Genomic DNA, 288,358 nt, shown 5'->3' with positions numbered 1-288,358 from the left:
TCATTGCATTTCTGGTAGTGTCTTTTATTTATTTAGTTTATTTATTTATTAAACAGTTTTATATAGCGCTGGCTAGACCCAAGGGTATTAGAGTGCTTTACAGGAGAAGGACAAGATCGAATAATACAATAATAAGTTCGAACAAAAAGGAAAGGCAAAAAATGAGAGCAAAAAGTCAAGAACAATAAATACAAAATCACAGAAATAGGCAGTAACATTAAGAACCAAACTGGGAATTGGATGACTGTGTAAGTGTGATAGGCCAGAATAGAGGGGTGAAGGAATGGGGATAAGGTGGGGCAAGTGGGGGAGAAAGGTGAAAAGATAACTGAGGGGGAATGAGGTGAGTACAAGTGAACAGGGGGAAGGAGGATAGAGGTAGGATTGGGGAGATATGCAGAGGAGGCAGGTCAGGTAAAAAGCAGAGAGGAACATAGTAACATAAGGGACAGGTTATGAAACACCTGGGAAGTAGCAGGATTACAGACCCTAATATTTGAGGAGAAGGTGCCGTTTGAGATCTTTTTCGAAGCTGACGTATGAGGGGTTGCAACGTAGATCTTTGGGGAGAGAGTTCCAGATGGTGGGTGCATTACAGGAGAAAGATCGTGCTTGGGTGGATTTCTTTTTAACCAAGGGGGGGACCAGCATGAGGGCATTGGTGCTTCTCAATTCTCTGGAGCAGCCAGCTTTGTGGAGTTTTTGGGAGAGATACTGTGGGGTTTGAGGATGCAAGGTTTTATGCGTAATGCAGGCGTTTTTGTAGATAGATCTGCCATCAAAGGGAAGCCATTAGAGACCTTTAAGGATGGGAGAGATCTGTTCCCGCCTCTTAGAATCAGAGATAAGCCTGGCCGCAATGTTAAGGACTGACTTGATTGGGGCTAAGTGGACTTTAGGTGTGCTTAAGAGCAAAGCGTTGCCATAGTCTAATCTGGAGAGTACTAATGATTGAACAACAGATTTAAAGTCATCAACATGGATGAAGGGTTTGAATTTTATGAGTTGTCGAAGCAAAAAGAGAGCTCCTTTGGCAGCGTTGTTTATATGGGGGGAAAGACTGATGTTTTGGTCAATGCTAATTCCGAGAGATTTGACTGAGCTAGAAGTAGAAAGGGAGCAGTTGAGAGCATTAAGGTCAGAGAGCCAGTGTTGTATAGGGAGCCTGTTATTTTTAGGGGCAAAGAGAATGACTTCAATTTTTTTAGGGTTGAGTTTCAAGTGATTGTGATAGAACCATTGTTGGATCTTAGTCAGGGTATCATTGAGGTGCAGAATGTCTGAGTGGGATTTAATTTTACAGTAAAGTTGGGTGTCATTTGCATAGAGGTGGTAATCGATTCCTGCTTTATTTAGGATGAGGGTGAGGGGCTCCAATAAGAGGTTAAACAGAGAAGGAGAGAGAATAGACCCCTGAGGAACACCCAGGTAGACAGGCATAGGTTTGGAGAGGCAGCTGCTGATTTTGATTTGTTGGGATCTGTGTTGGAAGAAGGAAGTGAACCATTCAAGAACAGGACCATTGAGGCCAAACCGAACTTTGAGGGTATTGAGTAGGGTAGAGTAGTTGACAGTATCGAACGCTGAGGAAAGGTCAAGAAGGATGAGAAGGGAAGCCTCACCCTTATCGAGGGAGGGATGGATGTCATCCACAATGTTGAGAATTGCAGTTTCAGTGCTACAACCCTTTCGAAAGCCTGACTGTGAAACATCCAGAAGGCAAAATGAGTCAATGTGTTTGTCTAGTTGGAGCAGGACACATTTTTCGAGGGCTTTGGAAAGAAGAGGTAGATTAGAGATGGGGCGTAGATTGTTAAGGTCGTTAGTGTCCGCTGTAGCATTTTTGAGGTTGGGTGAGATTTGGCCCAGCTGGAAGGAAACAGGGACACAACCCATAGCCAAGGAGGAGTTGATGACGGTAGTCCAATAAGGAGTGATGAAATGCTTTAAGTCTTGAACGATGTTGGCGGGGAGTGGGTCCAGGGTATGAGAGGAGGGTTTGAACTTGGAGATGATGTTGAGTACTTCGAGCTTGGTAACTGGGCTAAAATGAAGCCAGGGTGCATTGTTTTTAGGCTGTGTGCTGGGGGGGAAGAGATCAGGGGGGTGGCCGTGAGCGGGAGATGAGCAGAATCTGTAGGGGGAAAAGGATCTAGAGGGGGAGAAGGGTGGCAAGGGTGAGAGGACAAGGAGGGGAGAGACACATTGCGGGGAGAGTTAAAACAAAGGATGCGTCAATCTTGGCATTTTTGTCAGAGAAGAAATTAGCAATTTCTTCACAATTTTTGGTATTAGCGGTCAACTTGGGGGGGCAGAAGCAGATTGTTTTTTGATAATGTTGAATAATTCCCTGGGTCTATTCTTGGCTCGATCAAGTTGAGCGCGGAAGAAGGAGGCCTTTTCAATGAGGATGTGTTTTTTCTAATTATTCCTAGCGGTTCTGAGGAGGGCGAGGTTAGAGGGAGAGGGGTGTTGTCTCCACGAGCGCTCGGACATTCTAAGTGCACGTCTCTCATTATTGAGTTCAGCATTAAACCAGAATTTGGAAGGGATGTTTTTTGCGGTTTTAATTTGGCTGGTGCAATTTGGTCAAGGACCTCGATGATTGTTTTGTTGTAGTGCTCGGTAATATTGTTAGAATTTTGTGAGGGAGGAGGAAGTTGAAGTTTAGCTTTAAGTTTAAACTCTAGTTCTCCTGGGGGAATAAGATGAAGGTTTCTGGTTAGTTTCTTAGGTTTAAGGTTTTTGGAGGGAGGGGAGGAGTAAAGCTGTTGATAGTAAAGAGGATGAGGTGATGGTCCGACCAATCAATCGGGATAATGCGTGAGAGGGAGGCTAAATCTTTGCTACGTCAAGGAGGTCATTGAGGGTTAAAACTGAGGGTTCATTGTTATTGTTCCAGTGAGTATTGAAGTCTCTGAGGAAAATTGGAGTAGGTGATCGAGGCTTGGGAAAGTAGGTCAGACAGTTCATCTACAAAAGACATAGGGTCACCTGGGGGATGATAAATATTATGTAGCCGAATAGGGGGGCCTATAAGTTCAGCTACCAGGTATTCGAAAGTGTTTTGATTGGAGTTCTTGAGAAGTGAGAGTAGGAGATCTTCTTTATAAATGGTGGCTAGGCCCCCCCTATTTTGTGAGGCCTATCTTTTCTGAGGATAGAGTAACCAGAGGGGGAGAGCATGTGAAGAATAGATGAGGAGTGAGACTTGAGCCAGGTTTCAGTAAAAAAGGCGATGTCAATGGCCTCACTGAGGATAGTCTCTGAGGTTTCAGTTGCATGACGTGCAGCAGATCGACAGTTGATGAGCATGCAGTTAAGGGGTTTGGGATTGATAGAAGGAGTAGTTTCCGAGTGGACAGTGGTGCGTTGCAGGGGAGGCCTAGGCGAGCGAGGGGAGATGGGGGTGTGGCTTATCCCCAGGATCACGGGGATAGTGGAGTGAGGAATAGGAGGATCCTTACTCGCAGAAGGTGGTGCAGGGGGCCTGGTTGAGCCAGCGGCGATAGGGATGAGGTTTATCACAGGGGCCGATGGAAAAGTAGGAGGAGGTAAGTGAGATTCACCCGTCAAATGGTTGGGGGAGAAAAAAAAAATTATTTAGGACCCCTGGGTCCAGGGAGGAAGGGTGGGTAGGCGTAAGAGGGGGGATGGGAAGGCAGTTACGGGGGAGTCCATCATGGAGGATGTCAAGAGGAGAGGTGCCTTTTTTGAGACGGGTGAAAAATGTTGGGAAGAGCATCGTCAGATGAGGTGCGATGGTTGGCGGGTTTAGTAACAGAGAGGGTGATCAAGTCTTTCCTGAGGGATGAGATTTCCAATGACAAGATAGAGAGGAGGAGTTCAATATTAAGAAGTGATTGAGTTAAAAAGGAGGATGGTAAGGAGGAAAGGGGTTCCGTAGGGATGGGGGCTTGTTCCAAATTACCCAGGGAGAGAGGGATAGGCGGTGGGCGAGGAGGGAACCAAGGAGGCTGGACGAGAAGGTTGTTCCCGATTCTGACCTGATGAAGGCTAGTTGAGTGAGCGCCCACTAACCTAGAGGTTGGATAGAAGCTATGAGAGGACAAGGGGAGGGAGAGGCTGGGGAAGAGAGGAGCACTCATATCTTTGAGGTTGATGATCGCTGTGTGTTGGAGGGACGGAGTAGGGGCATAAGACAGAGGGGGAGAGGAGGAAAGAGGGGTAAGAGGGGCAAGGTTGGGGAAGGGTGTGAGGGCGTCAGAAGGTGTGGAGAGGGTGGAGGGGAAAGAAGTAGAGGGATCAGGAAGCAGGGGAAAGGAGGAAAGGGGTAAGAGGGAAGAGATTGGTCATGGGTGAGAGAGTGTCAGAGGGTGTGGGAAGGGTGGGGGGTCAGTGAGGGAAGGGGCGAGAGGGTTTGGTTGGCTAGATAAGATGGTGAATAGTCAAGCAAGGGAGCGGGTGTAGTGGTAACAGTGGGATGCAAGGACTGGGATTGGGAGACTTCGAAGATATCAGAGGATTCAGGAGGAGGTGGGGTAGGAGTCAGAAGCGGCGACGTTGTGAGGACTTCATGTGTTTGCGCGGCTGAGGAAGAATGAGTAGGTGAGGATAGTAGATCGTATAGGTGGTTTAAGTGGTGTTCAAAGATGGTGAGGTGGTTTTCTGAGACTTGAATGAGAATATTTCCAGATTTGAAGATGGAAATGTCAATTTCTCCAGCGAAATTGGGGGATGAATTGGTGGATAGCTTCAGGCCGTATGGGATTTTGATAGATTTCTTTATGGGTAAGTGGCGGAGGAAGATACTTTTCCATTTAGAGTAGAAGATGTAGTTGGTTTTAACCCCTTCCATGCTCATGACGAGCTCAGCTCGTCGTGACCACACCCACTAACATTATTGCCCAGCAGAGGAGGAAAATCCTGCACGCAGCGATGTGGTTAACAATGGATGTAAGGCTAAGGTAATTGTCTACAAATAAGGTTTCTTGGTGACGAATTAAAAGTTTATGTTTCAGGTTTTTCTTGGCATTTTTAGAGAGGTTGGGAGGGTAAAGGATGGTCCAAGAGTTGAAGCCAAACCTAGTGATTAAAGTGTCGGTGGAGTGAGGGCCTGATTGGGGGGAGGCATAGTAAGGCAACTAGGATAAACGAAAGAGCGGGCAAGAGGATTAGCGGGGTGCAAGTTAGAGGGGGAGAGAGGGCGGGGGGAGTGAGAAAAGTCAGTGAAAGAGAGAAGGTAGGCTCAGAGCTGGGGCAATACTTATGAATTGCCTTGGGTTGGGATAATGAGGAGTTGGAGTACGGAGGGAAAACCAGAGATTAGCCACCTCATTTTGAGTCAACACAAAGGGGAGGAGAGGGTGTCAACGTGGAAAGCCGGGTGGGGGCATCACGCGACTGGGATGAAAAGGGGGGAAGATGAGAAAAATAAGAGGGAGATCAGAGAATTGGAGGGGCCTTGTGAGGAGAACAGAGATAGGGTAATAAAATAGAATCAGGAAGAGGCAAAACAATTAGGGCGTGGAGAGACATTAGCCCAGAAAGATCGGGTCACGATAAGGGTAAAATGCAATATATATTAGGAACAGGCAAAAATTACGGTTAGATAGCAAGCATCGGGTTTAGGTAAATGAGTTAGGGTACAAGCCCGGACACAATTCAAGTGACGTGCAAGTAAGACAAAGGAGTACAAATGCCGAAGGCAAATCAACGAAGACAGGCTCTCCACCGCCCTTCCAGGCGTAGCATTACTTCAAATACATCTGCAATACAGGTGACATCCTTGAAACTAGTGCCAAAAACCAGGACTCCAGATTAACAGGGAATATTTTGTGCGGCTCCTCTTTGGGTCAGTATTCTAGAGGGAAGATCAATCCCTTCGTTTACTGCACTATTTAGGATTATTTTGCAATGTTAAGTAAATGGTATTGATGGTATGGGGAGAACATTGATTAATAATGAAGGCCGTTCCACGATGGCCGCCGTGTTAGCATTTCTTGTTGAGTCCTCTTTTACTGTCTATTATTGTGGGAGGAAGACTCCATCTTCCCACTGAATGTTTACTGTCCTCGTGGCAGTGACTGCCCAAAATTAATCAATCAATAAGTACATTTGCAGAGTGCGCTACTCACACTCAAGGCAATGGAGAAAAAGAAAAAGGGGGGGTGCTGCTACTGCTCGAATAACCAGGTCTTGAGGAGTTTCCTGAAGGTGAGATGGTCTTGGGTCAGTCGTAGGTGTGCGGGGAGGGAGTTCCATGTCTTCGCTGCTAGGTAGGAGAACGATCTTCCTTCCGTGGTGGTTCTGCGAATCCGTGGGACGGTGGCGAGGGCGAGGCTGGAGGAACGGAGCTGGCGGTTGGGGGTATGGAACGAGATGCGGTTGTTGAGGTATTCATGGCCCATGTTGTGGAGTGCTTTGTGGGCGTGGGTGAGCAGCCTGAATGTGATCCTCTTGCTGGCGGGGAGCCAGTGCAGGTTTCTAAGGTGTGTTGTAAATTGTTGGGTTAAACCCATGTAGTCAGTGGGACCTGGGTGAATAGGCGGTATATGTATAAAGGGGTCCCAGACCAAGCATACAATCACTTATTCATAATCACACAATTAAGTTGAATTGATCCAAAACAGATGAGGGTGCATAGTGTTTTTATTCTCACCGCACCATTAGCCATTCAATGATTGAAGAATCAATAATAATATACACAAAATTAAATGCGCCCACAAGGAGAAAGGGGAGAGTGCAAGGGAAAAACACATTTCTGATAGCTATACATCACTAATCAGATTCCATATGCATAAATCCACAAGTCAAATCATAAATGCCATTGATCCACATACGAGAGGTCAAATAAAATATGCATATATCACCAAAACTTTTTGGTAGAAGAGACTCCTAGGTTGCTGAATCTATCAAGCTAATATTAGGAGTTCTTGGTTGTAGATGAATGTCTACGTTTCGACCCAGAAAATGTAGGACAGTAATCCCTTACTGCGCGGGTCTTCGTCAGGACGTGAGGGGAAGGTAGGGGGTTAAAGTGGGGCTGATTCCTGTTAGGAAGACAAAGGCGGCCCGAAAAAACGTGGTCCGTGACAGGGCTGGGGCTTTTTTCGGTTGTTTTTTGCTGGGGCTTTTTGCGGTTGTCGTTATCCGTATCTCACCACAGCGGGATAGTAGAAAATAGGGGTAGATTGGTTCCAGCTCCTTTTTCAATAAGGCGGATGTTTCAAAAATATCCGTAAAGTGAAAAAATCACTCTGCAATCCGAAAGGATTAAGCTATTCGCGGAGCGTGCGAGCCAGCGAGAGACTCGGTGAGACGCTGGCTCGCACGCTCCGCGAATAGCTTAATCCTTTCGGATTGCAGAGTAATTTTTTCACTTTACGGATATTTTTGAAACATCCGCCTTATTGAAAAAGGAGCTGGAACCAATCTACCCCTATTTTCTACTATCCCGCTGTGGTGAGATACGGATAACGAAAACCGCAAAAAGCCCCAGCAAAAAACTACCGAAAAAAGCCCCAGCCCTGTCACGGACCACGTTTTTTCGGGCCGCCTTTGTCTTCCTAACAGGAATCAGCCCCACTTTAACCCCCTACCTTCCCCTCACGTCCTGACGAAGACCCGCGCAGTAAGGGATTACTGTCCTACATTTTCTGGGTCGAAACGTAGACATTCATCTACAACCAAGAACTCCTAATATTAGCTTGACAGATTCAGCAACCTAGGAGTCTCTTCTACCAAAAAGTTTTGTTGATATATGCATATTTTATTTGACCTCTCGTATGTGGATCAATGGCATTTATGATTTGACTTGTGGATTTATGCATATGGAATCTGATTAGTGATGTATAACTATCAGAAATGTGTTTTTCCCTTGCACTCTCCCCTTTCTCCTTGTGGGCGCATTTAATTTTGTGTATATTATTATTGATTCTTCAATCATTGAATGGCTAATGGTGCGGTGAGAATAAAAACACTATGCACCCTCATCTGTTTTGGTTTCTAAGGTGGGCGGATATGTGGCTGTGGCGGGGGATGTCGAGGATGAGTCGTGCAGGGGCGTTCTGTATGTGCTGAAGGCGTTTCTGAAATTTGGCAGTGGTTCCTGCGTATAGGGCGTTCCCGTAGTCCAGTCGGCGGGTGACGAGGGCCTGAGTGACCGTCTTTCTGGTTTCAGTGGGGATCCACCGGAAGATCTTTCGGAGCATGCACAGGGTGTTGAAACACGAGGACGAGACTGAGTTGACTGAAAATGGAGGATCAAATCACCGAACATCGGGGGAACCAGCATACCATTCCCCCTTCAAACCCGCAAGCCGGAAACAGCCGATACCGGAGGCATCAACCAGGTCCACACAGCATCAGAAGGGGCCCTCAGCAAGCCCAGTGGAGCGAAGAAGAAAGCTGCATCAGACCGGACCATCGCGTCAAAACGTCATCAGCAGCGGGGGGCCGAGGCGGCCCACGCGGGGATGCAGCCTGTCCCGCGGGGCCTCCGATCAGGACAATTGTGTCCCAAGTGCTCCCTCAGATTTCCAGGTGATGCCCTTCAAATATGAGCTCCCGTGTCCCCGACAATATGCAGCAGTCAGCTTCCAGCAAGGCCCGACCTCACCACTCCGCATGAAGCCCCCAAGATGCCGAGGGCCTCCGATTGGGACACCTGTGTCAGCATCGGATCTTGGTCGTGGGAGCACAGGGACCTCCCGCAGCAATGTGATGCCAAGTTGCTCAACCTCAGGTGTATGGGCCCTGACCAGCCTAGCCGCACACCTCTCCGATGTAGTCTCCTGGGGTTAGGGCAGCGCGGTCCACGGGGGCACGGACAGCCTGAGGGCAACGCGGGCAGAGGAACCGGAGATCCCACCCCGGTCCCGTATAGGCCGGGCAGCGCAGTCCACGGGAGCACTGACAACGTGAAAGCAACGCGGAGAGAGGAACCGGAGATCACAACCCCGTCCCGTATCCTGCGATGACCTCCGGTGTGACGATCCAGCGACACGGCCAGCTGATCCTGGGGGTACCTGGGCGACACAGTCCAGGGGAGCCCTGAGCAGCCTGTGGGTGATGCGTCGAGAAGATCCAGTGGCCTCTCAATGAATCTGGATGTCCAGTGTACGCCGCAATCACCGGAGCGGCGAGTCTGGAAAGGAGATGTCTCGCTGCACAGGTGTCGATCTTCCAGGGGTAAGCTGATTTATCCTTCTTTTAATCCTGGATATTTCCATGAAAGTCGGGTGGCCGGTGGGTGGATGGCTGGGTTTTAACGGGGATTTAAATCACTATTGGTTATCCCGAACCCAGGAGCTCTTGCATCGAGCTCCTACTTGGAGGTTAGTGGTACACCAAGACATGTGGGTGCTTGTTTGAGTCTGATGCTTATTAGTTTCCATGTATGTACATGTTTGTATGTGTTTGTGTGTGTTTTTTGTGTCTTTGTTGCTTTTTGGTTTCCGTGTGTGAGAGACTGTGTGCGTGTGTGTGTGTTTGTGTGTGTATGTGTCCAGGGTGAGCCTAATGCTTTTTTCTTGTTGATTGCATAGAAGCTTCCATTGTAAGTCATTCAGTATGTTGGCAGCAGCGTTTGCCCTACACTCTTCTTTTAATCCTGACAAGAGCCGAATACATCAGCTCATGGAGTTATACCTATTTTATTTCATTCATGCTTACTGCATGAATAAGCCTCTTTCAAGCGATCATCATGACACTGAAACTGCTGCACAATAGAGAGTACACATTAAAGGGTCCTGAGTTATTCACAGAGAAGGATGAGACCCACAGTGCAAACTCTGGGCGTTAAACAAAGCTATCTAATGCTTAAGTGTGCTTCTAACCGGTCTAACCAGTCTCTTAAATGTTGTTCTCTCTCTCCCTCTCTCCCTCTCCCGGTCTTCACTGATGGAATGACCTCTGGTATCTACCCCGGGCCCTGCATAGTTGGCATGCCATCCCAATGTGTGTCACAGGGCTTCCATTGTGTAATGTTATTCAGCTTGCTCCAGCGTCACAACCATCCAGTGGGTGGGGGTTAGATTGTTGATTACAAATCCAATAAATATTAGGGATCTGCTTTTTCTCTGGTGCTAAGATGGTGATCCAACTTGGGTAAAAGTGTTCGAATGTCCTTGTGGACTACTTTCCTTCTGGTTTTATTGCGTGGTTTTCTTGGGACATCATTAACTACTCAGGAGGGAGGGACTAATCTATAACACAATGCACCTATGGGGTCCAACTACGGAACCGGTGCTACTGCACTTGTTGCACAATTGCGTCCTACTTCCCTGACAGTAATTTCTATGTGGGGTTACTGGGAAGGAGGAGTACACACCTCTTTCTGGAAATGTAAGTCTGTTGCACAGCATCCGTCAAATACTTCAATTCCACTCAGACTGGCCTACACTGTCCTTTCTTCCATCGGGTATACCTTCCTAACAAGACGCTTCATTCCTCTTGCCTTCTCTTCCTTCACTCTTTTCACTTTTCTTTACCTCCTTGCCTTCTCTTCATAACTTACTTCACCTCAGCCCCACTCCCTTCTCATACTCCCTCTATTTCTTGTTCACTAATTCCTTCTTTTCTCTCACAAAGTCCCTGCATTTTCTTCTTTCCTTAAAACTCTTCATACACAAACTACATATTTCAATCATTCTTGCTTTCAATCTATTTTATACAGCTCTCACCACCTACCTATTCACCACACCACATATTTACAATAATCAAATACACTACACACCACACAATTTCGCAACTAACAATTCCAATTCAAACTACATAATTCCACTACAAACTACATACATCCAATCCACTCAAGATAACTAAACATACATAAAAAACGAAATTATTTACAACTCCAAAAGCTCAAACTTCCACAAACGCGAGACCGATTGCATTGCAAATGCTTAATAGGTCTCGCCTTTGGGACCTTATAAGTGGTTAGCCATGCAACAGTTGATGTTGTTGCACCAAGGATATTGTGCTGCATAACTAAATACTGCAGGGATGTTTAGGGTGACACCATCTGTGCCACCAGGGCCAAATGCGGAAAGCTAGGGGGTACCTGTACTTTTATATTGCTTTTTAAATCACGCGCCATAGTTCCAGGTATCGGTCATTTCGGGTCAGGATTACCGATCCATTTTTCCTGCAAAACATGAAATGAGGGCTGAAGGAATGAATGTGCCTAAAGTTTCTTGGATAAACGCTCTTGAATACTCCTAAACGTCCTTAAAGGAGTGCCTGGCACACATTTCTACTCACTGCGGCTGGTGCAGGAGAACTACTAATTGTTGCACATAATATACGAGTCTCCAGTTGTGCTGTACAATCTCTGCTGGCTTCGCTCTCTCAAAGGAGGTCATTACCTCCACATCTGAAGAGGATCTCTGCTTTGTGTGAAGCCAGAGCCGCCCTCACTCCTGGCTCGACGAAAGCCTCTGCTCGGCGGGGGACACATTCTTCGGAAAGGAATGAGCCACACATGTTTATTTGCTTTTATGCTGCAAATGATTCTGCGAGTTTGAAATGACTTTAAACCTACTTCAGGGCTAATAACGTGTCTCCCAAGGTCTGTTTTGCTTTCTTTTTCATAAACGCTGATTGCACTGTTTGTTTTTTGTTTAATTCACATGAATAACCTGAACGCTTTGAACACTCGCTTGTTATCCATCTAAAAACCTGCACAGAGGAAACCTATTTTCGGAGTCACAGCGCCAGGTCTGTAAGAGCTCGCTGCCTGACAGTCACGGGTAAGACCCTTCTGTAAATACTCACCGTCTCACAGTGCCAGGCAAGGTCGTCTGTTTGTAAGGAGGTCTGCTTGTAAGTACTTGCAGTTTGACAGTTCCAGGTAAGACCCTTCTGTAAATACTCACCGTCTCACAGCACCAAGCAAGGGTGTCTGTTTGTAAGGAGGCCTACTTGTAAGTACTTACTGTTTGATAGTTGCAGGTAAGACCCTTCTGTAATACTCACTGTCTCACAGTGCCAGGTAAGGCCGTCTGTTTGTAAAGAGGCCTGCTTGTAAGTACTTACTGTCTGACGGTTCCAGGTAAGACCCTTCTGTAAATACTCACCGTCTCACAGTGCCAGGTGAGGCCGTCTGTTTGTAAAGAGGCCTGCTTGTAAGTACCTAGGGGCAGATTTACAATAACTGGCGCATCCCCAGGGATGCGCCAGTTATTGTGCGCCACAGCTCCGCCACCCATGATGCGCCGCATTTACAATGCTTGATATTTTGCGCTTTGAGCGCGCCACGAGGGAGCTCGCGAAAGAAATGAGACTGTTCCTCGCGCATTCCCAAGAATAAGATTCCACTTCGACTATCTGATTATGAGTGGACACACAGCTGCAATTGCGATTCGATCCTCTTCATGAGAGGTAGAATTGTCCTTTATCTCTACAAATAGCACAACAGTATACAGAATTTTTTCCTGAGCCTGAAGAGATCGAAAGAGGCCATGATTACAGAAGATTTACAGACAATTGACAAAGCCCTGATGAAAGTCCAGGAACTGGTTTCCTTGGACTAGAAACGCGTCGGCACATCTGAAGGAGGAATTTATAACACCAAGCACTTCAACTGGCTGTGGCCAGTTGCTAAGTCGTCTTCTAATTAACGTCCTGCTCTTTCTTTTTGACTTTGTCTACCCTTTTTCTTTCTTCTTGAATATAGATTTGCTCTATTGAATAATAATTGGTTCAATTCATGTTTTATGTGTGTATTGTGGATTACGTGTAGATAATTGTATATTTGAAATGTATATATTGTTGTTTTGTAAATAGTTGTGTACAGGTTCAAGTGAAATATATTGAATGTATTTGTTCCTTTTCTGTATAATTCATATATAAAAAATAATTGTAAAATATTGAAGTGGATCGGTATAAATAAAAATACCAGGCCAAACATAAAATAATTTTCGTTTGCCCTATTGGTTTGAATAAGTGTTTAAAGAAAAAGGTGGGGGCAGGCAATTTGTGTTTCGTTACTATGCATTTACAATGCGGCGCACCATGGGGCAAAAACGGCACAGATGCGTGACGCATCTGTGCCGTAAAGGAGGCGCATTGCTGGAGTTGCGTCGCAAACGCGACGCAGCTCCAGCAATGCTCTGGGGGGCCCTATCTGTCCAATGCTGCGTCAAGCCGTACGCCTGCTTCAAGCAGGCGCAGGGTTTTGACGCAGCATTGGCCTAAAAGTGACTGAGTGAAAACTTGTAGATTTCACTCAGCCACTTTTAAGAGGCGTTCCTGCTCCGGAACGCCCCCCCCCCACCACTGCGCCGGAACGCCTCCTTATGGCGCAGGGCTTTACAATGTGACGCATCTCCCAGATGCGTCACGTTGTAAATCCCCCGCACCATGGCGCATCACTTGCGCCGCCGCTGTCACAAAAGTTACGCAACGGCGTCGTAAAAGAGGCGCAAAAGGCTTGTAAACCTGCCCCCTTCTGTCTGACGGTTTCAGGTAAGACCCTTCTGTAAATACTGACTCACGGTGGCTGGTAAGTCACATGTGTTTTTAGGGAGGCCTGCCAGCAAGCACTTACTCTCTGACATGCCCAGGTAAGACCCTTCTGTAATACTTACTGTCTCTCTGTGCCACAGTAAGGCCATCTGTTTGTAAGGAGGTCTGCTTGTAAGTACTCATTGTCTCTCAGCACTGGTTAAAGAGGCGTTATTGTAAGTAGTCGCTCTCAAAGCATCAGATAAGAAGGCCTCACTGTATTCTGTAAGTACTCACTGTCTCACAGAGCCAGGTGCGGAGGTCTCACTGCACTTTAAGGAACCCTTTCTGTAAAATTCAGTGTCTCACAGCATCAAGTGGGGAGGCCTTGCTGCACTCACTGAGCTACTGAGCTCCACTTAAGAAGGTTGGTTTGGCCTGTAATTACTCACTGTCTCACTGCACCAGGTGAGGGTACCTTCCTTATTGTCTCACAGTGCCACTTAAGGAGTGGGCCTTACAGTAATCACTCTCACACAGCGCTCTGTAAAGACGGTCGCGTGTAAGGACTCACTGTCTCTCAGCAGTGGTTAAGGTGGGGATGTGTGTAAGTACTGGCTGTCTCACAACACCAGTGTAAGGACTCACTGTCTCACAGTGCCACTTGAGTGGGCCTGCCTCTAAGTACTCATGGCCTCTCAGCATTTGTTAAGGAGGCTTGGCTGTAAATACTTGCTTTCAAAGTACCACATAAGGAAACCCCAGTGTACTCTGTCGGTACTCCGTATCTAACAGTGCAGAGTAAGAACGCTTTGCAAGTACTCATTGCCTCACAGAGCCAGGTAAGTAGGCCTCACTCTACTAAGTGCCTCATAGCACCACTTAAGGAGGCCTTTCTGTGAGACTCAGGGCCATATTATCAAGAACGGCATTAAAAATATCACCGCTTTAGTGGCAGGAAACTGCCGCTAAAGCGTCGTTAATGAGCTTGATAATATGACCTTGTGAATTCCCATAGAAGCCCAGGTTCTGGTGTGAACATGGGGTTCTATGGGAATTCATAAGGGCATGTTATCAAGCCCATTATCGCCGCTGTAGCGGCAGTTTCCTGCCGCTAAAGCGGTGATATTTTTAACGCCGTTATTGATAATATGCCCCTCAAAGTTTTGCAGCGCCAGGTATGGAGGCCTCAGTGTAACTTACTGTCTCAGAGCATTACTTAAGGAAGCTGGTCTGTAAGTAATCACTGTCTAATCACACTAGGTTAGTAGACCTTACTTGACTTACTGGACCTATTTTAGATCTCGGTGGATGGAATACTCTGTCACAAACATGACGGATCATCTGTATTACCATCTCCATAGGATACAATAGGATTGTAATACAGAGGATGGAATATTCGTCATATTTCCGAAGAAGTATCCCGCCAGGCTCTTTTTGTCTCACAGCCAGTGGCGTAGCATGGAGGTGCGGGGGGCGGTCCATCACGGGCAGCATGAGTTTTGAGTGCGGCAGCTCCCCCGCTCTTACCTGCTGTTCTCGGGTTGGCAATCAGCCCCACACCCGCTCTTCAATCGGCTGCTGAGGGATGGTAAATGGAAAAAAATCCCACCAGCAACCCCCGCTCTTTGACTCGGCAGCAGCGGGGCAGCAAACACAGGGACCGCCACAGCCGGCCAAAGTGCTTGCTACGCCACTGCTTACAGCACCGCTTAAGGAGGAGACCTCACTGTACTTGCTGTCCCACATCACTGGTTAGGGTTTGGTAGGAATGTCTCACTGTAGTCACTAACTCACAGTCTCACGTCAGGAGACTTGTCTGTTATTCCCCTCTGTCTCAAAGTACCAGGTAAGGAAACCTCACTGTTTTCACTACATCACAACACCACTTATGGAGGACTTGTCTGTAAGTAGTCACTGTCTTCCATGACTGGTTAAAGAGACAAATCTCTAAACACTCACTGTCTCACAGTGCCAGGTAAGGAGCACCTACTGTGCTCAGAATCTGACAGTGACACTTAAGGAGGTCTGTTTGCAGATATGAAATGCTTCTGGACACTGGTTAAGGAGGCATATCTGTAAGTACTCGCTGTCTCAAAGCACCAGGTAAGGAAGCCTCACTATCCGTTCAGAATCACTTAAGGAGACATGTCTGTAAGTACCTCTGTCCCTCAGTGCCAGGAAATGAGCCCACACTTGCATCGCTCCCTCACAGCGCCACTCAAGTAGGTTTGGCTGTAAGTACTCACAGTAGTGTCTTGTGAGTTAGAAATTGCAGGACCCTTTTGGCTCCTGGTGAACTGTGTAGACTTATGTCGTAAGTATTAGAGCGTAGTGAAGTAAATGCAGGTTTAGAATGTTGAGTTCGCGTTTACACACTGATGAATAAAGACGTGTAAAATTACCCTCTATGTGTGACATAGTCATTGATGAGGGCCCGGGCTGGGGAGAACGCTAAACTCACTGTCTCTCAGTAATGCTTAAGGGGACCTTGCTGGGCACAGAGAGATTGCCCAATTTGTCAGGTATAACAGTAGTTTTAGTAGAGGCCAGGATTCAAACCTAGTTGTCAGTGGGTAAGGTGGCCTCACTGTACTCACTGTCTCACAGTGCTACTTAAGAAGGTCTGCCTGTAAGTACTCACTGTCTCAGCTCTGGGTAAGGAGGCCTCACTCTAATCACTTTCTCAAAGTGTTCATGTTCAGTATTGCTCCAAAATAATATTTCAAGAATATAGTGAGACTCAAATATCGTGTCAAAACATTTGTCATGTCAAACATAGTTTTTATATTGTTCTTTCAAAACATAATTGCATATCAGGGCCTGTTATTGCTAATGGGCTCGCAAATTGTGTGAGCCTCGCAATTTGCGACCCCATTGGGAATCGCAAACGGTGTTAAACTCAGTGTTGTACATGACAAATTGCACCTGACAAATTGCGTCTTGCAAATAAGTCGTGCATCTAGCCCATAGTTTTAAATATAATGTTATGCATAATTTTATATGTTCATTTTGTGTTTTTAGATTTGAATAATTTACTTAAATGATATTATGTAAAAATATGCTTTCACATTTTTGTAGAAAAATATCTTCTTTTTATATATTTTATGTGATCTATTTTGTAGTGATTTAGGTTAAACAAAATAAATCTGAGCTTTTTAAAGTGTAACATGTTCCATTCTGTTGCTTATGCTGGAGTGAGAATAGTAGTTCTGACTAGGCCTGGACGGAGATTGTGGAGTTCTGCGTAGCGTAACACCGCAAAGTTTCCCAAAAACTCTGCCGTGATTCGAAGCATTCCGCAAGTGGCGTAGTGCGCTAGGTTGTGCCGTTCGTGCTGATTTTTAGTGCTGTTTTTTTCCCATGCTGGAAAATCCACATGAACGGCACCATGTGCAGCACAAGCGGATGCTGCTTCTTTCTGCTGCTCGAGTAGATGTTCTACTCAAGCGGCAGCTTCCTCATTGTGAATGGTAGGTTTCTCAACGTGAGCTGTAACGGCCAGCCGCAACGTCCAGCTTTGAGAAATATCACTGGGAGGTGGTCTGGAGTAAGAATTTCCTTGCTCACGCTCACCAACTTAACGTTAGCGAGCACAACCAGGAAAAAAACTCCACTATGCTACACGGAACTGAGTTTTTCAGAACTCTGCATGCTACATAGAGCGTGAAAAACTCTGCAAACTTCACCAGAGGAGCGGAATTTCAAGCCAAGGCCTAATTCCAAGGTCCAACACTTTCCCTATTGTTGCTCAGGTAAATGTGGCAGTAGTAAATATATACACACGTGATTCCAACAGTCAGTTGGTCCCATCCCTTTGTGCACACCTTCTTATTCTTGGGAGTAATTCCAAGAACTCCACAATAAATGAAGAGAAATATATGTATATATATATATATATATATATATATATATATATATATATATATATATATATATATATATATATATATATATATATATATATATATATATATATATATATATATTTTTCCACCAAAGCACCCTCGATTCGAAAGCGCACTCAAATCAGCTATTCAGTGGCCGTGCAGCCTCTCCTCACGTAACGTTATGTTGTAGCCTCCATTTCTAGCCTTACGCGTTTCTGGGCTTTTGTGTGCCCCTTGTTCACAGGCATGAAAGCAACTTGAATGGTGCAGTGTCATTTCATTTAAATAGGCGCACTCCTCAGCATGTGATTAGTTTGTGTCATTTGTGTTGCATGCTGGGATAGGAAGTTCTTGCATAATTAACTGTTGGTACATTTTCTCAAGCGCCTAAGTGTGATGTTACCTTTATGAATTGTGTCCACTTGCACACGATTTAGCTATATGCACTTTCGAATCGAGGGTGCTTTGGTGGAAAAATATATATATATATATATAACATATCAACAGAAAAAATATATTCATTATGTTTACTCTATTAGTGCATAACTTTGTGGTTCACTCGTGGTCAGTATTCACAACAGATTAACTCCGTTTAAGGTGCCCATGATTGTGATATGTGAAGTGTGTTTGCATGCTTGTGCCTGAATCGTCCGATGCAAATATTTTTGATGGAACTGATGATATTTACATTGCATCAAAGCTATTTTAAATACAAACAAGAGTGGTACCAATAATTTGTAGGAACTTCTATGGGCAATTCGGCAGCACCCATCTATGCTAATATCTTTATGAAGACATATGAGGAGGAGAACATTTTGAACAAACCCATTTGGCAACTGAACACTAAAATGACAGTGAGATACATTGATACATTGATGACAGTTTTATCATCTGGAGCAACACTAAAGAAAAACTAGAAGAAGCATTAATGGATTTGAACAGCATAGATGAACACATCCAACTGACATGGGAGATTTCTGATCAAAAGATTACTTTCCTTGATGTGAAAATTACACAAACTGAGAAGGGTCTAGAGACTGATATATACAGTAAAAACACAGACAAAAATAACACATTGCACTTCAATAGCTTTCACCAGCTAGCCCTTAACCACATGGCTGCTGGGCGTTTTCCCCCCCTGTGCTGGAAAACCACTGATGCCATTTGTTCATGACGAGCTCAGCTCGTCATCAGCACACGACACCTTTGGGTGATGACGAGCTGAGCTCGTCATCAGCATCGAAAGGGTTAAACTACATCTGCCAACTTCCCAAATGATGCGAGTCAAGAGAATCACTTCAGACCCAGAGAAAGCAGAATCAAGATTAGAAGAAATTGCAAAAAAGTTTACTGAGAGAGAATACCCCAAACTATAACTAACAAGGCAAAACAACGAGTAAATCAAATTAAAAGAACAGATCTTTTGAATAAATCAAAGAAAAAGGATGACACCAGAATGGTGCTAGTATCTAAATTCTCAACTTCTAGTGTACAGTTAACAAAAATCATACAAAGACATTGGTCTATTCTGGAATTTGAGTCAGATTTCAATACATCATTTAATAGACCACCATTGTTTGCCTACACCAGAGCAAAACATTTGGGAGAGATTTTGAAAGCAAAGTCAGATAAACCCATCAAGTACAAAGACACCCGTCCATGTGTGCATTGTGGAAACTGTAACAATATCATAAAGGGTACTAATATAACACACCCAATGAAAGGCCATAACATTAAGTTGAGAGTAAATGCCACCTGTGACTCCACCCATGTTATATACCTGTTGAAATGTCCGTGTGGTAACGTATATATCGGTAAAACCGAAAGGAAAATAAAAATACGATTGAATGAGCCAAATCCAGTATACGGACCCTTAATCAGAAATCTACAGTGGCGATACACTTCGCTGAAGAACACCATAATGTCTCACAACTAAAATTCATTATATTGGAAACAGCAACTAACAGAGAAGGGACTGATATGAACTAATATCTCCTCCAAAGAGAGAACTTTTGGATATTTAAAATGAACTCTATGAAGCCCTACGGGCTTAATGACCGAATTGAATTTGCGTGTTATCTGTAACTGAGAATTTACATTAATGAGCAAACTTTATTGATATTGTAATGCTGTATGTTTTTACCCATTGGTTCGACAAATGATGAGGTTAACATATCTGTTCTTTAGATAGTATTTATTCACATTACATTACCATTTGTGCCCGCACATGTCATCTTATATGTTTTTTTCTACACTTTATACACATTTCTTCTTTTTTCCACCCTTAAGCCCGTCTTTCGGTAGTTTAGTCCGTTGTTCAGTTTGTTTACCACGTGATCGGAGTTAGATGACCTATCAGGAACGTCCTTACATTACTATACGAATGCAGCACACCGATCGCTCGTAGACGCGGCGAACTTGAGAGCCGACTTAGATTTCGCAAGCCAAATCATAAAGAGACTTCTGTGTCTCATATGTAAGTACCGATACCTGACCTGTAGAGACCGATACCAACACTCTGCGGAGTTTGTACTAATTACCATTGCCAATTATATGTATTACTCATTTTCGTTCACAGTTTTATCAAATCTTATTAATACCTGAGAACCACGAGTCAGGCATGTAAGTAATACACCCGGTTTTTCATTTATCTTGAGCTTGCGTTGGCACAAGCATGCAAACACACTTCACATATCACAATTATGGGCACCTTAAACGGAGTTAATCTGTTGTGAATATTGACCACGAGTGAACCACAAAGTTATGCACTAATAGGGTGAACTTAGTGAATATATTTTTTCTGTTGATATGTTATATATATACATACATATTTCTCTTTAGTGATGCTCCCTGAAGAAGGGCTCTGTGCCCGAAATGCATAGGAGGAGTTGAAGCCAGATGCATTCTAAAATGTTGCAATCATGTGAAAATATATATAAGTTTATCTCGATACATGAATAAAAGAAAGCAACAATAAAAACTTCTATTTGAAAATTCATTTAAAGAGTTTTGAAAAACATTTATTGTGGAGTTCTTGGAATTACTCCCAAGAACAAGAAGGTGTGCACAAAGGGATGGGACCAACTGACTGTTGGAATCACGTGTGTATATTTGATTAAAAACGCCCTGGACACGAGGCGTTACCTTTAAAGCACCCATAAAAGCGGACTGTTCTAAAAAAACAAGTAACATTTGGGCTGTGCATGAATCATCTTTCTGCAATAGTAAATATACCCACTCAAAAGTCCAAAACTTTCCTTACTGTTCCTCAGGTTGGAGTGGGAATAGTGAATCTGCCCACCCCATCATCTAAAACTTTCACTACTGTTGCTTAAAATGAAATGGGAACAGTAAATCTACCCCCTCAAAAATCCAACACTTTCCCTGCTGTTGCTCTGATTGAAGTGGGAATTGTATGCGTATATGTATTTATGAATGTGTATGGTCTTTCTATGGTGCAATCCTAGCCAAAAAGCAGCTGTTGTAGATGTTCCCTTTCTGCAGACTCATCCAAGATTTTTTTGACCTTTTGGCGGAACCCTGTCAGGCTATAGAACTCTGTGGACATTACCCCTGCTAGCCAGTGGCAAAATACTTGTGTTCCTCCCTTCAATATGATAACATTTGTATACTCCTGATAGGCACATATAATTGACTCAGACATTCTTAGTAGATGGTACCAAGTATACTCAGTGCCTGTAAATCAAAGGCTACCAGTGGTCTGTAGCACTCATTGTGCCACCCACAGCACTATAAAACCTGTTCCCAGGCCTGCTATTTCAGCCTGGCTGTGCAGTTTTAACACTGTAAATTCTACCTGTCATAATAACCCCTTTTGACAGGCTGAAACCTTCCTAATAAATAATAGTAAGTCATCCCTAAGTAGACCTTTTTGCCCACAATGAAGGGTGCATGATATTTAAAAGTAGAAAGTGAAAAAGCTTAATGTTAAACATGTCCTTAAAACAATTTTCACTCTAGCAGGCCCTAAAATATTTTTCACTATAGCAGGATTGGCTGTTCCACAAGAAAGCATTAGGGGCCAGATGTAGGTAGGCTTTTACCGGGTGGTAACGGCCGAATTCGGCCGTTACCACCCGGTAAAAGCAATTTGACATGTAGGTCCCTGTAATTTACAGACTCGGTAAATTTACCGATAGGTAAATTTACAGAGTATGTAAAATACCGAGTCGGTAACATCATGGATACCGGTAAATTGGTATGTAGGTGGGACTCTTCTGAGTCCCACAAGCAGTACAAAATCGGTATTTTACCATCAAATAATACTTGATGGTAAAATACCGTTTCAGGTGTGCATGCACATGTGTGCATGCACACCTATGCCATATGACAGGCAGACCTGCCCTTAGGGCAGGTATGCCTGCCACATGGCACCCGAGCCTCTTTTGGGGGTGCCAGAGGGTGTCAAAGTGACACCCCCTGCACCCTTGTGGCTATCGGTATTTACCGATGTGGTAAATACCGACCGGTAAATGCCCGTTCATTCCTATGGGCATCAAAGCCCATAGGAATGCATGGGCATCAACTGGTCGGTATTTACCGCATCGGAAATTACCGACTGTTTCCGATTCGGTAATTGCACATCTGCAATTACCTACATCTCGGTATTTTTATTTTCCGACCTCTGAAATACCGAGTCGGTATGACTCGGTATTTAAGAGGTCGGAAAATAAAAATTACCTACATCTGGCCCTAGGATACAACATTACGTGTAATAATGTTATTTCTGGCTAGAAAATGGCTACAAATGTAACTTTGTGACCCAGTGAACTATTTACTACAACTAGTTCACTGGTGAAGTCAGAGTTGTAATAAAATAATTTTGGAAAGCTGACTTCTAAAAATCACCTTCACTCTTCTTGAGATAAATGGAAGCTAAAACTGCATTTTGCTCTCCCTACTCTAGCCAGCAAGTAATTAGCATTTCAATCAATAGGCATGAATGAGGGGTGAACTTGCTTTCAGGATAGGGACAAAAGGCCTTTCGTGTGGGGAGGTATTGTTATGATTGACAGGCTGATTGGTGAGCTGGTCTCACAAATGTGGTTATTTCAAAAAGACCTACTCTGTCACAGGCAAATATAGCTAACATAGAAAGCCTGCACCCATCTTTTGTCCCCCAACCAAACCGGCCCCTGTCACAGTGGGCCTCTTGCTGACATCACAGTGTCAGAACCTTCTGGAGTGTGAGAAACCGCTGGAGTTTTACATGTCAAGCTAGGGGTATACTCCAAAGAGGCCTCTTGTCACTAGCAACAGTTAACTGACAGAAACCAAGTTTAGTGTGGACTAAGACTCTGCAAGAATACGTAAGAGGGACCCTGTAAACCTAAAGGACCATAGGTAAGGGGAGCAACCCACCAGGGAGTAAGTACTGAATGAACATGAAAGGGAGCTTCCCCAGAGGATAGAAAATCAAACAATGAGAATCAACCAAGAACACCCACAGAAAGGCTGAAATGTTTTGGGAAATTTTATTTTTAGTTGATCTTTTATGATAAAAATATTTAGACCATGATAAATAGAGGTCAGCTTCTAATATACAAAAATTCTTTAGATTGCGAAGCCATAAATAAGCATCAGCCCAAATACAATTAGGACAATAAAAACATGACACATCATCCTTTCATTCTATCAATCATCCACAAGCTCTCAATCAGTCAAACCATATCTTCACACTCAATCAGAATATCAAAAACGTCATGCCGTGGGAAAAAGCGCCGACGCGCGTTTCGGACACACAAAGTTATTTAGGAAGATCCTTCATCAGGGCGCATGTGTCTAATCCAAGGATATATATGGTCTTGTAAGATCCAAATTCATAACATATGGACAGTGTGAACGTCCGTTCACAATTTTAATTGTGGGCTGACAAAGCAAATTTCAGAGTATGTTGTAGCTGACCAATCTTGGGAACACACCTATTACCAGAGACACGTCCAGATAAAAACAAAATTCTGAGGAAGATGGCTTGTGGACTAAGACTCTGTCCACCTTGAAAATTCATAAATTGGGTAGGGTTAGCCTCTTGAACTTTTACCACATCGGTTAGTTATGGGACGTTATGAGGATTTATATAGTGCATTTATAAAGTGTCACGTGCTAAAGACAATTGCAGCACCTACAAATGGAATTTTTACAGATTGTGTGAAAAGCCAGGTATTCAGTTCCTTTTTACAGACAGGAAGGTCCCTTGTTAAGTGCAGATCTCTAGGGAGCTGGTTCCAGTTAACCGGCCAGAGATAAGAGAATGATCTGCAGCCTATTCAGAGCTGGCAAATGCAAAGAACTTTAGCCAAATGTTCGGAAGAGGAGTGCAAAGTGCAGGCAGGGATGTAGTCATGGATCTTCTCTTTCAAGTAGCTGGCGCCTGAACTGTATAAGGTATAATGCATTAAAACCATACTTGGATTGTATCCTCTTTCTTATTGAGAGCCAATATAGAGCCTCCAAATGAGCAGCATGTGTGATCTGGGGGGAAGATTGCGTAATAACCGAGCAGCTGAGTTCTGGACCACCTGAAGTCTACACAGAAGGTACTCCGGGAGACTGAGATAAAGGGCATTACCGTAGTCCAATCTCAAGGTTCTTAATGCTTGGATGACCGTTTTCCTTGCAAATTGTGATAGAAGGGGCAGTAATATTTTTAGCATCCTAAGCTTTCCGAAGCAAGAGCGTGTCAGAACCTGAATCTGGGGTCGAAAGTAGAGGGCCTTGTCAAATTGAATGCCTAGGTTCCTTACAGAGTCCAGCAAGCTCTCCACAGGTTGGGGGAAGATGCACCAAGGATCATGAGCTCGTTTTTGTCTAGGTTGCATTTTAATTGGTTTATAGCCAGACACTGTAGAACCTTGGAAAGGCAATTAGCAATAGCCCCATCTATCTCCTCTACTTTTCCACAGGAGAAAAGAAGCTGGATGTCATCTGCATAAAAGATTAATTTTGCACCCAACGACCGTCAGTACCGCCGATGGTGTACGATAAACATTAAACAAGGTAGGGCTCAGCGATGAGCCCTGAGAAACACCAACTGTTAGTGTAAGTGCTTTGTACGAAAAAGGAGGCAGCCAGATTTATTGGCTTCTATTGTCCAGAAAAGAGGAAAGCCAATTCAGGGCAGTGTTCCTAATCCCTACTACCTGCAGACAATCGAACAGCCGTTGATGCAGGATGGTATCAAAGGCTGTGGATGGCTCAATCATGGTCCGGATGCCCTTGCTTCCCCTGTCCAGCGTACCTCTCACATATTCGACTACTTCCAAGAGCGCTGTTTTCATGGTGAAGTGTGGTTTAAATCCTGATTGACTATGATGTAACATCTTATTGTCCTCAATGAATTGAGACAGTTGTCCATTAATGAATTTTTCCAATATTTTGGAGAAAACAGGTAGGACGGAGATAGGCCTACAGTTTGCCGGTTGTTTCAGATCCATTGTGGATTTTTTAAGCAGAGGTAGCACTTTTGCCCTTTTACAATGTGCTGGAACCTTAGCAGAAGATAGCGAGGTGTAAACATTTTTGTTTACATTTGGAATGATCTGACCTATCTTAGTCATTATAGCAGGTGAGCAAGTGTCAGCGGGAGAACCCGATTTTAGACTCTTAATAGCTGACAAGGACAACTCAAAGAAAAAAAAACGTCATAGTGGTGCTTCCTGTGATAAGAGATAGGAGCTTCAATTGGAACCGACACAAATGGATTAGATTGCACGTTTTTAACCCTATCCATGCTGATGACGGAACCGCTCCGTCATCAGCCGTGGTAGCGCTGTGCTGATGACGGAGCGTTTCCGTCATGGCCCGGCCGCCACGCCTGCGCGGCGCTGATTTCGCGCCTGCGCGGTGCGTTCTATTGAGCGGGCGGGGCCATGACGGAACCGCTCCGTCATGAGCACAGCTCAACCGCGGCTGGTGATGGAGCGGTTCCGTCACCAGCATGCGCCCGCCGCGCGGCCGCCACGCCCCCTTAGCACTGCGGCGGAATAGCCGCCGCAGTGAAGGGGTTAAGAAGATCTGCCTGAATGGTTGTGATTTTATCATGAAGAAAAGATCCAACTCACTGCACGATTCTGCCTTTGGTTGGCAATCTCTGGAAGCTTCTTCCAGACTGGGAAAAGATTTCACAATTTTAAAGATCTCCTGAGATTTGTTCCCAGCTGTTGGAAAATGAGGCAGTATGTCTGAGGCCTGCACAAACAATATGTCTGCATTTGTCCTTCACTGGGAATCAAACTCCCCATTGTGGTGCTTGACTCTCAGAGGGTAGTGCTGCCGAGCAGTCTAAGGCTTACTCAAGAGAGGTGGTGTGGGCTAGTAATCGCCATTTACCAGTACACAGAAATAACACTCAATAATTGATTTTCCAGTCTATACAAGACAAAAGGAAGAGTATATTTATTACACACACACACTACTCAATCCTATGCATCAATTTACAAACATACATAAGCGGTTGGAATTACTTCGTGACTTTGCATAACACTCCCACCCCTCTCGCAGTGGGGATGGGATCTAGTACAACTACTCCCATTTAAGCACATCATCTTGCCCCCAAATGCAATGGATTGACCATATCCTGGAGTGTGGGCCCTATCCACTGGCACCATCTCATTGGCAGCCCACCCCATTATCTCACCCAGCATTTATAATGAGTACACCTGCCATTGTGACACATAGCCCTGACTGAGCATCTTATACTGACCTTGCAGTATACACCCTTGATTCACAGTGGCAACTAATGCAGTAGCAAGAATGCATGTCTAAGCACAAGTACAGATATACTTATCATATCTGATAACAGTTATAAAGCAATGCAAAAAAAGCCCCTAAAAGACGTCACAGTTATAATCAGAGGATTAAGCATTTACAACCAGGCACCCTAGCAGGAATACCTAGCAACATAACCCCACTATGCTTATGATTTCACAATTCACATGTGACTTCCAGTCCCCCAAAAAAACAACATCATGTAAATGCACCACTCGGGGGAGTGTGAGGGTACTCCACCCTCCTTCCTCTTGCCACAGGGAAGTGCGGCGGCACTCCTCCTTGCTCGTGGCGTACACAGGGGCCCAGAGTTGGGGGTCCCAGGCCCCTTGTAGGTCTTCATGGGGAGCGCAACATCGCTTCCCGAATTCCTCTTCTCCCGCCGGGGGGAGTGCGATGGCCCTCTCCTCCTCCTCACTGCCAACACTGGGAACAAGAGATGGGGGATCCCAGACCCCAGAATTCTTCACGGGGAGTGCGGCGTCGCTTCCCAACTTCGTCTTTGGCGGATCCTGGAGTTGGGGGTCCTGGGCTCCTGGAATTACTTAACGGCGAGTGCGATGACTCTCCCTGGCTTTTCTCTTTGTCCGGGACCAGGGTAGGCTCCTTGCCCCCCCCCTGGGGAACCTTCACGGCGAGAGCGAGGGTGCTCCCTGACTTTACATCATGTGGGGTGGGCCCAGGGGAAGCCTAGGCCCTGTAGGCCAGGAAGCCAGGGAGCTGTCTTTCCTGGCTCCCTGCACCATCCTTTCACCTGGCTCTCCCTGTGGGCCTCTATTCTCCTTGCGCAGAGGCCCAGGCTTCTCCTCACCTGCCCTGGACTCCCTCCAATGCAGTAGCAAAGCGGTAACAAAAGGGGGTGGTGATAGACGGAGCATCTGAACCAATCAAACACACACACCGAGTCAAAAGATCTGGGTTTAATCCATCACCGTTCTTTAGCCCACTCTACCACCCCAGTTCAGACATGGCCATATGCAAATCAGTCTGACCCTGTGCCTCATGGGAACAGTCCAGCCCGAACTGCCAAGCCATGCCTTCCCCGGACCGGAAACAAGCTTCCTAGGTCCGGTTTCTGGCATTACAGCCGTCTTCAGCCAGGCTTGCTTGAATCCAGTGGCAAAGTGAGCAAGGGACTCACGTCTGAGCATACCCTGCCAACTTATGGCAAACAAAGCGGTACAAAAGGGGGTGGTGATGGACGGAGCATCTGAACCAATCAAACACTCACACCTAGTCAACAGATCTGGGTTTAACCCATCACCGTTCTTTAGCCCACTCTGTCACCCCAGTTCAGACATGGCCATATGCAAATCAGTCTGACCCTGTGCCTCATGGGAACAGTCCAGCCCGAAATGCCTAACCGTGCCTTCCCTGGACCGGAAACAAGCTTCCTAGGACCGGTTTCTGGCATTACAGCCGTCTTCAGCCAGGCTTGCTTGAATCCAGTGGCAAAGTGAGCAAGGGACTCACGTCTGAGCATACCCTGCCAACTTATGGCGAGCAAAGAGGTACAAAAGGGGGTGGTGATGGACGGAGCATCTGAACCAATCAAACACTCACACCCAGTCAACAGATCTGGGTTTAACCCATCACCGTTCTTTAGCCCACTCTGTCACCCCAGTTCAGACATGGCCATATGCAAATCAGTCTGACCCTGTGCCTCATGGGAACAGTCCAGCCCGAACTGCCAAGCCATGCCTTCCCTGGACCGAAAACAAGCTTCCTAGGACCGGTTTCTGGCATTACAGCCGTCTTCAGCCAGGCTTGCTTGAATCCAGTGGCAAAGTGAGCAAGGGACTCACGTCTGAGCATACCCTGCCAAATTATGGCGAACAAAGCGGCACAAAAGGGGGTGGTGATGGACGGAGCATCTGAACCAATCAAACACTCACACCCAGTCAACAGATCTGGGTTTAACCCATCACCGTTCTTTAGCCCACTCTGTCACCCCAGTTCAGACATGGCCATATGCAAATCAGTCTGACCCTGTGCCTCATGGGAACAGTCCAGCCCGAACTGCCAAGCCATGCCTTCCCTGGACCGAAAACAAGCTTCCTAGGACCGGTTTCTGGCATTACAGCCGTCTTCAGCCAGGCTTGCTTGAATCCAGTGGCAAAGTGAGCAAGGGACTCACGTCTGAGCATACCCTGCCAAATTATGGCGAACAAAGCGGCACAAAAGGGGGTGGTGATGGACGGAGCATCTGAACCAATCAAACACTCACACCCAGTCAACAGATCTGGGTTTAATCCATCACCATTCTTTAGCCCACTCTGCCACCCCAGTTCAGACATTGGCATATGCAAATCAGTATGACCCAGTGCCTCATGGGAACAGTCCAGCCCGAACAGCCAAGCCATGCCTTCCCTGGACTGGAAACAAGCTTCCTAGGACCAGATTCTGGCATTACAGCCATCTTCAGCCAGGCTTGCTTGAATCTAGTGGAGAAGTGTGGCTCACTGGTTAGAAGCGGCAGACCCTGATGCAGAGGTCGGCCCGGTACCAGGGTTCAATTCCCGACGCGGCAGGGTCCTGAGTCAATGTCCGCGGACTCGATAATTCTCGCCTAGGTGCCTACGCTACCCATGGATCTCACTCTGCAAGTCTGGGAAATAGCTTGCTCAATCTCCATAACGGCCCTAGCAGCGCCGGGATGCCTGGCTTCACCTTGGAGGTGCCCTGTCACAGGGTAAGGCAGGACGGGTTCCCCAGCAGTATACAGCGCAAGGACACCACGTGACGAGGTAACATTGCGCTTTACAAGTAAACATACATTACATTACATTACAGCAAGGGACTCACGTCTGAGCATACGCTGCCAACTTATGGCAAACAAAGCGGTACAAAAGGGGGTGGTGATGGACGCAGCATCTGAACCAATCAAACACTCACACCCAGTCAACAGATCTGGGTTTAATCCATCACGTTCTTTAGCCCACTCTGCCACCCCAGTTCAGACATGGCCATATGCAAATCAGTCTGACCCTGTGCCTCATGGGAACAGTCCAGCCCGAACTGCCTAGCCATGCCTTCCCTGGACCGGAAACAAGCTTCCGAGGACCGGTTTTTGGCATTACAGCTGTCTCCAGCCAGGCTTGCTTGAATCCAGTGGCAAAGTGAGCAAGGGACTCACGTCTGAGCATACCCTGCCAACTTATGGCGAACAAAGCGGAACAAAAGGGGGTGGTGATGAACAGAGCACCTGAACCAATCAAACACTCACACCCAGTCAACAGATCTGGGTTTAATCCATCACCGTTTTTTAGCCCTCTCTGCCACCCCAGTTCAGACATGACCATATGCAAATCAGTCTGATCTTGTGCCTCATGGGAACAGTCCACCCCGAACTGCTAATCCATGCCTTCCCTGGACCGGAAACAAGCTTCCTAGGACCAGTTTCTGGCATTACAGCCGTCTACAGCCAGGCTTGCTTGAATCCAGTGGCAAAATGAGCAAGGGACTCACGTCTGAGCATACCCTGCCAAATTATGGCGAACAAAGCGGTACAAAAGGGGGATGGTGATGGACGGAGCATCTGAACCAATCAAACACTCACACCCTGTCAACAGATCTGGGTTTAATCCATCACCGTTCTTTAGCCCACTCTGCCACCCCAGCTCAGACATGGCCATATGCAAATCAGTCTGACCCTGTGCCTCATGGGAACAGTCCATCCCGACCTGCCAAGCCATGCCTTCCCTGGACCAGAAACAAGTGCTTCCTAGGACCGGTTTCTGGCATTACAGCCGTCTTCAACCAGGCTTGCTTGAATCCAGTGGCAAATTGAGCAAGGGACTCACGTCTGAGCATACCCTGCCAACTTATGGCGAACAAAGTGGTGCAAAAGGGGGTGGTGATGGACGGAGCATCTGAACTAATCAAACACTCACACCCAGTCAACAGATCTGGGTTTAATCCATCACCGTTCTATAGCCCACTCTGCCACCCCAGTTCAGACATGGCCATATACAAATCAGTCTGACCCTGTGCCTCATGGGAACATTCCAGTCCGAACTGCCAAGCCATGCCTTCTCTGGACCGGAAACAAGATTCCTAGCCACGGTTTCTGGCATTACAGCCATCTTCAGACAGGCTTGCTTGAATCCAGTGGCAAAGGGAGCAAGGGACTCACGTCTTAGCATACCCTGCCAACATATGGCGAACATAGCGGTACAAAAGGAGGTGGTGATGGAGGGAGCATCTGAACCAATCAAACACTCACACCCAGTCAACAGATCTGGGTTTAATCCATCACCATTCTTTAGCCCACTCTGCCACCCCAGCTCAGACATATGCAAATCAGTCTGACCCTGTGCCCCATGGGAACAGCCCAGCCCGAACTGCCAAGCCAGGTCCGGAAACAAGCTTCCTAGGACCAGTTTCTAGCATTACAGCCGTCTTCAGCCAGGCTTGCTTGAATCCATTGTCAAAGGGAGCAAGGGACTCACGTCTGACTCCCTCCAAGGCACAGTCCAGAGTACTGGGACAGTCAGGGGTTCCTCCTTCCAACTGCCCATGCCACCAGTCTCCCTCAGCAATACCACACCCCAGAGGGAGCTCCTCTTCTTGTGCAAGACCTTTTAAAAGAATTTGCAGGGGCTGGCAGGAAGGCCCTTCTGCCCTATCCTACAGTGACACAACAGCTCTCTGCCCCTGCTTCCTCCTTCCTGCACAGGACTCTGGGATACTTCAAAGTGGAGTAGTCCACAGGTCTTATGCCACATGGTCTCTGAAACCCCCCCTTTCCCCCTTGCTGCCTTCATGGCCCAGGTCCGGAGCAGGCTTGGTGCCTGGCACCGGGTGACAGCTGCTGATGGATAACCTGCAGTTTCACCCCCATCTCTTCCTCCTGGAGAGAAGACCTTCGCCCTTGGAATGCTTGCAGTGAAGGGTTAAGCCTTAGTTGGGGGTGTAAGGTAATTCATCCAACCTGGCAGGGTCACACCCTACCAGGCTCTGGTTATGAGCTGAGTCTGAGAAATATAAAATTTCTGGGTCATCCCAAAAGCAGTACAGTTATGGCTTTGGACTCAGCAGAATACTTCTTTTTACACAACGTACATTGTACTTTGGCGTGAGCTTGGACTTTGTAGGCCCTAGGGAAGTGAAACTACCCCATGTGGTCCCCATCTTCATCGGAGAGTAATGGAGTGTTCCTACAGTGAAAAAAAGTAAAGCACACTGACTTTCCCTTACATGCGTCGCCCCACATTATAAATCCTATTCCATTATAAAGCATATTGCCTGCCACACTATTCTATCTGTACGTGCTCCTAGGCTGCGCACAACAGGAATCTCCACCGCATAGCCCTTACACAGGTACACACGTGTGTGCACATGTCTACATGTAACCAGTCCGGTGCCCTTTACACCGGCTGCAGCGCAGCAGCCTTCTCTCAAAAGGGGGACACCGGTGCAATCCACATGCAGTCTGTTTCTTCGTGAGTTCACTGTGGGTGAGTCCCAGTTTATGAGGCTCTCTGACAGTAAAAGCTCAAAAATTAGGTGTTCAAAAAGTGAAAAATCAGGCGGTTCAGATGGTCAAAACCACCTTCTAATACCAGTTTTATGAATCGTCATTCCAAAATAGGCTATTTGGGCAAGATGCACCTTTGTGTGATAGTCCTATAGTGCCAACTTATAGATTGATTTAACTTCTAAATCGAATTTAAGCCTCCATTTCCTTTCAAGGTGTTTACAATGTTTTTTGCTCAGACTATGGTCCTCATTTAACCAGGGGGCTGTTGGACTAGTACTGGGAGAGTTCCTCGCCGAGATAGGGCCTAAGTCATTAATAGTCTCTTGAATCCAACTATCCAGACATGCAGCATCCTTTCCAAGAGAACCAGACAGGATAGGGGTATTCGCTACCAGTGCTTGATTTAGGTTGGTTTGCTGGACTTTGTTAAAAAAAAAAGTCCTGGAAATTATTCTGAGGGAGGGCCTCTTGGATGCTTGTACCCAAATGAATGGAATGAGGTAGTGATCCGACTACACCAAGGGGGTCGGCTTCAAGACCTCCAGGCTCACAATATAGAATACCTGGTCAAGTGTGTGGCCAGCGTGATGGGTTGTGTTGGGCAAAAGACCTCTTGCTTAAGTGTAAGAGAGAGCATGGTATCTGAAAGTACAGAGGCTGCTGGATCAGAAGGATTGTCCAAATGAAGACAATAAAAGTGTGCACACCTAATGGCCCATGGGGCAGTGCACTCCCTACAGATTTCAAGCATGGGCCAGCATTAACCGGGGGTTTATAAAAGAGGGCACCCACCAGTGACTGTTGGAGGGGTTAGGATCAGGCAGAAGCCCATTGCTTCTGCCTCTACAAGATCCTCAAGCAGGAAACATACTCCATTTTGTTAGACTGATGATATCCCGCCCCTTCTGCCTGTTTTGTGATCTCTTCTAAGGATTTTAAAACCTGGAGGGATTGCTGTGACTAAGGTTGGATTGGCTCACCCTGAAAGACATGTTTCAGTGAGAAACAGGGCGCCCAGCTTCCCATCATTTAAAAGGTCAAAGACCTGTAATTCATGTTTCTGTAGTGACCACACCTTTAGTAGAGCTGCAGAGAACTGTGCTAATGTCCCATTATTAGTACAGGAGATAAAGGCAACTCAGTTGTTGACTAGTTTGTTAGGAGTTCATTCGCAGTCAGAGCATGTGAAGGCTTTTGATATCTTAGAGGGGGCACATGGGGAGAGCACGTTAGACTATCCGCAAGGGTCATTCCCGTCCACTAGCTATTGCAGGCATAAAAGTGTCCCCCCGTACCCTCATCAGAATGCTCATGGCCCTGCAGGAGATAGAAGAGGACTACTTCTGCTCTGTGAGAACCTAAAAGATTAGACCTGCTCTTCTTCTTGTACCCAGGACAAAGAAGTGAACTCCAGTGGTTATAAGGCTGACCTCCTGTATAATCTACAGGGATACAAAAAGCAACAAGAAGCCTTTCCTACAGCTGAAGAGCAGATCAGTGGCAACGAGATCTGGACTGGTCTCTCCCTGACACCCTGTGAGTCTCTAACTACCTCCCTGAGGTCCTGGTGGCCTTTAGAAGTAAACTCCTGTGGTGGATTGGGATTTAAAGGACTAAATCAGAAGGTACAATTGTTTGCCCAGATGAACTTAGTTGATGTATCTGACCCACACTCTGCTGCGGTCAACCGCAAATTGTGCCTAGGTCCTGTTCTACCACAACCATGAGCTGTCATTGTAATTTTATTCTTTTTGCCACTGTTTTTATTTGCAACTTTAAAAATACATATCTTGTGTTCCCCTTATTGGATTTTTATCATGTTAGTGGCATTTTGTTTATTACATTTTACTCCATATGTCTAATTTTGGGGGATTTTTATTGTTTTGCATTTTGACGTTAATATTGTTTTAGTCCTACATACGCAGATTGCCTCTGAGTTAAGCCTGTCTACTCCATGCCATAACTACTAGGGGTTTGAGCTTGGGTTTATTTTGTGACATTAGGTTGGGGATGATGTGATCATATTTCTTCAGGCCGTGGGTGGGACATGCAGCAGCATATAGGATGCTCCAGGGATGTACCAGTGTGGGTTCTGGGAGGCTGTGAAGGAGGGCATTACCACCAAATAGATGCAAGAGTACGAGAGCTTGAACAGAAAATCTAAAAGCCCTTTTTGGAATAAACAGTTCACATTCTTTAGAAGAGAAAGCTGACACCAGGCCATCTTTGTTTTGGCAATAGGTCCCTTGAGGGTGAGGTTGGTTTCCGGGGTGAATCCAACTGACTTGCCATTCGGTGAAAGTTGGCGCTCAGAGTCAGTAAGGTTCATGTAATTGAGACAGGTTTGAACCCTATCTTTTTTTTATTATTCTTGGCAAATAACAGGAAACCTGTCTTAGTTGGGTTGAGTTTCAGGTAGGCACAGGATATCCAGGCCTGGGAGGTGAGCAAGCAGCTTTGAGGCACTGAATGTCTGAAGCAGAGGAGACTTTCAAGTTGATGGCCTATTGATGACTCGTGTTGCTGTTATCTGTGAGTAGCACTAAGCAGCTCCATGTATAGGTCGAAGATGACAGGAAAACGTATGGAGCTCTGGGTAACTCCTAAGTTGATGGTGGGTGCTTCAACAAAGGTGTTGGTATAGTACTTTGCGTTGGCTTATGAGATGAGCTTTCTTCTTGTTGAGTGGAGGGACATCAGTCTCAAGAGGTCATCAGGAGTTTTGTTTTTCTTCCATTTTTTATCCTGCTTCCCGGTGGATCATTTATAGTCAGCAATGTCTCTAGAATACCAGGGGGGCAGAAGGTTTTGGCTTGCACTTACGTGTTGTAATTGATTAGTGAATGTTCACATAGCTTTCCATAAAGTTGTAGAAGTTGTGTCAAAGAGTGTTTGCATTGGATGTGGAGTTGATAAAATGAGAGATGACTTCAAGCATAATTGGCTATGAAAAAGTCTTTGAATGATCTGAAGGTTTGGTTTTCTCTTTTGTGTTGATTGGGCGCTAACCATGGAAATATGGATGGCAAAGTGGTTGCTCCTGTCCTGGACGTATGGGTGGTTTGAATTGGATTGTTGGTGATGTTTAATACACAAGGTCAAGGATGTGCTTTGGCGAGTCTTGCATGAGGACATGTTGTACCACAACAAATGTATGGATGAGTTTAAAGAAGGTGTCACTTGTTTTTGTGAGCTTGTTCTGTCTGGGAGGTCGACGTACCCAAAACGTTGGTGTGTGCGTGTCGGATGGTCGAGGTAGTGAGGAGATGTGAGGATTTATCAATAAAGTCCTTTCTCTGCCCATAAGCCCTGTAGATGAGATGGAACATCGAGTCTGGACGAAATGCTGTCAGTTACACAGAGTGAGAAAAGGTACTTTAGCAGCTTCATGGACTTAAGTGCTACTTGCTTGCCTAGAGTACAGGGCCAGGAGTACTTATGGATGGAAGCGAGGCATCCTCCCTGCTGGTGAGCACAATTCACAAAATGGATGTTGTAGCCTGTGTGAAGATTCATGAATGCTGTGTATGAAAATGTGGGAGTAAACTGTGTTTCCGTGACTACAAGGGTGTCAAGTTATTGATAGGTTTTGAGGTTTGGGATGTCCAGTGCGTAGAGTACTGCAGTGCGAGCTTTGATAAGCATGAATTGGAATGTGTGTTCTGTAGGTTTTTTTTGGGGGGGGAGTTTTACATAGAGCACACTCGACCCAAAGGTAACAGAGTGCTTTACATGAGCACCAATTGCGTTACAGGTGGACACATTAATTTTGTTGGGCACAGGAAGATTAAGTGATTTGCCCAGAATCACAGGATGTTGAGTGTCCCAGCCAAGACATGAACCCCGTTTCCCAGCTTCGAGGTTGACCGCCCTAGCCATTAGGCTATATCCTCTCCCCTAGCTTGATGGTGTACGATAGTTAATGTGCGAGTACATTGTTTTATGCATATGGTAGGTGAATAGCTGGGGAGTCTACATCTGGGTCTGATTGTGGGGGGTAGCAGATCCTGGGTGAAGGCAAATGATTTTATATTACCTTGTAAATTTCAGTGGAACAGGGGTTCTGGTTCAAGGTCCTTGTTGGCCCAAATGGGTCAAATAGGTGATGTCTGTTCCTATGCATATGAAAGCTGGGAAATCCAATGATGTCACCTCCAGTACAGATGAATGATGGGAAATGCAGTGGTGTAATATCCTATGCAGGTAGATGAAGGGACATTAAGTCCTCTTGACAGAGTTTTTTATATATATAGTGCTAACTTGACCCGAAGGTTTCAGGTATCAGAGCACTTTACAAGAGCACCAGTTGCGTCACATGAGAACACATTCTTCTTTTTTTTTTGTTAGGCACTGGGAGATGAGGAGATTTGCCCAGAATCACATGATGTTGCGCGTCCTTGTCAATACTCAAATCTGGTTCCCCAGATTTGAGGTCGACGGGCCAAGCCATTAGGCCAACTCCTCTTGCTTTACAAAAGGGGGTGGTGATGGACGGAGCATCTGAACCAATCAAACACTCACACCCAGTCAAAAGATCTGGATTTGATCCATCACCGTTCTTTAGCCCACTCTGCCACCCCAGTTCAGACATGACTATATGCAAATCAGTCTGACCCTGTGCCTCATGGGAACAGTCCAGCCCGAACTGCCAAGCCATGCCTTCCCTGGACCGGAAACAAACTTCTGAGGACCGGTTTCTGGCATTCCAGCCGTCTTCAGCCCGGCTTGCTTGAATCCAGTGGCAAAGTGAGCAAGGGAATCACGTCTGAGCATAACCTGCCACACTTATGGCGGCCAAAAGCGGTACAAAAGGGGCTGGTGATGGACGGAGCATCTGAACCAATCAAACACTCACACCCAGTCAAAAGATCTGGGTTTGATCCATCACCGTTCTTTAGCCCACTCTGCCACCCCAGTTCAGACATGGCTATATGTAAATCAGTCTGACCCTGTGCCTCATGGGAACAGTCCAGCCCGAACTGCCAAGCCATGCCTTCCCTGGACTGGAACCAAGCTTCCGAGGACCGGTTTGCTCAGACGTGAGTCCCTTGCTCACTTTGCCACTGGATTCAAGCAAGCCGGGCTGAAGACGGCAGGAATGCAGAAACCGGTCCTCGGAAGCTTGTTTCCGGTCCAGGGAAGTCGTGGCTTGGCAGTTCGGGCTGGACTGTTCCCATGAAGCACAGGGTCAGACTGATTTGCATATAGCCATGTCTGAACTGGGGTGGCAGAGTGGGCTAAAGAACAGTGATGGATTAAACCCAGATCTTTTGACTGGGTGTGAGTGTTTGATTGATTCAGATGCTCCGTCCATCACCACACCCTTTTGTACCAACTCCTCTTGCTTGGCTACTTCTTTTAGAGACAGCTTTGATGTAAAACCAGTGACTTAGTTGTGCAGATGAATGATGGGAAATCCAGCGATGTCAATTCCCGTGCAGATAAATGTGCAGTGGTGTCACTACCTGTTGAGATTGATGATGGGGGAAACAAATAGTATATCTGACCCCTCAAACGTCCAAGACATTCCCTACTGTTGCTTACGTTGAAGTGGGGATATTATATTTAATCCCTCCAAAGCCCAACATTTTCCCTACTGTTGCTTATGTTGAATTGGGTATAGTAAATCTGACCCCTCCAAAGATAGTGGGAGAAGTAAATTTGAGCCCCTCCTACTCTATTTTTGAGTCTTTATTTTCTTTTTGTTTTAATATATATGTATCTTTTTAATTTTAACCCTTACTTTAAACAAAACTTTTATTGTATATTTTTGAAGTACTGTTTATTTAATTTATGTTTTACTTTACTGTTGTTATAGGATGCATTTTTTACATTTGTTACTAGAGTTTGTATTTATACTGAACTATTTTTATTATTGCTTACTGTTTATGTTTAAACAATGTCATTGTTTATATACTGTTTCTTTTTTGCACCTATTTTAAAGCATATCTTTTATGTGTGCAAGTTATACTTTTGATATAATTTTAAGAGTATATATTTTTTCAATGAAATATACTTTTTAAAGTAAATGTAGTGTATGCTAGTTCAATTTCGATATACATATCTACTTTATGACGATACTATGGTCTATATTTTTATTGTTGACATTTTTTACATTACATAGAAAGCATGTAAAGTCCATATTTGTGACCGAGATATTTTTTGGCAATATTTTTGTTGCTAACACACTTGTCTGAGATATTTCATGATACAACCCTCACATTTCTACGGTGCTTGTGAAGGAGACCTGTCTATAAATACTCACTGCTCGCTGCGCCAGGTAAGGAGGCCTCATTGTCTCACAGCACCACTTGAAAAAGTCTGTATGTAAGTACTCACATTCCAAGATTGTCTCAATAAAGGAGGCCTGTCTATAAGTAGTTACTGGCTCTGAGTGCTAGTCCTCAATGTACTCCTGGTACTTGTCTTCAACCTCCAAGTGCCACTCATGGCGTGTTAGTGTAGTACATTGTAGTGCTGATGTCTGCATAATCACTCAAAAATGTCATGTTATTCATATAATGAAGTGCTGTTAGCTTCTCATATGTAGAAAGTAATGCAAACTGATAGTTCACATTACTTTAGGGTTACTTTCTAGAGCAAACAAGACTTCTTAATCAGTTTGCGTCACTTTTTTGTAACCATGCACCTATGCAAAGCCTAGATAAATCTGGCCCCAAATGTATCCATGGCCACAATCATGCAGAATAGTTGGTACACAGATAAATGTATCTGACCCATTCATGCAACACACTTCTCATCAGCAGGGCCCAGGTTACTGACTCACTCTCACTTGAGGTTTCTCCTCATATCTTCCAGATTTTTATTAAGGTACTGGGACACCTCAGTGTAACCCAGAAGGACCCCACACATGCCCTTGGTTCTCAGGCAGCGATATAATATGAGGCTTTAATTCTCCTTAGTCCTGGGAACTTGGTAGTACCACTATTGACATCATCACAGCTGAAATAAGAGTGTCACCTTTGATGAAGGATAACCTTGCAAATACCTGGCCAAAGTGAGCCTATTTTCATGGCCATTTCCGGTGTGCCAGCAGGTTCACTGATGTCCTCTGCAACCCTGGAGCCAGAAAGTAGATGTGTCCTGAACTGGATGTGCATGAAACAGATTTAGAAAGGCAAGGAGGGCCATGCATGACAGAAGAACATAGACGACTGGCCAGGTTTTCAGATTTCTTAAGTATGACACTTCCATAGTTTCAGTGCATGAGTGACATTCTTCTGTCAAATGTGTGGCACTTTCTCGTGAGTAAAACCAAGCACTGAAGTCCATGTAGAGAATAATATTAGAAATTTTTTGAGCAATGAGAAGCTCTCTAAAGGCCGTGACACTGCTGTAAACCCCCTAAAATGGATGGCCACTAACATACGTCTTCATTTTAAAAAAATGTATCCTACTTTTGTAGTTCATTCAGGTCTTCAAAGCCCAGGAGACTCTCCAGTTTACAGGAACTGAGCTGGGATTACGTTCCTAGTTATCTAACACCCGAATATGGAGTGCTTTTCAGCCAGTCACTCAAAGAAGGTTCGGGTTTTCACGGGCTCTCTTCCCAAAATGGTGACTGGCATAATGTGTAATACAGCCCAAACCACCAAGCCATCTTATCAGCAACTTCTGATAGGTCACCTTATAGGATGGATGTTGGTACTTCCAGGTGCCAGGTGGTTAAGCCCAAAGCTCTGTATTCAAATAACCATTAGTGTGCAAATGTGCACCAAATCCCAACTCTAAATACCAAGAATGTCTTCTGCAATACAGATTCAGCTCAACGGGCCTGTTCTGTTACAATTGCTTCCAATGAAGGGACCTCTCTGTGTGCCTTTATTTAGATACACTCTGTCTCAGAGGTACTGCTCAGGGTGGCCATGCTTGAGTGTTCACTGCCTCGCAGAGCCAGTGTATGTGGCCCACGTGTGAGTGCTCACTCACTCACTATATCTCAGGAGGCATGTGTGTAGATAGCCCCTATCTCACACCCTCAGCTCATGTGGGCTAGGAGTGTTACTCATTTTTTGGCAGTTCAGTGCTCATTCTCTCACAGATCTAGCTCAGAAAAAGTGCATTTGGTTTTCATATCTCGCAGCTCCAGCTCAGAAAATATGCTTATGGGCAGTCAGTGTCTTACTTCTCCAGCTCAGGAGGTTGGAGCAGTGTACTTTTGGCTCAACCATTATACGTCACATATGTAAGTTCCTTTGTGCATGATAGGCACTACTTATATTCTGTGTGGCCTAACAATTCAATGAATAATGGAGTTTCAATGTATTTCTGAAATGTTCAATATTAGAATAATACTAATTTTACGTATGTGTGTACTAATGTGGAAAGATGACTAGAGAAAATGTAGTTCTCGTTCATAATTAACTGATTGTATTAAGATGTTACATTTATTCATATGTAACCGTAGTTTATACCCTGTAATTTTCATTCCTATATGTCAATTATAACTGTACGTGCACATATATTCAAATGCTGAGTGCACTCTAACTGCTGTGCTTACTTAGCGTAACCAAAGGCCTTGAGCTTCTAAGTTTCAGAGTTTAAATTTCACATTAGAAATGTTTTGCTTGAATGTTCTTTCTTCTACAGGTGCAGATTCAAGGCTTCATTAGTTAGTTACAAAAGGCACTGTTTATTTGTAGTGATGGTAAGGTACAGGAGGATACTTTTGGCAAAAGAAACATGTTAATGACGTTGGAGATGAGTTCTCATGGCGAAGAAATGATGCTCAAAGTCAACTGAATGTGCCCAATGGAAGGTGTGCAAGAAGAGCCGAATGTTGACAATACCTACCAAGGAAGATGGAACTGTACTGGAGATGATGATGTTGGTTACCTTGTATGTTAATAGGTGTTGTATTGTTAGTTAGAGAGAAGAGACCCTTAGGATTTCATGAGGTGCAGACCCCTTTGTTATTTTCTCTCTCTGTGTAGGTTATGCTATACATTCTTTAGCTTTTGGGGTACATTTCCGAAAGACTCTACAATGCTGACACCTTCTCCTTGCTTACCCGAGATTTAACAGATTTTCCACGATTTTAGTATAGAGCAGGATTTAGGTATATTTCCTTTAGACTCACCAATGACTTGGCAGCAGCATCAACTTCTACATTTTAATCTTCGGACCTTCTTCCTTATATTTTGATTAGCCGCCACTGAGTTTTTGGTGTGCTTCCTATTGTTTAGGCTTAATTTTATTAAATATTTGGATTTATTCTTGTGATATTATACTTCTGTAACATGCTTCTGAGACTTATCTACATCAGCTTGTTTTTTGAGTTTGTAATGAAACCCTTTAACTTCATCTCGCAGTCTTGACCTTATTGTATGACTACATTGGATTCATTTGTCAAGGTGGTTAAAAAAATTATGTAAACTCACTCTTACCTCTAATGCAACTCAGTATAGATTTACCAACCGAAGGACGGAAGAATCAATGGCAGAGCGTTATCAAGGTCAATGTGTTGCAGTGCAGTCGGCTAATATGACTCATAGCTCAAATTCAGGAGGTTCATGTGTGCGTACTCACTGACAGACACCTCCAATGCAGTGGTGCTAGATGTGAGTACTGTCTCGCAGCTTCAATAGTGAAGTGAAACGTATGAGTACTCACTGTCTCACAGCTTCAGCTTTGGAGGACCATGTGTAAGTACTCACTGACTCACAGCCCCAGCTTAAAAAATTTAAATTGATACTTGTATAGCGCACTACTCACCCGCAAGGGTCTCAAGGCGCTTGTACGAATACCGCTGTGGAACCCATCCCAGATTTCCCTGTGAGGCGTCCTCTCCTGGGCACCCCCAAGGTGGAGGCCAGGCATCCTTAGCGTTGTGGGGGCCTGTTGTGGAGATTAAGCAAGCTATTGCCCACAGTTGCAGAGTGGGACTCCATGATTGGATTAGGCACCGAGGCGAGAATTATCAGGTCCGTGGTATTATCAGGTCAGTGGAATTTTGAGCCCAAGACCCACCGAGGCGGGGAATTGAACCCTGGTCCCGGGCTAGACCTCTGCATCAGGGTCTGCCGCTCTAAACATTGAGCCATTGAGCCACACTACTCCAGCTTAGGAGGTCGATGTGTGCGTATTCACTCTTTCACAACTCAGGAAGTCAATGAGTGGGTACTCATTATCTCACAGCTCCAGCTCTCAAGGGTGATGCGTGGGTACTCACTATCTCACAGTATCATCTTCAGAGGCACGTTTGTAGAATACCACTATCTCACAGTTCAAGTTCATACAGGCTATATGTGGGTACTCACTCTTACACTGTATCATCTGAGAAGGCAATTCAGTAGGTTACCGCTATCTGACAGCTCAAGCTGATAAGGGCCACGTGTCAGTACCTTAGCTCAGAAGGAGTGTTTGTGGATACTCCTGGCCTCACAGCACTAGCTCATGGGGACTGTTTGGATACTCCTTCCCTTACAGCCTTAGCTCAGGAGAACCATGTGTGGATACTCCCTGCCTCAAAGCCCTACAGGAGTATTGTGTGTTGATACTCACTCTTTCACAGCCCAAGCTCAGGAGGCCCATGTGTGGATACTCACATCCTTGCATCTCAACTGTAGATGGCCATATGCGTTACTCACTGCCTCACAGGTCACCCCTAGATGCCATGTGTGGGTACTCACTGCCTCAAAGTTCAGCTCTCGACGGCCATGGGTGGATACTCACAAACTTACAGCTTCAGCAAAAGGAGCTTCTGTCTGACTCACTATCTCACAGAGAGAATTTAGGGGGAACAGGAAATGCTTTAGGGCAGTGAGACAGGTGTGGCCGCACTTGACACTGACCTGTGGAGGGGCGCTGACCTCAGGTGGGAGGGGGCTATTTTTAGCAATAACTTGGAGAAATGGTGGGCACTTTTGCCTGGTGGTAGTGAGAGAATCTAAAGAGGCAGTCATGGGATGTGGGGGCGCCAAAAATGATTGTCGCACTGGGCGCCACCAGCTCTAAAGCCGGCCCTGGGGGAAGAATATCTGCCCATGCTAATTTTTCATACTTTTTTTATTTAGCGTGCTTCTTTTATGGGCTTTCATACCAGAACAGTAATAATTTTAATGTCACAGAGAAAATTGAAATTTGAAATAAGGGCTTCTTATGTCCCAAACTCCCTGTTGGGCCCTTACTGTAATGAGTCGAGGGCATCGGCATCATCAAAGAGTTCTCACAACTTAACAATGAATCCACAGACATCCCATCCGCCCAGAACCTCTACGACAAACTCAGCACCTTTTTTCATCACAAAATCAAGACCATCTATGACAACTTCGACAACAACAACCTCAATGAAGGACTCACTGTCACCACTCCCGGCACCACACAGCCGACGCTGGACAGTTGGACCACCTTCAGCATTAAAGACACCCTAAAGACTATGAGGATGACCCACTCCAGGGGCCCCACGGACCCCTACTCCACCACATCTACCACAGAGATCATCGCCCCCGAGCTACAAAGAATCATCAACCGATCCTTCGAGACCGCCTCCTTCCCCAATGACTGGAAACATGCCGAGATCAACCCTCTCCTAAAGAAGCCATCAACGGACCCCACTGACTTCAAGAACTACAGACAGATCTCCCTACTTCCCTATCCGGCAAAAGTCATTGAAAAAGCTGTCAACAGCCAACTCGCTTTCTTCATCGACGAGAACAATTTCTTCGACTCCTCCCAATCAGGCTTCCGAAAGAACCACAGCACTGAATCCGCCCTCATTGATGCGACAGATGACATCCACTCCCTCCTCAACAGAGGAGAGACTGTGGCCCTCATTCTCCTGTACTTCTCCACGGCCTTCAACACAATCTCACACCACACCCTAGCCCACAGACTCCAACATGCAGGAATGCGGAACAAAGCCCATGCCTGGATCCGCTCATTCATCTCCGGCAGAAAACAGCGGGTCACACTCAAGCAATCAATCAATCATGGGTTCGGTAAGTGCAGCTACTCACCCGTTAGGGTCTCAAGGCGCTGGGGGGAAGGGGAGGGGAGGAGCAGGGTCCTGTCCATCAAGGAGGAGGTCTATCGAAGAGCCATGTTTTGAGGTCTCTCGTGAAGATGGAGAGTGATGTTGTCTGTCTGAGGTGGAGCAGGAGGCCGTTCCAGGCTCTGGCCGCGAGGAAGGAGAAGGAGCGGCCTCCCGAACTGGACTTCCTTGTGCGGGCGACCACAGCATGGGAGAGCTGGGCTTATCGTATGTTCCTTTGGGATGCGTGGAATTTAAACCCGCTGTTCCGGCATGCTGGTCCAGTGTTGTGGCGGGCTTTGTGTGCATGGGTGAGAATCTTGAAGGTGATTATTGCCTTGATGGGTACCAGTGGAGAGTGTGCAGGTGCTGGGAGATGTGGCAGTGTTGTGGCAGGTTGAGGATCAGTGTGGCGGCGGCGTTTTGGATGTTTTAAAACTTGCAGGTGAGGTTTTTGTTGATTCTGGTGTAGAGTGCGTTGCCACAGTGAAGTCTGCTGGTGACAAGGCCGTGAGTGACTATCTTTCTGTGTTTGAGGGGGACCCATTTGAAGGTCTTGCTTAGGAGCGAAGGGTGTGGAAGCAGGAGGATGAGATGGAGGTTGATCTGGCTGTCCATTTTGAGTTTGGAGTCCAGGATGATTCAGAGTTTGCGTGCCTGGTCCGTGGGGCTGGGTGGTCTTCCTATGGCGGGGGGCCACCAGATGTCGTTCCAGGCGTCGGGGCGTGGGCCCATAATGAGTACTTCTGTTTTGTTCGTGTTGAGTTACAGACAGCTGTTTTTCATACATTTGGTGACTGCTTTCATGCTTCTTGAAAGTTGTGTTTGACTGTGTTGGGTCCGTTGGATAGGGAAAGGAGGAGTTGGGTGTCATCTGCTTATGAAGCAATGTTGAGTCCGTGAGTTCTGATGATGGGGGCAAGCGGAACCATGTAGACATTGAACAGTGTGGGGCTGAGGGAGGATCCTTGGAGGACGCATCAGGTAGTCAGTGTAGAGTCTGAGAGGAAGAGAGGGAGTCTGACCGCTGCATTCTGCCTGAGAGTAATGAGCGGATAAAGTTGAGAGCCTAGTCCCAGATCCCTGCGTCGTGAAGACTGCGTGTTAGGGTAAGGTGAGGGACTGTGTCAAAGGCCGCTGAGAGGTCGAGGAGGATGAGGGCTACTGTCTCTCCTCTGTCTAGGAGGGAGAGTATGTTGTCTGCTTTGGTGAGGAGGGCGGTTTCTGTGTTGTTGTATTTCTAAAGCCGGATTGGGAGGAGTCGAGGATGTTGTGCTCTTCAATGAAGGTGGCGAGGTGGCTGTTGATAGCTTTCTCTATGACTTTCGCTGGGAACAGGAGCAGGGAGATGGGTTAGTAGTTCTTGAGGTCTGTGGGGTCTTCTGAGGGTTTCTTCCAGAGGTGGTTGATCTCGGCTTGCTTCCAGTCATCGGGGAAGGAGGCATTCGCGAGGGAGAAGTTGATGGTGTGGCAGAGCATGGGGGCAATGGTGTTAGCGGCCCTGTTGAAGATGTGGTGTAGCAGGGCTCAGTTGGGGCCCCGGAGTTGATTGACTTCATTGTCTTCAGTGTATCTTCAGTTGTGAGGGCTGTCCAGCTGTCAATCCTTGGCTTCAAGGTGACGGGTGGTTGGTGAGGGTTCTGTGTGTTGGCTGTCTACGTCGAAATTGTCGTAAATATTCTTGATTTTGTGGTGGAAGGGGGTGATGAGTTTGCGCAGAGGTCTAGTGAGGGAGGGACGCCTGTCGACTCATGATGAGTTGAACTCCTTGATGATGCTGAAGAGGACTTTGCTGTTGTGCTCGTGCGTGGAGATTCTGTCTTTGCTTTCTTTCTAGTGTTTCTTATGAGTTGATGGTGGCTCTGAAGTTGTGGGCTTCTGTAGATTTGGAGTTACTCCAGGCCATTTTAAGGCGGCGGCATGTGCCTCTGGGCTCTCGGAGTTCGGTGGTGAACCAGATGGCTTTCCTGGTGTGGATGTTGTTGTTCTTCCTGAGGAGAGCTATGGTGTTGGTGCAGTCGGAGATCCATCTATGCAGGGCTCAGGTTGTGGTGTTGTGGGTGTCGTTGTCTGTGATGGTTGGGGTGGAGTTGCCGGAGTGAGATGGTAATTTGGTCATCCATGGGAACAGGTGCTGGGTTCTGTGGATGGTGGTTGTTCTGAAGGTGAAATCAATGCAGCAATGGTCTGTCCACAGGAGTTCGGTGATGTGTCTGAAAGTGATGGAGTTTCCTGTTGTGATGATGGGGTCGAGGGTGTGGCCTGCTGAGTTTGTGGGTTCAGTCATGATCTGGGGGAGTCCTATGATGTGGAGGTTGTCCAGGAGGGATGTGGTGTTGGGGTCTTGTTGGTTGTCGAGGTGAAAGTTGAGGTCTCCCAGCAAGGTGTAGTTGGTGGACGTGATGGCCTGTGGGGGGATGCTGTCCGTGTTGGAGTTGGTGAATGGTTCATAGGGTCTGGGGGGTTGGTAGGGCTCGCCTTTATCTTGAAGTGTAGGTGTTCCATCAGGTCTGTGGGCTCCTCTGGAAGTGTGCTGGATTGAGTGCGAAGAGTGCCACTGGGTTGTAGCATTGGCGGTTCGGAGGTCCAGGGTTTCTGGTGCTGGTCGCGTTCAGGACGCGGACAGGCACAGACGGGATTGCCTTTGGAGCACCGGCAGCATGCAGCTGCCATTATGTAGGGGTCGGGGAGTGCTGGATAGCTAGGAGGCGGGAGCGTGGAGGGGAAACTGGCTTGGGCTGGTCGTTCTAGGGGGGAAGGACCGCGTGGCAGCAGCCGCGGGGAAACGGGAGAAAGGTGCACAGAAAAAAGAGTGCAAACAGCGTAATAGTAGAAAAAGGAGGATGGAAAGTGATAGAAAGAGAGTAAAAGGGTGAAAAAAAAAGGTGAAAGGAAAGAGGTCAAAGGATAAGGCAAGCAGAATAAACGGAGTGAGAGAATGAGTGAGAGGTCCACTGGTTCACCAGGCATGGGGTGGGGGTAAAGTCTGAGGGTGGAGGAGGGCCTTGAACACCAACACTCAAGAGTACAGGGGCGCAGGAGGGCCTAACTTGATGGTGGAGCTGCGAGGGTGGGAGAGCAATTTCACTGACAATAAGTCAGTTGTCTTGCTACCTCTCTTCTTCTCGGAACCCACGCCGACCACCTGCAGAGTCCCCCAAGCATCCGCCATCTGCCCTACTACATTCAACGTCTACATTGCCCCTCTCACCTCCACCGTCAGATTGCATGGACTCAACATTGTAACATATGCCGACGACACGCAACTCATCCTCTCACTATCCAACGAACCCAACATCCCAAAACACAACTTTCAAGAAGGAATGGAAGCAGTCACCAGGTGGATGAAGAACAGCTGCCTACAGCTGAACACAGTCAAAACTGAAGTACTCATGAAAGGCCCACATTCCGGTGCCTTGAACGAACCTGGTGGCCCCCAGCCCTCAGGAACCCACCACCACCCGTGGACCACGCCCACAACCTCTGATTCATTCTGGACTCTGAACTTAAAATGGACCGCCAGATCAACGCCGTCACCTCTTCCTGTTTTCACACCCTCCATCTCCTACTAAAAACGTTCAACCCCGCCCACAAACTCAACAATATCCAGAACGCCGCAGCCAGAATAGTCCTCAATCGACCACACCATTGCCACAGCACCCAACACCTGCGGACTCTCCATTGGCTCCTTGTTGAGAAGAGACTCGCCTTCAAACTTCTCACCCACGCCCACAAAGCCCTCCACAACATCGGCCCTGCCTACATGAACCACTGCCTCTCGGTCCACGCACCCCATAGATCTCTCAGGCCAGCTCTCCCTCGCCACTGTACCACGCATCAAGAAGACCAGAGCAGGAGGTCGCTCCTGAGTCCTTCACCTTACTCCCAGCAAAGGCATGGAACACCCTCCCTCTCTGCCTCCACCAGGCACCTACTCTCTCCAAGTTCCTGAAGGACCTCAAGACCTGGCTCTTCAACAAATCAACATGACTGACTGGCACCAAACACACCCCTAAAAGCCAGCGAAGACCTCTGACCCACTTGGCCTCTGCCGACACTCCGGGAGTGCCTAGAAGTTGTGCCCCTCACCCCCCCAAACCTCCCCCCCCCTCACCCCTCCCCCCCAGCGCCTTGAGAGCCTTCCGGGTAAGTAACTGTGCTTAACAAACCATGATTTATTGATTGAGTGCATAGTGCAAGAAGGGTGCAGTAAAATAGAATTAAGGGATAAAACAGGCACACTTTTGTTCTGCTACGGTTAAAATCTGTTGGACTTCTGGGACAGCTGTTTGAGCTACTGGCCTTGTGTTTGAACATCTAAGGCCCCAGACCTGACAACACTTGACTATTAACAAAGTTGTGTGTGCTCATACCCTTCACCCCCGCAGAATAAGGAGAGGGTCCCCTGAGTCTCCCATATCTTCAATACATTGATTGGTGGTCTTGGATTGAATAGGGTGCCCCTGAAGGGTTGGGGTCTCATTAAGGGTTGGAGGCCCACCTGCTCGGCAGGGGTCAATGTTACGCCCTTTAAGTACACACTCTCATAATGATGGTGTGAAAGTGGAACCTCAGTATAAGTTAAATGGAGAAAGCCCACTTTGAAATATCAGAAAATTCCATAGGAAGGGGGAATGGATGACGATTCAATAAAAGACGAGTGGTAGCAGAACACCCTTTAACTCTGATGATTACACACCTATGAACCCCTATCCCTCAAAAGCCTTCAAATTTCTGCTCAAGAGTTTAGGCGAGAACCACAAGTGGAAACCACAGGAACCTAGTAGGGCCCATTTTAATTCCTCTTCCTGCCCCTGCCTCCAGGACATCTGACACTAGGGGGCAGCAAAAGCAGTATTATAGAGCATGCTGGGGATAGCACCTGCCAATGTTCTTTTCGAGGGAATGAATCTCTACGCGTTATTTTAGATCCGCTCACTGTGTTTCTCATACCTGCGGCCTGGGACCCATATTCCTCTGTGGGATCTTCTTCCTGTTGCTGGAATGAGGCTTTGATCTTGGTCTGCAGGCTGCTACTGTAGTATCGATTGCTCTGTGATTACCTGAACCAAGATGCTTCTGGCACCTCCCTGGCGTGCTCTGCCTCTGCTGCTTATCAGGGATGCACACAGAGAGCAGATCAGGTTTGCTTCCTGATAATGATGTATCTCAGAATCAGGCTTGTCTTTCCTCATTCCTGTTCCTTTCTCAGTTTGCTCGGGTTGGCAGGCAATTACGCCAGGACGGAGAAGATAATCTGCGCCCATCAAGGTTGTAGAGATGTCACTGATTGTGCTGGACGTCACACCTTGGGCTTATCTTCTTCCGGCTTTCTTTATCCAGCCTTTTTGAGTGCATGCTCGGCTCTGCATTTTGCAGATCAGACCCTATTTATAGTTCATGATGATATCTTCATAGTGTCTTTTTTATGTATTATTTCAAGCTTTGACAATTCACGCTTTACATTCTGCAGTTGTGGGCTTTTGCAGTTGTGATTTGCCCTGCCCTCTGATTTCCGGTAAGAACATTTCGATAACAAGGCAGCAAGGTCTGCTTTCACCTCATTCCTCTTTAATTCTCTACCAGATACACCCTGCCACTTTATCCTACTCTCACAAGTTTCTGCTTCCTCCGGTCAGTTCGGTTTTTCAGTTTTTCTCTTCCTCCATGTATGTTGTCTCTCTCTTGCTCTGGGTAACAGTCTGATGAGGCAAAGTAAGTGTCGGTCCCCAAGCATGAGTGCCGGTGGGCCTCACTTGCAAGCACTGGCTAAAATTAAGCACTGCGGGCAGATTTACAAGCCCCTTTCGCCTCTTTTACGCTGTCGCTGCATCACTTTTGTGACGCAGCGGTGGCGCAAAAGATGCACCATGGTGCGGGGTATTTACAACGTGACTCATGTGGGAGATGTGCCACGTTGTAAAGCCCTGCGCCATAAGGAGGCGTTCCACGCAGGGGGGGGCGTTCCTGCGCAGGAACGCCTCCTAAAAGTGACTGAGTGAAATCTACAAGATTTCACTCAGTCACTTTTAGGCCAATGCTGCGTCAAAACCATGCGCCTGCTTGAAGCAGGCGTAAAGCTTGACGCAGCATTGGACAGATAGGGCCCCCTAGAGCATTGCAGGAGCTGTGTCGTGCTTGCAACACAACTCCAGCAATGCGCCGCCTTTATGGCACAGATGCATCACGCATCTGTGCCGTTTTTGCCCCATGGTGCGCCGCATTGTAAACACGCGCACCATAGGTGGCGGAGCTGCGGTGCACAATAACTGGCGCATCCCTGGGGATGCATCAGTTATTGTAAATCTGCCCCTGCATACTTACCTATTGATATTTTGATACCCGATATTCTGGTCACAAATGTTGTATGCCCTCAATATTTTCTCCTCACTCTTTTGAAACTAGATGGTAACAGAAGAACCATCAAAGGGTCTGGAGGATGCTGAAGACCATCTTTTGCCATAGGATCTTTTCTGAACTGATATTACCCTGAATGACTTGATTTTAAGGTTTGGAGAAATTGTGCCCTCCAAGCTCTGCAAAGAAGCTCATTTGTTGAGCTTGGCCTCATCGCCCTGTCTCACAGGCCTGCAGAGAGGTTCAGGTACTCACTGCCTCACAGGCCTGCAGAGAAGTGTCTGTCTTCACTATCATAGCCCTGTAGGGAAACTACAGAAACTGCACAGATCACAACCGTAGAGAGACCTGCATATCCTCACTGCCTCAGAGCCCTGCTGAGAATCATCTGTAGCCACTGGATAACAGATCTGCAGAGAAGTATCAGAGATCTGCAAAGCCGTGCATATGATGAGCACTGTCTCATCACCCTGCAGAGAGGTGTAGATAGTATCTGTCTCATAGGCATACACAGAGGTGCAGATACTATCTGCCCTCAGCATTGACGAGAGTTGTGAATACTCTCTATCACAGCCTTACTAAGAATCATTATTCCACGGCCCTGCTGGAAATAGACTTGACTCAGTGGCTCAGAGACCTGCACAGAAGTACAAGTGTTCTCTGTCTCATGGAAATGCAGGTCTACTTTGTCAATGGTCTGCACAGACATAAATGTCCTCCCATTCCCTAAGCTCTTCAGAAGAGGTTCTATGTTGTGCACCATCCTGCTCAGAAGTGCTGGTGCTCATGGATTCATAGCCCCCTCACAGAAGATCTTATATTATCTGTCTCACGGCTTTGCAGAGAGACGTATGTACTCTATCTCATGGCCTATAGAGTAGCCAGCGCACTCCCTGTCTCAGGGCCCTGTTATGGATTGTCTGTACTCAATGCCCCACAGATCTACTTGGAAGTATATTTACTCACTTCCAAACAGCAATACCAATAAGTGCAAATACAGTGCATGGAAAACCACGTACTCGCTCCAAGGACTGCAAAACTGCATTTGATTAACACTGTCTCCCAGCCCTGCAGAGAAATACAGGTACTCTCTGTCTCACAGCCTTTGAAGGACATGTATGTAGTTACTTCCCTTATGGGGCAGCTGAGAATTGTAGCCACTGTCTCCCAGCCCTGCAGAGAAATACAGGTACTCTCTGTCTCACAGCCTTTGAAGGACATTTATGTAGTTACTTCCCTATGGGGCAGCTGAGAATTGTAGCCACTGACTCACAGCCCTGCGGAGAATTATTCATTTGATGACTCAAAGCCAGGCAGGGTCGTAGAAAAACACATACTCCCTTTCTTCACGCAGTGCAAAGAAATGTATTTGCTTAACATTGTTGTTAGAAATGAGGGGCCTCATTTATGAGAAGTGACACATCACTGAGTGAAAGCAGCGATGCATCATTTCTCAGCGCGCCCTCCTTGCGACATGATGGATGCGTCATATTTACTGTATGACGTATCATGTCGCAAGGAGTTACAGATACGTCAGTATTTCTGATGTATCTGCAGGTGCAAAAGTGAAGCATTGCTGGAGACGCAACTCCAGCAATGTGTCCTTTCAAATGCGTCACTTCCATGCGGCTTACTTACGTGGGAATGCCCCCGCCTCATACATTATACCAGACGCAGGTATAATGTAGCGCAGGGAATTACAAAGTGACTCATCTGCTTAGATGCGTCACTTTGTAAATAGGGCGCACCAGGATGCATGTTTTACTCCGCCGATGTGACGCAACGGAAGCACAAAACTTTTGCAAGGCCTCATAAATAAAGCCCGATGTCTCTAGTTGGCAGTGATTTGCACCCTGCTCAGGTAGGAGCCATACTCTAGTCTAGAATTGTAGTACACGCTAAGGGGCATATTTACAAGGAGCTTGCATCACCACTGCGTAATTTCTTTTGACGCAGCGGTGGCGCTCTCTTTGCTCCATATTTACAAGGTGAGGCATCTAGGCAGATGCTTCACTTTTCGTCTGCTTGTGCCGGTTTTTACCTTAGGCAGAATCGGCTGTGTCACATTAGTTTTAATATAACTAAGTTAGGTATTCCCACTTGAAATACCCCGTAAAACTGATGCAGTGGTATTTATGCAATTTTGCAAAAGTGACGCATCATCGGGGAAGGGGCAGATGAGCTAGAGGTGCGTAAAAATTCCTAAGCCGCTAAAACCCACGTGTAGGATTGACGCATTGGCTGTAGCATAGGTATCTGGCCAGCTGAAGTGATTTGAAACAGTGTAATCTGCAATCAATTTAAATCCCTTCAACAGGTGCGGCACACATAAGGTAGGTAACACAGTAAATATCCCATCACACACCATCACAGACTTGTATGCACTCACATTGTACTTTCACATAATATGTGAAATACACAGGCATAGTGGTACACATAAGTGCAGTATGTTCACTTGTATGCATGACATCCAGGACCAATTTAATAGAGTGCAAGGTAAGTTTTTCACCTTTTCACACTCTTATATTGGTCCCCACACATGAGGCTACTAGCGTCAGTCAAAACTGATGCATCACCTCAGATTTCTAATGCACTGCTGTAGTTGCTTTAGTCGTATGACCAACTACAGCAATGTGCCAGTTTTGGGCCGGATGCCTTGCTGCGTCCTGCTCATTGATGAGTCTGAATTTCTGACGCATCCTTGCGCCGTGGAGCCACTAATTGTAAATACGGCACATCCATGGTATTGTAAGGTTTATTGATGCAGGAGCAAGACATTTTGATGCATCGCTGTCTTGGTGCAGCGATTCATCATTTCTTGCAAATAAGGCCCTTATTGCAGGAAATGACACAGTGGTGATGCAAGCTCCTTTTAAATATGCCCCTACGTTTACTTGTGCTCACCCTCCAGTAGCTGGTACAGAGCAGTCAAGCTAAACTAAAGATGAAATGTGTAAAATATTTATGCACACACACACACACAGTAACACAGTAAAAACACCACAAAAGTACTCCACACCACTTTAGACAAATAACTAATATTTATCTGAGTAGAACAAGATCAGAATGACAAAAATCCAACATACACAAATCAAGATATGAATCTGTCAATATTAAATGTAGTTCTAGTGCTTAGAAAACAATAACACCAACCACAAGTTCAGTCCGACCATGATGGAGTGTGGGCCGGCTACAGGAGTGCACAGACCTCAGTACATTACCTTGGATGCATCACAAATTTAAAGACGGTGTGATGCGCAGCAATGGTGAGGTATCGCAAAGGCAGGTGATGAGTTGGTTCCTTACTGCTATGCAGGTCTTTTGCATATTGGCGCTCGGAGACAATGCATTGCGCAAAAGAGTTCAGGTGTCACTGTAGCAAAGTGATGTGGCAGTTCCTGAAGGTGGTGCAGGGTTGTCGAGCCGCCTGGGGACGATGCGGACACAGTGAAGATGAAGCGTTGGTTGCAGTTGCGAGATCTCGGGTCTGGAACTGAACGCGTTGTCGATGATGTGTCAGTGTCACAGTGTGGATGTGTTGATTCCATGGTGTCGATGTTGAACCACCAGGCCGTAGATTGTGTCGGAGCGGTGCGTCACAGAGTTCGCTGAGGAGATGCTCAACACTCACTCTGTGGCGGCACTTCAGTGGTATTGCGGCATGGTTGGGGCTTGCTTTATAAGTCACGGTCATTGTGTTGTGTTCTCAGTGAGCGGGGCCATGGCTAAAGGGCAGGCAGCAACGATGCATCAATTTTGCAGGGATGCGTCCATTCCAAAGTGACGCTTTGAGTCGATGAGTCAAATTCTTGGTTGCATCACCATAATCATCTCCAAGGGCCAGGACTGGGGTTGGCACCACTTGGTAGCTCAGCTACTCACAGCAGAGGAGCCCAGGTGCTGGTAGCAAGATGCAGGTGAAATCTTTGATGGCCCTGAGACTTCCAACAGTAGGCAAGCTCGACTCAGGCCCATGGAGAAACTTTCAGAAAGCAGGATGGAGACAAAAAAGTCCACTCCTCTCACTCACAGGTAAGAAGCTGCAGACAGCAGACCAACACAGCAAAGCAAACAGCAAAGTCGCAGTCCTTCCTGGCAGTCCAACAGCTCTCCTGCCTGGCATAATGTCCCCAGTCCAGAAGTGTTTCTCCTTCTTATGGTGTCCAGGGCCCAGTTCTTATACCCATTTTGGCCTTTGAAGTAGAGAGACCTCAAAGAAAGGTCCTTGTATTGCACAAGACCCTGCCCATCCTGGCCCTGTCTCCAGACCCACTACAGGGGGGTATAAAGTTCTTTTGTGGGGACAGACAGCTCTACTCAGGTGCATGTGTCAACTCTTCCCATCACTCTAGCTCAGGAAGGCCCATCAGCCTGGTGATGGGCCATCAGGATATGCAGGGCACACCTCAGCTCCCTTTGTGTGTGACTGTCTACAATGAATTCAGGAAGCCCCACTGTCATCCATTGCAGACATTTATTCTATGGACAGGAAGAGGCACCAAAAAGTTAAAGTAATAAAATGCCAACTTTCTAAATGTGGCATTTTTAGACCTGCAACTTAAAAACCAACTTCACTAAAAGATGTGTTTTTACATTGTGAGTACAGAGACACCAAAATCCAATATTCTATCAGCTGCCAATTGGAAGATACCCATCTAAAATGTTACAGGGCATCTACAATGCTGGCCCATGGGAGAGATAAACCTTGCTGTAGTGAAAAGAAAATTTAGCAATTTTTCACTACAAGGACAGGTAAAACTCAAAAGCACATGTCCCACATTTTGAATACACTGCACCCTGCCCATGGAGATAGCTAAGGCCTAGCTTATGGGTGCCTTATATGTAGTAAAAGGAACGGTTTGGGCCCGGCAAGTAGATGTACTTGCCAGGTCGACATGGCAATTAATACTGCGCACACAGGTTTTGCTCTAGCCGGCCTGAGACGCGTTTGGAGGGCTACTCATGTGGGTGGCACAATCAGTGCTGCATGCCCTCTAGTGGCATCTGGTATACAGGCCCTGGGCACATGTAGTGCACTGTACGAGGGACTTACTAGCAGTGTTCCCTGTAGGGTGCGCACGGGCACCAGTGCTACCACAAGAACACAGTGTCTCCTGAGAAGCGCGCACACTTCACTGCACATCCCATCACACAAGAGACTATTTTGCGCTGCAGCTTTAAAAACATGAGTGGCCCAAAAAAACTGTAGTTTGCTTGTTGCGGGATACGACAAAGGAGCTGTGGCAGCGATCTCTGGCAAAGGAGGAGATCACCATGGAAGAGGAGAACACGAGCAGCAGGTAAGTTTTCTTCTTCCACGGAAGTCTGTGGGGTTAAAGAGGGTCAGAACAAGTTGAGCAGCAAGTGGCTCTGGCACACGCCACTTGCATTCCATTCAGTAAATGGAGCGTGGCTTCAGGGCTTGTGAAACAGATTATTGTATGATGATCATGAAAGCAGGTGTCATGCTTTGAGACAGCGCACAGATCTCACTTCCATCAGCACTGATATATTAAAAAAGCCGCACAATAGCAGCGCCATCTTGAAGCACGACGCATGCTTTCACAATCCACACAATCTGCATTGCTCTGCATTTGACTTGCAAAGCATGTCTTCTTTTTTTTTCTTTTTTTTAAACGTTTCTACTCCTGTCATGATTGGGTGGGCTACCTGGGAGAAATTTATGGGAAATGTCTAATACAAGACAAGGCAAGTACAATCGCATGGGTACGATGATATAAAAAAATATTTTACCTCCAGCTACATTATGAAAATTATAACAAGTCTGAACCTTACTCGTGCCGCAGGCCCTGATAATCTTCCGGCAGTGATAAAAAAAACAAGACCTGAGTGGTGGGTGGAGTTTTTCGCAAAGATGTTTCAGGAGATCCTATAGGCAGAGATTGTTCTGGAAAACTGGAGAGGAGCCATCATAAGACCAATCAATAAGAAGGGTGATTTAAAAACGCCAAAGAACTACAGGTTAATAAATCTCCTGGATATATGGGAAAAAGTCTTTGCTAAAGTATTCTTGGGATTGCTCAGGGACTGGGCTGAAGAAAATCAGATTGACGCCCTGAACAGGGGGGCTTTAAATCGGGACATTCTAAGGTCGACCACTGCTTCGCTCTCTGATCCATTGCGGAGGAAGCCGATTGAGCAGAGGGGAAGTTTGTTCTGCTGCTTCGTGGACTTCTGCGCAGCCTTTGATCTAGTGGAACAGGAGCTGCTGTGGGAGACTAATTGGATATGGCATCCCAAAGGATTTGTTAGGACTGATACAAATTCTCCATACAAACAATTGGGCCCAGATCATTTTAGATACAGAGGGAAGCCTATCCGAAAAAACTGAGATTGGAAATGGGCTGCAGCAGGGGTGCGTATCGGCCCCTCTGCTGTTCTCCCTGTTCTTAGCAGATTTGTTGTCAATTTTAGGTAATGTAAAAGGGGCAAGCCCGAAACTAGATGGAAAGCATATTGCTTGTCTATTACATGCGGACAACCTTGCAATTACGGATCTAACTGAAATTGGCCAGCAAAGGAAGCTAAGTAGGTTAAATGATTACTGTTGTTTGAAAAAACTTGTCGTCAACATGGACAAGACAAAGATACTAGGATTTGTCAGAAAGAAAATTGTGTTTACTTGGTTTCTGGGTGCTGGGAAGCTGGAAAAGGTCGTTGAATATAGGTATCTGGGAATGTGGTTTGAAAGAAGACTGAAATGGCATACCCACCTAGATGCACTAACGCTGAGATCATCAGCATCGACACAGGGCCTTGAACACCACACATTCAGTAGCAAGTTGAAGCCTCGAAGCTGTTACCCACTTTACCAAGTGACCGAAGTAGAGATGTCACAGCAATTGAAAGCGATTTATGACAACCTTGGAGAGATAGCATGTCTATAAGGGTGGGACATTGAAGGGTTAGGCAAGTTATGGTTATATATATGCAATAAAGTATATGATGTACACTGTATAACCTGTTATGAAATGCTTTACCTTACGTGGTAATCAAAGATAAGCCAGAAATAATGAGCATGTTAATGATCAATGCCATAATGACAAGTGTGTACCAACTTATGATGTGAGTAAACTGCGGCCGTTCTAACATCACAAAGGTCTTGGTGTACTTAATTGTTGAGAAAGAAGGAACAGCGAGAGGGCCTGTGAGATTCTCGCACAGCTGGTGGGGGGTGGGGTTCTTCAGGTGGTGTGGTCAAGGAGGTCTCAAGATCCTGCAACTACGTGGATTTGTGGAGAAGACGAAGGGTTGTGAGGGACTGCAGTTCCCTGATCTTACCATCATGCACCTGCCCGGTAATGCTTTGGTGCAGCTGGGTAGGAAGGCTTTGAGGGAATGTATACTTCAGTAATTTGCATGACTAGGACGAGAGTATCCACGCGCTTTAATTGCATGGTCAGGTATGGTACCTCGCCACAAGTGGGGCCCTGGCTAGGTCAAGGGTTGTTAATGTTTCTGTCAGGCGGCTCAACGCAGAATTGCCCAGGGCGTTTGAGAAACATCCTGCACAAGCTGATATGGGGTGGTCACAAGTTCACAGTGTTGGCGTCCACTTATCAAATGCAGGCTTAGATCAATTTGTGGAGGGGATTTGGGCCTTCACGCGGTCTCTTTTTTACGGCGGGAGGGCTAAGGATGTCAGTGCCCTGGCCGCTATCATGGCGGTGGATTGACAGGCAGCAAGTAATGATAATCTCAGGGATGAACAGACTTTACTGGGCAGCACCGGGGGCGTGTGCAGCAATCCCTATTCTACAAAGGACGGGCACACTGGCTCCAGGAGTATAGGTTATACTTTTCCAGCCAATCTCATGGGGCTGTAGCCCCTGGGGTTGCATCTTGAGCCCCAGCTTCAGCACAGTGTTGAAGGGACAGGGCCAGGAGCAGGACAGCAAGCAAAGCGAGTGCTGAGAACACCTCTCAATGATGCATGTGGTGACACCTGCGTTCCCCAAGCAGATAACGGGAAAGCTAGTCCTCTGTGCTGGGGCATTCTTTCTTGGAATCCCATGAAATCTTTACAAATGTGTTTCTTTGTCAAATTTTCTACCCTGTACACATGTTTGCTTTGCACAGAATGTCTGTTAGTTTTGTGTAATATGCACTAACAATCTTCTTTATGATTATGTAACATGGATCAGCTTTGCAAACTTGAAAAGGTATGTTTGTGGTTTCTTCTGAATAAGCATGACCCGTTATCTCAAGAAATTCTTGTTTTGTCAATGACTCATTGAGTTTGAGAGGAGGCGAGGTCCAAACTGGGGGTCTCCAGGCCCTACACACTGTTTGCCCATAGATGTAAATTCACCAAAATACCTGGGGTAGTGGAAGTAACTTCACATGCCCTTTGACCTTCACTTTCACTCACATACACATGCTTATATATACACACACATGCTTACACATACACACATATTAACACAACCACACATACACACACACTCTGCCTACACATACTCACACCTACACATACTGTTTCTCTTGCATAAACACACTCAAAAGTGCAAGCACACATACAACATACATACAGACATTTAAAAGCATTTTTTTAAACTTTCCTTAGCTGCCAGGGAACGTCATATTCCAGCTATTTGTACTCTATTTCTTATTAAACTAATAGCGGATAATGTAATATTATTCACCATTAGTAGTATAAAAAATTGACAAAAAGCAAGGAGAGTGAAGCCCCCACTGACGTCCATTAAGACCAGCCACTTCTGTACTGTCAGTACATTTGCCACTGTTGACGCTAGGGGTCACCAAGGCAGTGCCAGGGGTTGCAGCAGTGACCCCTTCTGACCACTAAATGACATACATGTGTTTGCCGCGGAGATCTGAGGAGGTTTTTGGCTCAGTGATGGCCGTTATTTACCGGGGGTCGCGGGCGGGTGGGGGGAGGCGGTTGGGGTTGTAAATAAAATCTTTAAATAATTAGGCCGACGGGCCGCTGCCTCTCAGTCCACTCGCGGCCACTCGCTCCTCAGAAGCAGGAACCAGGAAGCACCCAGGCTTCTGACTCCCCTAGCCAATCACAACGCTTCAAAGCAGCATTGTGATTGGTCTGAGCACTGTAGTTCGGCGCTCAGACAGGGAATGGTGTTCTGCGCATGTTCTGCACCCAGGCTGCAATGCAGCCTTGGGACAGAGCATGTAAAGTGTGCATGACTGCCCTGTAGTCCCTGGTCCCTGGTCTGGTAGTTCAGCCCCACCCCGCAACAGGAAACGGAAAACTAAAATGATAATAACGCTTGTTATTTTCATTTTCGTTTTCATTTTTTTACACTGCATAAAGCGGTGGGGCACGCTCCTCAGCCTTAGGCTACTAATTGTCTCATAGCTCAGCAAACACATGCTAGTGTGTGTTTATGCAGTGGTTCAGGAATGTGGAATTCCTATAGCCTAAGGCACAGGACATATTGCAGTTAAGGTAATATTTGTGTCAGTATGCAGACATAGTATCAAGTTTTAAATATCGATATACCATTATATCCATTTTTAAACATCGATATGACAGAATATCGAATATCAAGAATATAGTGAACCAGACTATTGACATGCAGGTAAGAAATATTGTTTTAATAAATATTGATGTTAGTAATATCGTCAGTCAAAATATCGTTGTTAATAATATCGATTGTTTTGTGTGTTTTGTATGTTAATAAATATGATAAAAGTATACATTATTTTTGTAATGTATGTTTACATTTTTTACAAGTAATTCATTTTATGTTAATTCATTTTTGCGTATTTTAGTTCCGTAGCGGGTTGTGGGTTTATAGGTGAATAGGGTGGGAAGTAATTTAATTAATAATAATTTTAAACATAATTATTGTGGTTTAGTTCCGAAGAGGGGTGTGGGTTTATAGGGGAATACGATGGGAAGTAATTGAATTATAATTATTTAACTAATAATTTTATTAACTAATATTGTTGTATTTAATAATTTATATTATCAGTTGTGCAAATAAATTTATTATTAATGAATTATTCATTGGGTATTAATAATTAATTGGTAAATATGTTAATTGTGTAATTTTTGAGGGGTGGGCTGTGGGTTTATAGGGGAATAGGATGGGAAGTAATTTAATTATAATTAATCAATAATTGTATTAATGTATATGTATGTAATTAATAATTAATATTGTTAATTGTGTTAAAAAATAATGAGCAATTAATTGGATATTAATTATTAATAAATAATTGATAAATAATAAATATGTGAACTGTGTAATTTTTTATGTTTGTTGTGTGTTGGTGAGGGAGTAGGGTGGGAATTAATTTAATTGTAATTCATATAAAATATGTATTTAAAGTTATTTTATAGTGTTAATTGTGTGAACTAATTAATGTTTTTATTTTTTTATTTGTTTGCTAATTGTTATTACTTAATAAATTAATTGCTAAATAATTATGTTAATTGTGTAATATTTTACAACATTGGTTGTGACGTTTATAGGGGAATATAGTGGGAGGCAAATTATTTTTGAAAAATTAATTATGTGTTATTTAATGTTAATTATTTTGCTGGAGTGGGAATGCTAAATTATTCCCCTCCGCTATCCAATACTCTACCTACTGTTTCACTTGGTGCAGTAGGAATAGTAAATTATTCCCACCCGCTATCCAACACTTTCCCTACAGTTGCACTCCCTGAAGTGGGAATAGTAATTTTTATCCACCCTATATCCAGCACTTTCCCTACTGTTACACTTGGTGCACTGGGAATAGTACACTATTCCCACCTGCTATCCAACACTTTACCTACTGTTGCACTTGCTGGAGTGGGAATAGTAATTTTTACCCTTCCGCTATCCAACACTTAGCCCTACTGTTGCACTCACTGGAGTGGGAATAGTAATTTTTACCCATCCGCTATCAACGCTTTCCTTACTTTTGCACTCGCTGGAGTAGGAATAGTAATTTTTACCCTCCCACTATCCAACACTTTCCCTACTGTTTCACTCACTGGAGTGGGAATAGTAATTTTTACCCACCCTCTATCCAGCACTTTCCCTACTGTTACACTTGGTGCACTGGGAATAGTACATTATTCCCACCTGCTATCCAACACTTTACCTACTGTTGCACTTGCTGGAGTGGGAATAGTAATTTTTACCCTTCCGCTATCCAACACTTAGCCCTACTGTTGCACTCACTGGAGTGGGAATAGTAATTTTTACCCATCCGCTATCAACGCTTTCCTTACTTTTGCACTCGCTGGAGTAGGAATAGTAATTTTTACCCTCCCACTATCCAACACTTTCCCTACTGTTTCACTCACTGGAGTGGGAATAGTAATTTTTACCCACCCTCTATCCAACACTTCCCCTACTGTTACACTTGGTGCACTGGGAATAGTATATTATTCCCACCTGCTATCCAACACTTTACCTACTGTTGCACTTGCTGGAGTAGGAATAGTAATTTTTACCCTCTCGCTATCCAACACTTTCCCTACTGTTGCACTCACTGGAGTGGGAATAGTAATTTTTACCCACCCACTATCCTATACTTTCCCTACTGGAGTGGGAATAGTGAATTTAACCCCCCGCTAACCAACACTTTCCCTGCTGTTACACTTGTTGGAGTGGGAATTGTAATTTTTACCCACCCGCTATCCAACACTTTCCCTACTGTTGCACTCAGAGGAGTGGGAATAGTAAATGATTCCCCTCCGCTATCCAACACTTTCCCTATTGTTGCATTTTCTGTAGTGGGAATAGTAATTGTATCCCTTACGCTATCCAACATTTCCCTACTTTTATAGTTAATGTAGTGTAAAATATATATTTTTAAATAGATATGAATTTCAATATTTTGATTTATTATATATATATATATAATTTTTATATTTATATTACATGTTTATATATATATATATATATATATATATATTTATAACTTTTGTTATGTTTCTAACATTTTATAATTCAATAACATAATTATTTATTAATATTATTAAGTTAGTATATATATAAAAAATAACTATGTATGTTATGTTTTAAATTATACTTATCATTTATCCGATTTTAAAAAATTTAAATAATTGTAACTGTTTTTATTCATTATATTTATTACTTTTTTTTGTAAGATTTTTTAACATATTAAAAAAAACAATATTTTTTACAACAATATTTAAAACAATGATATATTTGTACTTACAATTGTAGAGATATGCTGTCAATATTCTGTCCCCTGATAATTTAGGCCTATGGAGATTGTGTCAGTGATCCATCGGTGCCCATGTGGTAATACACTGTTCAAACTTGTATTTATGGTTCATTAATGTAAAGCCTTTATTATTAGGGTGAGCGCTCTAAGTAAATGTTGTAAGCTTGGACAGCACAATGACATTGGTTCCAGTATCAAAATGTATACACAAGTTTTCAAAGTTTAGCAATATGAGGCTATGTAAAATGCTCCCAGAATGCTCTGTGATTAGATGCAAATATTTGCAGAAGATTGAAAGCAAGATTGATGAGTCTTTGCTTTCAAAATATAATTTTCACAAAAAAATGCAAGTAGAATTTTTTTTTTCCGCTTAACTACTGTAAATATTTAGGCACCATTTCTTTGCACCATCATTCAGTAAAATGTGTTGATGTATGCTAGTATTTCCCAAAAATATTCAAAATGAACATTCAGTGAAACCAGTTTCAATAGGTTTATGGGATACATAAAAATAAACCAGCATTGGGTAAAGCAGTAGGTCTGAAATTGGTGGTCTCCATTCTGATTTTGTCAATGTGTGACTTGTTTTGGCACTGTTTTTGTAAAAAAGGTTTGGCGTTGGAGCTGCCTGGCCCTCAACATTATAACAAACATTGGCAAAAGCAAAAATAGTTTTTGGACTCAAAAAGCACACATTGCCACAGTAGTTCCTGGCACTGAACAGAACTACTTTGTGTATGATATGCTCTTTGTGAAAGAACAGAATGCTGTCAGTCACAGTGAAGCCAGCTGATAGACTCAGAGAGACAGAAGTTTAATAAACACATAAGGTAATGGTTAATGCCAGACCTAATCAGGAAGCCAAACTATTAAAGAAAGTCTCAAAAGTTCACGCATGATATATGTCCTTGTATTAAGTGCAGATATACAGCTTTTGTGAATTCACAAGAATGTACTGAAGTAGGCCAAGAAATGGTACTCCTAGAAAATGTTTGTGAACTGGATTTTAGCATGAGCAAATAAGGAGCTGTGTACGCACTGTTACGATGATAGCAGCCATCAAGTAATGAACACACTGGGCCATTTTCGCAGCTACTAGGGTTTAAAAGGAATACAAAGACACATGTAAATTGGAAGGAATATAGCATAAAATATTAAGCAAATATTAGAATACGGCCCAATACTCAAATGCACGGTGCTGCAATTTACATAGAGGCTGTTAAAGGCCGTCTAGTGAAAGAAAGGCTTATTTAACAGAAAAGACTATAGTATAAACAGACCAAGATGTTGAAAATTAAAACCATCACGAACATCTTCTTGTGTGTGTGTTGCAGTGAACTGCTTTGGCCTTTCAAACTCCGCAAACTCAGCTGTGTCAGCGTGCCATGTGAATGCGTTTAACGCGTGCTCTGCACATCTTATGTTTGAAGTGTTCCGATACATCAGCTTCTTAACTTTGGCTGTCTAATTGGGCTGACTGCTGGTGTGAACATGACCTTTGGAGAGCTCCATCTGAGCTCCCTGCAGCTTCTTCATGTCAGGCGTCTTAAGAATAGCTTTTATTCCAAGAAGCAAGAGATCGCGCACAAAGGGTTTAAAAAAAATACGCAAACGCCTGTTGCTGCCTAGTGGCAGTGACGTAACACAAAATGACGGAGCCCCTTGCAGAAAGTGGTGATGGGCCCTAGACTCTCATACATATCCATGGAGTTTAGACTGAATTGCCACCCCCTTTCCCCAAGGGAGGGGTGGAGCCCACTAAAGACATAGGGGCTCCAGGGGGCTGTGCCACACCCATTTCTAGTATTAAAGCCAACTCTTGAGTGCAGAGCAGAGGGTAAGGGTGTTGAGCCCCCACATATCTATGCCAAGCGACTAGAGGTAGCAATGAGACATTTGGGCCTACAGGCCCTTGACCAGAAGGGAACCTCAGGATGCTGGATTCCATCCCGCCCTGTAGAGAACAGGAAGCGTTCACGCATGATAGGCCACCAAATCCCCTACATAGACCTTGGAGGGTTTTAAAAGGTATGGTATGCCCTAAGCCCATCTGCACAGGGAAGTAACGTGGGCCCCAGAAGCACTGATGGGGTGGGGTGGGTGGTGGCATCAGGTAGGGTGTCATTTAGCCTATGGCCTATTAATAACTGAGACTTACGGGAGTTTCAAGGGCACATAGCACATTCTGCTTTGGACCTCATCAATGTGTCTTTATGCCACTCCATCAGCAAGGACTTCAGGGGATGCAGTGGGTAGACCTGCCAACTTCAAAACTTTTTTTGCCATGTGAGGGGATGGGATGGGGCATGTCCATTGTAAGGGGGGGGCTTAAAATCATTATTTACTGGTAAACTTCATTACCCCAATTCAGTTCTTCCCTGTCCCAGTTAAACGGAGTGAGGCGTGCCCCCCTCCCTACAGCCCGATACACACGCTAGTCCTGTTTTTATTTTAAGTACCCTGTTGGTACAAAATTACTCCTCCTCCCTCCCACCTCCTGAAAGTGACAAATAATCTCTGAGCTGCAAAACACACGGGGGAGGAAGGACAGATCCGGGAAAGGATGAGGAGGACCCAAATCTGGGTAATGAAGTTTACTGGTAAGTAATGATTTAATTTCCCCATCATATGTCCTCTTCGTCCCAGCCCAACAGAGTGACAGACATTTTGCGACCATCCAATGTTTGCCTCCTTTATTTTCACCACAATTATTTCATAGCAGTTTTTACAAATTAAGAACCCAAATTATCAGAAAGCGAATGTGTCACATCCAGTTTGTAATGGTTAACAAATGTTTGGCGTGTCGCCCATTGTGGCCGCCCTAAAGATTTCCTGAGGAGAGACACCCGCTGCTTCTACCCATAATGTTGAACCCTCCCTTGTGAGCCGGCCTTGAATGATAGAGGGAGGAACCCCTTCAACAGACCTGTAAACTTTGAATATCACTTGCAACACCCATCTGCTAAGGGCTGAAGAGGAAACTTTTTTATCTTGGTCGATACTCCCCCACCCAACTAAAGAGTTAGAAACTCTAAATTCTGCAGTCCAGTGGGGGTATATTGAAAGGCATCTACCATCATTTAAGGTAGAGGCAACTTCCGGATCATCTGAGTGGAAAATGAGAACAAATGTTGTTGTATGTTAGCAATAATTGTAGGGTCTAGTTTTAGAATTACTCTAGCGGGAAAAACTTTCAAGTAACGATAGAAAATCATTAGAGCCCTCAACTCGCCCAGCCTTCTTGCAGATGTTGTAAAAAGAAAGGCTGTTTTTGCTGAGAGCAACAGCAATTTAGCATCACCCAAAGATTCAAAGGGATATTTTGTAAACCCTTAAGCAGACCCTCCAGGATTTTGCAATTTTTGATATTTTGCGGTTTGCCGCGAAATTGGCACTTTTGTAAAAATTCCGCGATTTTTATAAAAGTGCCCGCGAAATCGACACTTTTGTAAAAATGCAGCGATTTTTACAAAAGGGCCCGCGAAATGGACCCAAGTTCATTAATAATGAAAAGTAGACAAGCTGTTCAGAAAGAGCTATGTTAACAACCATGAGATGGAGCACCCCACCATCAGCAGAACTGGCTGGCAGAATAACGAAAAAGTTGCATTTTGAAATAATTCAGAAATAGCATAGTGTATGCCTTCTCATGCCAAGCAGCCAAGAAATGCATACGTAAGAAGGGTCACAAGAAAAATACGAGGGATACAGATGACAGCTTTTAAATTGAATCTCAGCATAACCCTGTCACCACTGCCACCAGTTCCTCATAATGCAAATGTTACTCCACCTCTAAAAGATAATACGTTTGGGAAAAAGAAAAGTGGAGGATCCTTGACTTAAGAGTCATGTTATATTACAAGACCTTCAAATGTTTCGACAAATATAAAAAAAATACCAGTAGATGAGCATAAAAGATTAATGATCTAATTTAATTTTTTGCAGCATTACATTAATTACAATTGCTAGGCAGTCCCCCCTACCAGTAAAGGTCTGACTTCCTGCAGAGCTGCTTCGGGTTTTGATGAACTCAGTTACAAACTGCAGGTGTAATATTGGCCACAATGTTAGATCTTGTATTGGGATAAGCAAACAGAGCACACTTGTGCATTTCTCTCACGTATGCGGAAGCATTTCCATTGAATCTTTCTTAACGAGTTCTTAGACCTCCGTTTGCAGAACATGCATCTGATCCCTTCTGAATCTTTCTTGTACTGATGGTACTGAAGTTTTTTTTTTTTCAAAACTCAATACAAAACCCATGTCGTATTAAATGTAGCATCCATTTGTCTCTTATGAACTCCCAGATGCCGAGGAAGCCCCATATTACCCCCTATAAGGATTGTGGGTGCTGGGCAACAAAGAGTCATTTGGATGACTGTCAGGCTCCTCTTCAAGAAGCGCTACCGCTAGACTAGCTCCTGCCTTGAGAAAAAACGTTTTATTGTTGGGGTTGCTGGTACTGTGCAGGGCGGGTGTACTGACTTCCTGTAAGTTTGAAGGATGCAAAGTAGCTCCCCTGATATGGGAAGATTTCATACAGGCCGCTGCCTCCAAATGTTGGTGACGGGCTAGGGAAGTATATTTGATTCGCTCTTCACCAGCCCTTCTGGACTTTTGAGCTTGTAACATCTAGGACATTTCCCTAATTCCCAATACACAGGGCCACTGGAATTATGCAGCAGGAGAGGGCTAAATTATGCGACAGGGTTGAGTAAACTATGCAGCAAGAAAAGGCAAATTATGCATCATAATGTGACACATTTAGTGATAATATTACTTAATTATTTTGTTATTTTTCAAACTTGTGAACACTGTCTAGGCATTGCTTGCACCTTATTAGTACAAGTTTAACACCCAAATATAGCAATAAGCAACACAAATTTAACTAGTCAACCTATGCAAAGGGCTTTCCGCTGCGAGACGTGTTTCGTTGTATTTTTAGTAACTTTTGAACCGTTTGAGCTAGAAACTATTTTTTGTGTTCATTAAAATTGGCAGATGATGGATTATGTGGCAAATATATTTATGTGAAAATCGCCTCGACTTCTCAGCATCATGTGCAGTGGTGTAGTCTTCCTGGGGCATTTCAATAACGTCAGACTTGGTCCCTGAGTGGCATAGTAAGTGTGCCAAGGTTCTGCCCTGTCTGTACCCTCTCAATATCGTCTGGCTCTAGCCCCCATGCCCAAATAACAGAGCTCTCCTTCCGTTATTTTTCTCTTTCCCCCAAGATTCTCCTGCCCTGGTATTCTCACCGCATACCAGGTTCTGGTCCCACCCCAAAGGAGGCACTGGCTGTCACTGCCCGGGGTCCTCTCACCGCACAACAAAGTGAAAACAGAAAATCTGGATACAATCATGGCTTCCTTGCTGAAATTGGGTGATCTTAGGCAAAAATTTAATTTCACTAAGGTAGGTTCTGGCATACCATTTCCCATTGGATGCTACAAGCCCATCTTTTATGGGCTTCTCAGAACCTATAATAAAGCAAATGGAGGATTGCATTTCCAAGGGATAACAGCCTTTACCTATGGGCTGCTTCCTATGTTCCATATCCCAGGTTGCCCATTTTAAAGCAGAATACTCTGCTAAAACATTTTCCATTGATTTAAGGCTGAGAATGAATGATTATGAGTAAAATAAAGTGCTGCAAAAATGCAGCTAAATTTCCATATTTATGCCGCTAAATTAGCTAATCCATGCCGCTATATCCTTGGGGGTGTGCTTAAGGTAATGTATGACGTTACAACGCATACATTCACAACGCATACCATCACAATGCAACTTTTACAACGCACCATCCATTACAACGCATGCTTTTACAACGCATGCCATTACATCCCAGATGCTATTACAACGCATACCATTACAATGTAAGTATAGGTAAGTATTTAATTTTATTATTATTAATTTATTTTTAAAATAATTTTAATTTGTTTAATTAATTATTTATTTTATTTAATATACTTTTATTTTCTATTCTAACTCCTGGGGGGTGTAATATTAGGGTAAGTGTTGGAAAGTGTAGGGGTTTAAATTACTATTCTAACTCCAGGGGGGTGTAATAGAAGGGTAAGTGTTGGATAGTGTAGGGGTTAAAATTACTATTCTAACTCCAGCGGGTGTAATAGTAGAGTAAGTGTTGGATAGTGTAGGGGTTAAAATTACTAAATTAAAATAATTTATATTAAAAATAATTGTTTTTTAAATTATAAATAATTAAAATAATTAATTTAATTAATTAAAATTAAATTAAATTAATATTAATTAATTAAAATACTTACCCATACTTACGTTGTAATGGCATGCATTGTAATAGCATCTGGGATGTAATGGCATGCATTGTAATGGATGTTACATTGTAAAAGTTTCGTTGTAATGGTAGTGCGTTGTTAAAGCTGCGTTGTGATGGCTGTTTCCCGCTTAAGGATTGTCAGTAAGTTCCAAGCTGGGACTGAAATAGATGGAAGAGGTTTCCGCAATCTGAAATTTTTCAGTAACCTGAAGACCTAAGGGGACACTTTCCCCAAATTACCAGAAGGATTCCTAAACATCTTAATCGTTGCCCATTTGGATGCCATAGTTAAAGGTGATAAGTATTTGATAAACCTGTCCATCATAAAATCTGGTATTCAAAACCGACAACCAGAAACTGGATAGAGATTGTTCTAGCAACATACTTTTTTTGAAGGAACCCAAATTTCCAGTCCTCTGTATGTGCTTCTGTACTAGTAACTGAGAGACCAACAGGACACATGCAAAAAGTTAATGAGTTACACTTGGCTGAGATATACCCATCAGCCCACCCTTCTGGCGGAATCTCATCATGTGGGATTTGTTAATCCATCCAAACACCTCCCAAACCATCAAATGACGGTGCGGATATGGATATTGGAAAAAAACTCTAGCCAGAATGTTACTCAGAAGGTGAAAGACGTGTAATGCAGTGCTCTAGTGAAGTGAAAATTAAAATTAACGACTTGGACAAAAAATATGTTTAATGAGGATTGTCCAAGTGTCAAAGTTAAAACCATGCCAAGTAGTCTGAATGTATAACTACACTATGGCGCTGTGCAGGACGGTCGACATGTTTCAGCCAAATGGAAACTCTATCCGGCTTTCTTCAGGACCTTTAATGATAGTAAGCTACTGCAGCATATGAGAGAACGAGTGATATGAATGTACAACAAAATTATTTAAGTGCAAAGAAAGTTGAAATAATGTATTAAATACATATGTCTACCAGGAACTTGGAGCCCCAATGTACACTGGAAGAAGTTGGTCTCTCAGTTACTAGTACAGAAGCACATACAGAGGACCGGTCATTTTGTTTGGTATTTTGATATGATGATGGTAGGGAAGTGAAATGACAGGTCGTTAAATATATTCCCTTTGACCCCCTTAGAAAATTCATTTATTGGTGACACAAATTTCCGGGCCATCAACAGGAGAAGTTGTAACTGGTGATAAGGCACCTGTGGAAATTGATGCAGGGGAAAGGATTTAGAAAGGCAAAAGAACTTTCCTGGCGATAGAGGCAGGCAGAGAGGAAACCAAGGGCATCTCAGCCAATAGGGTGCTATTGGAATCGCTCTCAAACTCTCCATCAAATCTTCTAATGGACCTTTCAGAGAAGGGCAATCAGGGAAAGGACATAAAGAAGGCCCTGAGGCCAAGACACCAACAGGACATCCACTGCTGGTGCCCCCAGACAATTGACTGCTGAACACGAGATCTGTAACATGGCATTGTTTGGGTAGGCAAAAAGGTCTAACCACCGCTCCCTGAAACAAAGACAAATCTGGCTTAATTGTGCACAGGAACTGTAGTACATCACAGAAGAGGGAAGATTGTGATTCAGGGAAGCCATCTGGTGATTTGTGTACCCCTGAATGTTAATTGCGTTCAATATCAGATGAAATTCTGCCCAATAGCAAATCTGAGATGCTAGGAGATTCAGGGACAGAATTATTTTTTGTCCCACCTTGCCTGTTCAGATACCACCTTTTCATCTTGTTGTCCGTCCTGACTACCAAGCTCTTGCCCAGAAGTTGGGACTGAAAATATTAAAGAGCCTTTCAGATCACAGCCAGCCCTCTCCAATTGGAGGAGTGAAAGCTTTACCCTGGGTCAAATCACCCTTGGTTTCTTGGCCTTCAGAGTCTCTCTCACCCCTGCCCCCAGACTGGCATCTGTTGTTAACTGGACTGGGGTAGTATAGTGGACGGGAACTCTTTTCTCAAAGTTTTGTACATTCAACCATAACTCCAACTCCACTGTTACTTGATGAGTAACTGGTATATGAACTTTTTAGCTGTGAGAGTCGAATGTTGGAGTAAATTATTTACTAGTGCCATGATGTGAAATCGCTTTGGCTGTTGAGGACATCAAACCTTGTACTTTCAGCCAGAACCGAACTGGGACAGGAGAAGTCGGAGATTGGATTGTAGAGAGTCTACTATTTGTTGTGGCAGGTGGTCATAGGCTTTCACAGTATCAGAGGATGTGGCAAAGAACTATTTCTTCTGAGACTGAACCAGTTGCGACTTATGAAGATTCAGCACAATGCATAGATGCTGAAGTAGATTGGTTGTTGTCTGGACTGCGGCATATTAGGCAATCATCAAGTAATGGAAATATGGACATTCCCCTCATTTGAGGAGCTGCAACAACCGGGGGCATACCTTTGTGAAGGCTCTTGGTGATGTGGAGAGACTGAATGACAAAGCCTGAAACTGGAAATGTCTGGTTCCCACCGCAAACCTCAGGTACTGTTGATTTTTGGAATGCAATGGTTAGAGTGGCAGACCCTGATGCAGAGGTCTATCCCAGGACCAGGGTTCAATTCCCCGCCTCGGCGGGTCTTGGGCTCAAAATTCCATGGACCTGATAACTCGCCTCGGTGCCTATTCCAATCATGGAGTCCCACTCTGCAACTCTGGGCAATAGCTTGCTTAATCTCCACAACGGCCCCACAACGCTAAGGATGCCTGGCTCCCACCTTGGGGGTGCCCAGGAGTGGACACCTCACAGGGAAAGCCAGGATGGGTTCCACAGCGTTATTCGTACAAGCGCCTTGAGACACTTGCGGGTGAGTAGTGCGTTATACAAGTATCAATTAACAATAATAACATGCAATTAGCGTCTTGAAGATCCAGAGTCACCAAAAAGTTGCCCTTGTTAATTAAAGTAATCATTGAGCGGAAGGAAACCATGTTTGAAAGTCTCTATTAGGACAAACTTGTTTAACAGTTTAAAATCTACCACAGGATAGAGAGAATGACCCACCTTCAGAACTAAAAAGATAATTGAATAGAAGCCTTTTTGATTGTGTCGAGGGGCTGGATTGATCACCTTCTTTATACCTCCAAGCATTTATTCTCTCTTTATCGCATTTTTTGATAACTGGGTAGGTTTTGGTGGAGAGTCCTTGAAAGGAATTATGTTCCCCTTTAGAATTTTTGACAGGACCCATTGATCTGAAACATATTTGATCCATTAGGGCAGAAAGAAATCTAGTCTCGCTCTAACTTTCATATAGCCATTTTTGGGCTGGGCTTGTAGTCCAGATTTCCTAGCAAACGCAGTTCCACCAACCTCAGGCTCAGCCACGAAATGCCATTTGTTGTCTTGATTCTGCTGTGAACTTTGCTTCTACAAGAATTACTTTTTGCAAGTGAAAAGTTTAAATGGGCTCAAAAACTATTCTCTTCTTCTGATCTTTGGAGAATTTGATTCAACTCTTCTTCAAAGAGCTAAGGGCCACCAAATGGAAGTTTCTGAATGAGTGATCTCTGACCAGTGTCTAACTTTGTCATCTGAGTTCTTCCTGTTGCCCCTCAGCCTGGGGCTTATCTGAAACAGCACCAACTGCTTCTTTAACTAATTGTTGGAGGTCATTTCTGGTAATTCGGAAGACCTCCTTCCTCACCCTCTTGTCACTCATCTATGTAGTGCTGCTTCTGCAGCTTCTTGCCTCCAGAACACAAGTCCAACTTAAAAGCAATAAGCAGCGCTAAAAGCATCACCCTCTAATTTATACTGGTTTACAGATTACCAAATCTCGTGCCGGACGAGATGTGGAACCTGAATCAGTCTATCAGCCTTTCCAATGGTAAGCACATGTAACGCTCACTGCGTGGGATTCAGGACAACGAAGAAAGGCGTCTGAATGGATTCCTGCAGCACGCCCCCTGTAGCTCAGCCTCAGCCCAGGATTAGAGCCGGGAGCGCGGCTGCAGACATTGAAGAGCTATTGTTTACCCAGTGCAACAGGGAGGAACACAAATAAAGATTAGAGTGTTGAGAACTTAAAGCATGAGCCATACCTAACCGGCAGGATCGGAAATCAATTAGGAGGTTAGAGGGGAGGGAAATAGGGGCTTTGGGGGTGGCATTCCTCAGAATTGCCACCCCCGGAGAGCTTCGGTGGGTGGTACAGTCCAGGTCCATTAGGATTTAGGATTGGCTGGTTTTGGTAAAAGGGAGGGGTTAGGTGACAGAAGTTCCAAGGGACGCACTGTTAGTGCACTGAGGACCTGAAAGTTAGGTTAGAGGTAGTTGTTCATTTTATATGAGGTAACACCTTTGGGCCCTATTTATGAAGTGGGTTTGCTTCGCTTTTGCGCCATGTAATGTGGTGCATGTGTGACGCATCCCCAAATGCAATTTATCGAGCCATGCCAGGTCACTCTGTGTAGCCCGAGTGGCTTGATAAATCAGGAGTAACACAATGCAGATCAAATAGCTGTGTTGCATTAATCTGCCCTGGGAAGGTATTCCATGGGTGTTACATGGGTGTTCCCCCACAACTCCAATGGATTTTGATGTATTTCTAGGTTTACCATTGCTGGAGGACCTGGGAGTGCACCAAAATGATATTCCTTCTTAGGTGCGGCATAGCAAGGAGAAATATCTCTATTTCTCCTCGTTACTTCCTCTTTCTAAGTGTGCTGCATTCTGCAGCATTCATAGATAGGGCAATATACTTCAGGAGTTTGTTTCGTGCAGGAAGGGGTACTCCTTCCTGCACAAAACAAACCCGCATGCAATGCAGGTATCCTTGCAAAGTGGTGCAAAGGTCCCTCCGTTGGCGCTAGGGAGCTCATTGTGCGCCAGCCCTTGGAAAAGAACAGGAATTGTAATAAATACAGTGCATTTCTTGTGGTGTGGCTCACTGGTTAGAGGCGGCAGACCCGTAAGCAATGAACGGCCCGGGACCAGGGTTCAATTCCCGACGCGGCAGGGTCGTGTACCATGGTCAACGGACTCGATAATTCTCACCTCGGTGCCTACTCTAACCAGGGAACACACTCGGCAACTCTGGGCATTAAGCTTGCTTCATCTCTACAACGGCCCCCCACAGACGCCGGGGATGCCTGGTTTCACCTTGGAGATACCCAGAAGGGACCATCTCACAGGGAAAGCCAGGACGGGTTCCCCAGCGGTCTTCAGCGCCAGGACACCCCGAGATGGGGTAACAGTGCGCTTTACAAGTAACACCATTACATTACATTTCCCTGTAACAGAGTGCAGTGCAGCAAGGTGACTTTATGCACTGCGTTGCATTACTTTTTAATAAATATGCCCCTTGTTTTTACCATAATTAATTATAGTGCTCAGGTACATTATGGCTAAGGAGGGAATATAGTGAGGGAGGCATTAAAAACACTATGGGATGCGGGGAGAGAAAAGTTAATAGAGCAAGGTGTGGTATCCCAGGCCGTGTTGGGCATTATGCACCCAAGGATGGAAGCGGCAAAGGAAGTGGCAGCAGCCATACTGGCGTGTTCACTGCCACAACATAAGCATAAAAATACAACAATCCCCTTTTTTAATGGCGGTATGACAGAGGAAACTATACATACTAATGAAGTAGCTCCTGGTGATTTACGTGTTGTAGGTGGTGAAGACATGCTATGAGGGTGCATGGGCCGGGCTAGCTCCATATCAGATAGAGAGAAGCGGTCGACCAGCTCGAGCGGAGCAGGAAGAGTCATTGAGAACATGGAGCTCACACCGCACTCTGAACCAGCCTCGCCCATTGGAATTGTGGTGAGTGGCAACAGCCTACAGGGGGCAGCAGAGTGCTTGTGAGTCAGCAATGGTGCAAGCATCCGTGAAACACGCAGGGTGGCAGCAGAGAGCATTTACACTGTCGGGCCTCTGGCATCATATGGATTCACAGGGACAGGTGCATTCTTTCCCACTGCAGGAAGGAATTTCGGTGGGAAAAAAAAGCCGGCAGGGGCATTTTTAGGTCTCGGCTAAAGACGCGTGGAAGCGCGTCTCCGCCGAGATCTTTTGTCAGGGACTGTGCTTCCCAGGAGACAGCCTCGGCCACGCGCATTCCCTCTTCAAGGAGGTGATTTCCGCTGGCCACGCGCTCGCGAACGCGCTCAGCTGCTGTCTCCTGGGAAGCAGCAACACCACACACGCATGCGCATACACACACACAAGCACCCATGCACGCACGCACATACATACATACAGAGACACCCCCCCTGACACATACACACACGCGCGCACACACACAAGTGCACCGAGGCCCCCCCTCCCCCGCCGTCACCGTCGCACACATACATACACACACACACACACACGAGCATACACACACACACGTGCACCAATCCCGCCCCAGCCTTTTGGAACTTACCTTACCTCAGCACGCGGCGCCCAACCTCCTGCTGGCGCGGCCCCGGGGCTCTACACCGCTCACAGGAGCCCCGGGCCGCGAGACGCAACGACTCCGCCTGCCTCCTCTTCCGGTCTGAACGTGGCCCCGCCCCCGTCACAGGCGACCGTGCCTGACTTCCGGGGCGGCCGCGATACTAAGAGACTGCATATTTCCCACTTAGAGGTTCTACTTTTGATGCGTATTTCCATGTGGACAGGGATGAGGAGTTTAAGGTAGGTCATACCTGGCCAGACCAGTCACATTTTCAGAGTAGCAATGAAAGGAAAATGTACACCGCATTAGAAAACAACACAACACGATGGAATGAATATCAACTACTATACCCGGTAACTACCATAAAGTCTGGCCTGGCATCAGCGGCGGCCACAACAGCTACTCGGGTTTCACCGTATTTGTTACTTATATAAACTCACCTCCGTATTGCCACGCTAAGACCAAGGGGATATTACCGCCTGCAGAATGTAACTATTCACTGTAGCTTATCCTAAAGCATTGCAACTCAGATAGTATGAGTTCATACACAGTCCCCCACAGCGGATGGCAGTAGTGCACTAAGCCCCCCTACACAGAGTAATCTGCACGCGCCGCTGAACAATGTATTAGTGGCTCCATAATGCTTCTAAGAGCATTTAGTACACTCACCATTCCAGGGCCGAGCACGCGGGACTGCAGCATTCGGCGTTGGTCCAACTCTGATACCCCCGGCCGGACCGTATGAAGACAGCAGGATTCTAGGCTCGCACAACCTCGGCCAATAAACTGTTGCTGCCCGGAGCATTGCGCCCCCAACGTGAACCGCCTATGTTGCTCTGCAGCTCATCGCTGATCCAGTCCCCTGGTCCCACAGCAGAGTGGTGAGTGGTGAGTGCAGAGTGGTGAGTGCAGAGTGGTGAGTGCAGAGTGCAGAGTGGTGAGTGCAGAGTGGTGAGTGGTGAGTGCAGAGTGGTGAGTGCAGAGTGGTGAGTGCAGAGTGCTGAGTGCAGAGTGGTGAGTGGTGAGTGCAGAGTGGTGAGTGCAGAGTGCAGAGTGGTGAGTGGTGAGTGCAGAGTGGTGAGTGCAGAGTGGTGAGTGCAGAGTGGTGAGTGCAGAGTTCAGAGTGGTGAGTGCAGAGTGGTGAGGGCAGAGTGGTGAGGGCAGAGTGGTGAGGGCAGAGTGGTGAGGGCAGAGTGGTGAGTGCAGAGTGGTGAGTGCAGAGTGGTGAGTGCAGAGTGGTGAGTGCAGAGTGGTGAGGGGAGAGTGGTGAGTGCAGAGTGGTGAGTGCAGAGTGGTGAGGGCAGAGTGGTGAGTGGTGAGGGCAGAGTGGTGAGTGCAGAGTGGTGAGTGCAGAGTGGTGAGTGCAGAGTGGTGAGTGGTGAGTGCAGAGTGGTGAGTGCAGAGTGGTGAGTGCAGAGTGCAGAGTGGTGAGTGCAGAGTGCAGAGTGGTGAGTGAAGAGTGCAGAGTGGTGAGTGCAGAGTGGTGAGTGCAGAGTGGTGAGTGCAGAGTGGTGAGTGCAGAGTGGTGAGGGCAGAGTGGTGAGGGCAGAGTGGTGAGGGCAGAGTGGTGAGTGGTGAGGGCAGAGTGGTGAGTGCAGAGTGGTGAGTGCAGAGTTGTGAGTGCAGAGTGGTGAGTGCAGAGTGGTGAGTGGTGAGTGGTGAGTGCAGAGTGGTGAGTGGTGAGTGCAGAGCGGTGAGTGCAGAGTGCAGAGTGGTGAGTGCAGAGTGCAGAGTGGTGAGTGCAGAGTGGTGAGGGCAGAGTGGTGAGTGCAGAGTGGTGAGTGCAGAGTGGTGAGGGGCAGAGTGGTGAGGGCAGAGTGGTGAGTGCAGAGTGGTGAGGGCAGAGTGGTGAGGGCAGAGTGGTGAGTGCAGAGTGGTGAGTGCAGAGTGGTGAGGGCAGAGTGGTGAGGGCAGAGTGGTGAGGGCAGAGTGGTGAGTGCAGAGTGGTGAGTGCAGAGTGGTGAGTGCAGAGTGGTGAGGGCAGAGTGGTGAGTGGTGAGGGCAGAGTGGTGAGTGCAGAGTGGTGAGTGCAGAGTGGAGAGTGGTGAGTGAAGAGTGCAGAGTGGTGAGTGCAGAGTGGTGAGTGCAGAGTGGTGAGTGCAGAGTGGTGAGTGCAGAGTGGTGAGGGCAGAGTGGTGAGGGCAGAGTGGTGAGGGCAGAGTGGTGAGTGGTGAGGGCAGAGTGGTGAGTGCAGAGTGGTGAGTGCAGAGTTGTGAGTGCAGAGTGGTGAGTGCAGAGTGGTGAGTGGTGAGTGGTGAGTGCAGAGTGGTGAGTGGTGAGTGCAGAGTGGTGAGTGCAGAGTGCAGAGTGGTGAGTGCAGAGTGCAGAGTGGTGAGTGCAGAGTGGTGAGGGCAGAGTGGTGAGTGCAGAGTGGTGAGTGCAGAGTGGTGAGGGGCAGAGTGGTGAGGGCAGAGTGGTGAGTGCAGAGTGGTGAGGGCAGAGTGGTGAGGGCAGAGTGGTGAGTGCAGAGTGGTGAGTGCAGAGTGGTGAGGGCAGAGTGGTGAGGGCAGAGTGGTGAGGGCAGAGTGGTGAGTGCAGAGTGGTGAGTGCAGAGTGGTGAGTGCAGAGTGGTGAGGGCAGAGTGGTGAGTGGTGAGGGCAGAGTGGTGAGTGCAGAGTGGTGAGTGCAGAGTGGTGAGTGCAGAGTGGTGAGTGCAGAGTGGTGAGTGGTGAGTGCAGAGTAGTGAGTGGTAAGTGCAGAGTAATGAGTGGTGAGTGCAGAGTAGTGAGTGTGCAGAGTAGTGAGTGTGCAGAGTGAGTGTGCAGAGCAGTGAGTGCAGAGCAAGTGTGCAGAGCATTGTGTGCTGTTGAGTGCAGAGTGCTGTGTATTGGCAATGTTAATGACAATGCCCATTTATTTTTGATTTAAAGAAAAAAAATGTCATGAGCAATGCCAATAGCTCTACCTTTAACCCTTTCGATGCTGATGACGAGCTGAGCTCGTCATCACCAAAAGGTGTTGTGTGCTGATGACGAGCTCAGCTCGTCATAGTGCCAATAAAATGGCATTTTCCAGCACAGGGGGGGAAAACGCCCAGCAGCCATGTGGTTAATGATGCCGAGACATTGCATTGCAAATGCTTGTTAACTAAGGATGTAGATGAACAGTGTCAAGAGACCAATGTAATAGTAGAAGAAAACATAAAAAGTTCACAAACAATTGAGGCTTTGGAGACTCATGAATTAGATCAAGTTGCAGAGTATTTTCCCTGGACAAGGGAAGATCTTCTTGTTAAAAAGAGAAAAGGGATTTCTGACCCTATAAAAAAAACAGAGTCGGCCAGTAGATGGGTGCCAATACCTGATAAAGAGGGAGGAGATCAAAGTAGTAATGTTTTACAGATGGATGAGTGCAAGGAGCAAAACAAGTCAGTCAAAAGAAGTTGGGGAAGGCACAGAGAGGACGCAAGATATCGGAGGAAATTTCCAAATAGCCAACAGAGACTAAGGGAGTGATTAGGGTGGCAGGCGGACTTAAGTCCGTCCGCCATCCTAGCGGTAACGGGACCGCATGCCTGCTATGCGGCGGTCCTGCCACCCCAAATATGATGGGACCGCCACCGTGGCGGTCGCATCAGGCATTTTAACATTGTGGCGGGTGCTGCTGGCTGCAGCACCCCCCACAATGGTAAAATGCCATGTTGTGCATTGCCACGCACAATGTGGCAGGCACCGCGGGGTGCCTGCCACCTTGTGCATGGCAATGTAGGGGAATACCATAGGTACCCCCCACATGCAGCCTCCCACCCCCCCGGGGTCCTGCAACAGGCCCCCAAAGCAAATCCCCGCCAGCCTTTCCATGGCCGCATCGCCGCCATAGAAAGGCCTTAAATGCCACACATCATAATATGGATAGAGGTGCCTGCTAGGCACCACCACCATATATGTGCACCAGCTCTGCCCGGCCGCCAATCATAATGATTGTCGTCCAACGGAAAAGCAGCGGACGGACTTTCTGTCTGTTGCGTTACACACCGCCATTGTAATCTGGCGGTGGGTAAATCAGGTTACGATGGCAGGCAGATCGCCATTGTGATCAGCCCCTAAATTCAAGTGAGCAAAGATGGTGGGGATGTTGGGAAATGGGGCATCGCAATAAGGATGTGGTAGTGGCCGGAACACAGGTAGGGATTGGTTTGGTGGATAAAGGGGTTGGTAAAGGCAAAGAACTAGAGGTTTTCAGCAAACGGCAATTAAAGCAAAAAAAGTAAAGGCGAGGTTGAGGGTCAAAGGGGTCAAATCAAACAAGTGAAATCAGAAGAAGCAGAAGAAAAAGGAAAATCAGAAGGTTTAAAAAAATACCTTCCATAACGGTGTCAATGTCATTGGGTGCACATCTTTCCCATCATACAATAGTGAAAAAATATGGAAAAGAGTTTTTATTGATGCCTATAAATTGCTACACAGGGAAGTACAGGCAAAGGAGGGTTACAAAGAAGAATCATGGGAGCTAGCAAGGAGACCTAGTGTTCCCATAACTATAGACACATGGATGTTGGCATTTTTGTTTTATGCACACTTCTATTGTGAAAAGTTACATTACAATGAAGAGTTTAGGAGAAGACTCGGTCTCAAACCTGACATACCATGGGGAGATATTGACAATGAATTGTGGCAACAGTGGATGCATCGGACATGTAAACCATCCACATTGGACGTGGTCCAGCAGTGCAATTTCAGTCATCTCCCCTGGGAGATATCCAGCGCACACGCCGGAGGGAGTTCTTCACTACTGACAGGTTTGGACAGACATGGGCAGTGATATGGCTGCTGGGCCATTAGAGTTAATAACTCTACCGAGTGAGGTTGCTGCACTTCTCAACCTGCCATAACTTTTGGAACTATTACGAACGACGCAAATCTCCAAATAAGGAAATTACACATTTATACTACCAGAAGGGTATACAGACACACAAAATAGGAGTGACAAACACCGGGCATCAGGAATTTTACAGCTGTTCCTGTGTCTTAGAGATTGGCCTTTTTGAATCCCTTTTCAGGACGGAAATACAACCGAAATTAAGGATCTGAACGAAGAGATTTAGCCCTTAAGAAGTCGCTTCCCACAGCTGTAGAATGCGAAGAAACACGTGTTGGCTAAGGCTTTTGATTACGTTTGACCATGAGAAGAACAATAAATTGAATTACATGATCCGGCAACGAATCAAGAATGTTCTTACACTATTATTGATATGATTTATATACTCTTAGCGTGTGCAGGGGATTTTTGTGAGTTAATGAAATGAGGCAGATGGTCATCAGACTGCTGGTTACGTTATATTAGGCAGTTGTACGGAATATAACGTTTAAGCTTAAGCTTACACATCTTTATTTTATTGTAGGGTGTGAAGCTGGACCCAGCATGGCAATATGGATCGTTGGCCATTCTTTCATTAAATGAGTGGCGAAACAAGCAGAAAACTGTCCTTTTCGAAAGAACTTGAGTTTTCATTCAGATGAAATAAAGAGTGAATGGTGAGGTAAACTGTTGCCATGTTTATCACATTTGGTACAAGTAAGATTATGCTCAAATGTGCTGTTAATTCACCTGGGGGAAAATGACCTGGTACAATGATCTGGATTGGGATTATTAAAAGAAATGAAAAAAGATCTTGCAATGATTCACAGAATGTGGGCAGGGATATATGTCTTTTGGAAAGCATTGGTAGCGAGAAGAGTTTGAAGAGTGGCTGTCACGTATAATGCAGTTGAAAAGGTCCGGCATAAGGTGAAAAGGGAGAAGCTGTGCTTTTGCAGAGCTAAGGGAATAGGATGGATTGAACATGGTGATATTAATAAAGAGGATTTCATGTTTTATTGCCAGAATGGACTACACTTGTTGTTTATGGGGAATGAGCTATACTTTTTCGAAATAAGGGACCAGTTGACTACAAAATGAGCCACGCACAGATGATGCTGAGCAAACATTGGCTGATGGAGTGACATCTATGCTGTATTGAGAAGCTTTTTTGAAGGCTACTGAGCGGCAGCCAATACAATGCTTGAGCAAACTTAAGAAGAACGAAAAGGTGGACAGAAAATAACGCTTTGGAAGGATTTTTCCAGGTGGCAGAAATGCAGGAGTTCACGCTAAGCAGGAAGTGTTGGGGACCTTGAAGGGCAGACACAAGCAAAAGGAAGGGGAGAAATGTTTGGGGCACATGTGAAGGACGGTGAGGGGAATGAAAGGGGATGATCAGGAATGTTTGCATTGTTGAGTGTTAGCTATCAATTGTATTAGTGAGGTGGGGTTTTTGATGACAGATTGAAATGTAAATAGGTTTTAACTGCATACCTGTCCTAATAAAGCCAATATTTGCTCTTAGTGGGGTGGGGGAGGCCCACCCAGGCTACGAGGGCCTGGGTGGGCCTCACACCTCGGCGATCCCGCTGCCGGATTTGCTTGTGTGGCGGCCTCAAGGGGCGAGGTCACCAGCTGGAGGACACTAGGGGGGCTGGCAAGGTGCGCCCCTCAGCAGTGCGGACATCGGCTCTCGGGGCACAGAGGGGGGACCGCCAAAGAGAAAGTGCACCGAGTATTGGATCAGCCGCACCTGAGCGAGGCCTTGCAAGCCGGCCTTGCAGCTGGGAGCCCTAAGTACAGGAGCTCACACGAGGCCTCAGCTGCAGAGGTCTAAGTGGGCCCGGCTCACCTGTGGCCCTACTGTTGGACTCTGCCTTGAGGAAGCAAGCCCTGAAGAGACCGGAGTCCGGGCCCAGGAACTGAGAGTGGAGGAGAGCAGCTGGACCGAGGGGGCAAGACAGGACTGTAGCAGCGGTTGCTGTTACCCTGGTCAGTGTGAAGCACCCCCCTGGCAACCCACATGGGGCACAGGTCATTGGGGAGTAGCAGAGGGCATGAAGACACCCCCCCTTCCGTCGCCCTTTTTCAAGCCTTGGGTGCAGCCTGGAGGAATAGATCTGGGGTCGCGTGTGGGCCCTGGGGTCTGGATCAGCTGCCTCCCCACTAAGGCGAATTAATGGAGGCAGATGAGAGGGTTCAAGCTAGTTGGGTGTACCTCGCCCTGGCCAGATCAATGATACGAGGGCAGCCTCTGCGCATCACGCTCACAGTGGCCTGAGCCTTGGCTCGAGGGCTGCTCTGACTGGATAGGAGAGCCTAACAAGGTGAAGGGACAAGTAGGGGGAAGCTGCGACCCTGCTGGTGAAGGTGAATGAACGATCTACGTGCCCCAATGTCACCCCAGTTCAGACATTGCCATATGCAAATCAGTCTTGACCCTGTGCCTCTTGGGAACAGTCCAGCCCGAACTGCCAAGCCACGTCTTCCCTGGACCAGAAGCAAGCATCCTAGGACCAGTTTCTGGCTATTAGCCATCATCAGCCAGTATAGCTTGACTCCGGTGGCGTAGTGAGCACAAGACCCACGACAGGGCATACCCTTCCCACACGGGGCAAAAAGCAAAACACACAAGATGATGGACGGAATGTTGCACATTGGCAAAACATTCACCCCCAGTCACAGATCTGGGTTTAATCTATTGTTATTTTGCTCACCACGTCACCCCAGTTCAGACATGGCCATATGCAAATCAGTCTTAACCCTGTGCCTCTTGGGAACAGTCCAGCCCGAACTGCCAAGCCATGTCTTACCTGGACCGCAATCAAGCATCCTAGGACCGGTTTCTTGCTATCAGCCGTCATCAGACAGATTAGCTTGACTCCAGTGGCGTAGTGAGCACAAGACCCACGACAGGGCATACCCTTCCCACACGGGGCAAAAAGCAAAACACACAACATGATGGACGGAATGTTGCACATTGGCAAAACATTCACCCCCAGTCACAGATCTGGGTTTAATCCATCGTTATTTTGCTCACCACATCACCCCAGTTCAGACATTTCCATATGCAAATCAGTCTTAACCCTGTGCCTCTTGGGAACAATCCAGCCCGAACTGCCAAGCCATGTCTTCCCTGGACCGGAATCAAGCATCCTAGGACCGGTTTCTGGCTATCAGCCGTCATCAGCCAGGATAGCTTGACTCCAGTGGCGTAGTGAGCACAGTACCCAGGTCTGGGCATACCCTTCCCACACAGGGCGAACAGCAAAACATACACGGTGATGGACGGAATGTTGCACATTGGCAAAAAAGTCACCCCCAGTCACAGATCTGGGTTCAACCCATCGTTATTTTGCTAACCACGCCACCCCAGTTCAGACATGGCCATATGCAAATCAGTCTTGACTCTGTACCTCTTTGGAACAGTCCAGCCCGAACTACCAAGCCATGTCTTCCCTGGTCCGGAATCAAGCATCCTAGGACCGGTTTCTGGATATCAGCCATCATCATCCAGGATAGCTTGACTCCAGTGACGTAGTGAGCACGGGACCCACGTCTGGGCATACCCTTCCCACATAGGGCGAACAGCAAAACACTCAAGATGATTGACCGAATGTTGCACTTTGGCAAAACATTTACCCCCAGTCACAGATCTGGGCTTAATCCATCGTTATTTTGCTCACCACGCCACCCCAGTTCAAACATGGCCATATGCAAATCAGTCTTGACCCTGTGCCTCTTGGGAACAGTCCAGCCGAAATGCCAAGCCATGTCTTCCCTTTACCGGAATCAAGCATCCTAGAATCGATTTCTGACTATCAGCCGTCATCAGCCAGGATAGCTTGACTCCAGTGCCATAGTGAGCACGGGACCAATGTCTGGGCATACCCTTCCCACACAGGGCGAACAGCAAAACACACAAGATGATGAATGGATTTTTGCACATTGGCAAAACATTCACCCCCAGTCACAGATCTGGGTTTAATCTATCGTTATTTTGCAGTTGGGCGTCAAACACACGCAAGAAGCAGACATATCCCGTGCGTTAGAGACTTTTACGCAGAACTATACTCTGTGCAGCAAATACCAGAACAGAATTCTCTTACACATCTTCGGGCTATAAATCACTCTCGCTTAACATCGGACCAGGCCTCCACTATCAATAGCCCAATCCGGGTCGAAGAAGTTATCTCAGCTATATCTCGGATCAAGCTTCTAAAAATCCCCAGGCCCGGATGGGTTCACCGCTATTATTTTACAAAACATTTTGCTCCATCTTAGCCCGATAATGATACAACTCTTTAATGCAATCGGAGGCGCCGCCAAGATACCGCCCACAATGCTCTTGGCATCGGTAGTTGTCCTTCCTAAGCCGGTAAAGACAGCCGGTACTGTGCTTCCTACGTTCCAAAATCCCTGTTGAACAGCGACCTCAAGATATTTACAGGGATCCTGGTGGCCAGATTGGGGCAGTTTATGCCGGGAGTGAAAAACCTGGACCAGAACGGATTGGTGACGACTAGACAATGCAGTGATAACACTAGGAGGCTGCTCCACCTTTTGGACAAGGCACTCCGCCAGTCAATGGAGTGGGCGGTGCTGTCTGTTGATGCTTAAAAGGCGTTCAACAGGGTGCACTGGCCTTTCCTGGAGGCCACCCTGGAGCGGTTTGGGGTAGGGAGCCGCTTCCGCAGGTGGCTGTTCAGAAGCTATAGCCATCCCTCGGCATCTGTCCAGGTGATTGGTTTTACTTCAGACCCCTTACCGATAACAAGAGGCACGGCTGTCCGCTTTCCCCACTGTTGTTCGCCCTATACAAAGAGCTGTTAGCACAGAGGGTGCGGTAGAACAGATTATAGGGGTCCACTTTGGGGGAGAGCGCCATACCATCAGATTGTACGCGGACGATGTAATTGCCAGGCTAGAGGCCCCTGTGATGTCGATACCAGCCTTTCCCACTGAACTGGAGACATTTGCAGCTGCATCCGGCTTCTGAGTAAATGTGTCAAAATCGCAACCTCTATGGTTCTTCTTAAAGCTGCATACTATCGCCACTGTTAAACAGGCTTGCCCTATTCAGTGGGATCAGAAAGTTATACCTTACCTAAGCATCAAATTGTCGGTATCCACTCCATAAACCGTTTCTATAAATTAGGCTCACCTGTTAGCACAGATCTGATGAGACTTGCACAGCTGACGGCCGTTTGGCCTCTCCTGGTTGGGTCGGGTGGCAACCCTTAAGATGAGCATACTCCCCAAAATCCTTTACCTCTTTAGGACATTGCCCATAGAACCCCCCAGGCATGCTGAAACAGCTTCAAAATGAGTTTCTTTCCTTTGTCTTGGGGGACAAGAAACCAAGGATGAGTAAAGACATGAGTAAAGACCCCCTGGGAGGGTGGCCTAGGGATCCCTAATCTGGATCGGTACCATAAGTCTACTCAGCTACGACCCTTGCTAGAGTGGTCTCAGAAGGAATCCGAGAAGCAATGGCTATTCATGGAGAGAGCACTGGCTGGCCAGTCCTTGTGGAAGATTTATTTCCTCCACAGAGCCTACCGGCATCCAGGACTCAAGGATCGCCAATCACACAGGCTACTCTAAAGCCTTGGGATACAACTGCTACACGTAGCAGCCTTACTACTTACCCATCGCCGCTCACCCCCATAGCCAGTGCTTGAAATGGAAAAAATAGAAGTGCAGGTACTCTGTATTAGAGTACCTGCTTGTTTCTGAGAAGTGCTGGTACTCTCTAATTAAAAATATTACGTCACTCTTGAGAAGTGCTGGTACTCTCCATCTCAAAATAAAAAGTGCCGGTACGCACTGCCCATAACTAATAATCCTGACTTCACCCCGGATCTCGACCTGGTAGCTTTCAGACATATGGACGGGGAGGGACATAGATCAATAAGTTACTTCTTTGATGTCAAGGGTCCCTGTCTTTCGAAGACTTCGGATTTGGCTTTGCAATGCCCGAAACTGAACAATACCATTACCAGCAGATACGCCACTGGAGGGGGGCCTAGGGATCCCTAATCTGGATCGCTACTATAAGTCTACTCAGCTATGAACCTTGCTCGAGTGGTCTCAGAATGAATCCGAGAAGCATTTACTATTCATGGAGCGAGCACTGGCTGGCCAGTACATGTGGAATAAGTCTTTCCTCCGCAGAGCCTACCGGCATCCAGGACTCTAAGGATTGCCAATCACACAGGCTACTTGTTGGACAGGCCACATGAAGGGCCACTCTCCCCCAGCCCAACCAGGCCCGAGAGCCGCCACGACAGTACCACGCATCATCATTGTACACCTGCTGCCCTCTCAGGGCCCCTGCCTGCGAGGCAAGCTAACCTCGTGGGCCCGATCCCCTGCCGGCCCACGCGGCCAACCTGAACCGCCATCTTGGACCCTTCACCACGAGGTCGCCTGGCCCCCGATCGACCCCGACCCTGGGCCTGGCCCGGCCTCAGACATCTCGGCACCACCATCCACCCAGGAGGTGAGCGGGCTACTTGGCGAGTCAATGGGAGAAAGAGGTGTCGATGGCTCCCCCCGCCAAGTGCCGCTCGCCCATCGCGCCCCCGGGCGCTGGCTCCACCCCCCTGCTGGGTGTCTGGAACCCCGCATCCCGGACCCCCGACCTCCAAGTGCGAGGGTCCGGACATCAAAGCACGCCAGCCCTATAACTGGGGCAGCTCCAGAGCAGGAAGGCAGTTGTATCTTGGAGTCGAGAGACGTAAAGAGGAACTCATCCTGAACGGACTACTGGCGCTGCCGTAGCTCTGTCCTGTGTACCATCATCCTGCCTGTTGGCGCTGCCACAGCCGTCGTAACCTTCATCCTTCATCGTCGTCCGGATCTGCTGGCGTGGCCGCGGACCGTTGTAACCGTCATCTTCATCGGGACCTGCAGGCTCCGCCGCGGACCGTCATCGTTCATCCGACCATCTCGGGACCTGCTTGGCTCCTCCACGGCCCGATCATCAAGAACGCCGAGCTCAAGGATTGAGAGCTATTTTTAGACTCACCGGTAACTAAAGACTGTCCCGCTAACCTTTTCCCCAAACAAAAGACTAAGCTAGAGGGGACCCCTGAGTCCAGACCTCCTTGTACCATATCATCGTAACCTAAGAATTGCATATAAAGTCTCGTAACCTTCAGTCTTGTGTGGTGTCCGTCTGTGGGGGGGAAGTTATTCATCTGTACAGTCGTTGGAGACGGCTCTCCCTGGAGACCTCTCCCCGTACCTCGGCCGACCCTCCCGGTCCGTCTAACATTGGTGGCCAGCGGCGCGATTCGAATCACCGCATAACATACAGAAAATAGCTCACCCCACAACGAACCATAATGACAACTAAAGAAAGCGGATCAACCGAGAAGTTCCAAATGGAAAAACTAGAGGAGTACAGCCACCGTGAACTAAAGCAGTTCTGCATCGAACTAGGGATCGCTACCACCGGACTAAGCACCAAGGACGATTTTAAACATGCCCTACAGTCTTGGGCAGAGACCGGGGATACCGAAGCCCCTGAGCAAAGCACCGCAGAAAAAACCACCACAGTCCCTGAAGGGCAAAGAACCGGTCTCCCGCAAGACGAGATCCAAGAAAGAGAAAAAGTCCGACTACACGAGCTAGAAATGGCCCGACTCAAGATGGAAATAGAACTCAAGTTGGCCGAACAAAAAATCAACTTAGAGCACCTACGTCTCCGAGAAGAAAGAGAGGAGAAACAGAGACAAAGGGAGCTCGAGGAAAAGAAACTGGCGTACGAGCACGAACGGAACATAGCCGAGATCAACCTGCGCAAACAGAATAAAGAGTTAGGGGTGCCCGAGAGACCACACACCCCGGGGACCGCGGAGAAAAAAGTACACATCCCCAAGGATGTGGTCCGAGAATATTTCCGAGAGGACGACATCCAACAATGGTTTAAGGCCTATGAAATCGCTATGACTGCGCACCGGATCGATAGAACCGACTGGGGTGCCGGTCTATGGGGCAGATTCCTCAATGAAGGCCGCGATACCCTGTTACAGCTCCCAGACCACCAGATGACCTCCTACGACCATATGAAAGCGGCCCTCCTCACCCGCTATGGTCTCACGCCCGAGATGTACCGCCAGAGGTTCCGAGACTGCACACGTATCCCGGGTACAACTTGGGTGGACTATGTAACGTACTTTAGCAGAGCTTTCGAAGGCTGGATCAAAGGAAACAACGTCACGACATACGAGCAGCTGTTCAATCTGATGGTATGGGAGCACCTGTCCAACAATTGCTTCATCGAACTACGCCAACACCTCCTCGACAGCAAGTTGACCGATCCCCGGCAGCTCGCAGCCGAAGCTGACCGGTGGGAGATAACCAGAGTGGGCCGGAATGGGTCCTACGAGCAAAACAGGAACAACAATGGACACCACCGACCGAGAGGAGGGGGAGGGGGCCAAGGACGAGGAAGAGACAACACTCCGGCCGCCCCCGTTGCCAGCACCACCCCCCCGGCCAACCGGGGCAGCACCCCAGCGCGACCGGGGTACAGAGCCAATGTCACATGTCACCGATGCCAGCGAGTCGGCCACTATGCAAATGACCCAAGCTGCCCGCAGTATCAGAGTCCAAAACCCCGCCAAATGGCCGCCGCGGCACTAGGGGAAGAACAGATCCCCGAGGAACAAGAAACAGACCAGCAAGAGTATCAAGAGTGGGAGCCAGCCGCCATGACTCTCGCGTGCTTAGGGGGAAGAGACATGGTCCCGCGGGTCCCCCTACCCGCTAACACCCAGAAGTACAGCCAATGGGTAAGCATCAATGGACGACGGGCCGAAGCCCTTCGGGACACCGGGGCCAGTGTGACAGCCGTCCGCTGTCACCTGGTGACCCCAGAACAATATCTACCGAACATCCTCTGCCCTGTGCGATCAGCCGACAACTCGGAAAGTCTGTGTCGGATGGCCTGCGTCCCCTTTGAGTGGGGAGGGGTCTCCGGCATGCTGAAAGTGACGGTCCGAGACGACTCCCCCGTGGACTGCCTACTCGGAAATGACCTGGAGAGCTCCCCGTGGGCAACCGTGGAGCGAAAAGAACACTTGGGGATGTTAGGCGTCCCGGACTGGGCGTGCGTCACCACCCGGTCCATGGCCGCCCGGGCCAACCCTCACCCAGAAGAACCAGAATGGCCGGCGCCACCGCCTCCGGTCGCCCCAGCCGAGACCACCGACCATGACACCCCCCTCGAACCGTCCGACATCGCTAACCTTGACCAGTGGGCCCAAGAGGGGGGACCCACGCAAGAACAATTTCGCCGGGAGCAGAAGACCTGTCCCTCCCTAGAGGGACTCCGTCAACAAGCGCTCGCCCAAGGCGCAGGGGACACTTCCGGAACTCATTGGGTCTACTGGGACAATGATCTACTGTACAGCGAGCAAAGAATCGCCGAGCTGGGGGCCAACAGAGTACTAGCGGTACCCCTCCGTTTCAGAGACTTCCTGTTAAACTTGGCCCACGATGTCCCCCTGGCAGGGCACCTCGGACAAGATAAAACTTACAGCCGCCTAGTGACCCACTTCTTCTGGCCCAAAATGAGAAACGATGTACACCAGCATTGCCGATCTTGCCCCACGTGCCAAGCCAGTGGGAAGAGCGGCCGCAAACTAAAGGCCCCCTTGCAACCCTTTCCAGTAGTCACGACCCCATTTGAGAGGGTCGGAATAGACATTGTGGGACCCCTAGACCCGCGTACAAAACAAGGCCATCGCTTTATTCTGGTGCTGGTGGACCACGCCACCCGCTACCCTGAGGCTATACCTCTCCGGACCGTGACAGCCCCAGTGGTCGGCCGGGCCCTGATGGGGATCTTCTCCCGTGTGGGGTTCCCCCGAGAAGTCGTCAGCGACAGAGGCACGAACTTTATTTCTAAATACATGAAATCACTCTGGCAACAGTGTGGGGTCACCTACCGATTCACGACCCCCTATCACCCCCAAGGGAACGGACTGGTTGAGCGGTTCAACCGCACACTAAAAGGGATGATCGGGGGATTGGAAGAGCCCCTTCGTCGCCAGTGGGATGTACTGCTGCCGTGCCTCCTCTTCGCCTACCGGGAGGTCCCACAAAAATCACTAGGCTTCAGCCCATTTGAACTGCTATACGGGCACCCAGTGCGGGGGCCGCTCAGCCTGATCAAAGAAGGCTGGGAGATGCCTCCGGCCAAGAACCCTCCAGACGTCTTCCGGTACCTCCTCACCCTCCGCAACCAGTCCCAGCGGTTCAGAGACCTAGCAAAAGCCAACCTAGAGGCCAGTCAAGAGGATATGAAAAAATGGTATGACCAGAACGCCTCATCCATTGAATTCGAGCCGGGACAACAAGTATGGGTAATGTCCCCCACAGAACCTTGCGCTCTCCAAGACAAATGGACGGGGCCCTTCAAGGTAATCGAGCGCAAGGGTCCTGCCACCTATCTGATCGATATGGGGTCCTCCCGGAACCCACTCCGGGTCCTCCACACCAACAGGCTGAAACCTCACTTTGCACGAACCGAACTCAGCCTACTGATGGCCACAGACAACGGGGCTGAAGACGACTCCGAGCCTCTCCCTGACCTCCTGCGGACCCAGGAGCAAGACGGCTCCGTAGATGGGGTCCGCCTCTCGGAGACCCTCACCAGAGAACAACGCCAAGAGTGCCAAGCCCTCCTGTCACAGTTCGCCAGCCTGTTCTCCCTCACACCAGGTGTCACGTCCTGGTGTGTGCACGATGTGGACACCGGAGATAGCCCTCCTATCCGTCACCGGGCCTACCGCGTACCTGATCGGGTACGGGCCTGCATCCAGGCGGAAGTAGCCAAGATGCTCACGCTCGGGGTCATCGAGCCCTCAGACAGTCCATGGGCCAGCCCGGTCGTGCTGGTCCCCAAAGCAGCCGCCCCCGGAACCACCCCAGAACTCCGGTTCTGTGTCGACTACCGGGGCCTGAATGAGGTCACCCGGACGGACGCACATCCCATCCCCCGGGCAGATGAACTGGTCGACCGAATGGGAGCTGCCCGCTACCTCAGCATCTTCGACCTGACAGCAGGTTATTGGCAGATCGGCCTCACACCCCGAGCACAGGAACGTTCTGCCTTCTCCACCCCCGATGGCCACTATCATTTTACGGTCATGCCTTTCGGCATGAAAAATGCACCAGCGACTTTCCAACGGCTCGTCAATAAGGTCCTGGCGGGGCTCGAAGGGTTCAGCGCCGCCTACCTAGACGACATCGCTGTGTACAGCCACCACTGGACCGAACACCTCCACCACCTCCGAGCAGTGCTGCAAGCCCTTCAACGAGCTGGCCTCACGATCAAGGCCAGCAAATGTCAAATTGGACAAGGGTCTGTGACCTACCTCGGGCACCAGGTGGGAAGCGGCCTAGTGGCCCCTCTACAGCTAAAAATTGCCGCCATCCAGGACTGGCAGCCCCCTATCACCCAAACCGAGGTCCGAGCATTCCTGGGCCTCACAGGCTATTACCGAAGGTTTGTAAAAGACTATGGAACCATAGTGGGGCCTCTCACGGAACTCACGTCAAAGAATCAACCAAAGAACGTGAACTGGACCCCAGGGTGTCAAACGGCATTCGAACAATTGAAGGCCGCCATGTGTTCCGCTCCTGTGCTCCAGGCCCCCGACTACAGCCGGGAGTTCCTCGTCCAGACGGACGCCTCCGACCAGGGCATTGGGGCGGTCCTGTCCCAAGTGAACACCGAAGGCCTTGATCAACCCGTGGCCTTCATCAGCCGTAGACTCCTACCCCGGGAGCAACGCTGGAGCACCATAGAGAGAGAAGCATTCGCCGTGGTATGGGCCCTCAAAAAGCTCCGGCCCTACCTTTTTGGCACCCACTTCCGGGTGCAGACCGACCACCGACCCCTGCAGTGGCTGATGCATATGCGGGGGGAAAACCCAAAGTTGCTGCGCTGGTCCATCTCCTTGCAAGGTATGGACTTCACAGTCGAACACCGGCCAGGACCAGATCACGCCAACGCAGACGGCCTGTCCCGGTTTTTCCGCCTCGACGACGAGAGTCCCCAAGAAGATGGGTAACTCTCCCCGCCTTCAGCTGGGGGGGACGCATGTTGGACAGGCCACATGAAGGGCCACTCTCCCCCAGCCCAACCAGGCCCGAGAGCCGCCACGACAGTACCACGCATCATCATTGTACACCTGCTGCCCTCTCAGGGCCCCTGCCTGCGAGGCAAGCTAACCTCGTGGGCCCGATCCCCTGCCGGCCCACGCGGCCAACCTGAACCGCCATCTTGGACCCTTCACCACGAGGTCGCCTGGCCCCCGATCGACCCCGACCCTGGGCCTGGCCCGGCCTCAGACATCTCGGCACCACCATCCACCCAGGAGGTGAGCGGGCTACTTGGCGAGTCAATGGGAGAAAGAGGTGTCGATGGCTCCCCCCGCCAAGTGCCGCTCGCCCATCGCGCCCCCGGGCGCTGGCTCCACCCCCCTGCTGGGTGTCTGGAACCCCGCATCCCGGACCCCCGACCTCCAAGTGCGAGGGTCCGGACATCAAAGCACGCCAGCCCTATAACTGGGGCAGCTCCAGAGCAGGAAGGCAGTTGTATCTTGGAGTCGAGAGACGTAAAGAGGAACTCATCCTGAACGGACTACTGGCGCTGCCGTAGCTCTGTCCTGTGTACCATCATCCTGCCTGTTGGCGCTGCCACAGCCGTCGTAACCTTCATCCTTCATCGTCGTCCGGATCTGCTGGCGTGGCCGCGGACCGTTGTAACCGTCATCTTCATCGGGACCTGCAGGCTCCGCCGCGGACCGTCATCGTTCATCCGACCATCTCGGGACCTGCTTGGCTCCTCCACGGCCCGATCATCAAGAACGCCGAGCTCAAGGATTGAGAGCTATTTTTAGACTCACCGGTAACTAAAGACTGTCCCGCTACCCTTTTCCCCAAACCAAAGACTAAGCTAGAGGGGACCCCTGAGTCCAGACCTCCTTGTACCATATCATCGTAACCTAAGAATTGCATATAAAGTCTCGTAACCTTCAGTCTTGTGTGGTGTCCGTCTGTGGGGGGGAAGTTATTCATCTGTACAGTCGTTGGAGACGGCTCTCCCTGGAGACCTCTCCCCGTACCTCGGCCGACCCTCCCGGTCCGTCTAACACTACTCTAAAGGCTTGGGACGCAACTGCTACACGTAGCGGCCTTACTACTTTCCATCGCTGCTCACCCCCATAACCAGTGCTTGAAATGGAAAAATAGAAGTGCAGGTACTCTGTATGAGAGTACCTGTTTGTTTCTGGGAAGTACCAGTACTTTCCAATTAAAAGTATTACATCACTCTTGCTGGTACTCTCCATCTCAAAATAAGTGCTGGTGCGCACTGCTCATAACTAATAATCCTGACTTCACCCAGGATCCCGACCTGGTAGCTTTCAGACACTGGGATGGGCCGGTACCAGGGCCGGACTGGGAACCAAAACTGGCCTTGGCAAAGTACTCAGGGGGGTTGGAGGAGCGACCGCACTCTTTGCCAGGGCCGGTTTTTGGCCGATTTTGTTACAGGGCCGTTTTGCTGCAAAAAGGGCCCTATAACAAAAACAGCCCCCAGGGGCCCAAAACCGGCCAACAACCATGCGGCCCACAGGGGGATTGCCTGGTGCCCGCAACGGCCAGTCCGGTTCTGGGAGGGACATAGATCAATAGGTCACTTCTTTGATGCCAAGGGCCCCTGTCTTTCGAAGACTTTGGATTTGACTTTGCAATGCCTGAAACCGAACAATACCATTAACAGCAGTTTCGCCATTGGATAATGCAGCTCCAGACACGCCAGTGAGCGGAGAGAAGGCTCACCCCTTGTGAGAGGTGGCTACTCTCCAAACAGTCAAACAAACAGTTTATTACGGAGCTCTATCACATGCTATGGCCCCCGGAACAGCTGATAAAATCTGAGGGTCAGAAGAGATGGGAGACGGAACTGGGGCAGGCACTATCCATGAAGGAATGGGGGGATATCTTTTACAGGGCCAGACATTTGGCATCAATATCTCTAGCATAGAGTCTGGTACTAATACTAAGATAATGACATATTGGTATCTCACCCACCCCAGACTTCATAGGAGCGACCCCAGCTGGAGGGGATGCAGGCTGAGGGCACATTGCTTCGTCTACTATGGGAATGCCCACTCTTACATTGTACTGGGAACAGATTTTAGATGAGATTGATAAATACTTTGATACTAAAATATTACGCTGCCCGGAGTATGTCATCCTGGGCACTCCTGACAGACTCACATTCCCTCTCAAGTCTCCTAAGGGTAGGCAGATGGGAGTAGCTCTGGGGGTGGCACTACAGAATATACTGTCCCACTGGGGTACGGACAGAACCCCGACACTACAGGGGTGGTTGCACAGGTTGTGGTATGTGCTAGGTATGGAACACATCTCCTTTTCACTCCAAGGAGATGGGGCCTCCTTTGCTGAACTGTGGCACCCTTTTATAGCCATGTTATGCTCTTAATTCCGAGAGTTAATCTGCCCCAAATATTGCAACTGCTTTCACTTCCCGTGCTGCTGCAGGACCCGGCCCAAACTCCTATACACTGACATATCCTGCGCCATATATGTTTATCTTCCCTTGGGGCCGACAAAATAGGAGGGAGAGGGAGGGAAACCGGGGGGGGGGGGGGGGGATGGGCAAGCTGGGTTGTTGTTCCTTGTTCTTTTATGATGCACTATATAGCACTGCAAATGCCTTCAGCCCACAAATGGGGCTATGTATTGCTTACTGCATCTTGTTATGTCTTCCAAATAAATAAAAAGATTTCAACTTAAAACACTTAAGAAATGCACTCAAAAAACCTAGGCCTGGGTGGGGTTTGTGGAGTTCTGCTATGTGGAACTCAGGGAAGTGCCAAAAAAGATCTGCTGTGCTCCATGGAGTTCCCCAAGCAGCGCAGTACCGTACGTCACACTGCTCGTAATGATTTCTAGCACCAGGAGTTTGCCCTACGAAGTAAAATCAATGCAAACTGCATCACATGCAACACTAGGGCGCTGCTTCTTTCTGCCACTCAAGTCAGTAGTGACCTGCCCAGATCATCCGCATTACGAAATCTCGCCACTCCTAAACAAAAAAATTGCAGGGGCGTTAGAATTAGGTTTAGATTTCACTAAACCACTGAAATTCAGCAGTTACAGTACCCTGATCTAACTATAACTTACACTGCCGCAATGGACTGTTTATGACCTCATATATTACATCACTCAGGACACGGTCAATGTCACCACTCATGACATCACTGATGATATTTCAACTGACATCATGCTGTGATTGTGAGTGTTTTCTAAACATTTATGAGTGTTAAGCATACATACTAAGGTACTACAAAAGTTAAATTACTATACTTTGTGTACTACCAATGAGTGATACTATTTCCAACATATATTATGTGAGTGGCTCTGTGACTGTGTATCAATGTGTGAGTGGATGTCTGAATGACTGTGTAGGTGTGTGGGTGAATAAGTGGGTGTGTGAGTACCTGTATGGGTGAATAAGTGGGTGTGTGAGTAACTGTATGAGTGTGTGAATAGCTGTGTGAGTGGCTGTATTGGTGAGTGAGTGGGTATGTGAGTGGCTCTATGGATTGGTGCGTGAGTGTTTGTATTGTGAGTGGGTGTATGAGTGGCTGTATGGGTGAGTGATTGGCTCTGTGAGCAGTTGTATGGGTCTGTGAGTGGATATGTGAGTGGCTATCGGTGACTAAGTAGCTGTATGGGAGAGTGACTATATATGCAAGTGGCTGTAAGTGTGACTGAGTGGCCATTTGATTGGGTGGTTGGTTAACTGATTGGTTGTGTGTGGCTGTATTGGGGAGTGAGGGTGTATGTGAATGGTTGTATGGGTGAGTGAGAACTCATGTGAGTGCTTGCATGGGTGTGTGGGTGGGTGTTTTAGTGGTTATGGGTGAGTGAGTGGCTCTGTTGAGAGACAGTATGGGTGAGTGACTGGGTGTGTGAGTGGTTGTATGGGTGAATAAGTGGGTGTGTGGGTAGCTGCATGGGTGAGTGAGTGACTGTGTGCATGAATATGGGCGAGTGAATGGCTGTGGGATTAGGTGTATGGACATGAGTGGCTATAAGGTAGGGTGAGTGAGTGGGAGTGGGAGTGGTTCAATGGATCAGTGAGTGGGTGTGTGACTGGGTGTATGAGTGGTTGTGTGGGTGTGTGAGTGGATGTGTGGGTGTGTGAGTGGATGTGTAAGTGGTTCTGTGGATGATGTCATCAGTGTTGTCATTTTTTCATGAGTGATGTCACGAGTGATGTCATGTCATGAATGATGTAATATGTGAGGTCATAAGCAGTGCATTGCTGGGACATACGTTATAGTTAGATCAGGTATCTATAACTGCTGAATTTCACTGGTTTATTTATCAGTGAAATCTAACCCTAACTACAAGGCTCCTGCAGCCTTTTTTTCAGTGAATATACACACACACAATACCTACGGGAGCCTTGTTGTTTCTGCTATGGTTTGACTCAGTGCCGGGCAGAAAGAATGCTGGCAGGAACTTTTTTCACAGGAGCCACTTTTAACTGTTTAATATGAAGGACAAACCTCCCTACAGGCACTTAGCCAATAGGGGGGAGGTAGTTACCCCAGTGCAGCAGGTGCAGTGACACCTGGGCACGGGAGTGTGAGAGACCCAAACCTCCAATTAGCAGATGTTGTTTATCTATCAGTAGTGCAGGCAGTGCCCTGGCACAGGGACATAGGAGCAAGATGGGTCTACTGCACCCCAATACGTAGCTGTTTTTTTATATACGAAAGCATGGCATGGGGGCCAATTTCCTTGCTTGCATTAGGACCCATAGCTCCCTTGCTGCACCGTTTTGAACCAACCTTTGGGCAGATTTACTAGCACATTGCGCCACTTTTGTGTCACTTTTCCCACGTTAAAAATGACGCAAAAGTGGCGCAAGGGCCTTGTAAATCTGCCCCTTGTGCATTTCTTGTACGCTGGTGTGGCCAGGACTTCTCAGAGGGAACAGCGTGTGTGGCGGCAGGGGGGGCAAGGGGGGGCAAATGGGAGAGTGCTCTGCAGTGTGTAGAGAGAGAAGGGGGGTGGGCTGGCCCAACCCTTCACAGTTCAAAGCTCTGCATAGAAGTGGGCTGCAGGCTCCCTTGGTGCACCGACAGCCTGGAAGCCTTTTAATCTACTTAGACCCCCTTGAAGAAGACATTTGGAAGAAAGTCACGTCGCTGCCTTGATCTATAGGTTTTCTCTCAGACTGCATTGTTCCTCATTACTTATGGAATGCTCTTCCATAATTTGGCTGCAGGAGCAGCCTTAGAAATCTTACTTTACATATCGTCCAGGCACTTAAGGAAATTAAACACAAGTGGATCCGGGCGGAGTAAACACGGAGGGCTCCGCGTCGATGCCAGAGCCGGGCACAGGGAAGGTCAGGCTAGAGGAGCTTTGAAAGACTGAGTGTAGAGGAGGGAGTACAGCCAGAGCTCGTTAATGAAGTGCACTGTCACAGCTGTGTGCGGGGCCAGTGATGGAACAGCGGGGTGTGACGCCGACGCGTGTGTACTGTCAGTCGAGGGTGAGCTCCAGGACGGAACAGCAACAAGCCCCGAGGCAGACGGGGACTGAGGGGCACTGTCAAAGCCATGTCTGTGCTTTAGTACTGGAATAGGCCCCAGTACTGGAACAGCGAGCCCTGAGGTAGAAGGGAGCCAGATGCACTGTCAGAGCTACAAGTATGCTTTAGTACAGAAGTGTAGGGAGTGACTCGGTGAGAATTGATGTATTTGGGTGGAGCTGTGTGGAGCGGAGCCTCGGTACTGGGGCTGCGCTGTCAGATTAAGGTATACCCAGGCGCTGGACCAGCAGGCTGAGGCAAATGAGAACCGAGGTGCCCTGGCAGTGTCTAGATCCTGGAAAGGCAGGGACTGGTGCAGGTGAGAGCTGAGGGCACTGGCGGGAGGTTAGAACGAATGAACATTGAGTTGGGCTTGGAGTACAGGGGCAGACTGTACACGGGTGTCAGTACACAGTACAGCACTGCAGGAGGCTACAGGACAGAGGCAGACTGTACACGGGTGTCAGCAGAGTAAAGCACTGTACGTGGCTTCAGGCCAGGACAGGGTTTGACTGGCAGAGCTGTGCATGGGTGTCAGTACAGTACAACCCCGCAGGGGGCTTCAGGTTAGGACAGAGATAGATGGCAGGGCTGTACATGGGTGTCAGTCATGCCAGGACGGAGGTGTATTGGCAGAGCTGTATATGGGTGTCAGTACAACACTGCAGGAGGCTTTAGATTAGGACAGACGTAGATTGGCAGAGCTGTACGTAGGTTTCAGTATTGCACAGCACTGCAGGAAGCTTCAGGTTAGTTTAGAGATACACTGGCAGATCTGTACATGAGTGTCCGTACAGTACAGCATTGAAGGAAGTTTCAGGATACTACAGAGGCAGATTGTTAGGGCTGTACATGGGTGTCAGTACGGTACAGCACTGCAGGAGGCTAGGTTAGGGCAGAGGTAGGTTGGCAGAGTGGTGCATGTGTGTCAGTAAGGTTTAGTACTGCAGGAGGCCAGGTTAGGGCAGAGGTAGGTTGGCAGAGTGGTGCATGTGTGTCAGTAAGGTTTAGTACTGCAGGAGGCTGCAGGTTAGGGCAGAGGTAGATCAACAGAGTGGTGCATGTGTGTCAGTAAGGTTTAGTACTGCAGGAGGCTGCAGGTTAGGGCAGAGGTAGGTTGGCAGAGTGGTGCATGTGTGTCAGTAAGGTTTAGTACTGCAGGAGGCTGCAGGTTAGGGCAGAGGTAGATCGGCAGAGCTGTGAGTGAAGCTAAGCACTGTGGGGCATATTACCAACAAGTAGCGAAATTTATTGCTAAATAGACCTAGCGACGATTTTTATATAGCTGCCTATCGCTGAATATGTTAGTGGAGAAAACATGCTATTAGGAACGTTTTTCTCCATGGTGCTAAAATATCCAGTGATAGCGGCGAAATGCGTGAATATCGCTGAGAATACAGCGATATTCACGCATTAGCGATGAAATGCTCTTAGCCATGTTATCCATCCCCCATTGGATAACATGGCTAAGACCTTGTCTGGGAAGGTGTTAGTATTTGGAGATATTCGCGCTTAGAGAAAATGTTTCCAATGCTACGCCTGCCTTGCTAATAGGCGATAGCGACGTTAGCAGCTGCTTTCAGTCGCTAAGTGGTTGGGTACGCCCACTTTGCATGTCATTAGCGATAAATATCGCCGACATGCAAAGCGGGCCCCAAACAGCTCGCTATCGCCTCAAAGCTGTCGCTAACATCAGTTAGCGACAGCTTGCTAATAGGGCCATAGAATTATCGCCGCTTAGCGGCCGAAAACTGCTGCTAAATTGGCGATAATTGCCTATCGCCCCCCTTGGTAATATGCCCCTGTATGGGCAGGAGGCTTTACGCACTATAGAGTGGTAGGTTAGGTTTCCGATGCATCAAACTACTCGTTCACATGTTCTATTGCTAGAACCGTAAGGCTATCTCTGCCTCCAGAATGAGTTGACTTGGCAGATCAGTGGCTAAAACACGAGCTTAGAACAGCACGTGCTGAAGCTCGGTTTTTAAAGAGCACTGCAAGAGCTGTGTCTGAGTTCAAGTGCTCAGTGCACTCCATGTTGGGAACGAGGTGCATTGGGAGAGCATTTGAACTGCAAGAAGGCGTCTGGTGCAGGATTAAAGTGCAGACTATATTTGTGGGGTTTTTTCGTTTTTTTAAAAATTATTTTATTTTACCCATTTCAATAATACAATGCGGGCAAAATCATAATATTAAGACAAATCTACATACAAACAATAACGGAAGGAAGATAGGAACAAAATCATTCCAATAAAAATCACCAACTTAAGAAACAATTGACAATAATCAAACTAATATTACAGAAATTGACATCACAGCACAGTCATTCCTCCAGAGAACAGCGTGTTCTTCAATCCAACTACACCAGTGCCTTATTGGGAGCACCAATCTCTAACATGTGCATTCTAATGCCAGGGAAATCTGTTATGCCCGTTGCATCTGTAGGGTCCTCTCTGTTGGAGGGGGTGTGACAGTTTGTTCTTGGGTCCGAGTCTCAAGTAGCATACAGGCTCCAGAAGTTCTATGGGTGATTCCTAGGGGGGAGCAGCTCACTGTATGTTTTTGTTTGTGTATTACAGTACATCATGTCCCGAGAACATTGTTTCAGTATGGGAGGGGGACCCCGAGACCAGTGTATCGCCAATACTGGTTTAGCAACCTACAGCGCCATGTCCACTAATCGTCTGACAGGTTTCTGCAATCTTTTTGAGTATCCAAGAAGGGCCATCAGCAGGTCAAGGCTAAGGGCTGCCTGAGTAACTTATTGGAGTTCTGTAAATACCTGTATCCAGTAGTTCGCTATAGGAGGGCAGAGCCATGCAAAATGCAAAAAATCAGCCTTGGTGACTCTGCATCATTCGCAGTTAGGCGTATCACGGAGTCCAAATTTGTGGAGTCTCACAGACATATGGTAGACGCGGTTCAGAATCTTAAACTGTTTGAGCTGATGTCCGCCGTTAAGTGAGATACGTTTGGTTGCCTCACAGCAATATTTCCACAAACTGTCATCTATAATCAGTTCCAAATCAGCCTGCCATTATAGTCTGGCCTTGAGGTATCGGTCCCTGCACAGTTCCTGCGTTGAAATGAGTAAGTGCCTTCTCTGAATACCAAAATGAATAAGTGCCTTCTGTGAATACCAAAATGGTATTAAGTTTAGGATTTTGTCTTAAGTTAGTTCTGTAAATCGGGCCCCCGGAGATTACAGCTCGCTCAAGGTTGTTTGTTGGCCCAGGTCAACTTAATTTGTAATGACCGAAGATGTTTGAAGAAGTGTGCCGGCAGGACATTTGGAATATTAAGAAATAGGAAAATAAATCAGGAAAGGACTACCATTTTCATTAATGATATTCTACCCAATAGGGAGAGGGGTAGGCTAATTCGGCGCGCAACATCCTCTTCGAGTTTAGTGATGGCGCGGCCATAGTTTTCTCTGAATATAAGTTCTGAATCTGTGTGTATTTGAATCCCCCGGTTAGCGCACCGGGTCTGTAGACCACTGTGAATTGGATTGGATTGGATTGGATGCGGATTTATACAGCGCGTGGTTACCCTGGAGCGTCCCAGCGCTCTAGAACCCAGACTACTGAAAACAGAGAGTGGAATTAAAGGCCCTGAGGGAACTGAAAAGTTTTTAGGAGCTTACGAAAGCGAAGAATGTTAGGTTCAGCTTGGAGCTGGGATCTTCCATTCGCCTACCTTGTCTCTGCCATGTGGAATACCGCAAGGCTCATCCCTAAGTCCGACACTTTTCAACATTTATGTGTCGGACCTTGCCAACATCATTCGTGCCCATGGGATGAGCCTTACGTCCTATGCAGATGACACCCAGTTAGTCCTTGCCATCAAGAATGACGGCCACAAAGGAGCAGATGACCTTAACTTAGGCATGCGCGCAATTGGGACCTGGATGGCTTCCAAATGCCTAAAATTGAATTCCGAAAAGACGGAAGTAGTAATTTTTGGACATCTGATACCGGGATGGTCTCTGCGTTGGTGGCATTCGTCATTTGGCCCCCCGCCCGAGCCGGTTGGCAAGGTCAGGAATTTGGGAGTCATTTTTGATGATCGCCTCACTTTTCTTTGACATGCCAACCAGATCACCTCCTCTGCCTTTTTTAAACTAAAACTTATCAAGAAAATCTTTCCCTTCCTTCCCGATACAGCTGGCAAAACCTTGGTTTCCTCTTTGGTATTATCCACCCTTGATTACTGTAACGCCCTGTTCCTAAATGCCCAAGAAGGAGTTCTGAACAAAATGCAAATGGTTCAAAACTCTGCTGCTAGGCTACTGGGAAGACTTCCCAAATATCAATCTGCCTCGAATACCATCAGAGACTTACATTGGCTACCTATCAGAAATAGGATAACATTTAAATCCCTCTGTATAGTCTACAAGGCCTTGCATAAACTGGGACCAGCTTTCCTTGCCCAAAATCTCACCTCCTACTGTCCGTCCAGAACTCCTCCAGCCTAAATGACCTTGTGATTCCTCAGACCAAATCTGTCGTATGGGGTGACAGAAGATTCCTGGTGTCAGCCCCCAAGCCCTGGAACTCTCTGCCTCACTCGATTAAAACAAGCCCTTCGCTATGGTCCTTCCGTTAACAACTTAAGACCTAGCTTTTTAATCAGTAAATACAGCCTTTTAATCAGTAAACACTGCTCTTCCCTCTTGGGTTAATTACTGCAGATACTTTAGCGCCGAGACGCCCTAGGGCCTTTGTTAGCGCTTTATAAATGTTATTAATAAATAAATTAATTAATAAATAAATAAGTAAATAAATTAAGCGGTAAAGAATTCCACAAGGTTGCTGCATTGATGGAAAACCGCCTTCCACCTGATCGCGCCTTTTCGCTCTGTGGACTTTGGCTCGACACTCATGGTCTGTGCAAAGGGGCCTATTAGCTTTGTAGGGGAGCACTAAGTCCTTCAAGATAGGGGGACCCTTGCCTTGTAATGATTTTTGAGCAATACAGAGGGGTTTAAACTTTATCCTTTCGCGGACAGGCGAAAGTGGAAAGTCTAACTCCTCAGGGGATGTCGCCGGGGTGAGGGGAATATCACTGATTTCGTCCAATTAGTCTTAAGACCAGAGAGCTCACCAAATCGTACTATCTCGCTCAGGACAGGGGATACATTGTTAACCGGGTCTCGGACGTATAGGAGAGTATCGTCTGCATAAGAGGAGACGATTAGGGTATATCCCGGGAATTGTATCCCTTTATTGCTGTGGTATTCTCACAAAGCTCAGGCAATTGGCTCAGCCACCAGGTCACACAGGAGCGGCAGCCCTGCCTGGTGCCTCTGGATATGTTCAGGGAGGCAGTGACCACGTCACCCACCCGCACCCACGCAGGGGGACTCAAATATAGCGCACTAATTAACCTCAGAAAGCCACTCCCCAGCCCCATGCATTCTAAGGTCAGCATCATGAATTTCCATTCCACCGAGTCAAATGCTTTTTCAGCATGTAAAAAAATTGCTGCAGCTTTAGTATCACACATGTAAGTGTGCGTTCTGGTATTAATCCCACTTGTTCTGATCCCACTAGGGTTGGCATAAAGGGGGCAAGTCTATTTGCTAGAACTTTGGCAAATATCTTCCTGCCTATATTCAATAAAGAGAGTGGACGGTATGGGAAGCAGCTGTGTGAGGGATTCCCGGGTTTCAGAATAACGACCAGGAACGCTTCTCTCATTGTGAGCGGCATAGTACCTTCTTCACCCATTTCCTCAAAAAGTGTTAGCAAATGCTGTACAAGCATTTCTTGGAACTCTTTGTAGAACCCTACCGTAAGCCCATCTTGTCCCGGCGCACTACCAGGACGCATCGTGGACAGTGACGTCTGTATCTCCCACACTTCTGGCGGGCGCATCAGGTATTCCCTTTGAGTGTCCAGTAGCCAGGGCAATGTAATATACTCCAGGTATTCCAATATGTCTGACCGTGCAGAATGGGATTTTGGCTGGTATAGATCCACATAATAGGATCTAAAGCACTCCACCACTTCATCCGCGCCAGCATCAGTGTCATCTTCTCGGTCATCAATTCTGTGGGGTGGTATACTGCTCAACTTCCCTTCATTAGATTTGCAAAGGCGGTGCAAAGACATTCTCAGTCTCCATATACCCTTGCCACTGTGTATTTACCTAGTACCTTGACCTCTCTATCAGCCTCAGAATGGTATTCTTCGAATGTGGTCTTTAGTGTAGCTTGTAATGTGGGGTAGTTTGTGGCCAGTAGCTCCCTTTCCAGTCAGGCCAGGGTTTGCTCTAATCGAGTCAAGTGCCCCCTAATCTACTTCAGCACTCCTGAGTGCTTAGATATTGCGATGCCCGCACTTATACCTTAAAGATCCCCCCTATCATAGTGAAGTGTGAGACAGAACCCAAATTTGTCGCAAAGAAGGTTTCCGTTGCCTCCAGCATCTCCGCCCTAAACACCTCATCTAAGGAAATTGCTAGGTGAATGGGGGAGGGGGTCGTTTGACAGGAGTGGTCAATGTTAGGAGCACCGGGGAATGATCAGAATAGGTACAGGGGAATACCTCACACTCCCTTACAGTACCTCTAAGTGAACCCATCAGGAAACAATAATCAATTCTGGTGTGGAGGTTATGGGGCGCAGAGTAGTGCCAGTAGCCCCCTGCTAGCGGAAAGTGGGAGCGCCAGGCATTGAAAATGTTCAGCTTTGTGAGGATATCTAAAATTGCCTCCGCTGTCTGTGTGCGGCATCACAGTGACCACCAGAGCGATCAAGATCCGGGTATAGTGTGCAGTGAAAATCTGCCCCCCAAATCTGCGGTACATCAGGCAATTATCTAGCTAAGGACAGGATATCATAATAAAATTGTGGACATTCGTGGTTGAGGCCATGCACATTTATTATTGCATAGTCCGCACCTGGCCCCCTACATCTGGACACTACATATCTACTGTTGGTGTCTGTGTGCAATTCTTCAAGCGTGAGTTGGATTTTGGGAATGATCCAAGTTAATGCCCGTCGGGCATGAGTAGTGAAGCCCACCGCATGGACTATGCCTCTAATCCTGTTCCTAATCTGTGGGAGACTTGACGTAGGGAGATGTGTCTCCTGCAGCAGTACTACATCAATGTTGTGCCTATTGAGATATGACATGACCTTCCTGATCTTGCGTTGATCATTAAGGCCCCTAATGCTCCACATCAGGAACCTCAGTCTATTCTCAATGTACTATAGTAATGTGATAAGTGCCATGTAGCCAGTGCATCGCCGGCATTCATTCAAGGTCATGATCACTATGTGCTTGTGTCTTCGTGAATCTCCTGGTGTCGGTGTCTCATACCATTGTGTCAAACTAAACCAGTTAGATAAAAAGAAAAAAAGGGAACAGAAATACAAATACTCACATCAGTCCCTTCCACGCACCACCCACACCATGCTATCCCCAACTGAGCATAGTCAAGATTCCCCTCCACCTCCCAGTCCTAAAATAGATGTGTCTACCATCCATGCAGTGTGTAACGAACGTTACCGAAGCACTGCGATTAACCATCAGTGTTAATCCACATATTTATCAAAAATGGCATGTCAATCAACTTTATAGGTACATTTAACTAGTTATTCACTTTGGCATAGCATTTCAGAACCACCGGCAACCACGATTCTGGACATTTTTCCATAGGGCTGTCACCATACCGTTACAATAATTATAACAACAAGCAGGAAGATATAAGTGCCCGTTCCCAGGAACTTTTGAGGTACAGTTACTGGTGCTTAGCTCTGGCAGTTGCACTCAGTCTTACTCCACTCGCCAGCCTTCTAGTGTCATTCAGGGTGGTCGGCGCAGAAGCGTCCAGAGCTCCGGTCCCCACTGTGTTCGGAGAGCCACAGTTCAAGTTGAACGCAAAAAAAAGTTGGGAGCATTACAGTGTCAGAGTTCTAGTCAGTATCTTCAAGGGAGCTCCCCCGAGCTTCATCCTCCGCCGCCATTGCGCCCTCCAGCTTCGACTCCTGCTTTGCCTTTCTGAGTAGGTTCTTCAGTGCTTTTTGCAGCATCTTCGGGTATGTGAAAATGCGGGGGGGCATTCATATTTACCCTCAATTTGGCCGGATACAGCGTGGCATATGTGATGTTCTCATAGCTGTCTTTTGGAGTGGGTTAAATTGGCGTCTCGCTTCCTGTACTCATGCTGTAAAGTCTGGGTAGAGTGATATGGCAAAGCCCTCATAGCGGAGTTCACCCAGTTCTCTGGCACGTCTCAAAGACGAGTCTCGGGTCCCGATAATTTAACAATTTAGGAATCACAAGTCGTGGTTGGGCGCCCGGGGCGGGCCTCGGCCCCAATGTACGGTGAGCTCTTTCAATCACAAACATATCTGAGAATGTCTTGCAGCCCAGTAAAGTGATTAGTATATATTCTGTAAATTGTTCCACATTGCCCATTGGGGTCATCTCCGGAAGTCCCGTTATGTGTAGATTGCTGCGGTGAGAGCGAGCTTCAAAGTATCTTGGAGCACCGTGATGGTTTTGGCCATTTGTCTCTGTACTAGGTCTGTTTTGGTTTTGGCCTCCTCAATCTCCGCGATCCTTCGCTCCGCCATGTCTGTTCATTCCGCTTGTTTGTCAAGTCGCTCCGTCATCCTATCCATACGGTATACCAGAGAGTCGATCTTCCCATCCATCATCGTCAGGCTTTTTTGTATTGTAGCAAATAGCGGTTTCCCTTCACTGGTCTCCTACTCTGAGGTGTCCGCTCTGGTGTCCGCAGAGCGTGCTCTATCTGTTTCTTTATGTCTGGTGGTTTTAGCATCAAACAGTAGTTTAGTCTGTATTTTATCTACTCTGTCCATGGTGTCGTCTTTGGGTTAGGAGGCAAGTCCACAGGTGTCAGCTCAAGGTGCAAGGGGCAAAAGCTGCGCTTTGGCACAATACCAGCTATGTTCAACAAGTGTGCGGCTTGGGCCGGGGCAAAGGACCTCCCCCGCAGGCTAATCGGATGGGGTATCTTCTTACGTTGGTCTCAGCGACTCCCTGGTCGATAGGCTGCAGTAAAGGGCCATTAGTTAGGGCACCGCCTACCGTTCCATAGGGCCCCCCAAGCAGGTCTCCCACCTCAAGGCCAGTGGATATTGACCTTTCAGGAGCAGGGAGGGGACTCGTCGTTAGAAAGCGTGTGGTGCGCAGGAGGCCCAATGTGTTCCAGCACCTGTCAGTACCAGGCAAGCAGACTGTGCACAGTGACAGGGCATCTCCCCACCTATCTGTCCTTCTGCCGTCCCATAGGAGGGATGGTATGCAGACTCACCGGGCATAAGATGTGCGCATTCTTCCCCGCTGGCGTAATATCTCAGGCAATGAGGCCGCAGTGTCAGTGATTACTCTGTGCTCCTCTCCAAGAGTGCTAGGCCGATTCGGCTTGGGAGGCTACAGCCAGGATGTGCGTCACGTGGTGTGCTTCAGATCACTGGCGCCATGCAGAAGGACCACTTCGGCAGTCCGTACCAAGGGGTTCTCCACTCGCCCGTGAGCTCCAGCGATATTTGGGCAGCTACTTCAGCAGCAGAAGGTATAGGTCTGCGTGCAACCCCATAGAGAGGAGCAGGTTGTTATGAGGTGCACATTCACTCCCAGCGCCGTCGCCGTGATGTAAGGAGGTTCGGTTCAGCAGGCAGCCCAGCAACAGCCAGTAAAGGCGAGTCTCTGCGGGCACGTTCTGGCTCAGGCAGAGGTTCAGTAACTTTTTGAGGCGGGAGAATGCAGTTAGATCTTCGGGGCATTGCCAAGTCACCAGCTAGAGGCCGCCGAGCGCACGGCCACCATCGCCCTCCACTCCTCCAATCAGGCCCCGCCTCCAGTTGTGGTTGTTGCAGTCATTCTGCCGTGCCCAGAAGACAGCAATCTACAGCTTGGCCTCTGAAGAGTAAGTCCCCGTCGTTTTTGTCGAGGTATGTGTGCTGATTGACAGGATAAATTTAGCGTGGCGCTGATGGCTCGAGGAGCTCTTTGTCTACGCGGTCATCTTGCTTCGTGGTAAGCTCCGACTATATTTGTGTTCCGGTCTTGTAGCAGTGCTCCACTGCCACAACTGTGTGAACGTCTCATCTGGAACTACAGGGTGTTCAAGATGAGAAGTGAAGGATGCAGGGATGGAGGGAAGAGGGTGTAGTGTCACGCCCGATGATGAAACTGGTGCGCTAGTTATTAGCCTACGGAGTTCGATCGTGGGGGTGTTGCAATGTTGTTGCCTGCTTGCTGGTGTAAATGGGATAAGCCCTGTGTTACGTGGGGCTCAGTTAAAAAAGGTGTGACCAGGTGGACATGGTCCCCGAGACCACCTGAACCCGGGACAATTAACACCATAGATACTGCCTCAGCATAATTTGTTCTAGGCTGAGAGTGAGGCCCTGGGCAGTGTAGTGTCCTGGGGCGCAGGGTAGCGGTCCAGTCTATCCCAACACTGAGGCACAAATAGTGCCCCAAACCATGGCACTGTAACTGCTGCTGTTGCAGAAGTTGTTTTTCTTTTTAGATCTTTTTAACCCTTTGGTAGCCTTATTTTATCTTCTTCTTCCATGTTTTATCGTATTATATCCACCAGCAAGGAAATGCTATTTTTCTGGTTTTCTCATACTCTTAATGGGCCATCCGTGCCTCTTCACTTAAGAATACGTAACGATGCAATTTTCACAAAAAGCCGTTTATTAAAAACCCAATGCATTTCGGGCCTCCATGGGCCCTTCGTCAGGGGTAACTGAAAAAAATCAATTAAAACAGCAATCAATGTGGGTAAAATGTTACAGTTACTCTATACTTTAGACATATGCTTTCACGTATATCTCTCATCTACAACAGAAATGCAGAAATGCTTGACCTCTATATTAATTCACTGTAGGCAAAATGTTGTTCACATCATGTATCAAAATCTAATATGCATCTCTATTACTTCCTATCACCTATCTGCTGTCTCCATGTACTTCCCTCTATCATCGTCCTTCCTTGTCCTTCCATGTCCACCCCATCATATTTATCCTGCTTCCGTCCAGTCTACCAGCGCCGACCGGGGCACGCCAGGGTTGACGCGTGACGTCACGCGCGCACAATATAAATAAAGGAGGCGTGGCTGACAACATCAGTCTGGACCACTCGGAACCAAAGTACGGTGTCCCGTGTTTAATTTATGCGGCAGCGCCGCGTTAGCATGCGCGAGTGCATTAAAGCCCATTACACTTGCAACGAGGCCTAAAGGCCCATGCTGTGCCCTGAACCTCTCCCTCACCTCCTGATACACCCTCAGTGTGCCGGCCCTCGGTAGGCCCACGAAGATTGCGCTGGCAGTGAACCTGCAAGGGGAGTGTCCCCAGCTCCATAGTGCCGGCTAGAGGTGATTCCCCAGGGCCTCTGCTAGTGCCCTAAAGAAGGAGAGGTGTGGAGAGAGGTGTGGAAAAGAGCTCCCACCACGCCGAGGAGTGAACCCATGTCCCAGTGCCTTGTGAGCCTTCATCAGAGCACAGGTCAGAGTGGCCGGACTGTCGTCCAGTGGGGAAAGGGGGTGAGGTGGCCAACGCCCAGGAACCACGCGAGCCTGCAGCAGAGCACAGGTCTGTGCAGCCAGACGGGCGATCAGTGGGGAAAAGAGGGAAAGAAGGCCGGCCATGGGGGAGTACCCCAACATCGCTTTTGATGCCTGGAACGGCCTACAGTAGTGCATCAAAGAGGCGGCAGCGCACGTGCTGCGAAGAAGGGTTTACGCACACATCAAAATGGCGTCAATTCCCGCCATTGAACCATTCATAGTAGACGGGGCCCCGTCATCCCTAGCTCCACGATGGAAAGACTGGACAGATCGCCTCCAGATCTATTTTGAAGGGGCGAGCACCACCAGAGAAAGACACAGAGCGCTGCTCCTTCATCTCAGAGGTAAAGATATCCACAGAATCCACAAAACGTTAGTAGAAGCCACACCAAAGATATACCTCACCCTCCTCAACGCTTTGAACTCGCACTTTGAACCTATGGCGAGCAAAGACTATGAGACGTTCATCTTCTGTCAAGCTAAGCAGGAGGCGGAGGAGTCACTGGACGCGTTCCACATGAGATTGAAGGAGCTAGCCAGCACGTGTGGATTCTGCGACGAACAGGAAGAAATTCGAGGACAGATAATTCAAGGGTGTTACTCTTCCAAACTTAGGGTTACCATCCTCCAGGAAGACGGCAAGCCGCTAGCAGACATCCTCAAGCTGGGGTGCTCCAAAGAACTGTCGCAGGCCAGAGCCTCCCACATGGAAGCAGCCCTTCACCGGCCCAACAAAATGGAGCAGGTCAACATGGCGGAGAAAGGAAACGTCGTGAGGCCAAAAGCGCGCCAATACGCGGGCAGGAAACAGCAGGACAAGCGCAAAGAGTGTGGATACTACGGAGGCCAGCCCCACCGCATGCAGAACTGCCCAGCAAAAGGGAAGAAGTGCAGCGCATGTGGGTGGATGAACCACTTTGCAGCGGTATGCAGATTGACGCAAGCCAAGAGGAAAGCGGCACATACAGTGGTGGAAGAACGAGACAGCGAAGATATGGACAACGACACGAGTGACTACCCGGTCCATTACTTGTTCGCAATCGACCAGCCACAAAGGAAGAAGCGACGCCTCCCAAAGTGCTGCATCAAGATCTATCAGCAAGAAGTGAGAGACACCATCAACACAGGAGCATCCATTGAGCTGATGGCCGCCAATGTGTACAACCAGCTAAGTGCCCGGCCTCCCCTACGCGAAACCAGAATCAGAGTGTTCGCGTACCGACAGAAGAGGCCTATTCCCCTAATAGGGTGTTTCAAGACAGAGCTACAGCACCAAGATTTTAAAGTACCCACCACCGTATATGTCACAAAAGAGGGCAGTGGCATGCTAATCAGTGGGTAATCAGCAGAAGAATTGAGGCTGATATCGTTCCCCATGGCCGTGCTGGAAGAGGAACTAGACACCATCATGGAAGAGTTTGGAGAAGTCTTCAAAGACATCGGATGCCTGAAAGGGAAGGAAGTCTCCCTCCATATCGACCCATCGGTCCAACCCGTGGCACTGAGGCATAGGTGCATTGCTTTCCACCTGATGAAAAAGGTCGAAGAAGAGCTGGAGGCATTGGAAAAGCAAGGAATCATCGAAAAGGTCAGTGGGCCCACCCGTGGGTGTCCCCGATCGTGTTCAAGCCGAAGCAGCCAGGGCAAGTCTGCATCTGTGTGGATATGCGCCTCCCGAATGCAGCGGTGAAGAGGGAACGACACCTAACCCCCACCATAGACGACATCCTGGGAGAGTTGAACGGCGCAAGATGGTTCTCGAAGATGGAGCTTCGCTCCGGTTATCATCAACTATCACTCCACCCGGACTCCCGCTACATAACCACCTTCTCCATGCACGTAGCCCTCAGACGATACCGGCGTCTAAATTTCGGAATCTCAAGCGCCGCGGAGGTATTTCAAAATACCATTCGAGAAGTACTCAGTGGACTACCAGGAGACCTAAATGTGAGCGATGACCTGTTAATCTATGCATCATCAATAGAAGAACACCACCAGAGACTGAGGGGAGTCCTTCAAAGAATCAAAGACTCCGGTCTGACCCTACACCGCGAGAAGTGCCAGTTCTTACAGAACAAAATCAGTTTCTTTGGCTACACCTTCTCAGACCAAGGAATAGCACCGGACCCCGATAAGGTGAAGGACGTTCAAGAAGCCCCAGACCCCTCCAACATCTCTGAGATGAGAAGCTTCCTGGGCATGGTAAACTTCTGCGGGCGCTTCGTACCTGACTAATCCAACCTCACAAAACCCCTCAGGGAACTGACGAAGTCCACCACCACGTGGCAATAGGGCCAGGAGCAGGAACATGCATTCAAAGCTACAAAGGCCGCCCTGTCAGCAGATACAACGCTATCCTATTTTGACCCCACCAAGTCCACCAATGTCGCCGTGGACACCAGCCCCTACTGGCTAGAGGCAGTGATAACTCAGCTTCAAAGCAATGGAGAATGGGCACCCATCGCCTACGTCAGCTGCTCCCTAATGGACACGGAGCATAGATACTCGCAGGAAGAGCGGGAAGCGATCGAAATTCACTGGGCCTGCCGGCATTTCCATGTCTACGTATTTGGCCATTCCTTCATGGTATCTACAGATCACAAGCCTCTCATACCCCAGTTTCAAGGTTCAGTGTCAAAGCCACAACTGAGGATTGAGAAGTGGATACTTCAACTGCAAGGGTATGATTACAGGGTAGAGTACAAACCTGGATCGACGAATCCGAGCGGCCACAAAGGCAGAGAGAGAAGAGGATACCGAGGAATACGTTCGGATGGTGATGGAAAGGTCAAGGCCTCTACCCATGAGTCTGAAGACGATCGTGGAAGCCACCCAGAGCGATGAATGCCTGCAATTAGCAGCGGATGCTGTCCGATCTAATGACTGGCGCCCCATTCAAGCCACCCTGAGCAAAAGGACACAGCAAGCCCGAGCAACACTCGAGTCCATCATGAGGGTGAAAGAAGAGCTGTCCCTCGACAACCAAGGATGCCTACTACGAGGACTGAGACTAGCAATGCTGGCCAGCCTAACACAGCAGGCGGTAGAGTTGGCACACAGAGGGCACCAAGGCATGGTGAAGACCAAGATTCGGTTAAGAGCCAAGGTGTGGTTTACCTGAATGGACACAATGGTGGAACAGACAGTCAGAACATGCACCTGGTGCCAAGCAGCGGGGCAACCGGATCGCCCTCACCCAGTCAATACGGAAGACAACCCACAGAGACTGTGGGAGTGCGTGAGTGCAGATTTCGGACACCTTCCTGATGGACGCTACGCATTAGTGATCATTAACGACTTCACGAAGTATCCGGAGGTAGACATTGTCGAAAGCCAGACGGCCATGGAGGTCATCACCAATTTTGAGAAGACAATAGCCACGCATGGTATCTTCGAAGTAGTCAAGATGGACAACGGTCCTTCCTTCCAGGGGCAGGAATTCGCTGACTACCTAAAGAGCTGGGGGATCCACCACCGTAAAGTGACTACGCGCTGGCCCCAAGCCAATGGGGAAGTGGAGAGATTTATGCGCACGCTGAACAAGGCAATACGCATTGCACACGCGGGCGGATCACCACTGGAGAGGGCCATCTACAGCTTTCTGCGAGAGTACTGGTTGACCCCACACCTCACGACCGAAGCAGAGTCGGGCCCAGCGACCATGGGCTGAGTGGTCAGAGACACTATCCCGAATCACCCAACCTGGACCCCTGCCCAAGTTGACGCGGAAAGGACCCTGGCCAATGGAACTCACTCCAACAACCAGGCCAGTCATCGGCGTGTGGCCAAAGAATCTGATATTCAGGCAAGAGACCAGGTCTACGTCAAGGATCGATATCTGGGGAGCAAGTTCCGGCTTCTGTTCGAGCTCAGGCCGTGGACTGTCCTCGCCGAACCGGCACCATGGTGACAGCTCAGAGGGGAACTGAAACCGTCACTCGCAACATCTCTTTCTTCAAGAAGGTGCACCCATGTACGCCCCCTCCTCATGGGTCTGACCCTTTGAGAGTGAGTCAAAGTCAACCCAGGGACAATGACGGATCGGAGCTGTTGGAGCAGTACATCCCAGAAGAGGAGGACCTGATGGACCAAAAAATTCAACCACCACCGACAACCCTGGGAGAGAGCCCGCCAAACTCTCCGGCCACCGGCGGGGGAGTAGCACACCCCCAAGGGCAGCACCGCTGATGCCCCCATCCAGGGGAGAACAATCCAGATATGGTTTGCGAAAGAATCCAGCACCATCCTCCCAACTAGCGTACTTCCTGGTGTGATGATCCGAGGACAATGAACAAGAGACTGGTAACAGATCCACAGTTTTTCATTATGTTTTGATATGGGTTTTTGTTTAATAAAGGGTAGAAGGAATGTAGTGTCCTGGGGCGCAGGGTAGCAGTCCAGTCTACCCGCGCCGACCGGGGCACGCCAGCGTTGACGCGTGATGTCACGCGCGCACATTATAAGTAAAGGAGGCGTGGCCGACAATGTCAGTCGGGACCACGCGGAACCAAAGTGCGGTGTCCCGTGTTCAGTTTATGCGGCAGCGCCGCGTTGGCATGCGCGAGCGCATTAAGGCCCATTACAGGCAGCTGCCCATACTGCCCATGCCTACTGCTGGCCGTGCCTCCCGTCATCTGCGTGCCCCCATGTGCGAAGAAACTGGAACAAAATCACCACCGACCAGATCTCCTCATCGCTACTTCAAAACCCCCCTGCCCACTCATCGAACGCCAACCAAGCAGCCATTAACCTCACTCAATGGCTAACCAACAGCGCTGACAACCTAGCACCCCTGAAAAAACGTCAAATCAAACAAGGCAACAAAAACGCCCCCTGGTTCAACGATGATCTTAAGAAATCCAAGAAACTCTGTCGCTCCCTTGAGAAGGCCTGGAAAAAAGACCCAAACACCAGCACCAGAGACGCCTTCAAAATCGCCACCCGCATACACCACCAACTGATCTGAACTGCCAAGAAAGCCGCTTTCAAAGACCGACTTGACAACAACGCCCACAACAGCAAGGAATTATTCAACATCGTCAAAGAATTCACCAACCCCACTGCCAACTCCAACGACATCACTCCCTCTCAAGACCTCTGCGACATCCACAACAGCTTCGACAACCAACCCGGAGACCAACCCACCCAACCTTCTGCCACACCTTCACCCCCCTTGAACATCCTTAATGACTGAAACCCAATCTCCACGGATGATACCATCCGCCTGATGAACTCCATCCACTCAGGATCCCCCTCAGACCCATGCCATCACCACATCTTCAACAAAGCAGATTCCATCATCGCACCCCACCTCCGAGATGTCATCAACTGCTCCCTCACCTCCGTCACCTTCCCAGATAGCTGGAAACACGCCGAACTCAGCGCCCTTCTGAAAAAACCCACAGCTGACCCCACCGAACTCAAAAACTACCGCCCCATATCACTCCTTCCATTCCCGGCCAAAGTCATCGAGAAAGCTGTCAACAACCAGCTCGCCGCCTTCCTCGAAACCAACAAATCCCTCGACTCCTCACAGTCCGGCTTCCGAGCCAAACACAGCACTGAGACCGCACTCATCGCAGCAACAGACGACATTCGAACTCTACTGGACAATGGTGACACCCTCGCCCTCATCCTCCTCGACCTCTCCGCAGCCTTCGACACAGTCTGTCATAGCACCCTGTTACAACGCCTCAGTAACATCGGAATTCAAGGAAAAGCACTGGAGTGGATCACCTCGTTCCTTGCCGGAAGAACTCAGAGAGTCCGCCTCCCACCATTCAAATCAGAAGCCACTGAAGTCATCTGCGGCGGGCCACAACGATCGTCACTCAGCCCCACCCTCTTCAACGTATACATGAGCCCCCTCGCGGCCATCGCACGTCAACACAACCTCAACATCATCTCCTACGCTGATGACACTCAACTGATCCTCTCACTCACCAAAGACCCTAACACCGCCAAAACCAACCTACATAAAGGAATGAGAGAAGTAGCCGAATGGATGAAGCACAGCCATCTGAAACTGAATTCCGACAAAACAGAAGTCCTTATCTTAGGTACCTCCCCCTCCGCCTGGGACGACTCGTGGTGGCCAGAATCCCTTGGAAAAGCACCCATCACAACAGGCCACGCACGAAACCTGGGCATCATTCTGGACTCCTCACTCTCGATGACCAGACAAATCAACGCAGTTTCATCATCTTGCTTCAACATTCTTCGCATGCTCAAAAAAACATTTCGCTGGATCCCCACTGAAACCAGAAAAACGGTCACCCACGCACTGGTTACAAGCCGCCTGGACTACAGAAACACCCTATACGCCGGTACCACCGCAAAACTTCAGAAAAAACTCCAACGCATCCAGAACGCATCAGCCAGACTCATTCTAGACATTCCGCGTAAAGATCACATTTCTGGTCACCTGAAAAACCTCCACTGGCTCCCCATCAATAAGAGGATAACATTCCGCCTTCTAACCCACGCACACAAAGCACTTTACGAACTTGGACCCGAATGCCTCAACACACGACTTTCCTTCTACACCCCCTCCCGCCAGCTACGCTCCTCCCACCAAGCCCTTGCTGCTGTACCTCGCATCAACAAAACCACCATGGGAGGAAGATCCTTCTCCTACCTGGCGGCTAAAACCTGGAACTCACTTCCCACTCACCTGCGCCTCACTCAGAACCACCTAGCATTCAAAAAGCAACTTAAAACTTGGATATTCGACAAGTAACTCCCCACCCTTCTCCAAGCGCCTTGAGACCCTCTGGGTATGTAGTGCGCTATATAAATCACTGAATTGAATTGAATTGAATTGAATTGGGGTGGTCGCGTGCTCCCTGCTGGGTGTGCAGTGCTTGTGCCAAGTAGGATGGTCTGTGCGTAAGTCTGCACATTCTCTGGACTCGGCTGACTGCACACGACGCCGGGGAGGCGGCGCAACAGGGCTCATGGTACAGGGTAGATCACGCATGCTATACACCACAAGAGTGCAGTGTTTCCAGTTCTCTAGGCCCAGACCTCACGGACACCAGGGGCCGCATTTATGAAAAGTGACGCATCGCTGCGTGAAAACAGCGATGCGTCACTTTTCACTGCGCACTCCTTGCGACCCCAATGATGCGTCATATTTAATGTATGACGCATCATGTCACAAGGACTTACAGATACATCAGTATTTCTGACGCATCTGTAAGCGCAAAAGTGACGCATTGCTGGAGTGTGTCACAAAAGTGACGCAACTCCAGCAATGCGTCATTTCACATGGGGAAAGCCCCATGTGAAAGGGCTTGCGTGAGTCTTACGCCTGCTGTGAGGCAGGCGCAAGATTTTGACGCAACAGCATCCTAAAAGTGACGCAGTGAAATCTCATAGATATCACTGCGTCACTATTACGAGGCTTTTTGCGGGGGAACGCCCCCTCTGCATACATTATACCTGACGCAGGTATAATGTGGTGCAGGGGTTTAAAAAGTGACGCATCTACCTAGATGCGTCACTTTTTAAATATGGCGCAACAAGGCGCATATTTTACACCGCTGGTGCGTCACAAAAAGTGACGCACCGTCGGCGCAAAACTGACGCAAGGCCTCATAAATAAGGGCCCAGGGATGCAGCGCTGATGATAGTAGCTGACGTGCTCCTATGCCTCTGTACCCAGGAAACATATGCTCAGTGTATGCTCCTTCCCATATTTCAAAAGCCCAGACAACAGGCTGAGGAATCCATCAACATGTTTTACACCCGACTAAATAGTTGGCAGGTTCGACAATGAAGAGTACAAAATATGGGGTCAGATAATTAAAGGGAGTGCAAAGCTCTGTGAATGCATCCTACAAAAATCAGGCAAGTCCCTGGTGGACATTTTGACCATGGAAGCTGTCCTACAAAAGACTACCGAGTCGGAACCTGTTAACGCTATCACCCCTACACCCACAAAACAAACCTGCAGATACTCCAGCGGCCCCATGCACCTACCCACGGACTGCTGTTTGAAAATCAAACAGTGCAAGAGTGCGGTAAATACAATCACTTTACAAAAGTATGTCATTCAGCAAAGGGAAAGTGCCAAGCCCCACTGTCCTAAACACACAAACAGGACAGCGACATGCATGATGATAACGACACCAATCACACAGTCCACTCTGTCTTCATGATAAGGACTGCCAGGCAATCTACACTCCACTTCCCACAATACCAAATACAAGTGGGAGTACACCCTGTACTAGCCACTGTGGACACTGGAGCTTCCATCAATCTACTCTCCGAGGAGTTTACCAGAAGTAACAGCCTCCACCGTCCCTCCAGAAAAGAGCAATAAAAGTATTTTCGTACAGCCATAGAAAGCCTCTCCTCATCAGAGGGAAATTCTAAATGGTCATCGCTCACGGGCCCCAATCTCTGAAATCCCTCTTCTATGGTACCAAGTAAGGCAATGGCATGCTGTTGGGGTTCTACACCGCAGAAGCATTTGGAATCATCATGTTGGCCTTCAGAGCACACCATGAAGGAGTCTCACACATCCTCTCAGAATTCCCTGAAGTGTTTGAAGGTATTGGGTGTTTGAGAGGAATAGAAATAAAACTCTATATCGACCGATCAGTGCAGCCGGTAGCCCTGCGACACAGAATTGCCTTCCATCTGAGGCCTCAAGCTGAGAAATAGCTGGAAAAGCTAGAAACCACCAGGATAAATGAGAAGGTGTCCCCCAATGTGGTACCAGAAAGCCGAAGGAACCTGGTGAGGTATGGATACGTGTGGACATGAGGCTCCTCAATGTGTTGATAAAAAGGGAACTTCATCTCATTCCCACCATCTACGACTGGATCTGAGAGCTAAGTTGTGTGTGCTGTTTTTCGAAGGTAGACAATCTGGCTTCAACAACACACCCTAGCAGAGGAGTCAAGGTACATTACTACCTTCTCAACCCATGTGGGTTTGCAGCTTTCGCAGAGACTGAATTTTGGTGTTTCCAGCACTGCCAAAGTGCTTCAGAACATGATAAGAGAGCTCCTGGTAGGCCTGCCTGGATTACTGAATGTCAGTGATGACGTTTTGGTATATGCAAAATCCATCCCAGATCAGGGGCGTCTGGTGACATTTGAATGTGGTTGGCGTAAACTGATTTGCATACTGCACCGTTGCAGGGGGCGCAGCTGTGTTCTGTTTTTTGTTCTTCTTTAAGGTGCCCCTAGGATACGCGCTCAAACAATGGTTGACAAACAAAGCATTTTGCCAAAAACCTCGTGCAACCAAATGCCAGATACTTTATTATTTTGCATTCCTGTATTTCCTGATAGTCTGGGAGTTTGTTCGTCTCTCCTGTGCACGTTGGCGGTTGTGCCATTGGTGCCCGCTCCCTTCCCCCGGGCAGTGAGTGCCCGTTCACAACAGTCAAGGAACCAAACAGCCAAAAGAAAACGGATGCACACATTATTCTGTTTGCAGTTTCTTTTATTCATTTCAAGCTTCAGGACAATTTGGTGGACTATACTTACACACGGCAGCCTGGCCGTGTGTAAGTATAAAAAGTACAAAAGTGACGCAACGGCGGCGTAAACGTGACGCAAGGGATTTGTAAATCTGCCCCTTAGTTCCTTAATAGTTTGCCAATGCTGTTATGGAAGAAGGAAATTATTGAAACAATATTTTGGTGGAAGACCCTGCCACCTGGTGTTGATGTGAACAAGAAGGACAAACCCTGAGTTAGATCCCTAATAAGTCCATCATGGTCACACAGCTTTGTGTAACCTTGAAACCAAGGGATATGCTGAAGCAGTGAAGAATGTCAGGCGGCATACTTTGGCAAATAGAACAAGGGTCACAATGTGGCATAACCTCGCTCAGGAGACTATAACACCTCCTTTCAATGTTAGAGTGACTTAGGACTCTGTTGTACAAACACACAGCCTGCACTACTGAGCCTCAGTCAGTGTACCTATATACTTACTCCATAGATAGCACCTGCATCACTCCACAGACAATACCTTAAACCTTGACTAGATTTGTTGATGGATATTTTACTCTCTGTTTCTCTTTCTTGTTGACTGCTGGAAGCTGCCCGATGTTTCTCGGTAAAAGTATAATATTTAGCCAGGCGATTGAGCCTAGAGGCCCTCAAAGAGGACAGTCGAGGATTCTTTTCTACTGTAATTAAAGCATTATTCCATCTCTTTATGAGTGAGTTTAAAATTAAGTCTTAATTACATGCTACTTGACAACATAGTCAAATAGATGGGTTATTTGGAAACAGGTGGGGGCTTTCAACGAATGGTCAGGAAACACACCATGGATGTTTTCTTACACAATATGTATCAGTGTTTAGAAGATTCACCTTTGACTGACCCGAACCAGTCTGACTTGAAACTTATAGGTGGTGGCCAGCCGATATAGTAAAGCAGGAATGCTTGGTAATTCTCCCTAAACAAGAGGACCAACTGAAAGAGACAACCTCTTACCTCACCAAGGGACCCTGGGCCCAAGCAGCAAGAATAAAATTAGGGTGGGGTCTCCAGAACGAGGATGGAAGGAGAATAGATTTTACGGTGGCTGTCTCCCCAAGGCAGCTTGCATAGCTCTCAGAGAGGGCTCTTGTCAAGTATAGTGGCAGAGAGTGCCACTAAACTTCACAAGCAAACAAAACAGGTGATGGACAGAATGTGGATCAATGTCACACATTCACCCCAGTCCAAAGATCTGGGCCCAAATCCATCGTTTTTTTGCACTCCACACCACCCTGGGTTAGACAATGGCGATATGCAAATCAGCTCTGACCCTGTGCCCCATGGGAACAGTCCAGTCCGAACTACAAAAGCCATCTCCTTCCCAGAACGGAATCAAGCATCCGAGGACCGGACCGGTTTCGAGGTAACACCTCTCATCAGCCCGGCTAGCTTGACTCCAGTGGTGTGGAGTGCCTGGGACCCAAGTCTGAGCATCCCCAGCGCACTTATGGCGGCAATTGCAAACAAAACAGGTGATGGACAGAATGTGGATCAATGTCACACATTCACCCCAGTCCAAAGATCTGGGCCCAAATCCATCGTTTTTTTGCACTCCACACCACCCTGGGTTAGACAATGGCGATATGCAAATCAGCTCTGACCCTGTGCCCCATGGGAACAGTCCAGTCCGAACTACAAAAGCCATGTCCTTCCCAGAGTGCGCTGGGGATGCCGAGACGTGGGTCCCAGGCACTCCACACCACTGGAGTCAAGCTAGCCGGGCTGATGAGAGGTGTTACCTCGAAACCGGTCCGGTACTCGGATGCTTGATTCCGTTCTGGGAAGGACATGGCTTTTGTAGTTCGGACTGGACTGTTCCCATGGGGCACAGGGTCAGAGCTGATTTGCATATCGCCATTGTCTAACCCAGGGTGGTGTGGAGTGCAAAAAAACGATGGATTTGGGCCCAGATCTTTGGACTGGGATGAATGTGTGACATTGATCCACATTCGGTCCATCACCTGTTTTGTTTGCACTAAACTTCACAAGAGCACTGTTTGAGAACTATGAGATGGTCAGAAGCCTGCTTGAGTGGAGACTAGGCTCTTTTTGTTGCACATCGAGTTGCAAAGTTGTTTGGCTACATACCATTCCAGTATCCTGGTAATTAACGGAGGCAGTGATACCGGCCAAAACGTCTCTTTTCATTTTCTGAATATAATGATAGCCTTCCAGATTCTTGAAAAGAGGAATGACTATGGCATCTTTAAAAGGGCAATGGTAAAATATAGTGTTCCAATGATGCATTAGGTAAGAACATAAGCAAACTTCCTTTAGTTTGACTGAGCTAAAGATTGCTACTGGTCACGGGTCATTCAGTAATCCTGATCTGGTCACTTCATAGAAGTTCTTGAAGTCCCTGTATGAAAAGGTAGAGAACTCTAGGTTAAATCAGATCTGAAATTGTCTTGCAAAGTAAAATTAAGTTTGTCAATCTCCTTTCTTAAAGTCTTAATTATCGAAAAAGTAAGTATTGAGCTGGTCGCACAATTCTTGTGAACGAGTAATATTTAGTTTGAGGTAGGTGGCATCAGAAAGGTGGCTTTTTATCTGGGAAACTATTTTATGCATATTGGTAGAATATGTTATCTTGTTTGAATAAACTTTCACTTTACATTTCAAAATCAATTTCTTGTCCCACTTCAGAAATCAAGTCTCCTAAGAAAGGTACAACTTATACACTCGGGTGATCATTCTGCATCCAAGATCTATAAATCATTCAATAACGCCAATGCTCATCGTAACCCCCCACTACTAAAAAAAATGGTTGTCATACTTTTCATCTAAAGATTCCACACCTCCTAGCAAAAAGGCTTGGTTGAAAATCTGCTCACACCTACTCCAAAACAAACTAATTCCCTCAGTGATGCCAACAAAGTTCTTTGCTGCCCACTTCCTCTACCAGACACCTGCTAAACTCTTTAGACTAAGACTTAAAGACACCGGCACCTGGGCGTGTAACTCATCACCTGATGGTGTCAAACACATGTTCTTTTCGCACCCCTCCCTGTCTACCTTCTGGTTAGACATCTCTTTCCAATTACATAAAATTTTCGAAATCGACATCCCTCTAAGCTTTCCATTGATAATCCTTGGTCCGCACTCATCCGTGCCTCCAATTGAACTCCCATATTCAGAGCTTGTCTTAATACATCTGCTACTTGCCATTGCCCTTAAGGTAATTCTGATTGACTGGAAATCTATTAATAATGTTTCTTGTCATAAAAGGTACACATATATCCCAATCTCTTAACAAAGGCAAGCCCACTACATTGCAACTTCTAAGGGAAACTTTTTATTCGCAACCAGCCTTCATAATAAGAGAACTCTATGTCACTGTCTCACCGTCATGGACTCCATTCGCAACCTTAACTATGGCAGGTTACCATCAACCCACATTACTCCCCTCCACTTCCTTCCCCCTTTAATTCTATTCTACTCACTTACTTCATTTAAGCATTTTTGTTTCTAGTTAGGTATTCCACGTAGATTACCCAGGAGCCAACTACAGTCCTAATTTCCTCCAGGAATCAGACCACTCTCTACTGTCTTAAGATCTATATTTGAGGAAAAGCAGCCGGTTACTGTCGGATGCCCGGGCTGTCGGTGCAAGACACCTCTAATTTCCATAGCAAATAGTTTACCAAATAAAGAGACAGGCGCTGGGGGCTGGAACGCAAGAACAGGGTTTATTTCTCATGAGGAGAGCCTGTCATTTCGGACACGCACACAGAATATCTTCGGGAGGTGCTCTAACTGCATCTCTGAGGCCTGGCCTCTTATACACAGGTTTATAGCTTTATTACATGTGACACATTCTTGTTAAGGCTTTGATGTACGGAAAGACATCCTTGGAATCCCCACTTTGAGCCCGTTCCCACACATATTTATAGTAAGTGATGACTATTCCACAGCAGGATACTCTGTCGATTCCCGGAATGGGTGTATCTGATCGGATCGCACGGGGTGGGGGAGGGCCTTTTGATTAGTCGGAGATCCTTTGAATCGGGGCAACTGCTTACAGTAAGGGGGCCAATAAATGGCAGCTGCGGAGCCAGGGGGCGGCCTGGGAGCGGGGCAGGGCAGAGGAAGGGGGTTCATCAAAGGACGGGGAGGTGTTGGCCGGGGGCGAAATGCACCTCTGGGGTAGGGTCGCGCTGGGAGGGGGTGCATGGTCCATATACGAGAGAGCGGGGGTGGTCAGAGAGTGCGGGGGACGTTCGCAGCGCCAGGGGTACGCGCTGGTGATCGGCGAAGGGCAGAGGAGCTATGGTGCTTTCAAAATGGCTACTGCTTACTAGAGCGTACGGGCCTGAGAGGGGACAAGGTGGCGCCGATTATGTTGACATCGCAAACCAGATTTTAACAGTCCTCCCTTTTCAACATATCTAGCCAGCTTGTCTAGCCGACATCCACCTTCGTTAAATTCTTAACCCCAACATCGTAAATGCTTTCATGTGTTCTTTCTTCAAAGTACAGAGTCTCAGGACAGACAGAAACAATCTGACAGAATTGTACGTAATTACGTGTAGTTGATGTGATAGGCGAGGAGGTAGCGCATACAAAATTACATCAGCTGCGCCATACGTCAGACTCGGGGATAGGAGGAGGGAGGCTCGCTTGGACACAAACATGATATCATGCCTAGACTTCGTGGGGATCGAACTAGACAGCATATTCATGAGTAGAGCTGATGTTATACAATCGTCATTATGCAGAGTTAATGTTTCTTAACCATCAGTGTACAGTTGGAAGTGACCAATGTAATATCTTGAAAACTCGATTGGAAGATAGTCGATACAAAAAGTGGTTGGGAGAGGAATTCAGAGTGACAGTTCAGGGGGGGTAATGTTCAAAAAAGGGAGTTCTTCTTTCCAGTGTCCTATTACAGCGAGCCATCACTGGTAGGCCCTCATTGTTCTTCTTCTTTCGTTGACGCTGTTGAGCACCGGCGGTGGAGCTAAGGTCCAGCTCAAATCCAAGTTCTCACGTTGCAGGGTGTGACCATTCTTTGCTCTCGGACCACAGTCCTGTTTTGTCCTGTTCCCTAACTAATCTTATCATAGGTACCTTTAGGCGGGGTACCCACATTCCGTTCTTCTTTCGTCAAGTCAAGTTCTAAATCCCATATGAAAGAAGGGGGGGGGATAGGGGCGTGTTTTGGGAGGCCGAGGGAAGAGAGGGTGGAGTGGGATCCGATCAAAAGCGGACCAAGGAGAGCAGAATCTTTTAGCAATGGGCCCATCAATCGGGCTCGACGGGCTGGGACTTCAGGCACGAGCAGTTCAGCGAGCAGGGGCTTCTGGATAGCCCTTCTTTCTCCATGCTGAGAATGGTGCCTCGTCCCGCATCTCTTTGCTCCGTGGCTCCCCCTTGGTCGAGGTCATAGTTGTTCCACGATCCGCAGTCAGGCTGTGCATCACATCCGACCCCTCTCCTCCGATGACCGCATGCCATCTTTGAATAAGTACAAAAAACAAATCTTAGAGAACTGGTAGGGAAGACGTTTACACACTTCATTCTCTCTCCCAACCCCAAGTAGTCGGAGAAACGTTTATCGGTCACTCTATGGTGGATGTCTATTAACTCTTACATCGGTGTATACTACTAGCTCATAAACCATTGCTGTGGTGCATGTTTGCAAGTGTCCATCATCAGGTCTGTTAGGTGTTGATTCCTGTACTTTACAAACGTGGCAGGAAGTCTGACATCTAGCAACTACCTGGTCTATCAAAGTTCTAACCGGCTTCTCCGGTAGAGACTCGTCTTTCTAACACAAGCCTTGTTGATTCATATTTTTCTCCAGGGACTGCTACGTTTATGAAAAAGTGCGAAGTGCTACTGTCATGGGCTCACAAGTATCTGTTCGGGGAGGAGCACAAGCTAAACATTTTCTTTCTGGAGACAATTGTTAACCTTTATCAGTTTTAAGCGATGCATCTTCAAAAACAAGGTCATCAGTTATTTCTTAAAATATCCAGGGACGGCTAGTACAGAACTGGGACCATTCTGGAGGAACGGGGGTGTTTAGACGTTCTACTTTTGGGCAATAGGCGGGGCGGTCTGAGCAATGGAGGTGGGGTTGTTAGAGCCCTAAAACAACAAAAACCACTGACGTATAGTTCCCGTTATAAGGGCCAGATTGGGGGACATCAGTCGTCTTACCTGTCCTTTCTTTCTCAGCCAATTTAGTTCCATCATTTTACAGAAAGGAGAGGTAGTAGTGTGGCAAAATACGGTCGTTTTGCTTCTGTTAATTTGTTCGAACCCTGTCGAGTTTAAGCCAATTATACATATACCGAGGAGGTACAGTGTCGTCATTTATTTAAAAGAGGGCAAGGGGGCCTTCAGCGAGGAAGAAAGAAGAGAGAGAGAGAGAGAGAGAGAGAGAGAGAGAGAGAGAGAGAGAGAGAGAGAGAGAGAGAGAGAGAGGTGCGCATCAAGTAGGCTATTTGGTACACGCACGACATAAAACGAAAGAGAGAGAGAGAGAGAGAGAGAGAGAGAGAGAGACGTGTACGATAATAGGCCACTTGGTGCACACACAACATAGAGCAACACGGGTCAGGTTTACGTACAAGAACGCAAGCTGAGGGAAAACATAAATTCAACGTTCACGTACACACAAATACCGGATAGGGTGTGACAGTACATACATCAAACGCAGAAATCTAAGACGAAGGCACAGAGCTATTTTGGGTAAGGGGACCTTTCTTTTCCTTTCCTTTTTCTATGCGCGCTGCGTATTTTCAGTATTCTCCGTAATTCATTTGGGGGGGTCGGACTTTTTACTCCCCTCCCTTTCTGGCCAATTTGTTGGAGGCCTCATTTAAAAAAAACTCACTCCTCTTTCTCCGGGCAGACATTAGTCCAGTCGTGCTTATACTCACAGTGGAGCCTTCCGACCTCCGGGCAGGCGGTGATCTAAACTGAGGCGGAGGAGGGGTATCGGTCGGACGTTTAATGGTACAACTCTTATTTTCTAAGTGGATGGAAGAAGTGGTGAATCTAAGACATGCCAATATCCCTAACTTCTGGGCCGAGGGGGGGGGGTTTCGGATGAGCCCCGACCCGAGGTATTCTTAACTCCTCTTATTTAGTCAGCACATACATCGGCTCGTTGGTGTACATTATTGTAGTTGTACAGTTGGGATATCGGTTGGAGTCGGGTTCGTCGTACCGAAATGACCCTTCAAGTTTCTGGTGCAAGCCACCCCCCTATTTGCTAGCTTCCGGGAGAGGGAGAGTCGTTCCTTCAAACGAGGAGTTACCATATTCGGTCTTATTTTCCCATCCCCTTGATCGATAGACCAGTATTTCAGTCATACAAAGACGTTCTCTCCAACGACCCAGGCATATGCAATACATACACATTCATACCGTACAATCAGGGCACGTACGCACAGTCACACCATACAATTTCTCACGTTCCCAGTGATGGTCTGCACTCCACGCACTATCTTACAGCGCTTCTCTATGTCTTTCCCTACATGGAGCACGGTGCGGTCCATGCCCACTCCATTCTTCAGTTGGAACTCCGATGCAACCTACAGAAAAGAAAAGGGGGGGGGGGGCAGTATTCAAAGCACATCAGCGAGCATAAACACAAAAAGTTCTACTTACCACGTACCAGACTAGCTGCAGGAACGTACAATACAACACATCTTGACTATCCCTTTCGCATTATTTTCTGTGTACTATATCCTTCTTCTTTATTTATACCAAAAATGCTTCATTTTATTTGTCCCTAAATTCGAGTTCCCCCTACATGTATTTGTTCGTCAATTAGTCGTATATTATGGGACAAAATACCATTCCTTATATTCGGCAGATACCTTAAGCTACAGTCAGCCATTTTCTAACAACTCTGGAAAAAGACAGGCATGACGGGTACAAATTTCAATTAATCCAAAATTCAGGCAAAGGGTCTGCATTATCTGTCTTCTACTGTTCGGAAATAACAGCCATTATTCAAAACCCCACCAACCCAGACGATTGTTATGACGCTGATTCCATAATTCCTTCAAAAACCCTTTATTGTAAAAATGTCAGTATACAAATACGGGCCTACAACCGTATAGGCCGGCCACGGTGCAGACTGGAAGCGCATAAGGTAAGGAAAGATTACACAGTAGTATAAGAATACGTAACGGGCGAGTCATTTAATTGTGATAAGCTAAACGTGATTAGTAGTTGTAGGATCCGTGAAGGTTAATTTTATAATTGAAGGCATAACAGGATCCGATGCAATAGAGGCGTCGAGTATCATGAGCAACACTACTTCGAAACTACCATAATACAGTAATCGTTAATAAATAAAAAAACCAACATCAAAAATAGGGTGGCCCGCAGGCCCTGTCAGTGCCCTTCCCCGCCCGGCACGTACACATAGACCGCATGCATGTCCCAAATCATCAAGGCTAAGTAACTGGGACGTCATAAGGAGTCGCAAGTCCCGCCTATTTCGGCGCCATTTTGGGGGCGAGGCCGGGCGGGTCCAGAGTATAGTCCAAATGCCTCCAATAACCAGCGGCCGGACCAGAACCCTTTTCGGAAGTTCAAAAAGTTCATTAATGCCAACAGAAAGAACATGTAGCATGAACCGTGACTCAAAGGTGACAAAAGCAAAATCGTCCCTACCGGGTCATGCTGAGGCCCCGCTGGAACTTGATCGAGTTGGCAGTCTACAGTGCCTCTTGGTAATTTGGACAAAAGCTGGCGTCAGCATGAGGGCACGACCACCTTGCATCAACGCCGTGGTCCTTCCGGAGAGCGGGCAGCAGGCGTGTCCGTCTGCCGACGTCCTGAATCAGCCTCTCTCATGGCACCAAATGGGGACAAGGCGGCTGCCGTCCGGGGCAAAGATAAGTCAGTGTGGAATGATCGAGCAATAGTGGCGGTTGCCCCCACCGGAAGTCCGCGGGATTCGAGGGCCGATGACTCCCGTAGAATCTGCAAAGCTGAGAGAACGTCTTCAAGGGTGGGGCCCATGCCCGAGCAGGCAAGCTTCCGAGTTCCAGGGTAGCCCAGAGCCACCTTAGTGGACCAGGCCCGAATCCGAAGAGCCGGCCGCCATTTTGAGAGTCCTGTGGCAGCAGCAGCCCTCCACCACGAGTGGGTCCCCCGGCCAACCAACTGCGGGGGCCCACTTGAGTGGGACGTAAACGGCAATCTTGGTGCAGCCGCCCGGCAGCAGGTGAGACGCTAGTGGTTGTCCTGCTGCAGCTGGTCGGCGAGTGAAACGCTAAGGGGCGTCCTACTGCAGCTGGTCGGAGGGTGAAACGCTAAGGGGAGTCCTACTGCAGCTGGTCGGAGGGTGAAGCGCTAAGGGGCGCCCCACTGCAACTGAGGAGCCTCCACCTGGGGAGGCGGGGGAGGCCCGTTCACGTCACCTCCCCCCAGGGCGCCCCACGCCGTCTTTCAGCGCAGCATTGTAGGACGGCGGGACCAGTGCAACAACTTGCTGGACACCACCTCGGTGCCGTCCGGATCTCGGCGCGTTGTGTTGCCTCCGGCCTATTCGCACAACGGTCCGCCACTGTTGCCGCCTCACAGGCCGATGGATTTTGTAGGCTTTTTATAGCCCAAAGCCGACTAAAAGACAGCCCAAAGCAGCTCAATATTGCTACTCTGAGGAAGGAGGGACAGGGACGGTGTCAAGCGGAAGGCGAATGCTTTGGGATGGATTTTGCAGCAGGCTGCCATGTAAATAGTTGTTTTAAAAAAGTGTTTTAACGTGTTTACTTCGTTGGAGTGTTGTATATATCTATGAGTTATTAAAGCGTTTTAATCATACTACTTTGTTGGAGTGTTGTATATATTTGTAATCTGGCAACGAGCGCAAAGATGTTACTGCATAACCAGAAAAAGACATAGCCCAATTGTGCGTGATCTAGCCCAATCTGGCGACGCCGATGGTGGGAATCAGCAGACTTCCATTTGTATAGGGTTTATCGTTTATTGGGAGGGGTGGGTGGGAGGGCAGACATGCTTAGGTAGCGAGAGCGACGGAGCCGAGCTACCTCGTGGTCTTCTCGACCGCGAGTTTGGCTCCTCCCCCTAGTTTCATATATATTTTTTTTCGCGAAGGGTTATTTCCTAGTGTTTCTTGTTTTAGCAGGGTCAAAAAAATCCTATCAGTGGCCTACTGATTTTACTCGATTTCTACAGTTTTTCATAATTGCTAGGAAGGTACAGCGGCTAATCCGTATTTTATATATATGTCCTCTTTATTAGAGGTGCCCTCCGGTGGGACCGGACGGGTTACCTCTAATAAATGGTCCGGGTAGAACCAATTACCAATCAGTGGGGAGAAGATAGGCATGACAGATTACAAAAAAGGGGGACAAAGGTCCGCACTACCTATCTTTTCACTGCTTGCAAAGACTAGACAGAATGTCTCTATTCCTCGTTATTTGTAAGCAGAGAATACCTCCAAAGAACCAATATCGAACAACCAGTGTTCGAGCAATCAAACAATCAAATAGTGAGAACGAGATAGGCACGACGGGTTACAACATGGGGACAAAGGTCCGCGTTACCTACCCTTCACTGCCTGCAAAGGAAGAGAGAATCTTTGTATTCTTCTCCGTTTGCAGACAGAGAATCTCCAAAGAGAACCAATGTATCAAGTAGCGACCAAGGCTAAACGAACCAATCAACGAATAATACTAGTATTTTCAAACAATTCCGATACAAACAATCAATCAAATAGTTAATCAGGTGGATAAAACCATCCTGCCAATCAGACGTATAAAACGTCCTACTTAACCTTACCCGGACCACGTGGACAGTTCTTCGCCTTCCCCTTCCAGCGCCCGATCGTCCTCTTATTCCAGTTTTACCGTAGCACTCCTGTGGGGTCCCAGTCAGGACAGCAGTTCACTCAAGAGAGGTCCGTTCAGAATCGGTGAAGTTCACTCGATCGGCAGCCAGATGAGGGTCCTCTCCAGGCAGGTATACTCCAATCGTTTAGACGTTCACCCCGTCGTCAGGACCCCTCTTACTGAACCCACATGTCGCTGATGGGCGCCGCGTTGGGACGCCAATTGAGGAAAAGCAGCCGGTTACTGTCGGATGCCCGGGCTGTCGGCGCAAGACGCCTCTAATTTCCATAGCAAATAGTTACCAAATAAAGAGACAGGCGCTGGAGCCTGGAACGCAAGAACAGGGTTTATTTCTCATGAGGAGAGCCTGTCATTTCGGACACGCACACAGAATGTCTTCCGGAGGTGCTCTAACTGCATCTCTGAGGCCTGGCCTCTTATACACAGGTTTATAGCTTTATTACATGTGACACTTTCTTGTTAAGGCTTTGATGTACGGAAAGACATCCTTGGAATCCCCACTTTGAGCCCGTTCCCACACATATTTATAGTAAGTGATGACTATTCCACAGCAGGATACTCTGTCGATTCCCAGAATGGGTGTATCTGATCGGATTGCACGGGGTGGGGGAGGGCCTTTTGATTAGTCAGAGATCCTTTGAATCGGGGCAACTGCTTACAGTAAGGGGGCCAATAAATGGCAGCTGCGGAGCCAGGGGGCGGCCTGGGAGCGGGGCAGGGCAGAGGAAGGGGGTTCATCAAAAGACGGGGAGGTGTTGGCCGGGGGCGAAATGCACCTCCGGGGTAGGGTCGCGCTGGGAGGGGGTGCATGGTCCATATACGAGAGAGCGGGGGTGGTCAGAGATTGCGGGGGATGTTCGCAGCGCCAGGGGTACGCGCTGGTGATCGGCGAGGGGCAGAGGGGCTATGGTGCTTTCATAATGGCTACTGCTTACTAGAGCGTACGGGCCTCAGAGGGGACAAGGTGGCGCCGATTATGTTGACATCTCAAACCAGATTTTAACATATTTCCATAGCCAAACATTTAGCCCCCATCCACCAGCTCAACATGACTCGCATACCTCACATTCCCAATATTATCACTGTGGTAATTTGAAGGTTACTGTGCACCTATGCTCCCTTCAAGCCTGCATGCATCGATATTTTATGTTATTTTCCTTTTGTTTTGTTACTTAAAAATGCTAATTAAATATCTGGAACAAAAAAAAAATTCTTATAAAGTAACATTTCAACCTTATGCCTGCCTCATTTTCAAGAGAACAAGAGATTCTCCGGTGGCGCTCCGTCTGGTGTATATTGGTTTTGGCTATTTTTGCTTTCAGAGTAAACCATGGAGCCGCCTTTATTTGAGCCTGGTTTATCTGCGGCACATGGGGATAGTTCTATCTACCCTAGACCAACCAATCATTGAAGGGGACAGATTGATTTTCCACCGAATTTGGTGGAAAGAAGTTTGACCTATTCAACAGAGTTGTAGCCTCTGCTAGATGTACTAGCTCCTGGGTTGCTTGTCTAAACCCTTTCTAATTTTAAGAGGAACCGATCAGTTAATAAGTAAATGGTTAGGCCATAGACACGGAGTTATGGTGATGTACTGGGTTGGGAAATCTGTGGTCCAGAGGTGATCTAGTGCGTGACTTTTTTCATGTGTGGCTTTAATATATTGATAAAGATTGAGGGAGATGAATAACTCGCTAAAGTTACCAGCCGTAGGATCGTCTATCAGGTGAGACGATCCATTAATTAAAATTTCACAGCACTAAAAATCAAGCACAGGTGAGGAAGCTGCTGCTAATCTAATAACATAACCCATTTTTAGCAAATGAAATAAAATACCTCCTTTTTAAAATTACACATATCATATCATCCTATACACGTGCAAGTATGTGCAGCGGCCGTCTCAGAATGTATATTGTTATGCTTTAAGAAAAATATTTTCAAGTTGGCCATCAAGAGCCCATGTGGAGCCGATGGCCATCTTGGAATGATTTTTCTTTTGTTTAAGTATACTTAATTCTAAGATGGAGACCGCACTTGCATGCGTATGCATAGCAGCCATCTTAGAAAACGAACAGTGACAGAGCCAAGAGGTGTTAAGACCTATTGGCATTACCAAAGTTTTTTATTCAGTCATTAATAAGACACAGTATCCTAACCTACTCTCTAAACATTTGAAAACAATCTACAGTTTTGCAAAAATTTGTACTACAGAGGTTATCTGCAGTCTCTTTAAGTTTGCAAATAGATTGCTTGACATGTTCAAGTATACATGTAGTCTAGCATGGTCTAACCTGGAGAGAACTAGAGCCATTGTAGCAAAACCTTATTGAAAACATAAAAAAGGAGATAGTCACAAGCATAGAGAGCTATCAGACCATGAGACAGGCAATCGAAGATTGTGTGGCTATGGAAATGTTATTTTAAATTGTGAGGTATTATTGAATTACCACTTAGGCTGGATAATAATAATAATAGTAATAATAATAGTAATGATAATAATGCAATTTGTAAAGCGCGTAGCTACTCCAGTGCTAGATACAACAACAGTGAGCCACAAATGTAGCACTTCTCTCAGAGTCAGCTAGAACTAAAAAAACAAGTTCTTAGTTTTATCTGAAAAAGTGTGTCCAATGGGGCCTGACGGAGCACAAGGGCAAGAGCTTTCCAAAGTTTAGACGCTAAATAGCTGAAAGAGCTGCCACCCATGCAAGCTTTCTTCGACTTGGGAACACCAGCCAACATGGCACCTGCTGATCTTAAAGTCCTAGATGGTACATAGGGTTTGATAAAGGATTGGAGGTACTGTAGACCTTCGTTGGAAAATGCCTTAGAGCAGTAATACAGGGCTTTAAAAGAGGATCTCTGCTTCTGCAGGAGCCAATGCAGTTTCTCAGGGTCATACCTTAGTATATGCATGCTTTGGTAGGTTGAAGAAAAGATGAGCCAAGTGTTCTGCACTCGTTGGAGTTTCTTTATCTGAAAGTGTGTCACTCGGAGATACAGACCAGTACAGTAGTCAAGCCAGGACATAATCGGGGCTTAACTCTGGTAAGAAACAAAAGATTTTCTTAAGAGTCTTGAGCAGTCAAAAACATTTCCCTGCAAGGGCGGGTATTTGAGCTTTCATCTAACCAAATGCCAAGCTTTTTTACCTTAGGTTTAGGCACAGGTAATGGGCCCAGAGTATTGGGCCACCATGCAGTGGACCATGATGTTAGGATGATTGTCTTAGATCAGAAACTCGGTCTTCCCAGCATTTAGCTTGAGACAATTCGAGTCCATCCACTAAGCGACGTCTGTAAGGCAAAGGCCTTAGAGAGGAGGCCATAGGGAAGGAGTTCTGTGAGAGAGTGAGGATAAGCTCAGGGTTATCTGAATATGAGATGATGGTAAACCCATAGCGTTCGATGAACTCAGCCAAAGGGCGCACATACACATTAAATAGGTGTAAAAGGGTTCAAAGACAACCTGTGACCAAAGACTCTTTAGTGTTGCCCGGCGGTGTCGCCTCAATGACCCGCCAATATTAATCAATGAAGAAGCAGGCGCTGGAGACTGAAAGGCAGGAAACGAGGGTTTATTCTCTCCGGAGGAGAACACATCAATTCGGACAGCAAGTATCGTCACGAGGTGCTCTAACCGCATCTCTGAGGCCTGGCCTCTTATACACAGGTTTATGATCTTTATTGCACGTAACACATTCTTGCAACACTTTGATATGTGAAAGAACATCCTCGGAATCTCCCCTTCAGGCCCGTTCCCACATACATTTACAGTTGAATTCCCCACCCCGGTCACAACAGGTGATGATTATCGCGCAGCTGGACATTCCGCCGATTCACGGAATGTGTGGAGTTTGATCGGATCTCATAGAGTGGGGGGCTTTTGATCGGCTCGAGGGTCTTTTGATGGGGAGGGGAGGTTTCCTACTGTATGGGGTAATAAACAGTATCCGCAGGGCCAGGTGGTGGCTTGGGAACAAGGAAGACAGACGGGCACACAGGAAAAAGGGGGGGGGTTTGCATCAAAGGGCCTGAGACTATGAAAGGAATGAAGGGAGGTGTCGCGCTGGGAACAGGATGGGATTCTGAGGCCGATCTGCGCTGAAGAGGGGTTTATGACCCAAGGCATGTGAGAGCGAGGGGGTTGTCAGCGTGCGGGGGATGCCTGCGAGGTTAGGAGAGAGAGAGAGACGCGCTGGCTATCAGCGAGGGGCAGAAAGGTCATGGTGCTTAAAATGGCTGCCGCCTACGCGCACGAATGAGCTTGAAAGGGGCAAGATGGCGCCGATAATGTTGACGTTTGCAGTCTAATCTTTAACAGTCCTCCCTTTTCAACATATCTTAGCCAACTTGCTTACTCAATGTCAATCTTCATCAAATTCCTAACCTCGGCATCATATAATGCTCTCATACGTTCGTTTCCAAAGTCCACAGTCTTAGGGCAAATACAATTCACGCATAATGTACACAGAGGTGGCAGACATTGAATTCCTAAGCATAAACCGCATATTACAACTACAGGAATCAGGATAATGGTGAATAGTCTCCAGCCCCAGTTCTTAACGGTGTTCCAGAACCAACCACCAAGCGACCATTCTTCTTGTTCTTGGTGGACTTCTGAAGAGAGTCTATGAAGATGTTCGATGGCTTTGTACACTGAGGGTGAGTTGTCCGGTATGTACGTACAGCAGCTGGACCCAATAATGCGGCATGCTCCACCACGGTCCGCAAGAACCACATCTAGGACAAGGCGGTTCTGGAGGGCCACCAAGCGGACCGCTTGAAGTTCGGCGGTGTTGTTAGCAAGGATACCAGCCGTGATGTTCATTGTTGTCTCAACTGCTTGAGTCAGATGTCGGATGGCACGGCTGTTTGCCATCGGGACCCAGAGGGGGACAAGTCCCTTCATAGCATCGAGGAACTGCGCTCCTGTTGAGTCGGCTTGTTCAATGTCCTTGGCTCGTTTTTGTCTGTGATGATTTGCTGGTGCCACATAAGTCGGAGGAAGGATGAAGGAAATGAAACAAGTGCCCCCCCAGCCTTTGGGGAGCCAGGTGTAAGCCTTCGTGCCGCAGACGAAATACATGTTTGGGGATGCCACAAAGGAAGGTGGGTCGGTGGAGTCCAGAGTTCTGGTAAACCGGCAAGCACTGTGGCCTACCAGCTGAGTCCCAAGCCCTTCTATGCACATGTGGCCTGTGACGTTGATGACTGACAGGGCCACAGTCAGAGTGGCAGCCGTTCGTTTTCGCAGGTAGGAGAAGGTGGTTCTGGTTGGATTATTGAACACCTGCATTTCAATTTGCTCTTTAGCAGGAATGTCCAAGTGGATTGTGTTGTTGGTGGTCTGCGGGCAGAAGTGTGTCTTTGTTCTGTTCCGCCAGACCCCGTGGTAGAAATGCGTTACGGTTTTGCTGGAGGTGGCATTGTCCTTAAAGCTTTCTTGCAGAAGGATCAGCCAAGCAAGACAGGAGCCGTGAACTGAGAAAGGTGAAGGGATGAATGGTATTGAGTGTCCAGTGGCGTTGGGTAGCAACCCACAGATCCAACAGTTGGTGGCATTGGTGGCAAGGTTGTGCTGGTGAAGTAGTTGTACGAAAGAGTTATTCCAAAATTCCTTTCGCCTCTCTCTGAGTTGGGGAGAGAGCGAAATCAAATAATGTTCCTTCATGGTGGTAGGCTGAGCAGTAGTCAGGAATGTTTCGTGAGCAGGTGTGTTTTCTTCCACAATCCAGAGTGTGGTCATGAGGAGAAAGCAGAAAAGGATTGTGATGAAGAGTGCCATTGTCTTTGAGCTGTGGAGTCTGTCTGTTTTTGGGTTTCTGTAGTGGGTATTTCCCGTTGCTTCCATCATCTTCTTATTTGGCGCTTCCATCATCTTCTTATCTGGCGCTTCCATCATCTTCAAGGTGCTAGGTAGCGGGCAGAACCACAGACTTCGTTTAGCTTCTCTCCGGGTGACCCTTGGTGGTGTTTAGGTCACCGTTCTGAGATTTAACTTAGTCCGTGGTCTACTTAGCCGAAGCTCCCTCCTTTCGGCGCAGGAAATACCCTTCTCTGGATGGCACAGTGGGATCAGAGAATTTTGAAAGTTCAAGTGCTTCGGTATCAGGATAGCAGGCTAGTGGCGGTCGGTCCTTGTTCAGGAGCTCTTCTTGGTTGTCGATGTGTTCTGTCGTGGCCAGGGTCGAGGAGATCTTCTTACAGTGGTGTGCATGCACCCAGTTGCGTTTTCCCTCCACTCGAAGTGCTGTTCGGGTGGTTTTGGAAAAAGAACAACGGTGGAGGATTCCCACCAGAACAGCACCTGGTCAAATATTCTCCCAACATTAGTTTGGACCCACACTATAATACATGGGACAATATGTGTGCACACTTCAATAACACCCACCGTTACAATGTTGGTTCAAAACATGAACTGAGAATTACTTTAAACAAGGTCAAGGTGCACCACTTCAGAGTTTGCATGAACTGATAACTTAGATGAGGTTAACAGCAATAATCACATTAGTTGTTATTTTTGTTCTTTAAGAGTTCTTTAATTGAGTTCAGTTGTAAGTAACAAATCACACACAGGAGCTACAGCCGACGCGTTTCGTCCTCTTGGGACTTCTTCAGGACGAGGTGAAAAATAGGATAGTGTCCTTATGTCTTCTCCCGTGACTATCAGGGTGCGTGGAAATATCTGTAATGATTTGTCATGCTCGATAGGCCATCCTGTTGAACAAAAACTTCTCTGTGGAGGAATCTCGTCTGTCCGAGCCGTTCTTATTATTCGGTAGTATATGTCTATTTGTAGTCTGTACTGCCCAGATTCTCATAGAGAGGTATTTCAATATTGTATTTGTAAGTATCATCAAAAATATGGATGTTGATCCAAAGAGAGCTGGAACCAGGGTAGTGGAAAATGTAGGTTTAGTCTGGCTATCTATTGTAGGCTTGTTGTAAGAAAAGGGATATTAAACCTTCTGCTTGAGCACTCTTAATAAAGTGAGCTAAGGCATCCCCTGGTTCCTATATCCACCTGAAGTACAACGTCCTCCTCCGTCAGGTAGCAGCAGGTTGTCGATGTGTTCTGTCGTGGCCAGGGTCGAGGAGATCTTCTTACAGTGGTGTGCATGCACCCAGTTGCGTTTTCCCTCCACTCGAAGTGCTGTTCGGGTGGTGATGAGGACTTGCCAGGGGCCCGTCCACCGGGGTTCCAGACTCTTGGCACGCTGGAAGTTCCGGATCAGAGCGAACTCCCCAGGTTGGATGGTGTGTCCGGGACCCCTGGAAGCGTCAGGGATGGCATGCAGCACCTGTTGATGGATAACAGACAGTGTTTTAGTCAACTGGCATAAGTAATCAGACATTAGGACGTCCGGGACGTCATGAATGGAAGTTGGTTTCGGTGCAGACCAGACATTCATAGGCCGGCCGAATATAACCTCGTATGGTGTCAAGTGGTGTTTGGTAGGAGTGGAACGCATTGAGAGCAAGGCCAGTGGGAGTGCGTCTGGCCATTTCAGTCCTGTGGTAGCCACTATTTTGGCCAATTTAAGTTTCAGTGTGGCATTATGTCGTTCAACTAGTCCAGCAGATTGGGGGTGGAAGACTGCGTGGAACTTTTGTTTTACACCCAACCCCTTCAAGATAAGTTGGATAACTTCGGCTACGAAGTGGGGGCCGTTGTCGCTCCACAAAATTCGACAAAGGCCGTAACGGGGGAAAAACTCCTTTAATAGTACTTTTGCAGTGGCCGTAGCAGTGTTGTCACGGGTTGGGTATGCTTCCACCCATTTGCTAAATGCGCATACCACAACAAGTACGTATTTCAGGCCTTGGCATCTGTCTAGTTGAATATAGTCCATCTGCAGGACTTCAAACGGGTGATTTGGGACCCCAAACCCTCCCTGGGGTACTGCAGTTCCTTTCCCGGGGTTGTGTTGCAGGCATATCATGCATTGTTGGACCAGACGTTTGGCGGAGTCTGAGATTTTATCATTGTGCCAAACTCTGGAGACAAGTTCAATCATGGGGGCTGACCCTATGTGAGCAGGGGAGTGTGCCATAGTCAGTATGGGAATCAGGTACGAGTCAGGTAGCAGCCATTTGTTTGCGTCTTTTGTCCGCCAGCAGCCTTCGTCATCTTTTAATCCCACCCGTGTCCATTCAGTGAGTTCGTTTGGTGTGCTAGCCATTTGAATGTCTCTAATCGTATCCCTAGCGTCAGCCCATTTTTCTGCTTGTGACCTGGTCACGTACATGTGTGTTGTTGTCCTACTCTCAGCTGTCGTTCGGGCAGTGATGTCAGCTAGTGCATTTCCCTGTCCTATAATATCTGTCACCCTTTTGTGTGCCTGGCACTTGATGACTGCAAGCCTTTTGGGGAGAAGGACGGCTTCGATCAAGGCGGAGACTAGATCCCCGTACAAAATGGGGGTGCCGTGTGAGGTCAAGAATCCCCTCTCCCTCCAAAGGAGCCCAAAATGGTGAACCACCCCAAAGGCATACTGGCTGTCGGTGTAAATGTTCGCTGTGGTTCCTGCTGCTAGAATGCAGGCTCGTGTTAGGGCAATCAGTTCCGCTGCCTGGGCAGATCGTTGCGTGATGCGGGCTGTCTCGACTACAGTTCGAGCCGTGGTGACTGCATAGGCAGCTGAAGTGGTGCCATCGGGGAGTTTGATGCAAGAACCGTCCACCCACAGCTCTCCGTCAGGGTCGGGAAAAGCCGTGTCTCTGAGGTCAACCCTACTTCTAGTCTGTTCGTCCGTAAGAGTCACGCAGTCATGTACAGGGTGCACATTGGGATCGTTCTCTGGTAAGGGTAACAGAGTTGCCGGGTTCAGTGTGGTGCATCTTTTCAGGGTGATATGGGGTGCGAGCAAAGTCAGTTCGTATCCAGTCAGTCGTGCACTCGTCAGGTGTTGCGTCTTGGTTTGGTTTAGGAGGGTGTCAACTGCATGGGGTACCAATACTGTGAGGGAATTCGAGAGCACGATCCCCTCACTCTGTCGGATAGAGATCGCAGTAGCAGCTACAGCTCGAAGGCAGGCAGGCAGGGCTCTGGCTACAGGGTCAAGAGTGGCAGAGAAGTAAGCGCACGGTCGTTGCTTTGAGCCGATGGACTGGGTCAGGACAGATAAAGCACACCCCTCCCTTTCATGAGTGTAAAGGGAGAAGGGCTTTGTATAATCGGGGGTACCTAACACAGGGGCCGAACAGAGGGCATCTCGTAGTTGCGCGAAGGAGGTCTGACACTCAGAGGTCCAAGGGAGTGGGAAAGGGACGTCCTTAGCTAGCAGTGAAAGCAGTGGTTTTACTATGAGGCTAAAGTTGGGTAACCACTGTCGGCAGAAGGAGGTGAGGCCTAGTAAGGAGCGAACCTGTTTCTGAGTCTCAGGGATAGGAGTTTCGAGAATGGTTTGGATCCGGTCAGGAGTCAGTTTCCTTCCGTCTTTGGACAAAAGGTGGCCTAGGTAAGTGACCTAGGGTTGGCAGAATTGCAACTTCTTCTTGGAGACCTTGTGGCCATTTTCTGCAAGGAGGTGCAGGAGTTGAATGGTGGCTGTGACAGCTAATGGAGTGGTGTCGGCTGCCAAAAGGATGTCATCGACATATTGCACTAACACCACTCCATCGGGTAACTGGACTTGATCCAGTTGTCTCTTGAGGGCCTGGCTGTAGATGCTAGGGCTTTCTGTGTAGCCCTGGGGTGCTCGGCAGAACCTATATGAGCGGGCCTTTAGGGTGAAGCCGAAGAGATATCGGCTGTCTGGGTGGATGGGGATGGAAAAGAATGCGTTTTTGAGGTCAATGACAGTGAAGGTGGTGGCAGTGGAGGGAATCAAAGTCAGGATGGTGATGATGTCCGAGACCACAGGGTACTGGGGTACCACCACTTTGTTGATCTCTCGAAGGTCAATGATAAAGTGGTATGCTTTCTCATCTCCTTCTCCCTGCTTCTTGATGATGGGCAAGATTGGGCTGTTGCAAACGTTGCTAACCACTTCCTCTACCACTCCTGCGTCTATCAGTGACTGAATAATCTCTACCAATGCCTTCTCGCCCTCGGGCGATATCCGATATTGTGGAAGTTTTGGGAGTGTTGCGTCTGGTCGGACAGTAATGTGCACTGGGTCAATCATCATGCGCCCTACGTCCGAGTCCGTTTTGGCCCACAGATACGGAGGCAGTGTGTCAAGCAGGGAAGTGTCAGCGTTGGTGATGGAAAACATGTGTCTGGGAGGGCAATGTCTAAGCAGAACGGGATTGTCGTAAAGAAAAACTCGGACTCCGTCTTGGGAACATCTAATTGTCGCTCGGAAGTGTTTCAATAAGTCAAGTCCCATAATTGCGTCAGGGCTATTGGAGGAAAGCAAAAACGTGGTGTCAGTGGTATTGCTTTCTAAGTCGAAGAGGATCGGGGCGGACAAAGGGTTAGTGGAGGGCGTTCCATTGAAACCTGTCGATGTTATCAGTGAGCCAGACAAGGGTGCCCTTGGAATCAGTCATTTTGATAACGCGCTACGTGTTGCGCCAGTGTCTACCAGAAATGGAGACTTTGTACCCAGGACCTTAGCAGTGACGTAAGGGCCTTGCTGGTCAACATAGAGCTCAACTGGATCCCTCCCTTGCCCCGGGCAGTCCTATGCAAAGTCGTGGACGTCATCGTAGTCAGATTGCTGGCATTGGTTCTGTCTGGGTCGGTCAAATGTATTTGGTCTGCCTGATCTATCGTTAGTCGTGTCATTTGGGGGCCCTCGCTGTTGTCCCCTATTTCTCGGTCCGCTTGCTATGTCTCTGGGGTCTTTATTTTTGATTATTTCCAACAGAACTGGGCACTGAGATTTCCAATGGCCCGTTCCTTTACAGAAAGCACACTGGTCCTCTCTAATGTCTGTACGTCCGACGTGGGGAGGGAAAGTGCGGTCCCTGGGAGGTGTAGTCTTAGGGACGTTCGTCTGATAGCTTCCCCGGTTTTGGTCTCGTCCTATAGTCACCCCTTGCAGTTGGGCAATCATCACCCTCTCTTTTAAGTCCTTCTTCTTTTTCTCTGTTGCCCTGTCGTTTTCATTTTTCTGATGTTCATAATATTGGGCCATCTGGAGGATAGCCGTAGGCTTGGAGGCCGCCCAACTACTCTCGCTGGCCTGCAGTTTCTGGGAGACCTCTGGTGTCAGGCCCTTAACGTAATTCTGGACAAACAGATGGTGTCCGGTTGCAGTGGTCAAGTCCTGGCCGCTGTAATCGGAGAACACCGTTTCGAACCAGGAGAAGTAGTCTGATACATCCTCCTGAGGTTTCTGGCGGCAGGCCGTTACTATCGACCAGTCCACTTTCTTTTCTGGGATCAGGGTTTTTAATTTCTGTACGATTTTATCCGGGAGGTCTAAAATGGCTTTCAAAGGCTTTTGTCCGGGTTCTCGTTGTCTATCTATGCCATCGAGTTGTGACCAGTTATGTCCAAACAGCTCAGAGTGGTCGATTTTCCGGATTTGTTTCCACACATCAGCTGGTAGACATAACCCGAAAAACAAGTCGATGTCAGCCAGGGTCATAATCGTTGATCCTAGGGCTGTACCCAACTCAGTATAGAAGGCAGTGGTGTTTTTACGTAGGTCAGGCAGAGATTTTCGGAATGTCAGAATCTCTTGCCGGTCCCATGGTTGGTAGACCCAATTGTACACTACCCTTCCTTTTGCATCTTTGTTGTTTGCGTCATCGTGAGTCCCTTCACCTCGTGGAGGAACCCAGTAAGGGGCAGCCTCTCGTATCGGCATCATGGCGTTAGATTGTTCAGTTTGTAGTTTGGTCGCTACGGATGCCGTGGGTTCGATTGTCGGTTTCCGTTCAGTGAGGTGGCGGAAAACCTCAAGCGTACGCGTCAGGAGGTCCGTCACATCACTCTCACTCTCATCCCCGATATCGACCTTCCGGTACAGAGTCGTTAGGCCCTGGGGACCTTTGTCTCGATATCGGTCCTTGTATGCGTTCAAGACGTGGTAACACAGTTGTGCAGTAAAGTGTCGTCTGTGACTCCCTGTATAAGAGTTAAACACATCCGTGATGGACTCTTCATCTTCCCTCTTCTCTACCAGTATCCTTGCTATCTTGTCAACCCCTGCTCGCTCATTTTTGCTTAGTCTGTGTGTTCTTGCAGAACCAACCCTTCGGGCCTCGGGGTCGCCTAACGTTGTCGTTTGCGTAGCATCTAATGCAAGGAGTTCGGCCGGCACAGAGGCCATGGGGGCCGAAGCTGTGGCGCTACTCTCGCTTGTACCTGGGGGTGGTGGGTGCTGTGCTAAGGGTTGGGAAGGGGCATATGGAGGGGGCATGTAGATGATCGGAGGACCTAGCAGCAGATCATCGTTGGCTCGTTGTTTCGAGGGTAATTCAGGGTAGAGTGTGGAGGGCGTTCTGACCGGACACTGGCTTGACGTTTCTATTTCTAGTTTCTGTTTGGCTTCCTCTCTTTCTTTTATCTCTTTTTCTAGTTTCTGAGCCGCTAGGTGGGCTGCTTTCCGCAGCTCCTTTCCCAATCTACTCTCAGTTCTCTTTTTACGTTGTTCAGTTTCTTTGCGCCACATGCCGAAGCTATCAAGCATAGTGGGCGTCGTCTTGTTTTTACCAAGGGCTGTTTCTAGTGCGTTTATTTTATCGTCATCAAAGGATCCTATCAGTGGCCACTGACTTTCTCGATCCTTTTTCGTATATTTATGCCACAGCTTGCTATAGGCTATAGCGATCAATCCATGCTTCATGAACATGTCCTTATTAAGGGTGCCTTCCAGCCGAGCCGGATGGTTCATCTCTAATAAGCGGTCCGGGCTAAACAGGCTACTAACCAGTGGGGAGAAGACAGGCATGACGGATCACAATAGGGATAATAGTCAGCACTACCTATCTTATCACTGCGTGCAAAGACTAGACAGAATATTTCTATTCTACGTTGTTTGCAGGCAGTGAATACCTCAAGAACCAATAGCGGGCAATCAGTGTTTGGTCAATAAATAAAAAATAAAAAAATGGTCAATGGGGAGAATAAGTAGGCCCGCAAAGGTCCGCGTCACCTACCCTTTCACTATCTGCAAAGAGGGGACCTATTCTTTCCTGTTTGCAGACAGAGAATCTCCAGAAAACGATCCGTAACAGTTAATCAATGGGGAGGGGCAATTGATCAGTGGGGGAGAAAGATAGGTCCAACGGACGCGTACCTATCCTTCACTGTTTGTAAAGGGAGAGCCTGTTGTTTCTCCGTTTGCAGACAGCGAATCTCCAAATAAATTAACAAAAAGTAATACTAGTATTTTTCATCAATTATCAATCATTTCGCAATTTGTCGTGTTTACACGACCTTACCCGGACCGCATGGACAGTTTCTTGTCTTCCGAATCCAGCGCCCGATCGTCCTCTTCTCTTCGTACTCCTCGTGGCACTCCTGATGGTTCCCAGTCAGGACCGTAGATCACTCGAGAGAGGTCCGTTCTGAACCAGTGAAGTTCGGATGATCGGCTGTCAGACGAGGGTCTATTGGACAGGGTACCTTCCGATCGTTGCAGTCGTTCACTCTGTCGTCAGGACCTCTCCCACTGGATCCACGAGTCGCTGATGGGCCCCACGCTTGGGACGCCAATTGTAAAAGGGTTCAAAGACAACCAGTGACCAAAGACCCTTTAGTGTTGCCCGGCGGTGTCGCCTCAATGACCCACCAATATTAATCAATGAAGAAGCAGGCGCTGGAGACTGAAAGGCAGGAAACGAGGGTTTATTCTCTCCGGAGGAGAACACATCAATTCGGACAGCAAGTATCGTCACGAGGTGCTCTAACCGCATCTCTGAGGCCTGGCCTCTTATACACAGGTTTATGATCTTTATTGCACGTAACACATTCTTGCAACACTTTGATATGTGAAAGAACATCCTCGGAATCTCCCCTTCAGGCCCGTTCCCACATACATTTACAGTTGAATTCCCCACCCCGGTCACAACAGGTGATGATTATCGCGCAGCTGGACATTCCGCCGATTCACGGAATGTGTGGAGTTTGATCGGATCTCATAGAGTGGGGGGCTTTTGATCGGCTCGAGGGTCTTTTGATGGGGAGGGGAGGTTTCCTACTGTACGGGGTAATAAACAGTATCCGCAGGGCCAGGTGGTGGCTTGGGAACAAGGAAGACAGACGGGCACACAGGAAAAAGGGGGGGGTTTGCATCAAAGGGCCTGAGACTATGAAAGGAATGAAGGGAGGTGTCGCGCTGGGAACAGGATGGGATTCTGAGGCCGATCTGCGCTGAAGAGGGGTTTATGACCCAAGGCATGTGAGAGCGAGGGGGTTGTCAGCGTGCGGGGGATGCCTGCGAGGTTAGGAGAGAGAGAGAGACGCGCTGGCTATCAGCGAGGGGCAGAAAGGTCATGGTGCTTAAAATGGCTGCCGCCTACGCGCACGAATGAGCTTGAAAGGGGCAAGATGGCGCCGATAATGTTGACGTTTGCAGTCTAATCTTTAACATAGGGTTGGGCTCAAGGAGGAGCCTTGGGGTACTCCTTGCTGCATATGAAGCATTTTTGACTGGAAAGGAGATACTTGAATGGTGTGCTCTTGCAGGAAAGAGGCTACCCAACTCAGAGCTTTAAGGACCATGCCACAGCTCCAGAGTCTTGCAATCAGGATGTTGTGGGACACAGTGTTGAATGCACCACTGAGATCCAACAATAACAATGCTGCAGAATCGTCAGCATCCACAATTTAACGAATTGACTCTCTTGCAAGCAGCAGGACTGACTCAGTACTGTATCAGGGGGGAAAACCCAACAGAGGGACTTATTAACAAGGACCTTGTGCCACTTTTGCGTCATTTTTAACATGGGAAAAGTGACCCAGAAGTGGTGCAAGGGGTTCGTAAATCTGCCCCTGAGTCCTTTGAAGAAAATCGGGGGTCACAATAAAGCTCAAGAGCTGCTTAATAACATGCTAATTTGTGATCTTAGAGAGGAGTGGAAGCAGCAAGAGTGGACAATAGTTCTTGGGATTGTTGGGATCCAGCAGAGCATGCTGCAAACGGCGATCACTTAGTACTGGGTGGACCACCTCCATGCCTTGCTCTAAAATGAACTGGGATGCTGGATCAAGCAGGGAGCCGGGCTACACTGGGGCATGGAGCAAAGTCAGGTCCTCTGGTTTGATGGATTTAAAGGTCAGCAGCCTAGAGCTATCATCAGCGGAGTTGACACAAGAACTTAAACAAGGAGCATCTCTAGCCTTCGCAGGAAAGGAGGCATAAATATTTGCCACCTTTTCAGAAAAGAAATGAGCTATGGCTCAGCCCTCCTCTGATGGCGAAGTAGAATCTGAGACTAGAGAAAGAGAAGAAAAGAGAGTGAATTTACAATGGCAAAAATTTCACAGGAGTAGTTCTGGGCAGACTCAATTTTGTAAGTAAAAAGGTCACAACATGATTTCTTGATATGACAGTAAGGGCCATATGTATCAAGGAACCATTTTGCGATTCTGTAATAGCGATTTTTAAGAAATCGCTATTTCAGAATCGCAAAATGGTACGTATCAAAAAAAATTCAATTTTTTTGCGCTAGTTATTCCTTAATTGCGAATTCGCAAATTGCGAATTCACAATTAAGGAATACTTCCCATTCATTACTATGGGCCTCCTGGCCCATAGAAATGAAAGGGAAAATTGCGATTCGCAATTTCCTAATCGCAAATTGAGAATATTTCCAAGGGTGCAGGGGTATCCAAAGGACACCCTGTTGCACCCCTGAAATAAGCATGGGTGCACATGTGGTGCACATACATGCCCTAAGGGCATGTATGTGCGTCACATGGCATATTGAAAAACGCAAATATTTTCATTTTTCAATTAATTCGCACATTACCACTAACTTGAAGTTGGTGGTAATTTGCGATTCCTTAAAGCCAATTTGCATTTTTTTTGGCTTCTTACATTGCATTTAAGGAATTGCAAAAATTTGCGATTCCTTAAATGCAATCGCAAAATAAGGAATCGCAAATTTTGCAATTCCTTATTTTGCCTTGATACATACCTTTTTGCTAAATTGCACTCGCAAACGCCGAAATTCGGCGAATTTCGGCGTTTGCAAATGCACTAATGCTTCATACATATGTCCCATAGAGACTTAAAAGATGCAATTTTACAGGCCAGCGCTTCTTTTTTATTGCTAACAGTTCATCATTAAACCAGTCAACAGATGCTTTTTTTACCGAAAAGACAGGTTCACTAAAGGAGCTATTTGATCCTGTGCTCTGCTGATCCAATTGTCTAATTATGAGTCAATACACCAATTTAAAATGGGTTGGCTGGTGACTAATGCACAGCAGAATTTAAAGGGTTGACTTTGGCCCAGTCACCTGCCCGCTCTGCATGTACCTGAATGATGGGTGACTTACAGCAAGAAACAGAAAAGGGGATGGCAAAAGGATCAGACTAGGGAGTGAGAGAGGGGGGTCAGTCACGCAAGCAAGATTTGAAAAAAAAGGCTCAATCATGTGCCCACGTCTGTGTGTGAGCGAGGAAACATATTGAAGGAGCTGTAAACCTTCCAAATCAGCTGCCAAGACAGCGGCTGAGCAGGTGGGATCATCAAAATGCAGGTTAAGGTCCCCTGCCACCATGAAATTAGAGTAACGGAGAGTGGAGACAGAACATCAGCTAAAGAGGAGACAACATTAGAAGCAGGACCAGAGGGGTGATAAAGCAGAGTCACTCATATCATAAAATTACTATTGAGGACCAGAAAGAAGAGAGCTGCTTCTCATCCATCAATAGCAAGCCCATAGAATGTGCAATGTAATGTTTTTCAGAACAGCCAATGAATAAAGAATAAAGAAAAAAATTCAAAGAAAGAACGACTCGACCAATGGTTTATTGGGAAGACATGACTTCGTTATTCCTATTTGTGAATTATGGACTATAATTTCCGTTACATGTACAATCAACTGTGAAGTTGAGTGCTGAACCACGGTGTGTGTTTTGTATTGGGGTTTCGTTTCCCCTTATGGAGTCGTAGGGGGGCCACGTCTCTGGTTCATTGCACCACGTCTTAGATACATGTTCACTCCTATCACTCTGTGCTGACAAGAACAGGACTTGTGTGCCCTGACCTTTCTTTGTGCCATTGCAATGTAATGTCTGCTTGAAAATAATAGCAGGCCCACCTCCCCTCTAAATTTGTCTATCAAGCCCTACAATAGCGAACCCTTTGGGGATGGCAGGTATTGGTTCAGTGGAAGAGTCCTCTTTGAGCCAGGTCTCAGTCAAAAAAACTGCATCTGGCTACAATTTGTGCTTACTAATGACCTGCAGTTAAGAGAGAAAAGCTTAGCCGAGACTGAGGCAGGTAGTTTGCATTTACCTCTGCGTTTGCAATCAGCCTCAATCAACTCACTCATATCCCACGCCTTCGCTCTAAATGTTGTTTCTTTCCCAAATATCGATTCTCTCTATTAAATGTCTTATGTGTGTAAACCGAATAGCTACTATGAGTCATATCCTTAGTTAAACACCTTCTCATCCTTGTCAATTTGCTGTGCAAATTGTTGCCCACAGGCTAAACACATGCTTGCTGAATAATGTATCTCTATTTTGGTGTAATGACAATAATAAAAATAACTTCTTTATTGTACGTTTTCCGTTGACTATTTAACAAGTGCAGTACATTGGATTGCATCTTTCTGGACAGAATGATTTTTTTCAAATTAACTTTCCGTTTATCCTAATCGTTTTTGTGTAGGGTTTACCTTTTTCTAAGAGAAAAATCTTGTTGTGTCTTGCGTCGTTGCCAACACCGCAGAGGCTGGGAAATATTGATGCATGGCTAGTACATTTGTATGAGTTGCAATGCATTATCTGGCCAGTAGATGCATCAAATCAGTCCTGTAGTGTCATTACACAAAGCGTCCGCACCTATTTATTAATTAAAGGATTTTAATATTGACCACAAATGCAAGGACCTGATCACATGTGACAGAATTATGCCTAAAGCGATTCCATCACCTGTGACCACAACATTTTAGGCCTGGACTTTGCAGACCCTATAATTCCATGCCAGGAGACATGACACGCTGCAACACGCTGCATGGGCAGGGTCTGGGATAGGGGTACAGTCCCTAAAAACTCTTCTGAGGAGTAGCACACGCTTGCTTTTTGTGAAGGCCTTGAAGAGACATGTTGTTGATCTTGCAAACTGAGATCACTGTGGCACAAAGGGGATAATCATCCTAAAGTGTGGTTCTTGAACAGGTGGTGGAAGATACTTGGCAAAGGTCATGTACTCCAGAGCCTAAGTAAAGGCAATGCATCGAAATTACCCTAAATCTCTCCAGTACCTCAAGGGATTTGATATAAATTAGCAGTTAATATTCTTTGCCTGATTAGCAATGGTGAACATTTGATAATTATCATGGGTGAATATTACAGGTTTAATCAATACACTTGAAGGCTTGAGGAGATTTAAGGACCTGCGTGAGCTGACTCCCCACCAAATAATATAACACACGAAACAAGCCCCGGGTCTAGATTGGGAGAAGGTTAGTATGTCATGCAGGAGGGGGGAATTCCCTTTCCAGGATGGTTCCCCTCACACACCAGAGCTGTCTTGCTTCATCATGGGGGTGCCTCCTCACATGAAAGACCTAGTCTTCATGTGGGCTACAACCCCCTCTCTACGAGGGAGGAGCCCAAGACTGTTTTTATTTGATCATGCAGGGTGTACTAAACCCCTATGAGAGCCGGTGTGTGTGTGAAACAAGCGAGTGCAGTGCAGTGATGTGAAAGATGTGATGGCTACAGGGTTAGCTATATTGTAACTTTATTTGGCTACCCAGTGTCAAGATTAAAAACACTGAGGAGCTGATGACACAAGTGCCGATATTAGAGACACATGTGTAGCTAGACCAACATGTTTCGGCCAGGAGGACCTAAGTAGTGTTGCAGCCTTCTTCAGGGTAAATTTGCTGAGCTACTGCAGCTATAAAGTGTGTGTACGTGAAAAAAGCTTGAAAAAACATGTGAATAAATCAAAAGTTTGATACTGAACCAGTAGTCTGACTGTTCAGTATGGACCGCATACAACCGCAGTGGGTTGTACAGTTTACTACATCCGTCCAGGCGTATTAGCCATGTGGTACGTGCACCAAAGTCCTTGTCAGTCGAGCACGTCCAGGGCAGGAATATTACAGATTCCCTGAAGTCCTTTGTGTACCAAGTACCACTATTGATGCATTGATCCCTGCAGTAACACAATATTTCCATGCATGGAAAACCCAGAATTGTCAAATCATTATCATGGATGAAAATTCCAGGTTCCCTGAAGTCATTTGAGTACCAAGCACCAGTATGGATTTTTTAAAGTTATTATTTATTTATTTGTGTTTTATAGAGTGCAAACTTGACCCGTTAGGGTATCTGAGGTCTTTACAGGATTCATGAGATTCATGAGATGAAAACAAGGCACTGGGAGATTAGAGCAGCCATATTCCATCTAGAAATGACAAGAGCCTGGACTGCCATTTTTAGGTTGGGAGTGTCGAGCAAAGTTTCAGTTTCTTAAGGTAGCTCAGATGAAATCTGGCTGATTTGGCCATCGAGCTGATGTGGTCACGAATGTTCAAATTGCAGTCAATGGTTATTTCAAAGGATTTGGCAGAGTCCACTAAGGTTGTTGGGCAGTTTAAAGCTGTGATCACCTTGGTCCATTCCTGAATGTCAGGGTTTGTATTAGGTGGGGAGATTAGGAGGAATTCTGGGTTTTTTGCGTTGAGTTTGAGCTGGTTAGAGGTGAGCCATTGGACAGTCAATTTCAAGGCCTCATTCACGAAGAGAATCTCCCCGGGAAAAGAGATTTTTATGGAGATCTGGGGGTCGTCTGCATACATGTGGTAGGAAATGTTTGCAGTGAGTAGTACTTCGGCTAGCGGTTCAAGGTAAAGGTTTAAGAGGGTAGGGGACAGGGATGATCCTTGGGGGACTCCAACCGTGATTGGAGAGGGGGCGGACAGGTTACCGTTGATTAGGAATCTCTGTGACCGGTATTGGAGGAAGGACCTAAACCATTCAAGAACAGGGCCATCAAGTCCCATCCTGAGTTTGAGGCGTTCAAGTAGTTTTTCGTGGTTGACCGTATCAAAAGCAGAGGATGGATCTAGGAGGATTAGGACAGAGATTTTGCCTTGGTCAAGGGCTTGGAGGGCATCATCCATGATGTGGAGAATGGTGGTTTCAGTGCTGTGCCCAGGTCTGAATTGGGATTGGAAGTCATCTAGTAGGTGGAAGTTGGTGATGTGTTGATTCAGGTGCTGATGCACACATTTTTCCAGAACTTTAGCTCGGAGTGGTATATTAGCTATAGGTCTGAAATTGTCCAGTGATGTTTTTTTAGGATGGGGAGGACTTGGCCGGCTTTCAGAGAGTCAGGTATCGACCCCTGTAGAAGGGAGGCATTCATTATTGCAGTCCAACTAGGAAGGATGGATTGAGTGGCGGCAGCTAGGCAGCTGGAAGGGAGTGTGTGTGTTACAGAGTTTGGGTTTAGGGAGGATAGTATTTTCGAGTGCTCGTCATACACTTTGAAGTTGGTCCAATGCACTTGGTTTTTGGGTGATGCCTGCGGGTGCGGCGGGAGAGGGCAGATCCGTAAGGGGTTCGGAGTGGGTGGCGGATCTGAGTTAGTTTTCTAGGTGGGTGATTTTGTGGAGAAAAAGGTGGAGAATTAGTCTAATGAAATTAGTGATTTGGGGATTTCTTGAGAGGTTTTGGCCAGTTTGTTTGATTGGTATTTGACCATTTCGAACAGCTTGCGAAGTCTGTTGTTGGCGTTCCTCAGTTCCGATCTGAAGAATTCTTTTTTTGAGTTGAGGATGTTCCTAATATAGGCATTTATGGCCAGGCGGAGAAGTTTTAAGTGTACGGCTGAGGGGTGCTGCCTCCAGTTTATTTCTGTCTCCTGCCTCTCACTGTTGAGGGACCCGTTGAATCAAAGGTTTCTGTCTTTGATTTGGGTTCATTTTAGTTTGAGCGGGGCAAGATCATCAAGAATGTTAGTTATGGTCGCGGAGTAGTGTTCATTGAGGTCATTGACCTTTGTGATATGTGGGGGAGGGGGCAGGTGGGAGGGGAAGGTCTGACTTGCAGCGAGCCGCCAATTCTCCGTGATCAAGATTCTTGATGTCTCTATACCAGCTTTTAGGAATCACCGGTTGCGTTGCCCTTATCTTGAGGGTGCCAGGTAATATTAAAGTGATAGCGTGGTGGTCAGACTGATCACATGGGTCTATAGCGATAAGCGTGACTGCAGATTCCTTAGCGATGATCCAGTCTAGAATGGCACCTTTCAAGTGTTTTGGGAGTGAGCAGACTTGGGTAAGGGCTTGGTCGGCCAGGCGGTCTTTGATGGCGTTAACCTGAGAATCCTTGAGGTCGGTCCAGTGCAGAGTGAATTTTACCAAGGAAAATGTCTTTAAGGTAGAGGAGCCCTTCGCTGTGATCCCTTCCATGAGGTGGTCAGTGAATGTAAAAGAATGAAAAAGAAAATGAAAAAGAAATGGGCACGGCGCACTACTGAAGTTGTATGAGTTTCAGGGATGGTGTGGTTGAAGGTTGTGAAGTTCAAGGTGCTCTTACAGGTGACGCAACTGTTCCGGTGCGTCTATGGATATCAATAGAGTTGAGTGCGCTACTGGAGTGTAGGCGCATCCCTGTGTTGGGCACACTTATTCAGGTTCTATGTGTAGGTAACACAATAGATTCCAAAAAGGTTTCAATAAACAGTTCCAAAAATGAAGTTCTGAAGTTTATTGGAAAATTTTCATTTCGTGATTCTCTTATTTCTTTTCAAACATGATCATCAAATAAACGATTTAATCCACATTAGGATGGCTCCGATGCATTTCGGACTAACCAAGTCCTTTGTCAAGGAGCACTGCAACAGAACATATGAAAAAATAACCCGGATCAATAAAATGGCATACCTGGCATAGGTAATAAACATAGGTGAATGGGCTGTGCGACCTCATGCTGCCCACTGTAATCTCTTAGTGAAAAAACGTTAGAATATCAAGGTGTGGATAGGGTGATGAGAAGTCGTGTGAAACGGAGGTGGGGAGAATGGTGAGCGGGTTGAATCGGAAAGCGAGTGTGGTTGGTGCGATAAAGTAAAAAACGTGCTGGAAGGAGAGAGAGGCTGTAAAGAACAAGCGTGCAAGAACAAAGCATGCGGTTTAGTGAAGGCAGGGAGAGAAAGTGACGAAGATGACAACGGTAACAAACAAACCTCAAGGCGCGAGGCTTACGTGATGAACTACGCATGGGAAGTGTAAGCTGAAATAAACGGGTAAAGCGAGTTAGCTCCGTGTGGAGTGGAGAGAAGGAATGTGATTCCGAGGAAAGCGGAAGGTGACTTACTTCGAAAGATGTCAGCGTTCACGTGTGGTTAGTAGGTTCTGCAGTCTGGAACTACGCGGAGTTAGCGCGGAGTTCTGGGATTCAAGGGAAAGGTGGGCGAAATGAACAAAGGACTGGGGGAGAAACTGTGAAATGGCGCGGCCATATTGGAACGGGGAAAAAAAGAGATGTGAACCAAAGGGGGAGTGCAAAGAGGAAAGTGGGAAAGGATGATGTACAGCATGCATTAGGTGCAACAGACATTAGATACAAACAGCAAATGCAAAGTGTGTAGCATCAATACTGTGCCACAAGGGCATCATAAATAACAGCTTAATTCTGTCCGGTCATTGAGACCCCACGGTTTCTGTGCTTGGAGTCTATAGATCCAGGTGGTTTCTCTCTGTAAGAGAAACTTGTTGTTGTCCCTTCCTTCAATTCTGGTCTTAGAGACTGTTCCCAGAATTGAAGGAAGGGACAACAACAAGTTTCTCTTACAGAGAGAAACCACCTGGATCTATAGACTGCTGTACATCATCCTTTCCCACTTTCCTCTTTGCACTCCCCCTTGGGTTCACATCTCTTTTTTTCCCCGTTCCAATATGGCCGCGCCATTTCACAGTTTCTCCCCCAGTCCTTTGTTAATTTCGCCCACCTTTCCCTTGAATCCCAGAACTCCGCGCTAACTCCACGTAGTTCCAGACTGCAGAACCTACTAACCACACGTGAACGCTGACATCTTTCGAAGTAAGTCACCTTCCGCTTTCCTCGGAATCACATTCCTTCTCTCCACTCCACACGGAGCTAACTCGCTTTACCCGTTTATTTCAGCTTACACTTCCCATGCGGAGTTCATCACGTAAGCCTCGCTCCTTGAGGTTTGTTTGTTACCGTTGTCATCTTCGTCACTTTCTCTCCCTGCCTTCACTGAACCGCATGGTTTGTTCTTGCACGCTTGTTCTTTACAGCCTTTCTCTCCTTCCAGCACGTTTTTTACTTTATCGCACCAACCACACTCGCTTTCCGATTCAACCCGCTCACCATTCTCCCCACCTCCGTTTCACACGACTTCTCATCACCCTATCCACACCTTGATATTCTAACGTTTTTTCACTAAGAGATTACAGTGGGCAGCATGAGGTCGCACAACCCATTCACCTATGTTTATTACCTATGCCAGGTATGCCATTTTATTGATCCGGGTTATTTTTTCATATGTTCTGTTGCAGTGCTCCTTGACAAAGGACTTGGTTAGTCCGAAATGCATCGGAGCCATCCTAATGTGGATTAAATCGTTTATTTGATGATCATGTTTGAAAAGAAATAAGAGAATCACGAAATGAAAATTTTCCAATAAACTTCAGAACTTCATTTTTGGAACTGTTTATTGAAACCTTTTTGGAATCTATTGTGTTACCTACACATAGAACCTGAATAAGTGTGCCCAACACAGGGATGCGCCTACACTCCAGTAGCGCACTCAACTCTATTGTGGTCAGTGAATGTGTCATTCATGCCTGGGGAGTGGTAAAAGATGTGTAAGATGCACAGTTGTGTGGTGTCGCTGCATAAGAAAAGTGCAAGTCTGTAGACTATGCCAGGAGATCAGTGATGAGGAGGTTAGAGAGGTAGATGCAGGCTATGCCTGCCCCTATTGCTGCATTGATACCTGCAATAACACAATAGGTCCATGCATGGAAAAACCCATTACTGATTTTTGTAACCTCCTCTATCATTTATCAAACGTTCCTAATGTTCCTCGTTGTAAAAAATTATATTCCGGCCCATTGATTACACTTCATCCGGCCTGAGCCGTAGAGTACGGCTGGAGCCGGAGAGTACAGCCCAGGTGCGGAGAGTACAGCCTGGGTGCGGAGATTCCGGCCCGACTATGGACATAAAGATACGATCCTAAATGACCTCTGTGAATACCAAAGGTTGTAAAGTTAGACTTCTGTCTCAGATTGCCTTTGTGAATCGGGCCAATTTTGTTGAACTTTATCAGTCATTTCAAGGTCATTCCAGACATGCAGCTGTGTATGTACCACAGTAACAGAACATATATGCCAAGAATTTTCGAACAGTCACCAGGTGTAAAAAGATCAGACCACATTTTTACTCAAGGGCCATCATTAAACATTCAAACTAGCCCATTCCAAACAGGCCATACAAGATCACCCATACCAAGCACTTCCAGACAGGTCACCATAAAATCCCCACACTAGGCTATTCCATACAGTACATTATAGAGCACAAATACCAGGTCTTTGCAGCACACCACTGAAAAACACCAACATTAGCTCATGTCAGACAGGTCGTACTGGAACACACAAATCAACCATTTTTAGTAAGGCCCTGTTTAACATACAGTCTATCCCATCTAGACATGCCCCTATAAAAACAATTAAAACAGGTCTTCCTTGACAGACAAGTTTAGAAAATCCACACCAGTGATTTTGAGAATGATCACGGTGGAACACTTACACCAGCCCATTCCAGACATGCATCATAGAAAACACATACTAACTCTTTCCAGTCATGCCACCCAGGCTAGGCCATTGTAAAGAAATCACTGTTGTGCAGAGAGCAGCGTGTGTGACAATACTTCAAATCATAGTCGCCAAAGTCACATCTTTATGTAGAACATTTTGGTACCTTTCCTTGCTCTTGGCCTTCTCACTATTTTCCAGAAGTCAGGATGTCAGGAAAAGGCAGAGAAGCTGCAACTATGCAGGGCTATAAGAGATTGAATACCATGCTCACGCAGTACAGATGGGCCTTATTCTTTTGCTGGAAGAAGCTCTAATCTGAGCTGAATAAGCAAGGACATCTTGTATTGTAGAAACTTTGTAAGTAGTTTGTCTTGGTCCTCCAAAGATGAAAAATTATCAAGCTCAAGTGTTTTGAACTTGTAGTAGAGTTGCTATATGTTCAGGTCTAGTTTTACAACGTTCTGAATTTTCATGATCTGCTCCTTCGATGCCTGTCCACTGTGTTTCCCCCTTTGCACAGCCAAATGTACCATTCAATATGGTCTTACCAGTTGTTCTTCCAAAGATGATGTGAAACATATTCTCCCTGCAGGTCAAAAAAAGGATAATTTCTCTGACCCCAAGACCAAGATATCAGGGTTCTAAATTGAAGTGAGAGCAGGAATAATGTTCAGCAGCTAGAGATCTTCTCTGGTCAAAGTGGCATGCTGATTTGAGAATGGTGAAAGCAATGTTTTCAAAGATTGACCTAATAGTGATTGGCTGAATTTCGTAAATAAATCATAGCAGGGGTCTGATGCATTTTTCTCCCTTACATTTCAGAAGGATGACCCAGTTCCTGTGACTCAATTGAAAATTGTTGCCTTGATTCACATCTGAACAAGAAAGAGGAATACTTACAAGTTTTCCTCTGTTTTGCCTAAACCCTTGTCTCTTCTTCATCAAAAGCAGAAAAGTGGAAGCCTTCTAAAGAGTATTTTTTTCGCATGTAAGGGTTTCTAGCTTGCCTCTCTCGTGCCATAGTTGGGCTCACCATTCTGAGAGCCAGGAGGGTGCTACTTCATCTAGCACTGTGCACCAGCATCAGGACGCTTCAGCATCCTCGGCTAGAGCTAACTTGCCTCTTCTACCATGTCAGCTCGTTTAACCCCACGTTAGGGTTAATGGGATTCTCTCCTGCATGCTGGCTTACCAGAAGCACTGTGTGCAGGAGCATTTGTATTTATTCCTCAGTTAATATGGTTGCTATGAAAGTGTTATTGTTACACACATCTTGTTTGGTGACTTAATTTATAGTCTGTGCAGCATGCCATTTTTGTTATATTATGATTTTATTGTTTAACCTTGGGAGTTGTTTCCCAATCCAAGATGGCGGAATCAATTCCTAGATTGTCACTTCCTGTTTAGCACTATATTAGAAGAGTCCATTTTCTTTCCGGGTGTTTCACAATTGATTTAGCTAGATTGCTTGCTCACTGGACTCTAGTTCCCGCTTGTTGTTTTGCTTTCTTTGCTCTTTGCCTGACCTGATTAGCTGGAATCCAGTTTTCCTTCCTGCTGAAAAATTAATTCTGGAGAAAAAACAGTTTCAATCTAGCTTTACCTCTGAAGGTAGTTAGCCTTTTCTATGTATGAAGAAGACTTTCCAAATGTCACCAAGAAGATAAGCTCATGTCAAAGCACATACAATATAAATCTACGCAGACTAATGAATTTTATTTTCATGATTTAATGTTCTGCTTTGGGATGCCGCTCTTATTTTTTATAAGGTAAAATTTAAAAGAAATAGGCTTTTGAAACCCGCACAGTTTTGCTAGTTTTTAAAACAACAGAATCATATGCAACGTAGCATGTGAGCCTTTCTTACCATTTCAAACATTCAAGTGTGTAAGACTTATATGTTTTGAATTTGAGCATTATGCGGATCGGGCCATATTTAACAATAAACTATGGGCCAGATGTATGGAGATACCATTTTGCGATTCCCTAATTGCGAATCAAAAAGATTTGCAATTAGGAAATCGCAAAACACCATGTATGAAAGTGTGTTAAACACTTTCTGAGATTCCAAGGGGTTACAAATGACCTATCTCTTGAATGTTGAGGAGATAAGTCGCAATTTGCGACCCCCTAGGAATCGCTAAAATCACGGAGATGGTGGCCTGCTGAAGTCAGCAGACCACCATGTCCGTTATTGCCTATAAACAAAAAAATGTTTTTAAATGCAGCCCGTTTTCCTTTAAGGAAAACGTGTTGCATTTAAAAAAGATAAATGAAAAGTTTTTCTTTCCATTTTTTAAATACAGGCTTTGGTCCTCTGGACCACTACCTGCTCTTAAAAAATGCATTTACAATCATTCACAAATGGGTTACAACCTACTTGAAGTAGGTGATAAAATGCGAAAGTTTTTGCAACCGCATTTACGTTCACAAAACATTCATACGTACCCACGACCAAGGCCCGAGCTACCTCAACAACCGAATCAACTTCTACGCTCCCAAACGCCACCTCCGATCAGCCAACCACGCCCTCGCCGCCGTCCCCCGCATCCAAAGAGCGACAACAGGAGGAAGGTCCTTCTCCTACCTGGCCGCCAAGACCTGGAACTCCCTCCCGACCGACCTGCGCCTGACCCAAGACCACCTCTCCTTCAGGAAGAAGCTGAAGACCTGGCTGTTCGAGCAGTAACGGCACCCCCCTCCCCCCAGCGCCTTGAGACCCTACAGGTAAGTAGTGCGCTCTATAAATGTCTTTGATTGATTGATTGACCCATGCGATTTGGTGTTAGGAAGGGACGCTCTAACCACGTACCTTCCTAATACCCAATCGCTAACCAAAATTGTGATTCGGTAACAGGTTACCGAATCGCAATTTGGGTGTGATATATTTGGAAAGCGTTTTTTCCATTCGCAAACTGGCAGATTTTGCAAATCGGCCCATTTGCGGGCTAAGAAATGGTACGTACATCTGGCTCTATGACAGCTGTTTATTGTGGTATCAAATTTAAATCTTGAAATCCAAAATCGAGGGTCATTTTGCATTTTAACATTAAAGTATGGCCTGTAGTGTCCCATAGCTACTTCTTACCTCAAGTACTAGACTTTCTTTCACTGTGAGTGGTGATAGACATTGTAGTAGCTTTTATGTGATATTTGACTTTTACACAGCCGAACAATCTGGGTACATTGTGAACTATTTCATACAAAAATAAAACATGCCAATGATTTAGCTCATCAAAAGAAGAAAAATTGAGGTTGACATGTTTAAGTGATTGTCCAATAAGGATATACTCCACATTCACAGTATACTGCTAGGGAAAAAAACAAGATGTGGTACTCCCACTAGACCTACAATTGTATTGATACATACATCAGGCAAATCAACTAAAGAGTGTGCGTTGTACAGGTTCATATCCCTGCTAAACTAAGAAAACTGAATGCTTGTGAAAGCCTAGTCATAAGTTTAATTCTGGTGGTAGATGCCTATTCTATCCTAACCCTAGTACTCATTTGGAGCTGGTAGCGTTGGATGTCATGCAAGCTTTTGATTCAGTTGTGTGGCTATTTCTAAAAACCGTTATGAAAGGATTGACTTTAGGCTATTATTTATATCCTGGGTCTCACCACTCTATACACACTCCAGAGTCGGTTATTGGAGTGATTTTAGAGTCATTAGGTAGGGATACGAAACAGGAATAGTCACTGTTCCCATTGCTTTTTGCTCTTGCTATTGGACTATTGGATCCTTGGCATATTGGGTCAGAAGACATGTTTTGTTAAAAGGGCTACAATGGAGGCATGTGAATATGCTGTTTCAGTATATACCAATAATATACTGCGCTATATATCAGTCCTTTTAGTATTGACCATTAGACAGCGTAACTATGTCTGGCAGTTTCTCAAGCCTTCCTATTAAATGGGCCATATTAGGAGTCTTTCAATTCACGAAATACACCTACCCCACCCCAACCGGTTGGCCCACAATACCATCTCACGGGTCTTAAGGATGATTCTCATATGCCTTGGTTTAATCTGAGTTGGCATGGTGAGCAAAAGAACAATGAGTTGGAATGCTACCGAGTGACTGCCAGTGGTGAGACAGATTGCAAGCATTCTTTCCATTACCTTTTGTCTATCTAAAGGCATGGCCTGTAATACTCACCCCAAAAAAAGATGTAAAGATGTATGCGACAGTATGAATCCAAAATCGGTAATGAGAATAGAAATCTGACATGGATACAGAACCAAGAGAGGATTTGCCATGGGTTGGGTGTGGTGGGTGACTGTATGTTTGAATAAATTAAAAGCACCTGTTTTGTTTTATTTTGATTTATTTTCCTGTAAATCAAATCATATTTTTATTTAATATCTGAAAGTTTTGAGGTCTTGCTCAAACAGTCAGATATCCCACAGACTTTTAAGTGAGGGATTACCTAAATGAGTGAGTGACTCAGTCACTGAGGTATGTAGCTGCTTGCTAGAGTGACAGGATTGGATGACTAGCAAAACTAACTTATTGACTGACTGTCTGCCTGTATGACTGCCTACTTTCTCGACTGACTGGATTAAATGATATGGGGAACTGCCAAATGAACTGGACTGATCTGGTTAGTCAAGGCAATTTTATTTTTGTCTCAAATGAGTGACTGGAATGATTGACGTACTGAGTGAGTGTTTCAGGGGCCGATTCACAGAACTAACTTAAGACAAAATCCTAAACTTACTACTTTTGGTATTCACAGAAGTTAGGATTTTGTCTTAAGTTTGTCTTAAGACAAACTTAAGACGGACTTAAGACAGACTTAAGACAAAATCCTAACTTAAGTCTGTCTTAAGTTTGTCTTAAGACAAACCTAAGACAAAATCCTAACTTCTGTGAATACCAAAAGTAGTAAGTTTAGGATTTTGTCTTAATTTAGGTCTGTGAATCGGGCCCTAAATGTGCGAGTAGTAAAAGTAAAAAACATAGGCAAAGTAGGCAGCTCTCTCGCTTGTCACCATTCCTGCAAAATCAAAGAATGCAGGCCAGAGAGTGACAGAATGTTATCAATCCATTACTCTGTGTAAGTATATTCTTCTCGTAAAGGAATTCTCTTACATTAGAGGTCTGCAGCCAGATTATCTTCTGCAGAACAAATGGGCATATTTACAAGGGGACTGCGTCACAGGAATCTCACTTTTTACAACGTTCCGGTGGTGCAATGCCCTGCACCATACTTACAAACGCCGCTTTGGAAATATGGTACCCTTTTACACAGTTTTCTGCGTGAAAGAGACGTGTAATGGGTGTTTCTGTGAGCATTCCACCGCAACACCCATTGCTTTTGACGCTGCCCCAGATTTACGAGGATCTGTAAAAAGGAAGCACCAAAAACTAACGCTATGCAAAAGCAAGTGTTACATTGACACAATGAGGAGAAATGCTTTTATTTCTCCTTGTTTTTCCACTTTCTATGTGTGGTACATTCTGCAGGAACACACATAGAAACAGTCAAACTCCTTTAAAGATTGTTTATGTACTGGAGGTGTCCCTTCCTGCACATAAACAATCATTAAATAATGGTGATTTTCTACTTCAATGTGAGCTGCAGAATGCAGCACACATGGAAGTAGCACATCGTCATTATTGATTGTTTATGTGCAGGAAGGGACACCTTCCTGTACATAAACAACCATTCAGTGCAACTCAGGCAAACTTGCTCTATGGTGCAAGGGTGTCTGCGTTGGCACTAGGCAGCTATTCTTAGAGCCAGCATAAAGGAAAATACAGGTGTGAGAAATTTTGTTGTAAATACAGCGCATCCCTGCCTTTTTGTAAATGACACAGTGCCGCGCTGCGCCATTTCCTTGTAGACATGCCCCAAAATGTCTACCAGACGTAACAGATTTTCTTTACCATGCATTTCTTTGCGGTCATTAGCTTGATGACGAAAGTCACTGACACAATACACTTGCCATTGTGTCTATTGGCCCTCAAAGATTTCCCAGTTTGTTTTTAGCTAAGGTCCCCTGATAATTGTGGAACCTTTGATAATGAGGGATCACTCAGACTAAGGATAGTTGCTCTGCAGGTGTACCTTTCCGATAATCCCTTAGAGAGGGGAGCCCCCTATAGTCTGATGGGAGCAGCCACCCTTCACACCTTCCGCCTAAGCTCTGACTGGTGGCTACTTGTTCTTATTTTTGGGGTGCATAATGGCACCGAGGGGAGATGCAGATCGGCCTTTCCAGGTAAATTAAGCCCAGAGGCTTTGGGTATCCAGGGCCCATTGATTTTTAATTCATTTTTTGAGTAAATGTAAAGTGTGTGAATAATATGTGCTGGGGTTCTGCCATATACTTTGTGACCATTAGAACGTATGTGTATTGCGAAAACCTTGTGAACATTATCATCACAACATGGTAACATTTACTTTTGTGTAAGAATTGCATTTGCAAGATGGAGGATGCTGGCCGCCCTAAGAGGACACATCCACCCCCAGTCTGGAGGAAATCATTACGTTTTTTCACCAGATAAACTTCTTAGAAGGTGTACCTGGACCTCTGCACCTAGGCAGAGGCCGCTGCAGTGCATTAGATGGAGACAGCATCTTACCAGATTCTTCAGTGAGAGAGAAATTGCTCAAGCCTGTTTAATTGGGCATTCAAAGGTAAGATGCACTGGAATGTGATTGGCTTTTGGCTTGGGAACAACTGTCTTATTTGGGGAATATGCGCTTGAGCTGCCATCCAGCTCACCGAGCATCTTTTGGACTTGGACTTGCATGAACTCTGCTGCTGTGACACATCCTGTGGGTTGGTCACTTCCTGCCTACTTCCTCCTAGCTAGAACCAAAGCCTAAAGGTTCTGCTTGTGCTATGCTTGTATGCCATGCTACTGCTTCTGTTGTTGCCAACATGAATGTCCCCTGTCAGCCGAAGGGGAGCAGAGACCACATACTGCTGTTTATAATATTCCACATAAGGGTTATAAACAGGTGCTGATGTAAAACCCAGGCACAAACCCATTTTGTTGTTAGTTTTACATTAATGTTCAGTGAGAGATAGGTATAATCAGAGCTCTGTCCAAAACTTCACAGCCAGTTACCACCAGTCATTAAAAGTGCATTCCACCCAGTGTGCATCCGCTATTTATGTGCACGCTTTCTTTCCTGCCTATTTAGACTCAGGCCTAAATGAGGTGCATATCCCCCTCACAGATCAGTGGAAGCCAATGATTAACGATAATTGTAAATCAGTTCAATAATATGCTCCTAAACATTCTATCACACTACATACTGATCCTAAGATAGGCAATACAGGGAATCTCTGAATGAACCATCCCCACAGATATATCTGACATAGAACCACATGTTTTTATCCAAATATTTACAGGTTTAGTGGCATTCTGAACATATTACTAGTATGCTTTGTGACACAGAAAGGAATGGCAATAAAAAAAATATCTAGTAAAAGAAATAAGAGAGGTCTCCTTACAAATCCAATCAGGGACAAGGAGCAATAACAGTGTCAAAAAAGGGGGAAAAGTCCCTATTTTCCAAACATGGAAGTATAGTGATAATACAACCCTTAGTAAACATTCAAGCCCTTAAATACACAAAACCACAATGTTGTCAAACACTATCAATTGAATGAGATAATCAAAAAACAATATCCAATAGTAGTAAAAAAGTATTTGTACAATTTATTCAATAAAACAATACATTCAATCACAATTTAAGTGCCTTAAAATACAGTATTAAAAATGTATCAAATTCCCATGAAGAACAGTTAAAAAACTTTTTTTTTAAAGTTGTAATAAAAAAAATCAGCACAGTAAAATTCAACAATCGCACAACAACCTGCAATCTCTAGGCACACATGGCCTGATTCACAATAGTAAACTTACAATTTTCTCTAATTTTATGACTGTTTACCATTCACAAAGGTATTTTATGAGTAGCATCTTTACGACTGCATAGTCTTTGCACATAAAAAGATAGGACGGTCCTAGGGATGCTGTGTGAACCCAGACTCTGTGAGAGTAACTGCTCCTTCTGTTTTGTACGGTCTTTCCCTCTCCTAGGGAGATCACTTCTCAGGGAGCACAAACAAACTATTATTTAAGACAGTTCTGTTTATTAAGCATCTGTTTGCACTATCATCTTGCCTTTTGATTCCCTATTGTTCAATATATATCTTGTCTGTATAGGCATTATGATACTCTTTTCTATGTTCCCAATCCCAATTTGTTCCAGTCCACAGTTTCTGTCTTGTCTTTCTCCACCCCTTCTCCAGAATGAGTGTGTCTTACCACAGGTTTTACACTCATTGCTAGTTAGTTATCTCCTGATCTCCTCCAAGTTCCTTACACTCTGCCACTCACATGGAGAGATCAGGTGTAACATGAGGTTAGTACAAAATCATTTTCCCAAGCACATTTAACTACCAGTCAAACTTTGACTGCTTCTTAGAGCCATATGAGCGTTTGATTAAATCTGTCAGGATGCTTGAATTGTGGATTTTAATTCTGTGCCTGGCTACTATGCCAAATTATATTTCTCATCAAGTTCAAGAGAAAAATGGGCAATAATTTACATAAATGCTTAGCTCAGAACTTTCATTTTTCTCTTTCAGACTTCCATTCTCTCATTGTGAGGAAAGATTGCACTGAATGCTGATTGTTCCTTTCTCTATTGATCACAACTATGACAGAATTAAGCTGACATTCGAAACCTAAGTCTAAAATATTGGATTATGTGTTGTCCCACTTTACAAGGAACCTCATTAGCTATCAGCGAAGCAAATAATTAATTTTGTGGTCCTCTGCCCCCGTTTCAAAACATATGGGGCCGAAACCCTGGATACAGAAAACTTGCCACCAACTACATCACAATCAAGGCCCTCAGATTCAGGACTGCCAGACTGATGTCCGCTCTAAATTTATCTGACAAAATCACACTGGTAAAACCATCAAGGTGCTATGTACGTTCATCTGGAATATCCTAAAACTTTTACAACTTCAAAAAGAAATGGAAAAACATGCCGCTTCATGGAAGCTTTCATGGTGTCTGCTACAGTACACAATGGGGGATATTCTCAAGAACGTGTGATAACTACCTGCAGAATTAGCTTAACGCAACTCTTCTCATCGCAGTCTATCGCGGGAAAAGAACTCTGTGTCAATGTGGTATTTGCAAGCCGGTGGTACCATGAGATAGGCTCACGATAACGCATCAAATGCCGGCGATAAAGTCAACGCGATGCCGCAGAAAATGCAAAGCACGACCCTTAAAAAAAATGCAATGAGGCCAATCGCGATACAAAAATAAGCGAAACACAGCCACAGGCCTGCAATTCCCACACGTCATGCGGGATAATGCACTATAAAAGCAACAAAGAAAAGGGAGAAAAAAAGAAACTGCGTAGCACCATGGATGCACGTGGACCGGGTGCAGAGGCCAACGGGAACCCCACAAGCTCCACAGACCACCAGCAAGGTACATCGGGGTCAGGGAAGGGCAATGAGAAGAGGAAGAGGAAGACGGGGTGCAGTCCGCAGGAAAACCAGATCAGGGTCATGGAGGTGACAGAACACTACCATCAACTGAACAGCAATTTAACAAACGTGAATGAAGTCGGAGTGTCGAGGAGGCCAAGAGGCACTGGCATGTTGTGAAAAGCAAATCCAAGCACAAACCCCCTGCCAAAAGGAAGGCAGCAACGGCAACAGGAGGTGGGAGTTCTGCGCCACAGGAGGAGCTGGAGGAAATGGAGGCCACAGCCATCAGTGTGGAAATGGTGCAAGTAGTCGGGAGCACGGACACAGCTCAATAGGACCTGACACAACATCAACAGAGTGAGCAACGGCCAGGGACTGGGGGGATGGGGAGAAATGGGCACAATGGCACACATGCACAACGATGTGTAGCACACTGCACACCCACAATGACCCAGGATCATGTCCCTGAGCCCCATGGCATACTGCAGCACACACAAAAAGCAATCACAGCACATCCCACGAAAATGTGGTACAAAGTGCAACATCGACCCTGCAGAACAGAGGACACAACCTGGTCCGCCCATACGCAGAAACAGGCCAACCACATCTAACTTAGCAGGAAACTGTGATTTTGAAATGTATGTGTACAAGCTCACATCCGTCATGTAGTCCAAATGTCCACTGTCCCGCATCAAATATTCAGCACCTCCTAAACAGTCACAATGTGCATTGTCTTACAGTCTGCATGTAAACAAGAACAATGCCCCAACATACATGTCACCACAATGTCAACATGTATCTCCCCTTCACATTGCAGAGGGACAAATAAAACCTCCGGCAGGGCATATCAGACAACTCATCAGTGATGTTCGAGAGGACCACCACACCTCAGACACCGAAGCCCTACAACAGCTCATGGAATTCTTAGGCAACCCATCCCCAGGAGCAGGGCAGTCAAGCTACATAGAGGAGACCCCAGCCCCTGCACAGACCACACAGCAGGAAGCTCCCACCACCACGGCTGGCTCCCAACACCCCACCGGGACACACATGTGCCAGAATGCCAAAAGGAGGTGGCCGAACAGGTGCGGTTGGTGTCAGTGCCCATGGAAGCCGAACTGAACCACATACATGGGTGTCTAAGTCCCATCAGGGAACACCTACACCCCACGAAGGAGACCCACACTGTGACAGACAGACATACATTTGCACATGTCCAGCATTGAACCACAGCCAGAGCCCCGGAATCATCATTCACACACCCACGCCAGACCTCAGTACATTGGCCCAGTCACTCCTCTTACATAATGAGTTGGTGATGACAAAGCTACATGTCCAGGGTCTCACCAGCTGCCAATGGGGAGATGGTTGCGTCCGCTGTACATAGCACAATGTAATGTTGTAGGGGCCGGGACCCTCATGCATACATCATGACCACACGGACACACTCAGATAGTTTGTGGGACTGGCAACGGGCATGTGCGCCTGGCCCCTTTATTGGCATGGTCACATGTCCAGTGACGCCTGGGCTGGATGTGTGTGGAGTGAGTGTAAGCCAGCCCGCAAGGAGTGGTTGGTGCTGGCAAAACTACAACAGTGAACACAAATAAAACATAAACAAAAAACACCAGCATTACAGAGACAACTGCAGAGCATCATGGTGTTAGCCGGAGCAAGTACAGAGGCCACCCAATGAGCAAACAGAAGTGTCCATGAGCTGTTTTGTCCTGAATTAGTGGCACCTGTAGTGCTGATCAGGGTATCAGGCAGATGATGGCATCCATGACAGGTGTGAGCAGCTCTCATAGTCTGGCAGTAATACACTTCTGACTCTGGCAGTTGGCTTTTGGAGGTGGTCTGGGCGGTGGTGGCGTGTGCCTTCTGCGGTTATGCGACGTCCGGGCTGGTCAGGACTCTATTTGATGTGTGAACCCTGATGGACCGCAGTTGAGGCCAGAGGCGGTGGCCAGCACAGGGCCACATACACATGGCATGGATGACCCACAGTCCATCGACCAAGAGGCCATCCAATATTCTATCAGACAGGGTCCATGACTTGAGCTGCAATGAGTTAGTAGCCCCGGATGCACTGCGGCCGGCATAGGCACACCGCCACAGGACGGTGACTAGCGGGGCAGTGAGATTGGGCCACGTGAGCTGAGCGGGTCCTCATCGATGTCTGAGGTGAATGTGGTGGAGGGTTCTGTGAGACAGTGGAAGGTGTCCTCCAGGGCATGATGCAGAGGGAAGATGCAGTCCGTAAGCAGCAAATGGAGGAGTGGAATGCTACTGCCTCATTTTTGCCACCAAGTCAGTATCACCAACATGATGATGATGACAACCCCCAGTCCATAGACTCAGTCGCCACCAAAGTTCAACCAGAAAGTGTCCATGGATGTTGGGGAACAGACTTAGTGGCACAGGAGCTGAAAGGGGATACAGTCAGCGATGAGGCATGTACATTGATATCAAATCTGCCATAAATAAATTTTAAGTTTGACATACTCGACCACAGTGTATGCCGAAGGCAGCGGTCAGCGTGGGCCAACCGCTGTTCAGCGATCTCCTCCTGGAACTCTAAAACACAACGTTGAAATGGCATGTGGCAGTGACTTGTGGTTGATGGAGGTAGAAGCTCCAGAGCTGAGTGGGTGTTCAGTCAGGGACGATGACGTGTCCTGCCTGGTATGGACTGGATTGGATTGGTATGAGGCCTGTTGGACCAGAGTGAAGGCCAAAGGTGTAGTCATCAAGGGCCCACAGACCCGTGTGGTTGGGATACTATGCACAGACTTGGTGTCACCACATCGTAGGCAGTATAGTGATTTAAACTCTTCAGTAATGTGTGTGCTAGGACATTGTATAATCAAGACTCAGTCCCAAATTTGTGACCTACTCGACGCAGTGTAGGCCGGCGGCAGCAGTCAGCAGTGGCCCACAACCAAGTGTTGTTGGTTTGCGATGCACAGAGTTAGTGACACCAGGGCAGTTGTTGGTAGTGTTTGATCACCTCTGTAACAATTCTTTTTCCCTCCTGACTGAAAAGCGTCATCCTCTTACACCTCTCCTGGGGTGCAATGATATGTACTCTGTAATTGAAAAATCAAGACTCAGTTCCAAATGTGTGACCTACTCGAGCGCAGTGTGGCCCGAGGGCAGTAGTCCGCGTGGGCCCACAGACACATGTGGTTGGAATGCTATACACAGACTTCGTGGCATCAAACCAAAGGGAGTATAATGACATAAAATCAGCCATAATTAATGTTCTTTGCCATAGTGTAATCAAGACTCAGTTCCAAATGTGTGACCTACTGGTCTCTGGTATGCCGGTGGAGTACATCAATGAGAAAGGAGTACTGTGGGCCTGTGTCGCGGAGGCCGTGAGGGTCTAAGGAGGCTGCCAGGATCGCGACACTCAGGCTTGGAGCTTGCACCGGCACGTGGTGGGCCCTCTTCTACATTCGCCGGTGTCGGCAAGTGTGCATTGAGGACTGGGTGTGCAGGACTGGTTCGGGTGATAGAGCGCGCAGGTCACCCGGCTCTGAGTTTACCAGATTTTCACGCACTTGGGCCCATGACGTGATTTTAATGACACTAATTTGTGAGTCGGGCGAGTTTACACACTACTATCAGTACTTTATATGTGTTTTCTGTAACACTATTACCATGGCACCTGACTTACCGCAGGTACTTACTCTTCCTGACGGATCAGGAGCTATTAGAGGATAGGTGACAAGATAAATCTAAACATTTAATTTATTCATGTATCAAACACTTTGTTTTCTTTAATAACCACAGACACCTGAAGGGTTTTAAGGGTTTTATATAAGAAGTAAAATTCAAAGTGACAAGAGTATAAGGCAGATGCAAATCAAAACATCAATAATCAGGATTGCAAGAATGATATAACTATGGATAAGGGCAAGTACCATTGGGCGCGAATAGGACTCTATTGGGTAAGGGTAACAGGGAACATGCTATTCAGTTTCAGGCTTATACTAGGGAAGGTAAGTTTAAAACACATTAGTCAGTGAATTCCTAAAAACCTATAAGTGATTCAAAACCCTAATCTTAGTCTATCTAACTTAGGGGCATATTATCAAGCCTGTGCGCTAAAATTATCGCCGCTTTATCGGCCGAAAACGGCCGATAAAGCGGCGATAATGGGCTTGATAATATGCTCTGTGGAATTCCAATCGAAGCCCATGTTAGATGTGAAGACATCTAACATGGGCTTCGATTGGAATTCCACAGAGCATATTATCAAGCCCATTATCGCCGCTTTATCGGCCGTTTTCGGCCGATAAAGCGGCGATAATTTTAGCGCACAGGCTTGATAATATGCCCCTTAGATCCTAAACATCGACAATGGTCATCACACTTTATTTAAGCAGAAACAGTTTCAATATGCCCTACAAGAAGGGGAAGAATGGAACATACTATAAAACAATTTGCATATGCATCATTAGAGAGAACAGAGAGAATATCATGGGCATAGAGGCTTTATTAAAGAGCAGGAAGGAAAGGGACAGTAAACAGACACCCAATGATATATTTACCTAGGATAGGAATGAGGACTAACCCTGGCCACGGGTCAGCTTCAGGAAAAGACGAGGACAAGGACCCTCAAGGATTAAGGATGCCAGTAGGTGAGCAGGTACAGCTCACGGAAAATCAGGACAGGATACCCCTCAGGACTTGGGTCAGGACTGGGCTCACCAAAGGGCACGACCAACACCTGCAGCTTCGGATGCAATGCCTGCGCTACCCCCTCACAGCACAGAATCCGCCAGTAACCCTGATTGGGTTCTCGAATCTCCCAGCAAAGTGCTCCGCCAGTACTTAAGACTATTTCCACCCCTTGGAGTTTGTGGAAAATTTGGACAGAGGGCTCCGCAGCTCTCTGTATCAATCACCTATAGAGTCGTGGGGTCGGTGACAGGTCAGCTATTCGGACAAGACGGACAATTTTCCCTAAATAAACTAGGCTAGATATACTCTTTTCGGGTCCCCAGACCACCCACAAATGTTGCAAGTGACAGGGTCCCAACTTACGATTGGTCAGGAGAGGTGGTTAGGTCATAGTCACCCCCTAAAATTCTGGGTTCCCATATTTAATATTCAAATGTCAGTACCCACCCCTTACATTCCTGTTCCCAGGCATACGTGTAGAAGAGGACAATAGAGTACACAGTGGAAAGAAACAATGTAACAGTTTTAGGTGTAATTCAGCATCTTCTCCCGGGGTTAGAGGTGATCTTCCCAGGAGCGTCTCAGCTTCGGTAGCCAGCTGGCTGAGTTCCACTGATGCAAGGCCTGGCCCTTATATCACGTGATCGGGTCCACATAGACTTCTAAGATGGAGAGGCTCCCCAACTCCCAGGCCCCCAGATACGCGGTACATGAAAAGTAAGCGAAAACAAATTAATAAAACAGAAAAATTGAATACACTGTACACCATGATAATCTACACTGCACCCCTTACTTCATAATAACTACAGCGGTTAAAGGTTAAGCGGAAATAGATAGAAATGCAAAGCAGCATGGGCAAGCAGAAAGCGTGTTTAGAGACAAGCGGCTATATTAGCTACAATGCGCATGAGCGAACTCTCCCTCCAAAACTGCGAGTGCGTCACATTACATGGGTATGACCGACGCAGACTGAATTTCTGCGAAGCGGCCATTCTGTAGTATGCAAGCATGGTTAGGATTAATAGACACATAAGCAAGCGTCTCTGGGACACCCGCGTGTACTGGAAAAGTGAAATATTAATAACAAACAGGGTTGGTTAATACTATTACAAGTTAACGAGGTTCATGAATGTGAGCAAGTCGCTTTACGTGCGAATCCTTACTCCATCAATCCCCTCTTTGATGATATTTACTATCATCACTATTAATGGAAACAGATGCCAACTTCTTTCTTACATCTCACTCATCTCGATCTCTACAAATTCGTTGTTGAGCCTCTTCTCAGCATCCTTATTAGGATGGAAACTCTTGGCTTTCTTATAAATCTGGTTTCTTAGTTCCTCTAACTCAAGTTCATCAATATTTCTCTTGACTCCTTTCTTATTTACCGTATACTTCTTTCTACACTTTTGACATTTGCAGCAAATTACTATTATGAACACAATCAGACTTATTCCAGCTATTGGCATCAGTATTTTCCCCACAAGACTGAGACCTATGTTAGTAAACCAACTACCTACAGAGGAGAGACCATCAGTATGTCTCTTCCCGGCACTATCAACCTCCAGTGGATTGAGTTCTTTTTCCAAATTAATTATGTTTTGCACATATTTCTTAATTTCTACACTCTTATCAGGAATGTAAGTGCAACAATGTTGCGCCTTCAACATCCTGCAGACTCCGCCCTCTTTTGCCAATAAGGTATCAAGAGCAAGGCGATTCTGTAAAACAATTGATCTGATCGCAACCATTTCAGTATTGACCAGCAGGAATCCAGCAGCAGTGTCAGTTGACAACCGATCCACTACTGTAGATAATTTACAAATACAGTGAGTATTCAGAACCACTCCCACTCCAGGTATCAGTGCACTAAATATATCACCTATAATTTCTCCTCCACTTTCACGTCTACTACGCACTAAACCATTAGTATTTTCATTTCTTCCAGCGGCGTTGTTCACATGGTATATTTTCGGGAAGACAATGCCAAAATAGCAGCTTCCATACCAGTGATCCGGCAATTTGAAATAAGCCTTGTTTCCACATATATAATAAATTCCGGGAAACACAGGTTCTGACCCATTTTTGAAACCCCAACCTCCAATTACCTTGTAATTATGTTCGCATTCACTGGAACCGATGAATACATTGTTCTAGTAACTAGTCTTTTCTCTATGAAGACAGAGTTTCCCTTTTCGTTCAAAATCCAGTAACAACGCAGGACTTGCTTCGCCATTTGAGGTGCCCTCCATGTTTTCAGCCCATTTAGGAGTTTTCTATCTCTTATCATTGGCCTTTCTTTGGAAACTCTCCCTTCTCTTTTCTGCCATTTTCAAAAACATTTTCTCTTGCTCATGTAATGAACAAGTCAAATTATCTCTTCGAGCTTCATTCAAATCTATGTCACCTATAGTCAGAAAGTATTCTCCCATGTAACGAGTCACTTCACTTCTGACATGCACAATGTTCAGGTGTCCCCGAATAAGCAGTTCAGAAAAAATCACGTCAGTGTTTGAATAGTAATACTGTAAAGTGCTTCTATAAAATAAGCTTGCTAATATACTACAGGAAATTCCATAGGTCAGGGGTAAATGGTGATAGGTCACGCCTTCAGCTACTGAAGTCAGTAGCTTCATGCAAACATAACAATCTTCTATTTCCATAGCTTCTACGTAATGCACTAAAAGATTTGCAAAGACATTTAAATGTGATCTGTTTCTCATTTTGTGAAAATGTAGTCCTTCCTCATCTGGTGCTTCTAAGTCAGGTCGTGTTTGTCTCAGGCTGACTGAATTGTCACGTCTTTCTACACTTCATGGTGTTTCTTCAGTATGTACAACTTCTGTGTCTGGGATCACTGATTTAGTAGGGTACAAGTTAGTATCTTTACTTATCATAAAAGGTATAAAGACTGTTAGTCCTATCCATACTACTATAACTATTGCTACGCTGCATAGGCATATTTTACAGCAAGTTTTACAACAATTCCCTCTAGGTCTTCCATTCACATTTGAATCAGACATTTTAGCTTACAGGTGGCTTTCCAACCCCTCTTTGTAACACAAGAGGCTTACGCAGTTTCACTTTCAAGGTGGGTCTTCTTCCTCAGGACTCAGATCCTCGATCGAATCTTGATCGCTTCTGTCACTCACTTCAGGATCATCAATCTCTTCCAACACCAAGTAGGTTCATTCAGGACTCCGATAGTTTTTATTTAGTCTTTTCACTCTGGTACTGCGTCTGTTTTGCTGAGTTCCTGCTCTCTGTCTTTCACTAGCAGCTCTTTTTCGGTCTTCTATTTTCTCCTCTACTGTTTTCAATCTTGGTTTCAGTCTCTTTATGTATCTGGGTTCACTTTTCTTCTTGAGCCTTTTAGTAGTCGAGGTAACTTGGCCCTCTTCGTGATCTCTTTTATTTTCGCTCGGTTGTGGCACTATTGTTCTGGCAGTGTCCTTTTCCCTTCCTGTCTGACTAGTTCCAGGTCTTTCATTAGTTTCTTCTGCCTGGTTTCTAAGCTGGCCTTGTTCAGGTATATTTTGTATTTGACTTTGGTTTTCAACTGGTTTGGACTCTGCTTCCTGAACACGTTCGTCTATGTCTATCTGTTCCTGTTCATGCACTTCGAACCCTTGATTTTCTTCCGCATGAACTTCAGCTTTAATTACTATCTGTCCCTTTTCAGTCTCCGGAGTCTTTGGAGGAGTGTCGATGACTTGGTCTGTCCCTACTTGACCTATTCCCTGATCAGGTCTGACGTGAATCTCGATAACCTGACCTTCTTCTTCTAGCCCTGTCTCGTCCTCACTATCCCACTCTCTATCTAGGTAGGAATATTTTCTGGTTCTTATTGGATCAAGAATCAGGTCATCTGCTGGGAACCATTCGTCTTGACTGGTGCTCGGTAGTATTACATCAGCTACATCCGGACCCTCGTCGGGAGTCTCTTCAGCTGCTCCACCTTCAGCCTCAGCCGCCTCTTCTTCGGTCACCTTCTTGGTATGGCTGGCATGAATCCACTTTGGTACTCCAGCACACTTCACAGCAGTGGTAGTGACAAGGATCACCTGCCTCGGTTTTCCCCACTTTGGTCCAAGGCAACTCTTCCGGGTGTGCTTCTTCAACACAACCCAATCTCCAGGTTTCAGTTTATGGGCTGGAGTGGTTGGCAATTCGACAGCAGTCTCCCCAATCTGGTGAGAGATAGAACGCACTTGGTCACCCAGCTGCCTGCAGTATTCTAGCACCAAATCATCAGAAATACTCAGCAGTTTGTGTCCAGGTACCCATGCCTGTCGCATCACTCTTCCCATTAGTACTTCATGGGGGCTCAGGCCTGTCTTTCGGTTTGGAATACTTCTCAATCCCATCAAGACAAGGGGTAAAGCTTCTATCCAGTTCAATTTTGTAGAATTACACATCTTGGCCAATCTTGACTTTATAGTGCCATTCACTTGTTCGACTATTCCAGAAGCCTCTGGACGATATGCACAGTGTAGCTTAGGCTCAATCTTGAATGCTGTATAGAGCTCTTTTAAGATTTCGTTGGCAAAGTGCCCACCTCTGTCTGTTTCAATTGTCTCTGGAAAACCATACCTAGGTATTAGCTCCCTGAGTAACAATTTGGCTACAGTAAGGGCATCATTTTTCTTTGCTGGGTATGCTTCCACCCACCTTGAGAATAGGCAAACTATTACTAAGACATATTTGTATCCTTTACACATGGGCAACTGAATAAAGTCTGCCTGTAGTCTGACAAAGGGACCTTCTGCCCTTCCAATTGTACTTTGCTCTACTACAGTCCTCTTCCCTGCGTTGAACTGGTGACACACTAAGCACCTCTGGCAAAGCATATCCGCAATGTTCCTGAATTTTGAGTTATAGAACACTTGGTGAAACATACGGCACATTGCATCCCTCCCAATATGGGTGTCTCCGTGTATCATCCTGGCCATTGGGGTGGCCATGCTATCTGGCAACACAGGCACACCCGTCTTATCAACCATAACACCATCTCTTTCCCTAGGCTGACATTCCTCAGTCTCCCATCTTTGCTTTTCCTCCTCCTCTGCTGCTTGCTGCAACTCTTTCAGTTCCCTCCAAGTAGATACATTCTCAAACACCATAAGTTGGCAGCTGTTTCCGCCTCCACATAATTTGATTTTTAGGGACATTTTGTATCGGGCACAATATTGGGCAATTTGGTCAGCATATCTATTTCTGGCTGTCACATCATCATTTCCAGAGAAATTATCACATTCTATGCACCAATAAGAATTCTCTCATACTTAGTCAGCCGACTAGGTGTGAGATACTGGGTCTTGGTTCGAGTTAACAGGATCACAACTGAATGTGGAACATAAACCGTTACAGGATGTCCCATGACAATGTTTTCACTTTGTTCCAGACTCGTGCAAGTAGCAGCTACTGCTTTCAGACACCAGGGTAACCCAGCAGCCACTGGGTCCAGAGTGGCTGAAAAGTAGGCCACTGGACGTCTAGTCAGACCATGTTCTTGTGTTAGGACTGAGAGTGCACAATTGTCTCTTGTATCACAGAATAATTCAAAGTTCTTGGAGTAATCAGGCATTCCCAGTGCAGGAGCAGAGCACAGACAATTTCGTAATTTTATCCAGGCTGTCATGCTTTCGTCATCCCAGCTAACTGGGTCATATACTCCTTTCTTGGTCATTTTTATCAAGGGCTTGGCCAAAACAGCAAATCCCACAATCCACTGTCTTCAGTATCCCACAACTCCTAGGAACATTCTGACTTCCTTCTGGGTTCTGGGTAATCCCATATCTCGAATTATTCTAATTCTTTCCGAAGTGACCCTCCTGATACCTTTTTCAATCTGGTGTCCCAGATACTTCACTGAATTTTTACAAAACTGCAATTTGTCAGGGGATACTTTATGTCCTCCTTTTCCCAAATGATTCAGCAGGGTGAGGAAATATAAATTTTATGGTCAAGATGTGTTCCCTAGCGCGTACCCCACCGTCTCCATGTACGAGTTAAAGTGCATGTAACTTCCCTCCTGTACCAGCTATGAAGACGCAAATACATTTGCGTCCAACGTCAACATGTCCTCTTTCAGACCCACCCTGAATGGGTTGAATGGTCCGTTCCTAAGTATGCTATGCCAACGTCTTTTTGTAGTGTACTTCCACGTTTTTCAGCTCTAGCTGAGTAGGCCCTGAATTTCTGCCACCGAGCCTCTTTCCTGGCTTCTGACTCCAAGGGCCTCTGCCCAGGCTGCCTCTGTACCCGTGAACTCTGACTTACTTTCAGCGCGGCCCCTCGCGCTCAGCTTAGCATGCTGCCTGCCAAGATTGACTATAACCTTCGAGTTATCTGTTCCGCTCCCCGAAAATACATTCCTGCCTGCTAGCTTCAGTAAACATTCCCCTCAGCTGCAGAGCCAAAGGGCCGGCCTGTCTCTGTGCAAATAATTCAAGTAATTCATAGCCCTTGTTGCCATGCTCCCATGGAAGGCCCATGCCCCCACGCTTCTCATACAGACACTCAGGCGCTTATACACGCACTCACAGCAAGTATAGAATAGCCTCTGCCCTAGAGACCTTTCCGCCCAGATAGCTTAGTTCCTAAAACACCAGATATCAGATATGATAGAAGCACAAGTTGATCTGACATGCCAGACTTCTGTCTCTTTCCGTCAGTGCAAATGTCAAGTCCCCTGCACCCTCCAGCTTCACGTCAATCACACGTCATGCAGCTGCGCGCGCATCCAAAGCTTCCGATTTCTGCTGACATTGCAACATTTCTGTTAGTGCCACCCCTTTTGTGACACCTACCTGTGACGTTTCTAGCACACACCTCTAGTTCACGCCTTCTGATTACGTACTTGTAACACGTGTATACTGTTATCTTGTCTTCTCTCAGCTGTTACGCCCATTATAACTGTTTCCTATGACATGAATTAAGTATATAAGCTATGTAATGTAATAAAAGAGCGCTCTATCCCTTCTGACACCCCTGTGGTGGTCAGACCATGATATCCTGGTCTAGACCATTCCTTTTTGAGGAATAAAACCCCTAAGAACTCTAACACCACGGACTCTGTTTTCTTTCTTTCCGATTGTGTTATTATTGATTAAGTACTTACCTGTATAGAAATTAAGAGAGTAAATTAATTATTTACGTTATTTGGCGCCCGAACAGGGACCCCTCCCCTACCTCACGCGCCGGTTGGTGCATTTGCAAGCTGTGTCCCCTGCCATCAGTTAGATGGAAACTACGCGTACCGGCAGGATTTCCTGCATCTCCCTCTGACCCACGGAGGTGACGAAGACTGCGATCAGTACCCAGACGAGGCGGTGAGGAGTGCGGAGGATCCCGACCAGAGCCTAGCCGAAAGAAGCAAGGTCCGAGGTGTCGAGAGGCCCACCAGGTTTCCGAAATTTTCCGAAGTTTTCCGAAGTTTTCCGAAGTGTCGAGTCGAGTCCAGTCGAGTTTTCCGAGGCCTTCTGTTTTCCGTGCTTCCCGGTGAGTACCATTGCTGGGACGTATCTAGACGGGTTTGGGTACACAAGTCCGGTCTGCACTGTTTTTAGGCAGTGTATCTGTACTGTTTAGCAGTATATCTAGTATTCTGAATTTCTGAATTTCTGCACTGTTACATCAGTGTATCTGTACTGTTTAGCAGTACATCCAGTATAGGGGGTAGTCATCTATGTCTCAAATGTCTTTTCATGTGATTAATGTCGTGGTATGAATGTGAATGTGACCGTTTTTAATGTGAATTATTGTGTCTCTTGTACAATTAGCTATACCCAGTATTAAGTAAACTAAGGATTGAGCATTCAGTACTAAGTAAGCAAAATGCCGTTTTTCAACAAGTTAAAGCAGATAGGAACTAGGAAAGGGATACTAGAGGAAGAAATTCCTATCCCCCCTAGGGACACTCCAGGTAACTTTATGTACCATAAACATGGCATAGACGCCATATTGTATCTAGACTTATGGACTGACTATACTAAACACCTAGACGAAAGACACAGATGGCCCGTTAACGGAACATGGGATGCCGAGTGCATCATGAAGGTAGAGGAAGCACTATGGAAAAAGAAAGCCAGACAATCTCAGAAAGACGCCATAGAATTTTGGCGTAAGGAATCACATAAACGTGCTGAAAGAGCACTCCGTAGAGAAGACAGACTTAAAGAATCAGAGAAAGCACAAGAAAATGAACTAGTTACCGAGGGGATCCGAGTAAAAACTGAACAGATAGACCGCGCACGACATAATCTTGTAAACGGTATGTATCTTGTGGCCGAGGGTACACCTGAGGCCCTATCAGAAATACCGAAAAACTTACCGCCACCATTAGTTCCAACTAAAGTAATGCATAAGACTACTAAAGATATATTCCTAAATTCTTATCTAGAGGATGTAGCACCGGCTTACACCAATCTGCCTGTTCGCACCTTGCCTACTGACGGGGACGGGGGCACCCCGCCCCCAGATCATGTTCCGCCAGTACCGCGACAGACCTCCCCCGTTCCGCCAGCCCCGCCACTTCCCGCACCCAAAACAGACCTACCGAAACCACGTTTACCTGATCTAACTAAACGACAAATTCAAGTTCAAAAACAGACTCCACAGGGAGATACTGCACAAGCCTCCGCTTCAGGAGGTGCGACCGCGGGTCCTCGGACCCCGCCATTGACACACAGATTAAATCTCAGGGATATGCAGAGTCCTCTCACGTTCAGGTCACCCCGCTTTGACGCATTTAAAGAAAACATTTCAGTTTGCAGATACGATCCAGTCCCCGGAAAAGACGACCTAATGATATTGGCATCGCTACGGTTAAGATCTGCTACTGATATCTTGCTATGTTATGTAGGTATGAAGGATCGTCTAGATAGAATATATGAGTTTGTACAGACAGGGAAAGACCCTGACAGTATTAAGGAGGCCATGGAGAAACAGAAAGTTGACATTCAAGCACAGATACTACGATTTTTCATAAACTGTCTAATAAGAGAACGAGATAGGCCTGGAACAGATCAGAGTGAATTAGATGCACTGAACAAGTGGGGTCAAAATATAGCTGAAGGAAAACATGATAAGGGGACCTGCATAGCCACTATGTATAGGAAAATTAGGAAAGCAGTGCTAGCAGTACACCAAAAAGAGAAAGAAAAAGCTTCCTCCGAGGAGGAAGAAGAACTTGAAGAACCAGAAAGAGCTGCAGATACTATAGCATATGTAGGTAAGGGAAATTACCTTAGGAAAGGCATCCGTCCAGAAAGCAAGAGAGTTTTCTTCTCTGCCTTGACGAATCCGAATTCTGCTGAGCATCAGTTCCAGGAAACTGATAAAAGGCTTCGAGATCGAGTTGGGTACCACGTACTCAATTCTATGGATGAACAAGAACTAGCCCGATCAGCTGTATCATGGGCCGAAAATCCAGACATATATAATGATGACACAGTAGCGCAGACATTTCTGAACCTCTCCCCAGACGAGCAGAAATTAGCAGGTGTATACATGATTCAGCACCTCCTCATCAAATACAGAAAACATCATTCTGATCCAGGTCCCTTACACGAAACACTAGAAGCACTACTCATGGATAGATGGAGAGGCTTAAGTACCAAATTAATTCAAATAATTCTAGAACAACGACACAAATATAACACTTTTGTAAGCTCCGAATATGTTCCCGCCCCGCCTCCAGAAAGGAAAATGTACCACATGCAATGCGGGGGTGGCATTGAAAGTCAGAACCCCTTACGGGAAGTACACCCTGTTATGGGTACGGATCACCTTTTGAAACGTGTATATGTACACACGCCTCTGACCAAGTTAGAACTGTTAGAAATGAAGAAACTAGTACCGTGTCATGATAAAGACCCCGCAGGTTTTCACAGAGAGCTTAAAGACATGTAAATGTAAATGTAAATGTGTTGTATTTGTATAGCGCGAACAGTCACCCGTAAGTATCCCGGCGCTTGTACTCCTACCACAAGGGAACCCCTCCTGGCTTTTCCTTGTGAGGTGTCCACTCCTGGGCATCCCATGGTGAAACCAGGCATCCCTTGTGTATCGGGGGCCGTTGTGGAGACTAAGCAAGCTATTGCCCAGAGTTGCAGCGTGGGGCCCATGCTTAGATTCAGCACTGAGGCGAGAATATCCAGTCAGAGTAATTTAAACCCGATCCCGCCGAGGCGGGAATCAAACCCTGGTCCCTGGCCAGCACTCTGCATCAAGGTCTGCCGCTCTAACCATTGAGCCACACTTCTCCATGTTACTAATGGGGGATTACACATATGATGATATCATGAAAATGTTAAAAGTACTGTTGCCCACGGGCATCTACGAGAAACTAAAAGAAAAGGAATGGGAGGTGGGAGACACAAAGATTGCATGGGCAGAAATAGAAGATGAAGAAAGTAAACGGGTCCCAGGAGTAGGCCTTGGGGACAAAACTAAAGCATTACCAGGTTTAATAGTACAGGTCCTGCCCAGATTATTGACAACTAGAAAGGAAGATTGGGACGCGATCTCGTCCTGTAAACAGAAACATGATGAAGATACTAGTGATTTCTATTCAAGATTCGAGAAATGTTTCATTATTAATAGTGGCCTCAAATCAAGTAGCGAGTCATATCCGCATCTTTTTGTATCAAAACTAGTCGAGAATTCCCTACCATTAGTTAAAAACCGAGTGTACAAAGTTGAAAGTACTTGGCAGGCAAATACGCCATCCCAGATGTTACAGATGCTCCAATATCATCAGAACAGAATTAGGGAAGAACAAGATCAGGAACAAAAACGCATGAAAGACACGAAGATGAAAATGTTAGTAGCTCAGACGGTCCCAGCCGACGGTCAGAGAAAGGGTGGGACCCAGACAAGTCACACTACAGCTCCCGTTAAAGGGACATGTAATTACTGTAAGCAGCCAGGTCATTACGTACATGAATGCCCAGTCCTGAAACATAATATAGCGACAGGTAAAACTAAAGAAAGACTGCATCCGCCTAGACAAGACCATAACCAGCATCAGTCTTCACAGAATACACAGAATACACAGCCTATGCATGCTTCTTCACCTCCAGCACAGACAGTAGCGGTACCACAGCCACAGCCCATTGCCGCGTCTCAGCAAGTTTCACAGCAGATGTACCAGTATGCCCAGTCCGCATATCCAGATTATCCACGATATACATGAAACAGCCTAGAGAGGGAAGGTGGCTTGCCTCTTATTGAAATTCCTGTAGATCAAGAAGGTCCTTATGTACACAGTCACGTATTGGGAAAAGACAGAAAGTTTTTAATTGACACAGGGGCAAGTCGCACTACGATCAGCCATGATGAAGTCCCAGGGGCACCCCTCTCAGGCTCACAGAATGTTTCCCTGGGTTTTTCAGGACAGCCTATTGTAAATGAGGTATCAGAACCAGTCCCCCTGGCTGTGGGTCCATTATCACGTGTTACAGACTTGTTACTTACAAAATCATGTCCGGAAAATCTGTTAGGAATTAAAACATTGAAGGCTCTAGGAGCTATAATATGCTGTTCCCCGGAGGGAGTTAGACTCTTTCTACGGGATTTCAAGGGTCATTATGTTTTGCGAGAATTCGATGTCAGATTGAAAAATGTGCCAGATTACTTGTGGGCAAAAGGCCCAACTGATGTAGGTTGCATGCATATCACCCCATACCGCGTTACACTCAAGGCAGGTGTTGTTTTACCAAGAATCAGACAATACAAGTTACCACCCGATGCTGTAGTGGCTTTACTGAAAATCATTGAAGAACTCATTGCCCAAGGAGTGGTCGTAGAGACCGACTCCAATGTCTGTAATTCACCCATTATTCCGATTCTTAAACGTACTGATCCCAATGCACCGCCAGTATATCGGCTGGTGATTGATCTTCGAGAACTAAACAAATGCATTATTCCACAGTACCCTGTGGTTCCCGACATCTCATCCCTATTGACTGCTATTGATTCAGAAGCGACGTTCTTTACTGTAATTGACCTCAAGAACGCCTTCTTCAGCGTGCCTATTGATCCAGAGAGCCAATATCTCTTCAGATTCAGTTTAAATGGACGCAGCTTCAAATTTTCACGCGCACCTCAAGGATTCACAGAAAGCCCCAGCATCTACAGTCAAGCACTGAAAAGACAACTAGATTGTATTCAAATGCCAGTTAACACCGCTTTACTGCAATACGTCGATGATCTACTGATCACCGCACGAAGTGAGCCCGAATGTGAACAAGCATCACTGACAGTTTTGCATTTTCTGGCCGACAAGGGACACAAGGTGTCTCCTTCGAAGCTACAATTCTGTGTTCAGCAAGTTGTGTACTTGGGTCACTTGCTGTCCAAAGTGGGGAGACAGCTCACTCCCGATCGCATTCAGTTAATTGTAAATATGCCACAACCCCAGACACAAAAGGAAGTGCGGGCCTTCATAGGCCTCACCTCATACTGCAGACAATGGATTCCTCAATATGCATTTCTAGCTAAACCACTCATCCAGTTAACGACACAGGAGGCAGCGACTTCGACTGCCCTCCCTTGGACTCAGGAACACACACAAGCTTTTGAAGAATTAAAGAAAGCCTTATGCCAAGCGCCAGTTTTAGCGACACCATGTTACAGCAAACCGTTTACACTTTTTGTTACAGAACGTGATGGTACAGCATTGTCTGTCCTCACTCAAGATCAAGCAGGTTCACATAAGCCTTGCGCTTATTTCTCAAGTACATTGGATTCAGTAGCCCAGGCACTCCCTGCGTGCTTGAAGTCAGTAGCAGCAACAGCCCTAGCCATCAGACAGAGCGATTCAATTGTGTTAGGCCATCAATTAACAGTACAAGTTCCACACTCTGTAGAGGTTCTGTTAAACAGAACCCAGACTCAGCACTTGACTATAGCACGACTGACAGGTTATGAATTAACGCTATTCCAGCCACACATAGAAATCAGGCGCTGCAGTATTCTGAACCCCGCAACACTGTTACCTACAATTATGACAGATCCAGCCCGCATGATTGTATAGAAATCATTAATGCAGTAACAAAGCCCAGACGAGATTTAACAGATGTTCCACTGACAAATCCAGACCTGACACTTTATGTGGACGGTTCATGCATGAGAACAAGTACAGGAGAATTAGTGGCCGCATATGCAGTGACCACTGAAAATGAAGTTAAAGAAACATATCGTATTGACACATTGTCCGCTCAAGCAGCAGAGCTCATCGCTCTGACCCGAGCTTGTATACTAGCCAAGAACAGAAATGTCAACATATACACTGATTCCCGTTATGCTTTCGGAGTCGTACACGACTTCGGCATGTTATTACAAGAACAAGGTTTTTTGACCTCCCATGGTGCCAAGATACAACACGGTCCCCTCATTCAAGCACTGTTAGAAGCAATACATTTGCCTTCAGGAATATCAGTCATGAAGTGTAAAGCACATACTAAGGTCACAGATTCTGTTTCCCAGGGTAACGACCTGGCAGACCAGACAGCAAAACATACAGCACTGACTCACACCCAGACAACTGATGTGACAAAGACGATAGTACCGACAAAGTGTATGGCAGTCAAGGATCCCGCTCTAGATGTAATTGATATTCAGGCACATGCTACCCCAGAAGAAATAAAGAAATGGATTGAACTAGGAGGGATCCAGACAGATCAAGGTTGGATGACGAAGGGAAAATCTACATGGTTTCTCCCTGACTCTATGGTTCAAGTCATGATTAATACAGCACATAGCCCAGCACATCTAGGAGAGAAAGCGATGTTAGACAGTTTACAAAATCTCTGGAGCAATAAACACTTACGAGCAGCCGCAAAACAGAAAGTGCGTACTTGCATGATCTGTTGTCAGTTCAATCCAGGTAAAAGCGTCCCTGTAGAGCAAGGTGGATTTCATCCTCCCGATCACCCTTTTGAAGTCCTCCAAATGGATTATATCCAGATGGACCGTTGTCGAGGATTCAAGTATGTCCTTGTAGTTGTTTGTGCTCTGTCCCGCTGGACCGAAGCATACCCAGTCCCAGACTATACTGCTCCGACCACTGCCCGGCAGTTGGTTCGTGAATTCTTCCCACGATACAGTTTGCCTCGTGTCGTGTACTCAGATAACGGACAGCCATTCTCGTCCGAGCTAATGAAACAAGTTTCTTTACTGTTAGGATACCAGTGGAAGTTTCATTGTGTCCGACATCCTGAAGCCGCAGGCCTTGTAGAAAGGCATAACCAAACGCTAAAAATACGCCTTGCAAAAATATGTCAGGAGAAAGGGGTCGACTGGATAGTCGCCCTGCCAGTGGCACTATTCTACATGAGGATGGTCGCCCACTCGAGATCAGGGCTATCCCCGTACGAAGTGGTTTTTGGCAGACCACCGAATATGTGGGGGACGCCCATTCCGAAAAAGATCACTGATGTTGATTGTAACATGTTGACAGATTACCTTGCCTCCTTGATGTCTGCACTCCAATCATGTCGTTCACAGGTTGCCGCAGCCTTCCCTGACAACACTGATGTAAAGCCGCACGAGGTCCGTCCTGGGGACCTGGTACTGGTGCGGAATTTCGACAGGAAGAGTCCGCTGGAGCCCCGCTGGAAATCCCCGAAGACCGTCCTTCTCACCACGAGGACCGCCGTGAAGATCGAAGGGAGAAAGGGGTGGGTCCACACGAGTCATGTGAAAAAATTTTGTGAACTGAAACCTGATCGAGACTCGTCCACCCCCACCAAAGACAGTGTTGAGCCAAAAGACTTTACAGTATCCGAACGAGAAAAAACTCCCCAAGAGGAGTACAGGTTGAAACTCCGATCTAGCAAGTCAGACAGTTTAATTGTTTAAGTCCTCCCCTAGGTGAATCGGTTAAATAGTCTCTGACATGTATCCCCTAGATCGAGATAGAGAGAGAGAGAGACAAGTTAAGAAAAGTGCATATTGTAAATCACTCCGTAGTCACTGTATAGTGACACTATTAATCATGTTTATTCTAAGTATTTTAGTTATTGTTGCTAGCATTCTGCTACCTATCTACTGGCCTATTTTCAAGCGTGAACAATCTGTTTACAATGTCTCTGCTGAACATTCTTTTAGTGAGTTACCTGCACACGAACTCTCTTACAGACTTGCGCTGCGCAACAATACATTCATTAGTATGTTACACCATTCCCATCAGACTAACAATGCTACAGACTGCTGGATATGTGGCCGACTCCCTCCCTACCAGAATTACAAGGGAGCTCTGCCCCTCTTTCCGTACCCGTTCACTCACAATGGCTCCTGTGGTGCATGGTTTAAAATAATCAATTCCTTAGATCCTGATGTTGCTGTTTTCGATGGGGGCTGGGTTTGGGGAAACTTGAACTTAGTCCTGCTCGACGTCTGTTACCCTGATAAGGAGGGACTCCCCACTCGAAGAGGAACTGATCTAGAAAATGAAGTATATGGATTAGGTAACTACACAATTAGCCTTATGATCCTTACTGTTGAATCTGAAGCTGCACCAGTCCTGCCCCATATGCTAGTATTACCAGTCACTGGTGAATTATGTGTCCGAAAGAAAGGGTCAGTACACTTAGGTCATAGTAAATGCACTACTGTGGTCGAATTCAGTGATCATGGTAAATCGTCCTTCAAAGCTATCAATCACTCCTATTTTGTTTGTGGTCATACCGCATACATACGTCTGCCTCCAGATTGGGATGGTACCTGTTATATTGCATTCCTTCTGCCACCTGTTTTTCTAGCTCCCCCTGATTACCATAGAAATACAAATCTAGTAAAGAATAGACCCAGAAGAGATATCCCACTTGTCGACTACACAGAAACGGCATGGGAACAGTACACCGATTTTAATAAGGGATTCTTTTTCTTTTTAGGCCCCGTCCAAAACAGTAAATTAATACGTAGATTAACTAGAACACTTGAAGCTGTAGCACATGAAACTGCCTCCGCCTTAGGTAACTTAACAGAGGAGCAATCTGCTATACGGGTTGTTGTCCTTCAAAATCGTCTTGTTATTGACGTCATCTTGGCAGATAGAGGTGGAGCCTGTAAGGTCATCGGGTCAAGTTGCTGCGTTTTCATCCCACAAAATGCGCCATCTGTCTATCAAGCTATTACCCGTCTGCATAAAATTGCAAATCAGATACATCAGAATCCAGGCACCTGGACTTGGTCCGGTTGGTTCTGGACAACGTTAACTGCTTGGGGATGGAAGATCCTATCCTTCCTAGGTTTTGGCCTTGTCATGGTATTCAGCTGCTGCCTGTGCCTACAGTGTGGGCCGGCGATATGTGGACTGTGTGCCACATCGTGCATTGAACATTCCAGTTTCCTCTCAAACCGTCAAAGAAAGAAAGATGAGCAAATGATGCTGCAAGAACAAACTGATCAATTTATGATGATTAATATATCATGAAGGGTCCGTAGGGAACAAGGAGGGAATGAGGAAATATAAATTTTATGGTCAAGATGTGTTCCCTAGCGCGTACCCCACCGTCTCCATGTACGAGTTAAAGTGCATGTAACTTCCCTCCTGTACCAGCTATGAAGACGCAAATACATTTGCGTCCAACGTCAACATGTCCTCTTTCAGACCCACCCTGAATGGGTTGAATGGTCCGTTCCTAAGTATGCTATGCCAACGTCTTTTTGTAGTGTACTTCCACGTTTTTCAGCTCTAGCTGAGTAGGCCCTGAATTTCTGCCACCGAGCCTCTTTCCTGGCTTCTGACTCCAAGGGCCTCTGCCCAGGCTGCCTCTGTACCCGTGAACTCTGACTTACTTTCAGCGCGGCCCCTCGCGCTCAGCTTAGCCTGCTGCCTGCCAAGATTGACTATAACCTTCGAGTTATCTGTTCCGCTCCCCGAAAATACATTCCTGCCTGCTAGCTTCAGTAAACATTCCCCTCAGCTGCAGAGCCAAAGGGCCGGCCTGTCTCTGTGCAAATAATTCAAGTAATTCATAGCCCTTGTTGCCATGCTCCCATGGAAGGCCCATGCCCCCACGCTTCTCATACAGACACTCAGGCGCTTATACACGCACTCACAGCAAGTATAGAATAGCCTCTGCCCTAGAGACCTTTCCGCCCAGATAGCTTAGTTCCTAAAACACCAGATATCAGATATGATAGAAGCACAAGTTGATCTGACATGCCAGACTTCTGTCTCTTTCCGTCAGTGCAAATGTCAAGTCCCCTGCACCCTCCAGCTTCACGTCAATCACACGTCATGCAGCTGCGCGCGCATCCAAAGCTTCCGATTTCTGCTGACATTGCAACATTTCTGTTAGTGCCACCCCTTTTGTGACACCTACCTGTGACGTTTCTAGCACACACCTCTAGTTCACGCCTTCTGATTACGTACTTGTAACACGTGTATACTGTTATCTTGTCTTCTCTCAGCTGTTACGCCCATTATAACTGTTTCCTATGACATGAATTAAGTATATAAGCTATGTAATGTAATAAAAGAGCGCTCTATCCCTTCTGACACCCCTGTGGTGGTCAGAACATGATATCCTGGTCTAGACCATTCCTTTTTGAGGAATAAAACCCCTAAGAACTCTAACACCACGGACTCTGTTTTCTTTCTTTCCGATTGAGTTATTATTGATTAAGTACTTACCTGTATAGAAATTAAGAGAGTAAATTAATTATTTACGTCAAGGGCAATGGTATCAGTAACACAGTCGCTTTGACTTTTAGACGCCACTAGAAGGTCGTCTATGTACTGAACCAGGACAGACTCCTTTGGTAGAACTAAGGATTCAAGGCATCTTTTTAGAATCTGATTAAAGATTTAGGAGCTTTCGGTGTACCCCTGAGGGACACGATTCCAGACGTAGACATGACTGTCAAACTCAAATGAGAAAAGAAACTTGCTGTCTGGGTGCAATGGGATGGAAAAGAACGCATGGCACAAATCAATGACAGTGAACCATTCTGCATTCCAAGGGATCTGATACAGGATCACTGCAGGGTTTGGCACAATGGGACAACAAGGTACAACAATCTGGTTCACCTTTCGCAGGTCCTGCACTACCCTGTATTTTCCGCTAGGCTTTTTAATTCCAATTATGGGTGAATTACAAGGACTGCTCATTACTTCCTGTACTATGTTTGCCTCCAGTAATCTGTTTATTTCGAATGCAACTCCAGCTTTCACCTCTGCACTCATTTTATACTGTCTAGTTTTCGGGTAGGTAGCATTGGGTTTAATGGCTATTTTAACTGGGTCTACATTTGCCATTAACCCTACATCTCTCCCGGCGAAGTCCCACACTTCTGGTATCACCTTTTGTTGGAGTTCCTCAGGTAAATCGTGAATTGTCAGAGTTTTAACTGCTGCATCGGGCCTTAGCAACATTCGTTTGTACAGGCCATCTTCATCTGGGGTCTGAATTTCGGCGCCTTTTGGTGTGCAAAAGATGGTACAGTTCATTTTGCACAACAAATCACGTCCTAGTAGATTCACTGGACTGGAATCACAGACAACAAATCTGTGCATTTCCTTGAAATTCCCTATAGAAATCTCCATTGGTTCAGTTATAGGAGTGCTAATTATCTGGTTTGATACGCCCACTACTTGAATTGCTTCTCCCGAGAGGGGTAGGTTTGGAACGTCCGCTGTTCTCACAGTCGAACGGGTAGCACCAGTGTCCAACAGAAAGGTGACATCATTTCCTTCAACCTTTCCTTCAATGTATGGCCCTGTCTGGTCTACCGGTAGGGAGGCGCCAAGCACGCACTCCCCTTCCTCCCCCCTCAGGCCCCGTCAGTATGGTTCATCACAGAGGAATGTATCATTTAACAGGAATTGCGAAGTTGCTGTATTTCTCTCATTCCCTCCTTCCCATACCTCAACCATCTCATTCTGTTGAGCCTGATTCTTGTAATTAGGTCTAGGAGCTCGAGGCAATGGAGGTGCATTTACCTGTTGCTGATTCTTTCGTGGCCCCTCTTTCTGCACCTGTGGAGTTAAACCATTTATGGGGGCATTACCAGCCTGCAAATGTGGACACTCGTCTCTCCAGTGCCCTATCTGACCGCACCCGTGACAGGGAAACTTCTTTTTGGCCTCTTCTTTGCTCATCTTTACTCGGGGCTTCCCTCCTCCCCCAGAGTTAGTGTTTTGCGTATTGTTATTCATTTTACTTAACTGTTTCTCTTGTTGTTCAGCCAATTTTACCTGCACCCACATCACCTTTTCCTTAAGGGCTTTCCTTTTGTTTTCTATTTCATCCTCACAATACTTAGCATACTTGAGGACCACATCTATAGGTTTTCCCTGCCAACAGATTTTATTGTCCCTGATCCACTGGGATATTTCAGGTCTCAAACCGAACACAAATCGATAAATGAAGTGTGTCATATCCTTCATCTCAATATTATCGATCCCACTGTAGGTCTTGAAAACCTGCAATAGCCTCTCATAGTAGGAACGTTTCATTATGATCCTGGGTAGTTCTATCTATTCGGCTCCAATCAGTTTCTTTCGCTGGTACCTTTCCTTTTAGGTATTGTATGACCTGGTCATATTTTCTCATAACATCTGGGGAAGGAGCTCCGGTTTTGGAGTCACTCTCATAGTCTTCACTAGGCCAGTCAACTGAAATTTTGCATTCTGTCCATAAGTCTACAGGAACTACGATGTCAAAGAACCCATCCAGGTCCTTCAGGAGACATTTTTGTACCTTCACAAATCGCTCCACCTGCCTGTACCACTCCACTGGTTTCTCTCTCAATTTTTGGAAGTCATTGGTAAAAGACACAATGTCTTGCCGGGACCACGGGACATGTACATATTTCCCACCTGGCACTTCTCTCATGGGATACAGTTTTTCTGATTGGCCTACTTCCTTTAACACGTATTCGGAAGCCTTTGGCTTGACCCTACTATCTTCCTTTTTCTTTGCCCACCTGGATTTCCATTTGTCTAGATCTCCCCATTTCTGCAGTATGTTCAACAATTCCTTTATCTGTGTTTTCTTCCCTGACACATTCATGTTCTCTAAATCTTTATCTGAGAATTCTGCTCTATAGGGTTTCTGCAGGACTTTGGATCGACTTACATCAATTCCCATGTCGTCAGCAGTGTCCATTAGTTTTTCATGGAGCATGGTTTCTCTCTCAATTTTGGGAAGTCATTGGTAAAAGACACAATGTCTTGCCGGGACCACGGGACATGTACATATTTCCCACCTGGCACTTCTCTCATGGGATACAGTTTTTTCTGATTGGCCTACTTCCTTTAACACGTATTCGGAAGCCTTTGGCTTGACCCTACTATCTTCCTTTTTCTTTGCCCACCTGGCTTTCCATTTGTCTAGATCTCCCCATTTCTGCAGTATGTTCAACAATTCCTTTATCTGTGTTTTCTTCCCTGACACATTCATGTTCTCTAAATCTTTATCTGAGAATTCTGCTCTATAGGGTTTCTGCAAGACTTTGGATCGACTTACATCAATTCCCATGTCAGCAGCAGTGTCCATTAGTTTTTCATGGAGCACTCTAGTATTCCGGGTAAGGCTTTTGCTGATAAACAGCAACTCTTCCTCGTTAAGGGTATTTAATCTGTCTAATCCCACGTTTCCGGCCATTAGTTCCTCCATTTCTACCCTCAGCCTGTAGATATCCAAAGGTTTGGGCGGGGAAGTTTCTCGGTCTATTTCTTTAGTCCATCTATCTAGTTCCTCTGGAGTCACCACTGTGGCGCTCCGGATCCCTGATGTGGTTTCGATTAGGACTTCCCTTGCCTTAGCCTGACTCCCTGCCCGAGATTCACTGTTTCCAGGCTCCCTTATGGGCAAATCCATTAGGGAGATTACAGACTCACATTCACTCGCCTGATCATCAACGATGAGTGGCTCTTTTCTTGGGGGTGCCGAGATTGGAGTAATGACTGGAGTTTTTGGACTAGCCTGCCATTCCCCGTAAAGGGGTACAGCAGGTCCAATAGTTACAGGGATTTCAGGGCGTCAGGACTGGGATGTATCTGAGCTATAGTCTGAATTAGGTCATTTGGCTGCTTAATCAGGGCATCTCTTTCTCGTTCTTGTAAAACTCTTTCTGACGAGTTGTCATGCATTATTTGGGGGACCAAAGGAGGGTATATATTCGGGGCCGTGGGGATGGCTGACCCTGGTCTATCTTCACCAAAAGGTCGGTAATTTGGGACTGCTGTACTAGGTCTGCAAAATTCATCCCTATTACTGGGTCTGCTACTGGTACCAGTTACATCTGTCTCGCTGGCCCTTCTACTCCTCGGATGTTGGAAAAAAGGATTTTTTGAACTTAGGGTTCCTGACACTTCAGCATAAGGAGGTGGATTTTTCATTAACAAATCCTCCAGATACTCATCCTCTGAATCCCTCATGGACATTAGGTGTCGAGTTTTCTCTGTCTTTTTTCCTTCCCCTTGTTCGGTTACCCCAAACATCGGAAACAGTCCCTTAACCATCATATTCTGTCTCCACTGCTTCATCTTCTGCTCTTTGGTTTCTCGCTGTAATTTTGGATACCATTTGCTCACTCCCTTATCCATTCGGGGTCTGTCTCGCTCTAGAGCCTCAATCTCCCATTCCTCTAAAGCTTCGTACTGCGTTAATCTGGATCGGGGGTGTAATTCATTCATTCGGGTTCTCAAGTTAAACAGGATTCTACCATTAAAAGTACCATCGAGGGGAAATGCCAGGACTCCGTCATCTTCAGTGTACTTTACCCAATTTTCTAACCACACACAAGTATGGTACCCTTTGTCAAACATCATAAAAGATGCGGGAGTATTAGGAGGTGGAATGATCACACCCTCCCTAGTTCTAATGGGTTTGTCTTTCTTGAAATAATTCTTGATCTTTTCGGCAAGAGTCAATTTTCTCTTTCCTCCATACATATTGTAAGGTCTACCTCTTAACATATGCTCCTTATGAAAACCTAGGTTTTGCGGATTAGGTAAGAATTCAGGATACCACATACACCTCTCCAAACTATCCTCAAGCTCGGATTGATTAATTTTGTTTACTTATGGGCTTCCAATGCTAGCGCGTCTTTCAACTCCCGGCAGCCAATCAGCACTGATGCTGCAAAATCTGTCAACCAATGGGTGCGCGGCCCCTTCGTGAGACGCGGTCTCACTGTTCGGCACTCACCCCTACCTTACAATTCTGGCTTCCCTACACACCCGCTGGCTCAACCAATACCAGCGCGGCACGGAGTGACGTCAGTGCAGCCTTGCGACTGACTCCCTCCTTCACAAGGTAACAGAAACTTTGAATTTTCCTTAAAGTGCAAATCCGGATTTTAGTTAACAACGTATAACGTTTGCCACTGTGCTTGAGGGTTTTAAAAAGAAAGAGGGGTTTTCTTTTACTGCAAGTAAACCACTTTTGTCTACTTTTCATTCACCACGGATAGATACCTTCTGCCTATCCTTTTCACACAAGCAATAGAGAACCTGCTACTCTTTTGACTAATCCACTTCTTTCCGGGATATATACTAAGTCAATTTTCACCAATGTCCTCCCTTGCTGTCATTCAAGCTCCAAAGAACCTATTAATCCTACCGCCTGTGACCCTTACTAGGTGATATCACAACGGGAGTTTCACCACGGTATTGGTAGCTAACATTTACACATCAATGAATTTATGAAAGTCCTAATTAGCGCTTCCAGTTCTGCCTAGCCATGCACTAATCTCCCTCCTAGCCAGTGACCTCACAGCCAAGTGGATTCTACTCACCACCTGTTATTTTATTTCCCTGGGGATCCCCACAACATGAAAACAATCACTCACAATTGATTAGTAATATATACTTAATTTCATGAGATATAACAACTTATTCTATGTCATTTAAATGAGATAACAATCCTTATTATAGCAGCAAAAATATTCAGCAGCACATTTTATTTTCACGGTTCAACAGCAACTATCTTATCTACCTATCTTAACTAGTCCTAACCATCATTCTGCTACCAGAAAAATACTGATAGAGCGCGCAGGTCACCCGGCTCTGAGTTTACCAGATTTTCACGCACTTGGGCCCATGACGTGATTTTAATGACACTAATTTGTGAGTCGGGCGAGTTTACACACTACTATCAGTACTTTATATGTGTTTTCTGTAACACTATTACCATGGCACCTGACTTACTGCAGGTACTTACTCTTCCTGACGGATCAGGAGCTATTAGAGGATAGGTGACAAGATAAATCTAAACATTTAATTTATTCATGTATCAAACGCTTTGTTTTCTTTAATAACCACAGACACCTGAAGGGTTTTAAGGGTTTTATATAAGAAGTAAAATTCAAAGTGACAAGAGTATAAGGCAGATGCAAATCAAAACATCAATAATCAGGATTGCAAGAATGATATAACTATGGATAAGGGCAAGTACCATTGGGCGCGAATAGGACTCTATTGGGTAAGGGTAACAGGGAACATGCTATTCAGTTTCAGGCTTATACTAGGGAAGGTAAGTTTAAAACACATTAGTCAGTGAATTCCTAAAAACCTATAAGTGATTCAAAACCCTAATCTTAGTCTATCTAACTTAGATCCTAAACATCGACAATGGTCATCACACTTTATTTAAGCAAAAACAGTTTCAATATGCCCTACAGGAAGGGGAAGAATGGAACATACTATAAAACAATTTGCATATGCATCATTAGAGAGAACAGAGAGAATATCATGGGCATAGAGGCTTTATTAAAGAGCAGGAAGGAAAGGGACAGTAAACAGACACCCACTGATATATTTACCTAGGATAGGAATGAGGACTAACCCTGGCCACGGGTCAGCTTCGGGAAAAGACGAGGACAAGGACCCTCAAGGATTTAGGATGCCAGTAGGTGAGCAGGTACAGCTCACGGAAAATCAGGAGAGGATACCCCTCAGGACTTGGGTCAGGACTGGGCTCACCAAAGGGCATGACCAACACCTGCAGCTTCGGATGCAACACCTGCGCTACCCCCTCACTGCACAGAATCCGCCAGTAACCCTGATTGGGTTCTCGAATCTCCCAGCAAAGTGCTCCGCCAGCACTTAAGACTATTTCCACCCCTTGGAGTTTGTGATAAATTCGGACAGAGGGCTCCGCAGCTCTCTGTATCAATCACCTATAGAGTCGTGGGGTCGGTAACAGGTCAGCTATTCGGAGAAGTCGGACAATTTTCCCTAACTAAACTAGGCTAGATATACTCTTTTCGGGTCCCCAGACCACCCACAAATGTTGCAAGTGACAGGGTCCCAACTTACGATTGGTCAGGAGAGGTGGTTAGGTCACAGTCACCACCTAAAATTCTGGGTTCCCATATTTAATATTCAAATGTCAGTACCCACCCCTTACATTCCTGTTCCCAGGCATACGTGTAGAAGAGGACAATAGAGTACACAGTGGAAAGAAACAATGTAACAGTTTTAGGTGTAATTCAGCATCTTCTCCCGGGGTTAGAGGTGATCTTCCCAGGAGCGTCTCAGCTTCGATAGCCAGCTGGCTGAGTACCACTGATGCAAGGCCCGGTCCTCATATCACGTGATCGGGTCCACATAGACTTCTAAGATGGAGAGGATCCCCAACTCCCAGGCCCCCAGATACGCGGTACATGAAAAGTAAGCGAAAACAAATTAATAACACAGAAAAATTGAATACACTGTACACCATGATAATCTACACTGCACCCCTTACTTCATAATAACTACAGTGGTTAAAGGTTAAGCAGAAATAGATAGAAATGCAAAGCAGCATGGGCAAGCAGAAAGCGTGTTTAGAGACAAGCGGCCATATTAGCTACAATGCGCATGAGCGAACTCTCCCTCCAAAACTGCGAGTGCGTCACATCACATGGGTATGACCGGCGCATGCGCAGACTGAATTTCTGCGAAGCGGCCATTCTGTAGTATGCAAGCATGGTTAGGATTAATAGACACATAAGCAAGCATCTCTGGGACACCCGCGTGTACTGGAAAAGTGAAATATTAATAACAAACAGGGTTGGTTAATACTATTACAAGTTAACGAGGTTCATGAATGTGAGCAAGTCGCTTTACGTGCGAATCCTTACTCCATCACGGGGACCAGCCGCCCGGGGTACAGCAGGCGCACAGGATCGCAGGCAACACCCCTCACTGCAACAGCATGACCTCATGCCGCCCTGGCAGAGACATTGGGCATTCCGGAAGAGAACTGAACTGTCATGAGGTGCCAGATACCAACACTACGAGGGAGGAAGAAGGTGATGATTTTCCGCGCTATATCTCACCTCTCCTTTCTTTGCAGTGTGAAACACCCTCTGAGGTCCTCTGGGCCTATAAAGATCTAAATGTGCAGAATCCTGGCCCTGCCCCCTTCCCGGAACTCTACACCCTATTGGTCCTGACAATCAAGCCTCCAGATTGAAAATGAGGTCAGAGGAGGAAGACGCTGTGCAAGCCGCCAGCCAGCCTTTCATCTACACTCCTTGAAACCACAGAGTACGTCGAGAGCAGAGCCGAGGACGCGACCCGCAATAGGGAACCAGGACTGCTCAAGAAGGCGCCGGACCTGACCCGGCACTGTGAAGAAGCGAGCCACGCTCCCGGAGGAGCGTGGCTGTGGGAGGTACGTGCCCACCTCTGGAGTGTATTCAGCAGAGGTCCCCGACGGGAAGTGGAAATCAGTATCTTGTTCTACATGGGACGGTATAAATTGTGAATCACCTACAAGAAAGAGAGGTTTATTATGAACAGTGACTGGCTGTTTAAGACTTATGTGCAGCATTGATCAATAAATACCATTTGGACCATCAGTAATTGTACTCCTGCTTCTTATTAGCCCACACACACCCAGAGCGACATGCTTTTTATTCACACCCCCACGCTGGCCTGGCATACGCCTGGCCAGCCCACTCCGCTCACGCTTTCGGGGGAGATGTAACAAGCTACATTTCCAGGATCTTCCCCACTGACTGGGGTGGAATGGTTGCATCCACTGTCCACTACACTCCAAACACCAGCGGTGTATGTCGACATGGATATGTGTGTGATCTGCATACTGCAGTCTGGCCATCACATCCACGTCACACTTGTCATTGTGCACATTCTCATTCATCGGTCACTTGTCTCCTTTGCACATGCCTGGTCCCCACCTCTTCCCATAATCTGCTATTGTGTGGCTGAGGTGTCATGCCGTTGATGGCGTGCTGTATTTGAGTTTGTGACGTGTGCATTCCCAGTGTTGTGAGTTGCATTATTGTGGAGTTGAGGTGTGTGGTGTGTTCATTTGGCACTTGCCAACTAGCAGTGCTTGTCTCTGGGTGCCAACTTGGAAGCACTGGTTGATGATGGACTGTCAGAAGACGTAGAAATCATGCACACGGCCTGGGTGGTTTGCATCGTCGTTGGTGGAGATTCCCCGGTAGTCCTCTATTACCTGCACATTGATGGAATACGTGTGCTTTTGGTTTTCTTTATTGTGTGTAGTGTTGCCAGGGGGCACAAGTAGGACATGTGTGCAGTCAATTACCACCTGACACGTGCGGGAAGCCAGACATGGCGTAGATGCCTTGCTTGGTCTCCAGCTGTTACTGCACAGTGTGGGCCGACACGTGCAGCACGGCTAGCAGCTTTGTCTGAGGTGGGATGTTGGTTGTTCACTGTGTTGGTACCGTCAGCCTGTGGGCAATAGTGGTCAGGATGCGTAGGATGGTTGTCCTTTTGAGTTTGTAGTGGGCAATGACATTCCCTGGTATTGGGTCTGTGACCTCGGTGCATTTTCTGAAGGTTGCTGTCTTTGTCTGCGCTGCCTCGATGTTGGTCCGGGAGGGGGCGGTGGGGTTCCAAGGGGTGGGGGGGTCCTTGGGGTGCTCACGGTGGGTGTTGTAGCCCAGTTGGGGCTCACAGCTGCATGATCAGTGGCTCCATGGCATCTGTTGACCTTCAAGTGTGGCTGTGGGCTGGGCTCCCTTTTCTGGTGCATGTTGTAGTCTGACTTTACACCAGGTCAGAGCAGGTGTTAATTTCCTGCTGCTAACGCACCTTATCGCCTGTTTTGTGATCTTCTCGCAGATCAGGCTGGTCATTGAGAATGTTGAGGTGTGGTGTTGTTGCGGCATTTTCCTCGGGAACACCTACTCTGCATCTCATTAGCGATAGTTGCCGGGGTCATCTGTGGCGATGTTTTTTGAGGATGCTATTGCAGGAAAACTGGTGATATCGGCTGTTTGCACCAGCTTGTGAATGGGGAGATAGATTTATCGCCATTTTGGCTGCGATAAAGTGCTGATAACTCACCGATAGATCCTTGAGAATATGCCCCAATATCAATGCGTCCCCTTAGAAATGAGAGCAGGTCTTGTGTTTCACAAGCTTCAAAAGACCATCCTTACAGCTTCAGGATCCCTGGGGTAGAACAGCTAGATCTGGCCCTTGATGGATCTTCCAGAACTTATTGGATATGTTCAGAACTTTTTTTTTTGTGTTAAAATGGGCATAGAATTATAGAATAACTGCATTTCTTGCGGTTTCAGAATTTCATACAGGTTAGCTGTGTTTGATGCCATAGTTCTTACTGTTACTTTGTCATCACAGGTAGACAGTCAAAATATCGAGTTGTAAATATCGACTTACCATAATATCGAGTCTGTAATATCGAAGGAGCATAATATCGAAGGCAAGAATATCGTAGGACAGAATATCGACCCAAGGTAAGTAATATCGAAATACTTAATATCGATGTAAGTAATATCGAAGTTAGTAATATCGATAGCATATATATCGATGTTAATAATTTCGATGACACTAATATCGATATTTGTATTATTTTATAGTTTTTTATTATGTATGTGTTATATGTTTAATTTAAGTATTTAAAATAATTACTATTATATGTGTATACATTTTCTATAATAATATAGAAATTTATAAGTAAATTTGATGTTTTAGTACCGGAGCGGGTTGTGGGTTTATAGGGGAATAGGGTGGGAAGTAATTTAATTATGGTAAGTTGATTAATAATTAGTAGGATTAATTAAATAATTATAATTATTTGCTAATTAATATTGATTAATTGGGAAATAATTAATTGATTAATTGATATATATTTTCTGTAGTGGGATGTGGGTTTATAGGGGAATAGGGTGGGGAGTAATTTAATATTAATTAATTAATTAATATATGTTTTTAAATATTTATAACTAATTAATTGGCAAATAATTAATATTAATTAGTTAATTAATTAATATAATTTGGTACATATTTTAAATTAGTAATTAATTGGTAATTAAATAATATTAGTTAGTTAATTACATTATTAGAGTTATTTATTTATATATAATTTTTAGTTACTGTTAATTAATTAATTGGGGAAAAATGATAATAATTATTAAATTATATTAATTACAGCTTATGTGCTAATATATTTAGTTTATTGTTATTGTTAATTAATTATTAATTGCTAATTAAAAAATAATATTTAACTTTGGGTTAAGGAGTATTTTTAGGGTTCAGGGTCATTTTTGGGTTTTTGGGTAAAGGGGTATTTTGAGTGTTTAGGGGCAGTTTTCAGTTTTTGGGTAAAGGGGTGTTTTTAGGGTTCAGGGTCAGTTTTCAGTTTTTGGGTAAAGGGGTATTTTTAGGGTTCAGGGTCAGTTTTCAGTTCATGGGTAAAGGGGTATTTTTAGTGTTCAGGGTCAGTTTTCAGTTCATGGGTAAAGGAGTATTTTTAGTGTTCAGGGTCAGTTTTCAGTTCATGGGTAAAAGGGTATTTTTAGTGTTCAGGGTCAGTTTTCAGTTCATGGGTAAAGGGGTATTTTTAGGGTTCAGGGTCAGTTTTCAGTTCATGGGTAAAGGGGTATTTTTAGGGTTCAGGGTCAGTTTTCAGTTCATGGGTAAAGGGGTATTTTTAGTGTTCAGGGTCAGTTTTCAGTTCTTGGGCAAAGGGGTATTTTTAGGGTTCAGGGTCAGTTTTCAGTTCATGGGTAAAGGGGTATTTTTAGTGTTCAGGGTCAGTTTTCAGTTCATGGGTAAAGGGGTATTTTTAGTGTTCAGGGTCAGTTTTCAGTTCATGGGTAAAGGGGTATTTTTAGGGTTCAGGGTCAGTTTTCAGTTCATGGGTAAAGGGGTATTTTTAGGGTTCAGGGTCAGTTTTCAGTTTTTGGGTAAAGGGGTGTTTTTTTAGGGTTCAGGGTCAGTTTTCAGTTCATGGGTAAAGGGGTATTTTTAGGGTTCAGGGTCAGTTTTCAGTTTATGGGTAAAGGGGTATTTTTAGGGTTCAGGGTCAGTTTTCAGTTCATGGGGAAAGGGGTATTTTTAGGGTTCAGGGTCAGTTTTCAGTTCATGGGTAAAGGGGTATTTTTAGGGTTCAGGGTCAGTTTTCAGTTCTTGGGTAAAGGGGTATTTTTAGGGTTCAGGGTCAGTTTTCAGTTCTTGGATAAAGAGGTATTTTTAGGGTTCAGGGTCAGTTTTCAGTTTTTGGGTAAAGGGGTATTTTTAGTAAATTAATTATTAATACTTATTGTTTAGTACATATATATTATATCTTTACTGTATATATTTTTATTTATTAATTTTAAACATTATTAGATACTTTTAAATATGTTTATTTTATTTATTAGTGTTATATACTTACTTTTACATTTATATATATTTAAAAAAAAATCGATATTTTTAACATCGATATTTTTTACAACGATATTATTTTTTCGATATTTTTGTACTTACCATGTTGTAGATAGGATGTCGATATTTTTGCCCTCGATATTGTTGACTCGATATTCTTGTAGGTCGATATTTTTGTAGTCGATATTCTGTCATAGATCCGTCATCACAATATATGAAGCATTCTGATGAAACTATATTTATTTGAGGATGTGATCTGCTGTAGTTGTCACTGTTTATTGTTTGATAACAATAAGCAAAAGCCTTGCTACCTATGATGTAAAAGTGATGGTACATGGGGCTCATATCCGTTTAGCTAGGGAGATTTAAGTGATATGTATGATATAGGTACTTTATGATAGCCGTTTCAGGCCCGTGCAGAATTTTCATTTTGCATGTCCAATCTTGTGCAATGTCTCAATTTCAAATCATGTGAAATCTTGCATGACTTTTTTTCTGCGAAAGACTGGTTTGATTAGAAAAGTTCTCACCAAGAGACATTTTCCCCTTGTCATCTGACTTGGCATTTGAATCTGACTTACACTATCTAAATGAGATGTACAGGTCAACACTGTTTTGTTGCAGAAAACTGCTCCTGTCTATTTTGGATTTCACAGATCCACTATCAACACTTAATCCCCCTATCATCTTGCCACCCACTACCACTAGCTCTTAGAGCTCGTGGGCCAGTGCCACTTGCTTTTGGAAGCCCCTTGCTGCTACACAGCCCCTAAGCCCAGTGCCTTTGTTTCTCAGAATCCCCGTGCAGGTCCATACTGGTCCTCTGAATCTTACAGACCCTCCTCTATGCTAGTTCTAAAAGGACATATGTCCCAAGTCCTCCTTTTATGAGGTGTTTTGGTGTTTCAGTCCACCAGTTCCTCTTCTAGCCCTGATCCCTCTAGTCCCAGTTCTCTCGTTCCACCTGTCACTGCGTCCATTGGTCTTGGCACTCTTTATTAGGACATTTTTGGATGAGCCTGGTCTTCTTGCTCCTGGGTAGTTTCCTTGCTTCTTCCTACTCCAGTCATCCTTGCCCCCCTGATTTTCTGGTCCCCTTAGTTATTGTACCACTGGTACTTCTGCCTGGTCCTCTTAGGTCTTGAACCTCTGCCTCTGGCCAACTGGGCAGCTGCTCCTGATCCTCTAGATCGTGCTCTCCTAGTTTTTCTCACTCTGGTTCTGGACTGCCCAACCCTGGTCTTCCTATTCCTGGTTCTCACAGTCATTGTTTTCTTGTTGGTTTTATTCCCACTGGACTTGATCCTCTCACACCTGGTCTTCCTTGTTCAGATCTTTATATGCCTTCTGTATGATACTCCTCACCCTATGCATCCAATTCCTGATACCCTAGGTCTTGATCCTTCTGGGCCCCTTGATCCACATGACCTCTCATGTCCTGGTCCTCTTCTGCCTTTGTAGTCATTGTCCTCTTGGTTTGGATCATCTTGGTTATCAGGGCCCTGTGTCCAGTCCTCATTGCCCTTCTGGCACTGTATTTACTGGGTCAGACCTGCTTGGTGCTGGGATTTTGCTTGAGTCCTTCTGAGTATGTTTTTTTTGTCTTTGTCCTCATCGCCATCCTGGTCTTCCTGTCTCTGACTCCCCTGGTGCTCCTGATCTTCCTCACCTTGGTACTGCTACCCACAGGTCCTGGTATTTCTGTTCCACTTGGTATTGTGGACCCTAGTCTGTTACTCCTGCCACTAGTTCTCCTAATTCCTCTGTTCCTGGTCAGTGCTCTCAGACCTTCCAAGCCCAAATTCTCTTGCTGGTCCAGGGCCTCTTTTTCCCCTGTTCCTCTATGCCCTGATTCCCTGGGTCCTGAATCCCCAGTTCCACATCCTTGTGGTCCTCCTGACCCTTTCCACCTGGTGGCGTAACAATAGCCCCTGCAGCACCCCCATGGTTCGGAGGAGAGGGCTGAGGTCTAGGGGCTCCCTCCAGTACTGTGCACGGGCGGCGGTTGAGAGCTGTGTCCAGATCGTCTGGTCCCCTCTATGTACTTTGCGGGGGCCCCCCTCAAGTTTTATTACGCCACTGTTCTCACCCTTTTCCTAGTATACCTAGTCTTGTTTCTCCTGGTCCTGGGCCTTCTTGTCTTATTGTTCCAGGTCAGTTCAGGCCTTGGTTACCTTGGACCTCTTGGATTAGACTTCCTGGTCCTGCTCTCCTTGCCCTGCTTCTCATGGTTCTGGTCTTCCTAGCCCTCCTGCTGGTCCATCTTCTGCTCCTTTCTCCCCTACTGGTTGTTACCCTCTTCCTATCAAACCTCCTCCATCCTTCCCTAGGTCCCAGTGGGTTTTTTGGCTTCCATATTTCATTTTAAAACACAGCTTAACACATTAAACACAAAACTACCAATTTCTAAGATACATTATGAGGGGTACTAAAATATCAGTGTGGCTAAATGGATCACTCATGGCAGACCAATAAGCAACTACATGTGCAACCTACTCTGCTGGGTGAATAGTATGAAAAAATTGTGTTTTTCCTAGCTGTTAGTGAGTGAAAAATCATTTCCCTTATGAAAAATCCTGATGCTGTACTAACTTGTCTTCTGCTTTCTCTTCTCATTTGCCAAAGAAGTCTCATTACTATGTCTCAACCAATTTACCTCTTGCAAATGCCCCTAAACACTGTGGCCCCTAGCAGCAATTGCCTTGTGTAAGTATGTCTCCCTCTGTGGCTCAGATACCTTCTGCCTCTCTGCACTTAGGGTTGCCTCCTTTGCCAGCGAAAGCTACTATCCATCTGTTCACGTTTTAGGATAGGTAAAGGCCTATACGCAAATCTTAATTCGAACTTTATATGAGGTTCGCTGAATTCATTTCTAACATGACTTTTCTGTCTTTGAGTACTTTAAATATCAGTCAAGGGTCCTTAGAGCAGCTGCGGGCTATATTTGTTAGTGGTTTCTTTTAACATGTACTGCTCAGTGCTTAATTAGTAGATCCCGGTGATTGGCACTGATACCTAATTACTGGCACCAACGCACATCACGGCCCTGTTTCTGTAATTCAGAGATAGCCAGAACAGTTGTTTGTTATTTCAATACATGGAGAAAAAAAATAATACCTGCTTCCAAGCTGTTCTTATAGCTTTGGGGGCCTCGAACAGTCTGAATTGTCACACCTGTAGCAGTGTGATGGTTAGTAGTTGTGTAGGTATTGTCATTCACAGCGCTAATATTGGCAATGAGTAGGGCAAGCAGTGGCTGAGAGCCCTGGCACTTATTGTTTTACCAATTAAGCACTGGTACTGCTTAAAGTATGTAGCGATAAGGGGACAAATACTGGGCCTCATTTATGGAAAGTGACGCATCGCTGCGTGAAAACAGCGATGCGTCACTTTTCACTGCGCCCTCCATGCGAGACCAATGATGCGTCATATTTACAGTATGATGCATCATGTCGCAAGGAGTTACAGGTACGTCAGTATTTCTGATGTATCTGTATGCGCAAAAGTGACACATTGCTGGAGTGTGTCACAAAAGTGACGCAACTCCAGCAATGTGTCCTTTCACATTGGGCAAGCCCCATGTGACAGGGCTTGCGTCAGTCTTATGCCTGCTGTGAGGCAGGCGTAAGAAATTGACGCATTTGTGTCCTAGAAGTGGCACAGTGAAATCTTATAGATTTCACCGCGTTCCTTCTATGACCCTTTCTTGCGTCAGAACGTCCCCCCTGCATACATTATACCTGGCGTAGGTATAAAGTAGCGCAGGGGTTTACAAAGTGACGCATCTACCTAGATGCGTCACTTTGAAAATATGGTGCAACAAGGCACATTTTCTACGCTGCTGGTGCATCACAAAAAGTGGAGCACCGGCGGCGTAAAAGTGACGCACGGCCTCATAAATGAGGCCCACTGTCTTTAGCTGATTTAGCTTTTCTGTGTACCGGTAGAGACACTAACATACCAGTCATGCCTGGTGGCAACCCTATTTGCACTTCTGTTTGTTGGAGCTTGCCGGACGCTGTTATGTTAAAAGGTCTGAAAAACTAAGCAAGATCACCGCCGAGCAGCTCACCGCCTCCCTCAGCCAGAACACTACCACCAGCACAACGGACCCCAACGAAGCAGCCACCAACCTCACCAAGTGGCTGACCGCCTGCGCCGATGACCTCGCACCACTATAGAACCCTCCCAGCAGACACGGCAGCAAGAAAACACCCTGGTTCACCGACAAACTCAAGGAATCCAAGAAGAACTGCCGCACCCTCGAGAAAGCCTGGCGGCTAGACCACACCACAGACAACAGGACCGCCCTCAAGCACGCCATCCGCAAACACCATCAGCTGATCCGCGCCACCAAGAAGACTGCACTCAAAGAACGACTGGACAACAACACCCACGACAGCAAGGAACTCTTCAGCATCGTCAAAGAGTTCTCCAACCCCAGCGCCGGAAACAACGACATCACTCCCTCGCAAGACCTCTGCAACTCACTCGCCGAGTTCTTCCACCACAAGATCGCCGACATACACAACAGCTTTGACGCACAGACCACGCACCCTACCACCGAACCAACGCCATCCACCACCACCCTCTGCAACTGCCCCCGATCAGCACCGAAGACACCACCCGCATGATGAACTCCATCCACTCCGGATCACCAACCGACCCGTGCCCACACCACGTCTTCAACAAAGCCGACGCCACCATCGCACCCCATCTCCGAGACACCGTCAACTCCTCCTTCCACACCGCCACCTTCCCGGAGAGCTGGAAGCACGCCGATCTGACCGCCCTCCTGAAGAAACCAACGGCGGACCCCACCGACCTCAAGAACTACTGTCCCATCTCGCTCCTTCCTTTCCCGGCCAAAGTCATCGAGAAGACCATCAACAAACAGCTGGCCGCCTTCCTCGAGACGAACGGATCCCTCGACCCCTCGCAGTCCGGGTTTCGGGCCAACCACAGCACGAGACCGCCCTGATCGCAGCCACCGACGACATCAGAACCCTGATCGACAACGGGGAAACAGCGGCCCTCATCCTCCTGGACCTCTCTGCGGCATTCGACACCGTCTGCCACCGAACTCTAGTGAAGCGCCTCAGCAACATCGGAATTCGAGAAAAAGCGCTGGAGTGGATCATCTCGTTCCTCACCGGAAAAACCCAGAGAGTCCGCCTCCCTCCGTTCAGATCCGAGGCCTCCGAAGTCATCTGCGGCATACCACAAGGATCTTCACTCAGCCCAACCCTCTTCAACGTTTACATGAACCCCTCGCAGCCATCGCACGCCAGCACAACCTCAACATCATCTCCTACGCCGACGACACCCAGCTCATCCTCTCGCTCACCAGTGACCCCACCACCGCCAGAGCCAACCTACACGAAGGGATGAAAGACATCGCCGACTGGATGAGGAACAGCCGCCTTAAACTGAACTCGGACAAGACGGAAGTCCTCATCCTGGGATCATCACCTTCCGCCTGGGACGACTCCTGGTGGCCCCCAGCCCTGGGCAACGCTCCCAACCCGACGGACCACGCACGCAACCTGGGCTTCATCCTGGACTCCTCCCTGTCAATGACCAGACAAGTCAACGCCGTCTCATCCTCGTGCTTCAACACCCTGCGCATGCTCCGCAAGATCTTCAGATGGATCCCCACGGAAACTAGGAAGACCGTCACCCAGGCACTCGTCACCAGCCGACTGGACTACGGGAACACCCTCTACGCCGGAACCACAGCGAAACTTCAAAAAAGACTCCAACGCATCGAGAATGCCTCCGCTCGACTCATCCTCGACATCCCCCGACACAGCCACATCACTGGACATCTGAGAGACCTGCACTGGCTCAGCAAGAGAATCACGTTCAGGCTCCTCACCCACACACACAAGGCTCTCCACGACCTGGGCCCCAGGTACCTCAACGACCGCATGACCTTCTACACGCCCACCCGCCAGCTACGATCGACCGGCCACGCACTCTCCACCGTCCCACACATCCGCAGAGCCACCGCCGGAGGAAGATCCTTCTCCTACCTGGCAGCCAAGACGTGGAACTCCCTCCCCACCCACCTTCGGCGAACCCAAGGCCATCTCGCCTTCAGGAAGCAGCTCAAGACCTGGCTGTTCGAGCAGTAACTTTCCCCTCCCCCAGCGCCTTGAGACCCTCCCGGGTGAGTAGTGCACTATACAAATGACGTGATTGATTGATTGATTGAAGGGTGGGTAGGACTGCTCCAAACACAGAGCAGGGCATGGGCGGATTGGCATGCCCACTCAAGTGCACAATGACTGTTTGGTCGGCCCACTCAGGCCGCCCAATGCAGTAATGCGCACTTCCCTGTTTGCAATGCAGGCTGCATTACAGCCTGCATGGAGAATATGGCCACCCCTCCGTCCTCTGGCTGCATGACTTGTCCCATTGCCGAATATCAATCCCACTGCTGCATCGCAGCACTGTGTTTGCCTCAGGGGAGGGAGCCTGGTTGCCTACTTCCTTTTCTTGGAAGCAGACGCAGGAGAGCAGGAGCTCCAAAGGCACGGGACACGGCTTCAAGGTAAGACTTCCCTCGATGCATTTTTAACAACACGCGCTCAAAAAACACATCCCCGCGTCCACGCACCATCCAGTGTTATTTTTGATGTTTCCCACCTCACAGCTGTCCAGCCCCTCGCCCTTCTTGATATTGGCTGATGTGCGGCCATGCACAGCGGGAGTACCACTCATGTGCCAAAGGCACATCCGCTTTTGCGACGCATGCCATCACCTTGCATTCCATTCCAATGCATATTGATACTGGGCACATTGCAACAGTTGAGTGGGTGTTGCATGGTGGATACATAGAGATCACTGTTCCCACTTCAGTGAGTGCAACCCAAAACTGACATTTGCACCACAAACCCAACCGTGAACTATGGAATTCCTTTTTTGAGTACCCAAAAGACACACAAAAATCACATTTGAGGCAAATGCACACACCATTTTTCATTTTTTAGCTCAAAATTCACCCCACTTTTCATATTTTACCCAAAAAACACCAATTATTTCATATTTTACCCCCAAAACATCCTATTTTTCATATTTTACCCAAAAATTCACCCAATTTTTCAAATATTACCACAAAAAACACCCCATTTTTCATATTTTACCGCCAAAAAAACGTACATTTTCAAATTTTACCCCAAAACAAATATACACATGCGAAACTTTAATTTATCCCATTACTGACCTCACAATGCATTGTAATCAAATGTGATGTTAAGGCACCCGCGTTTTCGGAGTTGCGTTGTTACCGATGTACATCCTGCATTGTATTGGTTGTCTCCCATGCCAAAGGCAACACAATGGCTAAGCTGTTTGGACCGTGCTCAGCACCGAGGAGCATTTCTCTTGGACACTCCACTACTACAACACCAGCACCCTCCTCGCCATCAACCCTGCACGCCACCTCGCCCGCCAGGACCAACCTCTGCTTCATGCCGGACATCGCCTTCACCATCACTGACGGCTGCAGTATAACCCGCAAGGAACACCCCGACCATCAAGGAGGAGGCATTGCTGTCACCTACATAGGCACACTCCGACTGACAAAGCACTCTAATATGCCAAAGGTGACCATGGACCACGTCCACTCCCAGATCCGGACCAAGCCAAAGAATATCCTCTGCGGCACCCTCATGTGCAGGCCCCCCAGGCCATGGCCCCCTATTTTCCAATGCCATTGTAGACCTCATTGCACCCCAGGGTCTCCCATACACCAACAACATCAAACTCTGTGTACACAAGTTCCACCTGGACGACCCCAGTGACCAGAGCACCACCACCACTTGGGGAGGGTCACCAACATCAGACGCAAGCAGCGAGTCACCTCAAAAAGCCACATAGCAGGACACACGGTGGAACATGTCACCTCCACCAGTGGGTACTTTAACTATAGCCACAACACCAGACTCTCCTTGACCGCCCATCATTGGTAACATCACGTCTTCACCTTGCCCACCGGATGCCACCGCCGTCATCGCACCCCATCGCAGCTGGATCAAGGCCAGCGAAGAACATCTCGTCAATTCCCTCTGCATCAACACTCCACCAATGCTTCCAAACGATGACACCGCAGCGCGCAACCACCACCGATGGATCTCCAACAGCGCTGACATTAGAGCACCTCTCCTGAACAGCACTGTGTCAGTACCTTCCGCCTGCCTAAAGGCGAGCGTCAGGGTGAGGCTGTGCCACAGGGATAGGCTGGCCCCATGCATTGCTGGAGTTGCGTCATGGTTGTGACACGACTGCATCAATGCTTGACTTTAGCGCCAGCAGATACTTCAGGATTCCTGACGTATCTGTCATTACTTTTTTCATGAAGCGCTGTCCAGTGATTACAGCGCATCCATGCTGTTGCAAGAAGGGCGTAGTGAGAAGTGTTGCAACGCTGTCTTGTCGCAGCGCAGCTACACTTTTTATGACTTGGGGACAGGTATGCACACTATCTTATTAATTGTGCGCAATCCTGCACTGTATTTTTGTCGCAGGGCAGCGCTGCACCATTGCTTGCAGCACAGGCCAGCCCAAAACCTGCAGAAATATGGACCCAAGTTTTAACTCCATTTTTGAGACCAGCTATTTTCTGGTCTTAAGTAACTGTCTCTAACTTCTGTTAGAGCCAGTTTTTTGGCTCTTCAGAATTTCAAGGAGTCCCTTGATAATATGGAGTAATGCTTTTTTGCACGGGAACTCCTACTTTGCATGTGATTAGCAATAAATATCGCTAACATGCTTTGAGATAAAAAAAAGGGACGCAATCGCCCAAAAACTCACATTCAGGGCCGTTTGCTGCAGCTTGCTAATAGTGAGATAAAATTATCGTCCCTTTAGCAGCAAAAAAGTGCAGCTAAAACGGCAATAGGCCCTTGATAATATGCCCCTATGTTTTTTCTCTTATGATAACTTTTCAAACTTTTCGTTTTTCAAACTAATTAATGTCCTTTAATATTTTGACTTAATACTATGTTGAGCAGAATGCTTTCTACCAAACCTCATTGTACTCTATTTCAAACGCACTAAATCCAGTCATACCCCAATATACACTATCATGGACAACCCTAATTCTCTTATGCTACACACTATTGTTTATTAAAACCCCTAATTCTGGTCATCTCCACAGTTTAGAAAAAAACATACCTCATTGTACGCCCTCATGCCCAGTGAAGTTTTTCTTAAACACCCTAAATCTTGCCATTATCCGATATAGTCTTATGCTAACACCGTGACTGCCCCACTGTACTCTTTGAAAAACCCAAAACCCTGCCATACCCCACTGTGATTGTCCTACTATAGTGAATCTTCAGACCCAAGGGCATCACGTTTTTTGGACGTGGCTTTTTGGGCATTCTTGAGTTTTGCTGTGTATAAGGTTGATTTAAAAGATCTACTCATCTTTGTTTGTAACGAAAATCCTAATCTTTTGTAAAGACTAGAATTGAATGAAGATCTAAATCTGTTGTGTTTTATAGGAAGCTGTTGTGCTTTACCAACAGGCGTCCTTGGGTACTTCTTGCCTGGTTGACATCACTACCGCTTGAAACTGGCACTGCCTCTCTGGGCACTTTCTTTTGCATCATAGTATCTGGACAACCTGCAACGACTGAGACAACCACCAATACAGGTAATAGCAATAGCTTGTCTCCTGAGTATCCCAGGGAAAAAGCTATTCCTGAATCCCTAAGCTGAAGAGTAAGTCAACAGCCCCAACAAACAAACCAGGGGGCATATTACCAAGCAATAGCGATAATTATCGCTATTGCTTGGTTAGAGACAAAAATTTACCGCAGAGCTGCGGCAATTTTTACCGCAAATAAACCTTTGTATTACCAAGGTTTATCGCAAATGCGATAAAAATCGCCGCAGTGCATGAATATCGCTGAAAAGTCAGCGATATTCATGCATTACCGAGCTAATGCTCTTAGCCATGTTATCCACCTCCCATTGGATAACATGGCTAGGAACTGCTCAGGGCAGGTGTTGACTTTTGGAGATATTCGCGCTTAGCGCGAATATCTCCAAAAGTTGGTAATAGGAGATAGCGATGTTAGCGACTGTTTTCAGTCGCTAACATCTTGGCACGCCCACTTTGCATGTCATTAGTGATAAATATCACTGACATGCAAAGTGGGGCCCAAGATGGTCGCTATCTCCTACTAGCTGTCGCTAACTGGTGTTAGCGACAGCTAGGTAATAGGGAGATAATTTTATCTCCGCTTTTCTGGCTTTTAAAGCCAAAAAAGCGGAGATAAACCCCCTTGATAATATGCCCCAAGGTTTTGTCAGCGCTGGACCCCGTCAGGCAATTAATGTGCCAGGAAGCTGGGCTGGAAGTGCAACTTAACTTCAAGTCTGTGAGACCTTCAGAACATCTGTGCTGATTGCCATTCAACCAAGGAAAGATTGCAGGTCATTACAGAGTGCTGGTGCCGAATAGATTCAGGCTGCATGTGCATTGGGAAAGCGTTTTACAGTATGGCACTGGCACTGAACTAAGTTTCCCTGTAAGCCACAGACTCTTTTTTTTGTCAAATCTGTTTTATTGGTATATTTGGGTTACATAGTACAATAGGAACACCATCAATGCAAGGGCAAACAACATGGGCACGTCAGTCATATATTCACAAGCACAGTACCATTTTATGTTACAGTTATAATGTATAAGTTGTGCAACTACTAAGACATGGGGTATTCACCCAAAGTCGGCTGACTCGTGGTACTCCTGTCCGGATGCAAGCTCCGGAACTGTCCATGAGAATCAGCACGCTGGACCCTGTCCCATCAGCGAGATTCTGGGTAGACCCTCCAGCTTGAATTTATGAACAGACGATGTATTTATGAAACAGAAAGAGAAAACTTTAACTACAGGGGCAAAACCACATTCATACTTCAACCCTCATCCTGCCCCCTTCCCGTCCTCCCCCTGACCCCTGCGCCCCCACCCTCCGAGCTCGCGTGCACCCCCAGGCTACGACTGCTCTTGCACTGCTGCCTTTGTGCCCCGATGGAGCAGAAATGATACACAGCAAATTATCTCGGCAGGACAATGGCCCGCGGTATGCTCCCATCACCGCGTGCTCCCTCCGAACCCTCGGCACCACCCATGCCTCCCTCCCCATCCGGCTGTTGAAATGTATTAAGCATTTGCTCCCAGCGCTCTGCAATGGGTTCCTTCCGGAGCCCCAATGTCTCCTCCCTTCATGTGGCAGTCCACTCTGCCCCGGCCCACGCCTGGAGGGAGGAGGTCCACGCCTGTACGCATGGCGGGTCATGCGCTTTCCACCTCCTCGTCCATTTAACTATAGCAATTGGTTGATATGAACAGTTGCACACGAAAAAGATCCAAAATCAGACGGTTTAGCAAGCCAATCCTAAAAGAATCAAGAAGAAACACATAATTCCATCACTCACCAAATCAGATCTTCGCGATAACGTTCACCACATTCCAGGTATAACCTGTCTGTGATCCCATACAGCATGAGACTAATAAAAGAAGGAAAGAGTAGAAGGATATATAAAAATCTTCAATTAGAATCTATCATTCACGAATATCATAGTCTCAGGGAAAAACATTCAATTATTCCTTATAGTAGGAGGTCTCACGATTATAACAGACCATCCAAAATAATCAATTATTAATTAGAGTGGCTTTTAACAATTTACTCAGTTTTTACTTTTTGAACCGGAAATTAGTTATCGCGAAGATCTGATTTGGTGAGTGATGGAATTATGTGTTACTTCTTGATTTTATTAGGATGTGCTTGCTAAACCGTCTGATTTTGGATCTTTTTCGTATGCGACTGGGGATATCAATCGATTGCTATAATTAAATGGACCTTGTCCATTGTTTGTAATGTCGGTATTTCTCACAAAACTCAGAAGTTTTTCTTTTTCTCTGCGACATGAACTATAGAGTGACACAATATCTTTTCACTGGGTGTTTTTTCCTGTGATTTTTGGTTTCTTTCTTGTCCTCACTTTTCTCACTTTAGATACTGTTGGTGGTGGCAAAAAGTTATATTTATATATATGGTTTATTAGATACTATTGCTAAGTGCAACTGTTTGTTTTTGTTTGTTTATGTAGCCCTGATGAAGTCATCGGGTGATTGTTCACGGAGACGAAACACATGTCGGCTTTTGGCTACATTATTGGTGATTCTAATCACCTTATCATCAAGAATCATCATTCTTTGAAAACTCTGCAATTGTGAAGAAAAAAGAAAGGAAAATAAAAGAATTCATTGTTTGAATTTTCAAAAATCAGATATATTCTTGGACTGTTTATTCTTTGAACTGATCTATTTAAAAAAACCTTATTATCTGTCCTCTGCTCGGGAACAATAATTTGTTTATTGTTTATTCACTGTGTTTTACACAGAGGAATTTTGGAACGTAGGTGGCCATTGCCTCTTTGTTCACTGGAAGCAATTTGTTATGGGACATGTTATTACTTTATTGGCTTTGTGCGAGGTGTAACCTTGCCACCCTTCATTGTTCATATGATAACATTGGGTTGCCTAATTCATGTAATAAGTGATAATGTTTGATTGGAGGCAGGTATGAAAGTCATATTTGGTGTCTAAGGAATTGTAATTTACTACCCTCTTTAATGGTAAAGTCGGATTTTGATTCCCAATTCTGAAAATGTCACTTTTAGAAAGTACACAAAAGGTGATGGATGGAATTCTTGCAATAATCTCATCCACTAGTTATTACTTGGTTTGTCATCCCAATTCACTGTCATTTTGCACACCATGCCACCCCAGTTTGGACCCGGCCATATGCAAATCAGTCTTGACTCTGCTTTAAAAGAAACTGTGTGGCCCGAACTGACAGGCTAGAATCTCACTGACCTGGAAACAAGCTTGGGTCCAGTGCAGGGACACCTTGTTCGGGTCACAGATACTACTTGCTCTATTGTGACTTATGGTTGTTCCTAATATGGATGCACCTTCACTTGGATCAGGGATAGCAAATGCCCTCATTTGAGCACAGCTGTGTTCAGATATTGTCAAAAGCTTGTATTGCATCTATCTTGAACGGGAGTCTGCCACATTACATAAAAGTGTAACTGTGTGCTTCTGACATCCCAACTTCTCGGCATGTACCAAATGGTCACCCTTTGCAGCATTAATGTTTAGCCCAGTGCTAGAAAAGGTCTCTTCTTTCTGCCTGTTGTAGTCCCTCCCAAGTACAGTACTAGTGATAAGGTTGTTAAGTTATGCTCTTGGCATTTGCACAGCTCGGTAGTCCATTAGTGTGGCTTGTAGCACAGCTTGGAATGCAGTGACTAGGCCACAGGTAGGAGTGCCATTATTAGTAGGGTGAATGCGACCTGCCTTTGATCTCTCTGGGGCACTGCTGTACACGACATAGTGTGGGTGGGTTAACGGACAAGCATTGCCAGCAAAGGGGGTGTGATCCGATGGTCTGTGTGTGTGGAGGAGCTGGCTGCTAATGTGCCTACTATAGGAAAGCTATTTGCAAGGTGGAAAGCCTGCTGGGGCTAGAAAAGAGTGATGGGATCCTTCTAGCACGGCAGGCCTCAGTGGAGGGCCCTGGAAGAAGTCCCAGAAGAGATAGAATGGGACAGGACCAATGTTACTTCCAATATTTTTTCTCTGCAATTTCCAATGGGAAGTCAGTGTACTTTTCACTGCCATTTGCACAGACAAATGATGAGGCATTGCACGATTTTAGTGTGCACAGTGAACAAGCTACCACTTCAGAAGGGTGTCTCGGGATTTGTTCCCTGTAATTTCTGTAAAATTAGAAAAAAATGCCTAATGGTTCGAAATTACATTTACTCCTCCGGGAATCCGTTTTCTATTCCAGTGAGCCCCTTCCTGTTCTTCCAGCTTGGCCAAAATCAGCACTAAAGTGCTCTCCTTGGCCTGCTCCCTCTTAAGGATCTGCTGCATAATCAGATTCCCCTTTTGATCTCCTGTCCACCGACGCATCGTTATATCAATCTATGAAGTGTGAAATACTTATTCTGCACCTCAAAATTATTTGGTTTGCAACACCCAATATAACATTATAGTTAATTATTAATATGGTTCTCATTTTTCAGCTTGAAATCGTTAGCACAATTTTCAAATGTAAATTTGTGAGCATGCATAGTAAGTAAGTATGGGCAGAAAATCCGTTCCGCTCGCGGATTTTGCGGATTTTCGGGAAATTCGCAATCCGCGAGATTCGCGAATCTCCCGCAAAATCCGCAAATCCGCGAGCAGCGGATTTTGCTCGCACTGCTCGCACTGTTCGCGTGAGTTCGCGCCCGCGAATAAGTGCAAAATTGCAGAAATACGATCTTAGCAAAACTGAAAGTAACTACTTACCAGGTTCAAAAGTTCAGGCTCATCATTAGTAGCCATTTCCTGTAGTGCTTCCTGAGGGGCCCCTCCAGAGTTCAGTTGCCAGTTGAAACTATTATGTGACCCTGCTCTGAACCTCAGAATAGTTACACATATGCCACAAAGGTCCTGAATTACAGCTAAGGGAGACAAGCAGGAGCCAGGCTGGAAGTTAAAATCCATTAATCAGCCCCTAATTCATTATTGTCAGTTGGGGCAGGGCAGGTGTTGTAACTAATTTTGCAACAATGAAAGCACTTAGCAAGTGCAAAAGATCACTAATCAGGGCGCACTAAGGAAGCAGGTGCCAGCTAAAAAAATATTCTGTGACACATTAATCAGCCCCAAATTAATTCAGGTCACTTGAGGCAGGGAAGGTGTGCTTTGCTTTGCCGAAAATAATGTACACTGGACAACCAGAGGGTGTGGTGATGAAACAGAGGGTGGCATGGGTGGGCCAGAGGGTGGCATGAGTAGTCAGAGAGTGGCAGTGGTGACAGAGAGTGGCAGTGATGAAGAAGAGTGTCCCAAACAGGCTGGACACGTAGAAACAACAAGTTCGCAAAACTTGCGACCCGACAGGTAAGTTCGCAAATTGCGAAATTGTAAAAACCCTCGCGAACTGGCAGAAACACGGGCGAACACAAAAAAAAAAAAATCCGCAAATTCGCGGGAATTCGCGGATTTTGCGGATTGCGAATCCACAAATCCGCAAAATTCGCGAACGCGAGATCCGCAAAATTTGCCCATGCTTAATAGTAAGTAAAATGATAAATTTGGTAACAATGGGGAAGATTTACAAGAAACTGACACATCTGTAGAGATGCGTAAGTTTCCCTGCACCTCCATACGAAACTCTTGCACCACCATGCATGTGCTGTATTTACAATATGGCGCACCATGGCGCAAGGACTAACATATGCATCAGAAATTCTGACGCATCTGATGCTGCAAAAAGCACGCATTGCTCGAGTCGTGTTGCAAGCCTGATGCAACTCTAGCAATGCACGAGGAGGCCTACACCCAATACACTGCCTCACTCCTTACACCTGCCCCAAGCAGATGTAAGGTTTTGACGCAGTTGCGTCCTAGAAGTAGTGCAGTGAGATCTTGTAGATTTCACTGCATCACTTCTATGAGGCTTTCCTCTGTGGGAACACCCACCCTGCATACATTACACCTGACGCAAGTATAATGTGATGCAGGGCTTCACAACGTAATGCATCTCCCAAGATGCGTCACTTTGCTAATGGGTCCCAACGTGGTGCATTGTTCACGCAACAACTGCGTCACAAAAAGTGACGCAACAGCGGCGCAAAAATATTGCAAGGGGCTTGTAAATCTGTCCAAAAATGTCTGGCATAAGACACAAAGGCTGCACCATTCTGTGCTCTTACTATCAGGCTACTACATTGCAATCACACAGAACATAAAATGAAATAGAATTTCCCCATGTGTACATTTCAACTAGAGCCCAATAGGTTTGGGATTGCAGCTATAGATTCTTTCTAATAAATTGTTTTCTTGTGTTACAAAGGCAATGCAGATACCATGTATTTATTATTTATAATCTGTAGGAACACAGCAGGATTTCCAGTCCTCAGAGCAAAAAAAAAGTGTTGCTTGCTGGAGTGCTTCCCATACACTGAAAAAAAACTGTATGCTTGGAACAGCAGTACTTCTGCGCTACTATGAGATTTAGACTCTGCACACTTCACATCCATGGCTTGATGCAGAGATTCTTAATATATAATATTTACTTCCAGTATTCCTATGGACTAGGCTACTATTAAGAAGACATAGACTACAATTGGTGAAGTACAACACAACTCTCTTTACTCAGTGGCAGCTCCTCTGCTAAGGCGGAGGAGTTTCGCCCCACTGCTTTTAAGCAGTGTAACTTAAGGAAAAATAAAATGATAATACCTCAATGTGATAATTCAATTTGTTCCTGCTGCTTTGTGGCCAGGGTGGGCGGGTCTGCTCTCCTTTCCGAGCAGGAGAGGGGAAGGAGTGGTTTGCCCACTCCAAGCGCGTATGAATTTTTTGCAGATCCACTGGGGCCGGCCAAACAGTCTTGCACACTTTGCATGTTCTCCACGCAAGCTGCATTACAGCCTGGGTGGAGAACATGCCCAGGACCCCAGTCCCCATCTGAGCGCCGAACCATGGCACCCAGACAAATCACAGTGCTACATTGCAGTGTTGTGATTGATCAGGGGAGCCTGGGTGTTTCCTGGGTGCTTCCTGTGTAGCACAATTCCAACGCCGAGGAGAGACGGTGAGACACGGGGATAAGGTAGGGTGTCCTCTTCCCTTCCCTCCCCGTCTCACTACCCCTGATCCGTGCCGGTCGCCAGTGTCTTCACTTCTGCACATTCCAGCAAAATGACTTAAAAGTCAACAATTGCTGCATGTTCTACTAATTGCAGGACAATATTCGGAGATGACTATATGCCTTGCGGACCCACATCTGCAGCAGGTATTGTTATGAGACGGTCTAATGGAATCAGTACGCTGCTTGCCCTGTTTCACTTCTCTGCCAGGATTTAATCACTCCTATATGCGTTGCCACAACAACTAATTTCTTAAGCTTCTTGCTATTAAATCTCATCAACTGTTTCCTCTAAAGACTTGTCCTTGCTTGATAATAGTTTTTCTTGAATTTTCGTATCAAAGCATTTGGCAAACAATTGGTCCCTGATGAGAGACTCTGCTAATTAACCAACTTCACATTGAGCCGACGGTCCTCTCAATGTCGCTATCAACACTCTTCCCAGCTTAATGTTCTCTTGAGAAAAATAAATATCCTGTGTACCAGACTTCCTGAGTTGTGAACTGTTTTTCAAGTCTCTTCACTGATTCCCCATATTCACCCAATACTTCTCCTTCGGCTGACGCCATCTTTAGAAGGTGTGCAAACACTCTTTGCCCTCCACATCCAAGCAGTGTTCAAGGATAAACTTTTCCCTGCTGGCTCTAAATGGATGACCATCTACAGCCCCTTAAAATACATTGAAGGTCTGACATCATTCCTTCCAGGGTCTTAAAGGATCGCCAGAAACTTGTACACAAGGTGGGGGAGCAGTGCCCTCGTATCTACTGTAATTGTTGGAAATGGTTGTTTGTAATTGTAAAAGCAACACGGTACTTGTATTTAAACATCACATTTTAGTGCATAATCGAAGGTCTGCAGAAGTCTTGTAATTACCTACACAATGTGCGTCCTGTTGAGGCTTCTTTCCCATTCCACACTATTACTATTGAGTACTTTACTTTGCTTTATTCGGCTGGAGTAAACCATAAAAAGTACAAGAAACATGTACATACTATCACATTAACAACTTAGGAGCATTGCATATAAATCAGCATTTCATGGTACATTACGATGTGCAAATTGTGCACTCGGGGGACTCAGTCAACAGTTAAGTGCCAACAAAAACCTCAAGTATCGATCTGATATGTTTACAGGAGTGTTCAGGGCCACCAATAAAATAATCTTAGAACCACAACATCGCACATACAACAACCACAGAATAATACATAGCGGTCTATATAGACGTAATAATAATAATAGATTATGTTAAAAAGTAAATGATTATCAATCGAAAACAATAATGTTTGCCTGCACCGGACAGCAAGTTTAACAAGGGTGACAACACCTGCACATACCTAGGGGCAGATCTAAAGGAAAGTGCCGCAGAGCTGCACCGCAAATCCTTTGGCTGCACCACGCTGCGGCACTTTCAGAGCACAGGAATGCGACATATCTACAATGATATGTCGCATTTCTGTGCTCTCCCCTGCGCTGGCGCAGAAACAGCTGCCATGTCATCGGCTTGTTGCGAAAGATCTTTCCCCTGCTACAGGAAAACCTTGGTGCAAGCTCTGATACTTAGTCGTTTCGACTATTGCAATGGCCTCCTGGTATCAGCCAATGATGGAGTACTAGCCAGACCCCAGAGGATTCAAAACACTGCGGCTAGGCTGGTATTAAACGCCCCCCCTAGAACCCCGTCTAAACCTCTCTTGGAGAAATTGCATTGGCTCTCAGTCCGTAATAGGGTAAAATTTAAGATCTACTGTTTCATACACAAGAGCCTAAATAGACTAGGGCCATTACACTGGAGAGATAAATTCATTCCATACAACCCGGTTCGGTCTCTTAGGTCCAGTAACCAGATTCTCCTGAGAGTGCCAGCTGTGAGAAAGGCCAGAGAGGGTGGCAAGGCCTTATCTGTAGTTGGCCCGACTTTATGGAACAAGCTTCCCCTTGAGCTGAGGCAATGTTCTGAACATCTAAGCTTCAGGAAGAAGCTCAAAACTTTTTTTTCAGAACTAATTTGCTTTCCACTGACTGCTTGACCATGCTCCTGGGGTTTTGGGCGCAGAGATACTCCGGAAGGAGTCGATTCAAGCGCGTTATAAACTCGCAAATAAATAAAATAAATAAATAAATGCGCCGGCGCAGGCACCCTTGCACCATGGTGCAAGGATGCCTGAGCCATGGGGAAATTGCTTTTATGAAGAAAGGGGCCCCTTCCTGCCAAAAGCAATCACTGCAGGCACTTTCTTTTTTCAATGTGTGCTGCAGAATTCAGCATGCATTGAAAGAGGAAAAAACGAGGAGAAATGAAAAAAATTCTCCTTGTTTCGCTTGGCTACGCCACCCCCAGGGTGGCGTAGCAAACTGACGAATTTCGAGTTTTAGAATTTCTTGTGAATCTGGAAATGCATCAGTGGACATGGGTGTTGCGTGGGAACACCCACAGCAACACCCATGTCCTACCCCTAACATGCAAAGTGTTGCGTGAACAGGGACGATGTTTACAAGCGCAGGTTAAGTCACGCAGGGAGACTTTACCTGTGCTTGTAAATATCCCTTAGCAGGCTGCGCCACCGGTGCGTCACGCAATGTGATGCACCTGCGGCGCATGGGGCTTGTAAGTCTGCCCCCTAGTACATGACAGTGCTGGGATATATCTAGTCACCAAGGCACCATTAAAAAGCAGGATTAACACCTTCTTAGCATAACTACTATAAGAGCTACAGAAAAATAGTTTGCCAGGGTTTGCAAGGAAAACTCATTACAGGAACGGACGAGAAGGGTTTTAGGGTCAAACCGGCCCAAGGGAAGTGAGAGCTGACTTCTCATAAGCCTAAATCTTGTCAATAAAACCGTATCCCAAGCATTGAGCATGATCTCAAGACACGGCTCCTTCCCTGGTGTTGTTTGAATCATCATGTACTCTCTATCAGCAGGCATCCTCAGTTCAGTCAGCTCTTTTTCCCTTTTCCTTTGCTCCATAAAACTTGATTGAACCCAACCTTTTTCGCTCTTAGATAAATTGACAGCCTTGGAGATAAAAGAGAATGTCTTCCTAATTTGGTAGAGGTGTGTTCTTAATATACTTTAACCAGCGAATATAGTGACCCTATCACATAGGAGACAATCCAAGATAATCTCCCTGTTTAAAGTGGCCTCGGGGTCGCAAAACATAGAACACCACAGCATTAGAGGGGCCACGTGGATGTAGGCTTCCACATAGGATAGTACAAGTTCTCTGTGGATAGCATACGTCAGTGACCTTGGTAAAACACCTAGGTTGCACCAGCATTTTCCTCATCCTGCAGACATTTAGTAACTTTATTATTTTATTATTTTTTTTTTTAAAAGTTTTATTGCATGTTACATAGTTATACACGTCCATTTGCCTACAACCCAGGGGCCGTCAGTGTGTCATCTGAAATATTTAACACAGCTATTACGCCAACTTCCCATAGGGCAGGCAGCGAGTGTTATTGCAGGATGTATACAGTGCTTTCTTTCAAATAGCCATTTAAGGTACAACAAAAATTATCTGAACCTCAAAACAACAAATACCCCCCCCCTCTCGCCGCCACTCTCACAAATCACATGACCTACCCCTTTACTTGTCCATATTGCACCTTAGCTGTTACCTTGTCAGTTCTCAATTTGCAGTAGCTACATCTATCACTCACACCCACCCATTGTGTTGTGTAGTATTGATTCTGACCAATGTAGCCTCTTTCGAGTTGGAGTGAACTTTATTCTACTTATATTCTTGCGTGCTTTACCTGTCCTGATCGTGTTGGAGATCCGTTCCCCCCAGTCTCATCCAGCTAACAAAGCGTTCCCATATGTCCTTTGGCCTGTACCTATTTGGCATTAGCTCCCAATTATGGGACAGCTGATCCCTACAGTAAGTGGCTACTCCCAGCCATTCAGCTGTAGTCGGAGGGTTCTGCTTCTGCCAATGTATCGCCACCTGTCTCTTGGCCAATAGCAACAGCATTGCAGTTAGTTTACGAAAACCCTTTGGCACCTCAAGTACATAGCCCAGTAGCACAATCAATTGTGTAAAAGGCAGGGAATTATTAGTTATATGGTCAACGTGTCTAAATACTTCCATCCAAAACTTTGCTATTGCACTGCAGTCACACACTAGATGAAAAAATGTGGCTCTCTGAGCTCCACATCTCCAACATCTCGTGTCTGGGTGTAACTCCACACGACACGATGCAATTGAGGCAGTGTACAGTACACTCTATGTAGGTAGTTAAAGTGGATAAGTCTCATTTAACCGTTTGGTGAGAGGTGTTCAAGTTGGGCACAACAAAACTGCCATTGTTTGTCTGTAATGGTGAGATTTGTGTCCCGCTGTTTTCCCTGGTCGCTCACCTTCCCCATATCATCGCGCCTGTACATATTTTTGCATATATTTCCTTATTTGTGCTGTTATCTCAGGGGAGGGATCGGTTAGTTGTAAGCGTTCAAGCCCCATAATTTCGCCCCCTTGTCTGGCAATGGTATTTCGTATGTCTTTGAGGATTCCTATTTAAGTGCTATGCAGTTCCCTTTCGTGACTCTTGAAATGCTTCCCAGAGTGTACCCAGTGAATCCACTGTGTCTTCATTGAGTGTAAAATATTCTACCATATTGTCTCGCACTCCCTCTCGGAATACCTGATCAAGTAGTGCACTGGATGGAAACCTCCATGTAAATAGTTGGATGTATATTTTCATACATAAGCTCAGGTGCACCACATACTGAATTTGTGAGCAATCTCTATCACAAACTTATTACAAAGACAATACAAATAATGTCCAAATTTTTTGAAAAAAATCCACTTTATTGTTCCATTTGTGTTCAAAAACAGCCAACGCGTTTCGTCCCTCACGGGACTTCTTCAGGGCTGTATTATAATAAAACAAAACATACAAACATACAATAAAAATCATGACCCATTAGTCTGCTCAGCCGAGCAGTAATAGTCACAAATTAAAAACAAGGTTTGCTGGAATTACAAAGGTTCAATTCTATCAGAATATACATTGGGCGCTTTTGATACCAGACCATTGGACCACAGCCTCCCAAATACAGTACCATATTCTTTAAAAAACAAAAAATACACATACAGTTGAATTGTTCTCAGTTCATTCCTCATTAGACCATGAGAAGTGCGAAAGAATATGTCAAGAAAAGAGGGCATTTGTATGAGACTCAGGGAAAAGAGAAAATCACATAAAGAAGTGACATTCAAAGATGACATCTACCTTCATTTTTATTATTATTATTACCAACAGGGAGGAGGGTGAATTCTAAAGAAAATTGCATTGCAGCACTAAGTAGCGTGAGAAAGGTTAGGATTGGGTGACATTGGGACCTACTGTGAAAGATAATTGTGGGTAAATCAGCCGTTAATGAAAGGCAAATGGCAGTTGGAATAGCTGCTGGGAGTGATATCGTCCGTACCAATCTATGTCAAACAGAGAAATGTATAAAAAACCAAACAAAGCTTAGCATATATCCTCCATGACCTGATAAATCTCCCCTCCCTTTTAGTATAAAGGCGACCAGGAATGGAAATTGTTACAAGAAGACAAAGAACGTCACTCACAACTGCTTCTATGTAGTGAAATATATCTGATCACTATTTCGAGGGAGACATGATCCCTGGTCAAGGTTATTGAAGAGAAGGCTGTAGTAAAGACTGTGAAAAATATCAAAAAGAGAGAACAACAATATATAAATATGAGTATATATATCCTTTGGTCAATTAAGGAGTCCGATATCCGGATCTCTAGTTATCATAGCATGATCAGGGATGGTGAAGTTAAGCGAATTTGGGTTATTTAAAGGTCAACATTAAATAAAATACAGCCATCTACATGTAATCAACATCAAGGTTTGAATAAATACCACCAAGCCTCCCCTAGGGCGATGTGCGGACGACTCCCTATCTGAGATGAACTCCCTACAGACAAGCTTACCCCTATTGGTCCCAACGATCGAGAAGCTTGTGTGAGTAAAGCACAATCAAAGTTGTGTGCCACTTTGGACCTGGTCAGGAAGAAGAAAACCAGGCAGTAAGAAAACTGTCCTATTTCAAAAACTGACATCATTGAAATTCTTATAGTATATGTACAACACACATACAAAGTAGGCATAATCTGCCCAATCTCCCCTAAGGGGACCCCTAAAAGTTCCATGTCAAAGAAAGCATTCCCAATCTGGAAATGCTTACCCCTAATCGTCTCGAGGGTCAGAACAGCTTCTATCAGCAGGCAGGGCACCTTCGAAATGATGTGCCCCTTGGAGCCTAAGATGGAGAGAAGAGGCAGCATAATAAGCAAACTGGCCTGTAGTAAATCTTAAGTTTGTAGGGCAAGGTACGAAGGAGAAAACTTTTTTACCTGGTTTCCAAAGCAGTTGGTCAAATCAGCATTTTCAGATGAGGACGGAAACCTTCCGTCTGGCCACGGACGATTCTATGGGAGACGAGGAATAAAGTTAAGTACCTGGAGTGAACAAAAGGGGCTCAGGGAGGTGATCAATATGGATGGGAGACAAGCTTAGTGTAAGAGCGTAATGCACCATTCTTATATCAAGGTACTCGATCCGTACGTTTAAAGCATCAATTGTGAACAATCCTATATCCGGTCTTAAGGTGGTCCTGTTTCAGTCCCCCTGCCAACCAGAGTGAAGTAACGCTAACTTCTAGGTCGTGTGGCAAGTAAGACTATAAACCAAATAAACAGCGCATGACTGTGCTTTCCCAATTATTCCGTGTCCAAACATCCCCTCACATATAGGCAGGGCGAACCAGCGGGTGAAATAGCGATTTTAGTCATGAAATCGTTATTTAGAGAATGAGCGCGGCAGTTGGCAGAATGAGAGTATAAGTTACCCGATCATAGGGATAAAACACCAAACAAGTAGAAACGCATACCCCAAGTAACCCTGGGCCACAAGTAGTTCCAGGAATCGCCTAATTAGCATATGCGCTTACCGCGGGAGCACAAAAGTGACCCTTCCACTAGGTCCTAGACTCCTCCCCTGTCCCTGTGGATGGGCAGTCCCTTTTGGAGTTCTATATACAACCTTGACCGTTCCAACATGGCCGCCGTTTCTACTCGTCACAACTGGTATTGACGCTGGTCATGTCACATAACTTTGTTCTTTCTTCTGTACCTCTTACTAGTCCGCAAGGATTAAGACTGTCAATATACAAATTGACTTTTAGGTCGCAATACGTTACTTATAGTATTTATTAAACACACTAGCCACTCAGAATCGGCTTTTATTACACTCTAAGATGGCGGCCGTCATAGACCTTACTCTGCAGGACATGATGCGATGTCCTTTTCCCCTGTTTTAATACACACAGGTGTTTAGAATTTATCAATTACTATGTGTATATATAGGCACGTTGCCCATGGCCCCACACCACCAGGTGCTATACAGACTGGAGGAACGCAACCAACTACCTGAGGAGACTGATCGAGCATTTTCGTGCTCCCGCGGTAAGCGCATATGCTAATTAGGCGATTCCTGGAACTACTTGTGTGGCCCAGGGTTATTTGGGGTATGCAAAACCGAAACGCTGCGTCGACAACTTTTGTAACAAATTTTTTTTAAATGTTCTTCATGTGGATTGACACATTTTTAACTGTTCTCAATGGCACTATAAATTATTTTAGGGAAATGTTTTTTTGAAAAAACTGTTTTATGAATGTATTATTCTTTAAATAAATTGTACAATTTCTCTATATATGATTTGTAATTGTTTTTTATCTTGTTATATCTCTTTCTGTGATTTATTATACATGTGGTTATGGTCTGTACTTAAGGGCTGCGAGCACCTTCTCTACTATTTAGTAGACGCCCTTTTCTACCAATTCTATGGCAAGCTAGGGACTTATCTATATTTCTACTATGGAGTAGGGCACACCATGCTGAGACTCGGAAGAAGTCTGCACCTTTGGGGCCCCACACTTCACAAATCTCTATATAAGTCCCCAAATGGTAATTCGCTTTACTGGTGAGATCCAAATAATACTACTGTATCAATTCTCCTTCAACGCAAGGGTTGGCAAAATCGACAATACAGCCCCCCTCATGTTCCTTCGCAATGGGTCCCACCCATCCTACTCATCGGACAAACAATATGTTAGAAAACAAACAACTTTTGCATTGGACGTTGGAGTGTAGCCAATGAGTGACCTTATTCATTAACTGTTCAGTACTCTTTCTTAGTCGCCTGGGGTTGTAGTCTGGAGACATTAGTCAAAATAACAACATAAGGGTATGCAGAAAGCTGTGAATTACACATGGAATTGCTACTCTTAGTTCTATCCAGGGCTAGCATATTTTGCTAATCAACTGAAGGTTGAAATTGATGAAGGAGTTTAGAATGTGATTTGGATGATGGATTATTAGGTAATGGTACCGGTTGCATTTGGGGAGTGGGAAGCACGCGAGTGCAGTGGGGCCTTGTGATTATCTATAGGAATTTTAGTCTGAACAACCGTAGTAGCAAAAGTGTTATAAGAATTTTCTCTTCTATGTAGTCCAATCCCTTGCCCCATAACCTCTGACTGCTTGCTTTCAAAAGCTGATGTACTGTGTAGTACCGGGAGGCAGTGGCGTAGCTAGGGGACAAAGGGGGTAGTCCGGGCAGCCCTTTTTTGAGGGCGGTGGCATTTCACATGAGGTGAGACAATTTTCCATGGCCGGGGAGTAGATCCAGCAGCCGAGGAGGGGGAGGTGGGCCTGGAGGAAGCAGACACAACCGTGAGAACGTCTCCTGTGCAGGACATCATTCATCGGCCATACTACAAGAAGCTGCTCCTCCTGCTTGACGGCTCATTGAGACATTAATCGGGAGCAGCTTCTTTTAATTGTGGATGATATTCTAGGCATGCACACTACATTGGTCAGACATTAATGTCGCCTGTGCTGGGCATGCGCAGTAAATGTGGAATTTCTCTTGTGTTCTGGGCATGCGCATTACAGCAGAACCTGGTCTGCACATTCCTTTCTGGGAGGACTCAGGATTTCCTGTTTCCTGAAACTCTTCCGCAATCCTCTCTCTACTGTCGGGATCATCTACACAGGATCTCACCTAATCTGGACCCTTGCAGGAGATCACCAGAGAGGGAAGGACCCACCCAGATCACCTTAGAGGGAAGGACCCAGCCTCTCCACTGGAGAGGAAAGTTCCAGAGGAATGATTCAGAGTGAAGAGTCCTGGGCAGGCGTGGGGTGACCCTCACAGCACCCACTAATTATCCAGATAGGAGAACTAGTTTTCAGGGTCTCCCATCCCATTTACTCATTCCCCCCCACACATTCCTGCACCTCCCACTGCAGGTGATGATGTCAGCACAGCCTCAGAGTTTACCCCTTTGATATGCACAACTTAAACGCATGTTGTTTTTCTAGTGGTGGCCGTGAAAACGCCCACCAGTCTGATGAGTGGTATTGGTGACTAAGCCTCTGCCTAAGTGCATTTAACATCTTTGTGATTTTACATCGCTGTTCTTCGTTCTATTTTTGAGGTGAGATACAGTATCACAGTTTTTTGTTGCAGACTATTTGCTGACAGAAGTCATAACAATGTTGATTCTGAGGATGGATTCAACATGAGGTGGAAACCTAATCCTAAAATATTCAACCATGGATCTAGTATGACCCATATTTAGTCTTTCACACAATGGAAGGAGTTGGAGATTAGAATCCGACGTGGAGCAACAATTGATAAAAAGGAATAAGAACAAGTTGAAAACGAAGTGAAGGGACATACTTTCAAGATTGTTGGATATCATTAGATTCACAGCTAAACAAAATTTGGCTTTAAGGGTTCACCAAGTAGGAATTCATTACAAGACTGATGATGAACCTGAATCAACAGGAAATAGAGGACATTTTTTTTTATTAGTTCATTTGTTGGCAAAATACGATTCAGTGCTATGTGAATATATTGTAACAATCAAGCTGGGAAAAAAGTCAGCTAAATCCTATCTGTTGCCTACTATTCAAAACAAGTTTATAGAAATTATGGGAGAAAAATTAAGAAGCAAAGTTATTGAGCAAATAAAAGAAGCAAAGTATTTTTCTTTGATATTCAACAGCATCACTTATATTTCTCATAACGATCCAACAAGCCAAGGTTTACGCTATTTTATGATCTATTGAAATAAATTGAAGGTTGTGGAATCATTTATTGATTCCTGTGAAGCTATAGGTAAAACCACCGAAAATATTTTAGCTATGATTTTGTAAAAAGTAGAAAACAATGGAATTGATATTCAAAATAGTAGAGAAGAAATATATGATAATGCTGCTGTGATGGCTGGTCAACATACTGGCATTCAAGGAAGCATCAAGGAAATTGATGGAAAAGCAGAATTTGTCCCATTTACAAATCACTTGCTGAATTTGACTGGTGTACATGCAGCTACTGTTGCTGTGAATTCTGTTACCTTGTCTAGAATGTTAGAGCGTTTGTTCACTTTTTTTCTTTCTCAACCCATCGCTGGGATAGTCTGACTTCAGTCACTGGGGAAAGTGCCAAGCGTGTAGTAAAAACTCAGTGGAATGCACGCGGGGATGCTGTGAGTGTTGTAAAAAAATATTACTTAAAAATCTTAATTGCTGTAGAACATTTAACTGGTGAAGAAGAAAATAGAATTACCAGGTCAGATTCTGGCATGCTACCTGTTGCGTTACAATCGTTTTACTTCCTGTGCTTTCTTGGCTTGTGGGAATCCGTCCTTCTAGAAATTAACGATACACAGGTCTACCTCCAAACCAAAGAACTTAATATACAACAATGTGACATAAAACTCCAGGCTTGCCTCCATGATGATGGCAGTGGTCTAATCATGTCGTCTTTCCATACTATGATGGGGGTTTTTCCCTTCCCCTTAAGATGTACATGATGTTTTTTTTTGTTTTTTTTTACAGGGTGACAGATGCTTCTAGGGTACAAGTGTGGGTAGGGGTGGGTGTTGGGGGTGGGGTTATGTTTGTACACTTTTGTTTGCTGTCTTTGTTAACGTCCCCTTTTTCCCCCTTAGGTTTTGGCACACACTGACTTTAACCCTTACTTGCAGTCCCGGGGTGACTTCCCTTCACCACATTCCATTAGCACGCTTATTAGGTGTTCACCGGCCCCTAGGAGCTCCCTCCTTATGGGTGGGCCAACGCACATCCTTCAGGATAAGCCCAGTCTCACACAACTTATATGACCTTTCGAGTTATGTCATGGAATGTTAACTGCCTGCTGGATCGAGTGAAATGGGCGGTGGTTTTTGCCTTCGCTCGCCAGCACCGCCCTGAAGTCCTGTTGCTGCGGGAAACCCAGCTCATGAGGAACATTTTCCTTGGTATCCCTTACGAAATATGAAAGAGTCTTCCATGTGTGGTATTCTCGAGGGGCCAAGGAGGTTGCCATCCTTTTGCGACATTCCTTTCCGCTTATGGTCAAATGCGTAACACGTGATCGGCAGGGATGCCATATCGCTTTGGAGGGTACCTTAGATGGGCCAGGTGGTTTGTGTGCTTCCATATACTACCCAACTCACTGCCTTCTGGTCTTCAAGACCTCTCCCATCTTCTACAAGTGCTCACATTAATAGGGAGCAATTTTAATGCAGTGCCTGATGCTGACATGGACAGCTCCCGAACCCCCGTGGCCTCCTGTTGGATTGGCGCCTGCAGCCTCATTGACGGACCGCGACTTGGGACTCTGTGACGCTTGGTGATTCTGGCACCCCTGCCGTCTGCACTTCACACTCACCTCGGCAGCTCACCAAACCTACTCTTGGATAGACCTTGCCTTCTTACCCACTCTTGACTGCCAATTGTTGACTCGGATTCATATTCTGGCCCGCGGCATTCTGGACAACTCCCCTTTGTTCCTTCATCTTGGTCCCTCCTCCCCCCCTCCCCCCCCCCCCCACAGGTAGGTCGGTGCCTGATGTGGCGTGTATACACTTGGCACTTACAATACCAGGAGTTCACACACCCCTCGGGTCTGAGCTGTGATCTTATTTTAACATCAATGTAGGCTCTGTGGTCTTTGTAGGAACCCTATTGGCTGCCAGTAAGGCAACAATGCAAGGCTTTGTTAAGATCTATATTAGGGCCCAGGAGTGTGACTGTTCTGCAATTGTTAATCAGCTGGAGGCGCTGGGCCTTCAACTGGAACAGTTAGAGTCTGGCCCCTGAATGGGTACCATTCGCCTGTTAGGCCTCATCCGTAATGTTATTCGTCTGTATTCCCTTGAGGTGGCTATGCCCCTCTGGAGGGCCACAATGGCGAGGATATACCGCTGGGGGGATGAAAACAGAAAGCTACTTTACTGGCTGGTATCCCACCAACAGGCGAACTGGATTGTTCCTGAGATCCTAGATGAAGCCAGTCAGTCTCAGCAGTACCTTCCTGTGACAGCCCAAACTTCGGCCCACTACTACTTAACATTATACTCCAAGCCCGTAGATAGGGACAAGACTCTACCCCAGTATTTCCTTGACTCAAACCTCCTTCTTGTATTGCCCCCCTCTGAGGCCCTCGTGCTGGATGAGCCCCTTACAGCAGAAGAGACTAGTGAGGCACTGTCCAGCAAGGTGCCGGGTAACAGCCAGGGCCCAGATGGCTTTCCCATGGAATACTATACTGCATTCTGGGAAACATTTATAACCCTACCTTTTATTGCTTTATCAGGAGGTCTTTCTAGTTATGCCCTTTCCACTGGAGGTACACTCAGCCACTATAGTAGTGATACCTAAGATGCAGCCTCCCTCTCCCTCATGTGCAGACTATCGCCCGATATCGCTCCTCAATTGTGAAGTCAAGATTTTTATCGGTTCAGGTGGGTCCTGAAGGGACTGGTGCAGTCGGACAAACGTGGCTTTATGCCATCTCAGAGCACAAGACAATGTATACACCGGCTGCATGTGGCTCTGGCCCACAGTCACAGATTGTCTCTGTATCTAGCCTTGCTCATTTTTTACTTCGAGAATGCCTCCGATACAGTGGACTGGGGCTACCACCAGTAGGTGCTGGCTCGTGCTAGCCCAAGGTTCTGAGGCATGGTCCGGGTTCTTTATTCCAAACCTGCACCATAGGTCTGGGTAAATGGGGACCTCTCCAACGTTTCTTCAATTTGGCTTGAATTGATTAGGTAAAGCATGTACCAAGAAGTGGGATAAAAAATAATGGTTTATGAGAACCTTCAGGGTTGTTGGTCGTATGTGATACTCTGTGTATTCTATAATTGTTTAAACAGTGACATTTTGTTTGGCTGTTCAGATATGCCCCTGAGGGAGGGACCTTGCTGTCCCGAAATGCATCGGGCATGAAAATGAACAGGGCATAAGTATTTTGTGTAGTGCATAAAATGTTATGATTTCAAGTTTATGTCAAATTATGTATCAAAGATATTCATGATATAAAGATTTTGTTGTAAGGAATAAGTATGATGTATTAGGAGTATGGTACCAAATGTAGTGAAACTGTAATATAAAATAAATAAATAAATGCTTTAGATTGTGTTTTATATTGTGACTAGCAGCCCGTCCCGACGTTGTCCGGGTATGAATTGCTGCCGGGCAGTAGTATATTGTTTTGTAGGATTTCGTTTTGATAGCATTTCTTATCTGTGACAGGCCTGTGAAACGCTCCGATTCACAGTGCACTGCTGATGCACTTAAGAGTGCGCGTTCAGTAGTGTGTGAACTCGAGTTTCCATACTTTGTTTTTCCTTGCAATATTATATAGCGCGAGCTCGACAACATGGCATGAGCACAATTTACATTACAGAAGAACACATTTATTTGTGGTAGGCATGGGGAGACAAATCGATTTGCCTGGAATCACAGGATGTTGACCTGATGCCGAGATTCAAACGTAGCTCCCCAGCTCTAAAGTTCGCAATTCTAGAACTTGCGGCGGGAGGTGTGTCTAAAAGTCTATGTCGGTGCTGGCCATCAATGAGAGAGACCTGTGCATTTTTCAAATGGGTGGTGAAAAAATAAGAGTATGTTGCTGGAGATGTGGGCCGCCATGCCACCAATGTACTTACCGGGGGAGGGTAAACACCCATTATTCCGCAACTTTCTTTCCGCATACCATCACTCCACATACTTTCATTAGGAAAGTACCATGACTCCGCAATGCCATTATAACGCATGGCATTACATTTTATATGCTTTTACCATGCATACATTTACAACGAAATTCGTTGTAAATGAATGAATGGCAAAAGCATGATTTTTTTTTATGTTTGGATAAGGTAAGTATGAGTATAGGGGTATATGTTTTGGTGTACTGAGGTATATGTTTTGGGGTGTTTGGGTATTTTAAGGTTTCCAATATAGTTTCGGATTATGGGGTACAGGGGTAGTTTTACGGTTTAGGGATAGGTATGGGTTTTGGGGAACAGGGGTATTTTTAGGGTTCAGGGCTAGGTTTGGGTTTTGGGGTATAGGGGTATTTTCAGGGTTCAGGGGTAGGTTTGGGTTTGGGGTACAGGGGTATTTTAAGAGTTCAGGGCTAGGTTTGGGTTTTGGGGTACAGGGGTATTTTTAGAGTTCAGGGCTAGGTTTGGGTTTTGGGGTACAGGAGTATTTTGGGGTTCAGGGGTAGGTTTGGGTTTTGAGTTACAGGGTTATTTTTAGGGTTCAGGGCTAGGTTTGGGTTTTGTGGTACAGTGGTATTTTTAGGGTTCAGGGGTAGATTTGGGTTTTGGGGTACAGGGGTATTTTAAGGGTTCGGGCTAGGTTTGGGTTTTGGGGTACAGGGGTATTTTAGGGTTCAGGGGTAGGTTTGAGTTTTGGGGTACAGGGGTATTTTTAGGGTTCAGGGCTGGGTTTGGGTTTTTGGGGTACAGGGGTATTTTTAGGGTTCAGGGGTAGGTTTGGGTTTTGAGGTACAGGGGTATTTATAGGGTTCAGGGCGAGGTTTAGGTTTTGGGGTACAGGGGTATTTTTAGGGTTTAGGGATAGGTTTGCGTTTTGGGGTACAGGGTTTATTTATAGGGTTTAAGATGGGTTAGTGTTTAAGGTTGTTGGGTTATTTTAAGGAGTAAGGGTGGGTTATGATTATGGGGTACAGGGGTATTTAAAGGGAGCAGGGTGGGATTCGTTTTTAGGGTGTAAAGGGTAATAAAATAAAATATTAAATAAAAATAATATAAATAATGCTATTTCAAAGTACAAATGTTTTAATTAAATAAAACAATGTGTATATATATATATATATATAAATATATAACGCTCAAAGTTCCCTTCCAAAGGCAAAGGATTGACGGCACTCCATAACTCCAAAGCTCAGATATTTAAAGTTCAAAGTTTAATTCGACAATTCAACAGTTCAACAGAACGCGTTTTGGCATCGCGCCTTCGTCTGCTGTCACTCGCAACAATTTCATATGCATTTAAATAAGAATAGAAATTGACGTCAATCTGATGTTAAGTGAACACAAAAGAGAGACCAATGTAAATAATAAACGCGGCGGCCATCTTATAGTGGTTGCCATAATGCATCAGTTATATAGCATTTTAGCTGCAGACTTAAGTTGTTAAGCCCTGGATGGGCTATCCAAATTGTAGGATAAATCGATAAATTAATCATTCATATAATTCGATTATATATATATATATATATATATATATATATATATATATATATATATATATATATACATATACATATATATATCAGCAAAGTCTTCAGACCTCCACTCACAGCGGCGAAAGAAGAGACAGACCCCACGCTCTCCAGGCAAGATGTTTTATTCAATCCTTGTGCCTTCCAAAATGCAACGTTTCGACTACTGACGTAGTCTTGCTCATACACCATATATATATAAATACACATATGTACAAACATATATTTGATGTTTTAATAATGTACTTTTACAATGTATATGACTGAAGTCATATGCGTTGTAAAAGTTTTAGAAATGATGTCTTTGCGGAGTAATAGTCCTGCGTTATATAAATTGCGGAGTGATGGTATGCGGGATGTTGGTTTGCGGACTATCATCACATATTCACGGTGGAGGGATAGTCCCTTTCTAGCTATTTCCGTGGAGGCAAGCCTTGTGTCCGGATGTGCGTGGCGCGAGGCCTGTGCACAACAGAAGTGAAAAATCTCCAGTGTGCGCTTCAGGCGTCACCTGAAGTTAAGGCGAGATTACATTTCCTGCAAAATGGCCCCTGTTTGGGCTCCCTCCGGCCCTTGGGAATAGCGCCATGCCTGACCTCCATACAGTAAAGCACGTGCACGTCACTGGGAGCGTGTGGCAAGCACACCCGGAGCTGGAATGTACAGAACCTGGGAAGAAAAAACAATGAAATACTAGGCACAACGCTCGTTTTGTTTCCCGTAATCCCGCGCCCCACACAGGCCCACGCCCCCAGCACACGCCCACAGCACACGATATGAGACATGGCACAAAGGGCGGAACGTACCACACGCCCCCAGCACACGCCCACAGCACAACGCAGACACGCCCACAAGGGACTACTTTGTTGGCACAGTTCTTTTACCTTTTAAATGTATATGATGGGCGTCTGCATAGCCTATGTCCTTCTGCTGCAACTGCCTTTTCCAACGCTGTATTGGGTGTTGTGATTGGTGCTGTGGTTCCTGAGATTACCCGCCTCAAAGGTTTGGGCTCTCTCTTTATTATAGTAGTATAGATTAGCAAATGTATGAATTTGGTTCAAAGTGAACAGTGCACACTGCATCCAAGTCTGTGTACTTGTTATATATGGCCGTTGGGGCCCCACACTGTGGGGCTGGTGCCAAGCTAACATGGAAGACCCCAGAATAGAGTTTTCTGAGATTGTTTATAGTAAAAAGATATTAGCTGCTGCAAAGGAAGGTTGACTTGAAGTGTGGGATCTTTCTGAGAGCAGGTAGATTTCTCAACACGAATCACCAAGATGGCCCAGTGGCTGCTATTTAAAAAGCTCCCTCCTCAGACACTTTATGAATCAATTTATTTTATTTATCACGAAACGGTTAACAAATTTCACACCTACAAACACTTTTCCATGCCCTATTCTCGAGTTGTCAGCGTAGCTTCTCCCTAAGATTGGGGGATCTAGGGGCATATTACCAAGCAATAGCGATAATTATCGCTATTGCTTGGTTAGAGACAAAAATTTACCGCTGAGCTGCTGCCATTTTTATCGCAGATACACCTTGGTATTACCAAGGTTTATCGCAAATGCAATAAAAATCGGCCGCAATGCATGAGTATCGCTGAAAAGTCAGCGATATTCATGCATTACCGAGCTAATGCTCTTAGCCATGTTATCCACCTCCCATTGGATAACATGGCTAAGAACTGCTCAGGGCAGGTGTTAGCTTTTGGAGATATTCGCACTTAGTGCAAATATCTCCAAAAGTTGGTAATAGGAGAAAGCGATGTTAGCGACTGTTTTCAGTAGCTAACAACTTGGCACGCCCACTTTGCATGTCATTAGTGATAAATATCACTGATATGCAAAGTGGGGCCCGAGATGGTCGCTATCTCCTACTAGCTGTCGCTAACTGGTGTTAGCGACAGCTAGGTAATAGGGAGATCATTTTATCTCCGCTTTCTTGGCTTTTAAAGCCAAAAAAGCGGAGGTAAACCTCCTTGATAATATGCCCCACAGTTTCCCCTCACTGACCTTATTGGCTGTGCGACAGCACAATGGGCTAATGCCAATTGTCTGTCTCTTAGAGAGTACGAGGGGAAAGATTGCTTGGTTGGCACGGATCTGTGTTCTCTGGTTGTTTATGTTAGTGTTGAACCTAGCATCTATTGCATCCAGCGCCCCGACCATAATGTGTGGAGCATTGGGCCATACCAGGGAAGAAGGTCCAGAGGGCCTGTGTTTCCACACCCCGCCAGCACATTCTTTGACTGAGGCTTACCCCATTCATGCAGCGCCATAAGTGTATAGTACCTGCATAGAATAGTTGTGGCTAGGGTTTCTTTCCCTGTGGCATTCCTCTCTGTATTGGGAATTTGTTTATCATCTCGTTGGTCTTCCATTAACCTGTGCCCTAACTCATCATTGTCTCTTTTACCCCAGAGACTTCACCTCTTTGGTAGTTTGGATAGAGAATTTATAAACATCCAAGATAAGTTTCCTTTCTCCTTCTGTTATGCCTAACTCTTATTAAAATTTCCTTTAATGTCTGGTAACCAGGGATTGTATAGCAGAGTGCAAATCTCAGATGTGAATCTGGTGGTTTCCTGTAGTGCAAATGTTCACGTGAGTGTGTCACAGGGTTTAGGCTTCCCCGGTCTGGTGCAGCCCTTGGATTTCCATTTGCTAAAGGTGCTTCTTCTTTCGTAGACATTAAACTAGGATGACCCACAATTAGTGATAGCAGCGAGTGAACTATGAAAGTACCAAAATGTACTTTCACTACCAACTTGCTAGATGGGCCCTGGTTATGGGTGAGGATTAAAGCTCCCCGCTACAATATTTTATATTTAGCCATCACACCTTTCATGTACGTGTTTCTGCTAAGAGCTGATCAGCCATTGTTTAATTTTTGGGGGTTATAGTCACGGCATAATATCTTGCGTAACTGGTTTACTCGATGGTATATAATGTTGGATAGCCCTCCTCCGGTGTTTTTCTGGGTTAGCTTCAATAGTAGCATAGAAATCCTTGGCTCCTTGAGGGCTCATATGAAGTTGTCTGATTCTCATTGGAATCTTCTGACTAGGGCTGTAGGAAGAAGCAGTGGTAGCACCCTAAATAAGAGTATAATTATTGGTAGAATAGACATTTTGACAGCAGCCCCCTCCCAGAACCATGAGAGGCTTCTGAGGGCCAGGTTTGTAGGTCATTTTGTACTTCCCTGTTGGTACAGGATAAATGAGTGTGCGCACCCTGTCCTGAGTGACTGCATGTGAAAATAGTATCCTGGCTTTTTTTTGGCCCATCTGGCATGCTAATCTAGCGTGTGCACTGAAGCCTAGGTCTGTCCATCTTGACTCTGTGTCCTGAACCATTCCTGGGACTTGGAGAGGTGCAACAACCATGTCCTGTTTACCGAAAGCTCATTGTTTTAAAGTCCCGAATAGATGTGAAGCATAGACCATTGCGGTTACATCCTGTGTGCATGCCAATAGGCGTGTGTAACATAGCTGGTGGTAAGACTCCATGATGTGGTGAGAGTCTGATTACTGGGACCGGTGTGATCCATTTTGAATAGCCCCAGTTCTGACATGGCACAAAGGGGAGGATTGAGCACAGCTGGCCCAAACAGTGGAAGTGTGATGCCTGCATTCGTCAAGCTGAACGTAGAAGTCTAAGACAATGTCAGTGGAAGGAGAGAGGGCTACATTTAGAAATTCTTCAGCAGGAAATTGCTGATTGGTCCTTTCTCGGCACTGCCATTTGTTTGATGGTAGCGGAGAGGGGGTGAGTTGGCAGATTCTGTTGTTGAAGGTGAGGAGGTTTCTAAGTAGAGTCTGCACTTTTGCCTTTCCTTGACTACTACTTCATAAAGCCTATTGACAACACTGGATACACCGACTTCACACTTTGGGGCATATTTATCAAATTATCATGCAGCACAGCAAGTCAGCTTGCTGTGCTACGTGATAGGGAAAGGGCAGGAATGCACGGTTTTTAACAATATATTCCTGTCATTTCACTGCGCTGTGCCTGGCACCAATGCATCCACCCTTGCATCATGGTGCAAGGGTGCATGCATTGTTACCAGGATTATTTTTGTGCAGGAAGGTGCACCTGCCTGCACAAAAACAATCCCGGTAACAATGCATGCACCCTTGAACCATGATGCAAGGGTCTATGCATTGGTGGAAGCTACACCTTCCTGCACAAAAACAAACCTGTGAAGAATTTTTCTTCTTTCTGTGAGCGTTAGAATTCAGCACACATAGAAGGAGGAAATAACAAGGAGAAATTATGATACTTCTCCTTGTTAAGCCTCACATGGTGAGGCATAGCATATTTGATGTATTCTCAAATTTACCACTGGTGGTAAATTTGGGACTGCGTTAAAATCCATGAGTGGATGCATGGGAACATCCACACTACACTCATGGAACACCTCCCTGGTGCAGAGTAACTATACGCAGCAATTTGCATTGTGCTGAGTTACTCTGGATTTATCAAGCTACACAGGGCTACGCAAGGTGCAATGTCCATGTTTTGTGTGGAGCTAGCATGAGGACTACCTACTTTTAGGGTTTCCACCTTCCACCAGGGCTGTACTGCAGAGAGAAAATGAAATTTGAAAAAAAACACCCCAAACTAATACCTGGACTTTCAACAGTGGATGAACATCCACTGTCTGGAAGATGAGGATAACAATGAGATCCAAACTGCACGACTTTGCTCCAGTTCCTAGTTCTTGACCAAGAAAGGGAAGTACTTAAAGAGTTGCTGTGATTATGGGCTGGTTTCTCCTGACAGTCGGTATCTCATAGTTAAGAGACGTTACTTGGGGGTTGGTTATCCTGCTAGTGAAGATGCGGGTCTGCTAGTACCCAGAAAACCTGCTTGCCTGCTCAGAGTCAGAAGGAAAAAGCATGGTCTGGGAGGAGGAAGGACTGTCCAGAAGGAGAAGCCCAATTGGGTTCTCATCGTTTTCAGAAAATTCAACTTTTACTGAAAGCATAACAGGCTTGGACCTGAGCTGGGCCCAGGCTCCTTGCATTGCATGATTCATGGTGGCCAATGTTGTGAAGCATAGATAACTTCAAACAACAGTCCCTCATCCTTTGCAGAGTGACCAGTGGGACTTGATCTTCACTGCCTATATGAGCTGTGCGACCTATAAGGATAACCAACACTGAATTCTTGGAGGATGTTCCCAACAACCTGGAAACCACAACTGCTAAATATGGGTGACCGTTGCCAAGGCTTCAATGTTGTTTGTTCCCAGCTGTAAGATCTGAGAGGCGGGCCACTGGCTGTGAGCCTGCTCCAACTGACAAAGACCCTGTGGGTGAGACCACAAAGAATGCACATCCTTTCCCTATGTAAAGCCTTATCCTAATAAACAGATATCATAAAGAGCTCATTGGCACATCCTAGTAAACATTATCGTTGACAAAACTATTGTGTCACAAATATCCTTTACCATGTGTTCCATACGTTTTTTTAAATTTCCATCTGTATTTATCCATATTTATTTTTGGGGCAATTTTATTGTTACTTATCCTTATTTATTTTGTGTTTTGAGAATAAATAGAGTCCTAAAATGGTACATACACACATTTATCTAACTGATTAACGTGCACTCATACTTTGATGCCTGTTACGCTTTAGCAAATGAAGCAACCAAATTTAAGAAAGCATTACAGCCACAGGTAAGTATTACCATTATACTACAGATATGTGTTAACATGTGCTAGCATTTAAGGAAATTTTATCCTGTTTTTTAACTCCCCATGCTGTTTATCTTCTCAGCTGTTGGCTTGGAATTCACGAAAGACTGCATGGCGAGCCATTCACAAGAAGCACAATTTTCAGTATTTTTCTGCTTTTAAATATAAATACAGACAAGAAACCCATTGGGGCTGATTACGATGTCTGTCAGATCACAATCGATGACCTGTCGGTTGCGATCTAACTGACATCTGCTGCCGGAGGGACCGACTGTTGATTCTGACAAACTCAAGGCGCCCGTCTGACAATTGGTCTGAATGTAATTTCCTATAATAAGGGCAGTTCCTGCTCAGGCACCACCATAGGGATTACGATGTTGCTTTCTGACAGCCTTTCAATGGTGGTCAGACCTCTATGAAGCATGGGGGGCCCTTTGGTGCCCCCAAAACATCCATGCACCTTGTGCCACAAGGTGCATGGATGTTTGCAAACATCCATTTTTCCACTGTGGCTGGTGATGCAGCCCCTTCCCGGCCACTGCACAAGCTACAATGGAAAACTTTATGTTTCTGACTGCCTCATGGGCGGTCGCATCCAAAGTTGTCAGATGGAACCGCCTACTGCTTGTCGGTCGGTTTCCATTGCTACACAATGCTGGTTGGACGCTCATTTGACCAGGAGCGGAATAGTGCCCATTGTTTTCTGTCTGTATTTGTCTGTAAAAATGAAAAACTGGGAGCCTTACTTACAATGGTGTGTACAAAAATATCGGGAAAAAAATATTGTTGACACCAATATCATCTAAAAATAAACAAAAATATAGATTTTTCATGTGAGAAGTAAATGTTACATATTTTAAAATATAAATGTAATAAAATGTAAATTAAATATATGGCACTAATATTTAATACCATATATAATAAATGGGATCATGCAATCATGTCTCATTTTTTTTATAATCTGCAACTGGTCACACACTCTGTTCCCAATTATAAAGAAAAGACCTCAGCACTCGACTATTATAAGTTATTACATTCACGTTCTGACGTTACAATGCTCGAACTGGCGGCCAGGTGAAAGGCAGGTCAGGTCACAGAGCTGAACTGAAGCAGCTGTTTAAAGCAACAGAAGGTTGCTTTTCTACTACTCTATTTTAATAGCTCAAAATGACAAGAAGAGAGAATATGTTTATTTTTTGCACTCCTTAGATAGTAAAAAGATAGAATCTTTCTACATATTTGTACACATTCTGAGCTACTGCCGCTTTTTTCGTTATATTGAAAACTGACTAGTATTGAACTGTTTCTAATATTTGTTTGCAACAGATATCTAACAGGTTTTTGATGTGTTGAATTTTGCACTAGAGGTTGTATTTTTATTTTTCATGTTTGTAAATATAGGATAAAGTACCCCCGGCAGACATGATAAGTATATTTCAAGCCACCTTAGAGTTCCATGAACTTATAAAGGAACTCGGCCTTCAGCCTCATTCCTCTATATGTACGGCAAGGGGTACATTATCACTTATATAAATATATACTTATATAAACACACAAACACACAAACACACACACACATATATATATATATATATTATATATATATATATATATATATATATATATATATATATATAAATATATATATATATATATATATATATATATATATATATATATATATATATATATATATATTCACTGAAAAAACCATAGGTTTCACACCAGTTATAGTTAGGAATTAGCATTTAAAAAACCTATTAAATTCACTGACAAAACCAGTTATAGTTAGCTGGAAATTTTACTGACATAAAACCATTGAAATTCCCACGTTATAGTTAGTTGGACTCACTATAACTTGCGCGCCTGCAATGCACTGCTGATGACGTCACATATTACATCACTCATGACATGGTCAGTGACATCACTCATGACATCACTGATGACACCATCCTTGTGACAGAGTGACAGACCTAATTTCAGTGTAATGTAACGCTTGAAACAAATATTCAAAAATAGAAACAAACATTTTCAAAAAAATGGAGATACCCAAACCAGTAACAACAACCAATTCAGTAATTCCACCATCTATATACTCATCCACTCATTCACCAACAGTTCTATATAGTCACTCATATATATACTCACTCATCATATGTAGTGATACACCTATACATCCTGTTACACATCAGCAGTCATCCAAAAGTTACTCACACACATACTCACACATGCACATAAACTATTGAACATCCATTTATTTGCATATACATTTATACACACACTACCACCTTACTTCTAAGGAAACTTACACATACTTACTCTCTTAAACAATCACTTATAGAAACACATACTTATTTAAACAGGAACTCCTACAATCTCTCACTATATATACTATACTCACTTATATACATCAATACTCACATATACTAGATTAAAACATATGTCGTTAGTAATGAAGACACTAGTGAGACAGTCATTCACTCACTAACACACACATATACACACTCGTCCACCCATACAGTCCTGCACATATTCTGTCTTCAAAACACATACAAACAGTGAGTCAGTCACCAACCCCTGCAGCCACTTATACACAAAGAGAAACACTGATACAAACATTTAAATATTTAAACAATACTCGCTAATATATGTATTCACTAAGATACACTTAATAAGCCAGTTAACCAACCAATTTTTTTTAAAAAAAACATCCATTTACACACTTATTTAAACATTTATTCTTCCATCGACCTTTACAAATACATATATAAAACAAATTTATTTTTCAGAAAGACACACATTCACTGGATGGTGTCATCAGTGATGTCATGAGTGATGTCACTGACCATGTCATGAGTGATGTAATATGTGACGTCATCAGCAGTGCATTGCAGGCGCGCAAGTTATAGTGAGTCCAACTAACTATAACGTGGGAATTTCAATGGTTTTATGTCAGTAAAATTTCCAGCTAACTATAACTGGTTTTGTCAGTGAATTTAATAGGTTTTTTAAATGCTAATTCCTAACTATAACTGGTGTGAAACCTATGGTTTTTTCAGTGAATTTCAAAGGTTTTTTAAATGCTAATTCCTAACTATAACTGGTGTGAAACCTTTGGTTTTTTCAGTGAATTTCAAAGTTTTTTTTAATGCTAATTCCTAACTATATAAGACCTGAAAGCCCACCAGGAATCTCCAGTATGCGCCAGGGGACTGCATTGCAGAGAGGTGTAATGAAGCCACAACCCTTTTTACACCTCTCTGCAACGCAGCCCCCGTGCATGTTTGTAGAGGGGGGACTAATTCCCCTTGCATACTGGGGGTCCCTGGATCATATCTGCCCAAACACCGATATTCCGAACGATTGTAAATGACTTTTCTTGAGAAACATTTGGATTTGGATTATCATGTCCTATACTTTGGAATTTTTGAAAGACTGACTTTGAGGATGCTATAAATTACTCAAGTCTGCCCGAATTGTGTGGGTAAAATTGATACCTAGTCACTTTTAATAAGAATATACTTATGTCTCGTCTAACATTTGGAAGAAATATCTAGTTATATGACAACGGGATACCGACATAACTTGAAGGAAATAAGAACGCCCTGAAGAAGTTCTGTTGTACAGAACGAAACGTTTCGGCTGGCTGTGGTACATAAACTTAAGGAAAATAAAAGCATTTGAATATACACCAAGATTCAGCGCTTCAATAAGTACTCTAAGTGATATGATTTGATTGGACTCATTGTGAAAGTGGTGCTGTGCCAAACTTTGGAATATTCTCCACTACTCTCTACTACTTACTCTCTCCTACTCTCTACTACTCACTCTCTACTGCTCTCTACTACTCACTCTACTACTTACTCTCTACTACTCTCTACTACTCACTCTCTACTACTCTCTACTACTCACTCTACTATTCACTCTACTACTCTCTACTACTCACTCTGCTACTCTCTCTACTGCTCTCTACTACTCTCTACTACTCACTCTCTACTCTCTATTACTCACTCTCTACTCTCTACCTCTCTACCTCTCTCTTCTTCTCTCTCTACTAATCTCTACCTCTCTACCGCTACCTCTCTACCTCTCTACCTCTACACCTCTACCTCTCTACCTCTCTCTACACGCACACATATAGACATATATGCATATATATATGTGCATATGCATTTATATATATGTATGTGTATGTATAAAAAAAACAACTAAACATTTTTTTTTCTAAACAGCTACTTTTAAAACTGTCATTCTTTTTTCCCATGGTACGCTCCCCGGTACGCGCACCCGTGCGCGTACCGGGCGCTCCCCCCGCGAAAATCAAAAAAAAAAAAATTTTTTTTTTTGCCTTGCGGGGCCCTTTTATGGCCCCCACATCAAACCTAGGGGGTCAGGGGGGGTCTACTCTGCCCCCTTATGTTCATTTCCCTCTTTGTTTTGGCCACCTCTTGTGTCTCGATTTTACCGAGACACAAGATGGCGGCCGCTCCGGACTGTTTAGAATGTTTACAGACACCCGAGAGCCAATCAGCTTTCCTCGCGCAAGTCGCGTGGCGCGCACGGTACGCGCACCCGTGCGCGTACCGGTGCGCTGCTATAGATATATATATTTTTTTGAACCTTAATTACTCAAAATCCACTGGAGCACATATCTTGAGACATAGCAAAGGCACATCGGGCTACCAGTCCCTACAATTTTGCCAAGTTTGGTGGAAATCCATTCAGCCGTTCGGGCTAAAAGTGAAATCGACCGCCCTATGGAAATTAACATGGGGAAAACGCGTTTTGGGACCCCCCTTTTATCTCGGCCCCCGCTTGACGAATCCCCCCCAAACTTTCAGGGAAGGACCGGACCGCCATGAGACCATTTTCCTGAAAATTTCAGGCAGATTCGTCAACCGGCGCCAAAGTTATTCAAAATAGAATGTTGAGATTTAACATTGAAAATTATACTAACTATAACTACCTACTGGCGACCGCCAGTAGGTAATATATATATATATATATATATATATATATATATATATATATATATATATTTCAGCTTCCTTGTGCCGCCAGGTCGCGCACTCAAAACACGGGTGCCTGTATGCGGGGGGCGTCACCCCACTTTTATCGGAGCTTTCCTCTCCCTCACCTTCGAAGAAGACACAGCACTCACGGGAGGAGGGTTTAGATTCTTTATTTTCCCCTCAGAGAACCAGACGCGTTTCGGCTACTGCCTTTGTCGATGGTACCATCGACAAAGGCAGTAGTTGAAACGCGTCTAGTTCTCTGAGGGGAAAATAAAGAATCTAAACCCTCCTCCCGTGAGTGCTGTGTCTTCTTTGAAGGTGAGGGAGAGGAAAGCTCCGATATATATATATATATATATACACATATATATATATATATATATATATACACAGTGTAACACAACAGACATTTTGTCACATGATATTTTATATTTTAAATGTATTACTGTGAAAATATATAAATATTTATATACATATATATAAAGGTGTAATACACATATTTATTCTCCATTATATTAATTGTTTTAATATTTGTAATTTAGCAATGTGAAAATATATGTATATTTATAGCAATACATTTAAAATATTAATTCAATCAATATATAATGTAAAATACATCATTTTATTAATTATGTTACATATATGCACAATAAAAACATCAACAATTGGACAAGAAAACATATGTTAATTAATGTAGATAATAAATAAAATATTAAAAATTAAAAATCCAAAGAACACATTTGCAAAATAACAATTCAGATTAAAATACATTTAAAAATAAAAACAAATAATATAAAATATAAAAAATAAATCAATTAATGGTATAAAATCTATTTGACCAATATTATGAAAACTACTGGAGTCTAACAATAGCAAATATACTATTCCCACTCTAGCTTATGCAACAGTAGGGATAGTATTGGATTTAGAGGGAGTAGATTTAGGGCCTGATTTAGACAGCGGTCGTCTCTAGTACACCACCAATCGACAATCTTTCACCCACCGTATTTAGATGCATGCAGGCTGCCTCGCCATCTGCTTCAATGGAGTGTTCCCCACCATGGTCTCTAGACACTGCTGCTGACACAGCAAACTCCAATGCTGGCAAATACTACTCTGTTGCCGTCTGGGTGGCGGGTTCCCACCAAAAAGAGTTAAATTAACAGTTGTTCTGGCAGTCTTCGAGGGGAGGCTCTCAGACGGGTTGAGTCCTTCTCTGTACGTGCTCCACACTTCACTTTCACTGTGGCCATTGGATGGATGCCAGTAGAACACACATGATGTCCATTGGCCAAATGGATATACCTGTATACCATACTATATAAAACACACTCCATTTCAGACCATGATCGTTTGCCATTCCACTGCACCACAACAATTGTCAGCAGAGCTTTTCCCAGTTAAGTCAGGTTTTCCTTCTCTTTACCCTGCTACTTGACCCTTCTTTGTTTTCATTTTACACTTTGTGGTAATTTTCTTTATTTGATATTATTTCATTGCACATTGTCAGGCAACAAAATTTCCTATTTGACTGAGTGCGAGTAGTCAGTCATGATAGATGTAATCATAAGAGGAGAAACACAATTGTTTGGAGTACAAGTCCAAAATACACCCAGTCACAGAAAAAGGCAAATGTGAGATAGAATAGTTAACAGAGTGAAAGCTGCAGCTAACAACCTATGCACTAGGGAGGAAATTAGAGAGAGGGGAACAACCTGCAGGGGATGCGGGTAGATGTGTCTGGTGGCTCAGTGGACTAATGCCTCCATTGCAGGGGCCTGTGTTCGACCTCATGGTCACAGGTGCAAATCCCAGCAGGTCCACTCAGCCTTTCATCCATCTGAGGTCGATAAGATGAGTACCATTGAGTTGGATAACAATGAACAACTGTTATTCAGTGCCAAGAGACCTCTGGGTGAACGTGCGCTTTACAAATACACATGTTATGAGGGTGGGTTTGCTGGCCTCCAAGCGTCATCTGGAGGCTAACAGGACTGGCAGTGGTTCTCGCAGACACCACCTAACAACGTATGCGCTGGGAAGAAAAGGTCTTGCAGAGCCTATATCCTGATGACTTGACAGGAATACCTGGTGGATTGGAGTTTGGTAAGTTACACTTTACAAAATCTCACTAAACCTCAATGTCCTGTTTGCTTTGAAGTTAGCTGTTGCTAATGCGTTCTGCACATATTTGTATAACATCAAAACCTCAAACTATCAGTTTCAGATGATTTAGTTTGTTTGTGTGAATGTATTGTGTTGCATCTAAGATACAGGTGTCAATCCCCATTACATGTCTTATGATGGTATGGTGCATACAACACCAAATAACCATTATGTATATGTGTATCAGATTATAAGTTTCTGGCCCATTTTCACTGCCTAATTTCCACAGGTATGCTCCAGTAACCACTTTACCCTAATCTCCTGAGGCGGAAGCCGGGAGCAACGCTTAGCATTTAAACTGAACTGTTTTTTAATAATTTGTGTGAATCAGTGCTTTTAACCCACTCTGCGCCCTCCCCCTGCACTCACCTGTATCTTTGGAAAACAGCCGATCTGAAGGCTGGGTGACACAGAAGCCACTCGCTCGCCGCCATTACCGGCCGCGAGGAGGATAGGACACGCCCCCTTTGGGTGGCCACGCCCACTCAGGGGGAAAAAACAGATAAAAGCGCGCTCTGACTAAAAGAGTCGCACTTTACCCTAATCTCCTGAGGCGGAAGCCGGGAGCAACGCTTAGCATTTAAACTGAACTGTTTTTTAATAATTTGTGTGAATCAGTGCTTTTAACCCACTCTGCGCCCTCCCCCTGCACTCACCTGTATCTTTGGAAAACAGCTGATCTGAAGGCTGGGTGACACAGAAGCCACTCGCTCGCCGCCATTACCGGCCGCGAGGAGGATAGGACACGCCCCCTTTGGGTGGCCACGCCCACTCCGGGACAACACCTCTTTCGCCTATAAATAATGTGTCAGTTCAGGGAGCGCAGCGGACGGGCGCAGCGGGCGCGCCGTCAGCGCGCCGAAGGCGCGCCAAAGGCAAGCCCGTCTGGGCCCGTCCGGGCCCAGACGGTCCCAGGCCCAGTGACTCTGCCTGGTGGCCCTCAAGATCGAGTGATGTATACCGGAGATACATTACGCGCACTTCGACCTAAGAAAATCCTTGCCTGCTATCACACGCATACTGAAGGTAATACCTTCTCGAATTGCTCGCGCTGCAACCCGACCCCCCTGAAATCCACAAAAGCCGTTGTGAAGATGGGACTTCTTAACTGCCGCTCCCTCCCTAAACATGCAATCGAGTTAAATCTTTTAATTCAAGATCAGGATCTCGACCTATTATTCTTAACGGAAACATGGCTATCAGAGAGCACCGATGCGGACATCGTCACGGCCCTCCCCACGGGGTATCTCTGCCAAGCTTTACACAGATCCAAAGGGAGAGGAGGGGGGGTAGCTATAATCTTCAGGGAACAATTCACTTGTAGAACGTCCAACGCCGGTATTGAGGATTGCGAGAGCTGCCAATTCTCCATCCAAACCTCCCCAGCTCACTCCCTGGCAGGGCTGTTAATCTACCGCCCCCCAGGTGCCCCCGGAAACTTCATCAATGCTGTCATCGAAACAGCATCACAGCTAGCTTCGTCCACCTCCAACCTTCTTATGCTAGGTGACATAAACTTCCACTTTATGGACCCCTCGGATCGGGTAGCCTCTGACCTTCGGCAAGATCTAACAGCACTAAATATCCGATTGGTGAACAATGAGCCTACCCACGTGAAGGGCCACCTATTGGATCCCATCCTCACCAATATACCAACTATTACCACCAATTCACCTGTGACTCTCCCATGGACGGACCATTTTCTGGTCCCTATTTCCTGGGAAATTCCCACGCTGAACCCCCTAACCTCTAAAATTCAGGTAACTGACCGACGTTGGCGCAAACTCTTACCTGAGGAATGGGCCGTCGCCCTTGCACACTCCATCCCCGAGCTCTCCTCCGACCCCACCATGGCTGATAAACAGTTTAGTGAGTGGATTACTTCATCTCTAGATACTCTGCTCCCAAAAACTGCAATCCTCAAACATCCCAAAAGACTTTCTCCGGCGCTGTGGTACACTCCAGAGCTCAAAGCTCTGCGCCAGGAGTGCAAGAAAACAGAACGCTCTTGGAGACGAGACAAATCTGAAATTAACAAAAACATCTACTCTACTTCTCTTCTATCCTATAAAACCGCTATTCGAAAAGCCAAAAGCGTGTTTTTTCAGGAGAGAATAGAGAAAGCGGGATGCTCCAGCAAGGAATCATATGTTATCCTGAAAGAGCTGTTAAAAACCCCAGAACAGGGATCGGGATTCCCCTCCGACCCTAAAGCCGATCAAGAGAAATGCCAACAACTGGCTAATTTCTTCCATGATAAAATCCGAACAATTCTGGATTCAATTCCTCCCTCGAGCCCGTGTGAAGAAATCGTTCTTCCATGTCCGTCATCTCCTACTTGTCTCTCCTCGTGGGGCCAAGTTACAATAGATGAAGTAGGAAACATGCTTAATTCCATGAAGAGCGGTTCCCCTAGGGACCCTGCTCCACTCCGTAACCTCAAGGAGGTAGCTTCCACTATCATCCCCCCCCTCACTCATCTGATCAACGCCTCACTCCAACAAGGAGTTGTACCCCTGAGTTGGAAGACGGCTGTCGTAAAAGCCCTATTGAAGAAACCATCTCTTGACCCTGAGAATCTGGCCAATTACTGGTCTATCTCCCTTCTCCTAGGAGTCAGCAAAATTGCAGAAAAATTAGTCAATAGGATACTCTCACAGTTTCTGGAGGTCAATAATAAACTAAAAAGCTCCCAGACGGGCTTCTGACCAGGGCAGGGCACTGACATCGCCCTCCTGGCAGCGGTAGAGGAGGCCAGAGCGCTATTGGATGGGGGAGGATCAGTGGCAGTGATCCTCCTCGACCTTAGTGCGGCGTTCGACACCGTTGACCACCAACTCCTTATTGAAAGACTTAAAAGAGTTCGCGTGGAAGGTACAGCCCTGTCCTGGCTTTCATCCTTTTTGGCCCAACGGACCTACCAGATCTGGGAGAAGAACGCCCGCTCCTCCGAAATGCCCCTCCAATGTGGTGTGCCTCAGGGCTCCTCCCTGAGCCCCACATTATTTAATATCTATATGTCCACATTGGAGGAGGTTATCACCCCATTCGGAGTGAGCGTCGTCAGCTATGCTGACGACACGCAACTAGTGGTGTCTATGTCCCACCCCAGACAACACACAGCTGACCTATTCAACTGCCTTACGCAGGTCCACCGCTGGATGAATAGATCAGCCCTTAAGCTAAATGGGACGAAAACCGAGGTCCTTCTGCTTGGTCCAAAAGGAATCTCACTTTCCCCGGACATCTGGCCAGCCTGTCTGGGCCCTCCCCCTGAACCAAAAACAGAGGTAAAAAGTCTGGGTGTTTGGATCGACTCTGATCTTTCATTCAATATTCAAGCAAAGAAGGTAGCCGGGACCTGCGTTGGTCTCCTAAAAACTCTGAGGAAAGTCCTGCCCCTCCTACCCCCCAAGTCCCAAAAACTGTTAATCCAAGGCCTTATAATATCGAGGTTGGATTACAGTAATGTGATTTATCTGGGCGCTCCTGAAGCTACCCTCAACAAGCTTCAGAGAATCCAGAACACCGCTGCCCGGATTATCACAAACACCCCGGCCAGAACCTCGGCTAAACCTGCTCTCAAACTCCTCCATTGGCTCCCGATAAGGGAGCGAGTTAAATTCAAGGCCTTGTGCCTTGTCCACAAATCACTGCACAATCAAGGCCCCCCAGTCCTTAGCAAATTCATCACCCCCTATAAATCTACAAGATCCCTCCGCTCAGACGCAGAAAACTTCATTAACGCTCCAAGATTCAAGAAAGCCCGATCAGGAGGAAGACGTTTTTCGGTCCAGGCTGCACGTCTCTGGAATTCGCTCCCTCGTGACCTGCGACTTGAACCACAATATCTGCGCTTCAGGAAGCAGCTAAAGACTCATCTCTTTCCCTAATCATATTTGTTTGCCCTCTCCTTATTCTGAATCTTTGTCCCCCCCCCCCACCTCCTTCTTTTTTCTTGGTCCCTGGCCCACCGTACTTCAGAATTAGGGTCCCTAGCGCTGGGATACCTCTGGGTGACTACGCGCTTTATAAAAATAAAATAATAATAATAATAATAATAATTGGGAAGTTGTCTTTGAAATGACTACAACTACTATAATGCCCTGTTTCTGTTTTCTCAAAAGAATATTGCTATGCCATATTGTTCAGTCTCTTGTGTACCTGATTTCAACATATGGTAAAGTGTCATGTAGTCATCAATCCCTACTCAATGCGTTCTTCTGAAAATGTGTTTTGCTGTTATCCTAATGTTGTCCTGTTCTTCTTAACCAATTGAATTGATGTGATGAGTTTCACAAATCAAACTGTGTTGACACAAAATGTATAAGGTATGTAAATTACTATGCTGAATGTAAGTGGTACTTGCAAAAATGTACTCTTCAATTTTCACATGATGACTAACGGCAAACATCCATCCAACTTATGGAAATGTCTGTTATGAAGTCAGCTTCGCTTTAGAATTGTCAATAACACATTTCCCCTCACCACGATGCTGGGCTGAATGGTTGGGAGATATAAGGTATTCTTCCAAATCACTTCATGAACATTTCAGGACATATTGTAACGTGCTTATTTGAAGTTGTACTGTTTAAAATTGCTAAAAGTTAGGGTAATATGTGCAATACCACTGAAAGTGATCATCAAAATAATCTACCGATTTTGTCTTCTAGGTATCTAAATTGTTTTTCCCAAAAGATTTGAATGTACAATACTCACTTTTACTAATAAAAATGTTCTCAATTTATCAATAGGTCCAACTGGCAGAGCATGCAGCCAGGAATTTGCCACTGAGGAGACCTCCACACCAGCCCAGGATCAAGCCGCTGGTAATCTGGAGTACGATGAGGAGACTGGTCCATCTGGCCACCATGGGCAGATGGCTCCAGTAACACTCACTGTGCCCACATTGACACCTCCCACCCCAGCTGTAAAACCTTAGCAAAGCAAAGACTCCACTTTCTGTGTTATTACCACTGTCACACTGATTGTGTACCCCCTAGTCCTGGATGATGTTGAGACCACTGCAGCTCAAGCTCACCCAGGATCCAGTTGGATGAGGCATACTGGCCAAGGGACCAGGGTAGTGGGGTTAGGAGTCATGGTAGGGAGGTTGTGGGGCAGCCTAAAGGACCACTGGGGTCACTTTCACCCAGACCACCATCGACCAAGTCTTGGGACCTCCCATAAGTTCAAAAACATGATGGACCAGGTACTCACTAAGCACCAGGAGATGAAGCAGAAGCAGAGGGAGCTCAGTCAATAGATGGGGGCTCACAACTTCCAAAATGGGCTTCCTTAATGGCATGCTGCTAGACATTTACACCCATATGTGCACAGCGTTACCACCATCATCTACACCTTCCTGTGGTCCTAGAACATTTAGTCCATCTTCATCTGCAGCCACAGGAAGGGAGGCCCTACCACCAGAAGAACCACCTGCAGCCACCACAGGCCTTACAACTGTGGATTCCCCATTCACCCGCAGGAGGGGATGTCCACCAGATTACCAGGAGGTGAGGATGGCAAGACCTCTGCCACCACCAGCAAGAAACCCCAAACCTAATTTCCTCCAGTGTGTGCCTAACTTTAACTGTGCGGACTATTTTTGGACACATTTTACTGTCTGATGCCTGTAGTATTTTGGACACTGGACCTCAAACAATTTTGGCTCTTCAACTATGGTTTCATTCACTATGACTAACTTCTTCACTTTTTGTTTTGCTTTGTTTTTGTCCACTCTCTTTAATTTTATCACACTTAGTACAATACATTCACAAGTCAAAATCTCATAGACTGGTCTTGTATAGCTCAACTCTATCAATGCATTTTTTTTCTTCCATCGTAGCTTGACAATGAGAAAAATCAAAAGATTGTGTAAACATAGATAATTTGCAAGTAGGTAATGTTTATCTCAAGTTCCCAAATATGACTCCCATAAAGGTCATACCATTCAATCATCTACTACTATGTTTATTTTATTTCACCAATATTTGTCTGTGAACATTTGCACTAACAAATTAATACATATATTACACTAATTAATGCTCAGTGCCAGTTTGCACATTTGCAGTTCAAAACCATGCGAATATAGAAGAAGGGGACATGTTCAAAACAATAAGATAGAATAGGCACATTATCATTGACTTATGTCAACAGCTGGAGCTAGATCGTCTGGTGCACCTAAAGAATCTCACATCAATAACAGCAATAGCCAAACCTATGGCAGCACTAAATTTTGTAGACACAGGATCATTCCAAACCACTGTTCCAGCATCTGGAGGAATGTCACAACCAGTTTTCAGCGGTGTGCCACAAGAAGTATGTCGTACAATGATGAGACACATCAACACCTACATATACTTTACACACAATGCGGATTTTGGCAATGTGACGGCTGATTAGCATGATTTGGCTCCACAACCACATGTGGTTTGAGCAATTGATGGCACACATTTTGCTTTAGTACCAATACACAACAGGCAACCAGTCCAATGTAATCTTCAAAACTTCCTTTCAATCACAGTGCAAGATCAGCACTGGAGGAAGTAGAGACTTACAGAATTAAGTTTTTGTGGCGGGAGGGACATTTATGAGTGGGGAGTACTTAACATAGGTGAACAATGTTGTATAGGGAGGTTTGTAGTTTTGTAAGGTGTAAGACCCAGGGTTGAGTTATTGGATGTGCACCTGTTTCAATAAAGCAGCCTTTTTAACACAAGCCTGGCATCAGTGGGCTGTGCTGCTGCTCTTCTCCCCTAATAGGGTCTTGGGACACAGTGGACCACAGGTAGGTCTGCCTCCCAGGGAATATTGGGGAATTTTAGTAGTCTGACAAACATCTTAGGGTGTGGGCTATATCTGTTGCTCTGGGTATGAATGCAAACATATGAGGTCACCAGCCACCATTTTCCCTTGGTGACACAGTGTCTGGTAGTGGAAATTGTAGTGCATTTGCCCCCCCCCCACCCCACAGCTGGTGTTTTTGGGGAGTTTATGTGAGGTCACGATTTGGTCTTATGTAGAGCAGGCTTTATATGGAAGAGATGTGCAAGGTAGGTAACAAAGTATGGTTGCCGCTTTGTAACAGGCGCAGGAGAGGTTGGAAGAAAAGTTACCATGGATTACCGAAGTTTATTGTTAAAAGAGGCAATACAGGCTGAAAGGGAATGGCTAGACAAGCTCACCCCTGGATGAGGATGAGCCAGGAAGTTAAAGGTTCATTAGGAAGTTAAGTTACTTAGTGGTTAATAATTGCAGTAAAACTCAAAGGGAGTTTAAAGGTCTTAGGCAGAAGATCAGCAGTAGAGGAGTTAGAACATAGGGCCTCATTTATGAATGTCACTTTTAGATGTTCTAGTGGTGCAATGTGCCTGGAATATCTTTAAGGCCAGGTAAAGCCACTTTATGTGGCTTTTAATGTTTTTTTTAAGTATGTGCCCCTTTCAAGCAGAACACATCATGGGTGTTGCTGTGGGTGATCCCATGCAACACCCATGAAATCTGAAGCATTCCCAGATTTACGAGGAATCCTCAACATGAGAATGAGTCAGAATCCAATGCCACTCAAGGAGGTGTTAGGTAGAAGCACCAAGTAGAAATGTTTTCATTTCTAATTTTTTTCACTTTTTCTATGTGTACTGCAGAAGCGGAAATCACCTGAATTGATTGATTTTGTGCAGGAAGGTATGACTTCCTGCACGAAATCAATCCGCAACACAGCCTGCATTGGTGCATGGGAGCCTATTGTGCATCGGCACAGGAGAAAAGGACATAAATGCACCCTATCTTATAGATACTCCACAATCCTGCCCTTTGGTTTTGACACACGGCAGCACAGCAAGATTCCTTGCGCTGCCCTGCACCAAAACCTCATAAATAAGGCCCTTACAGAATGAAGTTGTTGTAGAGACATTTAGGGGTAGAGGGTACTTAAAATAAGGGAACAGTTATGTATAGTGAGGTTTGTAGTTTTGTAAGGCTTAAGACCCAGGGTTGAATTTTATGATGTGCACCTGTTTCAATAAAGCACCCTTTTCACACACACCTGGTGTCACTGAGTCACTTTCAAAGCACAGGGATGCAACATATTTATAACAATATATCGCATCTCTGTGCTTCCCCATGCGCTGGAGCACAAACTGCTGTCTTGTGCTGGAGCAGGCACCCTTGCATCATGGTGCAAGAATGCCTAGGTCATGGGGAGATTGTTTTTGTGCAGGAGGGGCACCTTCCTGCACAAAAACAATCACTACAGGCGTTGTCCTCTTAAATGGGTGCTGTAGAATGCAGCACGCATTGAAAAAAGAAAGAACGAGGAGAAATGAAAACATTTCACCTTGTTGCGTCTCCCTAGATCTCCACTGGGGAGGCGTAGCATTCAAACGCATTTCCTGATTTACGATTCCTCGTAAATCTGGAAATGTGTCTCGTTCCATGGGTGTTGCGTGGAAACACCCACAGCAACACCCATGGAGTGCCCCTTTAATGCTAAGTGCTGTGTGTAAAGGGGCTATATTTACAAGGACAGGAAAAGCCATGCAGGTTGGAGGGTTGTAAATATGGAGCTGTAAGAAGCGCCACCAGTACGTCACAAAAAGTGAAGTATTAGTGGTGCTGGGGCCGTCGCGTAGCTAGGCACCCTGGCGAAGATTTTTCCCGCCGCCCCCAAAACTCACCACCCCCATACCCCCTTTGCTACGCCACTGCGCAGGGGGCTTGTAAATCGGCCCCCGATATTACCTACTGGCGGTCGCCAGTAGGTAGTTATAGTTAAGACCTATTATCCATAGGAAAACTGCAACAATCTATTTGGAATAACTTTGGCGTCGATTGATGAATTTTCCAAACTTTTGGCCAGCTCAGTTCCGCTCCTTCCCTGAAAGGACGATGCTCTTATCCTACGAGGCCAATTCTAGCACAATCCGCAGATCCACCGCGCCCATATATATATATATATATAAATGATTTTAACCGTAATTTTCAAAGAACCTAGTGAACAGATTGACACCAGATATGCGGTAATGAGGACTACCTCTCTGCCAAATTTGCTGTAATTCTGTTCATCCGTTCGGGCTGTAGCCGTGGCTAAAGATCCTATGGTAAATTGCATGGGGAAAATACGTTTTGGGACCCCCTTTTTGCTCGGACCCCACTTCACCAATCACCCCCAAACGTTCAGGGAAGGAGCTGGCCAAAAGTTTGGAAAATTTCAAAAAGATTCATCAATCGACGCAAAATGAATTCCAAATAGAATCTTGCGGGTAGGACGGAGGAGCAGCATTTTACAAATACAATAAATACACAGATACAGATAGAAAGGTGAAGTGGGTACGGGCACGTGCGCTCGACTCAATTTTTTTTACGTTGTTGTTGGTAGCCCTGGGCGAAGCACTACGCTACGCTTGCGAAGTTTGCGCAACTTTGTGCAGCGGTTATTTTTTGCTTGTTCGCGGTCCTCAACGTCATGTTCACGACCGCGGGCAAGCAAATGACATCCCGGCGAGATTATCAATGCGGGGAGTTCAGGTTTCTCATTGCGAGTGGTTGTGCATGCTCGCAACTGCTAGCGATGAGAAACTCCAGTTCGCGTTGAGAAAGCTGCCGCTCGAGTAATAATCTACCCGAGCAGCAGAAAACTACAGTTCGCACTGTGCAAGATGCCGTTTTCAATGATTGCACAGTGCTGGATGCTTGTCCGCATTGTGCAATCATTGAAAACGCATCTTGCACAGTGCGAACATGCTACTACGCAGCTCGCGTAGTGCTACGTGAAGTTCGCGTAGTGCGAAGTGCACTTCGCGTAGCGCTACTTTGCGAACTACGCCCACCCTTAGTTGTTGGTAAGAAGTAGAATAGTAATCATGATATCATATACATATATTTAATCATAAACGGTTTATGACTTCTGTTGTACAAAGGTAGGAGCATTGTATGTGAAAGAATACACAGAAGATTCTATCGTAAAGATTTCATGAGTTGTGGTGGACTAACGTACGGGAGGTTTGTGTGTAGCCTGCGATGATGCGTGGTTCAGGCAGACCGCACTGGTAAAAATGTGTTTTGAATATTGAATTTTGCCTTAACAAGGGCACTTGGAGATTTTTTACGGTGTACTGAGTTAGTGGTACGTCTGGTGTTTATCGTGTGCTCACCCTGCGATGATGCATGGTCTGAACGGGCTGCACTGAAATCATTCACTGTTGCATACTGGAGTATATGAACTTTGAGCGGGGGGAACTAGCATCGATGGTTATCAATTGCTGTGAAAACTAGGTGTACTGATTGCTCCTCATAACAAATTAAATGATTCCTCTTTATGCAGTGCATTGTAACTTTCACAAATTGGGGATGTATGTCTGGTGGCGATGTTGAGGGTGATACCCCAGAGGTACTTGGTATTGCTGGTGGTGGAGGTACATTTTGGTGCAAACTTGTACATTGTTTCTTATCATAGTTCACATGATGCAGCTATTAAAGGTGCTTGCACATACTACCAGTGGAACAGCACTATTTTTTTCTCTGCTTTAAATAAATCGAGGCTGATTTTAATGCTGTCTGTAGTGCTTATGCGGCACTGATATCAAGCGGTAAACTCTTTTGATCGCAGTGTACATTTGAAAACAGAACTCACTACAGTCATTGAGGAATGTTTTTTGTGGCACCCTTTAAGAAAATAATCTTTGCCTTACATAAATCAAGGGTATCTTGAATGCTGTCCGTAGTGTAGATGGAAAGCTGAATGCAAGTTGTGAACCCTGTTGTACGCAGTGTAGATTTAAGGCAGTAGTCGACACAAAGATCGAAGCATGCTATTTTGCAACAGAATCCGAGAACACAGTACAATTGTGTCTGCCTTAAATAAAGCAAGGCTGGATTCAATTCTGTTCGTAGTGTTGATGCAAAGCTGAATTGAAGTTGAGAACCCTTTTGTGCGCAGTGTAGATTGAAGGCAGTAGTCGACACAAAGATCGATGAATGCTATTTTGCACAGTTAACAAAATCTGAGGACACAGTACAATTGTCTCTGCCTTAAATAAAGCAAGGCTGGATTTAATGCTGTCCGTAGTGTTGATGCAAAGCTGAATTCAACTGGTATCAAGTTGTCAACTCTACTGACGGCAGAATAGATTGTAGGCACTTTTCAGCACAGGTACTGAAGACAAATTTAGATCCAAAGTTGAATTCAAGTTGTGAACCCTGCAGCCCGCAGTGTCGATGGAAACCACTAGTCGATACAGACATAAGTCCGCGGTGCTGTGGCGCTGAGTTCGCAATCGGCCTGTATCGAGGTGGCACGTGGTCATGGCGACAGCCACGTGGCATGGTGGGGACCTTCGCTACGCCGTAGTCTCTTCTCTTTGCTTAAGTGAACCACGCCCAAGGTGTAGCCTAATTATTTATAGTCGTACATTGACGTTGTTTACGTTGGACTAGCCCACTCCGCTTCCGTTTCAAAGGAGGGGGGTAAACACAAATACATGACCAAAATATGAGATAATATGGTTGCGTCCACTATTCAGTACACTACATGTATCAATGGTATATGTACACACTGAAAGGTTTTTGATTTCTATAGTGAATTGTGTATAGTATTCCCCCGGTAGTCTTAGCGTTGTGTACATTATTGTTGATGTTCAAGTTTTTTCCCTTATACATGGCTGCCACATCTTTGTAGATTGAGCTAGTGTGCTGTTGAGGGTATATATTATTTTGGAAATGTCAGTTGTTCTGTTTTGCGTTGCCTCTGAGGTAGTAGAGGGGAGGGGTCCGTTGGGGTGGTTGTAGTGGTAGTGGTGCTGAGTATTGTGATTTTGTTGGGTGTTGGAAGTGTATAATTACAATCTCTAAGACATATTGCTCTTTAAACATGGGTGTGAGTTTGATGTAATTCACGTAGTACATGTTCGATGTTCTTACAGTAGTTAATCGTTGATGTTAATTTGTTAGTGGTAAGTGGAACTATTGCCTGATTTTTTACGTAGCATTGCAGATTTGGTTTGTGGTTGAAAATATGGGGAAGTAGTCAACATAATAAGTAGACATTGTCATTTTAAAAACCTTTGAAATTCACTGAAAAAACCATAGGTTTCAAGCAGGTTATAGTTAGGAATTATCATTTAAAAAGCCTTTGAAATTCACTGAAAAAAACATGGGTTTCAGGCAGGTTATAGTTAGGAATTAGCATTTAAAAAACCTTGAAAATTCCCTGAAAAAAACATAGGTTTTTGGAATGTTATAGTTAACTGGACATTTCACTCATACAAAACCATTGAAATTCCTCTGTTATAGTTAGTTGTTGTGATGATGTCACATATTACGTCATTCATTACATAGTCAGTGAAATCACTGATGACATCACTGATGACATCTCAAATGACATCACTGATGACATCATCCACGTGACAATCAGATACACCTCATCATACACTACTATAATCTTTCATCACTCACTATAAAATATAGAGTCCCATATTCGAATCCATTGACACACTAATACAAGTATCTAAAACCCCATTCAGTCATTCTTAGATGTACAAAAAAAGTTAATCAATTATCTATAGATTCATTCATATATGCTGTCAATGATCAATAGAACACTATGAAATATACTTATGCACCTACATTGACATTACACACCAGCACACATCTTATTTACTTATGTAGTCATCCTGCTCACTTATGCAAACAATGGATCATACTTATATTTACTGAGCTACACACTTATACAAACACCACTTTATTTAATGATGTAGATAGTAACTCATACTTAGTGTGTTATAAAATTACTATTACAAGTATACAGTTATCTATACAGTCACTCATGCAATCACTGAGTCTTATGTATACTTATTTATTTATTTTTTATTTATTTATCTAAACTTGTATTGCGCACAGCTACCCTCAATGGGTTTCCCGGCGCCAGGGACAGACAAGAGAAGAAAGCAAGCAAAAAGCCCAAACAGAACAGACAGTGCAGAAGGATCAATTAAACAAAAGAGTCTTTAATTTTTTCCGAAATGAGAGGAGATCAGTCTCGGCTTTCAGAGCTGGTGGAAGAGCATTCCACATCCTTGGACCAAGATAGGAAAACTAGCGGCCGCCCATTTTGGCCAATTTAATTCTAGGGACCAAGAGCTTGCCACTGGTGGAGGATCTTAAAGTACGACCAGGCTCATAGACTTGAACCAGGTTCTGCAGGTATTTAGGAGCAGAGCCCTGCCGAATTTTGAAAAGAAGACATAAGGTTTTAAATTGTACGCGGTTCGGGACCTTAAGCCAATGAAGGTCACACAGAGCCTTGGCTGCAGAAGATCTCCGGGGTACATTACATAATAAACGAGCTGATGAGTTTTGCACCACCTGGAGTTTGTTTATTGTGCCCTTATTGGCCCCAAGATAAAACACATTCCCATAGTTGATGCGGGAGATCACAAGAGCCTGGACGACAGTTCTCCGAGTAGAGCAAGGTAACATCCATAAGATCTTCTGCAACCATCTTAAGATGGAGAAACAGATTGCAGCGACCTTTGTTACCTGCTGTCTCATTGAGAGCTTATCGTCAATAAGAAAGCCGAGGTTGCGGGCTACGGGGGTTGGATTCGGCAGAGGACCCATGTCGCAGGGCCAATGTCGAGGGCCCCACAGATCTTTATTTTTGTCCAAAATAACAACCTTGGTCTTATCACCGTTGAGCTTGAGCAGATGGTCGTACATCCAGGCAGCAACGCGTGATAGGCCAGACTTCAAAGCAGAGACCTCGTGGCCCTCACTGCTAGAGAGAGAGAACACTATCTGCGTGTCGTCAGCATACGAATAGATTGTTAGGCCGGCGTCCTCCACGATGGTGGCAAGGGGTCTGATATAGATATTAAACAGCAAAGGGCTGAGAATCGACCCCTGGGGGACGCCGTATGCTGATGAGTAGACAGCAGATTCAGCTTCTGTCAAAAATACCTGAAAGGTGCGTCCGCTTAAAAGGGAGGCAATCCAGGCCAGCGCAGATCCAGCAACACCAAAGGCGCGGAGAGAGTCAAGAAGGATGGAGTGAGACACAGTATCGAACGCTGCACTCAAATCCAAAAGGATGAGTTCAAAGGTCTCCCCGCGATCAATACCGTGCCGAAGCCTCTCCGTCACCCCAAGGAGTGCGGATTCAGTGGAATAATGTGCGCGAAACCCGGATTGGGACGGATGGAGATATCCCACATTTTCGACAAACGAATTAAGCTGGGTGTTCACATGTCGTTCTAAAATTTTAGAACATGCAGGCAGCAGGGATATGGGCCTAAAATTTGCTAGGTTCGTGATGTCAGCGCCAGTCTTCTTCAACAAGGGAACGACCATGGCATGTTTCCACTCCTGTACCATTGTAGACTTTGTAAGAGAGGTATTCAAAAGTCTCATCAGGACTCTCCGTGGCTCGAGGTCCAACAGTTTTAAAATTTTCATAGGGACAGGGTCCCAAGGGGAGCCTGACCTGATACTATTTAGGCACGATAAAAAGGTAGTGTCATCAAACAAAGACCAGTCATTGATGATCGTTGAAGGGAGGGGAGGACTCCCAGAAGTAACCACCAGTGAGGACTCAGCAGATGGGGGGGAGGTAGACAAAAATTCATGAATACACTCCCCTTAGAAATAAAGAAATCAGCAATGGCATCACACTGTGGTTTGTCCAAAGCCGGAGGAGAAGGTACTGTGTCTGCTCCTGTTAGCTTTTTTATCATTGTAAAAAGAGTCCGCGGACAATTCTGGGCTTGAGTGGTCGTAGATGCCGTAAAAGTGGCCTTGGCCAGTTTACAGTTAACATGATATCTTTTTAGTGCCTCTTTATAAGCTGCCTTACTGGGGATTGAATAGAAACGCCTCCATTTTCTTTCTAATGCTTTGCACTTGGCTCGTTGTGATTTTAGCTCCTCTGAGAACCAAGGTGCGGGAGGATAAAGAGATCTGTGATTCTTAGATATGGGAGGGAGAAGTGCAGTTACAGCATCCCTTAGCCACTGGGACACTGCAGCATTATTTTTGATATTTATTTATGGGTATTTGTAAAGCGCAAACTTTCGCTCCGGAAGGAGCATCTTGCCGCTGAGCATGCGTGCAGGTGATAGGTGATACGTGGTGAGAATCTGGGTCTAGATGGCTGCCAGTACAGAGGTGTCTGATTGTTGGTACACCCATGTCTTAAGGAGTTTCCTGAAGAGACTCTCCTTTTCGATTAGTCTGAGATTAACGGGTAAGTTATTCCATGCCCTTGCTGCCAGAACGGTGAAGGTTTTCCCACCCCTAGTTTTGTACTTGAACCTTGGGATCGTGATGAGATTGGTCCCAGAGGATCTCAGACATCGTGTGGGGTTGTAATGCGTAAAGCAATTAGCAAGGTAGTGAGGACCTGTATTTTTCATGGATTTTAAAACAGTGAGTAGAAGTTTAAAAAGGATTCTTTTATGAAGTGGCAACCAATGAAGGGAGTTTAGTGCTGCTGAGGCTGATGACCTTCTTGGGAGTTTCAGGACCATTCTAGCAGCTGCATGTTGTATACTCTGTAGCTTCCTAAGGGTGGACTTCTTCACTCCAGCCATTAAACCATTGCAGTAATCAAGTCGGGAGAGTATTAGGGCTACCGCGACTGATTTTCTAGCTGTAATGGGGAGGAAGTCGAAGAATTTCTTTAAGGATTTAATAAGTCCAAAGCAGCGTCCAGCAGTGATCCTGACATGGTCGTCAAAAGAAAGGGCTGAGTCAAATTGCACGCCCAGGTTCCGTGCGGAAGACACTGCACTGGGTGGGGCCTCTGATCTATGGGCCACCAGTCTTTCGGGCAGAAAGATAGGTCTTTACCCAGCGGTATGATTTCGGTCTTCGCACTGTTGCACCTCAAGTGGTTTGTGTTCAACCACTGGAATACATCGGAGAGACAATTTCGGAATCACAAGTCCTCATCCATACACTTTTTATCAATAGTGACGACAAGTTGAGTGTCGTTGGCGTATGACGTGACTAGGATCCCATGAGATTCTATCACAGCGAGGAGGGGAGCTATATAGATGTTAAAGAAAAGGGGGCTTAATATGGACCCCTGGGGCACTCCTGATGTAATGGGTTTTTCACTGGATAGGTAGGGACCCAAAGACACAGTCTGGGACCTGTTAGACAGGAAAGATTTTACCCATGCCAAGACTGTGTCTGTCACGCCAATCTCTCGCATTCTATTAATCAGAATGACATGAGAGATAGTGTTGAACGCTGCTGTTAGATCAAGCAGGATGAGGACGGCTTGCCTTCCTTCATCCTGTAGGAACTTGATGGAATCAGATAGTTCTATCAAGGCTGTTTCGGTGGAATGACCGGAGCAAAACCCCGACTGTTGTGGATGCAGGATGTTGTGGGTCTCAACAAATGTTTTTAACTCTCCATGTACTAACTGTTCCGTGATCTTACCTAGGACAGGTAGTAGTGAAATGGGGCGCATGTTGGTGAGATCAGTAGGAGATTTTTTCTGCTTCTTCATCAGGGGCTTCACAATAGCCTTCTTCCAGTCGCTGGGCACTATCCCAGACTCGAGAGATTCATTGATGATGGTATTGATGCAGGGATTTACTACCTCGATTAGATGGTGAAGGATGCCAGGAGGACAGGAGTCGGTTGGGGCTCCTGATTTGCAGGCCAGAATTGCCTTGCCTGTTTGCTGGAGGGAAACAGGTTTAAAGCTGCAAAGAGGGGGATAGTTATCCGTTACCTCATGGGGAGTGATCGAGGGAGGAGGAAAGTCTCCCTGAATATTAACAATTTTATCCACAAAGAAATCTGCGATTTGATTACACAGAATTTCGGACGGTGGAATTTCGGGCATGAGAGCTTTGGGGTGGGTGAAAGACTTGACTATTGAGAAGACAGTTTTTTGTTTTTGGTGAGCTTCATTTATGGCCTCAGTAAAGTATTCCTTTTTAGCCACTTTTATGCTGGAGAGATATAATTTCCTCTGCTGGACATAAAGTGTTCTTGCGGCCTCATCATAAGTTTTTCTCCACTTCCTTTCTGATTTTCGGCAGAGGAGATGGCTATCGGTTAGAGTCTGGGTAAACCAGGGTGCGTTTGGCTTTCTTTTGCGGCATTTCGCATGATGGCCTTTAGGGTCGGAATTATCCGAGACGATTTGATCCATCCAAACATGGAAGTTGCGAGAGTCAACTACTACGTCTCCAATTAGTTTAGGGGCCTTAGCCAGGGGTTGGGAGTCCAGCTTAATACGTTCCGTCACTTTCCTCCAGTTGACTGTAAAGGAAGGGTGGGAGCGCTTAATGCTGGGTAAGGCGGAGGCTTGTATCTCGATATCAAATGGAATGAGACAATGATCAGTCCAGATTTGAGGGATCGGAGGGGACGTGGTCAAAGTTAAAAGATTAGAGCAGATGCCATCGAGGGTATGGCCCGCATGGTGGGTAGGAGCGGTGACAAGTTGGGATAGTCCAAAGATATTTAACGAGTGTAGAAAGGAGATGGTATGGGGGTCGACACATGATTCTAAATGTATATTCATATCCCCTAATAAAGTGAAGTTAGGATAATGTAGCATAAGTGCCCCGAGAACATCATCTAAGGAGTCCAGAAAGGGAGTGGCATTGCCAGGAGGGCGGTATATCAGTCCCCCCCCGAGAAGGAGGTGGAGGCATTGATTTTAATCGAGAAGCCTATGCCCTCACTTCCTTTAAGGTGGCCTAGGTCAAATGTATGGCAGAGGAAGGTTTTCTTAATAGCAAGTGCTACCCCGCCTCCTTCAAGAGCTCTGTCCCGCCTAAAGATAGTGAAATCTGGAGGGAGGGCGGTTGCCAGATCAGGATTGGATGAGTCATTGAGCCAGGTTTCAGTGATAAAGAGAGCGTCCAAATCATGGCATATTATTAAATCATGTATGTCTTTGCAGTGACAGGATAGGGACCTGGCATTAATGAGACCTCCCTTAAAGTAATTGGGATTATACTTTAATGGGGAAGGCGTTTCATGCGCTTCATGAGTTATCGCGGGGGGCATCCATTTGCAATGTAGGCATGAGAAGGGGCCCGAGAGGGGGTCGATGGGGGGGCAGCCCTTACAGTGATCGCCCATTTCAGAGCGTAATGCGAATAACTCATTGCTGTCATACCTGATGGTAGGGGGTTTTTGGGCAGCATGCCCTGCGCCCGGCGCAGCCCGGTCGCGGACGGGCGCAGACGGGCTTGGCTTAGGCGCGGCTTCGCCAGCCAGCCCGCTGCGCCGTCTGGCTGGCCTGCACATGATGTAGGGAGAAAAGAGGGCGGGAGGACGGCGCGACTAGAGCGCTCTCCCCGCCTCACTAAAGATGGCGCCCACCGCCGCTGAGTGTCGGCAAAAAAGCGGCTGGGCAGAGTGAGGGAGATCGAGAGGTGGTCAGGGTGTCAGTGTGCCTCAACAATTCATTCCCCTTATTTCTCTAAAAAGCCCCCAAGATAAAAACGGAACAATATTAAAAGCGCTCCAAGTGCGAATGGTAAATAAAACAGGTAACAGAATTAACACCACGTAGAAATCACATCACATGCAGCTCGCAGCTCCAGTTCCCCTCACCAGGGAGAGCTTCTGAAAGGCACCGAGCGCGAGGGAAGGATCTGTTAAATAATCCAATAGGGCAGGAGGACGGCGCGACTAGAGCGCTCTCCCCGCCTCACTAAAGATGGCGCCCACCGCCGCCGAGTGTCGGCTAAAAAGCGGCTGGGCCGAGTGAGGGAGATCGAGAGGTGGTCAGGGTGTCAGTGTGCCTCAACAATTCATTCCCCTTATTTCTCTAAAAAGCCCCAAAAATAAAAACGGAACAATATTAAAAGCGCTCCAAGTGCGAATGGTAAATAAAACAGGTAACAGAATTAACACCACGTAGAAATCACATCACATGCAGCTCGCAGCCCCAGTTTCCCTCACCAGGGAGAGCTTCTGGTGAGGGGAGCTGGGGCTGATTAGATTCTAATCCAGATTTTTCCAAAGCCGGGATAGATTCAGAAAGATGTTGATTAAATGCCACCATATTAAGCTTGTCCCACCGATAAGAAAGCTTGCTCTTACCAGCACAAGGCTTAGCATTAGATGAACGAAGAGGTAACACAAAATGTACCGCAAAATGGTCAGTCCATTCTAGTGGGCGGGCCCTTTGGTAGCAGTCATAGGGTAAGTTAGAAATGATTGGGTCTAACAGGTGACCTGCTGAATGGGTAGCCCCAGAGTTTCGAAGTGAAAGATTGAAGACTTCGAGATCTGACAGTAACGACTGACTGAGGGTACCTTCAGGGTCCTCAAGATGGATGTTGAGGTCACCAAAAATGGTGAAATTAGCCGATTTAAGTAATATAGGGGATATAATATCGGCTAAAGATGATATCCAAGGGCCAGCATTGCCCGGAGGGCGATATATTAGAAGACCAGTAAGCGTTAGTTGAGGACCGATCGTTAATTTAAATAGAGCGGCCTCACATCCAGGGAGGGAAAACGACTCCAACTTACATTGGTAGATGGATTTAAAAATAATAGCGATCCCCCCACCCTTCCCGGAAACCCTGTCCTGACGTACCATCACATAGCCGTTAGGAACGGCTAAAGCAATGTCAGGTCCAGAGCTTTCGTGAATCCAGGACTCGGTTAAAAACAAAGCGTCTGGTAACTGGTAATATACAGCATATGCCATATACACTGCCTTTTATTATTCTAGTTTTTTGGACATGTACCATTAAGAGATATATTTGCACATCAGGACATCCATGTACATATTCACTCACCCAAACAAGTATTATAACATGTAGTCTTAACATCATATATCTATTGAATCAACTATTGACACATCTTTGGGCAGTCACAAACACCCCACCGAACTACACACAGAATCACTCTCCCATACAAATATTCAGTTAAGTAACCAATAACTAATAAAGACTTTCACGTAGCTAGTAACTAACAGGTGCAGCAGTTTACACAACAATTGAGAAAGTAATACAGATATTCACACAGTTTAGTCACTATCCAATATATTTAGTGAGACACTATAAATTAGTCAAGCAAATAGTCAATCACACTGCTACTAAATCGTCCTTTTAGACACTTATACATCAACTCATTCTCCAATGCAGATTGCTATATATATAATACATATTTAAATATGGATCCAAACCACATTCACTGGATGATGTCATAAGTGATGTCCTCAGTGATGTCATTTGAGATGTCATCAGTGATGTCACTGACCACGTCATGAATGATGTAATATGTGACATCATCACCAGTGGATTGCGGGTTCGAGAGTTACAGTTAGTGCAACTAACTATAACTGTGTAATTTCAATGTTTTTGTATGAGTGAAATGTCCAGTTAACTATAACATTCCTAAAACCTATGTTTTTTTCAGTATATATATATATATACATACATACATACATACATACATACAGACCAGCGCTTCTTACTTTGGTATAAAATCAGGTAAGTCTTTTGGTTTGCACACTGTTGCTTAGTCTGACAAAACTGAATTTACATGATCCGCCTAATCGTGAGGCAGTGAGTCCAGTGCGGTGTGTAAAGCAAAGCAGCACACAGCTCGTGGAGTGTTACCAGGGGGATATGTGGGTCGGGTTGAGCACCCTCTGTGATGGATGGGGTGCTTTGAAAGCCTTGCGTGAAGAACTGAAGGGTACTGAGGCTCACATCAATAATTCCAGACATACTGTTCTGACCTCCTGACCTTTCGCGAGAGTGTGCCTCGGAGGCTGAACATTTGATAAATAATTAATTTTCTTCGGTGAATCAGACAACTTGGCACAAAGGATAACAATATTCAGGTGAAAAAGTCATACTTGGCAAGAAAAACTGCTGTGCTAAGAAAAACAGTTTCTGGAAACGCCGCCTCATCATCACTCGTCTGATGCACGTCGAAAGAACCTGGCTCACCCGCGGCCAGCCCTGGAGAGCAGGCCGGAAGAAGGAGTGCGAGGCCGGAAACGAGTCCAGGCCCCCAGCATACACGAAGAAAACCAGAGATCGCACCTTCAAGAACAGACACAAAATACATTGGGCCCTTAACTCACTGCAGGCGCGTGTTGACGCACAGTAATGACATCACACACTTCGCAAACTGCAGTCTAGAGTCACAGCACAGTGATAAACTCGAATAATCCCCATCCCTCAATCTAAAGCCAATAAACAATGTTTACATCACAACCTTCCCTAACCTCAGTCTGGAGCGGACACACAATGATGACATCAGGCACTTCATAAACTGCAGCCAAGATTCGATATGTAACAATGACATCACTCTCTTCCCTAACCTCAGTCACCAATGGAATCTCCCCCTTCCACAACTGCAGTTAGGGCACTGCGACTGGTGCAGCCACAATGGGCACTGGCTTGTGGAGGGCGCGCCGACCTCATAGGGGGCGCTGTGTTTAGCAATAACTTATGATTGGAGAGGTGAGGGGCACTTATGCCCGAGGGTAGTGAGAGAATCCAAGGACGCGGTCATGGGGTGTGGGGGGTGCCAAAAACGATTCTCGCACCGGGCGCCACCAGCGCTAAAGCCTGGTAGTATGGTGGTATCTTGCGATAAATCCATCTAATGATAACATCAGCCACTTTATTCACTGCAGTGAAAAGGAGGCACATGATGATGTCAAAATCCTTTTCTGTCGCTGCAGTTAAGATCAGGCATGCATTGTGAAATGCGAGCTTCCCTATATCTCAAGAGGAGATAGAAAATGATGGGGCACACTCTTCACTCATTGCACTCAGGTGCATGAACCTGGTGGTCACTCTCCACCCTCTGTGAATATAGCTAGCTCAATGATGGCATGGAGCCCATTACTCACTGCAGCCTACAGTAGTCCTCCAATGGTCATAGCATGCAGCACACCTATTCCAGTGAGGTACAGACCCCCGAAGATGACCTTGGACTCTTTACCCAATGAAGTCAAATGTAGACATAACAATGATGACTTTACAAACTTGACTTATTAGAGTCGGGAGTAGACATAATGGGGCATATTATCAACAACTAGCGATATTTATCGCTAAATGAGTTTAGCGACATTTTTTTTAACGCCGCGCATCGCCCGATTTTATCGCAGAGATAATGTGCTATTAGCACAGTTTATCTCAAATGCGATAACAGATATGACGATAGCGGCGAAATGTGCGAATACCGCTGGAAAACCAGCGATATTCAGGCATTAACGCCAATGGGGTCTTAACCTGAATATCCAACTCCCATTGGATATACAGGTTAAGAAGTGGTCTGAGCAGGCGTTAGTTTTTGGCGATATTCGTGCTTAGCACAATTTTTTTTATCGCTGTGCCTGCATTGAAAATAGGCGATAGCAATGTTAGCGACTGCTTTCAATCGCTAACCGGTTGGGTACGCCCACTTTGCATGTCATTAGCGATAAATATCGCTGACATGCAAACCGGGTCCCAAACCGCTCGCTATTGCCTAAAAGCTGTCGCTAACTGATGTTAGCGACAGCTTGCTAATAAGGTGATGATATTATCGCCGCTTTTTGTCCGAAAACGGCTGCAAAAGCGGCGATAATTTCATATCGCCCGCCTTGCTAATATGCCCCAATATTTTTACATCCCGACCATCAATCACCACAGTCAGAAACTGACACAGAGTGATGAGAGAATGTACTTTATTCCATGAAGACAAGAATAAGCACACAATGGTGATATCACTTCCTTCTCTAACAAAAGTCAATTGCAGTCACGCAACAATGACGTCACGCCTTTTACCTCTCACAATCAATTGTAAAATAACAACACCAACAACTGACATCTCTGTATTGTAATGGAATGAACAGCCATTGAGAACCAGAGCCGTGACCCTGCAATATACCCAGTTGCCAAATAACACCCTCACCCAGGACTTCAGAAGGAGTGTTAAATGTAGCCCCCTTTAATCACTGCCTGGACTTGAGGCAGGAATGAGAGATCAGTATCAGATCTCATCTGATTCCCAGGGTTCTCACTTTTCATCAGCAAGGTGAAGGTATTTCAAGGCCTAGGCACTAGGCAAAGGACAGTTAAGTTGGCGTTAACTCTCCCATCATCAGAGCTTTGGTCTTGACTCAGTTCACGCCAAGGTAGTTCTACATTCTGATGAACACGTGGTCCAGGTGTGAGGTGAAGTTAGTTTGGCGTCTGTGAACTGGGTGCCAGCCACATACATTCAGACGTGTATCATCTATTGCTTGAGGAGCTGTGGTGCTGGGCGTAGGCAGAATCTAAAGAGTAGTCATGAAATATATGCTCCCAGAGGTCCACAGCTCGACCACTTTCCGAAGATGATTCACCTTCCAGTGTTTGCAGATCATCCGTCCTGCTAGATGTCCATCATGTTCCTTTTAATCTCTGTGGACAGTAGTTGATCATTGTTTCTATGTTTCATCCACTTAGGTTCTGTCTTATAACTATGATTGGTTGTTGAATATACTCTTTTATTTGTATCCACTCACTTTGCAAAGTGGATCGCGAGTTGGGTACAACTCTTGCCACATATTCTCCTCTCCCTCTTTGGATCCAAGTTTTCCTTATCAAACTGTGGCAAGAGTGACAAACAACAGTTTTATTTCTGATCCTCTCCTATGATGGATTCTTACCACAAGTGTACTTTGGGCAAACCCAGAGACCCCTTTGTCACGATTGAAAGAGCCCTTTGTTTATTGGAACAACATATTAGGTTCATGATGGCATCGTCACCTGCATTCCACACGCCAAATACCCTCTGTTGGAATTAGGTAGCCTGGCCTAGGGCAAGACTAAGATTTAGAGGCACAGTGTAAAGGTTGCAGACCACCCAAAAGTAACTTCACGCAATAGCACTCAAAAAGAAAAACACTACACCAAAATTATATGAAAATACGTGTTGCTTTATATAAAAATAATATGCTCTGTGTTGTCACGTCAGTAACTCACATATAAATAATTCAAATCAGTTTAGATCACTTTCAGGGTTAGCAATTACACGTTTTAAATCATTAGCAAATAATCACTTTTTCTACATTACTAGCTGTCACTGTACTTCCGGATTCTGATCACGCTTTTTCCTTGGAATAACTGTACCTTAGAACTAATTAGGCTAGATACACTCCGCTAGAATCTTGGGAGAAAACTACATAGTATAAGCAAGAGCAACTGACATGGAATTAATAGCAATCTCCAAAAGCAGTGTTAACTGGCATTAAAAAGAAAAATCCACATCAACAGTATCTTTCACTGCATATAAAGGTCAGGAATACTGTAGCTCTATTTTCAGGACTATTAACTCATCTCTATGTTTAGCAATAATAATACATCCAGTCAGTTCAAGATTGACCAAATCTGACTTCAGGGAGGGATTCCACTTTATCCCTTAGTTTAGGTATTAAATAGCAAGCTTTGCAATGCTTAAGCCTTCATTTAACCAACCAATCTCTTTATGTTGCTCCCCAACCTATATTAACCTGGAAGGAAAATGACCATTGCCTTAATTACTTCACTGGCGATGTTAGCGCCGCTTCCCCCTTCAAATCTCCTCCTTACTTGTCACTGATATGGCCGGAATCGTCTTGCACCAGGGTTAGGAGGGGGCAGCAGTCAAAAGGGGTTGGGGAACCAAGATAGGTGAGGCCCTCACGCCTCGGAAGGCTCTCCTCTAATCACTTCTCTTCCCTCGAGCCAGCTCCTCAGGGTGGCGCTCGAGTGGAAGTTAGGTCGGGTTGATGGCACCTTGCTCCCCCGGCCCCTACCGGGCCTCTGCACACTCTCTCCCTGCTCGGGCCAGCTCCTCAGGGTGGCGCTCGAGCGGGAGGGAAAAGGGCGGATCTCTCGGCGAGCTGGGAAGCCGGCGCGCCTCCTCAGTGTTGTCCGGCGGGGGCTGCTACACCTGCTGACATGCGCGGAAGGCGCTCACGCAGGCGTCTCCTCTCGCTGCGCCCGCTCACCGAAAGGACGCTTTCCTCACGGGCCTGCTCTCTCCGGGTGCCCCTCCTTCCAGGGATCAGACGGGGCATGCGCGAAGGCGCTTCCACTTTCCTCAGCTTGGTCGCTACCGGCAACGCATCCACAGCGCGGTAGGTGCCCCCGGGGTCCCGCTCACGAAGGGAAGCCTCGCAAGGCTTCTAAGGCTCAGTGGATCCTGCGGGGGCGCTGCCACGGAGCGCGAAAAGTGCCCCAGGGGTCCTGCTCTCAGATGAAGTCACTGACCCTGTTCCTCAGCTCCCACTTTCTACCAAACGGATGGGGATGCCTGCCACACGTCACAGGACCAGTTTGGGGGTAAGGAAATTTGGTAATTGTCCAATGGAAGTTCTTCCTTTCCACACTAAAGTGAGGAGGGGGGTTAAAAACGGGGAGGCTCCTTCAGACTGAATCCACAGAGCTCTTCCTCAGCTCTAATCCCCTATCCCTCCTTACTGGGCAGACTAGGGGCACAGGGGAACTCTCAGCTCAGCTCCCAGTACTGCTAAAGTTAACCCCTTAATCTACCTGCCCAGGATCAGCAGGATGAGCTAACTTGGCTAGGACAACAGGACCAAGGAGGGGGCAAACCCTGACAGAGGGCTACTCTTGTAGAGGGAACCACCCTTCAGAATCCTACCCCCACTAGACCTCAGCCTTCACTCTAGCTGCTCCTCACTGACAGACAAAATGGCTGTCCAGCATTCCGCCTTATATAGGCTGCCCTCTCAGTGGTCCAGAATGGACCAGAAGGTTCTGGAATGCCCTATGTTAGGCTATGGCCAGGTTCTGTTGGTGACAGTTGGGGCAGTTGGTGGCCACCATTTTAGGTGGTGCCAACTTTCCTGTCAGAACAGGCCTCTGGGCCTGAGGTAAAAGATTATGAGGGGGGAAGAAAACACCTATCCCCCTGACCAACACCTACAAAAAGTCAGTAGACACAAAAATTAACAAGGGTATGAGGGGCAAAAAGGGGACAAAATAAATAAAAATTAGGAGGGACTTCGCCAAAAAGTCAGACAGGTCTAACACGCGTCCCCCCCAGCTGAAAGTGGGGAGAACTACCCAACCCCTTGGGAGTCCTCATCACTAAGGCGGAAATACCTGGAGAGACCGTCTGCATTGGCGTGGTCCACTCCAGGCCGATGTTCCACCCGGAAGTCCATTCCCTGTAGGGAGATGGACCACCTCAACAACTTGGGATTTTCCCCCTTCATTTGCATCAGCCAACGAAGGGGTCGGTGGTCAGTCTGAACCAGGAAGTGCGAGCCAAAGAGGTATGGCCGCAACTTCTTCAGAGCCCACACCACCGCAAAAGCTTCCCTCTCAATGGCACTCCACTTCTGTTCCCGGGGAAGCAGCCTCCTGGATAAGAAGACTACAGGTTGATCCAGGCCCTCTTCATTGAGTTGCGATAACACTGCCCCAATGCCATGTTCCGATGCATCCGTTTGGACAATGAACTCCTTGGAGAAGTCTGGGGCCCTCAGGACCGGTGCCGCACACATTGCCTGTTTCAACTTTTCAAAGGCTTGCTGACAAGCCTTTGTCCAAACTACCCGTCGAGGTTGTTTCTTGGAGGTGAGCTCTGTGAGGGGCGCTACAATAGTGCCATACCCCTTCACAAAGCGACGGTAGTAACCTGTGAGGCCCAGGAAAGCTCGGACCTCAGTCTGTGTCTTGGGGGGTTCCCAGGCCATGATTGCCTCAATCTTCGCCTGCAGGGGCTGCACAGTCCCCCTACCCACCAAGTGTCCAAGGTACACAACCGACCCCTGCCCAATCTGGCATTTGCTGGCTTTGATGGTCAATCCAGCTTGTCTCAGGGCCTGGAGAACGGCCTGCAAATGCTGCAGATGGTCCTCCCAGCTGCTACTGAAGACAGCAATGTCATCCAAGTAGGCAGCAGAGAAACTCTCCAATCCAGAGAGGACCTGGTTCACCAGCCGCTGAAATGTGGCAGGGGCGTTCTTGAGCCCAAAGGGCATCACACAGAACTGGTAGTGTCCCTCAGGCGTGGAGAAGGCTGACCTTTCCCTTGCTCCATCTGTCAAGGAGATCTGCCAGTACCCTGAAGTGAGGTCAAAGGTACTCAGATATTGGGCAGCTCCTAGCCGGTCAATCAATTCATCCGCCCTAGGGATCGGATGAGCATCAGTCCTTGTCACTGAATTCAGTCCTCGGTAATCCACACAGAACCTCAGTTCAGGTGTGGTGCCTGGTGGTGCGGCTTTTGGCACGAGCACCACCGGACTGGACCAAGGGCTGTTGGAAGGTTCAATTACTCCCAGCTCTAGCATCTTGGCAACTTCTCCATGTATGCTAGCCTTCACCTTGTCAGACAGCCGGTAGGTCTTGGACTTCACTGGTGGGCTGTCTCCTGTGTCCACATCATGGGTACACAGGTGGGTCCTTCCCGGGACAAGGGAGAACAAAGAAGAGTACTGCTCCAGTATCTGGCGGCAGTCCTCCCGTTGCTCAGGAGTGAGAGTAGGAGAGAGATTCACTCCCTCCACTGACCCATCCTTCTCTTGGGACGAAAAGAGATCTGGGAGAGGTTCGCTTTCCGCTTCCTCTCCCCCGTCAGTCACCATCATCAGCATGACTTCGGGCCTCTCATGGTGGGGCTTGAGTCTGTTGGCGTGTAGCACCCGTAGGGGCTGTCGAGGGGTCTTAAGGTCCACCAGGTATGTGGCCTTACCCTTCTTTTCCAACACCTCAAAGGGGCCTGTCCAGCGATCCTGGAGGGCGCTAAGCTCTCCAGGCTCCATCACCCACACTTTCTGTCCAGGCTCCAGTTCCACCTGGTGAGCATTGTGGTCGTACCACTCCTTCATGACTGCCTGGCTGGCCTCCAAGTTGTCAGAAGCTTGCTTCCACAACTTTGCCATTTGGCTCCTGAAGGCCAGCATGTAGCTCACCACATCCTGGGGGGGTTTCCTGGGAGATTTCTCCCAACCATCCTTCACCAGGCTGAGAGGACCGCGTACAGGGTGCCCATACAGAAGCTCAAAGGGGCTGAAGCCCACTCCCTTCTGGGGCACTTCCCTGTAGGAAAAAAGTAAACAGGGTAGGAGGACATCCCATTTCCTCCGCAGGCTCTCGGGCAGACTTCTGATCATGCCCTTCAAGGTCTTATTGAACCTCTCAACCAGTCCATTTGACTGGGGGTGATAAGGAGTGGTGAACCGGTAGGTCACTCCACACTCCTTCCACATTGCCCGCATGTAAGCTGACAGGAAGTTGGTCCCCCTGTCGGACACAACTTCCTTGGGAAATCCCACTCGGGTAAAGATTCCCATTAGGGCTCTTGCCACTACAGGTGCAGTGACTGTCCTCAGAGGTATTGCCTCTGGGTACCGTGTGGCATGATCCACCAGCACCAGGATAAACCTGTGACCAGCTGCTGTTGGTGGATCCAAAGGCCCTACAATGTCGATGCCCACCCTCTCAAAGGGGGTGCTAACGACTGGAAGTGGTTCCAGGGGAGCTTTTAGCTTCACCCCTGTTTTCCCACTGGCCTGGCAGGTTACACAAGTCCTACAGTATGTGTTGGACGCCGCTTTCATCTGAGGCCAGTAAAAGTGGAGAACAAGCCGTGCAAAGGTCTTGTCCTGGCCTAAGTGTCCTGCCAGGGGTATGGCATGAGCCAGTTCCAAAAGAAAGGCTCGGTACTGTTGCGGGACTACCAAGGCCCTCGATGAACCAGGCGAGGGTACCTTGGGTTCACTGTAGAGGAGTCCATCCTCCCAGTAAATATGGTAATGTCCCGTAACATCACCTGCTGCTTGGGCTTCAGCCTGTCGCCTCAGTCCCTCAAGGGTGGGGCACTCCCTCTGCCCCTTACAGAATTCCTCTCTGGTAGGACCTCCCTCCACATGCCACTCCGCCGGGATGGGCAAATCCTCCAGAGAGTCTACTTCCCCCTCCACGGACTCCTGGTCCACCACCGCAGGTGGCCGATCTGTCTCATGGGGTGTGGAAGCCGGAGCAGGCTTTCTCTGTCTCCGGGTCTGTCCCTTCTTAGCAGCGGGTTGGGCCATTGTTCCAGGCTCCAACCCAGGCGAACTCCCTCTCCGGGCAGTCGCAGACCGTGTGCTGACACAGGCCCAGTCAGGTGTACCCAGCATCGCAGAATGCGTCCGGTATTCCACCTCTCTCCAAGTATTGTGTTCCATGTCATTCCCCAACAGACAATCGACTGGCACGGCAGGGCTTACGGCAACTCGAAGTGAACCTGCAACCCCCTCCCACTCAAAGGGAACCTCAGCCACTGGATAGTGGCCCATTCTGCCGTCAGCCATCGCGGCGGGGTGGAGTACATTAGGAACAACCTGCTCTGGGGACACCAGCTGACTTCTCACCATAGTCATGCTGGCTCCTGTATCCCTCAGAGCCTCCCCTCTCTGGCCATTGATGGTAACCCATTGCCCATACTTTGTAGTATTTGGGGGCACCTGGATCTTTGGCACCATCTCCCGCTCTCCCAGGGACACTAAGGTGACACCCGCCCACTCACCCCCCTTATCTAAGGGCAACTCCTCCCCGAGCGCTACACTAGCTACTCCCGGTGACTTTCCTCCGGTGGGAGGGGGTGGTCTCTTTGGGCATCTGACATCTCCCTTATAATGTCCAACGCCACCGCATTCAAAACAGTGGAGAACCCTGGGCTGCTGGCTCTGGCCAGGATGAGGGTTCCGGGGCGGGTTTGCCCTAGGGGTGAAACCTGCTCCCTTCCCTTGGAAGTTATTTTGGGGACCTTTAGAGAACTCTTTCTTTTTCTCCCCCCCTCCTTCTTCTGGGGGGCGCCCTGTCCGGCTTTTTGAGATTCCCCTCCAGTCCCCTTGGTGGACACCCGGGTACTTGTCCAGATGTCCGCCTCCTCTGCAAGCTTCCGGGGATTGGTCAGCTTGCTGTCTACCAGGTGTTGGCGCAGCTCGGGAAAACATTTCTCGAGGAGGTGTTCTCTCAAAAACAGATCATACAGCCCCTCATAATCTTTTACCTCACTGCCCTTGACCCAACCCTCTAAGGCCTTTCTGGCGTAATCAAGGAAGTCCACCCAGTTCTGAGTTCCCATCTTGTGGCTCCCCCTAAACTTCTGTCGGTACCTTTCTGGGGTGAGCCCGAACTTCCTCAATAACGCCAGCTTCATGGTGGGGTAGTTTGTCTGTTCCTCTGGCTCCAGGGCCAACAAGGTGTCCCGACCAGCAGGAGGCATGTACTTGTACAAACTACCCCCCCAGTGCTTCTCCTGCACACCATGAACCTTCAAAGAAACCTCATAAGCGGCCAGCCACTTAGCAACATCATCCCCCTGACTGAAGCTCGCTATCAGGTCCTTTGGGATATAGGGTTTGGTCTCCCTGGCTGACTCTTTCGGTTCGCTGCCACCATTCCTAACAGGAGAGGACCCCCGTTGTAGACTTTGGAGCTCCAGTTCCTTTAGCCTAAACTCATGGACCATCCTCTTCTCCTCTTTCTCCAATTCCATCTTAGCCAACTCCCACTTTAGTTGTCTTTTCTCCCTCCTATCGGTGAGCTCAGCTTCTGTTAGGCTTCTCCCAGAAATGCTACTGCCCTTTCTGGAATAGGACACTGGTCCGGTGAGCAAGTTTTCCCCCTCATGGCGGAATAACTCCTCCACCCCCCCTTCTGTGCCCTGGTCAACCTCTTCATCCTCCTCCTTTGTCTCTTGGTGTGCCTCCACCCAGGCCCTTAGGCTAGTCTGGAGCTCCCCCTTCCTAGCACCATGTTTGAAAAAGACCCCCATCTGCTGGCAGAACATTCTCAATTGGGGCACAGAATAGACTTCCAGGTTTTCCACCGCAAACTCCATGGTGAATCTGGCAAACCTGGATACACACCAGAAATTTCAGAGGGGTTAGGGTAACCTAAAACCAACTCCACCCACCACCAGGAATAAATTTAGAAAAAACTAAAAGACTAATTGGGAGGGCCGCAAGGAGAAAACTCCTGGTGTAGGTTGGGTGTATTACGCCAAATTACTAGTAAGTAGCTGCAACCAAGTCCGCAATCCCACCGCTAGGCACCAATATGTTGGAATTAGGTAGCCTGGCCTAGGGCAAGACTAAGATTTAGAGGCACAGTGTAAAGGTTGCAGACCACCCAAAAGTAACTTCACGCAATAGCACTCAAAAAGAAAAACACTACACCAAAATTATATGAAAATACGTGTTGCTTTATATAAAAATAATATGCTCTGTGTTGTCACGTCAGTAACTCACATATAAATAATTCAAATCAGTTTAGATCACTTTCAGGGTTAGCAATTACACGTTTTAAATCATTAGCAAATAATCACTTTTTCTACATTACTAGCTGTCACTGTACTTCCGGATTCTGATCACGCTTTTTCCTTGGAATAACTGTACCTTAGAACTAATTAGGCTAGATACACTCCGCTAGAATCTTGGGAGAAAACTACATAGTATAAGCAAGAGCAACTGACATGGAATTAATAGCAATCTCCAAAAGCAGTGTTAACTGGCATTAAAAAGAAAAATCCACATCAACAGTATCTTTCACTGCATATAAAGGTCAGGAATACTGTAGCTCTATTTTCAGGACTATTAACTCATCTCTATGTTTAGCAATAATAATACATCCAGTCAGTTCAAGATTGACCAAATCTGACTTCAGGGAGGGATTCCACTTTATCCCTTAGTTTAGGTATTAAATAGCAAGCTTTGCAATGCTTAAGCCTTCATTTAACCAACCAATCTCTTTATGTTGCTCCCCAACCTATATTAACCTGGAAGGAAAATGACCATTGCCTTAATTACTTCACTGGCGATGTTAGCGCCGCTTCCCCCTTCAAATCTCCTCCTTACTTGTCACTGATATGGCCGGAATCGTCTTGCACCAGGGTTAGGAGGGGGCAGCAGTCAAAAGGGGTTGGAGAACCAAGATAGGTGAGGCCCTCACGCCTCGGAAGGCTCTCCTCTAATCACTTCTCTTCCCTCGAGCCAGCTCCTCAGGGTGGCGCTCGAGTGGAAGTTAGGTCGGGTTGATGGCACCTTGCTCCCCCGGCCCCTACCGGGCCTCTGCACACTCTCTCCCTGCTCGGGCCAGCTCCTCAGGGTGGCGCTCGAGCGGGAGGGAAAAGGGCGGATCTCTCGGCGAGCTGGGAAGCCGGCGCGCCTCCTCAGTGTTGTCCGGCGGGGGCTGCTACACCTGCTGACATGCGCGGAAGGCGCTCACGCAGGCGTCTCCTCTCGCTGCGCCCGCTCACCGAAAGGACGCTTTCCTCACGGGCCTGCTCTCTCCGGGTGCCCCTCCTTCCAGGGATCAGACGGGGCATGCGCGAAGGCGCTTCCACTTTCCTCAGCTTGGTCGCTACCGGCAACGCATCCACAGCGCGGTAGGTGCCCCCGGGGTCCCGCTCACGAAGGGAAGCCTCGCAAGGCTTCTAAGGCTCAGTGGATCCTGCGGGGGCGCTGCCACGGAGCGCGAAAAGTGCCCCAGGGGTCCTGCTCTCAGATGAAGTCACTGACCCTGTTCCTCAGCTCCCACTTTCTACCAAACGGATGGGGATGCCTGCCACACGTCACAGGACCAGTTTGGGGGTAAGGAAATTTGGTAATTGTCCAATGGAAGTTCTTCCTTTCCACACTAAAGTGAGGAGGGGGGTTAAAAACGGGGAGGCTCCTTCAGACTGAATCCACAGAGCTCTTCCTCAGCTCTAATCCCCTATCCCTCCTTACTGGGCAGACTAGGGGCACAGGGGAACTCTCAGCTCAGCTCCCAGTACTGCTAAAGTTAACCCCTTAATCTACCTGCCCAGGATCAGCAGGATGAGCTAACTTGGCTAGGACAACAGGACCAAGGAGGGGGCAAACCCTGACAGAGGGCTACTCTTGTAGAGGGAACCACCCTTCAGAATCCTACCCCCACTAGACCTCAGCCTTCACTCTAGCTGCTCCTCACTGACAGACAAAATGGCTGTCCAGCATTCCGCCTTATATAGGCTGCCCTCTCAGTGGTCCAGAATGGACCAGAAGGTTCTGGAATGCCCTATGTTAGGCTATGGCCAGGTTCTGTTGGTGACAGTTGGGGCAGTTGGTGGCCACCATTTTAGGTGGTGCCAACTTTCCTGTCAGAACAGGCCTCTGGGCCTGAGGTAAAAGATTATGAGGGGGGAAGAAAACACCTATCCCCCTGACCAACACCTACAAAAAGTCAGTAGACACAAAAATTAACAAGGGTATGAGGGGCAAAAAGGGGACAAAATAAATAAAAATTAGGAGGGACTTCGCCAAAAAGTCAGACAGGTCTAACACCCTCTTAAAAAGATGTACCACAGGACAGCAAGTATGCATCTTCTGCCTTATTACGGTTCATGCACGTGCAGAATTACACGACCAACCAGGCTGGAAAAACGTTGCAACTGCTGGAGGCGTTCTAATCATTACATTCCTAGACATCAATGGATTCTATTCCAGAACCCAGCCCCAATACACCTTCCCCTTTATACGTTTTACACAACAAATACAACTAATAGAAATATGGAAAAACGGATAACTTAAAACTACACATGAAATGCACCCCCAATACTTTCATACTAACAGTTTGTACAGAGCCAAAAACTCTTAAAAAGAATAAATATTAAAAAAGGATACATATTGTCCTGAAAATGTGTGGGAAGGCTCCTCACACAGACAAATCAGGTTACACATAGTCCTGAAAACGTGTTGGAGGTCTCCTCACACAGGATGACCTCAAAACACAAGTACCACGCACACCACCATCCTCATCACCACCCATAACTTCATTCCCACCCCACTGAGGCGATAAGCTCTCCTTATTTCAGCATTTGTTATCCTCCAGCATAACCACACGATCCTTGAGCCTTAGGACTCTCTGGGATGGGGGGAACCCGAAACGACCTTTCACCCCTATTCCAGGAAGCCTAACTCTGACTGAGTCCCCAGGTTTGAAGAATAAGGTATGAACTCTTTCTTGTCCCACACCATCAGTATACTTCTTCTGAGAAATGTCATGTTTTATTTTCACAGGAGCGAAATCACTCTCTTTTACAGAATCACCCAAGGACCAGCCAGTTTGGTAGCGGGCTCACCGCCCTTGAAGAGGGTGCAGGGAGACATCCCAATGGCTGGTTTGGGAGTGGTGTGAATAGCCCATAATAAGTCCTTCATGTCCTTGCCCCAATCCAAACCGCTAGCAATAGACAACTGAATGTTGTACATGATGACTTTGTTACACCTCTCAAAAAGACCATTGCTACGAGGGTGGATTTAATGATTTGCTAGTATCTTTCACACCCCTATGGGACACAAATTTCTCAAATACCCCAGTTGGGAACTGGATACCTTTATCTGTTACAACCTCATCAGGCACACCTTCCCTCATGAACACTGCTTTCAAAAACTCCACCACTGTAGAGGAACCAGCTTACCTTTCAAATTCAACCTCAAAACAACGTGACAAATAATCAATTAGCACAATTTCATACCCAGAGCTTCGCTTCACCACATTGATGGGACCAATAATGTCAATCCCCAATTAGGACCACGCTCTTTCAGGAAAAGGTACAGCCTCCACTGGACTCCGCAGAGTAACTTCTGACTTGCCACTAATGGCACACGCCATGCATTCCGTCGCGAAATGCTCCTCCTTGTCCAAACCCGGCCACCAAAATTTGTCCTTAATTTTTCTTTTCATCTCTGTCATCCCTACATGGCCTGCATGAGCTAGTTCCAGTACTTTACCACGTAACCCATCCGACACACCAAAGTATCACCTCTCCTTAACAACCCATCAACATTATTCAATTCAGTAAAAACATGCTTGTAAGTATCCACATGCGCACAAGACTTGTCTTTGGGCCAATCTTTGCCAATACAAATTCTAATTTCCAGCAAATCTTTGTCACACACCAAAGCAGATCTCCACTCAGCTTCTGAAATGCATCCATCAGTAGGGCTAGCTATGGAACTAACCATGCCAAAACCATAATTTACCATGTCCACAACTTCCCTAACATCGTTCAAAGGCAAACGGGCAGACAATCTGCAAAATGCTCCTTGCACCCAGAATGTATTCCAATCGGTACAGGAACTCAGGAAAACTAAACTGACATTTGACTATGCGTGGCATAGCATTACAGGATCCTTTACCGGTAAAAATGTTGATTAAGGGCCTATGATCCATCCTGATGGTGAATTTCACACCCCACAGGTTACTCCTGAAATTGTTAACTCCCCGCCAACAGGCTAAAGCTTTGTGTTCAATACCAGAATACGTACTTTCAGTCCCTCTCGAAGCACGAGAAGCAAAAACAACTACTTCATCCTTTCCTCCTCGTGTCTGCAATAACACAGCCCCTAAACAATATTGGCTAGCATCAGTGACAATACTAGAAGAGTCTTGTTTGCCAAACTGCTTCAAGGGAATAGCTTTGGCAATTTCCTGTTTGATGAAATCAAATTCACAATCCACCTTCTTACTCTACACAAACCTTTCATCCCTCTTGAGAAAATTCCTCAAATTAATTGGGAATTCAGAAATAGCCCTCAGTGAACTCTCCTTTGGTTCCACCCTTCGTCCAGAAACTTTGTAGCCCAAATAGTTCACACTCTCAACAGCAATTGTGCACTTGTCTGCTCTCATCGTCAAACCTTTATCTCTCAGAGGCGCTAAAACCTTTGCCAGTGTCTTATCATGGGAAGTCTGATCAGGCCCTCGTCACCACTAAAATGATGTACCAAGGGACAGCAAGTATGTTTTTCTCCTTTATTAGGGTTCATGCAAGTGCATAATTACACGACTGACCAGGCAGAGAAAACCTCTGCAACTACCGGAGTAGCTTTAATCATTACATTCCTACATCACTGGATTCTATTCCAGAACCCAGTACCAACACCTCTCCATAAAACTGTATTTAATGCCAGTGCTTTTTAGGGAATTAGAGAGAGATGCTACCACCAGATCCTTTCTTTTGTCCAACAACTCAGTGACAACTCCATGCACGCTTGGATCTAGGATAATTTAGATTTTCTGTGATGGTTTCAGCCGACTTAGTTTCTGTGCAGTGCTGCATGGTGTAATTACGGGGAATCAAGAGCCGAGGTATCAATGTTGCAGTAGGTGCAATGGCCCGGGCTGGGAGGCCTGATGAAGCCATTGAATCCTGATTATTGTTGTATTTTGGTACCAAACCAGCAGTTGGAGTCCTATTTTCCTGGTATGCACTTGTGCACATTGCATCAGTACTGCACTTCTGCAAGGCACCTTGATTATCTGACACCATGAAGCCTGTATGTGCGCTGCTTCTGTAGGATGTAAGTCTTCTGATCCTATCTCTTGTACTCTGCTTGTTTTTAGTCTTTTCTTTGCTAAACCCTTAATTATCGAATGAGCCACCTCTGGCTATTTGTCTGCCTCCATTTCTTTATATGTTTAAACTATAACTTAAGAGTCATCTCCTTGGTCTGTGCTTGCTTAGACTTCCATACGTTTCGTTCACATTATTCTTGACATATCACTGTTTTATATTTTATCACCATTTATTTTGTTTGTGCTTTACAAATTCAATGAACAAATATATAAATTAATGTTCATTCACTCTTTTTTTAAACTAGCTAAAATAGCTTCAAATTGTATTCTTTCAAGGTTGCTCTATGTTACAATATGTGATGCAATACTATATTTAATCACAATTTATAGAGTTTACATCCACTCAATAGTCCCTTGGTGCTACCAGATCAATGATTACATTGTGGAGTGGTTGATAAGTGCAAAGCTACAATCAGTTGGAGATCAATGCGTTCAGGCTCTTTCTTGATGCTCACATGTTTAAATGTCCTGAGCTGTAATTCTGCCAGCCCAAGACTTCCCTACAATACATTTGACATTGAGCGCTGAATGCAGAAAAAAAAAAATATGGAGACAATACACTGGCAGAGTTGTGGGGAAGTGATGATTTGCAGCAGCACCCTAACTTCCTTAGAGAAGCTTATGCCCTCACCTCCTTTGAGAAAGGTTTGCATTTCATTTTAGCTATAGGAGTTTTTTGCCTCAGCTAAGGCCCCTCCCCCCAAAAAACATTAGGCGATCTACCAGCCTTGTGCCAAGCTCATCTCGTGGTGAGGGTTGGTGGAAGGGTAAAAGGATAAAGGGTAAGGTCGGGACTAACAGCTCTTTCTCAGCTGTTCTCATGGAGGGATGTATGAGAGTTTCCTTGTGCTCGTCCTCTGAAACCCTTGCTTTTGAAATCCTATGTCACAGCCTCCCACCAGGCTCACAGATGTTCTGGTGCAGCTGGATCAGCTTTAATTCACACATTCATCCTGGAGGATCTGTGCTAGAGGTTCTACTTGTGTCCTTTCCAGAGCTTACTACTTTATACCTGTGGACTCCACTCAGACCTCTAACTTCCAATATCCTGGGACTCCCCCAGTGCCTACACAGATTTGTTTCTTCCCTTGGTACATGCCCAAGTGACAATTTTCAAAATTCTTCTTCAAATCCTTATAGTCAATAAACACAACCAGACTTCACATTCCATAAATTTTCAAAGCGTGCTGATTTAAACGACAGGCCTCCCTCCGCCCAAGTTTCCCTAGAGAATCCTCCACCTACTCTTCGGCACCCAGGATCATAGTGTGGAGTCTGCTTCCCATTTCTGGAAACTCAGAGGCCAATCTTGGCAAAAAGTATCAGGTCTGTTAAAGGAAATCTATCCATATACCAATTTGATAATGTTTATTAACAAATCAAAACATCTGTGATTCACAGGACTGGGCGACAAGGGGATCCCCCAGTACCCCAAATGAGTGTAAGCCGCACAAGCAAATATAAGACACAAATGTATACATTGCTCAAGTGGAGATCATATAAAGAGATTGAGACCAACGTACAGAATGTTGAAGTTTATAGAAGACCTTCAAGTAGATATAGAAATATAAACATTTACTGCTGATCAAGCTAATTGAAAATGTCTTGTGTCAAAGGAAAAGGTAAGGATCCGAGGTTTTAGACATCATATATGGGCACAACTTTCCCAAAGCCAGGGTTAGCATGAAAAGAAGGATGGCTACAGCAGTTACAGTTACACTCAGGCACAAATCACCATTCCTCAAGTAATCCTTCAAGGAAGATTTTCCTTCCTGCTGGACAACAAACTCAAGAGTAACACAATGTTGCAACCCTACCACTCTGGTATCAGATTAGGGTGGAGCACATAAGCTGGCACAGTTCATGTGGTATATGACTTACTACAAAATGCACACAAGAGTGGCCATTGTTTTCCGATTCTCCTCCACAGTGACACAGCATCCAAACACCAATAATGGGCTTCACCATCAATGTGCAGCAGCAGTTAGAGTTGTATCGGCAAAAAGAGAGCCCAGCTCATCCAGATGGAACCCACCACACACTGAAACCATCTCAGTACAATGTCACCTACCCAAGGCTCCATTCTTCCACCAGTCATCATTAACCTGTACATGGAACTTCTGAGGGTCCTACTGACTGATTTGGCCATAAGTATCCACCTGTTTTCAGATAATCATATCCTTCAACAGCTAAGAATCTCTTCTCGCAAAGACATTACTTTTCCTAAGACCTGTCTAGCACCCATTCAATCTTAACTGTAAAAGTCATATCTCAAACTGAAATCAACCAAGACAGATTTGTCATCACCGCAATGCTAACAAACAGCACCAGATTCAAAGATCTTCAGAAAAATTATCCTGGCAAACCTCCTCCGAAAATCAGCAGCAGAGCCATATTCCTCAACTTTCATATCGATACCAGCTTTAGTTTCACAACACACATTGCACCCCCACCTAGACATGTGCCACCAACTCTACTTGCTTCAGAAAGGGAAATTTTTCCAGTGAGAAGCAGAATTCAGATTGGCCCTTCATGTCCTTGTCTTATTCCAATCTGATGAAGGTAACATTCTACTCCCCAGTGTAGGAAAGTACATCAATTTGTCATAGTCCACCCACTATTTCGTGCCTGCTTTTGCTGGTGTTAGGATTCCGTGTACTAAGCTACTGATAAAAAGTGGAATAGCACATGCTTCCCCCTAAAACAAGCACTTTTGACTGGTTTCACAAAAATGGCATAATAACCTTTCCTGTAAGGCCATGGTAGATGGTGCAAGACATGTTCCAGTGGCATAAAAGTTGAATATCATAAACTAGCAGCCCGTCCCGACCTTGTCCGGGAGCAACAGGCTTCCCCGACCCCAGCCCGCCCCGACATTGTCCAGCAGCCCGGGCCCCCGCCCGGCACGCCCCCCGCCTGCCCCGACCCCCGCCTGCCCCGACATGGGTCCCCTTACCTCCGCCGCCGCTCCTCCCGCCTGTCCACTGCTCGCACCGCCGCTGGCCTGCCCGCTGCTCCTCACGTCACCGCTCCTCCCCGCTCCATGTCCGCCGCTCCTTGTCGCGCTTCTGGACTCCGCTCCTCCCCGCACTCCTTACGTGAGCACGCACATCGCGGCCGGCGTACTTCGGAGGGACTACTTTTTTTTTACTGTAAATTTTAAATAACGTTTTTTTTTTACATTTATATAGCCTATAACCATCTACACACCCTGACGATTCCAACGGTGTATCGGGTGTGTGGATTGGCGCTGTGGTTCCCGAGTTTACCCGCCTCAAAGGCTGAAAGTGCTTCCTTTATTATAGTAGTATAGATAAGCCTCAGTGTGTATTTATACCATCCACAAATATAGTAAAACTATACAGCTTCATGGAACACCTTTGTGCTCTGGTTGGAATGCATTTTAAAATCACTGCAGTCACACGTGAAAGATTCATGTGATATGTAGATACATTTTATTTATATTAGATAAGTCATACCTAACGCCCACCTTTTAAACCTACAGGGTTGGGTGCTTAAAATTTGAAAAAGTGTCATAATACTCAATCAATCAATCACAATACTTTATTCGGTATAAAAAACACCATAAAAGTACAAATAAAATACATCATAATTAAAAAAGAAGAACCAATTCAGCAATTAAAATAATACATGTTCAGTACATCAGTGATTATGAACCCCTCCTCTTATCAAATTCCTACATAAGGCCATTAAAAAAGTGACATCACAGTCCACCTTGTTCACCCAATGCCCCTTGTTGTTCTGAGCTTGACCGCTGCCCTTAAAAGATTTACAGTACAAAACAGAGTCAATGCATCTGAGGACAATTTTAAAAATAACAGGGCCACCCTTGCATGTTTAAATCTAGCTTTCTTTACGATACTTTTTAAAAAGAGGCTCCTAGGTTGTGAATAAAAGGGACATAATAAAGCAAAGTGAAGGGTATCCTGTGGAGACCGATAGTCGCAGCCACATGGTCCCTTAATTTCTGTAGACAATGTATATCCTGCCGGGTCAGCTAGTATATGGTGCAAAAGATTAAGCCTAAACCATATCATTAAAAATCTCTCATTAGCATTGTGGAAGTAAGATAAATAAGGCTCAATACCGCAGATGTTTTAGTCAGAAGATATTCTCTCACTGTCGGCTTAATCAGCTCCCTATCTTCCCTAAGTGTTGCGACATGCTTGAAAAATCGACCTTAACCATGGCCTTATCCTGCATAGTTGTCTTTGCAGGATTAGTAAAGAGATCTGCACATCCTATTCCCTCTAAGGTCTCCTTCACATACTTAAGCCATGGGATGTTCAGCCCCCGGTCGCGGGCGAGGCAGTCTGCTATGACCTGCCTACTGAATGTGGCCTCCGTGTTTGCCCAAATTTTAACCCAGCAGACTAGGGGTTTGACTCCCAACCTATCCCTAATGTAACAATCGTCAAGTTCTTCATGGACAATATGGGAGGGTGTACTCTGAAGCACTTTAAGTAGGCGCCGAAGATACTTATTTTCCTCTGCTTGTAAATGCTGCACATCAATAAATGCCCATACCTCGCTTCCATAGAGGACTTTGGCACAACACATAGAGCTGTTTAATCTAAAAATTTGCTCAGGTGACCAACGGCAGAACCTTTATGCAAAATTCATGATCGACCCTGAGCAGCTAGCTAACGTACGACATTTCTCCTCAAGTAAATTTTAAAAATGTAGACGACAGTCAAATAAAATCCCCAGGTATGAGAAGGAGTGCACCTTTCGCAGGCGATGAGATCCAATCATATAATCATACTTTTTACTTAATTTTTTGCCCAATTCCACAATACATGACTTAGACAGATTGGGGCACAAATCTAGATTCTTCATAAAAGAAACAAAGCCGTCTATCAGAATCTGCAGCCCTTTGGGCGTGCGGGCAAGGAGAACCGTGTCGTCCGCATAAAGCAGGACAGGGATCCGTCTTGAACCAATCCTTGGTGTATTGGCCTTTAAAGTGCTAACTGCCTGATCCAAACTATTTATGTACAATGTGAACAAAAATGGGGCCAGGATGCAGCCCTGTGTGACCCCACTTGAGCATAAGAAAGGTTCTGTAGTACTTCCCTTCTGATTATATCTGACTGTGGCGGTGGTGTTCTGATGCAGAGATTTTAAAATGTTAATAAGTCTGGGGTCTACGCAAAGGTCACCCATGATTGCCCATAATTTCCTTAGGTTAACTCGGTCAAAAGCCGCCGTCAATTCCATAAATGTCAGGTACACGGCCTAATGGCTGGCAATGGTGTACTTGGCTACAAGTAGATATAATTAAGACATTGATCAGTGGTTGACTTCCCTGGCCTAAACCCATATTGGGTGTCAATTATGATATGCTGATCCTCAGCCCAATCCATTAGCCGGCTGGAGATAACCCGCCCTAAAATCTAAAATCTTAGAAAAATTGGACGATAACATAGTGGACTATCCTTGTTGCGTTTTTTTAAAAAATGGGAACAATCGTTGCTGTGGACCAGGATGGCGGCATGACTGTATCTACTGCTGCATTAATGACTCTGGTCAGAATAGGTGCCCAAAGATCTACTTTGCTCAACAAAAAAAATAATACTCATATTGCCATCACAGTGAGCAGTTCTCAATAGCTGTTTTCAGTATACAATTTTCCGGAACAGGCCTAATTATGAATAACGTCACAATATCTAAGGAAAATTATGGAGCAGCGATTAAAATATTGTTTTCAATTACTCTCAAAAATCAAATTCAGTGGTGAAAGTAGGTCTTTGATTACTGTGACTGTGAAACGTGACTATAGAAAAGTGAATTTTGTATCGACCGAAAGTAAACTGGTTCAAAACTAGTTTGCCTCTCATCCCTGCTCCCAGCCCAATTCAGATTGTTGTCTGACTTGCGAACAACCTCCTGGAAGACATTGGCTTAGCCTCTGACAGCTGGAAGGAAGGGGTGTATGCAACAAGTGTTTACACAGCATAAAAAAAGCCATCCAGGAGGGGAGTAGGATCAACTGAAAGGACAAAGCATAAGCTTTTATAGGTCTGCATTAGATGGGATATATCAAATGGGTCTGTCAGGAACTGCAACTATTAGTTTCTAGAGCCACGTCAGTCTTTCTGTCTCTGTCCAGGAGGACATAAAAATCAGTTCTAGCACTGACGGAGGGGAATGTGCCTCATCTCCATATCGGTGGTGGCTGCTGAACTTTGGTAATGGTGGGGGCATAACTTATTGCATCTTCTGAGAGAGCCTATCAAACAAGCTAAATTCTATAAGAGTGGTTGAGGAGGTTCTCGCCCTCATCCCTAAGAATTTTTTTTTTTTATTTTAAATAGGGAGAAATGGTGCATATTGCATCACAATTTTTACAGTGGCTAAAACATTACAGCTTTTCAATGCAATTCTGTAAGGACACTCACTCACTGAAAGTTCAAAATATAATGTTGCAAGGAAGCCGAACTTTGAAGGGGCATCTAGCGCAAGAGACCTTTGGAGAAATTTGAGGCAAACAATACATGTTTACCACAATTTACTGAAAACAATGCCTAAAACGCCACAGGTTGTACAGCTGATTCAAACAACTATGGAATTTGACATGAGCACATATCATTTTTCTAAATATGATAAGAATCTCCCTTATTGCATTCAATTTTACCAGTTTTTGTGCCTTCCACAGAGGTTACTAGTCATCTGATATGACTGGGAATTTCATTGAAGCCAAAAGATTGAACAATGAATTGTCACCTTCCTGCACAAAAACAATCCTCCGAGGCTTTCACCTCTTTCTTAGTTTGCTGCAGAATGCATCAAACTTAGAAAGTGGAAACAACAAGGAGAAATAATAATATTTCTCCTCATTGCGTCTCCCCTGGCAAGACATAGCTTTTTGACTCATTACTAGGTGTACCAATGTTGGTAAATCTGGTAATGCTCCAAATTCAATATGTGGATGGGTGGGAACACCCCTGCTTCAGCCATGCAAAACCTTCCTAGGTCGACACATGGTTGTTGTGTGTTGCTTGGTAAATCTGACTTGATTTTTGTGTTACATTTGAGGCATTATAAGTGATGCTAGATAAATAAAATATCATGATCAATCTGACCACAGGTGTTTTCCTCGGATCACTGAAATAATATTGAGAGACAGAATATCGACCATTAAGAATATCGTTGACAAAATATCGACGGACAAAATATCGAGTTTCTATCAACAAACAGGTAAGTACAAAAATATCGAGATAAAAATATCGTTTACAAAAATATAGTTTTAAAAAATATCGACTTTACTAAAAACAATGTTAAATTAAATTAATATTAAAAACTAATTACTAAAATATACTTTAAAATACTTTAATTAACTTATAATAACTAAATAATTATTGAAAGTAAAAAATCTAAATGTTTTTATTCATATTTCTTAAAACATATATATATAGTAACAAAATATAATTAAATAATAGCCAATATTATTAACGTACAATAACAAAAGTGTAAAAATTACTAATCCCACTCCAAAGAGTGCAAGTATAGGGAAAGCGTTGGATATCGTAGAGGTTAAAATTACTATTCCCACTCCAAAGAGTGCAACACTAGGGAAAGCATTGGATAGCGTAGGGGTTAAAATTACTATTCCCACTCCAGTGGGTGCAACAGTAGGGAAAGCGTTGGATAGCGCAGGGGTTAAAATTACTATTCCCACTCCAGTGGGTGCAACAGTAGGGAAAGCGTTGGATAGCGTAGGGGTTAAAATTACTATTCTCACTCCAGTGGGTGCAACAGTAGTGAAAGCGTTGGATAGCATAGGGGTAAAAATTACTATTCCCACTCCAAAGAGTGCAAAAGTAGTGAAAGTGTTGGATAGCGCAGGGGTTAAAATTACTATTCCCACTCCGGTGGGTGCAACAGTAGTGAAAGCGTTGGATAGCGTAGGGGTAAAAATTACTATTCCCACTCCAAAGAGTGCAACAGTAGGGAAAGCGTTGGATAGCGTAGGGGTTAAAATTAATATTCCCACTCCAGTGGGTGCAACAGTAGGGAAAGCGTTGGATAGCGTAGGGGTTAAAATTACTATTCCCACTCCAGTGGGTGCAACAGTAGGGAAAGAGTTGGATAGCGTAGGGTTAAAATTACTATTCCCACTCCAAAGAGTGCTACAGTAGGAAAAGCGTTGGATAGCGTAGGGGTAAAAATTACTATTCCCACTCCAGTGGATGCAACAGTAGGGAAAGCGTTGGATAGTGTAGGGGTTAAACTTACTATTCCCACTCCAGAGAATACAACATTAGGGAAAGTAAATATTTCATATATTATTCAAAAATCTATAAATGAATATCTATTAATAATTAATTAAAAATAAATAAAAATGTTATCTAATATAATAATTCATATTTTAAAATTACTCATTAACAATAATTATTTCAATTAATCACCTATTAATACAAATTAATTAAACATTACCAATTAATTATTTAATAATTAAAATTCTTTTACAATTATTTCCAAATAAATATATTTTAATTATTTAATTAATTATTAATAAATTACTTCCCACCCTATTCCCCTATAAACCCACAACCCGCTACAGAATTAAATTAGTAAAATTTACATAATTACCAATTAATCAATTAATAATAATTAATTTCCAATTACAATTAAATTAATTAACACATATAAATTAATTAACAATTAATTACACATTACTTCAATAAATAAATTTACATATTTAATTAATTATAATTAAATTACTTCCCACCCTATTCCCTTATAAACCCACAACCCGCTACAGAATTAAATTACGCAATAATTATAAAAACAAAATTCATTAAATAAAATTATTTATAACAAATACACACTTTTCACACATATTATAACATAAA

Source organism: Lissotriton vulgaris, chromosome 7 (assembly GCF_964263255.1).
Source record: "Lissotriton vulgaris chromosome 7, aLisVul1.2, whole genome shotgun sequence".
Taxonomy (NCBI): domain Eukaryota; kingdom Metazoa; phylum Chordata; class Amphibia; order Caudata; family Salamandridae; genus Lissotriton; species Lissotriton vulgaris.
Note: the sequence above shows the minus strand (reverse complement) of the source record.